At 34.6% G+C, this 288,358-nt stretch overlaps 8 protein-coding genes and 1 long non-coding RNA gene across 15 annotated transcripts; 4 read left to right on the plus strand and 5 right to left on the minus strand.

Moving 5' to 3' along the window:
- Positions 1-42,921: 42,921 nt before the first annotated feature.
- NtR (neuronal acetylcholine receptor subunit NtR) lies at positions 42,922-51,056 on the plus strand. The gene is made up of 12 exons (XM_076129949.1): positions 42,922-43,074; positions 43,487-43,699; positions 44,073-44,204; positions 44,575-44,733; positions 45,088-45,278; positions 45,626-45,732; positions 46,610-46,741; positions 48,168-48,273; positions 49,342-49,537; positions 49,825-49,971; positions 50,274-50,434; positions 50,819-51,056. The coding sequence occupies exons 1-12, from the start codon at positions 42,990-42,992 to the stop codon at positions 51,011-51,013; spliced, it is 1,824 nt and encodes a 607-aa protein (XP_075986064.1). The 5' UTR covers positions 42,922-42,989; the 3' UTR covers positions 51,014-51,056.
- A 4,725-nt stretch (positions 51,057-55,781) lies between these two features.
- LOC142983221 (acidic mammalian chitinase-like) lies at positions 55,782-63,727 on the minus strand. 2 transcript variants are annotated; one of them, XM_076130123.1, is made up of 9 exons: positions 63,598-63,727; positions 62,259-62,441; positions 61,664-61,764; positions 60,868-61,133; positions 60,272-60,429; positions 59,649-59,803; positions 58,079-58,436; positions 56,384-56,465; positions 55,905-56,024 (listed from the first exon to the last, which is right to left on the minus strand). In XM_076130123.1, the coding sequence occupies exons 1-8, from the start codon at positions 63,656-63,658 to the stop codon at positions 56,449-56,451; spliced, it is 1,299 nt and encodes a 432-aa protein (XP_075986238.1). In that variant the 5' UTR covers positions 63,659-63,727; the 3' UTR covers positions 55,905-56,024; positions 56,384-56,448. The 2 variants fall into 2 exon arrangements, with proteins under 2 accessions (XP_075986237.1, XP_075986238.1); XM_076130122.1 differs by lacking the exon at positions 56,384-56,465 and having other exon boundaries at positions 55,782-56,024.
- A 9,544-nt stretch (positions 63,728-73,271) lies between these two features.
- Mon1 (vacuolar fusion protein MON1 homolog) lies at positions 73,272-79,977 on the plus strand. The gene is made up of 7 exons (XM_076129901.1): positions 73,272-73,628; positions 74,181-74,338; positions 74,793-74,993; positions 75,675-75,835; positions 76,267-76,525; positions 76,880-77,354; positions 77,634-79,977. Exons 1-7 carry the CDS (start codon positions 73,350-73,352, stop codon positions 77,772-77,774), a joined length of 1,674 nt encoding a protein of 557 aa, XP_075986016.1. The 5' UTR covers positions 73,272-73,349; the 3' UTR covers positions 77,775-79,977.
- Positions 79,978-80,277: 300 nt separating this feature from the next.
- Prp38 (pre-mRNA processing factor 38) lies at positions 80,278-81,715 on the minus strand. Its single transcript, XM_076129902.1, has 2 exons — positions 81,014-81,715; positions 80,278-80,543 (listed from the first exon to the last, which is right to left on the minus strand). The coding sequence occupies exons 1-2, from the start codon at positions 81,676-81,678 to the stop codon at positions 80,303-80,305; spliced, it is 906 nt and encodes a 301-aa protein (XP_075986017.1). The 5' UTR covers positions 81,679-81,715; the 3' UTR covers positions 80,278-80,302.
- A 405-nt stretch (positions 81,716-82,120) lies between these two features.
- Positions 82,121-95,695, plus strand: glu (structural maintenance of chromosomes 4-like protein gluon). The gene is made up of 24 exons (XM_076130205.1): positions 82,121-82,542; positions 83,257-83,448; positions 83,820-83,996; positions 84,148-84,252; positions 84,548-84,735; positions 85,096-85,236; positions 85,589-85,757; positions 86,134-86,246; positions 86,495-86,707; positions 87,028-87,150; positions 87,458-87,575; positions 87,905-88,107; positions 88,611-88,795; positions 89,317-89,446; positions 90,076-90,217; positions 90,522-90,650; positions 90,968-91,125; positions 91,470-91,608; positions 92,005-92,184; positions 92,614-92,796; positions 93,160-93,289; positions 93,525-93,642; positions 93,849-94,032; positions 94,478-95,695. Exons 1-24 carry the CDS (start codon positions 82,249-82,251, stop codon positions 94,640-94,642), a joined length of 3,879 nt encoding a protein of 1,292 aa, XP_075986320.1. The 5' UTR covers positions 82,121-82,248; the 3' UTR covers positions 94,643-95,695.
- Positions 95,696-95,731: 36 nt separating this feature from the next.
- On the minus strand, positions 95,732-112,642 carry Gint3 (GDI interacting protein 3). Of its 3 annotated transcripts, none has more exons than XM_076130206.1 (10): positions 112,501-112,642; positions 111,673-112,015; positions 110,624-110,760; positions 108,768-108,909; positions 108,395-108,489; positions 101,833-101,986; positions 101,286-101,443; positions 99,791-99,920; positions 99,107-99,373; positions 95,732-96,464 (listed from the first exon to the last, which is right to left on the minus strand). In XM_076130206.1, exons 2-10 carry the CDS (start codon positions 111,919-111,921, stop codon positions 96,402-96,404), a joined length of 1,395 nt encoding a protein of 464 aa, XP_075986321.1. In that variant the 5' UTR covers positions 111,922-112,015; positions 112,501-112,642; the 3' UTR covers positions 95,732-96,401. The 3 variants fall into 3 exon arrangements, with proteins under 3 accessions (XP_075986321.1, XP_075986322.1, XP_075986324.1); XM_076130207.1 differs by lacking the exon at positions 112,501-112,642 and adding an exon at positions 112,275-112,415; XM_076130209.1 differs by lacking the exons at positions 111,673-112,015; positions 112,501-112,642 and adding an exon at positions 111,280-111,384.
- A 2,883-nt stretch (positions 112,643-115,525) lies between these two features.
- On the plus strand, positions 115,526-221,393 carry LOC142983100 (uncharacterized). 4 transcript variants are annotated; one of them, XM_076129935.1, is made up of 11 exons: positions 115,526-115,573; positions 171,406-171,470; positions 187,293-187,909; positions 191,254-191,411; positions 191,889-192,032; positions 193,917-194,109; positions 195,378-195,501; positions 212,529-212,640; positions 212,876-212,978; positions 218,791-218,977; positions 219,736-221,393. In XM_076129935.1, the coding sequence occupies exons 2-11, from the start codon at positions 171,416-171,418 to the stop codon at positions 220,485-220,487; spliced, it is 2,445 nt and encodes an 814-aa protein (XP_075986050.1). In that variant the 5' UTR covers positions 115,526-115,573; positions 171,406-171,415; the 3' UTR covers positions 220,488-221,393. The 4 variants fall into 4 exon arrangements, with proteins under 4 accessions (XP_075986050.1, XP_075986049.1, XP_075986048.1 ...); XM_076129934.1 differs by lacking the exon at positions 115,526-115,573 and adding an exon at positions 122,524-122,996; XM_076129933.1 differs by lacking the exon at positions 115,526-115,573 and adding an exon at positions 137,359-137,478.
- LOC142983101 (uncharacterized) lies at positions 204,871-208,382 on the minus strand. The gene is made up of 3 exons (XR_012960036.1): positions 208,279-208,382; positions 205,960-206,037; positions 204,871-205,796 (listed from the first exon to the last, which is right to left on the minus strand). It is a non-coding gene; the product is annotated as an uncharacterized LOC142983101 (long non-coding RNA).
- A 7,086-nt stretch (positions 221,394-228,479) lies between the features above and the next one.
- Positions 228,480-230,096, minus strand: LOC142983271 (uncharacterized). The gene is made up of 3 exons (XM_076130200.1): positions 229,951-230,096; positions 229,170-229,245; positions 228,480-228,737 (listed from the first exon to the last, which is right to left on the minus strand). The coding sequence occupies exons 1-3, from the start codon at positions 230,009-230,011 to the stop codon at positions 228,500-228,502; spliced, it is 375 nt and encodes a 124-aa protein (XP_075986315.1). The 5' UTR covers positions 230,012-230,096; the 3' UTR covers positions 228,480-228,499.
- Between the last annotated feature and the right edge of the window lie 58,262 nt (positions 230,097-288,358).

Consider the following 288,358-nt stretch of genomic DNA (forward strand, 5'->3'; position numbering starts at 1 on the left):
ATTACTATGCAGATTTCAATTGATTAGTTAACTATCGTTGTCATATCGCATATCATAGTATTAGTAGGTTTTTTGCTTATTTTCAAATACAAATACAATCATTATTTATTACAATCGCCAAAGAGCGACTTTCTACTGCATCATCAACTACCAAGTATCTATCTATATATCTTGACTGCCTCCGTGGCGCTGTGGTTTAGGTCGCCACGCCGATACTACTGCGTCGGGAGGTCGTGGGTTCGATTCCCACACGGTAGAATTATTTGCGCGATTCACAAATATTTGTTTCGGGTTTGGTTGTACTCTGTGTACGTTGTTTGTATGTTTGTAAAAAGCCCCCGCGACACAAGAGCAATTCTTAGTGTATGAGTTGTCTTTTTTAAAAGAAAAAAATAAAGAAAGAATCATTATTGTATTTCACTTTAAACATTTTTTAAGCAATTGTAAATGTTAAACTATAGTAAGAAATCACGCTACTCATATCCATCTCCAAGAAGGTACAATCGACCAGTAAAACTTTGAAAGAAGAAAAGATTTCGAGATCAAAATCTCAAATTGTCAACATAAAAACGCAACCGTGGTCCAAAAAGGCCAGCTCATGAGGAGAATAGCCGGTACCGATCCAAGATGTATGAGTAACCCACTTTAATATTCTATTTCGTACGTTGTTCGCGAGATATGTAGTTCTACTGAATTATTACTGAACGGATTTCTCTTTGTGTGGGGTAATAGTGCTACTTTCTTCACTGAGATGAATGTCGCAGAGCCTTTGGGAGGCGTGATGAATTAACTTATAGATGCAACGTTCGTTTTACATTTTATTCAACTCTTATTGAAAGGTGAAAGGAATTGGATTGTTCGATGCAGTTTTCGTTTGCTTTCGTCGTAACTTTATTTTCTTTTATTTATTTTGTCGTTTGCAGGTTTAATACTCGGTGAAGGCATATCTTAATTAAATAAAAGTAATTATATTTTTCAGTGCATTGTACGTTTTTATGACTTAACACAGCAGTCATTTTGGATTCGTGAAAGTTTTATGCGAGTCACCTTATACTACTACTAACGTTCTGTGAGAAATTTGTTACCAATTACATGGATAGACTTATGGACACAGGACTATACATTTATTGGTAAAAAATAATATATATTTATTTCCCTCTTTATTACTTTTCTGATTCTTTATATTTGCTAATGAACTACTTACAATACACCACAAAAGCGTTTACTTGTTCATAAAATAGACTTGTAGACTGACAACCGCAGCGCATAATGAAACAATAACACGACAGCCGATGACAACCTCCCACATTGCACTCACAGATATTTGATACATTTGACATAATCTGGGGGCACGGCAGTGCCCCCGCAAGTCGAGCAAAAAAAAGCGGCACGGCCGTAGCATCTTTTCTCGAAGCAATTCGGGCTATTTTCGAGCCCCCTATAATTTCGTTGTGGATAAAACAAGAAGCCTGGATTTTCAGCAACCAATAAGTCATTGTATAAACACGGTATATTTAAAATTTCAGTCAATTTGAACCAGTAGTTTAAAAATGACAACTTGTTAAAATTTTGAATTTTGTCACTCACTGATTCACTGACTCACCGATCATCAAAAGTCTAAGGTTCTTCTAGCAGACTTAGAAGCTTAAAATTTAGAATACAAATAGGGTTTAGTCTTAATTATTGGAAAAATTTAATATTTTCTAATTTCGGTCCAGTTTTCTAAATACACCAACTGCAACAATAACTTTGTAATCTCATATAAATGTATAAGATTACAAGGTTACATTTGCAGTTAATGAATTATTGTTACTGTAGAAAATAAAATAAATAGGTGTAAATAGGTACCTACTATATGAGGCATAATGGGAGGGGGTATAGGGTGGGTAAGGGTGTTTAGCCCATGAAACTGAACAACATTCCCATAGGAAAATATGTTGAATTATGAAAAAAAAACGTCTTTCCATACAAATTGGACTTATGTTTGCTTTACAAAAAGAAGTGAGATGCCATCAAAAACATTCTCTTCTCACACATTGTTTTAAAGGTATTTTTTTTTAAATGGGCATAATAAAAACATACGTAATAACTTATGACAGAAGGTCCTTTAAGTAGAGACTAAATAGATTATCGACTTGGTATTATATAGATCTCACAACTTTTTACGGCGAGACTTGAGGTTTTTACAGAATGTTTTTGATGGCATGTTATCTTTCGTAACAACATTATAACGTTTAATGATTGTATAGATTTAAGTGTTAACGACTGTTGATCGTGTCGATTGATGTTTTAAAAACTGTTAGGTCTTTTCTTTTGGGGTATTCTTCATAATAATAAGAAAACGTGGTTCAATAACTCAGCACAATGGTTTACTACCACGTTACGTAGTACACGAATAGACTGACTTCTATAGTTTCTAGACTAATTTAGTTTTCTTAACAGTACCTGTGATGCTACCTTAAAACAGCTTGTAAAATCAATTCGTTCTTTAACTATAGTTTAGATTATTCACAGATAGCCTTAGATTGTTAATTAAATGTGCTAAATATAAACCATAAATGCATATTTTATACGACACCATAACTGCATAGATCAAGTCAGGCTAAAAGCCGTACAGTAGGAGTGAAGTAAATTGCAGCAATCGGCTCGTTCACTTGACTCCTAACTAACCATCACGGTTACACAAAGGCATAACAAACAACTAGCTATGATGGTACTCTACTGTAGACATTCTAATTTATAAGTATGGAGCCATGAGAGGGAAGGTTGAGCGGGTTGAATAGTGGATACACGGAAAGAAAATGTTTAAAGCCACTGATCGACGGACGAGTAAGACCGCGGTTTTAAATACCGACGAACCTGGCTCGCGGCTCGTTGGTGCTGATCGATTAGCAAGCAAAACAGTCGCAAACATGTCTTGTTCCGAGTCTGAAGCCTTGTGTTATCTCGCCATAGGATATTACGCAGTTATGAAAAAAAAAAGAAAACGCCCTAAAGTTTGGGTTAAAAGTTGGATTGAAAAAAGGCAAGCCGAGTAAAAAATATAGCACGACGACGAGCCGCGAGCCAGGCTCGGCGGTATTTAAAACCGTGGTTTTGCAATGATACACCGGCGAGCTTTACCGACGAGCCATAAAACCGCGGTCTTACTCGTCCGTCGATCAGTGGCTTTAAATATGACGTCGTCCTGGCTGATTTCGGCTAATGCTTAAGGACTTTGTTTATAGTGGTCAAGTGTGTGCACAATACACAGGTACACTCTCTGTTCTTTTACTCTCATAGTCTGGTGGGACGGCTAAACCGACACGACCAGAGAGAGGCGCAAGACCGACGGCTTTACGTGCTCTCCGAGGCACGGAAGTCAAAGACATCAACTTCAAAGAAAATCTCAGAAAAGTCTTTTTGGGCCGACCCAGGATTCGAACTTGAGACCTCTTGCGCGGCAGTCGCAAATGATAAATATGATGTATGAAGGGATCAAACACTTTTTCCTAACTATTATTTGCCTTAAGTACCAGTATAGTAATATTGAAACTGCCTTATTTACTCAGCGATAACAGATACACTTACGCCGCTGATGTCTAGGAGTGGAATCTCGGGTAGGCTGGAATTAGAACATGTTGTTTAAACCTCTATGAGCGCTGGCGCGGTAGCGTTAAAGGAAGGATATAATCCGCTGTGAGAAGCATTGTTGAACCATGGAGTCTGCGCCAGTTATTTTGGTTTGCTATTCCATCGAGTTATTACACTAGTAAAATAAACTACGCACTCAATAACTTACTCCCTGCATGCTTATAATATTAGGACGGGGAAAAAGTCTTTTCGCATTATAGTATGTATGAACTTGTAGAACGTACTTAACGTGGCTGACAAACGGTCAGTGAACATCATAACTTTGAAACTCTCGCGTTGCACGTTTAATGTATAATAGAATCCGGGAATTTACGCGAACACGCATTTTACCTTGAAATGTTTCGGCGCAGGTTACACTCGCCGTAGTCGCAGGCTAACTGTTAACGTTGTAAACGTTAGGCATTTTAAGTAAAATGCGTGTTCGCGTTAATTCCCGTATTCTATTATACATGGTCAGTGAACATCTCACCTAGATTATTTCTTGGAACTTTAGTTTAGTACTCCTCGCTTATTTAATAGCCTCAATATAAGTAACATCGAGTGCTAAGCCCGCGGCACTCATAACTTGATACAAGACTTTCGCTTCACGTTGACTAGAGCCGCCAGTAGCGCGCTGTTAATTACATCTCGCGGTTACAAGTAAGGACCATTTTATGACTGCACACCTGCATTTGAATAGTTTAAGGAAAAATACTTATTTTTGTCATTTTTAAAGGAATAAGGCTAACCACTTGATAGATTAACTTATAAATAGTATCGCAATCTTCCTTCTTATTGTTTTTTAATAGACTAAAAGCTCTCTTGGCCATAATCGGCTAGCTCTATTTTATCAATAATTTTGATGTTAAAGGTAAATCAATCACAACCCTCAAAACTATACTTAGCATACAATTACCTGAGTGTGTAAAAATCGTCCCTTACCTACATTAACTTCTAGCATATAATATGTTGTCCTCAGTAGTCAGGACAAACTGAAATAAGTAAATGTCTGCAAATACTGGAACAAAATTATAAAAAAAATATTAAATGTGATTCTTGTAACACAATATTCAATACATTTTTCAGTGAGCAAGATCAACAAAACAAGTATATTTTATACAAAACAGGCAACACATAAACCCCTAACTTTAAACAGCTAAGCCGAGATTTCGCAAACATAATCAGTTCTCAACTGTCTAATAAATAAATTATACAGTAACTCATTTATTTAGTGTCCCTTCCCAAGTTGCTTAAATATTCGATTACGGTACTAATCCCTTGGCGCGTGGGTCAGATTAAACCGCGGTTAGCGTACCTGCGTATTTCACTGTTACAATCTTTAATGATTATTCGGAAGTACTTTGTATCTACACATAGCTTTCTATAGTGCAATCACACCGCAGTCAATTATTTACCCCCGGTTTCTGAGGTACATTTAGCGGTAGTTTATCCATTCAATAGCTTTTAAATCATATAAAAAACGCTATTACGAAACCGGGGGTAAGAGCAACAAAAAAAGAATAATATTAACGCAATATAGGATGTACCAGTGTAGTGTGAATTTACTTAGACACTTTTATATACAAAGTCCCACACCATTGGTTAGTATCAGTGATGCTGGCTGCCGTAGCCGTTTTTCGGCTAGGAGGACATTAATATTGAAGAAAAAACAGTTTATTAAGCATTTAAGTCCCCAACCCACACTTGGCCAGCGTGGTGGACTCAAGGCCTAACCCCTCCCTCATTACAGGAGAAGCCTGGGACCCTTGCCCAGCAGTGGGACATTAATGGGTTAAATTTAATTTTTTAAAGTATCAATTAATTATTGACAATCTTTGCACTATTTTAGTAATTTGCTTAGTTGATAGCAATAAGGCTCGTCCCTTTTATGTGAGAATAACATTGTTAATGGGCAAACCCGAGTGCATTGCGTACACCTGTGCTTTTAAGTATAACAAGCGTGACTGTTTGTACAATTTTAGCACTATTTAAGAAATAGCTGGACAAAATATACATTTCATTAAAGGAAAACGAAAAGGAATATAATAATGAACGCTCGCAGAATCAGATTAGCAAGCGTTGCAATCGGAAAACCTCGACCGAGTATTTATAACGAGTTAATATTTAAATGTAAGGAGCAATTCTCTAGGGAATGTTGGATACTCTTTGCCTACTTGTATGGGAAAAGGCATATTTTTACCTGCGAAGATTTTTAAAGGCTTTTTTATTTACAATGAAAAAATTTTTGTATAAATGATCAACTTTTTCTCATCATAATTACTTACTGTGAAACGTTCATAGCCAGTTTTACTCATCAGTTGGTCTATGATCAATAGGTTAAGTAAACTTTGACCCGGACATAATATTAAAGATGGTTGGCCGGTTAGTAATGATTTAGAATTCGGTTGTTTTAAATTTTACGATTAAGCAGCTGAATTAAATTTGAGAAAAGATTGTGAAATACCCGAGGTCAAACATTGACTATACTAAAATTGGAAACAAAAACGGCATGTGAACCCGCGGGCATCAGCCAGTAAGTAATATAAATATTTCAATATTGCAGCTAAACGACTGTCAATATAACAAAACGGTAAAGTTCTGCAACCACAGTACTTTCTTGAACAACTTCTCGACCCATATCAAAAGAACCAATAAAACTCCAGAGGTGTTTCAAAAACAACAAACTCGATAGAAGCAGGGGTCGCAAACACTCGGCGAGTCGTATTGAAATATTCTCCAGAGGTTTTCACTTGTAACTTTTCAGTTTTGACTTTTGCCACCAAATACGGATGCGCTGTAAGTTTCGAAGCAAAGTTTGAATTACTGGTTGTATGTTGTTCAGGAATAGCGTGTCATTGCCAGAATAAAGCGTATGCTCTGGCGGACATTTGCAAAACAGCTGCGGTAGTTTTTACTACCAGATAGTTGAATGAAGTTGTTCTGCGTGAATGTTATTCGACTTTAATGGGAATTTTTTCATGTCAAATTCGTTTATAGAGTGAGTGGAAAACTTTCTGAATCTATTTATTTGATGATTTTTTGTTTCATCTCCTTACATATCAAAATATTTTTCGAAAACATAAGTATGTGTGATGTAATTTTTTACTCCGGAAAAATTGTCTTGTTTCTTAATAGGAGGTAAAGGAATAAGATACCTCCTACTAACAAACAAGACGTTTTATTTGATAATGTTTGCTGACATACATATTTTGTACATAATTTTTCTTCGATAAGATAAGAATAAATATTTAAAAAACACACCTGCCTAACCTAAACTCACAACAAAAGCATGTTCCGCAACCGTCGCTAATGTATTAAAAAAAACATTTTAATATCGCACAAATATAAGTCCCATGCGATATGACACTAGTTCAGAATACGGGACGTTCCGTCACTTTGCCAATTGGGTCGGCACTAATCGACGAAGAATATGCAGGTCGAGTCTAGTGTGTACCGTACCTGTGTCGCTACGTCATTGTTGTGACAACGTTTACCTTGCTTTGGGACCGAGCTATGTACTGTATGGTGTGATAGTAAGCAGTTACATGTTACACTTTGGAACGGCTGCTCTAAAAGTACTTATATAGATGTATTGTATTTTCAAATTCGCCACGCACCTTTTTTATCACCAAAGAGTCTTTTTCTTTAGACCCATAACTTTCCCACTGCTTTTGTTTTGTCCTCTTATTATTATACAAATGCTTACAAATTTAAAGAAAACATAATTTATGTAAGAATGCCTCCTTTCTAGGTTAATAAAATTAGTAAAAACTAAAGACACTGTAATATTTCATCCAAAAATACTTTTATAAACAACATTTCTACTACACAAAACACTTATAAAGCCGAAAAACTACCTAAACCTCAATATTACACATCACTATCAACCAAAAACTCCATAACTTTATACCAAAATCCGTACACAACAACTCAACAAACTATCAGAGCATCAAAATCATCACCTTTTAATTAATGTTACATCCTCCCCTAAGCTAAATAATGTTGGTGAACACAATATAAATCATTTACGCCCTTGCGTTTCTTCATGCATGCATATTAATGTTCCCGTTATTATTTGAGCACGAAGATAAGGCATTTGGTAGAGTTCCCAACTTTCTTACTCTTGGATGTACGCTTATGATGTATGGTTGGGAAACAATCGGTTGTTGAATGGTTGCTTATTATATTTTGATAGTGATTTAAGAGATTTCTCAATCTATTCATACAATTGGGTCGTTATTTTTAAGAGTTTTAGAATCGGATTGTAAATAACGATCGTTAGAAAAGAAAAATGGCACGTGTTTACTGCAAGTCATGTATTATTCGTTTGAAATTAAAAAAAACAGCAGAACATTTAAGAGGAATCAGAGCATATTTTGCATTAGTATTTTTCTTTTCTTCTACTCAATTATCTCAATCTCAAAACCAGGGGGGCTATCACGTATCTCAGTTGACAGCCATTTGAAAGCCACTATGCTGTCCATTGCTTCCTCCCCTAGATTATAATGATTAGTACGTTACGTCAAAGCAGCAATGTACTGAATAGTGACCATAGATTTGACGTATACTAGCTGTCAACTGAGATACGTGATAAGCCCGCAGATGCTAAATGCTGTTTAAAATTAGCTTCTTCCTGATAAGAGTCAATCATCAGTTATAACTGTACCTTTGTACTGACGAATGATTAGAATTCCTAAAATAGTAGGTATCACTTCAGCCTATCACCTAATTCCCTGTAATCCCCATTTTCTCAGACCGAGATGATAACAAGACCTAAATAGAATCATTCTAACTTGTTCCTCAAATTACGTGTAACAACCACGACGTCAAACTATCGACTAACGCATAGGGATATTCAAATAGTGAAGGATATCGTCTCCCTGTCCGCATTTCAAATAGAATCCGATTATAATATACGATAATCGATTATGCAATCTCGCACCGAACATAACCTAAATGCATTAAGGATGATTCTCATAGTTAGATAGGTCGCTGTACTAAGTCCAAGTTGCACAATAGTTCCGAGTAATATTACATTTTTGATACATGACGTACGAAATTAATTACCAAAATGATGACATAGGAAAACATAGAACTTTGCTTAGTTTATATGAAAGGAAATTTGATTATTTTCGGCACCGGGTAGTTAAAATTATTACTATATTTGGATTCGTTGGATACGTAGATATTAAACTTTAATCAATTTGTTTTGACTCAATTAAGCGAAAGTTCATTTCCACTTTGGCCTATTTCGGCCTTAGCTTATTTCGGCTTTGACTCAGCTCGGCCTCGTCTCAATTACAAATTAAACCCGTTTTCTACTCATTAAGGCTTACAAAAACTGTACTGTTATCTAATATATAAAATTCTCGCGTCACAGTTTTTGTTACCATACTCCTCCGAAACGGCTTGACCGGGTCTGAGAATCGGCCAACATCTATTTTTCATACCCCTAAGTGACACATTTTTTTATATGTCAGAACAACATCTGCCGGGTCAGCTAGTAACTATTTTAAGTTTTTATATTATAAATAGTTCTTTTTTAAATTCTGAACAGAGGAAATGAATCCAATCTGGAATGCAAGCGAACGTTAATCCCTTTGTTAAGCATTGAGATTATCCCGAAGGGTAATTGGAGCTGTCTTTAGGAAATTGGACATTTATAATATCACTTGAAATTATGTCCAACTGTTCTTAAATTATTTGTTTGTTGCCTCTATAGTTTTTAAGGTAGAAAACAATGATAAGCCATGAAAAAATTCGCTAAAAGAAAATGTGTTAATTATATTTAAAAATAAATTAAACTTACGCATGTCATATTATGAAATAATTTTATTGAAATCATATTCTAGGAACGCCTTAATTTTATATATGTATTTCAAGAATGGCTTTAACTCTATTATTGCATGTTTTTCCATCAGTCATTATGAATATTATTTTAATGAAGTACGAAATTTTATTCAGGAATTAAAGCTTTTTGAATTCAATTTAATTTATTTGAAATCAGTTGTTTAAAGATAATAAACGCGAGATATCAATAGGAGTTCTTTATACTCTTAGAATTAAAATTGACATTCACAAAATTCACGTAAGAAAAACTTACACTGTAAATACTAATGTTGGTTTTAGACTTAATCACCAGAAAAAGGCGGTAATTTCATAGCTGTTTCAAAGGGGTGTCCGAACCGCATTTTGAGAATATTAGAATAAGTATTATCTTATCAATCTGTAAAATTATTATTATATATATACTAATTTCCACATAAGGATTCACGAAATTATAAAATCCCAATCAAATCCCAGCAAGATTATTCAGTAGCTCGATTCTCTACCACTATCGACTTTCGACAACCGACTATCGAGCTATCGAGAAATTTTGTAAGAAAATCCGATCAGCGCCTCTAACGGGCGTCGAAGGAACTATTTTGGCATTACATTTTAAATGTCAAACTTCCGATACTCGACAGTACCGACTGTAGAAAAACTAGCTACAGTAAACGGTTATTTTAGATGTCTTCAAATTGGTCACCCTGTAGATAACATAGTATCCCATAAAATAAAGAGTAGCAACACGAATCGCTATCTTACTTTACGTACTCACGCTAGTACAAAGTTTTTATTGAATTCATCAAAAGACTCGAAGACATGAGGTACGGTACTTTCAGACTTTAATTAATTTACCTACCGACACGTGAGCTAAGTTCATTCTCAACTAAAACATTTCCAACAACTTCGCCTTGCGTTACTTCTAATAGTTGATTGAATTTCCAATGAACGTTTCCTTTTTATAATATGCGAAAGTAGGTGTATCAAATACATTCACGATACGGTGTATGTAAAGTCAATATCATGAAATATAAAAATTATTTAAAACAAGGGGTTAACCAAACTTTGTGCTAATAATGACATGCAACTAACCTTGTTAATGCCAAAACGTGAGTGTACTTCATACACCTCCTCTTTGACCATTAAGTGAATCAGGCGTGATATTATGTATTTAAGTTTGTTTATAATAAAACATTAATGAAAACCAAATCGAAAAATGCTTTATTATTTTCTCCAACGCAAGAATAGAGCCCTTGTATTTGTTACAATCCTGCTAAGAGACATGTTTAAAGTAGAATAATAGTATTACATATACATTATTATTACGCCATGGTCTCATTTAGTTTGAGGTGAGCAACTGACAGTTTCCGGGCACACCAATAAATACCGAATCGTAACTGGCAATTTCCAATCTAACTCCATTTGAAGATCGAGTTTGTGGTCTAGTCATCCACTGAAATTATTGCCTGACAAGCTCACAACACGTAGTACGAGTCAACAATAATATGTATGTAAATATGTAGGTATATTTCTTAAAAAATATGACTATAGTTCAGTAGCGCGATTCTGTACAGTCGATACTGTCGAGTATCGAAAGTTTGACAGTAAGAATGTACTGCCAAAATAATTCCTACGACTCCCGGCAGAGGCGCTGATCAGATTTTCATACAAAATTTCTTGATGACAAGTCGATTGTCGATAGTCGATAGCATTAAAAAATCGAGCTACAGTTGTTAAGGTGATAGCTACATTATCAGGACTGTCCGAGGTTTGGTACTCACACAGTACAATTTATATTATTTGTGCAAACGACAGACAATTGTTTGGGATTTGATTATATTATGTAACGCAATACTCTATCACAATCTATAATCGACAACGCCCTCTTACTAACTAAAAGTTTTTATGAAAATGTGATCAGTCACTCTAGCGGTCGCAGCAGGAACTATTTTTACAGTTCTCTTTAAATTTCAAACTACTGATACTAGTCAGAACCGACTGTTGAGAATCGCGCTACTGTTTTCATATCTTTAAAACTCCCTACAAGCTACTTTTTAGTAGGGGAGTTCTTTTATCAAAACTAACAACTTTTTTTGATTTTACAACTGTTACTTCTTCCACTTCATATTCTGTAGACAGGTATATAGTCACATAATCATCACACCAAACAAACAGCACACAGTACATTAACCGCTGATAACCGAGAACCAATATTGATATCACACAGAATATAGGTGAATCAGTAATGAGTGAACTCCAACTGTAATTTAGCAGTCATGTTTGACTTACAAATTGTGTTTGACGAATCATAATTGTGAGGATTCGTAATTACTTAGAGGGGCTTGGGATGTAGTTTTATTGATTACTTTGAAGTTACTGTGAAATGAGAGACAGTAATCGTAAAGCCTTGTATGAAAGGTTCGCGGCTAAAAAATTTTTGCAAAATTCAGAATTTAGAACATAAGTGACTTATGCAGCTGATGCCTAGCCTTTGATAAAACTACTTTATTTTGGAAATACGCTAACAATATCATAATCTAGATAAATTGTCATTGCCAAAGGTCTCTGCAGAGTTGTTGGACTAAAGCATTAGTAATTTTGTCTTTTGCCTTTTACCTTGACAAAAAGTCTCGTGCATGGCGGAAAGTGACAAAACATAAATTAACTGATCCGTTCTCACGATACATTTATTGATGAGTAGGAAGTATTGTAATGAAAACTTTTCCTTAATTTTAGTTTTATAATTGCGTTACTTTAAATTATATAACAGTCGCATATAGTGGGCTCTTCTTTGTCAAACGAATATTTCTAGATTCGAGAAGTCTAGATGTTTCGTCTTAACTTAGTTACAAGTTTTTATTTACCGTAAGACTCAATCTCGATTTGATCTCACTTAAATTGAAAGTAAATAAAAAAGTAGAAATGTAATCGAAATAAGACTAGTCTGAGCCTAAATTGCTGTTGAAATTGAAAAGAAATAATATCAAAATTCGATCGATTTGTTACTCATAGAATAGAAGTATTCGTAAAAATGCTGCTGTAGGTACTTAGTATGTTCATGCTGAAGCTGAACAGTGACTTAAGATTTTCTATCAATTTTCGAGATACAATCGAGGTAAATAACCTTTATAGTTTAACCGATTCATTGCCACCTTCATTTTCGTGAACATTTCAGCCAGGCCCCATTCATTGGTCGGTGGCTCACCATTTGAGCCATCGGCCTCCCTGAAGGATGACTCAACTGATGAGTCATTGGCTCCTTGTAATGATTTAATGCTTTTCGCCATCATTCGAGCCAGTCTGACAACCAGAAACGTGTTACTGTGTTCTCCTATTCGAATTTGTGGATAATAAAAGTTAATATGGCGTTTCAAGGTAGTATTTGTTGGTTTCAATGAAATATTGCAGAGGTAGTAAACATTTTAGTAGTATTCAATCATTATTTATTATTGTAATATTATTTGTAGATAATCAGGACTACGACGATTTTACTGAATGTAGCCAGGCAATGTTTACTGATTTCCATGATCAACAAATTGAAGATAAAGAAAATCAAGGTTTTCCAAGCTGTAGTCAATCGATTTTACAAAAAAGTGTACCAAAGAAGCGTCCATTCACTCAATCTCGTAATAGTTGCAATGTAGTTTCTAACAACAGTTCAGATACTAGCATTGAAGAAATTTTGGATTGAATATATGCAACAAATGCTTGTATAGCGATTTAAAAAATATTCAAGATGTTTTGCGGCAGTTATACAAAAGGTTTATGACACCTGACTAATAAAAATATTCTCTAAATTGAAGGGCCAGGTCTGATATTCACGGAAATGTTTAATGAGATCTGAAAAATGGTAGTTTAAGTGTTTTTTTTTTTTAATATCAGTTTTTATACAATTTTGGTTTGACTCACCAATTGAGCCATCGGCCTTCCTAAAGGTTTTTTAATGACTCAACAGTTGAGTCATTGGCCATGAATCGGTTAAGTTAACTTGGAAACCATCATACTTTACAAAATCCTACGCCAGAGCCTTGGCATGTACGATTCATGTAGATTATAATTTATAGTTTTGTATATTTCTGAAATAAGTATCCGTTTAAAAAAAGTCATCGTCAGCAAGGTCACTGATAATCAAAATTTCCAAGAGCCTTGCATACTAAGGTTTATATTGCGTAAGTAGTTATACTGTATATGTTACTTTACTGAAATGTACTGTAACTGTATATTAATTTGTAACCTCATAAAGATTAATCGATTCCAAAGACAGCGTATCCTTAATACCTTGAAGAAGCACTCAAAACACACAAATATCGCCACATTTTCATCTAAAACGCGAACTTAATGTTTATTTATAGTTCATACAGATTCTTCGAGCGGAAATTGAAATTACAACTCGAAGCCCTGAGGGCAACATGTGCTCTAACGTACCCAGTAGTCTCGTACCCTCGATGCCAAATATAAACTTATAAGTAAATCTTTCGGTACATTATCTTGGTAGTTCTGACAAGGGAAGGGAATTTCATTGCGAGTTCTGCTTTAGTGATTAATTAAGCTTGTGTGTTTGTTTAAGTTGCAATGTTTAGGTTCTAATTGCATATTTATTCTGGGTTTCTTCGTAATGATCATTTTGGAAACATAAAAGTATGACTTTAAGCATTTTAGCGACACAAAAAGAATTAAACAATTAATTTCATATATTAATACGATTAATCGTGATATTTCTTTAAGTCTTTCTTATTTACGAGGCTATTTGTAATCATATTAAGATGGTTCGCCCATTAAGCAACTAATACGTGAATACAACGTCTACGAATAAGCTTATTGGAAATTTGACGATTGATTTGAAATTTATATTTTCATTCTTTATTTTTATACCCACTTCAGGATAGGTATTTTCCCTAGATTTCCAGAACTTTCGGTCATATCCTCGGCTATCCATCTAGGAATACCGACTATCTTATGACACTAGTTCTTATGACAACTTTAAGTCATCTCTCTGGATGAATCGTAGGACGGCAGGAAAACGTATCTTTCTCTGCTCTTAAACAAAATCAAGGCCAAAATACCCTTACAGCCTTTTAAACTTCATATTAACAGAACAACATAGAAAATAAATTTCACTTGTCTCCCCAAAACTATTTTAATTAGACGTATGGCTCCACCCGCATGGCGAAGTCACTTTCTAACTACAAGTATTAATAAGAGATATAACATGACATTAGGATTTTGATTAACCGCATTTCGCCTTGTATTCCACGTACAATACTTATGAATATATTATAAGATTCAATGGAAGGGGTGAGGGCGTACTATTTAGTAGAACGCAAGCGTGGTTGTGCGGACTGAATGTTGACTGTAGGTTAATTCGTCTTTAGCTTAATCCGTTAACATTAATAAATAAATGAAATACACTTACGTTTCGCTGTCAACAATGTTAGTCCCGTTTAGCCTAATGTTATTTACAAATCACCTTACCTTATTACCCGGGCAACTATTGAGAATATCGTCATAGGAATCAGATAGGATCAATAGCGCTTCTGTGACCTGAGAATTGAAACCGAGACCTTTGATCAGCAGCGTTAATCAGTTAATTCAAAATAGGTAATGTGCGTTATCTATTTACGTTTGATGATAAGCTGCTTAAAAGTTTATTTTCTATTTAGTTTAAAACGAGTAGAATAGGTACACTTGACAGTTAGAAACACAACTTGAATACTGTCAAGAAGCAAACGAAATGAAAAAAGCCAATTATACAAGATAACAAAACTATCTTAATTAAATGTAATAATTAGTCATAATATTTTTGGCCCACTAAAAACTAATACGCTTACCTAAAAACCTTTTAGACCGTATTACTCCAGTTGTCTCCATTTCTTACATATTCAAACAACTTTTACTTGATAACTATTCACCGTAAGTTGTGTTATATAAATTCATGTTTTCGCTATACGAAAAAATCTCTAGGCGACAATTTGTTCACGTGCCTACATATTTCACAAGTATGTTTCAGAATTCTGAATGGGACTGCTATATTTTCATGAATTTATGTTATCTATACTATATACTATTATACTATATAATATTATAAAGCTGAAGAGTTTGTTTGTTTGTTTGTTTGTTTGTTTGTTTGTTTGTTTGTTTGTTTGTTTGAACGCGCTAATCTCAGGAACTACCGGTCCGATTTGAAAAATTCTTTCAGTGTTAGATAGCCCATTTATCGAGGAAGGTTATAGGCTATATATCATCACGCTACAACCAATAGGAGCTGAGTACCAGTAAAAAATGTTACGAAAACGGAGAAAATTTTGACCAATTCCCTCTTATGTGACGCAAGCGAAGTTGCGCGGGTCAGCTAGTGTTATATGAAATTGATACAGTGTTTGTCTAGTATTTAAATTTGAAACAATAGGAAAGTATTTACGTATAGTATTTTGCTTCTTTTCAAAAGTTAAGTTCGTAATTAGAGTCGGATTCGCACACGACTTGAACTCAAGCTCTGTACCGTTAAAAACAGCTACAGTCGTATTGATACATGACCCCACTTTAATATTTATTGTATTCTGTTTTTTGTATTTGTCGTTATAGCGGAGACTGACGTACATAATTTCTGATCAACTGACTAGTTACTAGTTATATCGGTTCATTAGCTATAGGCAGGTGATACACGGATAGACAGACAGACAGACAGACGGACAGTAGAGTCTTAGTTACAGTGTAAAAACATAGTTGTTTGACCAGTGCTAGAACACAATAATAAATATTATAAAAAAGTCTAACAAAAGCCGTTCCAAATATATTAACATCAATATAAAATTACGAATTCACAAAGCAATCTTCATCCTTTCAGGCGTTTCCGTTCTCCATACATCAGGGGTCGAGGCATTATACACATACCACGTCGTCTCCTCATGTCTCTTTATGAGATGAATATTAAGCGACAAGGGATATTTACAAGGAAATAAAAACGTAGAGCCGTTATTTTACTTTATTGTGAACATTTGCGGTGTAAAAACTCTAAGTAGCGAGTGTGTTCAAGTGTTGTTTTGCTACTGAATTTTATATGCGAATACTACGAATGCATTTTGTTGATCTGAATATTTTATCGTTGTGGTTTTTTGACCTAGATTTTTTTAAATTGCGAAGACTTTACGGTTATAAATATTGAAGTAATATAGATGGAGACAATTTCAAATATAATGTTATAAGAACTTAAAAATGATATCTATATATGGAACATTTTCTATAGAGAAAGTAGCCGTACCAAAATTGTTTCTTATGTCGCTCAAAAAAATTGTCCGCATTTTAGCAGTGCATGATTGTATTGATTCCTCATCTTTGAATACCCTTTAGTCAGTTCAAATCCTGGTTGAGACAGGACTTGTATTTTCCTAAGATGTGTTTTTTTGTGATTTCTAATTTGTCCTAGTTGTTATTTTCATGCATAAAATTGTTCCGTAGCTTTAAAAGAAACTCGAATAGTTTGCAAACAAATCTCCTATTATTTTTCTCCTGTGCTCTCTAAATCTACGTACGAACGTGTGAACATCACAAATCCTCCGAATGACATATTGAAATGACCTCGGGCAAGCGTCAATTTCAATAATAATAGTTCAGGCTGCCTTGCGTTACAATTTATGATGTACTTATTGCAGTATTCAGTTTGAACTTTAGTGCTGAACTATTGAAAATAGGTGTATAATTTATTGTTCTTTTAAAGTGATAGTCTAGTAGTAAAGTTATAGATGGCTAATTTAAGCTTAGTTTTATTTAAAGAGTGTTGGGCTACTAGACCGTAAGTGGCTGGTAGTATTTACTAATAGATTAAAAAAGTCTTAATAACAGGTTTTTAAACTCACGACAGCTTGTATTTGTACATATTGCATGCGGATAAATTTCATGTCTAATTAAATATCAAATGCTGGCTGTAACATAACATTTGTTTATATCAAAATAATGACCCCTGGTCTTGCTATTGAAGATATTAGTGCTCACTCTTATGGTGTTTATGAAGGGGTACGTACTTTCTAAAAGGGTACATCTTACAATTTAAAGACATAAACATATACCCTTTTAAAATTGCACATTCAATTATACATCTTGTCTATCTCTTCCAGAAACCAAACACGATTTCATAACACATTTTGATGAGAATGTATCGTGAACACACAATTCAAACTTGAACAATTAGACCTCTCGTAACCGCATACAAGGTCTTAAGATTAAAACTAACTCTCCACTGTAAATAGGTAGTTTCGCTTACAAAGGGAACTAACTTATTAGTTTGAACTTGGCATTGAAGTCAAACAAACAAATATGGATCATGTCCCTATAGACTCCTGATAAGATTTATTATTTATCATCATTTTGTTACGTTACTTAGCAATAAAAACCGCTTGACACCAGACGACAAAATGCAATATTTAGCGTTCTATTTTCCCAGCCAAGCATCGAACTGAATCCTTGTTGAAGATAAGTTGGAACAATAAGAGCAGCCTGATCATATGCAACTTTTCAGTAGAACAAGCATTCTACCTTCGAATGCCTTTCGTTTCAACGCAGGATATACTGGCGGTGCCCACAGGCGTGTGTTTTTTGCGTAAATTCCCTGTTGTATATAACAATCAACATAAAATGCGAAGGTTTAAAACAAGGAAGAAGGTTACAACTTTCGTTGTAGGTACTAATTATAAATACTAAGCATTTTGTAAGTGATTGTTTTTTAGTTCTAGCTTGGCCAAAAATAACTACTGATTTGTTACTCACTTCCATGAAACTAAAATATACCAAAAAAATCCTTTACAAACGTATTTTCATCTCATTAATTAACAAAGCTTTTCTTAACAAGTAGCCACAAATTAGAACAAAGCATTACATCAAATTAATCTGCGTTAAGCCTTGTTGGCACTCTCCACAAACTAAAATCTCCTATTTGCATCGCACCGCAGTTAAATCGGTTTATCTTCTGCCCCGTTTAAGACGCAAACGGCGGACTTCTTGAAATGGTATGTTGATAAAATTGAAAATTGTATTACTTTGAAATGAATGAATCTGCTGCGATGTCGAGTCTTGAAGTTGAAACTTGAGTTTCTGTGAACTTTATGAAAATATGTAAGTTTTTAGTTTACCATCCGCAATTATATTTAGTTTTGGTTATTAAAGTGTATTTAACTATGTATTTACCATTGAGTTTTCATAGTATAATCTATGTATGTTATAAAAAGTAAGTACGTGTAATCCAAACTTATGTTGAATGTAAAAGCATTAAAGCGCACATGCTTCGGTTTTGTGAAATAAGATTCTTAATTCGTATTCACCAAATTTAGTGTCGGCGATTCTAAATATGCTTTCTGAAAGTGCCCTTTTTTTAAAAGCCTTGTAAAAATGTATTATTGAACCATTCTCAACTCATATTGTCATTGATAAGTCCAGATGAAAATGTCGAAATAACTTACCTTTGAAAGATGAAGTACTAGAAAATTCGTAAAAAGACAAAGATACACCGCCATCTGGGTAATTATTCATGTAAATGTGAAAACTTTGCGACGAATCTCTAAACGTAGGGGTCATGACCTTGTCAAAACTTTGCACAGATTAAAAAAAACACTTATATGAAAACGTTTTTATTCTATATAAACTGATTAACCCTGCTGTACTTTGCAAGAATCATATGATAAGTTGTGATTATTCTGCTCTTATTAACAGGTCGATAAAAATTTAATGATTACCAATACGATTATAATTTTTATTACACAAATTAAAATGCAATTAATACTCTAATAAATAAACTAGTAACTTTAACTTATCTGAAAAACGGTAAGTAAGTCGTCGGATCTTTAATTGTAATTCAGAATAGTCTCGCATGGATCTTTGTGTACCCAGTATATTAAAAATACATACCTAAGCTTATACACTCTAAAGATACATACCTATACATACAAAGTAATACATTCACAACAACGTTTTGTTTTTTCTCCGAAAACTTGTCAACATAAACTAAAGCACTATTTTTTACACATCCCAAAGGAATACAAATCAGTCACCACTCTGCATACCTATCGCGAAGTTCTCGCTCCTCGGTGACCTCCAAACTTGTAAGATCTAAGGCAATAAATCGCTCAAGACTTTGACAATCGTATTTGACCGCTAACAATTTACGTGAAACCTGCTGACGTTGTTAGTTCACCTTGTTACGTTTTAATTATGATAATGTAGATCAGTCTTGACAAGGAGTGATAGCGTATATGTTTATGTAATAGTATATAAAATCGAGATACAGACGTACATATAAATACTCATATGCCCGTAGGTGTAGGCAGTGGGTGTACGCAATACACTAACGTTTCGCCATTAAAAATGTTAGTTTTATGTATCAGGGGGTCTACATGTTCTCTCTACGCGATGATGCAAAAGCGATAAAAATTTTCATTGCATTTTTTTTTAGTTAACGTTAAAACGTTTAATTTAAAGTCACCTACCGACCTGCGTACGTTACGTTTTCTTTGAACAAAAAGATCCTTATAGATTTCTCCTGATTTATTTATAAAGCTTTACCTTTCTTCAGTCGAAACCCTTTTCGGCGTCCATGATCGTTGGCAGAAGGAACTGGTACAGACAAAAATAACACTAGTATCCAGATTTTTTGCCATAAAAATGCTAATTATCTATCAAACAAAAGTGGAACTAAATTACTTAACAAAGTACAAAGCCTATATTTAAGACATATGTATCTATAGTCTATATAGTCTAGACTCTAGACGGTCTTCGTCCTGACATAGTAAACCTAATAACTAAAACCTGACAGAAACCGCATATTTATGTACATCCCTAACGGGCCGAATTCTCGGTGTTGATTCTGAACAGGAGTTGCCAACCTTTGGCAGGCGGGCGCAAATCAAATCAATAGACACGGCAAGCAAACATTTTTCAATATTTCCCGCGAAAATATTCCACGAGGTGTTCTCGACGGTCTTCCAGATTATAGAATAACAGTTACACGGAGTGGCTTTATAATATTCGATTGCTTTTTTTTTCAGATCTACTTTGTTAATATGTGGCAGTTTGGATGTTAGTATTGATGTTACGCAATCAGGCTAAATCTACTAAATTGATTGTGATCCAATTTTTTTATTAACTGTATCTTTTGAAATCTTGACAATTTTTTTGTCAAATTACCGTACTTTTATCTTTGATCAGAGTAACAAATCAGAGTACAAATCATGCAGTTTTTACTTCTATCCAAGTCACATTAAGTACCTACATTACCTCTAGATTCCAAAAACAAGTAGGTACACATTCTTCTGCACCATGTCACATGCATAACATAAAATGCAACTTCGATAAGGTCACATCTCTTATACCTTTGTAGTATAAGATGCACCCTTGTCAAAATTACATGAACTAACATAAAACTACGAAGTTCATCTCCTTATCTCTCTATGTTCGTAGTGGCAATCATGTATGTGTACTAGTTGACACTCTGGTTATTTTTATTCCGAGTCTCCACTTCTGTTTATTTTGAGGCGAGGATCGTTCCCTTGATTTTGTCTTGTAAATATTATGTTCCAGAATTCGAAGTTTGTAAAGTTTTATGTTAAACAATTTATACCAAGAATATTTATTATACAATGTGGCACAGAAAATTATTTTGATGCTTAACTAAATGTTTTGCAGAAACACTAATACACCTATACAAACACTAAAACTACATAAATGTAATGAAACAATTACGTCTCATGGGGAACTTCGGAATAAACCAAATCAAGACATTAAATCATTGTTATAAACCCGACTGTTACTGGTAAATCATGGATAAAAAACCATAATCAAGCTCCACATTAATACACATGGATCTATTTTTAATCTGTAGGTACGGAAAGAAAATGTGTTACAATTTTTCCATAGGTTGAAACTTTCTGCAAATTTCGTAAGAAAATCTATCAATGATATCGTAAGGTTTCGACCGACCTTATACTGAAATACTATGATAATTAGATTACCTTGTTAATAACTAGCTGACCCGGCAAACGTTGTTGTGCCATATAAATTTTAAAAAAAATTGTGTCACTTAGGGTATGAAAAATGAAAAATAGATGTTGGCCGATTCTCAGACCTACTCAATATGCTCACAAAATTTCATGAGAATCGGTCAAGCCGTTTCGGAGGAGTATGGCAACGAAAACTGTGACGCGAGAATTTTATATATTAGATAGTATAGCACAGCATTAAATATCAAAATAAAATAAGTTATTTCGCGGCTTATTGAACGTTACAATATTTCCATTCAAGTATTCACAAATCATGTGCATTTGATCCATCGGTCATGTCAAATGAAACAAGTAAATTAAATTGTCAGTTCTCATTTCAACTGAAATATATAATATTTTAATAAATAAACAATTCTTTATCGTTTTCGAAGAATTGAATAAAACGTGGTTTAATGATTCTGTTGATTATATTAAATTTGCCTCAGTATTATTTTTAATTAATAAAACTTTATTTATTTATAGTAAAACAAAAAATACAAATGCAATTTTAATTATTAATTAAATGCAAATTAAAATATTTAGTTTTCAATCAACTGACTTTCTGGTATCGATTAACATAATGTATAAAATTGATAGATTTTAAAAAAATAATGAGTATAAAACTGACTCCGATGATGTGTAATTTCGATTATAAGATATAGACAGCGTTTTCCCCTCACCTTTGGAACAAGTGATAAGGATTTCTAATACACAAATAACTTCAAAAAGTCATTGGTGTGTTTGCCTCAAATACGAACCCTAGACCACTTGCATGAGGTGCAACTTAAACCACTCGGCTATCAGTGCTCTTTCGCCTATCACTGCACTACATAAACATACACTGCAAGTTGGATAAAAGCTTTGAAAAGTAAACAAGGCAACTTTTTTTTTAAAGTCATCTCCCGCACTAAGAATTGCTCTTGTGTCGCGGGGACTTTTACAAACATACAAACAACGGACACAAGGCACAACCAGACCCGAAACAATTATTTGTGGATCGCACAAATAATTGTCCCGTGTGGGAATCGAACCCTCGACCTCCCGACACAGAGGGATCGGCGTGGCGCCCTAAACCACTGCGCCACGGAGGCAGTCAAAAGTCTAAACGATGTAAAGATTACGCCATACTACACACAAAATTACATTTAGATTTAAAAATATTGAATTGATATCCTATAAATCAACTTAGTTTTTCAAGTAAATATATCAGTGAAACATAAGTTAGTAGTAAGTCATACAGTCATATATTAGTACAAGTTTTTGAAAGTGAAGTAGAAAAACTTATCAAAGTCAGACATACTTAAAAAACTTGTGCCTAAGTATTTCTTTGATTTATTTCGAATTTCTTTTTTGACTAGGATTCAAAAGTTCTCCAAATACGTCTTATAAATTGACATACATTAACTAAACAAGATTAAGACAAAAATAAAAGATTTAAATTTAATCGCCATCGATTCAATGCGCTGTGAGTAATAATTACTTTACCTTTAACTTTATACTAAAGCTCTTAGTTTATTCTCAAATGGAAAATAATGATTTCTTTTTTTGTTTTTAATTTATATACTTTCCAATATATTAGCAAATGTTATTGTTTTTTAACATGTTGAATGATGTTGCCGTCCAAAAAATGATGCTTATAAATATCGATACCTAACTAACCTTTAACTATTTATTAGTCTTTAAGTTTTCCCAATATCCAAATATTTAAGTATAGAATATAACAGGATAAATTCCTATCACACAGAAAATAGAAGCCTTAACAGATTTTAACCATCACCCATTCGTATTTCTACTACAAAGTAACCCTATTAGTATCCAGTACGCAACCTTTATCGCTGAAAAAGCCTACCGAAGTGAATTTTAGCGCTGGCAACAGTTTTTAGTCACTTGTACAGTCACGCGCAGTACTGCGCACGTCTGAATACATTACCTGTTCTGTTTTACTAACACGATTCGAGGCAATGTGTCGAATAGCTAGGATAAAAGGCGAAACACTTTTGATTGTGACTATACCCTTTTGTTAGGTTTTAAGTTTCTACAATTGTTTTGTTATATGGTAGAATTTTATAAATTCATATATTTTTTTGTCGGCAGTTATCCGTTAGAAGTCCCGAAACGATACTTAGTGGACGTTTGGCATAGTCCGTCCCTCATTCCAGGAGGAAACCTTTACCCAGCAGTAGAGCAGTAATAGGTAAATACATAGTCTACATAATGTATTATTCTATTTGGGCCTATATACATATATTTGGGCCTGGAACCTTAAACACGTGTCAAAATTCGAACTTAAACACACTAATACTTCCGCAACCCAAATGGCTCACCAATATCCTAAATCTATTGGTCAATTCACACTACTTGCTGGTAAAGTATAAAATAATATTCTAAATCATTTCAGTAATATATAAATTTAGTTCAATAATATCAATTTTAGTCACAAACGAATTTTTTACTCACTTTATGGAACTAGTAATGATAAGTATAGATAAAGGAGTTCCTTCAAATCCTTAAAATTAGTAAAACACTGAAAAGAACAAGAAATGTAATCAACAAACAGTCACAACTAATGAAACTAAACAAGTTCATTCAATCAATCACTCACTAATCCTTTTCAATTCATTCGTTCACGGTCAGTATCTCGTTCAAACTTTAAGTGGGCCACTCGTGTTCTAAATTCAAAATTTCGTAGATAAACCCAAAAGCTTATCTTGTTGGATTAGTATTAATCCAGAGTTTGTAGACAGGCTGTTATCGACTTTGCGAGTTTTCAACACTGTTTTCTTTTTAATATCGGACGTGATGTTTTAAAAGTTGCCAACTATTTGTTTAATATCCGTAATACTTTTAACGTGATTTTATCGAGGGATTTTTTGTTCACGTTTTTTTTAGAGTTCCGTACCCAAATGGTAAAACGGGACCCTATTACAAAGCCTCTGCTGTCTGTTTGTCCGTCTGTCTAACTGTCTGTCTGTCTCCAGGCTGTATCTAATAAACCGTCATAGCTAGAAAGCTGAAAATTTCACAAATTATGTATTTCCCTTGCTGCTATACCTACAAATAATAAAATTTAAAAAAACAGGGATCTCCATACAATAAACGTGGTTTTTCGTATTTTTTTCGCTCAATATTAAAAACTGCAACAGATTTTCTATTATAGATGATAATACAGAAACCTTCATGCGCTTGTCCGTCTCGCACTTATCTGGTTTTTTATTTATATTGAAGGTTGTCTTCTGAAGCATGTTATTGCGGAGGACGTTGACTGACTTGAGGTTCGATAATTAAACGGATTCCCTGAAAACGTAGAGCTAAAAGACAAATTATGTTACCTTGAACATTTACATTTTTTTGCTTGTAAATGTCGGTAATAATGTGGGTAAATAAATAAATAATAGGACAGTCTTCAATGTTTGTAGAAGAGTTCGAGTACATTAACTAACGCACACATTTCAACATACATTAGCGGCCGTAAACTAAGAAGCGGGAAACTTAAGAAAAAGGCCTTATTTGGGTTACCCACCTAAGTTCTTTATTTTTCCATGGTAGCCTTTTTGACAATTGATTTTTGTTTTCTATGTTTTCATATCGTACCTTAACCTATTTCTATACCTAACTTCAATACTTTTTTTGGGCTTACAGAACCAAAAAGACACATTCAAGTCATTATTTATGAACAAGACCCCTATCCAATGATTTACATCTGTATACGAAACATCTTTTTTCTATGTTTGTACCCGACAAACATATCCTGTACCTGTAGACCTTTATCAAAAGATCCGTTTCCCTTCTCACAACGGCCGGTTTATTCCAAACTCAATATAAAAAACCTCCTCAATCTTATTGTGAACCAATAAACTATTTATATTGCACTTAACAAATAAAACGTACGTGTCCATTCATGTTTGTGTCTGAATTGCTTAGGGCCTTAAGGGTCGGCTTGCCCTTCAATGGCCACCAAATAATGAGACCCCTGGAAAAAGGAAAATCTTGCTCCGATTCGAACTCCCTGTTAAATCGAAAAAGATATTTTGAAGCTTCAAATACGTTTAGTTACGGTCTGAGGAAATTTAGTTCAGATATCTGGGGGAATTTGACGATGGTTTTTTCTTAGATTTCTGGGAAAATACCTATATGAGAACAGATGCCGAAATATAATATGCCAAGAACAATACAAAGCTGTTTAAAAGTTCACATGCTTATTGAATATATTAGCCAAAAACTGTAATAAAATTTAAAACTTAAAAAGCAAATGTAACAATATAATAGCTCAAATTACTGTAAATATACTCTACAATTTGTCGTAAAAAAACATACAACCACTATTTCATTAGAAATTCTTTATAACATACTGTTTGTCTTTGCAAGAAATCTTCTTTTAGCTGTAGACTTATTTTACAAATCCCATCAATGGGCCACAGTCTAAAACAATATCCAAGTATTAATTCAACAACATGATACACCACTTACAACACATAAAACCACGTCTCATAACGAAATAATTACAAAACTTCCCTTGAAAAGTGAGATCGCTCCCGAAAAATTCATTTCGAACCGTGACTCGGCACTTCCCTTTACATCCAATAACTCTGTCAATATGCCACACAATACACTGTGATATGTTTTTGGGAACATTTTTGTAAATATATATAGTATGCATAATAACATTAAAGTAGCATGTAGTGTAACACTATGTAGATAGATACCAACTACTTTAGTTGGAAGTGCAACGAAAGTTTGCACTTTTTACGATTTTTGTTTTGATAATATTACGGAAATAAAAGCTGTCGGCTAAAAGTGATGTGATTACAAAAGCACTATAGAATATAAAACACTTCGAAAGCTACTCAAGGCGCTATCAAAATAAGGGCTCTTTCAATTTAGACGTTTCGTGTCGTACGGCTGCCGCACGTTAACCGTGCCGCTGGTTATAGCCCGCTGCCGTACCGCTGCGGTACGTTAGCCGTCCGACACCAAACGCCTAAATTGAAAGCGTATCTGACTGCCGTGCGTTTGTATGTTAGTGTTGTTTTAAATTCATGTGACAGCAGTGTAGCCATGGACTCTGACGAAGAAACATTACTGTTAGTGCTCCTGTTAAAAAATATCAAACAGAAACAAAAACGCCGCGCCCGTAAAAGAACAGTACCGATGTTTTCATTAACATGTAATTTTGGTGATTTCCATATTCTTTATCCTAGGTTAAAACAAGACCCAAGCAAATATTTTAATTACTTAAGAATGTCAAGAGAATGTTTCTACGAATTACTCAATAATTCAATTTCATTTATAAATTCTTCCACGTCTATATCATCCATTTTAAGCAAATAATAAACATGAAAATTCAATGAAAGGACTATGCAAAAAATCGTCCCATATCATCAACAGATGCCAAACATATCTCATTAAATACATCTCGACATTATGATTATTTTTTACTATGGCGACATCACTGTAGGATATGGGGTTATCGTGCAATAAAAAAAATATGTTATACTTATACAGTTTTATTAAGTATTAAGAACTGAATTAAAAATGTACTATTTAACTAAAAAAACTCGAGAGAGAACAGCCGTAAGACGTACTTTACCCTCCCTCCTTGCCCCGTAACCCCGACCGCACCCTTTCGACGCCTGCGCCCGCGCACCTCCCTCAGTCGGCATAATATATAACAGGGGCGCGTACGGTTGGAAGTTGTGTCCATATAATATGGTATACTAGCTGTATCAATTATATGGTATACTAGCTGACCCGCGCAACTTCGCTTGCGTCACTTAAGATAATCATAATTTTTCCCGTTTTTGTAACATTTTTCACTGTTACTCTGCTCCTATTGGTCGTAGCGTGATGATATATAGCCTATAGCCTTCCTCGGTATATGGCTATGGAAAGAATTTTTCAAATCGGACCAGTAGTTCCCGAGATTAGCGCGTTCAAACAAACAAACAAACAAACAAACAAACTCTTCAGCTTTATAATATGGTATATGGGCAAATGTCGACATATCGACTTTAATCTACCAGCGGCAATGTTTTCGACTATTATAAAGATGAATAATATAACGTTAATTTTGTCAGGATAATAGTTCTGTAGTTATTAAGTATCTACTTGCACAATTGTTTTTGTGTTATTAATACTTAAAATGTCTAGTTGAACAATTGCTTTTTGTAATTATCGTCTAAAATGTAATTTTTTATTTTAAAATAAAAATACTTTATTTTTGTCAAAAGTCTTTTTAAAAAAAAAACCCCGTCGAATTCCGAACTAAAAATTGGTACTGACTTTTCATGGGACGTAATAATAATATTGAAACTTGTCCCATGTCTGTTGATGGGATGGGACCATGGGACACTACCCATACATTTTTTTGCATGGTCCTTTGCTGTCACGTTTAGTCACCGCACTATTCAACAGCGAAATGAACACGTGGAGCTTGTGACGTTGCCGTCCTGTCGTCGTGCGTTCTCGGTACCGACACCGCACTGTTGCCGCACCGTGCGATTTGTATGAAAACAAATGACCGTCCGTGCACCGTACGACAAACGCACCGTTTCGGCACTGCTGCGGTCCGACACGATACGGCTAAATTGAAAGAGCCCTAATGCTGGCATGAACGATAGCAATTTATTTTCAACTAAATACAAGTCGCATGAGTCTTATGCAGCTCAACAGTATATATCGGTAACTATTCCAATCTTATGTCATTTTTATTGATACGGTAACAGAACGTAATTATGTATCAACGTCCACAAAATTAAAATAACGTTAATGCATATTGCTACCCTCTACACAAACTAATAAAACATCAAAGTATTCGATATTTGTATCGCATCAAAAATTATTCACCGTTTACCATAAAGGTGGTGTAATAAATTTGACTTTTCGCTTCTAAGAAATTGGATGTTGTGTGAGAAATAGCACCTATTCCCAAACGGTACGGAATTGAAATGTCCGGTGAGAAGCAATACTTGATATCGTTAGGTGAAAAGGTAAAACATAAAGAAAAGGCGTGCTTGAATAAATGAATTAATTTGATAATTCTTTATAATTATTGAGGATTGCAAATTGTTATTTATGTGTTTTTTTCGGTCAATTTTAGATGCTTTATTTACCATAATATTTGCCGATTTGTCCAGTCAGATTGTCACGATGAGACACGAGGCCGCAAACGCGATGAAGCCAAAAATCTGGGCCATCCTCTTATACATATTTGCGTTTAAGTATTATTAGTATTTTATATCCCCAATCCACACTTAGCCAGCGTGGTGGACTCTAGACTTAAGCCCTCCCTAGGAGTAATAGGTTAAGAAAAGGTATAAAAAACCACAAGGCACGACGGTATCTATAACACGGCACCGGTACACGTCAAGAAATCTTGAATATTCTCAATAGAATCTCGCTTTTTATGACGTTATGAAAATTTGTTTTTAAACACATTCTAGGTCAGTACTACCAACCAATTAACCCCTTAAAACTGTTAGCCGGTTCCATTTGTCCATCACTCAAAAGGTACTACAGACTCACAGGACAATGTCATTTCGAAATTCACTTGTTTAGACACATCTCTTACTAAGGATTCTCATTCACGAACTCGATAGAATAATAATATAGGTATGGTCACTGAGACTGATGAGTCTACATTTTTTTTATGTTTTTTGAAATATAAAATATAAATATTACAATCAATAAAAAATTTAAGGCAGATTTAAAAAAATATACTTTTTATAATGCTGAATCCAAACACAGTGTTCGGTGTCGCACAGCATTGATTAAATAAAGTCTATGAAACTGCTGATGGTCAGATGAATTCAAGAAATTAACAAACTTGTTTTATTTAATCTGTATTTTTCCATGTTCTGTCCGTAATTATTTCAAAAACTATTGATTCAACTTTGATGAGGTCCTCATTATGGAAAAATATACACAAATATTTTCGGGACATCTTTGCACACTACTTTATAAAAATCAATCTAAAATCACCGTGAAAAATACACAGAAATGGTTGTATTTTCGTTGGAAAGTCGAATAAACGAAAAACCAGTTTGTATGTTTCACTAAGAGCGTAACAACCGGGTTTTGGCTCGTTACGTGTTATGTAGTTTGTGCAAGACGTTATGTACCGGGGAACACACATTTTTGTGTAAGACTTTACAAGTTTTTATTGAACTTGGCATATTGTGCTTAGTGCGCATTTTGCTTGTTTTAGAAGTTAAGATTATTTTTGGTTGTGAAGTGAATTCGAGGGTAAAGATTTCTATTTGTGTTCTTAACAACATTGATAAAATACAACTCTTTGGATATTTTGTCGCTTTTGCAACCTTAAACTGAATTAAAATGAATGATGCGGTAATTTTAGCAATCCTTTATTATATTTTTTTTCGAAACAAGTATTTTTCTATAGCAAATACAATTATAAATTTTGGTTTACCATTGTCTTATTTTATATCGAGACATACTCATATAGAATAAAACATACTGTCACTCCATTTTCGATACGCAAACGTAGCCTACTTTCTTCCCTAAGATACCATTTGACTAGGCGACGCGCGACACGTCAAAATACAGGTCACAAAAGTCACGTCAAAATACAGGTGCTTAAGCTCACAATAATAACAAAAAAACTCTCTCGATTATCACTCACACCATTAGTAGCGCCCAGTACCGCTCAGCTAAAAGACAGCAATACATTAAGTGTTGTGACGTCGAGTCAGCTGCAGTTTCCAAGTGACCTGGTTGTATGCCACCTGCGCTCTGCTCTCTCATATACTGAACAATACCGGACACTAAATAGGCCAAGGGCTAACGTGTTAGTTAGATTTCCTTAATCAATTCACTTGTACTAATTTGTTCACATTCTGCTAGGAAAAATAAAAAATCTACTTTTTTACGTAGTTCCACACCTGTGGAGGTTGTGGGTTTGATAAAATGAAGCGGTTAGTTATTAGTTAGTTGTTAGTTTAATACAAATATTATTAAATCAAAAATATATCTATCTAAATGCTTGATTGTCAGCTTTACTTACTTAATTTCAGAACTTTGATGGGATTTTAAGGTGATAGATTATATTATAGCTTGAATGTGTGGATGATTGCTGCTAGTGTAAGTTGTTATACTATAGCCCTACAACTTAGTAAAGAGCATTGGCATACACGATTTATCTTAATTATAATTATCGCTTTTCAAAATAAAATAGCTGTGTCGAAAACAGCACAGTCAGCTGCATAAGCCTACTAGCCTATGAGTCACTAATGTTCCGAAATTCTGAATTTTGTATACCTACCGACAGTCGCGAAGCTTGAATACAAGGCTTTCTAATAAGTTTAATATGTAATAGGATACGGAAATTAACGCGAACACGCATTTTACATTGCAGTGCACATACCTAACGTTTCGGCGCAGGTTACATTTGCCGTGGTCGCAAGCCGACTCGTCGGTACTAAGTTGTTGGACTATAGTATTAACAAGTATCAACCAAATTAGTTGTCAGGCTATTACTAAAGCGAATTACAGTAATCTGCACGCTCTATTCAACAATTAATCGGATGGTAATCAAACCAATCAAAATCTACTACATACACGTTATCCTGGAGATCAAATTGATTTGATCAATCAAGACTGGCGGGGCACTTAGCGATGCTCCCGTCATAAACACCAATGGCAATCGATTAAAGATGATCCATATACCTATAATAAAGCTTAACTATGGATATACATATAATAACTTCTGAACTTTAATTTATTAAGTATACAATAGGATAGTTGAAGGTCAGAGAATAATAATATCCAATTTGTTGATAAGACCATGCTAATATCAAATACTTACTCACAAACATACATAATTCTAATAGGGTCTTCTATTTCAGTTTGCTCTTAATTTTGTGTTACTATAATGGTAAATAAGTTAGCAACGGTGAAATTACCTAAGTTTTGTAGGGTAACATAAGTTGTGATGTGGTAAGTCTAGTAAACACACGGTCAGCTGGGAGAACCACAGAATAATATTTTACTACCCACTCCCAAAAACTCTTTTATTTTATATTTTCTTTGGTATATGATTAGCTTTTAATTAAAATGACATATTTCCTCAAATCTGACCAAATTTTACCATCAAATACACTAATCACGAAAAAAATATCCTGAATTCAAACAATATCTTTCGCTTGATAGAAAGTGGATAAAAGAACTGTCGATATAGCAATAATTAGAGCCGTCCGTCCGTTACATTGTTAAAGAGAATAATGCCGAATCGCCGACAGTTTCTTAGCCATTTGTCAATCTTACTTCCTCATTGGCGTCGTTAGATTTTTTCGCTACAAGATTGTGGCTGAACGGTTTTCGCATTAAAATATTCGAAGGGTTGAAAACAATGTTCTTTTTCTAATTGGGAGGAAAAATATTTTTTTTAATGAAATGTGATTACTTTTTTAGATGAAACGGAAAGTTGTGTTGTTTTAAGAGGTTAAGGCAATTATAATAGTACTAATATCATAAAAGAATTTAATATTTTTATAACTTCCCGTTGCAATAATAATTAGTCACTTATTTATTACTGTTTAGTGAATTTCAAAACTTCGCGATTACTAACTATGATGTAACGTTACATGGGTATGTTAATACAATATTACCTTCGAATGCTTGAACTTCTAGTCTAGTGGATAAATATACAGATAAGGTTACATCACACTACTAGCGCCATCTATTTTACAAAGTTGACAACTTCGCGCATGATATAATACTGTAGTTGAAAGCTCGGAACAAAGCAGTAATATAATTACTAACTACTATAGCTTGTTTACAGCACTGCAAAATAATCTTTTTATAGAGAAATGAAATTTAAAAAGTGACGATAATCCGTGTTGTTTTTACCCATCTTTTAAGGGGTCAGAGCCTATTCGTCCCCTAAGATTCGCACCCTGTGCCCACTCGTCCCCTGGAACTTTTGAGGGGCCCATTCGTCCCCTGAAGAATATTTATTTTTATTCATTCTTCTAATATAAGTACATGTATATGTGTATACTGCAGCTTGGTAGTCCTGGTACACTCGCGCAGAAAAGGCTATAATAAAAAATATAGTATTTCGGTAGATATCATGTTTATTTCAATAAGATTAACACATACAAAATCACAATGTCCTAAGTAGAAACTAACAAAATACAACTCTTTTACAAAAATCAGTCTTGATTGACCATCATATAAATCAACATTAAATATAAAATATGCAGAAAAAATAGAACACATATCAACAGTAAATAATTACTTCTTATTTTTTTTATATTTACCAACTACATACATACATGCAAAATCATAATAATTTCAATCTAACAAACTATAACTACAATAACAAAAAATGACTAAAATCACATAATTATTGAAGATTAAACAAATCAACATTATTTTAGTACAAAACTAATCTTATATTTGTTTTTTTATTTTAAATTAATAAATATCTATATATATAGCTTTTCCATGCAGTGGCCTAGTGAAATTTGATTTTCAAAAAATTGGCTAATTATGCGATTTATTCTCGCTTCATTTTCAATCGATTCAGGAGTCCGATTATTTGTTTGGACACCCCTTTGCACCTGATCCTTTGATGATTTTTTAACAAGCCATTCGTAGTGAGACAATCTTACATCGTAAGCCTATCGACAGGTTATATTATTATCATGACGGATTATCATTCATCATAGCTCTTTTTTCAATGATCTGTTATGATTTATTAAATTAATTCCGTTAATAAACTGTTCACAAGTGTATTATGTTAACCGTTTCTTATGTAAAATATAGCTAATTTTATCTCAGGGGACCAATAGGCACCTGAATAGGTGCCGAATCTTTAACTTATATTGTATATATATGTATATTAGAGGGGACGAATGGGTACCTTAAAAATAATATTTTTTATTAAAATATTAATTGGTCCCCTACCAGGAGACCAATGGGCACCTATGTAGGGGCCGAATCTACAAATTTTATACTAGGGGACGAATTTTAGGGGACGAATGGGCTCTGACCCCTTTTAAGCATACGTTAAATAACTGTCTTTGACTATCGCTATATACTCGAAAAGAAGGCGTTACAATATCCAAAAGTTCGTAATCTCACTACAGGTTCCGAGCGATACTACAACACGTAATTCCGACAAAGACTTTCAATCCTTTGTACCGTACCTTCAAATCTCAAAACGATATTTTTCCTTGTAAACACGTTTCGGCATTTAGGCCACGGGGACTCCCTAAAGCCTCGTTCACACTGTCCGACCGAGATAAAACTACCGGAGCGAATAATGTCGCATTACAATGCATTGGGTGTCACGTTAGGATTACACGAATGTGTGTAATGGGCCGAAGATGGGGCGAGAATAGTGTGGATGCGACAATGTTGAAGAAATCGCTCCGGTTTGAATAGGGAAATCGGTAGAATTGAGCGGATTGAAGTGTTATCCTTATTTTGTTGTGTATTTCAATTTGTCGTGATATATTTTGTTTGCAGCTTTGTTGTGGATAGTGAAATTGTAGCTCAAATGTATGTTGTGCATCTGTTTTATATATTTTTGTAGAATACTAGTCAATACTTGTAATGTTTTTAGATTCAAAACCTTTCTCTTAGAGGTAGATAAGTATAATTACAATAACTTAACAGTTACTTATTATATTGCTTTTTGTTTTCGGACTGTTACCTTTCCTTCAATAGATATGAAAATTAAAAGCCTTTTTTTTAAATCACAGGATATGTTACTTCGAAACCTTTAACCATAAATTGACTTGTCTAAGCAAAAGTTTGATCAAAGCTGGGTACAGTTTTTGAAATACCGGTAGTAAATAAATTACGTATAAGAAAAGCATACAATTATATCGATGTAACAAAACATCCTTTACATCATACCCTCTCTAATCTATCACCATGATTGGCCTGAGACTGAAATCTCCGTTGACCAATCACAAGGCCCCGTTCTAATTGGACGAATAATATATTCCTTGTTGTTTCTGTGATCAGAATTTATTGCGTGTGTAATGAATATACAGCCTTCACCAACCACCATTTTCAATCGTACTTTTCTGTACGAAAATATAATTTTTAATGGTGCTATTAGTCAACAATACATATAAAATTATTGTTTAATTACCTTAAAGTTAATCATCACTAGTAATTTTTAGTATTTTAATTAATAAAAATGCTGTTGACTGCCTGGTATTCATGCGGTCGGTTGAGTTCTTTCGATCATAGTGACTCAAGTTTGATCCCTGAGTCGCACAAAGTCGTAAGTTTTCCAATTTAAAATAGGCTATTTGTCAATAGTAACTCAGACTTTGGAACATGCCTGGTAAATTGACGGTAAAAAATTGGTGTATTTCTTTCGCCTCCGCCTATACCTTCGTTTCTATTAGGCGTGATGTATATGTGTATGAAAAAAAGGTGTTGAAAATTTGGCTACACATACGCTTTTGACGTCATTGAAAAAGTATCAGGTGAACACGTGAATTTCGAAACTGAATAGTCATTAAAATTGATAGAATATGTGACGAAAATATCGTTCGCATTTGACAATGAAAACCGATACGGGATATCGGGTGCTCTGTATTTTTCACGTTGCAGCGTGAAATTTAATCTGCGATGTATTGAAATTTCTAAATTGGGAGACGCTTTTCAAATATTTATGAAACAGCTGAATTGATGAAAGGAAGCGTTAAACCTATTTATTTGATGTATTGAATTTGATACTTTTTGTATAAAAAAATGGTTTCGTGTTTTTATAGTGTGTCTGTATTGGGTAGAATATGCAGCTAGCATTCTTAGAAGCACCTAGTTATTTGAGTGCCTTCGATGTTTTATCATATATTAACAGAAAAATTATTCAATGGTAAAAAGTCGCCTATTGCGTATCAAGTAATACGCCTAACCTCTCCGTTTAAGAGAAAAAGAAGAATCATAATAAGTAATCAATATAGCCTTTAGATGGCGAAATCAGCACCTCAAAAGACTCAATTTCAGCTATTTATAAGAGAAACAAAGATAAAAGCATTGTAGTTGTGAAAGCGTTTCCATTACCGTATAAAGGTAACATTACGTTAAACTTGATTGAGCCTACCATCTCCGAATACGGAGGAATAACCAAGACTTTGATTGTAATAGGACAAGTCGTATATTGTTCATACTCTTAATATTTTATTTACAACCACTTATAGTTGCATCTACCAGAAAGTGAACACAAGCAACATCTCATGTGATCTGGTTTATAAATACATCACCTCTTAGAAGTCGTTCAAGAGAGACATAACTTAAATACTAGTGGACAACGAATGTTTCAAAGACATTAAAGGCAACAAAAAGCTTATTTATTTGGATTTAAAACTGATTATTCAAGTTGCTTTACTTTCAGATCACCAACGTTTACGGATTCTATAGCACGCAACTTCATAATATAATATATGTGGACTCTCTTATGAACTGACTACGTCAACGCTTGTTCACTAATCGTTTAACTACCCAGCAATGAGTTAGACTACTCATTTACAAGTTACAATTAAGCCGGCTACTTTAAACGGAGTATTTACTGAACTGGTTAACGTTACCATTACATCACTATACTTACAAAGGCCAATAAATCAAGGCACCAAAAACAGAGCAACAAAAACTCCCAACTTGTCTCACAAAGTATTAGCTGAAGGGTCGCCTACAACAAGGCATTGTAGGAATATTGGCAATAACCTCTCGTGGATAATTGAGTGGTGCGCCCTCGGATCCCATTAAGGGATCTGTCAAGATACGTAGTCGATAATCGTCTAGGCGCGTCTCTATTTCTCCATCTTACTTGTGGACATGAAACTAGCGGGTGTGTGACCTTTATTTTTGCTTATTTTGTAACAAAAAAGGGTCACATTATGTATTTTGTAGCGAAACTAACACCTTCTATGCAGAATGGAATCTGACCGCGGAGATAGGCTACAGTGGAAAACTATGGGGGAGGATTGATGGATGGTCTTGTCTGGTGACTGCGTTGATTGGCCGAATGTATTACTGTTACCCAATTGACTCTAGACTGTCACCAATAAACCATTTTGGTGCATGTCATATTCTAACAAGAGCAAGTAGGTAAGCATGGTGAAATGTCTCCCAAAATATTAAAGCAGTCGCATTTACAAAGTAATGTAGGAGTTAGAATTTGAACACGACAATTACGAATCTTCGTTCGATTACACCAACTCGCTTCTAGACCTGCGGGTTCACTTGATATAACTTTGAAAAAATCCTTTGTCTGTAAGAAAAATAACCGCCTCTCTTCAAATGTACAATCGCTTATTCTAAAGCTCGAAGCCCTACAACCTAACACATTGGAATACAAAGGCAATAATATCTAATTACACATTGAATTTAATTACATGAAATAGCAATAACAATGCATTACTTTGTAAGTGTTGTCTCCTACTTTGAACCCCACGTCGTTGAAACAATATTGTATGGGATAATGCCATCAATAGACATTAACAAACCAATATCTCCATGACACAATTACTTTATTTTAGAAATACATAGGAATATTACAAAAATATAGTTAGATCTTGCATTCTAAGGCTCTTTACTTATTGTCAGACTATGATATAATTGCGAAAATATGTGAGGATGTGAAGTGAGAAGGAAGCTATTGAAAAAAACATTTTAAATAATTACAAAAATAAAAAACAACAACCGACTGGTTTATAATAAAGCCATATTTACAGTCTGGCAATACATGATATCGGGCAACACGCAGTCAATTTTAAATCACTATTTATTTTAAAACAGAATCCAATAACACGAACATCATTCTACCTTCCCAAAACAGGCAAGTCACAAGCCGCTTATAACATTTCGATAGCAAAAAACCGCGATAAATCATTTCACAAACCTGGTCTCGCAATAAGCCGTCGATAAATAAAAAAACAGAAAAAAGCTATTTATTGAAACAGGGCAAATAAATTAAAGAACAAAAGCCTAGCAGGTTTTAATTCGTTTGATCCGTTTTCCCGCAGTACAAAGTGAAAAAGCCAAAATTGCTACTAGCAACTGAATGCCGACAGTAACGTTCAATACGTTTTTAATTAAAAACTGTAAGATACACCGTAAACAAGGGAATAATTAGGATATGAATAGAAAGAACGTAATAAAGCTTTGATTTTTAATTACACTTAATTGGTCAAAGGGAGTGTGAGTGTTAATTATAGACTACTATCGGAAAACGTTGCTTTTATGGAAAAAACCTTGAATAGAGGTTTTATTAAAAACTGTTTTATAAAATCATAATAGTAACGAGCTTTTTTAAGTACGATCTCTCTATGATTAGGCAACGGGCCTTCTAATTAATTAATTAAGTTCAAACTTTGAGATGATTGTGGATTTTCCTATTATTTCAACAAGTAGATTTTTTGCTGTTGACATAAAAATTTACAATGTATTTCAAAATTAGCATTAGTTAATTTACGATGGAAAACTTTATTACTAAGAAAATAAGCTAATATTTTTTAAATAAACATAGGTCTATCGCCTATGTTATCTATAAAATACCCATTGTTCAGCAAAATAGGCTATATAAGGTAACGATATCTGTACAAAAAAATTGCGTTTTGTACAAAAATTACAATATACAGAATGTCAAAAAATATTAAGTACAACCGAAAATACCATGCTATATCACCGCCAATGTTTTACCGATCATTTACTGCACCAAGTTTGCTCATCATACAAGACAAGACATGAGTAATTAACATACCATTAGACAAGCACCTTAGATCTTGAAGGAAAACGACTAAGCTTCAGCGTCTTAATACGGTAATTAATTGCAGCAAAATTTGTACGTGGCGTGTGAATTAGTAGTGCCATCAATCAACATTACTAGTTAAAACAAGACCTGATGGATTGGGACATAGTGGTAAGAAGACTGGCCAACAAATTAAGAATCTGTGACAAAACGGTAGAGCCTAAACGCCTCTGTAGCGCGATTCTTTATATTCGGTAGTAATGAGTATCGACAGTTTGACAATTAAAATGTACAGCATAAAAGTTCTTATGGCGCCCGCTAGAGGCACTGATCAGATCTTCACTCCAAAAAATTATCGATAGTTAGACAGTTGTCGATACTAGATAGTATAAGAGAATCGCGTTATACAGGAGCGCGATTCTCGCGCGTAAGTACATGAGATGCGTTAATGCGTTAGCTTTCGTGCATTAGACTCGAAGGCGATCTCGGTTTGTTTTGATGTTTGAATCATATAAAGAGAAATTAGGAAGAACTTGAGAAAGATAGGCCTTTGCTCAAAAGTGAGACACATAAAGGACCATATAAAAAGTATGTATGATTAGTATCATATATCAGGAAAAAATAAACGCGATCGCACACTCGGGTAGGTAGCGCTTTTATCAGTTGACGTAATTCCCATATGATATTAAATTTTATTAATACTAATAACGGATGCAAAAAATCGACTAACTAGTCATGTCACATGTCACACTAATATCAATTACGGAACTAGGAAATTCACAATAAAGAGACTATCATTGTTTATTCTAATAAAACTAAATAATAATTATATCGAGAGCTTGACTCAAATAGTACCAAACAAAAGTTTTGCATGGTCACCATTTGGTCACCCTAAAATTTCCGGTATTTCAAAGAGCATACACACTGGGCGTAGTTTTCTGCAGATATAAATTAGTTTTTGAATCTTGTATGCTAATAGCAATAAACTCTTAAGCCTGTACACCAAGTGCTTTGACTGAAAGAATAGACGAAAATGCTACGCAAGAAATTATAATAATATGCTTTTACTTTTAGTCGAACAAGAAGCAAGGTAGCACTAAACGTGCCACAGGAATATATGTTTTACAACAAGGTCTGAATTAACTATTTATAAGTACAAAATTCATCAATCATGTACTTATGTATGAGTTTCATTCAATCCACATAACAAAGTGAGTGCCAAAATTCGTTCAATGTAAATACCCTCTTAAGGTTGTACATAACTTCAGGCTGTATGTCGCACCAAAGTGTTTACAAAGGCATCGCTTTCCGAACACACATTTATAACAATTCGTGGATGATTAATGTTTACGAAATTGATATTTAATTGCTGGTAAACATCGTGTATCGCGACGGTGGCGCCGCGTTGCGGTGTTTAATGACGTAATTTATGACGACCGACACTCGTATTAATGGAGCCCTTCGATTCAAGCGCTACGAGTCTTGAGAATAAATACCGCATACAATAAGAAACTAACACTTTATAATAGGAATTATTGGCGAATAATTCATGGTGAATTAATCTGTCTAAATCATCTATATAAATTAAAATGAATCACTGAAATGTATGTACGCACGTAACTTTTCAACAACAAAACCGAATTGGAAAATTTCTTGTAACATATTTATAACTGTCGGGACAAGGTTTAGATCAACAACAACAAAGGTGGGATCGATGGGATCAAAATTCCTACGTGAATGGAATCAACGGGATAAAATTGTACTAAGGACGATAGGAATGGCCCTTAACCAAACATCACTAATCATCATTTATCGCTTTTATTCATTCACAGCATTGTATTTATTTCAAAGAATACAATAAAGTTTTGCTTTAACAATACACAATAATATTCACAAAATATATACTAACTCAAAAAGTTTAATAGTATAACAATACTCAATAATTCACAGAACATATTTTGAGTTTAGTAATACACATTTAAAACAATATATTGCAACCACCAATCAAATCAAAACTTCCTAACCTGTTCTTAATTTCTCCCTCGACCTAAAATTCATCCAAGCGTCAGATCTCAAGTGGTCTAGTTATAAATATTTAACGATCGGCTTAGAAGGTGTTTTATGAGTGACGCTAATTGCACCACTCACTTAACACCGGATTTGTTCCGAGTGATGTTTACTAGGAGTATTAATTAGTACTTCAGCAAATTGATGAGGTTTTTTTCTATTGGTGTGTTAGAAGCAGATTTATAGTGTCTTTTAAAGAAGATTGTTAAGACATACTCTTTAATTTTTTAATCCGTATAAATAGAATGGGATGTGACTCTATTTCACTCTATCTTTTACGTTGTTAACCAAAAGTTAAAGTGACCTTTTCGATAATATTTGAGATAGAATAGTTTGTGTAAAAATATAGACATAATGCAGTTTATTGTTATTTTTGTGAAAACCGTTTTCATTGTTCAATAGATATGTACTTATGTGACTACGACTTTTGTTAATTAACGGTCTACAGAAGAATTGTCCAAATTAAATTTGTCATGGACAACTAAAGGAATGTGATAAAGCTTATTTGATTACGTATACTTGTGCGTTTTATCAAAATGCTCCATGGGGAAATAATGAAAACTCATTTTATTAACACTCCAGTTAAAAAAATCTTTATATTCTCTCATAACCCTTTTCAACATTTTGCATGAAATCACATAATAAAGATTGATCAGAAAATCTCACGTGTACTCAAAAGGTCGTATTTATTAATTAAACGATGGAATAATAACAGTAGGAAAAAAGCAATGGCATTAATAAAATGCGGATAAATTTACACAGTTTGCACCGTCGGAGAAGACAGGGAGAAAAAGCTGATTGAATCCCAAATTGCAGTCTACTGTCACCTTTACACTGAACGACTGAACGACCAATGTTTTCAATACTTCTGCTAATGTATTTTTTCTTATCTTTATATAAAGCCCAATTCTAATATAGGCCTCTCCTCTAAAATCCTCTTAGTAAATTGTATGCTAGTTTCATTGAAGACTTACAGCCTTTATAGTGATCTTCGGCCAATCTTTCATCGTTAGTCGGTTATTGCTTTGGTTCAGGTTCAGTCTCCACGTTAAGCTTACATATGAATATGTTGTTGAGCTGTTGAATACAGCTAAGCAATCAATTACATAATTATTTTTATGATAACGAGTTCCAAGGAAACAACTAACTATGTTTTGTCACTTTTGTCAATCCTTTTCAATGACGCAAGATTTATTCATAGTGCAGAAGAAAGAAATATGTTTGGTACGGTTAAGGCAGACTTTAACCATACAGTAAAGTTTTATCACTATTATAACTGAAAAAAAAGGTCTTGACACTGAAAATCGTACAGTATAAAAGGTATTTTGAAGCAAGTAACAAGCCAAGTACGTTAGCACCACACAATTTGCATTTCGCAAAGACTCTCCGAGTCTCGAGTCTCGACGGATCGGAACCTTGGAAACATTCCAGTTCTTGTTATGAACGTTTGATGGTAATTTAGTAATGACTCGTGTCCTCGGGCTTATACACTTGAACAAAACTATACAGAAAATTTAATAGAAACTTGCTGTGAAACTGTGTTACTCACGACCCACTGGACAAATTTGAACACGAGTATAAGTAAAAACGTCTTCTACGATTGGAAAAGTCGCATAACGGACGGTGAATCACAATAATTTTACTTGTTTAGTACAGAATGTAGACGCTACAAAAATAATTTACCTAAATAAGTGTATTTCAAAAAGACGACGAATAAGCAGTGCTAAGTTTAATGTTATAATTTAGAAGCATTTTAAACGAATAATAATTATTTTTACAAATTAATGTGCATAACTATTAATAGGTAAGTAGAGATTTTAATTTGCGTTATTTACAAGACTATTCCGGCAAAAAACATTCAATTCCAAGTTAGTCATTAGAGATCTGAGGTTAAAATCCCCAGGAAAGAGTAAAAAAACACTATATTAAAATGAACAAATCCTTTGCAACACGGAACAACAATGTAACAAAGCTAAACTACAAAGCAAAGGGCAGTAGGATAAGCCAGCTATAAATAATAGTATTTTGTTGTAATATTAGTTACACCGACTTTATCAAGCGTCCGGCTGATAAGAGAAATGTCGCATCCTGTACGTTGATATTCAAACCGGTAGGTTTATTTTTATGCAGATATTCGATCGATTTATTATAAAAGTTGTTGAAATATTTTTTGTTGTATTTTTAACACAATATTGTCTCAGTGTAATAAGCGATATTTTCGCCAAGGAATGCATTCAGGATGAAAACCACACCAATAAATGCAATGAACTATACCAAAGAAACTGACCTCGCTAGAACTGTTTTAAGAAATTCTAAAATTCATTACACTTCGAAAGCGTAGGAATAAAAGGCGATTGGGTAGTAGTAAATTTTAATGATATTTGTGTCCAAGAGAGGAGACACCAAGAGTTGGAAGAAAAAAGGACAACAATCTACAATTGGGAAACATTTTAATTTAAATTTGCTCATGGAAAGCATGCGCCACAGAGGTAGTTAAACATACAATAATGGAATATTTCCACACCATGCGTTACTTTTTAAAGCTTTGTGATCTGTGTTTATCTCAGAGTTTAAACCTATCATTTGTATTCAGGAAACAGTAGATAATGCAACATATTTTAATACAATTGCGCTATCGTTTGTGGCTCATTATCATCGCAGAGTTCTCCCATAAGTCAGTTTAGTTTTGTGTTTGGTGCTAAACGTACGGAATTTGAATAGTTCAAGTGAAAATGTTTAGAACTTTATTTTTTGTTGTGGTTTTCTTGTTCGTGAATTGTGATGCTGGGAATAATAGCTTCGTTTTTACTAATGAAAGTAAGTTTTAAATACAATGCAAATTATTATTACTTTAATAAGTCCTCAAAATAATATTTTGTAGATCAAAAGTTTAACTTTAAGGTCATAGATTTGACTGACCCGTTTTTTTTACTCGTGGCTGTCCCACTGCTGGGTAGGGATCTCCCTCCCGAATTTTGAATTTTTTGACAAAAGGTTTTGAGTTGGCCGCGCTGGCCAAGTCTATGTAGCAGCTTTTTATGCACTTTTAAAAGCAGCTGTCCAAGGTGTAGGTGTCCAAATATATTTCCAAAAAGTACGGGACCGATCATTTGGTTCATCCCAAAAAATTATCAAAAGTAACCAAGTACAACGATGCAATGTTCAACTTTGTTGTATATCAGCCACAAACTCTAGCACAACAATTAGAATTAACACTATTATTTTACAGTGGCTCAATCCTGCAAAGAACACATATGTAGGAACGGCTACCTCTACAACACAATCTACAGTGTGGACAGTGAAGAGTTGACGGAGATCAGAAAAGACTCCGACGGTGATGTAGTCTTCGAAATGCACATAGCTATACAAGCTATGAGTAATGGACATATTTTACTGTCACCGGTTGCGAAACCTGGGTATAGTGATCCTGTGTATGAAATTGGTGAGTTTTTTAAACTAAAAATGGTTCTGTAATTTTGATGTATTTGGTAAACTGTAGCTACGTCAAGTGGTGGCATTGAAACCCCAAATTAATAAAATGATGAATGTTCTCCTCGCCGATATTCATCTGCCAGTTCCATCATTATTGAAAAGTGCCAACTGCTCCAAACTTTGTAGTGTCCGAGTATGTGCACAAAACACAGATGCGCTCTCTATTTCTCACTCTGATAGCCCGGTAGAACGGGTCCGACGTTACAACCAGTGAGATGTCGGTCGCAAAACCGACTGCTTTACGGAGGTCCTGCTTTTGAACTCTAAAACAGTAAAATTATAGAGTATATTTTTGGCCTAAAGCAACAATGACTATTCCACAGTGGTTGGTGGCGGAGGGAACAAATTCACGGAACTAAGACGACACTTGAAGCGAGACGCTAGAACATCCGTTAAAACACCAAACATATTGTCCACATTTGAGCTCAGAGGATTCTACATCAGGATTGTTCAAGGTAAATATAATATCATACAATCAATACGAGATGAACGCAATTATGCACTATTTACTTTCGACATCTATGTTGCGCTTTGGGGCTCTGGCAAATAAAAAAAATAAACCAATCGATGGTGGATCGGAAACTGCAATAGCAAGAGCTCAGATGAAACACCCCACAGGCACCCAAAATGAACCAGAACAAGTAGAGCCCATTCACATTAGCGTTGGTCGATCCTACGGGTTTGACGAAAGCATGCAGAGCGCTTATACTGTGAAAACGCGTCTCAGGTGTGGCGTCGTCGCTGCTGGACGCAACGCTAGAATAGAGGAGCTACTAAAGATTTTCAAGATCTATTTTTGTTGTATTAAAATATATTTTCTTACAGAGCACATAATAGAATTCGGGAGAGAAGGTGATGTACTTCCTCTAATGTCATATATGGACATAGATCCTCTTGATATTAAGTACTTCGGTTTTGCTGCGTGGGCTGGTGTCGAAGCCAAATTCTTATATGACTGTCCTGTGCCGTCCAAAAATGGTAAAAGTAAGTAATCACTTCTAGCAAAAGTAAAAGATCTGAATATGAATGTCTTGGTTTTTTATATAATTTGGGATTTAAGATGGTATTCTTTGGGTTCATCTCGCCATAATAGATTCTTTCATCTGGTTCGATGAGTATTTTATTTTATAGTTAGAGCAAGTGATCATTATTTCTAATACACACATAACTTCGAAAAGTCATTGGTGTGTTGCCTCGGATTCGAACCTGCGACCACTTGCGTGGGAGGTGCCAACTTAAACCACTCGGCTATCACTGCTGATACACCAACCAACATTACATTCTAGTGATTACTGACAAAAACAATTTTCATACCTAAAATTCGCTTCTCATTTGCAGCGACACCTAACTCCAAAGAAATAGAACCGCTACTCTCTCCATCAGAGCAGCTGAAGAAGGAAATGCTGAAACACAGGCTTCCCTGGATCCCTCCGAGGCCTACAGTGGACGTGGAACTGGGGGTAAAGATCACCAGCGTTAAGTACGACGCGTTTCAGTCCAAACTTATTACTGGAATGTCTGTTGTAATTGTAAGTATCTTCTGAGCTATAAAGGTACAGGACCAAACGGCTCAAAATGAATATTGTAATAAAATGATGGCAGCTGCATGTACATATGTCGCAAAAACGCACCATTCCCCGCTTTACTTGATCGTCGTGGTCGCCATCATCGAGTGTCACAGATTCTCACAGTACACATGATAATGTAAGCTCATTGTCGAGTACTGTGTACGGGTCTACGAGTCGTCTTTAAGAAACCTTTTATTCCACTCTGGAGTAAAACCACCGACTAGTTGTTAACAACATTTACACCCTCTTAAAAACTATCTTGAAATGTTAGTATGGAGTAACATGGATATTTTTTGTCTTTGTTTTAGAGTTGGAAAGACGATAACGTAGCGTGGTATCCTCCTAAATACAACGGAACAACAAATATTAAGCTGCGTCAAGGTCAAATATGGAGACCTAAATTCTACGTTTACAAGTAAGTATGACTCTTATGAAAGTTTTTCAGAAATATCATGTGACACAGTTTTTTATAGCTTATTATCGAACGGGAAGTTTTTCGCAATTTAAAAGTTATCCTTGCACTTAATGCAGGTTAGTCGATTTGAGCTGAAGACCTTTTGGCTCTTATTTTGAGCACTTACTTATATCTCCGTTAGCATAAACTTGGACTAAGGCTTTTGTATATAGCCTCAGTATTTTTTTTCTGACACCAAAAACGTTGAACAGGAACTCAGGAATCAATACAAAACAGATTGGTAAATTCTGATTAAAATCTCTCATTTTGAATTACGAAGTGTTGTTGTTTAACGAATCGTTGACGTCCGATATCTTGATTATCTCGCAGTTCGATTTCCCACGACCCAACGATTTCATCGCCTCATGAATAAACCATGAATAAATAATTATTTCATATACCTTTGTGTCGTTCGCATCGGCGATTATTCGCTTTCTTTCTTGCGGTCTTTACTCTGATGTTTGAATTATTCAAACTGCTCGAAATATGATCAGTATATTTTTATCACAGTCTGGGTTGAATAAAGGACTTCGGTTAGTGATTGTTTGATGGTCTAATTATTACAAACAAATTAACAAATACCTTTAAAATGCTTTTGTATTCAGCGCCATTTCAGTGTTTTTAGTGCAGACAGATTTCAAAACTTTCTTCTTCCTCTATGTCTCTCGCTCTATGTATGTCGCTGGCTCGATACTCAACCGCTATTGGCTACCGAAGAAGAGGTATCGAGAAATTTTGTTTGATACATACATACACACTACAGTTCTTTTTCATGTAGTTCGATTATTGACTTTTATTTTGGATTTCCTTAATTCTATGAAAAAGGTTTATGTTTTAGTGCTGATGATCAAACAATGTTCGACGCAAGGAGTTCCGAGCTGATCTCCATGGTACACAGTGGAGAAGCGACGCTACATTTTCAAACTAAAGTCTATACTTGGTGCGTCGATGCTCCACCTGGCTTCAGCGCGTAAGAATAATTTGTTTTTTTTTTTCTCTTCTACGATGACAACAGAAAACATGATGCCATCAAAAACATTCTGTAAAAACCTCAAGTCTCGCCGTAAAAAATTGTGAGATCAATATAATACCAAGTCGATTAATCTATTGAGTCTCTACTTAAAGGACCTTTTGTCTTAAGTTATTACGTATGTTATTATCATGCCAATTAAAAAAAAACACCTTTAAAACAAATAGATCGACCTGGCCATCGCATGATTTGATTAGTTAATGCTCCTGAAATGTTAATGGCGAATTTGTGTTTTCTTGCGATGACCAAGTCGATCTATATGTTTTAAAGGTTTTTTTTTATTGGCATGATAATAACATACGTAATAACTTAAGACAGAAGGGTTTTTTAAGTAGAGACTAAATAGATTATTCGACTTGGTATTATATTGATCTCACAATTTTTTACGGCGAGACTTGAGGTTTTTACAGAATGTTTTTGATGGCATCTCACTTCTTTTTGTAAAGCGAACATAAGTCCAATTTGTATGGAAAGACGTTTTTTTTTCATAATTCAACATATTTTCCTATGGGAACGTAGTTCAGTTTCATGGGCTAAACACCCTTACCCACCCTATACCCCCTCCCGTTATGGCTCATATAGTAGGTACCTATTTACATCTATTTATTTTATTTTCTACAGTAATAATAATTTATTAACTGCAAATGTAACCTTGTAATCTTATACATTTATATGGGATTACAAAGTTATTGTTGCAGTTGGTGTATTTAGAAAACTGGACCGAAATTAGAAAATATTAAATTTTTCCCATGATTAAAACACTAAACCCTATTTGTATTCTAAATTTTAAGCTTCTAAGTCTGCTAGAAGTACCTTAGACTTTTGATGATCGGTGAGTCAGTGAGTCAGTGAGTCAGTGAATCAGTGAGTGACAAAATTCAAAATTTTAACAAGTTGTCATTCTTAAACTACTGGTTCAAATCGACTGAAATTTTAAATATACAGTGTTTATACAATGACTGATTAGTTGCTGAAAATCCAGGCTTCTTGTTTTATCCACAACGAAATTATAGGGGTGTCAAAAATAGCCCGAATTGCTTCGAGAAAAGGATGTTACGGCCGTGCCGCTTTTTTTTTTGCTCGACTTGCGGGGGCACTTCCGTGCCCCCAGATGATCAAATGGAATTCAACAATGATCATTTCGTATTTTCTATGGTTATACAAGCTTTATAGCTTTCAATGCAATTTATGATATTCAAAGTGACTTTTAATAAATGATAAGCTTAGCTTTTTTGTTCCTTCGCTATTCACTAGAAATGCTAATCAGTTTTGAATAAACTAACAGGGAGTTTCGTCGAAATTTTTATCACTCTTTTCGCGAAAATCAACCTTCGATAAGTAAAATTACCATTATTACTTCATACAGATGGCCCCATGACGAGTATCAGTGCACTATAGTCATTCAGCCTTGGGAGGTACATGATAAAATAGCACTCACTATCCTGGACCCAGAAGACAGTAAGATGGCTCTAGTAAGTAAATAGTAAATGTATTAATGTCTTAGGTATATAATACCATCTGGATAACTAAATAGCATGCTTTTTCCTTAAAGAGTAGATATCTAACAATTATTAAAGCTAAGGTTATAAAGTAGTGAAATGCATAGTTGATCAAAATATACGGAAAACGTTTACACGAAATTGTATTAAAAATGAATGTCCCTCGTTCTTCAGAAAAAAAAACAATGTCTTAGATTTTATTACTAAATCTCTGTATTCAACAGAAGATGGCAATAGGCTCGCTCTATAACAGAAAACGAAAAGTATATTTCTGCAAGTGGATGTAATACATCTCTGCCCCACTGTTCAACAAAATACCACTGTTATGTTATGTTCACACAATTTTGCGACAAAGTATTTCCTTATTTTGAATGCGTAAAATTACCTTCACGCTCTAGATGGCATAAAATTCCTCTTCATTCACCAGTAAATTAGGAGCTTATGTATTTTTTTCCTTAGAATTCGGTGAGCTTCTTATTTTGTGGGGTTAGTTTCTTTTTGAATCAACCTTTGCAGAGACAGAGCAAGGTATTTTTGGAAAGATTTTGTTATCCGACTTATGTCTTACTGTCTTTTCTTCTTAATACTTTTCCAAAATAACTGTGAAATTTCTTTTTAAACTAATGCAATGAACCTACAATGTTGTTTTCATAAAAAATCTGGTATTTGAAACAAATTAGACACGTGGCAACGTGCCGAGCCAAGGTTTCTACTTTTATTATACGCGTTTTTAACGGTTTTCAGCGATATAATATACCTGATTTTAAATTATTGAGCTTCTGGCACTATACTAACGAAAATTACAGCATTGCATAAGCGACTGAAAATAAATCCCAACATAATATTACAAAGTAACGGGTCTTAAACGCGATTGAAAATTAAAGGTTGGAGTACCTTATTATTTTGTTCACCCGACGTTTCGATCGAATTACACCGACCATGGTCACGGGCTGTCTGATGTGGCGATCGATGTATGTACGATTATGTGTACAAGTCGCGAGAGTTTAAAATCGTTAAAAACCCAACATATACAATCTTTAGTTCGCAGACATAGACAACGAAGTGAAGAGTGACTGGGAGTCTACGACGAAACAAGTGGTAATAGAACACGAGTTATGGAACCAGGTTTATGGGATCGGTGACAACATGACGCATATGAGTGATAGACTCATTATCAATGTGGAAGTCAGCAGGAAAGCCACGCCGTATAATGTTGTGTTTTATACTCCTTTGTTAGGTAAGAAAGTGACGTTACTGTAGCATTAGTTAGGTATTTTACAATAAAAACGCCTGTTACAAAAAGTTAAGTCCCTTGGAGACAGATTGGGATGCAAAGTCATAGCCAAACAATGACATGAAAATGTTTTCAGCAATCAGTTTATAAGTATTGTCTCAAACAAAACTTCCTAACTTACTTACTTAACGTGATTATTGTCTCCTGTTATTATTTTTGCTAGTTCTAGTTAGGGGCGTCAGCTGATTGACCAGAATTCTATACTTATTCATGATATCCTATTGTTTCAGTTCTAGTAATGTTCGTTCTCCTCTCCTTCTGGAGTGAGCCTCTGAACATCAACAGGGTCTGGTTCTTGAACGGCTGCACCATCGTCATCTGCATGGGACTCTGTTACGTTGACTATCTGATACCTTGTCACACTATGCCTTCTATATGTGAGTACTAATTACCATGTTTCAAATTTCGGAGATACAAAGCACGTTATGGTAAAAACGTACATAAAATTTTTCTTCACAGGGATTTTTTGTAAAAGGACATCTAAGCAACTGTCTACCTATGAAATTACCTTGTTTTACGCATCTTAACTAACCTATGAGTGCACCTTATTGTGAACTCCTCTACTCCTTTTATAATTCATTTTTACATACTCAGGTATTTAAGGAACTATTTGACAATTTCGACAAATAAATGTATGTAAAATCGTGCTTAACCTCAATAATTTTCTTTTTTTTTTCAGTGGTATTATACATAGTCGTATTAGGAGGTGTAGTATTGGCCACGTTCGTCCAACTTCTGCTGATGTCCACACTAATAGAAACGGTTTGTGGTACTAATGGCATGCAGAAGGTATTCACAACACATTTACTGAGATTGGTGTGCTGCTTACCTAGTTTTACGGTAAGTTTTATACCTACTATTTGTTATGCTCTTTCACTTCTGCTATTTCACTATTGAGTCCTTTACCTGTGTCTCTATAAAAAGGCACGACAATCTATTTAAAACTGTTATTGTTTCCGGTTTGACTCAAATCGGTCAAGCGATTTGTCTATTTGATCAATTAATTCTTAGGCGAATATATACTTTGGTCGTAAATGAAATAACTTGGCTTCTCATTTCTACATTACTCTGTGCATGAAAAAGCACTAATCAGTGTGGACAGTGTATTATGTCTGATGTGGCGGCACCCAAAGGGATAAAATTAGCAGTTATTGTTTAAATAAAAAATAAAAAATCTAAGCATATTTTTAAGTCTTATAAAAATGACAAAAGTTGTGTTTCCAGACTGCAATCAACGGTGGCTACACTCTACAAGAAGAAGAAGAACCAGCTACAACGAGAGGAGAAGACGTAGAAGAGATGGAGAGTGAGAAACAAAAAGCGTACGGCGACAAGAGAGAATTAGCAGAAGTTGTCGATAAACTCATGTTTGTGATATACACTGTTACTTTTGTTGCGATGCTGATTGCGCATTTTTAGTATAATTTTACTTTTAATAATAAAGTGATTTTGAGTGTGATTATTTCAAGTGTTTATTTATAAGTTCTGAAGTACTGTATAGTGAAGAATTTTTTATGTCAACAATTTTTTGTTGGTCCAAATGCTTATACCAAGGCCAGGCTATCAGTTAAGTTGTTGAGTGTGGGTGCAGGTCACGGATGCTACTGAGAAAGTTTCGTATCCGCAACTGAAATAAAAACTTAATGACTCCTAAAATAACATAAAAACACGAAATTATACTAAAAAAGACAATCTGATTCCAGTTGAAAAAGCCAATGCCGATAAAAAGAAATGCTTGTTATTTAAAACATTTTTCTTTGAGAAATTGAGACATCCAAGCATTCCAACAGAAATATACGAAAGCTGAACATGAATTAATAAACAAATGACGTCGTAAACGTGTGTAAACCCACCGCACAAGTTTACGAGCCATAAACAGAAATATCAAAGCAGATTTACGACAACTTGTACGTAAATATAATTGTTTGGTGGCAAACAAACAACGGCTTAAACAACGAACTTTCATGTATTGGAATGTATAGAAATAAGTACTTGTTGCGATTAGAAAATGATTTATGGGTTCCGCAAAAGTATTACTAAATCTAAAAATTATATAACCTAAGTGGTAAGGGATTTCGATTACGTAACAAACAAATAATACCCGAATCTTCTTTAATATTGGTAAACCAGTATAATTCAAATAAATTTATAAAGTTAACCCATTTATGTCCCACTGCTGAGCAAGGGTCTCCTCCCGTAACGAGGTAGAGATTTCAACAAGTGCGGGTTGAAGCTTTTCATGCCCTCAAGAACTATTCTAAAGATCTCTCTGGCATGTGAGAATGTATTACGGAGAATTCTTTAATATTTGATTCCTGAATGTAGTAAAGCGTTCATGGGTTTTATTAATTTCTATTTTAAATAAAGTAAAGGTCGTCTATGCGGCCAGTACTTGGTAATAAACTTATCCTTAAAATACAAATTTATCATCCATATAGTTATTTAGTTAATATAAACTACGGAACTCTAATAAATGTGTATAGAATAAGACAGCAATAAATCTTTATGACGAAGCATTTATGTTTAGAAATGTTTCACGTCCTCTGCTAAATATCATTCTTGTTTCGTAAATAAAATAAAGACGACCATAAAAGCTATGTTTTAAACAGAAATAAATACTTGCTGTAAATTTTTATTCACATTACTGTCATTAATGTTATTGGATGGATAATTGCGAAATAATTTTCCACAGGTATGAGGATAAAAAAAAGGAAACTGTTTATAAAGCATTTTTCAATCACCAGGCGTAAAGAGACAAGTTAAGGAAGAAATTATACTAACTACTAGTTTCGGAGTTATGTAACTTTAACTGTACTCATAATTAACTACCAAAAAATCTTGGTTGAAACTATGAGTTCTTGAAGTATGAGTTTTTTTTAAATTATGAGTTCTGGTTATTGCTTACTAATGTCGCTTTTAATGATGAATTTCTAGGAACTAAATAATGAAAGTCTACACTTCGAGATTATTAAGAAAATTAAGGAAAATTGAGTTTAAAACGCACAATCGTAAAGTGACTGTCCCGCTTTTCAAAAGCTCCTTACAATTGTTAAGAAAGACGTCACACGCCTCCAATCTTGAGAGTAATGAATTAATAATTGTTTTCCAACTCGACGAGACGTTAAGTATTTATTTTGATAAGCACCTGTTACTTATTCAAGTTATTCAAAGAAATAAGTTGTAAAGTTATTGCTATGTGAGGGTTTAGCTGTAATATGAAATGAAAGAAACCTGAATGTTGTTTTGTTGTGGTTTATTAACTGCGTGAATACTTTTAAAATTCAATGCTAAAAGTAAAATGCCTCATCATAGAACAGTGTTTAAATCTACAACTAGTTATCAAGAAGTTTTGTGTATAGATCTTATCAGCGCCTCTAGCGGGCCCCGTAGGAACTATTTTTTTGTCACATTACAAATGTCAAACTCTCGATATTGCTTACCAACTGTAGAGAATCGCTACAGTTTCTATACATCTGCAACTCGGCTAAGTTACCTTTGTCCTTCCCCGTAAGAATCTATCGCCTTTTCTAGTTTTTTTAACAGCAACAAGGACTGAACAGGAACATAAATATAATTAAGCAGCAAACTTTACAGAAAAACCCATTTATAGCGCAACTTGCTATTGTTTAGTCTTAATTTATATGTCCAAAACCATAGCTTTTGCAATCAAAATCCAAAAATCCCAAACTACACTTCACAATACGAAACGCCGGAATCTAAATCGCTACAAATTCACAAAGCCAATCCCCAAGCCATACAAAGCAAGGGTCATGGAACAACGAAACAAATATCAAAGTAAAAACATTTGTAACAAAACTTTCCATTCAATCTTCCTACCTGACACGAGGCTTCGTATTGCTCCATCAAAAAAAGGAGCAAATATCAAAAAACCAGAAATAAAAAAAATTACGCGTCAAATAAATTTCAAAACTACTCGTCGACGCCCAAAACAATTTCAATATTCAACGGCAGGAGGGGTACTACGATTTGAATGACGAGTTTAAATCATTCTTTACTATTCCTGTTTGTGGTAAAGATAATATAATATCGTTAAATGGACAGTCCCATCTGCTGCTGGCGGGAAGAAAAAGCTTATCATATTGTTCGAACATAAATAAATTCTTTTAACTAGGCTAGGTGATTGTCCCTGAACGGCTACTACTGCTATCGTCGAGAACTTGCCGAAAAATTTAATTATGAGTAGGTATTATTACGTCCGTTACGTACTCTACAAGTAAAGTTTATCACCGCTCTTTGAACCAGCAACGAAAATGGTGTCTGTGACTCGTGGGTATGTGGGCGAACCAAAAAGTTGCTTTTCCGTCATAGTATCAACTCACGATCACGCAAAAAAAGTGATATAAAATCGAAAACCAATGGTACAAAACGGTTTGTTAGCATCAATTGAGGTGTAGCGAGCATGAAACATCTAACGATTTCGCACAGATCACTGCTGGCACGTGATTACATGCGTTTTAAAATACTGCCTCACAATACTCACCGATTGCAACTTCACTCTACCGTTTAGCTAAATGCAAATTGGTAATTACTGCAATTTCACCGCTTTTCATGACATTTCTGTTTTGATGCTGAACACTTTACGCTGGATAGTTTTTGTTCATAACATTCTGTTTGAAAAAAGGTGTTTTGCAATTTGTATTCTCTACGATATGATTTATGTTTCTCAAGAATCAGGATTATATTTTTGAAGGACTGGCTTCCTACGGTTTTCTTAGCTTGCTTAAGTTGTAACGTTCAACCAGGTATATTTAATTTTGTTGTTTTCGATTATTGTTAACCAATACTATCAAAAAAAATACAAAAAAATTGAGAAACGTCGAAGGACGTAGGCACTCCTGCGAATCAATCAATCACTGGAAATTACTGTAATTAGCATCAAATATATACCTGCACATGTTACTAATAAGTTTTATCAGTCTCATCTTATTTTGTCACCTTGATAACGAATCTTAATCATATCCAATGTGCATATAATTAGATGTTATCATAACAACGCATTGTGATTATTAAATCATTGATCTACGTAACGAACATACGCGAAAATTGTTTTACCAAAATACCTATAACTGATAAATTTACAAACAAACAACAACCGTTTATTAAATACGTTTATTCTATTATTATATTCGTATCTAGTAAAACCAATTACTCCGCTTGGCGATGTCTCATCACTACCGAAAACTTTATATAAAAACTTAATGATTTCCAATAGTAAAAAAATCCGTTACGAATAAGAAAGGTCAAAGAATATGGGAAGACAGGAAACATAGAAGCAAGTTCAGTTATAAAAAGTTTTATTCTTTTGGCACAAGTAAGTTTACATCAATAGGAACAACTGCGCAACAACTTGAAATTGGCAAAGTATTTAAAATTACGACGAGTGCAACGGAATTGCTATAAAAGGAACAGACACACTTCAAAGTCAATATCGGGACAAAGAACTTTGAAATCCACACGAAATCCATTTAGCCGTTACCACAGTGGTCCTAGATAGGAAAAAAATACATGGCCAGCCGTACATAGGCCGAAAAAGCGCACATGTGGTATAGGGACATTTTTTCGACTTTTATTTGAACGGCCGGCCGTCGGCCTCGCTAAATTATTACCGCAATGTTTTTCCAAATAAAACTAGACATACCCTCACATAAAAGCCTTGTATGGCTTTAAAAATTCAATTTTCCCTCGCAATTCGCAAGGATTCGGTCTGTTTGGATTTCAGTAATCAATTTCACGGCTCAAAATGCTTGTAAACAATCAAGTGGTGGATGAAAGTATAATGCGCTTCAACTTATCGAAATAATGAGAATTTAAAAATGTAGTTCTGGCGGGGATTTTTTTTCTTTTCTGCGGAGAAACGAAAATACGAGGCTGGCTTTTTGTTCTTTATTGCACTCTCGCGTCGTGTTTTGTTTCTGTTTTTTTATTAGATTACAAGGACGGCCTTTTTATGCAGCTTTGTATTTTGGTGAGTATCATGGTATACAATTATTTTGGATCCGTGAGGCTTGGTTCGGGAATTTAAGCAATTGATGCAATATGTCATTTAAAATGTAGAATCTGAAATGTTTTCTTTTTTTAAACAGACTAGGTTTACCACCAAAAATAATACTAAAACATATTACAACAGGACTTTCTTACTCACGGTAGAAATAATAAAAACATAGAATAACGTGTTACATCGTTTTTATTAAAATAATCAGACCAGTTTTTTTTTATTAAACCAAATTACATTGTACCAAATATGAGTAGTTACAGATCAAATCGTTTTGACTCCAGTATAAGTTTGCCGGACACTGAAACTTCTTTGGTACTAGAGCTCCTTTACTATCTCTAATACACCGATAGAAAGATGTACAGTCTTGTGGATTATATGCAAAACCTTCCAACTGGCAGACAAACTGTGTTGATGCTGCAAAGAAAACGAATTAGATTTATTATTTTTTAGAATCTTGTTACAATATGTGTTTCCAAATAATTTTATATAAATCCATAGCAAATAAAATGAGACTTAAACATGTGACACCACAAACCTGTAAAAAGTAATGGCACTGTTGATGAATGACTGAAATGAGTGAGTAAAGTAAAAAGTTGTGCCGACAAAGTAAGCATAAAGTAAGCACATGACAATGATAGTGACCGGGAAGACAAACATGAGATAAAGAATGAAAATGAAAAAGGCGTTACTTTCAAATATTAAGCAATGGAACATTGAAATGTGCTACGTATTATAAGCATAAATAAATGAAACTAAAACATTGATGATCTTACCTGTAAAAGAATATGTTAGTAAAAAAAGTGTTAGATTAAAAATCCTTTGTTAATTGTTAGTTAAGCTATTTCTGCAACGTGCCTGCGTGCAAAAGTAACATTTTAGTAGATATTAAAATCAATATATTCCACCACCACTATTATATAAATTCATAGTCAAAAGGCCAGGTCTATACTGGACCACCCACCTACGATACGCGATTCACGCAACCGGAGCTAAGAGCTTGCATTGCAAGCCCATTTATGAGAAGATACGTCAAATCTAGCGCAACTTTGGATAGGATTTCAATCAGAAACGACGATCCGGGCTAAAGCTGAATCATCTAGTGTAGACTAGGCAAATAAACCTTCTCAATCACTACATAGTATAAAATAAAGTCACCCATTTTGTCTGTAGTCCCTTCGTATGCATAAAACTTTAAAACTACGCAACGGATTTTGATGCGGTTTTCACTAATAGAAAGAGTATTTTCTCCGACAGGTTTTTATATATAATTGAAATACATTGAAACTATATTAGCTGAGTTATAGCGATTTATGTCCAAGAAGTCAGAAAAAAAATCTAATTGAAGATTGCATTTGTGCGTGCGCCGCTTATACCGTTGGATACAAGTAAGAACAATGTATAGCAAAAACATTGGTCTTTATTAGTTCTACAAAAAAGTCCGCGATGACATATATCCAGCTTTTTTATTTAAGTCACAAAAACTACTTTTCTGTATTAAAAAAACATTTAATTCGTTGGGTGATGTTTAACTGGTGATATAACCAATAATACATATATCCTTATCAAAATAAGTAAGTTCATCATCACGAGCATTTAATTTAGATTATTTTTGCAGTTTACAGTGTGTTATTTAGACATATAGTTTAGGAGATATCACGATATTAGTATTGCGGCACGGTACGGGCCGGCCGCGGCGGCGGGGGCAGCGTCCCTATATATTATATATATGTTACTGTAAAAGCCCGAACGGTGGTAAATCCTAAGATTTTCCGGTATAACCTAAGATTTACCAACTCGCAATGGTAAAAGTCCGAACAATTCTTTTCTTTCGAACTTTTACCTATATTCACTTGATGATGTCGAGATGTCGCCGGAGCCCCGCTACGCGGGGCTCCTCCTTCTGGGTGGTTAAAAAAAATAACCACGAAGGCTAAGGTGGGAGCTTTGCTTCGCTCGCTCCCACCTTAGCCTTCTAACCTAACCTACCCATGTCGCTTTGCCCAAAACTCCTTCTTTATAAGTATGTCACAGTATATAGTTATACCGTGAAATAGTTATAAACATAGTTATGAAGAAGGATTTTTTTATATATCGTAACATAGTTTTTAAACTCTGGCTTGTTCGGACTTTTACCATTGAGAGTTGGTAAATCTTAGGTTTTACCGGAAAATCTTAGGATTTACCACAGTTCGGGCTTTTACAGTAACATATATATATATTATAAAGCTGAAGAGTTTGTTTGTTTGTTTGTTTGAACGCGCTAATCTCGGGAACTACTGGTCCGATTGGAAAAATTCTTTCAGTGTTAGATAGCCCATTTATCGAGGAAGGCTATAGGCTATACATCATCACGCTACGACATATAGGAGCAGAGTACCAGTAAAAAATGTTACAAAAACGGGGAAAATTATGATTCTCTTATGTGACGCAAGCGAAGTTGCGCGGGTCAGCTAGTAATAATTAATTACCTGTTGGATTAGGAGCTGAAGTACTTGTACTGATAACAGGAGAAGCTGTAGGTTTTGTATTTGCGCCTTCCTCTGTCTCATCAGTTGCATTATTTGGAGTAGCATTACCTTTAAGTGCGTTGTTAATTGCTTTTAGTAAAGGATTTGCTCCTTGACCACAAACACCGTGGAAATCATCAGTCTCTATACTCCAGACCATCATTTTGTTTATTCCTAGTGACTTGGCGTAGTTAATTTTAATGGCAATAGAGTTAGCATCATCGTATGATACCCAATAGTTATCTTTAAAGGCGTAAGGTACTTTGGCTGAGTTGTCAAAGCGTTTGTTCCATGTTTCTGTGGTCATTTTGTAGCAAAACTGAAAAAGATGGATTATTTTTAGCACATTACGTAATAGGTAATTTAACGCAACAATCAAGTACTTAATTATCATCAAGAGATGTGATACTGATTTGCGATAACGAATATATAATTGTTTGTTAACTCATTGTTGATACATTAACTTATCTAAAGGTTTTTATAGTGTCATAACAAATCGTCAATGACACAATAGATGAGTTTTACGGAACTTGCGGCAAGAATCACAACGCTCTCTGTACATAGTTATTGTAATTGTAAACTTTAGGTCACGACAAGATAGCTCATTTTAAGGATATTAAAGTTATCACGATAATATGTATTTTATAAGTAAGTGCAGGGGAAATTATGTTTATTGTGTATTAAAAGCAAATAATCCAAACCAAGGTTTTATAAAATAGAAGGGTGATACCCTTCTATTTTATAACGTGACCCAAGATACAAGATTTTATACTTAATTCAGTCCACTTTGTATTGCATGTTACCTACACAAGAAACAAACTAAATACACGAAACACTCTTGATTACACATCAAAGGTAATATTCCACTCTTGACACGAAATACCAAAATTTAATTTAAAGACATCTGCAGCTTCTCCGACAAAGTTTCTCAAACTCAGTGTCAGTTGTTCTTAAGATAACTTAAATATAACTTGGGTGTGTTGCCTTACAACTTTCGTCTTTGTTCATTAATGGAGGAAGCACATTATAGTATTGTAGTGTGGAGTACAAGTGTTGCTTCGGAGTTTCCAGTTATGGTAATAAAATATACTGAAGACGTGTGCACTGTGCTGTGGCTTTACTTTAGTGTTTGTTATTTTCTCTCTTCCTTCCTTGTTCTTAGACAACGTAATGTCGAAGTAATTTAGAACTTCCAAAACTTCGTTTTAGAACTACGGTTCTGGGGAAAATAGTCTGGTTTGTTTTCGACTTGGTATATTTTCTGATTTTTTTATTTACCTTCAGTATTAACGTACAGTTACTGTTGGTCATCAACTCATGAACGCCTCTAACAGTTTTTGATTTTAAAAAATCCGACTTCAAATAATTGCTACACTCTAGTTTCTGTGTAAACATCATACCCCAAAATGGACACTATAATGTTTCGCTTTTTACAAAGTTAACAAATTTATTTTTTATATATCGTAAGTTTATCTTTCGAGAACAGTCCGTCTCTTTTGGTGTTAGAAGTAAAGGTTGAATGAAAACTTACTTCATTATATCCCATGAACCCAGCTTCATTAGTATAAGGTCCTGCTGGGCCGGCTCCAGTGGAGGGAGCTCTCACACCGTTGTTATTAGGATCAGCCAAAGTAAATGTTCGAGCGTAAAATGGAATGCCTAAGGCTATTTTTTCCGGTGGACAGCCTGAAAATAACGACAGGATTAAAAATCTAAAATAAAAATTCTCGTCTAAATTAATGGTATCTATTTTTAAATAATCCCTTTTATAGCGAGGGTTTGATTGATCCGTTATTTCCTTGTAAATGAAAAGAATTATTTTTTAGAGAGGATAACAAGGAAATATTTCTGTGATAGGGACGACGTACAAAAATAAAAAACCAATTAATAAAACATGCTGTCTGAAAGAAACTGATATTTTATATGAATTATTTCAAAATATCGCTCAGATTTGGGCTAAGTGAGTAAAATTCAGAATATCTTGAATTTCAAAAAATAAGTTGTGATTCAAAAGTAGCTCTACGGATCCATGTTTACATGTGTAATTGCTACATAATAATATCAACAGCACACGGGGAGTACTTGAAAAAACCTCTCCCTTATGCCAAACCATCATTTCCATGTACCATAGTTTCTAACTAATTATATTCTTACCTGCACTTATCCAGTATTGCAAAGCTAATTCAACTGTGTAGTTGTCTTCTTCCCGACCATTGTAACCTTCTCCTTTGTGTAGGGGAGAATTATGACCAGTAAACGAATCCCAGGATCCAGCCATGTCGTACGACATTATGTTTACTATGTCTAAGTACCTAAAATAAACGTCAATCAATCAACACAACATAATTGGAATTAAATTTAACTATTTCAGATAATATGGAGATGTGAGGTGACCTCTATCAACTCTTCGTCTAAAACACAAGTAATTTTTTTTTTCCATTTCTGCAGCTATTACTGCTTTTAATGATAGTCAAAAGTCACATGGAGACCTTCAAAACCTCCAAGTCATTTAGTCATAACAAAGTCTTGATCATAAAAAACCCCTGCTAATATTATAAATGCGTTTGTCTTCTTCATGCTTAAACTAATAGACTAATTTGGATGAAATTAGTAGAAGGAAGGAATTTAAGAAAAGGAAAAGGATTTATGGACCGTTTTTATATGCGGGTACCCATATAACCATAGTCCACATAGACGGATTCGCGGACAAGAAAAAATATTTTAGTACTATTTAGACGCCAACTACTTACCTCGAAATAGCAGGAACATCATAAGACAACACCGCTTTATCCTCAACAGCGGCAACAGCAGCACTTAAAATGAATCTATGTTTGTCAAACGCTTCTCTCAATTCTCTCAACAATTTGGTAAAGTTATCGATGTCTGCCGGGCCGTGGACCGAGTCCCTTCGGTTAGGGTACTCCCAGTCAACGTCGAGGCCGTCGAAACCGTGGGTAGAGAGCATAGTTATAGCACTGTCGATGAAGTTCTTTCTTAGAGAAGCGTCTGCTGCCATCTGAAATTATTGAAGCGGGTTATTAAAATATATTTAAGCTTATGGCCGTTTTCATTAACTAATCTGAATTAGACCCGTTATTTTGTATTTTATTAAAGAAAGATTACAGTGACGGTAACCTCTGCAGCCGGTACTCTCGAGCATCGAGATTTTGACATTTAAAATGACCCGCAAAAATAGTACCTGCGGCGCCCGCTAGAGGCGTTGATTCAGATATTCATACAAAATCTCTCGACAGCTTGCCGTTTGTCGACATTCGATAGTAGAAATCGCGCTACAGAATGCAGCCGAGACAAGGGAAGAAAATATTATTCAACAATCGGAAAACATTTTTTTTATTATGGTACAGTTAATTATATAGTTTTTTTGTGTGTAAATAAATAGCATTATAAAACTCTATTCAACAGTTCAGTTACGATTTAAAACCGTAGAGCAAACCACTAACAGATTGAAATTCCCAGTTCATTCCTTCTGACCGGATAAGAATGTTCATCAAACTTAAATCCATTATCAGTTGAAAGAAAACTTACCTTAGAATACTTGGCGGATCCCTCATTCCAACCACCGACCGCTAGAAGTGTTTTTAAGCTTGGATTTTTCTCTTTCAAAGCATTGAATTTTCCGTAGTTATCTAAAATTGAAATTGTGATTTTAGTCTGATTGTAAGGACTTATTTATTGAGAGTGAGCTCTTGCCTTGACAGAAACACATCGAATCAAAAATAAATAACCGAACTTGTGACCAAAATGGATTTTTTATTAAGAAGTAGTATTGCCTATTTTCTGCTCATACGAAGTAGAGAAATTGGAACTATTGCACGATTTAAAGGTATAAAAATTTCTTAATAAAATCTTTATCATTGCAAAAATCATAATATTCTATATCAACCTCTAATAAGTTGACTTTCACTGTTATTTGTAAGCTCCCGCGCTAAAAATTACTTTTGTATATAATTGTTTCATGGAATCGAACGGCCGGAATCGAACGCACATACTCGCAACGCAATGATAGTGATGCAAATTTAAATATAAATTTTCCCGGCATAAGTCATTGGAAAAAAATGTGGGAGGCCTTTGCCCAGCAGTCGGACAATACAGGTTAATAAAAAAAAGTCATTGGACTTACTTCTTCCCCAATTATCAGGTAAATCCAACCACGGATCTAAAGCAATAACAGTCCCTTGCTCGTTTATTCCGGCGAAGGAGTAAATCAAATGGGTGCACGCGAGAGGATCTATATTTTCCACATCATACTTGCCGTCTCCAGGACGATACGTGGCCCATGACCCGTAGTAACAGATGACTGCATCTAAGAAAAACAAATATTAAGTGTTAAATTCTGCCCGCGACTGTTTGCAGTTTTTACGTAAAAGAGTAACAAACATACATCTATCAATCCTCACAAACTTTGGATTTGTAAAATAACGATTTCTTCGGAGCGAAAGCGTTTCAATTAATTGTATAATTTGTGCTAGGGTGATTAGATAATAAGAGGCAAACGAATGAATGTAAGAGCTAATCTTTAAAACGGCTGCTTAATTTGAACGTTCGATCTTAAATTGTAATAGATATAATAATATCATACTTCTTAAAACGTAAGCAAAACATCTATCAATCCATCATATTTGTAATTAAATACTTATTTAGTCATCTCTTCGAAGACAATCTATTATATAAACTTTATAAACAGTCAATAAAACGCGGGATCACAATAAAATTAGGTTTATACTCGAAATTGAACTGTCCGTTGCAATACAGTTTAGTGATGGATAAATTCTATTAAATATGAGGTCTGAGTTACTACAAAAATATTTTATATATCGATTTCAAATTTAAATTCGTTTTATCAGTTATCATAAACATGACGTGTTTAGAAAGAGAAATATGGGTAATGGATATCTATACTAATAACTTAAAACTTAAGAATTTATGTGTTTGAACACGCTAATGTCAAGAACTACTTGGTCGAAATGCAAAAATATTTTTGAGTTAAATAGTTCATTTATTAAGTGTGGCTACAGATTGTCTTCGAGGCTAATAGAAGTGAATAAGTTAAAAAAAAAGTGTTTACACGGGAAAACTAAAGTCCAAGTGGACGGAGACGTGGCCAGCCGCAATCAAGCTATCGTTCTTACGTTAGAATATTGTTGCAAATATCTTTTTTCTCACTATACAAAATTAATGTTTTATCAAGTGAGACGAAACAGGAATACAAAATAAAACGAGGCGAAACAAGAATTTTATGGAATGCGGGACGAAAATCTGAGACGAAACAGGAACAAATCGGCCTCTATTGACAATTCGTCACAATAGAAAAGTTGTAAACATTTTATTTACGCATATTACTTTATTACACATAGGCAACAAATCCTACGCGTTTTGCTAATCTGTTTAACACAAGATTGGGCCCAAAGATTCACTGTACTAGAGGTACATTCAAACCAAACAAAAATAGTGACACTCACTTTCACCGCACATAGCAAAACCTATTACCAATGTCACAAACACAAAAAGTATAGTCCTCATTTTAATACAATTCCAACAACTTCATAACAACTAATAAACACAATTTTTCTGTTCCATTACTTTATAAAGAGTTCGTTATCTCGAGTATTTAGTATCAGATATGTATTGCTTATCACTGATTGTTATATTGTTATAAAAGTTTGTTAGTCGGTCTTTTACAACTATCTTATTATACATATTACTATATCTCTTGAAGCAATCTCTGCCTGATTTGATTTTTGGATGTATGGATTTTTCTCGATGTTCTTTGCGTGTGGTAGGTGTGGGGTTGATAAAGAAACTATAATTTTACATTCCAGAAATGTAGTAATTAAGGATCTACGGGCTTTTTATGTATTTGATAGCCATTGTGCTATACATTATTTCTTTTTCTTGAAATGATGGTTGTTAAAACGCTACCAGCAAACCTGCATTACGGTTATCAAATAATTTGACGGCCTCCGTAGCGCACTGATAAAGGAAGCCGCCGTGCGACTACCATTGCGTCGGGAGGTCGTGGGTTCAATTCCCACATGGACAATTATTTGTGCGATCTACAAATAGTTGTTTCGGGTCTGGTTATATTTCTTGTCCGCTGTTTGTATGTTTTTGACAATACCCCGTAAAGCATGCTGATTGCTGGTTACCTTCTATACCTCTAACTTGTGATAGTCACTTGCAACTCAAAGTTATTATGCAAGCAAAAATAATAATTAGTACAGCCACAAAGTCTTTAATTACTGTTTGTGTGCTCAACGCTAGACAACAGTGTAAATAATAACATCAATGTTTTTATTAGTTCAGTAGTTTATTTAAAACGGAACAAAGATAACAATAGTTTAAAAGGAAATGTTTTTATCTCAACCAGATTATTTTTTAACCTTATTTTTTATTTGACCAAGTTAAATAAATAAACTCAACAGTGAGAAATATATTACTCCTACCTTAAAGGGGTAGGCAGAGTGTTTTACTATGTCTATTTTTCACTTTTTATGAACCCTTAGACCCCATACGGAAAATATGGACAATATAAGACATCTGCCGGTTATTGAGCACATTTCCCGATTCCGGGTTATTACTGACTACCCTGTCAACTTTTTCAGAGTAAATTACATCTCTTTCACGTCTCTATTCTGTAAACTACCAGATAATATAATAATCGGATATCTACATTTTTATCGACAGACATAGGGGTAGTTATTTAATGTAATGTGAATAATTGTTCGGGACATCTATAGACCGCTGCAGAAACCGATCAAAATACATACGTATTTCCCTTAACTTCCCATAACTTAATAAAAGTTATATTTATTTACACAAAATCTAGCCACTTTTAAAGAAATGTAGAAGTTTTACGATAGTACAAAGTACAAGAAAAATTTGCAGGTAACAAATTTCCTCAAGCTGTGTGAGTACAGAGCTAATTTAGACAGGGGAATCACAATACACTAACGCGTATTCATGAATGACAGCATACTATTCTAATAGAAGATTAATCCATTATGAATGTATAATAGCGTGATTCTAATACAAGAATATCAATCAATCATAATCATTAGAAATCCTTATCAAAATGATTCAAGCTAATTTAAATTTCCTTACCTCAAAGTGGTAAATACTTGACGATCCCAATTGGTTTATTTATTTGAGTCATTTAGTCTTTCCTTTGAAAAGATGATACGTCAAATGGAAATGCACTACGATGGCCTATGAGGATAATTTTTAGCTTATCTATAAAACTCATGTAACAGTTTAAATACACTCATTATAGAACACGTGATGATAATATATAAGCATCTTTCCTTTTCATTAACATATAATGAGCGCATAAAATTGTTGGTGTACGTACGTACGTGAACTATATTACGGAACGTCAGTCCCAACTGTAAAAAAAAGTCACAGCTTGTGTTTTGGCAAGAACTAAATTGAAAATTAAATCTTCTTATGACGTAACTGATTTTACTTAAGGGCAGTAATCAATCCGGAACTAATTATATACCTTCTTAAAATGTCTAAAACATCTAAAATTGCTAATAATTTTTAGATAATTTTAGCTAAAAAGAAGATTCACTCTACGTTTGGGCTTCTAAGCTCTAAACAACAATTATAATTATCCACATAATCCTACAAGAGTAGCCTCAAAACTAACCTCAAAATATCTTAACACCATAGTTTCAGTCCCTTATATTCTCCTGTACGTTCCTCTCCAAACAAATGCCCTTTGTACATACAGCTATATACTTATGTTATGTATGTACTCGTGTCTGTTTCTCGGAAACTTTGAGTGCACGCACTGAGTCAATAACATGGGCCTCTCCATCATTTTCAATTGGAGGGTTGGATTTATGTTTCGGAGATGATATGTGATTTCAAATCTTTATTGTTAAGAAGTTATACTGTGTTTGTTTGAAGACAGTAGTCTCTGGAACGACTTAAATCGGTTTGAAGATATTTTTACAGTTCGAGGACTCAGGTTATCCTAAATTTAGGCACTGGATAGTAAACTGGAGCCAGGGGTTCCCTCATAATTTCTGAAGCCAGAGAAAGACGTCGCTTTTCCACTCTTAGGGCAAATTTAAATTTATATTGGTATTATAAGTGACAGATAACCTATCGGATAGATCGAACTGCATTAAATGTAAATAATTATTATAAAGTGGTGAAAACGGCCATTAGCCTCATTTTCCGTTCCTCCTAAGAGATGACCTCCTAAAAATACCTGCGAGTAGCATTGAAAATATACACTAGTATATGAATAAAGTGTAGTTATAGATGCGAAAGGTAGAGAATGGCTTTTATGGCGTAATATTTTTCAAGCGAATGTCAAAAAGTGCGTGTATATGAGTTCGTTTGTTTTCTGATATTGTCTTCCTTATTTCTTTAAGATTACGTTCGAATGTATTTTTTAAACTAATACAGTGTTTTAGTTTTCAGTTTTCATATTGGGCTTATTTTCTTTAAAAGTCAGCTCAATCTATAGACTACTACGAAATTAGAAGACTGAATTATATTGTCATTTAGAACCCTAGGAAACTTCCGCTCGTACAGCCATAAGATAATTATATTTTTCTTTCATAGAATAAGTATTTACGCTTTTATACATCAAAATAATAAACCTCCTTTGTTCCTAATAAAACAAAAACCAACTCTCCCAACCGATTTCAAACAGTACCTTTTTGATCTAAATAAATATCATAACATCCTCATATGAATCTTATTTAACCAAAATTATAAATGCGTCTTCAAAGGTTTTATACCTTTATTTAACGTACATAACAGATTTGTCGCAAGCGTTGTGTGCCTCCGTTTTTGTACAAATCTGCGTAGGTGGTGACCTCGAATAACCTCAAATACCAACCCCTGTTTGTCGTGTAGAAGTTTTGATATTTTATAAATATTTTTCATAGCATGTGCTTGGTAAATCCTTATGGTAGGCGGTGTATGAAGTTCCATGTGATACTTTATCACACATAAAGAATAGCGGCGAACCATTTACTATACACCGAACATGACATGTAAGTATTAAAACTCAGGATTGCTGTTTTATTATGTTATTGTTCTCTCTCTCTCTCTCTCTCTTCCATGCTATGAATCCTATATGGTAATGGAGTCAGCCTTCCTGGTCTTTCTCCTGGAGGAGAACTTGTCCAAGACACTTCGCTCTGTCTTGGACATCGTCTTCGGAAACCTCACACTCACTCATATCTTTTTACACTTGTTTCCGATCTAGTTTTGGGCCGTCCTCTGGATCTACGAGGGAGGGAAAGTTTCTTTTTGGTCTATCGAAGAATAAAACCTGCAAAGATCTCTAGATCGTGTCACGTACACTAATGCAAATTTGTTTTTATAATGGCTACAGTTACTGTACTTACTCATGTTACCTACTGTGTGTAAAATATAGCTTTAATTAATTATAGTTTTGAAACTATATAACTTTTGTATCATATCCATATAATTTAATATGCTACCAATAATGCCCTTTATTTAAAAGCTTTACATAATTTTATATCTCACATTTCGGTGATCGTTTCATGTCAGCGTAAAATGTAATTAATTGCATCAATGTTCTTTTAAACTAATTATATTAACCGCCTCATTACTTTGTAGGTTATTTGATTACGATCCACTTTTACATGACTGGTCGCGTTGTGGTCACTGAAATATATGTTTTCTCGTTCATTAACGAAATAATTATGAATAACTAGCTAACACACGCGCATTCATTTGCGTACAATTATAATTTTAGCCAATATAATACGATAAAAAAATATGTTATATGTTTGATTCCAGATCTTCGACTATCTCCATGCTAGATTTCATCGTTATTGATCGACTTATCGTCAGTGGCTTAGTCGTAAATGCATAGCAGACATTGTCTTGGATTTGGACGTTGATTAGTGTTGTTTGAACCAAGTAGATGAGGAACCTTCATTCTTTAAAAGATATCAGCTTAAGTCTAAGTGGTCAGCCTCAACGTTATCTCTGGTAGGTACTACTTCTTCATTTGAAATATTTAGATATGAATAAAAAAATATATACATTATTTAGAAAAAAGTGTTTAATTTATTCTTCCCGAACACTTCTAAAGACATCAGAAATTCCCCATCATTAAACCCAAAACAAAGACACCATTATAAATGCCTAACACAGAACACGTTATTACTTATTTGTTTCGCAACTGTATAACGGAAACGCATCACGTAATACAAATTTGTCTCTGGTAAGTTTTAGACGGTGTTGCCAGTAAAAAAACGTTGGCAATAAAACAAGCATTTGTAAGAGTTCGCGACTTGTAAGAGTCAAGTTTGTGAATTCCGTGATCCACGTATAAACGGCCCTACTAAAGGTTTCAAATCATTTTGTGAACTCGATGGAAATGATAACGACGGGGTAGGAATACCAAATTCTTATACGCTTAAAATCATTGCCTTTTATGGTAATCATGAAACTAAATGGAAGTATTTATTCAAGAAACTGATATTAAATAAAGTAAATCTAAAAATGTATTATACAATAATTGAAAACGCTTTCCTTAATTAATCATCATCAGGTCTAACAACTAGTAGCTCATCCCATTCACCAGTTTATTAGCCGTGACTTTCAACCAATAAGCTCTATCGTTCTTCGAAGTTACAAATTACAACGTGAGACTTTAGACATTAGATGGTTGGGATTGATACAGTCGTATATTATTCTTCTTCATATCACTTCTATTACACCGTTCAGCAGGACTTAAACTTCCTTTTGGCTACCGCCATCTTTCACACAAGCTAGTGAGAGAGTAGAGGAGCTCGGGGCTTAGTTAACAACAGCCCCACGGATCGATCTTTGAGGTTAAGCCATGCTTGCCGAGGTTGATTTGTGGATGGGTGACCATCTTATACATATCGAGTTCCTCCGTGTTTCGGAAGGCACGTTAAATTGTGGGTCCCGGCTGTCATTTTCGAAGATCTCTGACAGTCGTTAACAGTTATAGTCAGAAGCTTGAAAGTCTGACAACCAGTCTTACCGAAGGGTATCGTGTTATCCCAGAGAACTGGATTGTTGAGGTCAGATAGGCAGTCGCTCCATGTAAAACACTGGTATTCAGCTGTATACGGTGAGACTGGAAGCCGACTCCAACAAAGCTTGGAAGAAAGGCTAGGCTGATATAATATCTTTCACACAAGCAATTCGTTACTCCTTATTTTTGTTAGTTAATGTAGGCCGCTTTACATCCATAATTTCTAGTGTTTTAAAACTTTTTAATCATTGCATAACAATGGTAACCAAATATTTGTATGTGACGGACAAAACTGCCCATAATACAAGTTAATGCTTACCCTAAAAGGTGTCGCTACAGTCGTTTTCATGTATTACACACATTGAGCTTTATTGCAAGCACGTGGGTTCACTCTCAATGGTGGTCCTTGCCGTTTGATTATGCATTTCTGTTCAAATACAATGTTATTATAGAGGTATCGCTATGGAAAGACAAGTGGATACATAATATATTACGTCAAAACAAGGTTAGGGAAAGTACTTGGTTTGTGCAAGAAAATTAGGAAAAGTAATGTAACTTCCTGTAAGCGGAAAATACATTATCACTTTTCACTAAATAATAGGCAATACAATGTTTAGACTCTGCAATTAAATGGGTTTTTTGATGTCTTGACTCATATTTTCTTCTTGACTCGAAAACAAGTCGTGGTCGAAACAAGGGTCAACAGTCAATTACAATGTCCAGCAATCTTTATATAAGTATAAGAACATAGGTTTGGTTATTTCAACCAGTTCTTTCCCATGTTATCGGTCAAAGATCTAAATCCGCCTCTATAGCCTAAGCTGTATACTTCTCCAGATTGAATCCTAGATTAAATTGGAATCTAACTGAAAAAAAAATACCTATAAAGTATCATTTAAAGATCGTTTGTTACAAAATGAATTCCTCATAAATAAATCCACGTATCCTTGGTAGGGCTCGAGTTTGTGACAACTTATGAGTCAGTGAGTGAGTTTTGAAGTGTTCGGTGACGGAGTTAGAGCCGTTGTCTTGTTGTTCGTGACAGGCCGTGATTAAGTGCCTCTGGACTAATAATTCACGAATAAATGATTGAGAGTACGTTACTTCAGGTTGACTGGTTACAAATTTAATGATTCGTCATTTTGCTTTGGTTTTGTTTTGTTGTTTTCGGTAAATAATGAAGATCAATAATATATAACCTGTATTTTTTTGCTATTCTAGTTGAAACAATTCGGTAAAATCAAATGAGATTAATAAATTCTCGTACATTATAATTTCTGTGCAGTTGTACTTCTTTCGACGTCTTCGACTTATAGTACCTACCTCTGACAATTTATGGCGCTGTGGTTAAGATCGCCACGTCACTACCATTGCGGCGAGAGGTCGTGGGTTCGATTCCCACATTTCGAGTCTGGTCGTACTTTGCGTCCGTTGTTTGTATGTTTATAAAAGTCCCCGCGACACAAGAGCCATTTTTAGTGCGTGAGTGGTCTTTTTAATCAATAACTAAAAAAATCTTTCTATATACTGATGTGTGATGAGCTTATTAATTGACAATGGTGTCCCAAAAGATGCCTGAGTAGTGAATATTATTCTAGTTCGTGATTTTTTTTAATGCGTAAACAACTTTTGTAATTTTGTGTGCTATAAAAAGTAAATTAACAAAACTGCTCTCATCTCTAGAGCACGGTGGTAGTTAAAAGGTATAGTCAAGAGAATAATTTGGAAGGTAAACTATTCGGTGCCCCAGTCGTAATTGCTCACTACTTCAGCATTTCAGTACTCATCTAAAGACTTTTCGAGCAATTGAGTTTGACAGATGACCAGATACGAACATTTAAGATATTCTGCTCTTTAAAACGGCAAATTGCTAAATTATTTAAATTGTACCATTATGTTAAAACATGTATTACTTTAAACTATTTATGCTGTATTCTTTATTATACGAATAATGCGTTTATTTAACAAGAATTGTCTTAACAAAGATAAGACAAAAAACCTAAGTGCCTGCATACTCAACTCGGTAAGAAAACCTAAGCGAAATAGCCTCAATGAGCTTCGATCGCATTTTAAAACGTCAATTGCCTAGAGACTGAAATATATTATCCCTAGCCTAATTCCTTCTATTTATCTAACAATAATAAAATTCTAACAACTTCGTCCATCAAAAATTATACCTTCCTTACCAACGTTCAACGTAATTTTTGAGCTAAATTTACCAACACAACCCCACATTTACCTGTCGTAAAACAGAATAATACCCTCAAATATACCATGGCCCGTCGATAAAAAGACGCAGCTAATAATCCTCCGAGTTTCATAAAATATATTATACGAACTCCTCAAAATGTAGGCTTTATATTTTGATCTTTTTAAACACAGCAATTCATATTCATGAACGACAATAATTCACTGGCAGGTAAAATGAATTACATAGGAAATTTAAGAAAAAGTTTTCCCGGCATTTGCTTGCATCTCACGTTGCTATTAGGGTGGGTTACAAATAAGACGTTTATTAAGACAAGGGTGCAGAAGAATAGGGAGTAAAGTGAAGTTTACTTGAAAAGGCTTTTGTGTTGATTATGGTTACTAAAAGACAGGTAGGTAGTAGGTACTCTAACAATTACAACAAACAGGCTAATGCAGTACCTACACAGTAGGTACAGTGCGTCATGGTGTCTATTATTTAATGAATTATATTTTTAAAAAGTCGTCTCCAGTTTTATGAAGAGACTAGCTGACCCGCGCAACTTCGCTTTCGTCACCTAAGAGAATGGGTCAAAATTTTCCCCGTTTTTGTAACATTTTTCGTTGCTACTCCGCTTCTAATGACCGTAGCGTGATGATATATATATAGCCTATAGCCTTCCTCAATAAATGGGCTATCTAACACTGAAAGAATTTTTCAAATCGGACCAGTAGTTCCTGAGATTAGCGCGTTTAAACAAACAAACAAACAAACTCTTCAGCTTTATTATATTAGTATATTAGTATATAGATTAGAGAAAATTTAGTAGTGATTTTTACAAACATACACACAACAAGCGCAAAGTACATTCATACCATAGCTAAAACGAAGGAATCGAACCCACGACCGCCCCAGAATGTTTTTATAACAAATAATCATCATTTACACTGCATACAATAGAAAACCTTTGTCCAACACAAACCAATAATTCTACTCTCACAGATGAGTGCGATTGTCCGTACGAAAGTTCATCCAATATTTTCTCACAGGACATTACCGAAGGGCCTTTGTGAGTGCACTTGGAGCTATAAGCACCGGTCTATAAGTGTTAGGAGTAAGAAGTTATCAGGCCGTTCCGCTTCGTTGAAGTCAAGACGCATGGCCAACGCGATTCCCTGTCCAATCGCGGCAATTTGTTACGTTATTCTGCATGAATTGTTTTCTACGTTTCCACTTTGCGATACTTAAGTTGATAAGCTAGTGTCCATATTCCTTTATGAGTTTTTAGCTTTTTTTAGACTATTCGTTATACCTACTAGTTGAACAAAATGGCTCCATAGCTACAAATTCAATTTCTATTATATTGTCGGAGTTTTTGCAAGCAACTAATGATTGATACTTATTATATGACTGCTTAAATATTTCGCAATTAGACATGACGTCACCATCGTCATCTCAAGCAAAGATTTAATTTAGACCTTTTAGCTAAATAATTGCTTACAAATTAAATCTATTAAAACAAGCCTTCGCTTCTTAATAAATCATATAGTATCTACTATAAGTCTTGCCTGGATATATTTTTCCTAGATTCTCGAGAATACTTTACCTAGATTCTGTAGATTTTATACAGATAAGTGTTTTAACAGCACTGGCTGATCTTAGGAATCTATACCGGGACATGAATTAAAAAATACATTTATTTTTTTAATGAAATTCAGCGGGTTGGCAACAATAATGATAGTTTTTTCTTTATGGCAACAACACAATGCGTCAGTAACGTCAAAATGACAAACGTGACATTGACAAGACACCCTAAAAATTCGCGTTCCATAACTGCTTACAATTTGCTACTATATTCAGCATTAAAACGAGACAGATTGATAGAATTTCTAAAGTTAAACAGAGATGGATGATCAACTAAATTGTTTCTGGAATGTTGTGTAGCTAACATTATTGATGCTGTTTCGCAGTAGATAATTATATTTTATAATATTCTATTTATTTATTGAAAATTACTCGTAATGGCGTCTACATCTAAAGATAGTGTTCCTGCGACTAGCAGTCAGGAGAACCCTCCAGACGATTTAGAACCGGGGGCATGTTACGACAGCATTTTAAACCCTACGGATTCTTTTGAGGAGTTTGCATCTGAGATGAGTTCAAGTTTACAGGAACGAAATATATCATTAAATGCTAAAGGCAGTACTATTAGTGAGATACAGAGTGAGATCGGCGAGGATTCTAAAGAGAGTGCTCAGATAAAGGGCACGAAGTCTAGTGATGATTTACAGGGAAAAGATGTGAGTAGATCCTCTATTTCTTTGTTTATAAGCACCGTTAGTCATTTAAAAGCTATCTTATCGTATATCGAATCTCTTTGGTTGACATTCTTTTACATATGAATAAAAAAATGTTTCCTGTTTTTAAGTTCATGTGATTGTTTTTATATTAGGTATGTCTCAACTATTTTTTATCTATCATTTTAATATTATCCTTGAATGATATAGAGGGTAAAAAATATGAAAATCCATTTTTTTACACATTACTCATGATGACGATGTACCTATGTCCATGCAACTATTAATAACTTTGATCATTAAAAAGTAATTTATGGGTTTAGATAATGCCATGAGCTACATAACTAAATATATCACCAAAATACATGAAAAAAATAATACAAGAATCATAGGCAATGACTGCATATGATGGAAACATTTCAATGATAGCATGCTTCCCTTCCATCACCAACATACAAAATCATAGTTTAAGATCTTAGAAAAGAATAGACCAGACTATTAGCTTTCCGCAATAATGTTTCATAAATCAATTTATATGCCCTTCTTCTATTCCAGGATTCTATATCAGCATCAACAAGCAACTCGAACTTGATAGAACAAAACGGTGATGACACGGACAATGAAAAAGATGATTATCTACAAACACCGGAGCTAGTTAACAAAGAGAAACATGTATTTATATTGAGTTCTGCTGGTAAACCTATTTATTCTAGGTAAGGAGATTAATGCGAAACCTTATACTGTTCTTACATTGTAATAATACTTTGGTATACAAATCAGAGAAACCAAAGAAGTTAGGTAATACTTCTTACGAAATATTAGGAATAGGTTTCAACACCTTAAAAAGGGGCTCACCTCTATTAACAAATTGGTACTATATGGTGAAATTAAACAGAACTTTTAGCATATTTATAAGTCACTTTGTCTGCCGGATTGATGTCTGTCTCATGCTAGAGAAAGATCTTAAGGCTTTTCTATTGTTCTTAAAATAAATCTACCATATCTCACCAATTTATTCCGTCAAACAAAACTAAAAAGGTGTTTAAAAAGAACATTAACTTAACTTATGAGAAACTTACCTTGTAAGAAAATTAGTTACATAATTTTGGTCATGAGTCTGATAGGACTGTGTTGTTTATACTTCCAATATATTTTTTCTTATTCCAGATATGGCAATGAAGATAAACTAGCAGGTCTCTGTGGAGTAATTCAAGCATTAGTGAGTGTAGTTGAGGAACAGAACCAGGATATCCTGAGATCTATCACCACTAAGGATTGTAAGGCAGTGTTCTTAGTCAAGGGACCACTGATACTGGTTGCCGTTTCCAAGTCAAATGAGAGTGAGACCCAACTGGTTTTACAATTAACGTAAGATTAATCTATTTATTGTTAGTGGTAACATTACAAAACATATGATCCAGTTAATTTTAGTCTTACTTTATGCCAATATATAATATATTTAAGGAATCGAAGACAACTGATTTGGTAGGAATATAGCTTGCTTGTAAAACCAATAGCAATAGGTGCCCTAAGCTTTTCAAGAATTATTAATGACTAGCTGAGCCGCGCAACTTCGCTTGCGTCACTTAAGAGAATAAGTCAAAAATTTTCCCCGTTTTTGTAACATTTTTCGTTGCTACTCCGCTCCTAATGCCTGTAGCGTGATGTTATATAGCCTATAGCCTTCCTCGATAAATGGGCTATCTAACACTGAAAGAATTTTTCAAATCGGACCAGTAGTTCCTGAGATTAGCGCGTTCAAACAAACAAACAAACAAACAAACTCTTCAGCTTTATAATATTAGTATAGATTATGTTAACATATCAAACCTTAAAGATACATTTTCTAACATTAATCTGTTACATTGTTTGCATGAAACCACTAGTCATGATCTACAATTTAAATCATTCCACCAGAAATATGTAGAAAATATATAAAAAATAGAATACAGAACATTAATAATTATCAAAGACAATAAGTAGGTGCAATCTGGGTCAGTTATAACTGTTACATAATGCGTTAATTTATCCCTATTATAAATGTTTCAGGTATGCATTTAATCAAATAGTATCAGTACTTACATTAACGCAACTGAACAGAATATTCGAACAAAGACGGAACTACGACTTGAGGAGGCTGCTGTCTGGTGCCGAGAGACTTATAGACCACTTACTTATATTTATGGAGAAGGATCCTGCGTTTTTGTTAGGTAAGTTACCAGCTTACCTTACAAAAACTAAAACTTAAGTGACCTTAGTTTTTAAGTGTCTTAGTAGCTGATAATCCACTCTAGAGATCAGGTATCATGAAAACTGCTCATAAGTTTATATAAAGTGTTCAAGTGTATGCACAAGAACCAGTCAACTGCTAAGCCATCAAGCTAAAATGTTTACTGCCAGGCTTATTATTGAAAACTGTGCATGCTTGATTTTTTTAAATGACCAAGTGTGTGCACAATACACAAGTAGGACCATAGTTAAGCTTGTTCCATCACTCTCATAGCCCAATCGAAATCTATAATCTCATCAATTAATAATCCATCACTTAATTTGGTTTTCAGTAATAGTAACTGAGGTGTTACTGTCTAACCTACTCTACAAAAGATTTTCATCTAAATAATAAAGATGTTTTGAATTTAAGGTGCGGTCAGATGTCTACCTTTACCAGAGAAAGCTCGTGAGAACATCACAAGTGCGATACAATCGACATGCAACAAGATCAGAGACCTCGTCTTCGCAATAATGCTAGCTGGCAACCAACTGATCACTCTTGTACGAATGAAGAAGTACACTCTACATCCTTCCGATATACATCTGTTGTTTAATCTCGTGAGGAGCTCGGAATCTTTTAAGACGGCTGAGAGTTGGACCCCGATTTGTTTGCCGAAGTTTGATTCTACGTAAGTATTGTCATCATAAGAATAACATCTTCTTTTTTCAGGTTAAGATTGTTACTCTTTGTTAGGAGTTATGAAATCTTTTTGAGACTACATTTGGCCTTTCAATGTTATGTGATAAGTACATAGTGGAATGAGTCATATTGTCTAACATGAGGCATACTATAATCCCTGCGGACATCTTTTGATTGACTCACATGCTTGCAAGTCATGAGCAAGCAAGCTTTTTATAACTGTAAATTACAAGCTGTAATTAGAATTTGCTTAGGATTTATGTTTTTGGCTCCAATAACAGGGGTGCCTGTAACCAATTCCTATTATATAATCTATTTATTTATTTATTTTTTCACTTTTCAGTGGTTTCCTCCACGGCCACGTGTCCTACATCTCAGAAGACTGTCAAGCCTGTCTTCTTCTACTAACAGTACAAAGAGACGCATTCTTTCCTCTCTCTCAAGCAAAGCACACGATCGCAGAAAAACTTCGCCGATCAAACTGTCTAGTTGCAATCAACGATGCACTGAACAGGAACGAAGAACTACCTACTACGAACCCTTTAAAACACATTGGTATTCCAGAAATAAGGCACTTCATGTACAAATGTAAATCTACAGCGCAACTGTTCACTTCAGATCCTATAAGTTTGGATAAACTACAAGATTACAGAATAAGGCATAAGGAAGGAGGCGATATATGTGTAAAGAAGATTGAGAAATTATCCGATATAGATTATGTGAGGAATTATAGACAGTTCTGCAGTCAAATACATTGTACTTCTACGCCGGCTAAGTTGATATTTAGGTCGAATTCTCAAGACACTGTTTTGGCTTGGGTAAGTAGATTAAATATTAGACTTGCTTAATCTTTAGTTTGTAAGGTGTCACTTTCTTATTTTGTTATGTCGGATTATAATGGCAATAGTTATTAATATAATTTATTTTACCTGAGTTGTGAATCGATACCTAAAGAATTAAAATGATGATAAATAAAAAAAATAAAGTTTAGTAAGAAAAATAGTTCAAAGTACCACAAAATAATAATTATGGATAAGTAACAGCAATCTATACATATAATGAAGCAGTAGATCAATAACAAAGCTTTTTTTATTCAGGTAACCCATGGTTTCGAGCTCTACGTTACATTCGACCCACTAATGGAAAAAGACCAAGCAATAAAAGCAGTAGACCGTCTACTGAAATGGATCAAGAAAGAAGAACAAAGGATTTTCATAATGCACGCGCCGACGTTCTAGCCAAAGTTCACAGTGCCTTCACTCAGTGGCATTATAAAGAACTCTATTAACCGCAACTCTAGTGCTGATGAGTAGGACGCTTTGCATGGATGATCGATAGTCAATAACAGATATTTATGTGATAGTCAGATGCTTGGTAGTCAGTATCAGATATTGGAGTATTCATGTATTTACGGGTATGCAATATCTAGTTCTTACTAGATGTTGACTATTCAGATTGGTTTTTAATAGAATCAGATACTGACTACTAACATCTGACATCTTATTTGTTACATTGATTTTAGTGCTGTTAAAGTAAAGCAAGATTACAGTAAAAATATATGCGGAGTGATAAAATTCGTAATAATTTATATTGCTGAATTGTTTATTAAAATTTTTGGTATTAATATCGATCATCCTACCCCACAAGCTTCTCCCAACGTGCCACATAATAGATGTCGTGATTTGGGTACTTATTGGTTCAAAACATTGAGTTGCCAGTTAAAATATTTGTTGATTTTTTTGTAAATAACAGTTAAGTACTTATGAATAATAAGATATTATGAGTCTCATGAGTTTTCTTGTCTTTAAAACATGGCAGACTAAACTTAATAATATTTGATGTAAAGTAGATTTCAGATGTTCTAACGGTGCATTTCTATAAAAGCGTAGCTCGGTACCGTGAATAAAATTGACCAATGTAATGAGTCCATTTACGAAGCGTGGAGATTCTCTCTGCCAGGCTTCCCTTCTAATGAAACGCACCTTGCAGCGTTGACTAGACTAGCGCGATCAAAACGAAGCCATAGTATTGTTCATAACAAAATACAATCTTATAACAAATATAATAAAATTATTTTATTTTGTTTGTTATTGAGAAACAAAGAGTGCGTCGCGGGCTCGCTAGTCTGACCAAAGCTGATAAAAGTTGCACATAACAAATTTTCAGTACGATTGTTCTTAAAACACAATACCGGGTCGACAAATCATTAAAATTTGCTTTAGCAATGTCCATTGAGCTTACTTTTGCCATCTAATGCACTTCACTACTATAGGAAGAGACCACAGCAAAGCTTTCTCACGGTTACAGATGAACAACGGTTCCTTGCTTTTATATTCATTCCAATCATAATAAAGACTAACTATGTAATGAACAAAGTATTGTGCGATGTGAGATATTTACTATAAAATTATGTATACTACATGAAATTAAAATTGGAGCTGTGTGTAGCTTAATAATTGAGATTGTACTTGCAGAAATATCTATGCTAACAAGGAATGCTAACTAAACATATTTGCTTCAAAATTCGGACGCTCTCACTTTACTGTACACTCTATGACACTAATCAGGGATCGATCGATGATTGGCGTTTAATGATCAAGTGATTGGCATATTCAAGGTCGACGTTGTCATATACCTACTTCACTACGGATTCTTACATTCTCTGAACACCTCAAAACTACAATTTCGTATATGTCACTTAGAGAAAAGTAAAACTGCATATGCTGGAAAAGTCTATTACAAAATTCTTAATCACATGCTTCGTTATGTATGGATATTTCTGCAGAAAAAGTTATTTATACCTACTTATATTATGTAGATAATTCTATACGATGCCTAGGGCATTCGCTAAATGTACATAATTATGTAGATAGTCGAAATTACAGATAATTATGCTCATACAAAATTAAATACGTATATTCTTGTTAAATTTCTGTCTATAGTTTTCATTATATCTACATGTAGATAGCATAAAATGTTTAGGTATTATTGTCATCAAATAGAATTCAGTATAAAAAAGAAAGTCCCTGAAAATTGTAAGTATACAAAATTTATTTGTGCTATTATTCTGCAGAGTTCCCTAATAGTTAGTCTTATAGTAAAATTGTGCTATAATAATGCCGACAGATGCTAAATAAATAAGTAGTAAGATATTTAAATAAAGACTCCTCACTCAGTCCCAATAACACATCTTCTGATAGAGATAGATTGGATTATCATCAACTAACAGATAGACTGGTAACTAAACATTACGACATTTCATATGTATAACCTGATCTACCGGCATTTTTATAGACAATTTGCTATGCCCTATTCAATGTACATAAAAACTGCTAAGTAGTTAGTACTTGTAAATGAATTGTTCAGTATAGAGAATTATTTTTATGACCTTGTTATCCATAGCAATACATTTTTTAAATATACATGTCAATTCATGGATAATGTTGTTTTTTATTGTTGAAACACCCTGTAGTTAGAGCTTTTAGAAGCCAAGAATGCAGCACAAAGTTGGTTTGTTCTTGAGACGCATAATCAGTAAGCATTGATTAGCACATTACCATAACCTTTGAATAGGTATAAATGATTTAACTGCAGTGGGCAAGATTATTTTTGCTATATAAAGGACAATTCATGTGGTAGATAAATGTTACATGTTATTGGTTACTTAAGTATTTATAGGTTATAGACCGAATCACATTTAAAAACGAAATGGGCCATAAACTCGTAAAAATTAAACCACCATTAAAACTACACACATTTATTCTTATCAATATCTCCCTCTATCTCTTCTTCTGTCCCCATCATGTCTGTCCCTGTCTCTCCTATCCTTATCTCTATCCCTCTCTCTCTGTTCCCTAGACCTATCCTTGTCTCTGTCCTTTTCACGCTCCTTTTCGCGATCTCTTTCCCTCTCACGTTCTCTGTCGCGGTCTCTCCTACGGTCTCGATCGCGACTGCGAGATCTCTCACGTTTACGTTCTTTATCGCGTCTATCGCGATCCCTGGATCTGAAAAGTGAAAAATATTACAGTACCTTGACAATGAGAAAATGTGACAATTAAAAGAATGCAGGTAACATAAAATTTTCCTAGCAGTCTGTTCTTACTTATTACTGGGTGATCCTTTTTTAAAATCCAAAATTAGATAATAATATGAAAAATAATTATATTAAATTATACATTTGCCTCTGATAGCACTTGATGGTAAGTCTCAATAACAACAAGGATGTTACATGCCCAACTAAGATGCACTGATTTATTCCAGAGCCTGGATTATTGCTAGCATATATCCAGCTAATAGGATTGACCTAAATGTTAAAATCATTCCGTCAACCAAGACCGGAACTGGTACTGTAGGAGTGCCAATAAAGCATTTACTGGCAACTCCAATATTCCCACAATAACCAAAGGCAAACCCACTAGGAGAAAATTATTCCATTAAAATTAGACATAGCCCTAAATACACTACAAAAACTAACCTGTCCCTCCTCCTGTCCCTGTCTCTCCTATCAGGCTTCTCTCGCCTGTTCTCTTTCACTTCAACCTCAGCGTTCTCATCATCAGACGGCATATCTTCGTCCAAATCGTCATCAAGCGCCGAAACTTTTGGTTCCAATTCATTATTCTCTTCTAAAATAGGCCGTTTCTGTATTCGCGGCAAAATTACGTCACATAGACGCTCTTCTCTTAGCAGCTCATCTATAAACTCATCTACATGAACTATTTCGAACTGACCCTCACGATTTTGTCTCCTGAGTTTCCTATTATCATTGTAAAGGGGTTCCAAATACTTGTAACAATCAACCGATGACCCTGTGAGTCTCATGTAAAATGCACCCAAAGCACGTACGTATTTGAACTCCTCATTCTTTATAAATTCAACTACGATGTCCTTTTCAGGCTGGATCTGTAGCATTTTTAAAACTAAACACAAAAACGGCGTTGGATATATGAAGCCCCCGTGCACGCCGCCAATGTATCGTAATTCCATGGCTTTGTCGACCATAAGCTCTGCCGTTAGGGCAAAACATTCTTCCTTCCAATATTTAGAATCGTAAATACGTGACCTGATGATTTTTTCTATCAGATATTGCGGATTTGTACCTCGTATTGACTTCGCGTCTTTAACCGTGCGGTTCGCCATTTTTGTTTTGACTTATCGCCGATTTGACAAGTCCATTAATGACAGATACCATAACGTCGTAGCAGTTGAAGTAAAATATTTTAAAGTTTCTTTATGGTCCAAAGCAATGGGTTTGTACGAAATAATACTTACCTAGCTGACGGATGGATTGTAAGTTTTTAGATCTCATTCTTCCGAATTCCAAACGTGTGGTTTGGATAGATTAGATAGGTACTACCTATATATCTTACCCATAACATATGATCTTTGCATGAGCAGTTTTATGATGTACAATATAGTCCTATACTAAATAACAAGGTACGCAAAAACTACTCCAATCGAATTGAAGATTAATTAATTATTACTTTCTGGTTCTTATTATAATTCATTTCATTTCGGTTAACTAAGTTAACATTTCTGAACTTTCTTATCATTGACAGTACAAAATGTCAAATATTAGTCAAAAACTGTCAAAATAACGCGCTTCGCTTGCAAACGGTCTCTGTTTAAAAATTCTGATTGCACAGGAATAACATTGATAACTGATGACAATAGTGTGTTTGTGTTTTGTTTAAAAAGTGAAGCGTCGCCATGCAGAAAACAAAAAAGCAAAAGGTAGCAGAGGCAGCAGAGCCGATGGAAGTGGACGGTGCTCAGAATGGCGGGCCTTCTAACGCAGATGAAGAACATCTATTGAATGGGGATATAGACCACATAACTGAGGAAGAAGAAGGTGGAATACGCATAGGTGATATTTATATCCCGCCCGCGCCGGCTCCCGCGCTCACATTTGATACTACGGGCCCAAGATTGATCATAAGCCATATCGTCAATGAAAATTTCAAAAGTTACGCCGGCGTTCAAACTTTAGGCCCGTTTCATAAGGTGAGTAATTTTACTGAATGCAAAAAAAATGTTCAAGGTTACAAGACAATAGTGGGATGTATGTGTTCTTATCTTGAAACATAAATTTGAATAATTCAAGATACAGCTTCTTGCGACCTTCAATGTAAACACTTCTTTAATCATTGGGATTCCATAAAATGGTATAAAGTGTGTACCCTGGACTATGTTCCTCTAGCTTTAAAGTGTACAATAGGGAGAAGAATTTATTCAAATTAGAATTTGTACGGAATGCACACTACTCCTTATCTTTTTATCAATTATGTATTTGACCCACATTCTGGAAACTGCAATACTGTCTTGAAGATTAACATCACCTTTGATAATTAACAACTGCCAGTTTGATACTGCTTTTATACTATTTAGATTAATCAATTAATATTCTACATAAAATACTAAATAATAAAAAACACACATATTTCAGACTTCTGGTACAAATTGCAGTAGTTAAACAATTTGTTTAGTAACTCCATATTTTTGTGTTTGCTTACCGAACCAATCGGATCAAATCTAGCTTTACTATTATGGTTACTAATATTAATTGCATCCTGCATCTATCATAGCCTTACTTTATCAATTGTACCCAGTTGTTGGACTAAAACCTCCTCGTAATCCCTTCATGGACCTTACCCCCTAACATACTCCCCTCAGTTGCTAACAATTATCAGTTATTTTACCTAAAATGTTATATTTCAGAGTTTCACAGCCATCATCGGACCGAATGGAAGTGGCAAAAGCAATGTCATTGACTCCATGTTATTTGTATTTGGTTACCGAGCCACTAAGATCAGATCTAAGAAGATATCTGTACTCATACATTCATCTAGCAAGTTTCCACATGTCAACAGTGCAACGGTTGCTGTTCATTTCTGTCAAATTGTTGATGGGGTAAGTCTTTATTTACCACTAGGTAATTTGTGTAAGTTATTACATATGTTGGCTTTCATTATACAAAGACATTCACAAGTTTTGGTCAAGAGTAGTCTTTAAAATAACTTAATCAATTTCAATTAAAATTTCTAAGAGAGTAGAACCTTGAAATCAATGGAGAAGAAGAAGCATCACCAAGAAAAAATATTGCCAGGAATTACTTCATGTTTTCTTGTTTCTAGTTACTTGTAGGCAAATAACACTCTCATAATATACTTACAATACAACATCAATATGATTCTGATTTTTGCAGAAACTTTATAGGACTAAAATTATACTTTTTTAATCAATATGCTTTAACATATATGATTACGTTATGTTTTATACAGGAAGGAGAAGAATTCACAGTAGTGCCAAACAGTGAAATAGTGGTCTCCAGGACAGCTTTCAAAGACAACTCATCTGTTTACTCTCTGAACAACAGGAGAGTGCAGTTTAAAGAAGTGGCCAAGATGCTCCGTTCTCATGGCATTGATCTTGATCATAATCGGTTCCTTATTTTGCAGGTACCTATATATTTTTAATTCAATTAGTTTAGTGTTCTTAATTTCTTGTTACTTAGTAGTCATCCTTATTTTATGTGAAAAATATTCTTACTTTAAAGATTTAAGAGAAAGAAGAATTTAGCTTGTAAAGCTTTGTAATTTTTTGTTTCAGGGTGAAGTAGAACAAATAGCTATGATGAAGCCCAAAGGACAAACAGAACATGAATCAGGAATGTTGGAGTATTTGGAGGATATTATTGGAACATCCAGATATAAGGTAAACTGACAAACTCACCAGAATAGTCCTATTATAATCCATTTAGTTCAGTAAAATATACACTTATATATAGCTATTTTTCTATAACATAACTCCATCTCAATATGTTTTTTTCTAGTTTTGTCAAAACATTCCTGAATTCTAAAATTAATAGATAAACGCTACTTTAAAACTACATGTTTAAAGTAACAGGTATAGTTTTACATGCAATTTAAAGCATGATTATGTCTAATGTCCATGTAAGTTGTGCTCTTTTCATAATTTATCCACCGCATAACCACTTCTTGTATAACAGGTGCCCATAGAAAAACTAGCAGTGAAAGTGGAAGAGTACAGCGAGATGCGCAAAGAGAAGTTGAACCGCGTCCGTCTAGTGGAGCAAGAGAAGCAACGCTTAGAACAGCCCATGAGAGAGGCTGTCGATCTGATGAACTTGACCAACACTGCACTGAGGACTAGAAATATGCTGCTGCAGAAATACATGTAAGTTCATCATTTTTTGTTCAACTAAATAATAAGAAATCAGGTTTAGTTTCAGTTAAAATCTTGAGGATGAATCACAATAACTATCAAGATTTAAACTGAAAACTAATCTGAGTTTGTTTTCAATTTCGAAAAGTCAATTCCTGCACAACAAGTTTTTACATATAAGTTTGTTTGTTTCTACACAAAGTAAAGCAAATACATATTTGTAAATTACAATTTGTACCTTGCGGAAATCATATCCATGACAGTCACGCGCCCTTTTTAACTAAGACGCGATTGGCGTAACCTTATTGTTTTGGTATACCTAAATTACTATCACGTTACTTTTAATATTTAAGTTATACCTTTTCATTTTAGTCACGAAACCAACAAGATAATAGAGGGAAAAGAGCACGAGATGAGAGAACTGAAGGAAAACTTGGCTAAGATTGATGAGAATTTAAACACGATCAAGCAAGAGATGCAAGAAAAAAATAGAGTCCTCAAGGATGGTATGAAGTGAGTATATTTTGCAATTTCCATTTTCTTTCATTGAAATATGTTTTCTGCTTAAAATAGTCGTTTTAGTAGGATAAAGAATTAGGATGTCAGACAGTAATTTGATTCCAAATTAAGCTTGTACTATGGTAATCAAATAACTAACAAAAATTCTTATATACTTTTAAATACAAACACACGCGGCGCTGTGGTTATTGTGGCGAGGTGACCACTTTAACCACTACGCCAAACGTGCATTTTTCTTCTTGAAACCATGCTACAAACGGACACGTGCACGGGCGTAGACGTTATTTATGAATGAGCCAGTTAATACAATTTGATTACAGTATGACTATTTAATGTTTTTTCTTAGAAAATACGATGAAATAAAACAGAAGAAAGAAGATGTGGAAGAAAGGCTGTTGACTTGTAAGCGGAAGACTGTCACGGTGCAGGCAGACGTCACACAGAATACTAAAAAGAAGAAGAATTTAGATCAACTGCTGGAGACGGAAAAGGCCAGACTTATTGATTTGGAACTGGTAAGTACTGGAGCATGTTGTTACTATTGAATTGTAGTATTAATTTCTGCATTATTAATATCTACTACTATAATAATATAGATAGGAACAACTATAGATAATTTGCAAAACTTTAAAATATATTGTATTTTTAAATTAGCCTTGCTACACATATTCGGTTCGGCAATATTTCTCGAACAACAAAATCGACTCACCTGTTCGGCGTGTGCCCATCGGGTTCATCTACATATATTCGGTTTTGCCGCTCGGCTAGGCCGATTAATGCGAAACCGAATATTTTGTAGCAAGCCTAACAATTCAAATGGGGTTTAAATGCTATTATTTAAAGGTATATCTGCATTTTTATTAGATGTTCACAAAGGTATTTTATTTCTAGATCCCAGATAAGAACAGAAGAGAAATTGAAGACTGTGAAGGGCTTCTTAATAGACACAGGGAGAGTAAACGACAGGCTGAAGAAGAATTACAAAGAGTTATGGCCAGTGTCAGGTAATAACTTATTTGAATGTAAATAATAATTAATATAAACATAGTCGACGCCGTTGTATGTTCATGTTTAAGTATGAAATAAGCTCTCAGGTTAGTTTCCCGGGTCGTGGGAAGTGCTAGTTTGGCAAAGCTTTTTGAAAGGTTTCCGATAGTCATTTATGCTAGTAATCTGGAATTAAATTACTAGTCAGAATAAAAGTTAATTTTGGGACGATATTCATACATATTTCTTCCTTATATCACCACAGAACTGAAACCCAAGGTCTTCAAGAACAGAAAGACAGGCTTCAAGGCAAGCTGATGGGTCTCAAGAGGATTGTTGACGAAGCGAACAAGGACTACAAGCTGGCAGAGTCCGAACTCAAAATATACTTGAGCAATGAGAAAAAAGAAACGGAAAAATTGGAGGCCCTGAAGGAAGCTTATGAAAGAGCTGCTGCCAATTTGGAAGAGAAAAGACCGTAAGAAATAGTTTTGTAATATTATTATTATGTATGGGTGAATTTTATGACTGAACATTACTTCATCAAATAATTTGGATGAAATTGGTGGGTGTTGTTTATTAGTTTTAATGGTTGCTTTGCTATATTCAACCATAATGCATAAAGTTCGGTCTCAATTGCAGATTATAAATAGGAAAAGATATTCTTATACTGTCTTTATAAGATGAATGATATCTCTGTGCTCTGGGCAGTAGTGCACACGACTACTGATTACAAAGTCTTGCTTTCGATTCGCGGTTTTAGCAATATTTTCTATAGTGTGTATATTTTTTTTTTAGATTACAAGAAGAACTGGCTGCCTCATTGCCTGGCAACGAGAGGAAATTAGGCACAATACAAACCAAGTTGCAAACTTTGAAACAGGAGGAGAGAACAGTGACCGGTGAAGTTAGAACTTTAAGGTATTTTATATTGACTATAATTTAACTTTATACAAAGAATTACATAGGTGGAGGATATAAAATTTATTGCTACTACTTCTGAGGAAGTGTTGATGGTGTAAACGTTCTAGAAGTACTTATATTTTCCGACGTAATAGTTTGGCTCAGGTTATTTTTCAAAAGTTTATTTTTTCGAAAAGTTTCCGTACCTACCTTAACGACAACTTGTTGAGAGTGCAAAATGCAGTAGATGTCTTTTTTATTTCTTAAAAGGTAATTTTAATCTTCTGACCACTTGTTTGCCCTCTCTAAACATAATTTTTTTTAGGTCGCAACTAGAAGAATCGCGTCAAGCTATGAGCGCCAATCGCTCTCGTGGTCGAGTGTTAGACGCTTTGATGAAGGAGAAGAGAAATGGAGTGTTACCCGGAATATTTGGTAGACTGGTAAGTTGAGAATCTAGTACTTCAATTATAGCTGCCTAGGAAGATAGTGTATCCGCAACTTTTTTAAAATGCCGATGATCTTGGATTTTTTTAAACCATTAATACCAAACCATAATTACTTTACTGTGTTGTGTGTCAAAATCATTAAAATAGGTGTTACAGTTTGGTCACAGGATTTTAAGACATACCCTAACTAAATCCAGGACGACTAAACGCCAAACTTTACAGCTGTTTATGTTTTTATATCAGAGGTAGAACCGAAAGATTTCGGTAGGTACATAATCTATACAACCTTGCCAATTTGAATTTAAATAATATGTTATTTTCAGGGTGACCTCGGTGGAATAGACGCGAAATACGACGTAGCGATCTCTACCTGTTGCGGCGCGCTGGAGAACATCGTGGTGGACACGGTGGAGACAGCGCAGGCGTGCGTGGAACACCTGAAGCGACACGACATCGGACGAGCCACCTTCATCGCGCTCGACAAGCAGCAGCATCTCATGCAGCATATACAACGATCTGCGCACTAGTAAGTTATTTATCACTGAAGCTTCTAGTTGTCGGTCGTTGTTGTCGTTCTTTAGTCATCGGTCATCGGTTAGAAGAAGTAATTTTTTTTATAAAAAAAATATTTTGGCACGAAAAATACTGTTGGAGATTCTAGGGTCATCGATTAATTACCGGTCGTCAGTAGTTGGTCATCGGTCATCGGTCAAAGTAAGTTAAATTGTAATTTTCGACACGTGATGATGAAGATTCTAAGAGCCCTAGATCATCGATCATCAGTCACCTCATATAAGGTATTTGTTAAAATAGCAGTTTCAGCCATAAATATTTGAAATTCCTCGTCGAATGCTGTCAATCTGTTAACCAGACAGTGATGCACGTCGTCGACAATATCACCCAAAACTCAATTTGTAGAATCTTTTTTTTTCATCATATACGCGAACTTGGTTAATAGAACGTTAGGTACCACATCATCGAATTATTTATTCTTTTAAATCATAATTAACCCATATTTTTCTTCCACAGTCCAGAAAACGCGCCGCGTCTTTTCGACCTAGTGAAGGTGAAAGACGATCGTGTTCTCCCCGCGTTCTACTACGCACTGCGCGACACGTTGGTCGCTAAAGACCTGGAGCAAGCCTCGCGTATCGCGTACGGACAGACCAGATACAGGGTGGTCACACTTAAAGGAGATGTTATTGAAATTGCTGGTAAGTGCTTTTATTTACGAACGATATTCTGGAATGCCTTTGTGGCGTAGTTGGTAGTGTATCCAACTGTTGACCACGGTGTCCCCAGTTCGATTTTCGCATCGTTCAAAGAACAGTAAATTGGTGGTCGAATCCGGTAAATGGCAATAGGGTCGCCCCCTATTTAACATTGTTAATCGGGAAACGTGGGAGTATTTTCACCTCTACCTAAATCTTCTGGTATAATGTGCTGTCATGTATACATGTTTGTATGTAAACGTACAGGTCACTGTTGCAATACGTTTGGAAACTAACTTACACTAAACATAGTTGACTGCCTCCGTGGCGCAGGGGTTACCACACCGCTACGGGAGGTCGTGGTTTCGATTCCCACACGGAACAATTATCATTATTTGTGTGATTCACAAATAATTGTTTCGGGTCTGGTTGTCCTTTGTGTCCGTTGTTTGTATGTTTGTAGAAGTCCCCGCAACACACCCCATTTGGTTTGATATACAAACAGCTATATTCTCTTATCCCAGGTACGATGTCCGGCGGTGGTAAAACAACCATGCGTGGCAAGATGTCGAGCTCTGTACAGCAGGACACGAACGAACAGGACCCTCAAATAATGGCGGCCAATGAAGCGAGACTAGAGACTTTAGAACAAAGGTTAAACAACACTTTTCCTCAACTAACTTTAGGATGAGATACTTATTGATATATCTGATTTTTTTATAGAAGAATCTTACGTTAATCGATATAATAATATCAATATATAATTAAGGTCTATAACCTTTGCCGTATTTACTCTATGCGAAGTGAGTGGTGGTGGTGTTGTCACAATTTCAAAATAACAATAAGAAAATGGTTGACACAAACGGATCTAGTCATTGATTTTCCTATTTTATTGATAAAAATATTTTAGGATAAGTAAAGAAATCAGAAGAGCTTTGGGGTCGATCTTTTTAATACGTTTTTTAGACCATAGTGCGTTTAAATATAAAGCCAATGTTCTTTCACTTACTTGTGATTTAGATGTTTAAAATCGTCAAGACAACATCAAATATATTGTTAATTTCGATTAGTGAATTACTTATATTAATCTTTTTTTTTTGCGTAATCACTTTATGCAATAAAGACATTTGAAACTAACCGCTTTTTTAATCCAATTAGAAAATTAGAAATACTAACCCCTTCTTCCTTTCGGGAGTATATTTTTTGCCCTGCAATGGGACATTGTAACTACAAAAAGCTTCTACTTCATTAAATTATTATAATAAAACTATTTGACTCAAAAGGTTATCAGAAATACGCTCAGAGCAGACAGAGTTAGAGGAAACTTTCGCGTCGCTACAACGAAGCACTCGCGAAGGACGCACGACGCTCAACAAACTCAACATTGAAGTGAAGAACTTGGTCGAACAAGTGCCTATTATGCAAGTAAGTTGTTATGCACCGAGCTTTATAATTTAAATTTTTTGCATAAACTTTGAGGGTATCTGAAATAATTGCAAATACAAGATCGTAGATCTTACTCTTACCTACAATAGTGCCATTTAAGTTTTTTTTATATAGTTTGTCCAGAAAATGCGAAAAACCGTTTTTTACCCTTAAAAAGCTCCAAATACCAAATTTCATGCAAATTGGTTCAGTAGCTTAGGCGTGATTGAGTAACAGACAGACAGACAGAGGTACTTTCGCATTTATAGTATTAGTATGGATTTAATATATCAACTTTTTTCAGAATCAAATAAGGCAACAGGAGATCAAAGCAAGTAATTGCCGAGTAGATGAAGAAAGAAAGGCGGAACTTGAGGGAATATTGCAGACTGCCGAAGAAAAACTTAAGAAAGCTAAACATGACGCTGCTGAGGTAAGTTTTTTATAAGTATTACTTAAAAACTAGTGTTATAAAATCACCAATAATGGAGTAAGATTTGTTGTACTTTTTTATGTATAGTGCGTGGTGTTCTAAAGATTGTCTTAAGCATTATTTTATTGAAAACGTGAGTTTGATTCTCAAAGGTGACATAAAATTATGAGATACGTTTGATTTCTTGTTTAAGTATTTTGTATTCTTCGACCCTTTATTCATTAAATGTGATACATACTTATAGTCTTCTTTCCATGGGAGTAGTAGCACTAACTACTAACATTACCAAGTTTTAACATCTTCTTTCATATACTCAGGTCGAGAAAGAAGTACATGGTGTAGACGTTCAAATAACAGCGGTAGCGGGCGGCAAGGTGAGAGACCTGCAGGTAGTCGTCGATGACTTCGCAAAGAAGACAAGCAAAATATCCTCCGAGATCACCAAGCTTAAAGTCGCTATTAATACAAGCATAAGGTTAGTGTTACATTGATGTCATGTGTAATGTATGCAAGCAACTGCAAAGAGAAGATTTGGGGCGCAAATGTCCCGCGTCATTGTGTTGGCGACATGTCAAACAATGCTGGGCGATGTCGCTTAATATAAATATCGACATCGCGCGACTTATAATCTTCAACAACGACAGAAAGGTAGCATGTCCGAAAAAGTCCGACGACGTCGCACTACTTCACCATAGATTGTTAAGGAAACGTAAGATATTTGGGTTCTATACCCCTGGCTAGGGGTATAGGAAGTTTCTGCGTATGTCAAATTTGAGATGCAGTGATTCAAGTTACTAAATATTATAATATTTTTTATAGAAACGCAAGAAAATGCAAAGACAAGATCCATCAAATGGAGACAGATCTGAAACAAACTGAGGAAACGCTAGCAGCGTTGGACAACCAGAAGAAACAACTTCTATTAGAAAGTCAAGCTTTACAGAAGGAAGTTGAAGAGGTAAGAATATAATGAAAATTAAATGAAAATGCAATAGAAAGAGATAGGTCCTTTTTTATTCCGTATTCTATTTTTTTTGACATCAGCAGAATGTGCCCGATTTATAAGAACGGGCCTTATGGATTATTGATTTGCTTATTTGTCATGTTATGTCATTTTGCAATCGAAGCGGTAGTTAGGCTACTTCAAAAATCTTTATATTCTACCTATGGCTGACAACTATCGTTACTACACTTACAATTTGTCAAATTAGTTCAGCGATGTACTCGTAAAAGCGTAACAGATTATACAGTTAACGTACTTTCGAATTTAAAATATAACCATGGATACAAAGAACAAATACGCAAAATCAAATAAAGTACCGTCATTACTAAAAACATTTATTTATTATTTCAGGTAGAAGAACTAATATCGGAAGGTTCAGGCGAGTTCTCGGGGCTCAAACAAGAGATAAATAAACTGCAGACCAAAGAGAACAAGATCAAAAGCGAGCGCCTTGAAGCTAACAACGCGGTTACTAAGATGGAGAAGACGATACAAGACTGTAAGAATAAGACGCCTTTGTGGGAGAGAGAGGTAAGTCGTATAAAAGTTTTACGATTGTTTTCAGGTGATGAAATGTTTGAAATGTCATGACATTACGATACAAACCCGTTATCGTAATGTCATGACATTTCAAACATTTCCACAGTGAACCACAATATAATGATGCATACATATGTACATACAATCACGTCTTTTTGACATATAGATAGACCAGAGAACGAAACTTAGTACCGACCTTAACAACTTGCTCTGCTTCATTCGCACCCATAACGCTTGTCATACAGGAATTATAGAAAGATTTATAATTAAAAAAACCGTAAAATACATCTTATCATACGACATACAGGACCGCCAGACACGAGTACTGCCGAAATAACAAATATACCTTCCATTTAATTAATATACACTTAATTACGAGTAGTTTAGACAATTTTTAATATTTAATTTTGTTTATAACAGCTCAACGGCCTGCGCCTCGAAGACCCAGGGCTCGAAGGTATCCCAGGCATAGAGCCCATCGTCCCACTGGCAAGACATACACCTGAAGAGTTGGACGAAGTCGTAGTAGACGAACTGAGGAACAGACTGTCTGCGCAGAAGACCAGGATCGGAGAGAATAAACCTAATATACAAGCTATATTGGTAAGTACAGTAGTGACTGTTGTACCTTAATTATTATTTAAACTGGTTAAGAAATACATTTTTTTGGGAGTAGATCAAAGAAATTTTGTTAAAGAATGCACAGTGCGCAATACATTTCTTGGGATACCTAAAAACTGTTATTAAAAAACTGTATTCGGCATTTCAGAATAAAATAAATAAATTACTTTATGTTAGACAACGAATGTTGGAATTGGGTATCTACAATCCAGAAGATTATTTAAATGTTTTTATACTGCTGCCTTGCTTTTGCATTCATTTGATTCGAAATGCGGCAGAGTAAAAGTTCTAGATTAAGTAATCACTCTTTTACGGTTCGAAAGTTTATGTTTTATTTGTTTGTAGGATTATAAAGCTAAAGAAGAGTTGTACCTGAGGCGTGCAGCAGAACTAGATGAAATAACGCGACGTAGAAATGAAATGCGAGAAGTATATGACCAACTGAAGAGGAAGAGAAATGATGATTTTATGGCCGGTACGTCTTATATACATTTTTATGACGCAACAACTTCATTTTAAGGGTCTGGTTTATATAAAACCAGTACTCATTATTATTAGTGGCTTGATATAAGTAACAGTGTTTCAGTAAATAAAACCGGCAGTCTCAGATATCTACTGCCAAATTCAATCAGTGGGCCCCCCCAGTTTAGTGCTCCCCCTTTTCTAAATTTATTTATTTTTTCTCATTCTTGTAATGTTCATGTTTTCAGGTTTCAACACAATAACAGATAAGTTAAAGGAAATGTATCAAATGATCACTTTGGGTGGTGATGCTGAATTGGAACTCGTTGATTCAATGGATCCATTCACAGAGGGTATCATATTCAGGTAAACACTTTAAATATTTACTATCTCCACTGCTGGGCAAGGGTCTCCTTCCCAATTTAAGAAAGGTTTAGGCCTTGAGTATATCACGCTGGCCATGTGCGGATCGGGGACTTTGAATGCCCTCAAGAAATGCGTCAAACAATTTCTAGGAATGCCGACAGAGGGTTTCATTTCTTGTCAATATTAACAACTATGTTTTATTGCAGTGTTCGTCCCCCCAACAAATCATGGAAGAACATATCAAATCTGTCTGGCGGTGAGAAGACGCTATCTTCATTAGCGCTAGTATTCGCGTTACATTACTACAAGCCGACCCCGCTGTACGTGATGGATGAGATCGACGCCGCGCTGGACTTCAAGAATGTGTCTATTGTGGCTAATTATATTAAGGTATGTTTGTATTTGTATTGAAAATGATGATTTTGTGCCCAAATCACTTGAAATAATCATTATGTTCTCTATACATTGTCCCACGCTAGGTGGGGTCAAAATAATTTAATTATGAACTAATCCAACAGAATGCTGGTTTCGAATTAATATGCCGTTTTGAAAACAGATATATCTTACATTGCAAGAACAAGGGCCTTTTTCGAAAGAATTTTACTTAAGTTAATATTGCAGCCAAGGCTGGTGATAGTTGGGTGGTCTTAGAGATGACAGTTTGATTTTGCAACTGACTGACGTATTTTTATTGGTCCCATAAAGAAAAAGTTCAAATTTCTAAATAGGCAGATTTTGCTGTACCATTTCCGTCATAATTATTCCTCAGTCTTTATCTAACAACTAAACGGATAATAAGCGTGACTCCAACATTAACAATATGTTTTTTTCACAGGAACGTACAAAGAACGCCCAATTCATCATCATCTCGCTCCGTTACAACATGTTCGAAGTATCTAACCGCCTCGTCGGTATCTACAAGACGGAGGACTGCACTAAATCAGTCACCATCGGGAACAAAGTACCTCCGCGACCTACGACAGACATTCACGTCTCATAATATGTTAATAAGGTTGAATTTACAATGTACAGTAGAATTAAGAACTTTATAGTACAACTACTTAAATAGAACATCAGAACACTTTAACGTTAGGGCGTGTTCCCACTATGTCGTAACAATTAACGTTGGACGACTGTCGTCTCTAGCTGTTCCCATTATAACGATTTTTGTCGTCAAAAAATTGTATCATTTAGTGGCTGTCCTATCTAGCCGTCCCCACTGTCAAGATAATGTGTCGGCACTGCAAAAAATGTCGTAGACGACAGTAAGTCGTGTCGTTCTATATGTGAACACCTCTATTCAAACATATAAGCCACGACACTTAAAACTACACGATTATAAATTATCTGTCGTCACATAGTGGGAACGCGCCCATAGGGGACGTGAATTTTCGTGAAAACTATTCTTAACCTTATTTTATTGTGATAGTTCGAACTTCTAAGGAGTTCAAATGTGTCTTTTTTGTATGTAATGTTGGCTAAGCTAAAAGTTGATCGTCATTTGATGTCACATTTACTCATGATGCAACATCATGAAACATATTATATAATTTAAGAGCTACCATACATAAATCATAAGTAAGAGTAGTATCACTATCAAATAAGTCGGTTCATTTCAAGTAGTCAGCGCCGCTGGGACGGCGATAAAGAATAAGTTGTAGTTTGATTTTAGCTTGTTATTAAATTAATATAATTCTCATTTCACTCAAATCTCTAATGCCTGATTTCACCTATATCTAAGTTAAAAGTCCCCTTTGTCATATTTAGTTGTAAAAAAGGCTCATTAAATAAGCAATTAGCCGTTTCTCTAGTTGATTTTGATGATAAGTTAGGCAGTTTTGGGATTTTTAACTTAAGATTCACAGAACGTGAAAATGGGTATTAGATTCCGTAATACAATAATATAGTTTGCTGTTAAATTGCTTTGCTACTAAAATAATAATGATATGATTCAATTATATATTATTTTCATTAGAATATTTAGTTAGGGCCAGCTTTTAGCTACAAATAAGGCGATGGCCCTAAATGTATTAAGTATAAAAAAATAAAAAATATAAATTAATAAGGTAATAAATAAATACGCAAAATATAACGTTTGTTTAAATTTATTGAGTTCTGAACATCTCAATATACACATAATGTTTAATTACATTAAATAAATTAAACAAATTCTCTTACACAAGCAATAAATAGCTGGAATTAAAAGTATTTAATATTAACAATCCGTGTTTTTAAGTATATAAAATATACAACTTTGTTATAACGGCCGTTGAAAGGGGCACACACAGCCTGATTTCCTTTCATTCAGAGAAAACTGACCGAGTTAGTCATAAGGAATAGAATCATTCTTTTAATATTCCAAACAAAGGCTTGTTCAAAAGCTGTTTTTAAAAGAATCAAATTTATTTTCCTTTAAAATCATTTGACAGTGTGCAGTGTGACAGTTTTTTGAAATTCAAATACAATTTTGTAATTTATTTAAGTCGAACTCGATCGAATTTGAATTCTTGAGAGTTGGCCAGTTCATTGTTCTCCGAGTTTCATTATTGTCAGTTGCCGAGTGTCTGGCAGTTTTTATTTCAAAGATCAATATAGTAAAGACTTGAGACACAAGCTTAAAAGCCTTTGAAGGCCTTTTGAAGGGCGGAAGGAGTTGGTTTTGATTCTTAAGTAAAAAAGATCTTGGAGAATATGTTTGACGGAGTTGGGTCATTTCAACTGTATTCAAATTTAACCTTTTCTTGCTTTTCGCTCACAATTTAGTAATCCGATGAAGAAGCTGATAATGTCAATTTTCTTAACAGTTCTGGTGTCGTGGGTATCTATGGACAAAGATAGTAAAGTAATGTATGTTCATACTGAAAGAATCAATCGAAATGTCAATTGCGTTACATCCTTTGAATATGTCATTAAAATATCAACCCAGTTACAGTAGACTAAATGACATAATTGTTTGTCATCAGGTGCCCCAATGACGAAACCTTTTGTGTCAGATCCATATTTTGCAAATAAAGTAAGTCTTGCAATCATAAAATCGATGTTAATTTTTGCAATAAGATTGTGTTGTTTATAATTTTGTTTGAGCTATCTCTAGCTACCAGATAAATAATACGACTATAACTATAGTAGTTCAATTTTGATTCATGTTTTGACAACCTATCTTGAGTTAATTTATACCTTAATTAGAGCATGATAATGTTCAGATTTTCAACTACTAGGCTTATTTTCATTCTTCATTTACCATACTCGTATATCTTACAATATACTTAATCATTTATTTCCTTACTTCTCATATAATAGAGAGCCGTTTTCAACGCATTTAAACTCTTATATCGTATTTTTTTCTCTTGCTTTTATCCCATTGATTGTCAAAACATAAAATCAATTTGTACTACATTTTAAAGATAGTGAATAAATCGTAATATACAGTGAAAGTGCTTACACAATGGAAGGATTTAACGTTTAACAATTTGTTTTAGCGAGACGATCAGTCCGATTGCCAGTACGGATATTATGATCCATTGATGGTAATGGAACGTTTTCATCGAACGCTACAATCAACCGTCAGTTTAGGGAACGCCTTGTATAGTAAAAATAACGAAGAAATTTCACAAGTGACTGCACTATCGCATATAGAAACGTACGTGCACGTATACGTCAGACGTACCGGTATACGGTGTTTGTATTAGAAATTAACAAACATTAATTTTGTTAATTTTATCAATTGGAAGGAACCGATTTCCTAATCATCGCCTAATAAGCAGCTTAAGAAGTCATTTTTACTATACAGGGCTATACAAAAATAGAATAATAAAATAACATATTCTACATTCGACTCCAAATTACATACAGATGACAATTTAAATACCAATTAAATTCAAACATTTAGTGAAAACTTGACGAAACATTTTGAGAAAGTATATTTTTTTCCATAACACAACAATCCTGGTCCCATTTTGTTTTTGTGTTAGGGCTCACTATACCTTTTTCACTAGCATTTTATTTAAAAAATGGGCATTACGAACAGTTAGTGTTCTTTTCAAAATCTTGCTAAAAAGTCTCGAAATTATTTAGGATTAGGATTACATTTTTTAATGCAATTGCGACATTGCATAAACGAGAGACTTTATTATACATACAGTGATGACGCATTCCTTATACAGAGTCATACTATTCGTCAAATTTTCACCAAATTATTTTCTAATTCATTCTAATCTTAGCGAATGACGGTGTACTGCCTTTACTTCGGATACTACCCTAAAATAAGCTTAATTTACAATATTACAAGTGCTTTTTTTATTATATCACATTTTTTCGAATTTCAGGCTTTTGGCGAGTTAAGGAAGATAGTAAAAATAATATAATTTGAAAGATGAGTTTTAAATCATGTAAGCAGAGTTACTTGTTAAGATTTTATTGTCACGTAATATTCAATTGAAATGTGTGGGTAGTTAAGAAAAACATATCAGTTTTGAGTATCATGTTCAAGGCAAAAAAAATATTTTTTACTGATTATAAAAATAACGAATCCATAAAAGCGTAATAATATTAAACGCCGCATACACTCCGAATAGTGTTTTGTTCTTTTCATTCAGAATACCTTCTCACTTGTACTCCATACTTATGCCTTGATTACACGTACCGAGCAAACGGTCGAGACAGTAAAATGTTTCTCAGCCGAGACAGTTGACAGTTTTGAAATCAGCAAAGTCAGTTCAGTTCTATTTAGACTACACTACTATTCGGACATGACGTACGTGTGATCAAGGCATTAACCCGCGTGGTGTAGGCATAGATTATTAGTAAGACAGATAATGCACTTATATGATATAAAACTCGTCTTTTAAGGGCCTTTATATATTTCAATCGCAAGAATAATACACGTGTTTGTTTAACATATTCCTTTGCAGCATAATGTATGAGTTTATCTACTTATACAATACTGGGTTTTGTTTGTGAGTTGCTCTATTTATTACTGATACCCTACATGGACCGCATACAGTGTGCTTTTTAAATTGGGTAGTATATTTAAATCTGAAATTATAGCAGACACAAAGTTCTATTGTAATAGAAAATTTTTTATATTTTATTATATTTCCCTCATCGAAAATACGTAACTGGGATAGAACCCCAACCTATTACATTCGTAGACCGCCACTGTAACTAAGGCGTTAGCGCTAATTTAAGGACCTTATTAATAGAGTAGATTAGCGTCAAAGCGCGATTTTAAATACATATTTCAGTATGTCACATGGAATCATAAGACCGTTCTTCGCAATTGATACTAGTTTCTAAATAAGTTGTTGACTAATATACTGGATAACTTTTATATCAAAATCAAAATGTTATAACTAGATTTCAGATTTCCACATACAACCCAATTAAAACAGCCACCACACAACCCATTAGCGTTTCTAAACTCACAAACAAAACTCAGCAACCTACAATAACAATGATATTATACCTCTTGAACCAAGACCATGACTTCAGGCTTCAAATAAACGTCTTTGTTCGGACTGTTATGTATTTGTTCAGCGACAGAGGAATGCCAAGCGAAAGTGAGCACTGTTGCCGGTACCAGTCTCAAGTCAATAAGGGTCTTATTTGCGTCTTCTTCTATGATCAACTTGTGACCTGTTGGCGTGTTGAGGACGAATGGAAGGTCGTGTTCTAAGTTCTCTTGAACGAACTCGTGGATTTCGTTGTAGCGTTCGTACACTGAGAATGTACCCTGTGAAATGAAAATATTGTTAAGTTAACAATATTTAGTTAGTGATAACTTAGTTTTTTGTTAGTGTCTCCTAAAAATCTACTGCTACTGCGGCGCATTGGTAGAGTAAGCGAGTGCCACGTCGAGGTTTCGGGTTCGAATCCCTGATCCGGCAAAACATTTTTATATATTTTTTCTGGTGAGATATGCTTTGTGGATTCTTTGGAGTTAGAAAGTTAAGGCTGTAGACCTCCGTGCCTGGGAGAACACGTTAAGGTTAATGTCCTTAGCCTGAGCTATGCTGTGCACACATTTAGCTATTGAAAATAAACTCCTCTAGAAGCGGCTGGTTTCAACTGAAACTGCCCTTTGTAGCCGATATAGAGCTAGGAAGAACTCAAACAAATAGTAAATTAAGAAATCAAGTTAAAATGTTACCTGTAACAAAATGCCATCTGGAAAGCGTACCCTGATGATGGCGAACTTATATTTGCGCATTTCCCTTATTTCGTCTTTTTCTCTCATTGCCTTTGTACGCAGCATTTGACTTCTCTCTATAGCTTCCGCTCTGTAAGGAAATATTATTATATTATATACTACTAGCTGACCCGCGCAACTTCGCTTGCGTCACATAAAAGAGAATGCGACATATTTGTAACATTTCTCGTTGCTACTCCGCTTCTATTGGTCGTAGCGTGATGATATATAGCCTATAGCGTTCCTCAATAAATAGGCTATCCTACACTGAAAGAATTTTTCAAATCGGATCAGTAGTTCCTGAAATTAGCGCGTTCAAACAAACAATCAATCAAACAAACAAACAAACTCTTCAGCTTTATAATATTAGTATAGATTAGGCTAGATTTATCAGTTCGAAATAATTATTGTCAAGAAATTGGAACTATAGTAGGGTCGCTGAATTATTACCGATTTGACACATGACAAATTGACAATACTAGTGAAGTGACTGAACCAGTAACCCTAATATCATTTTGGATCACTTTGTTTTTAAATACTGCCTCCGTGGCGCAGTGGTTTAGGTCACCACGCCGATACCACTGCATCGGGAGGTCGTGGGTTCGATTCCCACACGAAGCAATTATTTGTGCGATCCACAAATAATTGTTTCGGGTCTGGTTGTGCTTTGTGTCCGTAGTTTGTATGTTTGTAAAAGTCCACGCGACACAAGAGCAATTCTTAGTGCGGGAGTTGTCTTTTTTAATCAAAAAAAAAATATATATTCTAGTATAGAGTGTAATTAAATAAAAACAAAACCAATAATAGTTAAAGACACAAGTTCTTCATTAGGTGGAGTATCCTTGATGAAATAAAATAAATATCCATATTCCTTATTCCTATATTCCATCAATATTCCTTGAAATAAAAATCATACCTATTCCAATGAATTCGGACCGAATACTATTAAGCACATCACTATGAAAACAAGACGCACGAATCCGCACCATGTAACTTTATACAAGCGCACCAAAGAACAAAAAATAAATGTTTTCATATTATTTACAAACTATTTTAAGTTTTGAAACAGTGGTCATTGGAAAATTACTTAATTCTGATATTTTGACGTAAAGTTTTATATTAATGAGGTATTCTAAATCATTCCGCAAATGTGACGCTCGTGCAAGGTTATATCGATGAATTACTCAGCGGCCGTACTATAAAGTATCATTATCTGCGGGACTTTGGAGTGTTTATAAATAAGGATTGTACTGTTTGTAAGGCTCGTTCCAAGTGGCGCTTTCTGATCTCTGCCTAACCGCATGGGAAGAAGACGTGATTTTATGTTTGTATGTTTATAAATATAAACATTCAAACTACTTAACCTATAATTTTTCTCAAACATTCGTTCTACAAGATATTCAAACGTACAAAAGCTGTTACTCATTGTATAGTTAATCAGCTTCCTAGCTCTTACCGTAACTGCTGTTCTCTCTTAATTTCCTCAGGCGACAGTGCGTAGAAAGACGGCGGCAGTTGCACTTTGTTAGCGGCTTGCGATGGCAGTAACACTTGCAGGTTTCTATCCAATTCTAACTGTATCGGCTCTGCTGTTCGTAAACCGTCGATTAGGGTCTGTGAAAATGTTATAAATTATAATAAGTTTTTAAAATAACTGTGTTAATAGGGTATAAAATGGAAACGTGTATTGTTCTAAAAGTATTTTTTTTCGTTTTTACATACATTTTAGTATACTAGTCTCTGCTTACTCCCAAGGTAAAGGGGCGTGGTTGTTTGTGTTAATTCACTCATTATAAACCTCTATATTAACAAGTTTCTACAACGGACGTATTCTATATCTATAGGGAGCGTATATTCGTAATAATGCTAATGTATACGTGCGTATACGCACGTGAGCCAGTAAACTAAGTTATACAAGTTAGTACATTAGTTTAAACTGCACAAACTTATAAATACAGAAGAGCTAATTTTTTCCAAAACAAACGCCTTAATACTAAACTCACCGTCAAACTCTCCACAGAAGGCACGTTATCAGCGTGGAACACAAGGAATTCTTCCTCAACTCCCTCCGCGTTGGTTAACTTCTCTTGTACAAAGCCCGCCGCTTGGAGCAACTCCATCGCGCCCTCTAACGGCTGCACACGTTCCCTGAATGCTCTGAAATTATGAAAATAATGTGAATTACTGGTGTTCTCAAAAACATTACCCGCTAGTGTTTGTAACTAGGTATCAACTGCACTTGGTGTTGGGCTCTAGGCCTAGCCCCCCCCTGGCGGATTTTCATGTCCTGCCCGGGGTGGGGGTGTCCGTTGAGTACTGTTCTCGGCGGACCCAAACCGCAAGCCTGGCCCAACTCCTTGGGTCAGGATCGGGGGTCGCTTGTCGGAGGTTGGGGAGACAGCGGTCGCGAGGAAGAAAACCTCTATAAAAAATCACCCTAACCGTAAGGTTGCCCGTGCCGAGACGGTGCGTGGCCGGCAGGTGATTCGGTCGTTAGCGGGTGTTAGGATTAAGTTAGCTTTTAAGGTTTTATAGGGACCAACCCTAATTACAAAAAAGGAATAGTTATGGAGCACGCACTTTGTAATATTGTGGTACCCCAGGTCGGTACCGGCAGCGCCGCTGCCGGAGAATCCGACCCCGCCGTTCCGGCGGGCAGAGCCCCCTCGTACTCTGGGGAGGGGCAACAAATGCGTTCCGACGACCGGCTGAAAAGTGCGGTCGTCGATGGGCCATCCTGCGCCTCGGGAGGTCCTGGGTTGGGAGAGGCAGAAGGAGAGAGGAGAGAGGTCGAGAGTCTAATTTCACCGGGCACTGGAGACGGGGCTACTTTGGAAGCCCCTGATACTCATAACACCAGTAATACAAGAAAGGAAGGCCTTCCCGGCATGGATGGATGTGGGACACTCCTTCCATCAAATAAGAGTGACAAGATCAGGGAGGTAGGAGAGCCAAAGTCGACGAGCAAATACTGGCGCAGTGGGTCGGTGGGGGATCTTAGCCTCGACGGATCATGCTCAGACATCGCTGAGGCTACCTCAGGCCACGTGGATGACAACCGACGGAGATCTCTTAGAAAACGTCCGGTCGTTGTTCTGGACGACTTCGTGGCCCCGATAACAGAATCGAAGGAGCATCCGACTAAGAGTCGCAAAGTGCGGAAGGGTCGCACACCATCAACACGTGTCCCTTCAGCTACGAGAGAAGATCAAAACATGGAGGAAACCTCTATAGTAGAAGTGGAGTCCGTAATGAGCGACTCAGCCAGTTCCACTGTTGGGGACACATCGGCGCCAACAGAGGATTTACCGGCGACTGACTTGGCTCAAAGAATATACGAGAGACTAGATGACGTGACTATTATGGCGGACCAGTCTCTTAGCGTGAAAGGTACTTTTAAAAAACGGTTGAAGGAGGCAGCCAAAGCCATAAAAATTTCTACCTCAGAGCTATCTCGGCGATCCTCTAATCACGAAACAATGAAATTAACTTCCGTGAACCATCGCCTCACTGCAGAGATTACCGTCTTGCGGCAGGAGGTAGCAGCGCTGAGGGAGCTGGTCGAGGCGTTGTCGGAATCACAACGAGTCCAGGGTGTGTCTTCAGAGCGGGCATGTCAACCCTCAACCACCAACTCTGTGATTGACCGCGCCATCAGCGACCTTAGGCTTATGATTGATGCTAGGTTTGGAGCAATAGAGGCCCGGCTTCCTGCGGAACCCCGGATCCGCCCACCCCTAGCTGCAGATAAAAGGACGGATGCGGCGCCAGTATTGGCAACTAAACCAGCGGCCCAACAAGACCCAACGTCGGTGTCCAAGGATAAAGAGGAAGGACAGAAGAAGAAGAAGAAAAAGAAAAAGAAGAATAAGAAAGGAAACATCGCAGGCGCATCTGGAACTGGATCGTCACGCCATCCGGTCACTGCTCCTGCTGTTCCGCCATCGCTACCATCAGTTCCTCCACCCCTCACAGGCGAGTGGAGCACTGTCGCGAGAAAAAAGAAGGAAGTGGGAAAGAAAGGTGCGCCTGCGGCTCATGTCACAAAGCCAACAGCGCCCAAGAAGGCCACACTGCGGCCCCCAAATTCCGCTGTGATCATTTTAACGCTGACTCCGGAGGCCGTGGCTCGGGGGACCACATATGCCTCCATTATTGAAAAGGCAAAACAGAACATCGTGTTAGGCGACCACGGCATCTCCGGAGGGTGCCAAATTCGCGCGGCGGCTACCGGTGCGCGAAAGTTAGAAGTGGCGGGGGAGAACTGCAACGACAAGGCAGACTCCCTCGCTACAAGCCTCAGACAAGTCCTCGCAGGGGACGCTATCGTCTCCAGGCCCTTTAAAACCGCTGAAATGCGTATCTACGGCCTGGACGACTCAACTACGCCTGGGGAAGTCGCGATAGCGGTAGCGCGCGCCGGTGGATGCCTCGCGGAAATCGTGAAAGTCAGCGAGGTCCGTCGCAACCCTTGGGGTCTCGGCTCGACTTGGATTAGGTGCCCGCTGACGGCAGCTAAAAAGATAGCTGAATCCGGCAAGCTTCTTGTCGGCTGGGTCTCGGCACGTGTCACAATTGCTGAGCCCCGCCCTCTTCGTTGTTTCCGCTGCTTTAGCACCGGCCACGCTCAGGCCATGTGTCAGGCCGACAAGGACCGTAGCAACAGCTGCTACCGCTGCGGGCTCACGGGCCACAAGATAGCGGAATGCACAGCCGATCGTCCTCGCTGTCTGCTATGTGCGGAAGCGAAGAAACCAGCAGATCATCGACTTGGGGGTCCCGCTTGTAAGGCCCCGAAATCAAAAGGTGGGAAGGTTCCGAAAGTGACGGCTGGTGTAAGAGCACCCCAATCCAACATCAACCAGAGCGGGATAGCTAACGAGGAAGTAGCAATGTCTATCGACCAACAATAATGGCCACCAAAATCTTGCAGGCGAACATCAACCACTGCGCCGCGGCCCAGGATCTCCTAATACAAACTATGGCACAATGGCTGATAGACATAGCAGTCGTTGCAGAGCCATACAACATCCTACCACGCGACGACTGGGTCGGGGACACTGACAACTTGATGGCCATAGTGAGGCATACAGCATCCAGCTCCCCCCCTTTCACCAGAGTGGCTAAGAGCAAGGGCTGCGTGGCGGCGTTCACGGGAACAATGGTCATTATCGCCTGCTACCACTCACCTAACAGTAATCTAGCCGATTTTCAGGAGTTTCTGGCTGAGGTTGGCAGACTGATTCGTTGGGCTCACCCCGCCGCAGTACTAGTGGCGGGGGACTTTAATGCAAAGTCGGTGATGTGGGGATCTCCGGCTACAAGCTCCCGAGGAAAGGCCTTGGAGGACTGGGCCGTCTCGTCTGGTCTTGTTATTTTAAATAGGGGCACGACCCATACGTGCGTGCGGCACAACGGCGGATCTATTGTTGATATCACCTTGGCCGGTGCCGCTCTTGCGCGCCGTATTCAGGCCTGGGAAGTGCTGGAGAGGGTCGAGACGTTGTCCGACCACCGGTACATCCGCTACGAAATCCTCCCCTCTCCAGTTACCCCGAACAGGCCGGGTCGTGTCCCGCGAGGCGACGGACCAAGATGGGTGTTAGGAAGGCTTGATTGCGACTTATTGGTCGAAGCCGCGTTGGTGGAGTCTTGGTCTCCAGTACCAGAGGGTCAGACGGACGTGGAACTAGAGGCTGAACAGCTTGGTTGCAGCATATCGCGGATCTGCGACGCGGCAATGCCCCGGGCCCAAAACCGCCTCCCCAAACGTCAGGTGTATTGGTGGTCGCCGGAATTAGCCCAACTACGTACTGCTTGCGAGAGGGCGCGCCACCGATACACCAGGAGTCGACGTCGTCGTCCCAACGAGACTCGCGAGGCGGAACTTTATGCCGCATACAAGGCTGCCCGGAAAGCTCTCTCGGTGGCCATCAGAGAGGCCAAGCGTAGAGCATGGAAAGAATTGCTAGAGACCCTAGATCGCGATCCCTGGGGGCGGCCGTATAGGCTGGTGCGGGCGAAACTTCGCCCCTGGGCACCCCCAGTGACACAGAGTATGGATCCGGCGCTCCTGCAGCAGGTGGTTGCAACCCTTTTCCCACACCGAGAGGAGTTCTCTCCACCATCAATGATGACAAGTTCGGAGGGCCAGACTTTTAGCCAGGTCATCGCGGAGATTGAAGAGGTGGTCATTCCCGAAATAACTCCGGCCGAGCTCAACCGGGCGGTTGCTAGGCTCCGTGGCCGTAACACCGCCCCGGGACCCGATGGAGTGCCCGGTCGCGCATGGACACTCGCCATACCTAATGCGCTTGAGCCGAGAGTGATACGGTTGTTTTCGGCATGCCTTTCAAACGGAACTTTCCCCCGGCGATGGAGAACGGGTAAACTTACTCTCATAAAGAAGGAGGGCCGTCTGATTGAGTCTCCGTCGGCGTACCGCCCTATCGTCCTGCTCGACGAGGTGGGCAAACTCTTTGAGCGTCTATTGGCAGCCCGCCTCGTCGAACATATGGAGGAGCACGGCCCGGACCTGAGCCCCAACCAGTTTGGTTTTCGCCGAGGGCGATCTACGATAGACGCAATCACGCGAGTGAGGGCCCTGACGGAGGATGCTGTCGCAGGGCGGGGAGTGGTCGTCGCGGTGTCTCTCGACATCGCCAACGCATTTAACACCCTCCCCTGGAGCTGCATAACAGCTGCGCTCCAGTTCCACCGCGTGCCGCAGTACCTTAGGCGAGTCATTGCATCATATCTGTCAGACAGATCAGTAATCTACCCGGCGAGAGATGAATGGTGCGAAAGGCCAATGTCGTGCGGTGTTCCACAGGGGTCAGTTCTCGGTCCGACCCTGTGGAACATCGGCTACGACTGGGTTTTGAGGGGCTCACTAATACCTGGGGTTGACCTCACGTGTTACGCGGACGACACATTAGTAACCGCCCGCGGCAGTACGTACCGTGAGGCGATACATATCGCGACGGCTGGCGTCGCCGACGTGGTCCACCGCATCCGACGTCTAGGATTGGTTGTGGCTCTCGAGAAATGTGAAGCTCTCTTTTTCCACGGGCCTCGTAATGCACCGCCGGCAGAAGCGCACGAAATCGTCGTAGGCGGGGTGGCGATAGGTATCGGTCGAACGATGAAATACTTAGGAATCGTCCTTGACAGTCGTTGGAGCTTCCGGGAGCACTTCCGTCGCCTCGCGCCCCGTCTTGTAGGGGCCGCTGGGGCTCTGGGTCGCTTGCTCCCGAACCTGGGAGGTCCGTCAGACGTTTGTCGTCACCTTTTCACCGGCGTCGTTCGTTCCATGGCGCTCTATGGCGCCCCGATATGGGTGGATGCCCTCAAGCGCGAAAACACCGCAGTTCTGCGTAGGCCGCAACGCGTTTTAGCCATTAGAGCTATAAGAGGATATTCCACCGTATCCTTCGAGGCGGCGTGTGTGTTGGCAGGGACTCCCCCGTGGGACCTTGAAGCCCGTGTCTTGGCGGATGTATACCGCCAGACTTCAGAGGCTCGGACACGGGGGACCGGTCCGGACCCGGAGGCTGTCGCGCAGTGGAGGCGCGAATCACGCCAAGATATCCTCCGGACTTGGGCCGAGCGGTTGGAGCACCCCAGCGCTAGTGCTCTTCTAATTAGCGCCATCCAACCGGTCCTCGAGGAGTGGTTGCACAGGCGTCATGGAACGGTGACCTACCGACTGACGCAAACTCTGACGGGCCACGGCTGCTTCGGCCGATACCTATTTGTAGTCGCAAGGAGAGAGCCTTCCCCAGCATGCCACCATTGCGGGCATACCGAAGATACGGCCGCCCACACATTGGCTGAGTGCCCGGCTTGGGCGACAGAGCGTGGAGCACTGATCGCCGCGATAGGGCTCGATTTGTCGTTGCCGGCCGTAATTCGTTCTATGCTCGGCAGCGACGAAGCCTGGAGCGCGATGCTCGCCTTCAGCGAAACTGTAATCGCGCAAAAAGAGGATGCGGAGAAAGTCCGGGAGCAAGACCCGAATGCACACCCGATGCGTCAACGCCGCGTCGGACGGAGGAGAGCGGCGCATGACCGCCGCCCACCCTAAATTGGGTCTCTGACAGTGGACTGGGCGTCCGCTGTCAACTTGGGGCGAGACTCCAAGAAAGGTCGATGGCCGTAGTGTCCGGTCTATCGAACCAGCTGGTCTAGAAAGGGCCCCCGTGGAAGGGGCAACCGCGTGGCGTGCGACTTGCGGTTCTAAGCGCAAGCAGTTATCCCGTCGCACGCCACATACGCGGATCAGGCAGGCACTCGTGGGGTTTTAGTGGGTATGACCGCCCTTCTGGCGGGAGAGTCCCACATAACCCTGGGCTCCACCCAGGGACCAGGGTATGCGCAACGCATTTCCCCACGAAAAAAAAAAAAAAAAAAAAAAAAAAAAAAAAAAGGCCTAGCCCCCCCCCCCGCTCATTTCGAAGCAATAAAGTCCCGGAAAAAGTAGTTTATAAAAAAAACAAAAAGTAATCAATGTTATAGAGAGTGTTGTATGTGTGTTTTTGTAAAGAAAATAAACATTGTTCTTACCTATTACTCATTCTAATTTTCTGATATTTTTCCTCTTCAGGATATGTGATTATGTTCTCAAGATACTTGCAGAGCGTCTCCACACAAGTGTCGATCTGAAAAGAAACCAAACTTCAATGTTGTTTACGTATTGTGTAATTTACTACCGGGCACCTTGGGAAAATAAATATTTCACAAAAAAACAATCCTACACGAAAAGACTTCCTCAGGAATAATTCTATCTATTGGTGAAAACCGCATTAAAATCGATTTGGTAAATTTTGAGTTCGTTGCGAGCAGACAAACAGATACGCAAGGGACTGTACTTCTATAATGTGTAGCGAAAATTATGATACTGGGAAGGAAAAAGCTATCTAATTAAAAACTCACATACCTTTTCCCTATTGCTGTTACAAGACTGTATCATGAGACAGGCAGTGAGTCCTCTCTCCTGTTCCAACTGTTCGTACAAGAAAGTCTTGATGTTTCTCTTCCATTCGTCTCGGGGGAGGATGTCGTTGCTGATTAGTGGACATCTGTAAACAAAAACAGTATTTATTTCATAAATATAATAATAATGAGCTTGTTTATTAGTGGTCAGTCAGCTGATAATAGAATATCTGAAGATTTTGAATTTATTGAATATCTCTTAAATTGTATTATAGGGAAATAAATCAAAATAACTAGGAATATAAGAGAGACACAGAACGAGAGAAAACGGGGTAGGACGAGACAGAGAAAGAGAGAGACAGGGAACACAATTGGAGCGAGCAAGGAGACCGAGGGAAAGGGAAAGAGTGGAGTAAAGGGAAAAAGGTTTTTATCCCCACATGCGACAGCAGGGTCGAGGGGACGCTACGTAATGGATAAGATGTTAAAAGCACCTATGTATTTACATTGCCTGAAATATTTTTCAATATCTCGGTACTATTGAATTTAGTTCTTATTTTATTACCCTCTCATAAAACAACAGGAAAATCTGTACTACAATGGTGTTTGTCGGTCTGCCAATAGAAACTTATCCTACTATTGTTGACCAACTGTGATCCCAAGGGATCTAGTACTGTTTTGAACTAACAATGGCTTGTTTATCAAGGTGTATTGAAAATCACACAAAGGATAACGGAGATCAACCTTGTTGTACTATGATTGTGTTTAATCAACAAAATAATACTAGAGAGGATTATGCAGAGGTGTATCAATGTAAATACAAACACATATGAAACAAGCCTTGGATTGTTATAGGGGGAATAGATTTGGCTACAACAAAATATGTGCTTAAATCTTTCCAGGCTGGGTTGCTACTGAATTAAATCAAATCATTATGCTTACATACATGCATAATATAACGCCTTTTTCCTATAGGGGTAGGCAGTGACCACAGAACGCCATTTGGAAATAGCTTTATATTTATTATTGGGGCAAAATATATTCACACTTATGATAGCTATTACAATTACTACATGATACATCTATGAACTATCACTATTTCAAATAGTGGGTTACTCTTTCCAACTAAGATTTGCCACTAGATAAATGCAAGAACTTAGCTATGGAAGGACTACAACTTAAAACAAAGAATAGCATAGGTAATCAATTCCTTAGAAAGTATTTTGAAGTAAAACAATGTTATGTACACTATTTCATCATCATCATCTAAGGTTTTGTAACTTTATTTATTATTCAAAAAGAACACTGTACTATTTAGCAATAAGTAATACGTGGAAACGTTGTGGGTTGTACATTCATTTATATTGTATTTAACTGTGCATACTGTATAACATTTAATGTACAATTGTTTGTTTCCCAAATAAAATAAAATTATATGACTTAGCAAAGCTACTAAAACATGGTACAATTATTTTACAGTAGGCTAACCAATGTAGAGTAGAATAAATTAAAATAAAGTTGCTGAATTGGTATAGTGATGACTCATAGTTCATTTTATAAATTCAATTTTGAAGGTGACCTTGAAACTGTTTTAGTAGAGAAACATATTATTAGGGAACAATAGAAACTTTATAATTTCTACAAGGTCAAAATTGTTGCCGTAGTCAACACCAGGCATTTACTAAAAAAAAATTGTATGTCACAAATTAATAGTGTTCCACACTAAAAATCATACTTTGGATGTGTGTTAGTTATATTCTAATGTACATGAAACCTAAAAAAAGAAATATTTTATATTTTTTATATATGCTAAGACTACATATACTAAATTTTATAGAACTCTAGTCAGGTTTAACTCACTTGAAATAAACCCCAGAAGCAGCAAAATTCTTGGGTAAGTCCATCTCAATCTCCTTTCTTTCTTCAGTTGTTGATGATTTAGAAGCACTTGCAGTTTCATTGGCTTTCTCATTCTCCAACTCTTTTTTTACTTGTGCCTGTAAAAAGATACAGATTAGTAGATATTGTCATCAAAAAGTTATGAGTATACAGAACTTAATTACTCTAAAAATACACAGGGTTAGGACATTGAATACTTTGAGGGTGGATCTAAGGCAAGAGCCTTTTTGCCCAAATAACTTATGAATACCAGACTCACAATATAATATTATAAAAAAATATGATAAGAAGAGGAACGGGTCTTGTTTCACCTGTGTGTCCTAACTTAGTATCAATTCTAGATCTACCCTACTGAATTATTTAACACTGGAAAGCATTGCAAACAGCCTAACCAACACAAAAGTAAGGTATTTTGATTAAGTATCAATAAAAATATGTACTAAAACATAACCTAGTTATTTCCAATACATAAATCTTTATCTTCACAAAACAATGACTTTTTATCAAACATTTTATCATTGTAACTTCGTGTTTGTTATTGTTCTCAAAGTATATAAAATCAATTTCTTGAACCACAAATTTTCTATTAGATTTAAGTGAACAATGTATCAACTAACCATTAAAAGTTGTACTCAATTAAATTACTAATGCATGATAAAAACCACATATCAATTTAATAATTAATTAGTCCTAAACATGTTTGGTTTAATGACAGACTGCATCATAGCCCTATAGATTACATTTCTTTAGACAACTTGTATATCATTTTTATCACTTTGGCAACACAATTTGCAGCAAGACAAAGGGGAAGGCAATTGATTAAATTAAGATTTGAAAAAGCATAAGTCTGTTATGTCTTAATACAATTTCAGAATATTATAATTTAAGTCTTTTCTTCCAATATTGGTGAAATGAATCAAACACCAGCATTATTTGAACACTAATATAAAGCCATTATTGTCCAATGACAAAAGATAACAGCTATACAGAATGAATACATTATTAATTACCTGTATAGCTGCAAGAGATGTATTAAACGCAGGATTCTCTCTTCTCTGCGACAACCTAGAGAGAGCTGCTTCAGCTGCAACCTTACTCTCTTCCGATAACCCCATCCTTTTAATCGGAGCATCTTTCCTTGACTGATTAGAGCTCTGACTACTGAGTGTAGATTCACTCAGTTTATGCCCTGGCCCTGCTAGCTTGAACTTAGCGTCTACTTTCTTCTTTTGAAAGAATTTCTTAATCCGGTCTGTCATCTTGTTTTACAATTTTAAATCCTTGGTGTATGTTCTTTAGGTAGTTTTAGCTTTGACACTGATTCCTTGAGTTGTTCGATTGTAGCCGATGTTGCTGTAAAAGGAAATGTTTTATGTAGGTATACGATTTAATATGAGGATGATGATTAAGGAAATGGTAAAAGTCGATACTCTACAGTGGGTGTTGATGGTTTAGATAATAGATAGAATGATGCAAAAAATATTGCACCATGAATTATTTAGTTGCATACAACTTCAGGCTTCCACTTGATGACAAATGAGGTACTAATGGATTGTTTTGTTATTTTTTTTATGGTAAACAATCAAAATTAATTTAGGTATTTAATACCTACTTATTAATTATAAAGAGGTCAGTGAACTTTACAATTATCGATATCACTATGTGAATATAGAAATATTTTATTCCACTAAGAACCACTGTAGATTCAAATTCTAACAAGCTTGCAATATTGCAATGACAAGTGTCACAACTGCACTAAACTCTTTTGTACCTGTCCACGTTACGTAAACAGTAGAATACACAGCGAATAACATAAACAAGCTAAGTCAATGACTCACCTGGCTTCATAAACCTTTCAGATATGCGTTTACCATACACACGCCACGAAATAAAAATCAATAACAAAGTAAACAACAAAATGAGGCTAAACGTCTTCAGAAGAAGAAATTGAAACTCATTGAAGTACAAAACCTCTGCCAATTCTTCGTAGAACGATAACTCCGAGAAATTAACAATAGATTTCGGGAAATTCTCAATCGGCAGCGATGATACGCACGAATCGAAAAAATCTCTCGCGAAAGACAAAGTATCCCCGATCTGAAGATACAGAGCCTCGTAAAGGGTGGAATTAAAAACAGCGTTGTCAAATAACGACATTACACATAAAATTAGATAATTTAAACCAAAATAATTTGAAAAATCAAATAGATCATACTGAAATCTGTGAACTATACGAACCGCGTGTCACTTTACGTTTTGACATGTAAGCAGTCAGTGTTGCTCACATAAATATTTATAAAAACTGTACAAAAAGTTTTATGTAAATACTTGAATACTGAAATCAGTTAAATTCGCAGTTTAGATCCTATCCTAACGAAAAGTAAACGACTAATCTAATTTTTACTGAAACCATCCAAAGTCATCAACTTGTCAAAACATAGTTTTAAAATGAAATAGCCGACGTCATGAGATAGTTCAAACAAGACAACTCATAAAAAACAATATAGCTACCTATGAGTTATTTATTTAAGAAGCTACATTCTAGTTGGATATATATTACTATAACTAGGATATACTAGTAGCTATGTAAGTTACCTACGTCACATTACGATAGCAACGACGACATGTAGCACTATGATGATTGTTGCGTGTGTAATATGATCTATCAATTAGGTACGATGTTAGAAAATAATATGCATGGCAATTAATTACTCTTACGCAACTTACTTGTTACTAGGTTGATGATATTATCACTAGCTTGCATTCTATATGCGCTAGCTTTCGGGGTTCAAATTCTATTTACTAAACTTCTTACAAGAAGGCGCAGCAGTAAAAATAACTGTTAATGCATTAAACAATAAACGACATTAAGTAATGTCTTTGAGTTAAGTAGTAGAAGACTGGAAGACATACATAATGATGTCACAAGCAGAAAAAAAATGTATCAAAGATTTTCATACAAAATAGAACTTATTTACATCGACGTGCATAATAATATGTGTATTTGAAAATACGGGTGTTCTATGTATCGATAAAAGATGAATGACCTATTGATAAGACAGTGTTGTTGCCAAGGAGATTTGATGTTCGACCTTCGACGCAGTCAAGGGCATACCCTTTAATGATTAAGTGACAATCGAAATGTATTTACTTTAAGCACCTACAGGTAAACAGTTTTTATGATGGGATAACGATGGCCTGTTCATTTTATAGGTACCTACATAAAGACTATGAATAATAATTTTGAGCTGCGTTAAACAGCAACAACTACTTATACCGATAACTTATAAGACATACGGTTCACTCATATTTGAAATTCTGAAAGTATAAATAATGCCAGCCGCGAACCGCGCATATAAGTCTCTAAACTAAGTTGTTGGACTATAGGTAACTAGGAGTTAAAGACATTATTTATCTAATTTAATGTTTTTTTAGGCTCTGGTCGCGGTGCCCTCATTTTTAGGATTCTTAGCATGTGGATGTTAGAAAACGACTTCGGGGCCTCGGTTATTTCTGAATCTTTTAGTGCGATTCTCTACAATTGGAACCATCGAGTATCGAGAGTTTGATATTTAAAATGTACTGCCAAAATAGTTAGCTCGATATCCGCTAGAGGCGCTGATCGCATTTTCATACATTTTTCGAAAGCTAGCCGGTTATGGATACTCGACAGTAGTAGAGAATCGGGCTACTGAACAGTCAAAGTAGTAACAACCATCATGCTACATCCAGAACATAATCATTTGTGTTCTAGAAAAATATTTTCGGAGCTTTATATGACCAGTTGGTCTCTATCTGTCAGCAAGAATTTCCACTTAAAATGAGATAAAAAATAATCTTGGGGTTAGGTTCAAGTACTGTCCTATCAATACGCAATGATGGTGTAAAATATTTTAAGATTAGTGGGAGCCAATGATAGCTATCTTTGAAGCACTTAGATACCAATTTGTTGTGACGTGGAGATGTCATTTGAAATGTTTGTTTTATGTTCCTGATTAAGATATAATCTTATTTGTCCGTTAAAAGATTAGGTATAGGAATAAAATTTTATTTTAGGGGGCCTATGTATTGCCTCTGCAAAACAGCTTATGCTTGTTATGACGATTCAAGTTATGGCTTGTGCTATTCTTCTGTTAAAAATACCTAGCTTCTAGAAGGGTAGTCATAGTATTACTGGAGTTGTGGGACTGTAATAAGAAGACCCCAACTCATAAAATATTTATAATGCCAGTGAAGTAGTTGATCACTCCGAACTCCGAAGTCGCTATTGTCTTGACGTATAGTAACACGAATGATGAAGAAGGGACATGATTAGAATAGTTATAGGTAAATGATCGCTAAGTGACCATCTGTCTTTAGCGCTGGGCACAACTTAGCTTATTTAATCTTATTGATCGCGTATATTATCGCTTTGGTATCTGTACCAGTGAAACAAAGACATCCGTCTGTCTGTAACGTACAATTTTACAGCCCTATGGCAGAATCGATAATGATGAAATTTGGCGTGGATAAAGTTGGAAATCCGAGATCAAAAATACCCTTTATTCAAAAATTAAACCCTTAGCTTAATTAGGGGACTAAAGTTTGTACGCGGGCGGAGCCCTTCATGTCAGGTATGTACATATATGACATGTTTGTAGTGACAAGCAACTTTCGTCGGGGGCATTCTTAATCAGGAAACTAACACAATCTACAGCAATCTACATATATTTCTAAGATTATTTAGATTATTGTTGACACCAGGTAGATGTCATGATCAAGATAAATCGACGAGATGACAAGATTCTCGTTATCTTAACAAATAAACTGCGAATAAACGGAGATACGTTTCAGTTGATTCTCGCGCTAAATATTAATATGTTGTTACTGAATTAAGTTGTGTAGTGTAACAAGTTTTGTAAGGATTTCTAGGTAAGTTTTATCGTTGTATGAATATTTTATGCTAGTTTTGTAGAAGAAAAATTCAATACAGTTTTTAGAAACAGACTAGGATTTGTTGTGTTATTTCTGTGAAAAAAAAACGAATGTTTAAAAAACTGCGGAGTAAGTAGTTCTAATTATTGTTTAATGATGTAAGACAGCATCATTCTATTTGGACCTATATTTTCCTGATATTCCATAACACTGTCGAAATCGCGCAATAGAATTTAAGTACTTTTTCCTGATGTCACAGAAGGCACTTCTGAACTGTGGCTGAATTTAGTGTGACAACCAAATTTTTTCTATCATCTTAACTTCCTAAATACCTACTCTAAATAATGAAGTCTGCACCCTAACCGCTAACGTTACACTTTTCATTCAACAATTTCCCTAAACCATAAACAGCTAAAGCTCCAAGAGAAAGTTAAACAACCCAAACACAATCCAGTAAACAAGTAGTCAATCTAACTAAATATTGATCATCATAAAACGGTCTATTTCCACCAACAACAAACAAACGACCAAAAATAATTCTAATTAAGACAGAGTTTGTCAACTGCAGTTTTATAGTTTCTCTCGAAAGCTGTTAAAGAAATTAAACTGCCGTTGAAATAGCGAGAATGAGAATATCATGGGATAATTTGACGTCATTAATTGCGTCATTAATTAGTTTTTATGGCGTTTCTGATTGTTTACTACAATATAATCCTTATCGTGTTGCTTTAAGGAGTTAATGACTGTTTTGGTTGCTACATTTCCTGTTTTGTCCTTTCTTTATAGTGTCTATTGTTTTTAATATCGTACTAAAGTATAATAATACCGTATCTGGTGTTCTAGCGGTAATGTTGGACTTCTAATCATGACGTCTCGGGTTCATTTCACGGGTTAGCAACTATCTTATTTACTGGAATAATCCTTATACTTTCCATGCATTTAGTGTCTTACTTTAGGCTCGCTCTATTAAGTAAAAGTAGAATTAAATGTAAAATAGCGAAACCTGGGGATAACGCCTCCAGACAAAGAACAGCTTCTCTATATAACACATGAGCAAAAATACAATTAGACAGGTGTAACACATGACTGAGCGACGTCTTTTAGCAAAAAGTAAAATCTTATTCGATAATCCTTTCAACCAAAACGATAATGTCAAATACTACCAAGAATCTTTAAGTCTAGGAATCAAAAGGACAATCCTTTTCCTACGCCCAAATAAACAAGTCTGTTTTCAGGAGCCCTATACAGTTTCCCGGTCAGTTAGACAAATGTCCTTTGACTGAATGCCTAACAGATTGTGAGCGTTTGACCTTTAGGGTTCGAATTAGTGCCCCACGTGTTCACACGCGTGATAAACTACCTCTTATCTGCTCTTTGTCTTCATTTAGTTGTGTATAGGGATGTTACCGAAGTGAATTACACCTTCAGAAAACTCGCATTTCGTTAAAATATCTTATTGAAATGGGACGTGGGAAATTTCATTTAGAAAGGTACCTATAACACGTTAACCCTTGATTCAAGTTGATATGCAACAAATTTGACAACTTGAATAACAATACGTTAAACAATTTCAAAAGCCACCGCCTTGGAAATCATATTATGATTATTACTGTGGCAAATTTCTGCTTTTTAGCCACTAAGCTCATCGTTTTTACAACTGGTTCGAAAATAATCATAATTGAACCCAGATAAGTTTGATGTGCAAAATCAATCGCAATTTCCGAATAGAGGCCACGTCACAACCCTAGTAGTAGATGTACCCATATTTCTCTTTTTCTCGGGAATTTCCCCTCATAATTCGTTTTGGGACTTGCTTTGATGGAAAAATGCGGTTGCGTATTTTGTTTATGGGAGATACAGGAAGGTTGATCTGATTTTTGTTTGTCAATTTGAGGTTCCTGGTATTGGTTTGTTTGTTTTATAAATGAACATTTTCAATATACTGTCAATAAAGTGTATGAGGAACTTGATGAAAGTTTGAGCAGTAATTCTTGGTTTATAAGAAAATAAGTGTATTATAGACTCACAAGTACAAGACGTATTCTTTTTCTAATCCGAACCATCTTATCCACTGTCAAATCTGGTTGAAAAATACAACATCTGTACCTATATGAGATCTCCTAAGCCTTCATTGTTAAATCTTTTTACCGATTGCAGTTTCGCTGGCAGTCACAATTTCTAGAATAAACTTTTCGCTGTTATATCGTGACGAGAAATCTTAAAGTTAATCCACATAAAAATAATACTAAACACGTCTGAACGTCACATTTTAAGGTGTGTTCATCCATTTATCGAATGTTATCGTAGCCATAAACGGTTTGCATATTATGGCACTGTAAAAAGCTAGGGTTGATCGCGATAACCTACGTTGTAGGTGAACATTATATGCGTTGAACTAGGGGTAGGCAGTAGGCAGGGTAGGTAGGTATCGTAGATAGTAGTTTAATGTGCGAAGATATGGTCGACGGTAATGTGGTGTTAGTTTACGACTTGTGGGAGGATTTTGGGGGTTTAAAAGAGAATATGAGGTGTAAAGTAAGTTGGTTATGTGACTACAAAATGTTTGATGAGAGTTAAATAGTTGTCATAATAAATGAGATTGAGCTTCTGGGAAAAGACTGTTTTTTTTGTTGTTGTTGGGTTTGATTAGTGGAAATGATGGATTGGGTTGAAAAATGTAGCTTTCAAGTTAGAATTACAAATTAGGTATGTCGACAATTTAAAACACAAAACCTTTGTAGCTTTTATGTCATAATATCTTAAAATGTACTTTATAAAGTTTAATGTATTTTTAAATACATAAATTGGTTACTTAAAGGTAGAGAATTCATAATAACTCTCGAAAAATAAAGTCCAAAGCATAAACCTAATTCCATTCCAAACACGTTGGGAACTCAATAATATACAGGCTTAGTAGAGTTGAGGAGAGAATGCAATGATTGCGTAATCTAACTTAAACTAACTTGCAAGCCTTAATGTGAGTCCACGCTAAAGGAGGCGAGCACGAACGGAGCTTGGGCCAAGCACACATTTCTTTTAGAAGCGTGCTGGTTTGTAACTCAGGCCTAAGTCAGGCCACCCTATACGAATTTGTGCTTGGCTTGTGTTCCTCTTGAGCGTGGAGCCACCTTATAAGTTCTTCGAATAGAGTCCAGTCTTTTTTGTTTATGGCACTTTTTTATTAATCTAGCGGCCCGCGGTGACTTCGCCTTAATTAAAAAGGTATTTTACAGTACCATTTCACATTATTTCCGCATAAATCCTCTTGAATAACTCTATTCACAAACCGCATCAAAATCCGTTGCGTTGTTTTAAAGATCTAAGCATACATAAGGACAGACAGCGCAAAGCGCCTTTTTATACACTTGGTGGTTCTGTGTATGAGTGACCATCATACTATGCATTGATACATTCCGAATTTCTTCGTGTTTCGGAAGTCACGTTAATTTGTGGGTACCGACTGTCTCTTCCAAAGATCTCTGACAGTCTTTACCAGTAGTCAGAAGCTTGAAAGTCTGACAACTTATTTCTTATAACTTAATTCAGGTAACTGAGTTGTAAAGTACAGGCTTATGAGGAGAAAATCTGTTCTTGTTGTCACTTTTATAAACTACTCTTGAATAGAGTACTCCACGTGGTAAAAGGCCACGTGAAGGAAGTGTTAGCCTGTTGAAACCGATTCACACGGTAATTGTGACCGGTGCATGTCTATCATAGTGTTTCTACATACTCGTAGCAATAACAATTGACACAGTCATGCGAGGTTTAATCTTCCGCTTATTTTCTTATTATTAAGATTATCATCATTTACTTATGTTTTGATAGTGTATCAAAGAATCTCTGTGGCGCAGTGGTTTAGGTCGCCACGCCGATACTACTGCATCGAGAGGTCGTGGGTTCGATTCCCAGACGGAACAATTATTTGTGGGTTGTGTCAGGTCTGGTTGTACTTTGGGTCCGTTGTTTGTATGTTTGTAAAAGAGCCGCGACACAAGAAAACAAAATCAGATTTTTAATAGTACTTTTGATCAGTTGAAACTTTGAGATATGTTTTTTAGTGGTTGTTTTCGGAAGACATAGAAAGGACTTTATTATTAGTGCAAATTTGGTAGTCGATAATATATAAAAATAAAGAATATAGCATATATAGCGATAGATGTCCCCGTTACAGGCATACGCCTAGACTCTTTTAATGATGTTTTTCTCCAATGAACATTCTAGATTATGCTTTATATAATCCGCAAAGCGGGTTCTCTTTGATCTCAGTAAATTATTATTAGTAGTAACGATAAATTAATAGCAACACGCTATATGGAAAACATTGATCAACTAGTAACCTCTAGATCAAATCTTTTAATTAAAAGCATGTAAATTAAAACAGCATCGTTCTAGTGACATAATCAATATAGTGCCTGCCTAATATTATAGTCGATATGATTATCAAAATCACGAGAGTATTTGTAACATCAGTATGACGTCATATACATACATACTTACTACAGTAGCCCATGCGGTGACTTATTATTATTCATTTCTTTATATCAAATGCTCGGTACTCTATGGCTAATTACGTTTCCATAAAAATAATCTATAGCTTTTCGCATCGTATTAATAGTTTAGGAGATAATAAACTTAAATATCGATGAATCTTGAAACCGACAAGCAGGTACCTGAAATACAGAAACATGTAAACAACTAAATGAAGTATATACTACGTAACGAGAAGCGTGTCCCATTTACATTCCCATACAGGTAAAGACAGAAAATATACATGCAAGCATATGTTTTGTAGCCAGTACATACATCGTGTGTTGCTGACGGTACATTCTCGTTACGCGTACCTCCAACTGATTGAGTAGGCGGCGCACTGTCTAAGTGCACAATAAAATTATTAGCGCGCGTCGCGTAATTGTAACGAGATGTTGTTACCGCATTTATGTTTTATTTATTAAATACGGCATTATTATTCCAGTTTATTATGAACAAACGTAGGCTCAAGGCTGTGTCCTACCAAAACCTTTAGGGCATAGGTTTCCAAACTTATATAGACTACTGCCCCTTTACAAGCACAAAAAAATCTAGCACCCTTCTTAAAATCTTAGTAGCTTTATGTTTTTTTGGCGGTATCCCCCCTTTGGGAATCGATACTTACGGTATAAAAAAGAGTACATATTTCCCTTGGCCGCAATATAACGCATAAAAGACTAGACCGATTTTGGTAACCTAGTTTTTGTTGTATTTGTTAATGTTAAAAGGTTATTCTGATAGAAAAAGATAGGAATACTGAACAGAAAATTTGAAATTTGAAGTAGACAACAACCTTATGTATATAAAATAGTCGTAATTTTGTATGAATGTTTTTTGATTACTCTGTCCTAAAATTATCTTACTCTGTTCACGATGGGAAGAACATCGTTAAGAAGAATCATCATTAAAACCAAAATGTTAATAGAGCTCTTAGAAAACATACTATGAATCACAGATGATAGTCGCTTGTCAATATTAATAAATCGTTCTCAGAGTCGTCGGGTCCAATTGAAACCCTTTGCCTTGAATCTATGAGCTGTCAAGGCAAAACCTAGAGATTAAACATCGACTGTTTGATCCTTCCTTTGATTGGATTAATTCTGCAATTATTTGAGCCTGATCTTTGATAATCTTATCATAAGTTAATACAAAAGTCATTTTATTTGTTTTGTAGAGATAGGTAAATATATGACAATCACGTTTTCTATTAGGCTGCCTTCTTGAATCAAAATTTGTGGTTTTTATTGGCAATTATCAAGTCATACCAATGGTGGCCTATTAAAAAAGCTGAGTACTCAACTCTTTGATCTTTTCGTTTGAACTAGCTGAAGAAGTTGTAGTTAACAAGATTGCGAATTTTAGAAAAGAATAGACTTCTCTCGAGAATTTTAACTTAAGAATAGAGAACATCCTTTTCGCACAATTTGTAGCAATTTGGCACACAAGCAGTTTTTAACTTGGATTACCACATAGGACTCTTATTATCCAATCTTCACATACAGTCGATATCGCGGGCGGCAGTGTAACATAAAATAAACAACTGGTAGACTTGACATGCTTAGAAAGTAAATAACTTAAACCATTTACTCTTGAACCAATCTCTTATCTACTACGTGTACATAACATGAGTACCTAACTACCTATTCGTGATTACTATGTGCAATAGACGAAATACATTTGTTTTCTCAACACATGTCTGATTTGCGGAAAACACGACACTATCTACAAGATAATAGTTATCTGTTAACATTTTTAGTTTGTCTTAAGTTCACTAGTAAATAATGTGATCAATATTGGTTTTGGAAATCTTAAAACTACATTCTGCGCACGACATCAAATGTTGCAGAAATTGCATCACTTTAAGAATTTTTTTTTGACGAAAAATTTTGAGCTGTTTTGTAATATTAAACGGGAATAAACATGATCATGCTTAAAGTCAGGGATTCGCTAGGGAATAAAATGTCCCACGACATGGCGTTTGGGCGAAGTCGGGTGATTTCTCTCGACGTATCTGTATTTTTAAGTGTTTGTTTGACTCCCTTTTAATGGTATTTTTTCCACACTAGCTCCCGTATAAGATGATGACAATTTAATTAAACTTTCTATGTATTTACGTAAAGTCTACTTCCCAATTTATGTTAAAATATGTACGTAGATTGGCTGAGTTCTAATACGAACCTTACAATAACTTAGACTGAAACTGAATTACAAGTAGATTTAATTTGCAATTAGCACTCGAATTTCATAGACGCGTAAATCAGTGTAACATTGTTTCATCCCCTCAATGTCGTTCTCATTGCGTCACACATGTAGACAGTGTCATGCGAGCATACACAATATATTCTATGTACAGTCATCTTAAATTATTAAGATGAATATTTGTCGACTCAAATGTATACGGGCTCAGTCGCGTACGAAGACCGCGTGGGCACAGATGCTCTACGATATGCTACGCACCAATCACACCATTAAGGACTAATTTTCCAATAGAAATAAATAATACACAGTTGAAGAACGGTCAAAATAACTACCACTTAACTGTTTCCGTACGGTAGTAGACGCCATTTTTGTATCTGACGCACATTCGATGGTACTATTTTTGAATTTTAGCGCGAAAACCTAATGGCTTCATCGTTTGGCGCGGGTCGTGGCTCATTCAGCCTGTGACTTTTTCCGGTGGATAGTCGGTTGTTGAAATTATAAAACCGGACACAGTGGATCCTTTCGTGAAAAGAAAAATGAAAGTTTTCAAGAAGAAGCTGCGTTTTTCGATAGCGTCCAGTTATTTGTAGACTATTGTATTGTACTCGAAAGTTTTGTTTTAATTGAATCTCAAAGTTTATCACGTATCATCAGTGACTTGTTTGATATTTGGAGTTTTTCATCATTGAAGGTAATATTTTTTTATTAATCTTATAGATTTTAAGATGTATGCATGACATGATTTGAAAACGTATATTCTTACTAATCTTTATCAAGAAAAAATGTAAACAACTTTAATTGTTATGAAAATTAAAAGTTGATTGTTTCTCGTAATCATTATCAGGATTATAGCAAACTATGGGCAGAACTCAACTTTGTTAGAGTTTTTAGTTTAAAAGCTGATATCAATATTTCTGCGAAAATTATTTTTGAACGGATAAACAAATATTCAAAACGTAAAACAATGTCGGCCGTTTGCAATTTTTATTTTAGTACGAAATAGAAAAAAACTTAATTTGCACTATGTTTCATTATTATTAATTAAACGTAGGCGTTTAGTCGAAACATTCATACAACGTTAATTTACCAAAAAAATTCATCGAACAGAGTTATCTGTACATAAAAAACATACCTTTAATGTCCTTTGAACTACTTTTCCTACTTTTTAGGAGATAATAAGAAAAAAATTACCGTAAGCTTGCGTTTATTACATCAAGTCTGAAAAGGCTAGGATTTTCAAACTATTACGCTAAAGAAGCTTTTAAGATCTTCATAAATATAATCTTTATTTATGTGTCATGTATCGTTTTATAATAATAATGTTATAAAAACAAAGTCACCTGATAGTCCTAACACCAGTTTCTTTACTGAGCTCAAGCGACATCCGCAGGAAGTAATGGGGTGTCTATTCTTGGATCACACGACAACATTAGTTAGGTCCTCGCCCGCATCACGGTAGACTGGTAGCAGACACTAGGACCTTTGATACAAACTTTGCCTTGAAGAAGCTATAGGAAAGAAGTAGTAAAATTGTTATTCAGTACAAAAAATACATATAGTTGCTAGCTTAGTATTTCAGAAAAAGAAAGAATGAGAAGAGAATACGTTAAAATCGGTTTAGCTTTAGTTAATAGATAAGTTATTGCTTTACTCCGTTTAGTATTTTTTTGTTCAGAAGTAAGCTTAACTTGCTTAAAAGATATTATAAGATACAAATGTTTTCCTCTGAAGAGGAACGAACACATAAGCACTTTTTGTGACCGAAAAATAAGTGTTATGGTGCTGTTATAATATACATTTCCAGTAAAACCAACTAAATTGACAATAAACCCATATTACGTTAACCATAGATCTAGGTGATTGTTAATTAACGGTGGGTTAGATTATTGTAAAAAAATCGACATAACTAAAATCAGTCTTTATTCGCTTAATTAATTACTTATTTGTAGCAAACAAAACATGTCGTTGCTAATTAAAAACTCTTTCCCATCGAATTTCCCAAGTTTTATATTCCTTTTTATGGTGATTTTATCAGGATCTTTTATTTAGCCATCAGTCCAGGCTGCGCTTCAAACAAAAAAGCTAATTGGCTTTAGCCGCAGCCTCCGTAGATAAATGACTATCGCTTCTAATTGCTTTGAAAATAGAGCCTTATAAATTGAATACTGCTATTTTGTATAATTAATTAGGTGTTTTGTATCCTGAAATTTAAAGTGATTATATTTTAAAGGAACTGTTTACATTTGAAATTATAAAAATGATTATATTTAGGAAAATATTTAGGAGTGTTCGCTGATTAATTTGGGACTAGAATGTGGTCTAGAATACTTTTTGCTAAACGTTCTTCTCCACTAAGACGCCGCTGTAGTAATAGGTGTAATTATAGGTAGTTATGTCTAGAATAGTCTGGATAAGTACAAATTTATACCAAATCAAGTTATTCTTATGGACCTGGTATTTGTCTTTGTCTACATCGAATAAGGTAATGTTTCTAGGAATTAGAATATGACTGCATTAGGGTTAATTTTGTAACTATCCGAACTGACAATAATGTCATGAGTTGGAAAAAAATATAGAATATTGATTTTTCAGTAATTTCAGTTTTGGTTTTAACTTATTTTTAACCATTTTGAAATTGATGTACTTCGTATAAATATTGAATTTATATGCGATAGAGTTCAGAATGTCGGATTAGATTTACTCACCGCAGAAAAAAAAATTAAAGTCCCGGTAGCAGAGTTGTACCCATACCTTTAGGTATTATAACGTACCTATCTATACCTTTGTAAGTAACTAGATAATGTATTTTAGGATCTTTATACTATCTGCTACTGATAACTGTTTAATGGCATCTGATAAAGGGATCTCGTGTTATCACTGGTTACAAAATACTTTGTAATAGTCAAGATATTCAGTCATGCGGTGCTACGTAAGACTTATGAGTAATATTTATCATATTGTTAAGGTTAATACAAATAGTCTTGTCTAAATTTTCCTTTTGTATCGTAAATTTAATGATTAATAATTGTTTGATAACGTTTGCTGCACGCTTTTTTAACGTGTTTCTTTGGCTGTAATTGAGAAGACATTTAAGTATACTTATAGTTCTAACCAGTGGCCCGGCAAAATATGGTCCGCGAACTATTCAAAAATTTTAAATTTTCAGGATGGTTTTTACACTTTATTTTTAATATACTTACATAGTTGTCCTTGCTAACAAGAATAGTATAAAAGTGGTCCCGGACTAAGAAAAGGTTGGGAACCCCTGTTCTAAGTAAATTATTATACTACTATATTAGGTAGATATTAGAGAGCCTGGGTGTGTACGATTTACAAAGATTATGATTCACTGTGTGTTTCGAAAATATAATTAACAAAAAGGCAACGGCCCGCAGGCTGTTGGCCAATGATGTTCTAAATTCGGATTTTTTTGTACCTCCAGTCTCTACTACAACGTCTATACTAAGTTGTTGGACCATAGCACTCAATGTCTAAAGACATAAGGCTTCAATGATAAAGTCGGAAATTCTAATGTCAACTCTAACCCCCGGTTTCCGAGGTACATTTAACGGCAGTTTAAATAAACTGCCGTTAAATGTACAATAGCGTTAAAACTCATACAAAAAACGCTTATAATAAAATAAAAAAATCTCTTTGGCTTCAAGAATCACAAATGAGTACACGGTTCATTAGGTTTCTTTCAGTGAGCTCGTGAGGTGCCCAAATATCGAGCTTTTTTGTGTAGATAAAAGATTTTATTATAAGTTTATACATACTATAATGCGTAAAGACATTTCCCCGACCTAATATGTAACCCAATCAAAACTGAAGCAATTGTTTGCGATCAAAGTTACACTACTTGACACTTGATTTACATTCGCGTAGCAACATAATAATTGGTGCTTTAAACTGCAGTTGGAAGCCGATGTGCGAATTGAACACGTGTCATCAATGAGCTTGCATTTGCTCTTATTGGAAGCCCATTATTGCACTTGACGGAACTTATTGCCTTTCTTTTTTAACCGACTGCGTGGCGTAAAGGAGGATGTGTTTTTTAAATAGGTTTTTACTACATTTTGTTAACTACTTATAACGGTACTAGTATTTATTCGTGGCTTTGTGTACTACTTATGAAGCACATAGTGTGTATCCGCAATTCGTCCGAGTGGATATTAACGGATTTAGAGTATCCCTTATGTTAACCACGGCATTTAAAATTATCTGTGTGATACTAAAATACTTTTTGTAATTTTTGTTTGAAAGAGTAACAACAGTGATTGGCTATCTAACTCTATGTAATATAGCTGTAAGTCTTTCATATTTTAATAAAAAAAATATACAAATGGCCTAGAACATAGTATCAAATTACAGCTTTAAGTTATCCTAGTAGCGCCTAGAATGTGATATAACTTTTATTTTAAGGTTAAATTCACTTAGAAATATAGACTAGGCGCGTAGATGAAATCTATTTAAGAAATAAGTAACATTGAAATTGATGATGATGGATTTTTACAACAACTTTCAGCATTTCTGAGAAAAAGATAGATACTTATAGATACGACGTCATGACTTAGAATACCTAATTTCGTCAATATTCCTTTAAACCTTATCAATTTTATCACTACTCTCAATACGTAGTCATAATATTCGATAGCATTTCGTTCTATCACATACGTAGTCGTTTCTCTTTGAAACAGTTTACCTTCAACACAAAGAAGACGATTCAAACATAACACTGAAGACGGCCGTTAGATATGTTAGTACATATAACAATACCTATTCCCAGCCTTTATCTGTACCCTCTGTCTATAATAAGGTAACCACATATACCTGTAATCTATAGGACAATATATTAATGGGTTCACGCCAAATTGTGGTTGCGGTTCAGAGGAGAAATATCTACCACTATCTATCCGACTTTCGATAAATAAGTGCTAGTCGGTAAATTAATTTTGTATTAATAACGAGTTTTTGTAAAGTTATTTTTACTACAGATTCGTGTTTTTTTTAGATAAACCTAGCTTAATCGGCTCAGACCAATCTTAGCGCCTTTATGCTAACATCTCTCACGGTGGTAGCACTTTCAATAAAGAAATTACGAACTGCATGTACATAAATATAAATAAATAAATATATTAAATAAATATTATTGGACAACTCACACACGGTCATTACAGGCCTGTCCCAAATTTCCCGGCTATCTGGCTACCCTAGTCAGTACATCGCCTTCGACCCCCCGGGAATATTGTTAATGAACGATACAATTGCTGTCCGACCCCTTATATTCATGTATGTTGACTAAGATTACGTTACAAGTTACATTTTCTTTTATTAGTATACGTGAACGCCTTATCTAATATTATTATTACGATGTTTATTTCTGCAAGATGCTATTAATATTTTGGCAGGCGTTTCGATTTTATTATAAATGCCTTGTTTTTCATTAGATCGTTATCAGTCAATTATCGTGCTACTTTATTATTTTTTGATTAAAATTAATTATGGAAAACAATACTCTTTCCCACGACCGGTTTTACGCGATACAATTAAATTAGCGCGTTATTTTTTAATATTTTATTTACTTTGCGAGTTTTTTACATTCGGTAAAAAATAAATCACATGCAAATCTCGGTCGGTCCATCTGGGAATATGTATTTACATTCAATGATAATTAGACTAGTTATCGGGTTTCGTAACAAGCTAATTATGTTAATTACAATTGTCTCAGATTTTCAGATAATGATCGTTTGGAATTATTCATGTCGTCCGAACATTGAATTAGTTGGCAATTTAGTGTTTCAATCGGTTATTAGTTTTTGGAATTATAGCCCTGGCTATAATTTATATACTTAGTGATTTAGATACATGCACCATTTATTTATAAGAATAGTAGCAGTCTTGGTTGAGGATGAATAATTGGTATCTTCTTAAATCTTTTCGCAGAAATTCTGATTCTTAGACTTATAATTTGCCATAGGTACTTCTATGATATAGTATATTGTCTGCCGAATTATTATATGGATCCGGCAAAACTTATATGGAAATACTGCGTCTACATCTGATCAAAATATCTATACCGTTTTATAGTCATTATTTCCCAAGAAAATATTTTGGGTTCTTCCCAAAGATAGGGAAAATATGGGTATTCATCATACTATAAAACGAATGAATTCTAAAACTTAACTTCTATTATCTTATCCATAAATTATGTTTGAAGTACGTACTTTCTGCATCTGGGAAAAATCCATATTAGTAATCTATAGTGTCATTATTCATAGAAACTAACAATAATAGGTATATTACTTCATAATTATATTACTAAAGCAGTAACTAATCGATAAATCAAAGTGACTTTTTAACTTATTTAAGTGTTCTTATCTCGAAGTGCTTACTTACTATGAATTGGCCTTCCCAATTTACGAATTGGAAATCTACAAAGACAAGCTACTACGGTAGTTTTTTTGAAAATAATTACGAAACAGCAAGTTTTTGTTAAAAACATCCAAATAAATATTGACATACTAGGATTCGGGATTCGAATTTTCGTGATCAGCGTACACATGCACTATACCTATACAATCTTCTAAGCGTCCTTGATTTCTACGTCGCGTAAGTCACTCAATAATATACAAAACTAATAGACCCACGCAACTAAAACCGGTACCCCTTATTGATCAATACCCAGCTTAATCTATCTTCTAACAAAATTTCAAGAAGATCTGCTCCGTGGTTTAGCTGTAAGAGAGTAATCCATTATGGAAGTATTGATTTCAATGTTGTTATTTAAAAAAGAAAGCCTTTTTTTTTTAGTTTAATAGCGATCTTAGCTTTTGTTGTGTCAAGTTTCGCCAACAGCACAATATTCATAAAAAAAACACATGAATTCTTCTCCTAAACAACTATCTTGCCATCAGAAATCAAACATCCCTTTAGACCCCCCTCAATCTGGCTGATAATCTTCGTTCTATATGATTTATCTGTTAACAATCTGAGTCACGTGACGCAGCATCCGTATCAACACGTGAACGTTTTTTCCACGATGGACCGCAACGAATCTCGACTATCTACGCTTGTTTTATATAAAAGATTAAGTAGAGTTGTCTATTTGTTTGTTGATTGTAAAAAGAAGTAGAATGTTCGTGTAATAATGCGGAGAATGGGAGTATGCCTCTTTCAGTGTCTATCGTTTTAGTGTTATAAGCTAAAGGAATTTGTGATGAAAAGAAATACTACTTGGAATAGGTTTAAAAATGACTCCCACAGTAAGTAAGTGATAGTTTTCATAGCTGCTTTAAGAAAAAAATACTCAAAACTAGACCTTTTTACGTTAGGAAAAGATAAGTTAGAAATTGAACCTACTTAAATAAAGCCGTGCTTCGGGTCGATACTAAGGATTTACAGAAAATTTCTATAACATTGTTTAACCTGCATAGTAAGATAATATAAAATAAGCAGGTGCAGGTTACTTAATTACAACCTCACCAAGGCGCTTGAAAAATGCAAGTAAAACCAGAATAAAGTATTAGTTTTTGAATTAATAAAACGCGGTACAATCACTTTTTATATCTACAAGAATCTGTGGTTTTTGTTCGTATTAAACTTGTACAGCTGTTTATCTTAATGCGATGATGCCATCGGTATAACACAGGAATCCCCCAACACACATTTGTTATGTTATGGTGTTATAATAGTAAGTAATTGTTAGGTAACGCTATTTCCTTGTGTTTAGACCGAATTATAAAATGTATGGTTTGATAGTTAAGGAATATTTTTTGAGTTAATTCTGAACTTTTCTTCGGTTTCTTAAGAACAAAAACCAAAATGTATTAGGAGACATGTATTGCCGTACATTTAAAGAGTTTCTAACATTGCGGTGGAATCATAGTTTAGCATAGGTTATGCGTTACCGCGGTGAAAAAGCTTATAAGTACAGATTTCAGTTATCAAGAGTACCTATAAGTTACTTGAATAAACCGAGATAACCAGCTTGTAATCGCCGCCGAGCATCCTGGCACAAATATAAATTGGGGACCTAATTATTTTGTGTTTTAACCGGAAACTAAGGACAATAACTTGTATTAGTCAACTAACCTTACGCCTTGAATACATATAAGCATGTTTAGGTAAATTGCTAATGAATTAAAGTAAATATAAAAAATGTTAACAATCTTTTATGTTATATGGTATGAACGTGTTTACGCGTGTGATTTGCCTGGGGTTACATTCGATGAGACGAATTACTCTTGCATTAATCACACAATAATTACCAATTTATGCTTGGTGTTCTTTGATTCAAATAATGACTAAAATTATCTTTGTAATAAGGCTGTAATAATTTAATGAGATGGTTTAGATAAGCAAAAGAATTGAGATGACTTTATCGAATGACTCTCACGTGTAAAGCTAAGCTTGTTTCACTTTTTGCAACTAGTAAAATATTGGCATAGGACCACATCACCCTAAGTCACCTATGGGGCATTAAAATAGCCCATGACTCATTATTAGACCTATGTCAAAAAAAATATTCAGTCGTTTCAGAGGTACTCAACCAGATTCAGATATAGATTTTTATGCAATTGATTAAGTTTATGATTATGCCAGAAATCAAACTTAGAAACTGCATCCCTGTTCGCTTTACTCGATACAGCTGAGCAGTTTGACTTTTTCACAGCCGACTAAAGTACATAAAGTTAACCCTAGTCATGTCATATTTCACAAATACCAAGAATCAAACAAGATATCAATACAAAAATAGCTTTGTTTTGATCTAAAACCGTTTAAATGAGCCACAAAGAATAAAACAAGCGCGAACATCCGCCGCGCCACCCACACAAGTGTCTAAGCTCTGAGCTTTACGTTCAGAAAACAAGTTAATGAGTCTTTTATTTGTACTTTTACTTAAAGAATAGCAATGTGGGTTGCACGTTCCTTTTTAATTGCAATTTCTGTTTAATGTTTATCGCTATCTGTGCAATGGATTAAGCAGAAATATATTTTTACTAGACCGCGTGAACGGTCTGTGGGTTAAGCAACCGTTGACGCGGTCATTCTATAGGTAGGTGATCGCATAATGGTATTAAACTGGGCGTCACTGTGCTTCGGTTCGGTTCGGTTTTTTTAAGGTGCCCACCTTAAAAGTCACCCCAATTGTTGTCTACTAAGATAGTCGTTAAGGCATGTCAAAGGCCTCCCGGGCGGCTTGAATCACTTTGACACTAGGTTGACCACTAACCATGCGGTAGGAAGAAGAAGAATTGCGAACGATAGAATCCACTTCTGTACTCCGAAATATGCTTATAGCTAAACTCTCTGATTGTTTTGTAAGTGGCTACGAGTGCCTCAATAATTCCCGAAATTATGGCAGTAGTTCACAGTATCTTACCCTAATCTCAGTACATTGCACTCGAAATACATTGAAAAGAATTCTGAGCCGTCTAGATGAATGATTTCCTCTAGTGGTAACTCGAAATGACTCACAATATTTGGAGCATACCATACAATCATTTATCTTCATACATCAACTCCCTTGGTACCATGATGATGCCTTTGTAGTTCTTTTTATTATTTACGAGAGCGTAGAAGTATATAATAAAGTGCCTCACAGTTTAAATAATACGAGTTGATATATTCAGTCCGTGCCAGAGCGTGTTATAGAAGGGTGACTAAACAACTATTTGTTTCAAAATGACTACGGTATTATGTTCTAGAACTAAATAAACAGGGTCTTCTCATAATAGCTAGTAACGTTTTGGGAGGCGACTGTCCATGCAACACTACTGAGCTTTTAGGGTGTTATTAAGGTGATATTATTATGGTAGCCAAATCGAAAATGAGCTCTAACATAGTTTTTTATATTGTTCAGAATATACTCCCGGTCAGATGCAAGGATTTGTTGTTATAGATAAGATCAAATGTAACACATTTTTTTACCATTCAATGCTATTCATGTACTGTAGCTCAAGTCTCTTTTACTATCGACTACCGACAACCGACTTGTCATCGAGAAATTATGTATGAAAATCTGATCAGCACCTCTGACGGGCGTCATAGTAAACTTTTTCGGCAGAACATCCCAAATGTCAAAATTTCGATAGCTAGCCGGTTGTCGGTAGTCGATAGTTGTAGAGAATCGAGGTACAGTTCGAGTTACAAATTCAGGATTCTCTCAAAAACTCTTGTATCTCATATTTCGTGATTTGCTAGGTACCCTGACCCTAGGTCACAGAGGTCAAACACCACTTAGTCTAGTCTGTCTAAGAACTTAATCATAGTATCAGTTTACATAGCTGCTGGCTATGTTAAGTAAATTGGCTTCACTCGGCTTGCATTGTACACTGTTGACGGAACATTTCGGTAAATTAACCCTTTGTTACAGACCATCTTTGTTTCAGTTTCAACTTGATTTTGAGCTTCTAATGACCAATTTTGCACTGCGTCTCGTGAAGGTTTTTACTGTGAAATGATTGCACCTACGGTGATTTGACCAGAAAAGCTAATTTGTTTTTGGGAATGTAATGAACCTTTTATATTGGATTCAGAATTTTCGAGAAGATTCGAACGAATTATAAGTCTTCTCCTCCAGCAAAAACTGACCTTTCTAGAGATAAAAGTACTTCTCTACCACAGAATTCTCTACGTAACTTCTTTTACGTAAGAAGAAAACAAAAAATAAATGTTGCGAAATACGCCAAGGGTGTTGATTAGTTTTTCATAAAGCATTTCTCGATAACTATTCGGGTACATACGCTATCGACATACCTCTATAGGCCACTATCAACATAGTGCTTGTTCACGTTGGAACTCGCGGGCGCGGTGGCGGTCGCGAGCGCGGGAACGTGGCGATTTGTGTTCACGTTGGCCGCCAGGCGGGCGTTTGGCTCAAACTGGCTCAAACTGGTTGAACTTACTTGACGTCGCGAGTGAATCGCGCCCGCCACCGCTAGTTCGACGTGAACACACACGAACATCTTCACTTGTTTGATATTGGCGCGAGCGCGCCACGCGGGCCGCGCGCGACGCCGCTAGTTCGCCCGCGACTTAGACCGCGCGAACGGTTTGTACGTGAACACTTCGGTACATCGCCATATGTTTGATATTTCGCGACCGCGCCCGCCACCGCGCCCGCGAGTCAACGTGAATGAGCACATAGTAGTAAGAAATCATCCCACGACAGTAAACTAGTTCGACAGTAGACAACCCTAAAATTATTATATCATGCTTAAACTTGACTGTATCCCATACACTACATCCAACCAGCTAAACTTCAATTTACAAAATTACATCTACAGTTCCCAAAATACCTTTGATACTTTTTACTTGTACAAAACAGGAACATATTCCTGTCCCCAACTGTATATTTAAATTTGCACGGATGCGTACGTAGGTGGGCGACAATAGACCAATTGAAAGAAACTTTGATTGGTATACAATGCCGCTGAGGTTTACACCTCAAAGAATTTTAGTATTACGATATACGTTTTAGTGTCATACCTAAGGTAGAGTAACGACGGAATTTTATTTGTTTAATAATATAAACTGGTCATAAGATACTTAAATGAAAAACTATGCAATAGTCGGCAGAAGTCCTTGGAGCAGTGGTAGCGAAACTTTTAAGGAGTCAAAATCCGATTCGATTGAAGATTCGAATCTGATTTTGACTCCTTAAAAGTCGAGCTAGCCGAGCTAGCCGTTTGTCGGTAGTTGATATACGAATAATACAAAATAATACTAATATAATTTCACTTTGAAAATGCTTTCCTAGCTTATAACGTGTCTATTCTTATCATTGTGTTACCGTTTATAAGGAAAACCAAAAATATTTTTAACTAGCTGACCCGCGCAACTTCGCTTGCGTCACATAAGAGAGAATGGGTCAAAATTGTCCCCGTTTTCGTAACATTTTTCACCCGTACTCTGCTCCTATTGGTAGTAGCGTGATGATATATAGCCTATAGCCTTCCTCGATAAATGGACTATCTAACACTGAAAGAATTTTTCAAATCGGACCAGTAGTTCCTGAGATTAGCGCGTTCAAACAAACAAACAAACAAACAAACAAACAAACTCTTCAGCTTTATAATATTAGTATAGATTCATAATGGTAACATAATTATGAGTACGATAGCTCTTTGTAAGGTTAAAAGGCCTTAGTAACGGTTTAACGAATGTCTTTTACTGTTATTTAAATCAAATTTGGATGACAATTGCTCCAGGTACACTGTATATGCCAAATCGATTACCGAGCCTCGTGTAAGACGATTCAACATTTTGTTTAACTATTCACAAAAATAGAATAAAACAAACTCAATATCGTTACTAATTGTTCTGTCAAAATAATAAGCTTTGTTGATCGTGTAAACGTGTACACACACGTGTATTGATGTTTAAAACATGAGGAGTAAAGTAGACACACACATATATTTAACGCACGAAATAGAGCAGAGTTCTTTAGATTTTATCGCGTTATATTTTTGGAAAATTCACGATTTCAATTTTATTATTAAAATTTTAGAAGCTTTAGCTACCAACAACCGGCTGGGTATCGAGATATTTTACACGAAAATTTATTTAGCGCCTCTACCGGGCTCTGTAAGAACTATTTTGGCAGTGCATTTTAAATGTCAAACTCTCGATACTCGATGGTTCCGATTGGAGACAATCGCGCTACTGACTCGGTTACTTAGAAAACGATACGTTCAACTTTGCTGTAACGTCAACCTAACAATGTATAATCTGTATTTAAAACATAATATATGACGTTACTTCAAGTAAAAAAGCGTTCTTTTAATTATAAACCAGACAAAAATATATTCAGCTATTTTGGTCTACTGACTGTACATTTGTATAGGCTGTGTAGAGTTTTGTTGTACAGTAATATATCAAATTAGTTAAAAGAACTAACGAGCTGGCAATGCTAATTAGTGTGGCGGATTTCTGTGTTTTACCCTGTAACGAGTTAAGGGAGAGCCTCGTTATTTTGTTTTCAATAGACACGCTTTTTTTAACGTATGTTTTTTTTTCTCTTTGTGAGAAACACGATGCGAGTTAAGTTTTTGTACTAGTGCTAATAATAAAATACAAATGAAAATGTGTGGTTTTGTTTGTTACTATTTTGGGTGAAAGCTTATGGATGAGTTTGTTGATTTGAAATTTAAATCTAATACATAAAATTCTCGCGTCACAGTTTTCGTTGCCATACTCCTCCGAAACGGCTTGACCGATTCACATGAAATTTTGTGAGCATATTGAGTAGGTCTGAGAATCGGCCAACATCAATTTTTCATACCCGCAGTGACACTTTTTTTTTATATGGGAGAACAACGTCTGCCGGGTCAGCTAGTAGTTTATAATAAATGATAATATTAAATATATTTCTATGCGAATGAAGTCGAGGACAGAAGCGGGTACTAATATATTTTTATTGTAATAAGTTATACGCTGAAAGCGTATAACTTATTACAATAAAAAGGTTACATAAAAAGGTTTACGTGTTATTTTATTTTAAATAGTTGTTTTAGTTTTAATAGATATCTGAATAGAACGCTGTAGCTGGATGTTATTTTGTCAGGTCGTTTAACTTAACAGGAAAATATAGATGTTTTTTGATTATAAGGAAAACCGAATTTCTAAAAAACGGTTTTTACATAAAGGAGTTCATTACGATGTTTTCTATTGAAGTCATTGAATTAATATGGCATTTCCACTAAACTATATTTTTTTAATCACCTGTTATCTGTCGTATGGTGTGCAATATTTTCTAGTATATTTAATTAACCTTTTTTTAAAGGCACGTTACTAAATAAAAAAAAATATAATAACTAACTTAGTAAGTGATCTTTCGCATAACAAGCAACTCATGGCGCGGTCATGCCATAGATGGGTCTTTAATAGTCTCTATAGTGTTATTTGATCTGAGCGTCTCCGTGTGCTGCTTTGCAATTCTTTAGGTATTAGGTAAAGACGGCGCCAAACAACTTGAACATAATTTGCTGTATTAGAAATTAAACACAATGTAGACCCAGTGCAGAGGACACTTGGTTGGCTGTTATACCAGTCGGGTGGTCGAAACTGAAACGCCCTCGCCTTTGCGCAAAACTGTTATTCCTAAACTGACCTAAAAATCGTTCACTAAGATGTAGCGAAATTGTTCAAGTTGTTTGGCGGCACCTATAGCAAATTTAATTCCCAAGTTTCTTTCTTTTATCCATTTTAACAGCATAGTGGTATCTCTATCCTTTTATATTTATCTAGTAATCAATCTGTCATAAAGCTTTATAAAAATATTATTGATTAAAATTAAAATACAAGTATCCTTTCTAATCAAGATTCAATTAAAAATATTAATAATACTAACAGGATACGAAATACATTTTCGAAGCAAAAAGTTAATGAATTTTGTAATACATTTTGAAGTTTTATATGCACAAAAATATTTGGTATTTTCCATATTGCATTGTGTAATGAGTTGTTAAAACTTGTCGAAATCAAGTGGATCGATAAAATTGTTGTTTTGGAATTATTTTTGGGTTTTTCCTGTAGAAAGTTACGTAATATCTTAGAGTTGCGCCATGATTCATAATGCGGCTTGATAGCACTTTTATTAATAAATTAACTTGAGAATTTGCAGGATAATCATCATCATCATCATCATTGGCCTGTGTCCATCTATTCAGGTGGCGTCAGATAGAGGAATATTTGTTATAAAGTAACATCTTCATTCAGGATAATTAATAGAAGCAATTACAAACGTAAGGTAGATTAATAAAATAGTAAGTTGCATTAAAATCAACCAACCATGCCTATGAACGGAAAATGAAAACTTTTGCTGCTTTTAGCTATTAGGTCCATATTATTATTATTATAACAACAATGTAATATGTAATGTTAAATTTTGACTCACACAGACCACACCCGGTGAAGGAAAACCTAATACTACTAATTTCTATCGTCCAAAAAATAAACATATTATTTAGTGATTAGGGAAACCAAAACAATACCTATGCCTTAACATGAACATAAGAGCTTAAAAATATTTAAAAATGATCGCAATGGAACAGCACGTTTAGTTACGCGTGTCCACTCATTAGTGTGTAAAGTCTAAGGCAATTCTCTACTAAGACACTACACGGTATTGTGTCAATACAAGTACTACAATATACTCGTACTACAATTAGGTAAGTCATTGTTTTGTTTAACAAACCGAAAAATAAAGGGCCTCTGAAAATTAGCTAAGGGAGAGACTTCCGCGTTGCGTGGACCTGCGTGGTTATTCAATACTAGCTTTTACCCGCGACTTCGTCCGCCACCTGAATTTTCCCATGGGAATGCGCCATTTTCCTGGGGTAAAATGTAGCCTATGTCCTTTCTCGGGTAGCAAAATATCTCTATACCAAATTTCATGTAAATTAGTTCAGTAGTTTAGGCGCGATTGAGTAGCAGACAGACAGACAGACAGAGTTACTTTCACATTTATAATATTAGTAAAGTATGGATAGTATGGATTATTGTAAGGAATTATATTTATTGTCTGCGTACATCTATGGCCAATATAACCCTGTGCCAAAACGTCAAGTACTCAAGGTAAAAAGTCAAAGTAGCGCATAATAAGCATGATCAATTTAGAGATTATTTCTTAAGATACTCTATTTTGATTCAAATAAATATATTTTTTTAATTAAATCACCTGTCAATAGAAATATCCTCCTAAAGTAAACGTCAAATCAAATCGAGATGAGGAAAAACGTTTCGTTTACATTTTATAGAGATTTTAAATGTTAGAATATGACATTCAAAGATTTGCATTGTCCTATTATTTTTTATATATGCCAATAAACGGATTAGCATTTTAATAAATCGTGTAAATATTAGGGACTTTTTTAATATTTGCATTTTAGAATAAATTACTTATTATAATATTATGTATCATTCATTCTGCTTTACAATCACGTTTGAGTTAGAATGACAACACGGAAAAGAGTTTTAAAAAAACTGCCCATATCTTAAAAATAATTTTACAATATTTTTTTATTATTAACACCAGAATATTTAAAATTGATAAAATAAGCTATAACTTAAACTATTAAAAAATATAAACAAAAAATAAATTAAAATAGATAAGTGCATTATTACAAATTGTACTGGGGTTCTGTTCTTTTATATTTGGTGATACTTTTGATGACGTATGAAAAATAATTTACATATAAGTGTTACATATAAATTCACATTTTAATTTAAACAAAGTAGACAAGACCACTCACTCGTAGTACATTTTCCTTAAAGATTCTTCAACAAGCATCATCCACACATACGTGCAACATCGTAAATGGAAAAACTACTCAACTAGTTTTTTTCATTAGTTGTTCATCAATATCACTGCTTACTCATGATAAATGCTAGGGAAAATATTTATGACGCGAACTCATTTGTTTTCATACAACTTATAACAAACCTTTGTTCATTAATGTATGCATCGTGCATATTGTATTTGGTTTTATAATTTTATAAGTATTTAATTAAATGCGGTTTCGTATCTTCAAATTGACATTTCTTTTGATTTTTCTACAATTTGGTAGCGGTCGACTTTAGAATATATTTTAGTAATTTAAGATAATAGTTAAATAATTTCACTGTAAGCTATTTTTCTCTAAAATTGAAGATTTACAAACACTTGAAGCTAAAAATTCAAAATGTTTTGTGATCCTCGAACTTAAACTTTACAATAACAAATAAATTTAAAGTAATGTATATCTTTGATTATAAGATTTGATTTCTACCAAGCTTATTATACTTACTTAGCTCTGCAGAAAGTCATTCCATCATTAGATTAATTTAAAAACCTCTGAAGTAACTAAATCCTTTATTTTGAAAAGTACAGTGCTAACATACACGTTGAGCTGTTATTCTGTAGCAAAGTACTGTCTGTATATTCCAAATAAACCCTCGGATACGTCTGTAAACGGCTCTGAAAAGTGACATGACTTGCGAGACTGATGGCGGTCTTTTACCAATAAAACGACTGTCATTTATTTGTCTCTCGTGTTTTGAGCACCATATACTGAACAGGCTGCACGGCTAATATTATTATTAAGGAAAATAGGACCGTCCACCTTTTATGAGATATTGTCACCTTTTGGATAAATAATTTTCTGGCACCTGACTTTAGTGAATTATTAGACATTTAGGTATGTTAGGTTACGTGTTCTTTGCGTAAGAAATGAACTATGATGCCAGATTAAAAGTCTTTCAGTAGTTTTTGTGTGAAAAGTAACGAGCATACATTCAAATTTTCTCTATCTGTATATCGATGGCCAGATCGGTCTATTTGTTTTAAACGTAATTTTTTAAAATATTGGCATGATAATATCTTATGTAATATCTTAAGACTGATTAAGAGAGATGATTCTAAAGAGATTAATCGACTTGGTATTACATAGATCTCACAACTTTTTACGGCAGAGAGACTGAGCTGCGAGACTTGGGGTTTTTTACAGAATGTTTTTGATGGCATATTTACATCAGTATTTTATAAAATTTCGTAGGATACTCATCTCTCTGCGAGTTGATGAATACGATGTTCTATACCAGTAGCATTATCAAGCAACTCCATTTATATACGTAAGTTTATCAATAAACTTAATTTCTTTAATTGCTCCACAGCAAATAATCTTGCATTTAACCTGTTGCTTAAACTCGTAAGTAATGCACTAAAACATGTTCTTAATTAAACAGTGGCGCCAAGATATTGCGGTTTCACAACCTGATTTGGTGATTTGTTGGTTTTACAGTTTGTTTGTTCGTTTGTATTATGAAATTATATCAAGCAGGACATTGTAGAGATCTTTTTTAATTGGCTTGACTACTAGGCAATTCAGCTACTCTGTGAAATGTCAATAACACATTTTAGTATAGAAATACGGTGTAGTGACGTCACAGTTTCGTATTTTTTGTTGGTATCAAATGAATGTCTAATAAAATGTTTCAGTCTGTAATAATTACAATTTCAATATTATTTACCAAAATTACATCAATAAACAGTTACCTACTTGAGATGAAAATTTTACAAATTTTCGAGTACAAATTTAATAACTTTTCGTTCTGGGCCTCCTTCTTGGTCTTCTTAGCTGACTTTGTGACTTGCAATATACGGAAATGTCTAGCTGAAATCTGATGCACTCAACAACCATCTAAAAAGTAAGTGACACGTCCTTGCCGGGTTTAGTTTTACCTACACATTATTATATGTCTATTTCTGAATACGGTGACGGATTTTTTAAAAAACCATTGGAAGAGATGATGTGTTATGAAATAGACCCAAAAATATGTACTAATTTCAACTTTCCTCGCTCTCTCTTTACAACAACAGGACGAGTATAGATTATACATGACTCGTTGCCGCTTTAAACACGCTGGCTAGTTAGTTTGACCTCATCAATGTACCTCAGAGGGAACCCGAAACGCCTTGTTTGGTCCACAACTCACCTAGTTCAACTAACAAGTTTAGCACTTGACTTCCAAAGGCTTTGCTTACCAAGCCTCTCTGAAATCAAAGTGGATCTAATTTGAAGTACAATTCACTTAAGTGCTTCGATTCTACGAAATCCTTAAAATATACCTTTGATTATTGAAATTGATAAACCATTTGATTTAAAATTTAAATACCGATTCTAAAATTGGCCTTTTTGGACCTGTTTAAAACTTCATTTTGTATTTTTAGATTAAAATAATTTCAGTCAATTCAGGCAAAAGTAAATAAATTATTGAATAGGCGACTAAAGTTAAAAACATTTTAAATTCTCTCAAAGGCCGGAGAATATTACTTGGGAACATTTTTTCTGTCATTGCAAACTGGTCGATACTAGTCATTTCTGCATCTGTAGTTGATATGTATCATACATAGTCGTAATAGAGGATTTGTACTACCGCGTGTTAGAATGCAAATGTAGGCTTACAAACAATTTTCAACGGATATTCCAATAGAAAATAAAATTTACTTATGCGAGATATTTATACAAAGATTTACTGAATTGAGCTGGGAATTTTACGAAGTGATAGCTTAATCTAGACAAATATTTAATTAATAAAGACTGCACGTTTGGCGCAGTGGTTAAAGTGGACGCCTTGCCGCAACAACCAATGTGTCGCGTGTGGTGGGTTCGAATCCCACCCGGGACAAATCTTTGTATGATGAGCAATATGAAAGTACTCGTTCTGAGCCTAGTTGTCAATTTATATATGAATATGAGCAAATATGTATTTATAAGTACATAAGATGTTTATAAGTTATTTGGTCACCATAGTGCAAGCTCTGCTTAGTTTGGAATCAAATGACCGTGTGTGAGTTTCATTTACGGTGTAGGTAAGTATTTAAGTTCAAATTCAATATGAAGATCGTGGATTCTGTGTTAGAGTAAAAAAATCGCGTTATACCGTAGGTATAATTATATAATAATATGTTCAGATAAAAGGTACATAAAAAGTGACAATGCGGGAAATGGGCAGTTAATAGAGAAAATGTTTTTGCGCTATCTTTTCTAAATATAGTAGTGACGTGTTTGTTTACGTTTTGCAGGATTAAGTGATAATAAATACGATGTAGACAACATATTAGCTCGTTAATACTCTACAATGAGTTACAGAGACAATTGACGCGAGTGCTCTATGTATAATGAACGTCAATAGAGATAACAATTGAAATAAAAAATTTAATATATTCTTGTAAATTACTGTAGCTATTTTTTATGGTATTTAGAACGAGTGCAGAAAATATTGTAAAATTGAAGAGATTTTTTTGTACGAGGTATTTCTAGGAATTTTAAGAATTATTGTTCCGATTTGATTTATTCTTTTATTGACAGGAGGTTCTTACTAAATGTGGTTTAGAAAATTCTTTTATTAGGTGTATTCTAAATTAACCCTGATAGACTACGTTTTATACTGATAAAATTGCGAGAGTGAATATTTCTTATAGAGTTGTCTCCGAGATCATTAATGGTACTGCAGATTACAAAATACAAAATTAAACAAAAAAATATGACAAAGTAAATTCAAAAAGCTATGTAACTTCAAATGTGACATTACTGATTATTCAAACACAGCCTGAATGCACGTCAAAAGCTAAAATAAACGAGACAAAATTTTAAAATAAATAATGAGCCTAATTTGAATATCGATAAGGCTGGCTAATACAGTTAAAACGCGTAAATTCGCGCACGTGTTTCCCAAGCAGTTGGCGCCAAAAATGTCGCCTCTCACGCCGCAAGGTCGTGTGCGCACAGCTTAAGATGCACTCCATAGGGCTATCACACCATAGAAAGCAAGACTGTGTCTAATGCTAAGAATTGTATACATTATTTGTTGATTATTTTGTATGTAGTTTCCACAAACGTGACCCTAAATGTGACGGGGCGGATCGATGTTTGTTTCTTGTCGGATATAAGTAGGTGAAAATAATATAATACCCTGAAAAGCTTAAGATTGACCGGTAGAATATGCTTTTGGTATTTAGTCCATAAATCGTGTGAGTCGTTGATATGGAGTTTTAAATGAAATAAAAAAGGTTTTTGTTAAATATACTAAGTAATGTTCCCTCGGGGACTTAATGGCGGTTTGAGAATTTGTGTTGCATCAATGACCGAACGATGAACAAATTAAATTGAATAATATATTATTGAATCCATCTGCGTATTAAATATTAGTGGTTTTAATAGTAATAATCCAATAGCAAGGTAAACTATGACGTTTCAAAACTGTATTATTAGGAAATACCAAATTTTAATTTTATTAATTGACGTCAAAACATGGAAATTACCGCTAATTTGGATAAGCTGCTGATTTCCAAAATGAGAGAAACTGGTCCTAAGATTGCGGATATCATTTTAATTGACATATTGTAACAAAGAATACCTTCATAGTGCCAAAAGAGTAATAGAATTAATTATTATTTCGAAAGATCAAGTTGATTCAAAAATGTGGACGAAAAGAAATAAATATTTAACAGATCTCATCTGTTTTAATTTCTTTTTTTTTCTCCGTAAGAGTAACTACTGCCCATACCTAATTTATCAAAGCATAGTACTATGTAGCATTAATTGTTTTACAAAAAATGTTTATTTGTATGGAAGCAAAGAAAGCTTGTAAGGATAGGACAAGGAAGTGACGTTCTCTAGTCTCAAACTACCCATATGGGAAGAAGACGTATTAATGTATGCATATAATATGTCATCGCACAAATATAAATATAATTGCTCCGCGTGGGAATCGAACCTAAAGCCTCCCGACGCAATGGTACGGGCGTGGCGACTTAACCACTGCGTCACGGAGGCAGTCAAACGTCATTCAGTCAACGTATGCGTGTATATATATTTAGAAGACTTAACTATTTCTTTAAAATTCTGGCCATCATTAAGTGCTTAAGCAATAACGAGAGCACATTCTTTCATAAGTATTTTGCAGGAGTTTCGACCTTGAGTGCCAAAGTTCGCTACTATTTGACAGTCAGGCCGGTCAGACGCAGATACGTGACGTACTGTGTAGTGTACAATAGACAAATCTCCTTCTACTCTTTATGGTCCGTAGGGATGTGATGATAGATTTTTTAAGAAGTTAATTTTCATGATTTATGTAGTTGAGTGATTCTGTTATTAAAATATTGATGTTTGTGTAATAAATGTATTTTCGTAAATTCATAAAATTACGTTGATTCCCTGGGAATAGGTAGAGCACAAAGATTTAAAATAAAATAAATTAAAAAGTGTAAGTAAATATCGATGCTCTTAAAAAGGTGCTTGGTTAAATTGAGGGTCAATAAAATGTTACAAAATATCATGTTATAAGTAAATATTTATTTATGTTTTAGTATAGTAGAGATATATTATCGTATAAAATACTTTTGTCGCAAAAACCGACAACGGATAATCAATTCTATAGTCAATAGGTATTGCTATAATTTAATTTACGTTCTAAAGACCATAATAAAATTATAATCTCAGACAATTAAATAAAAAATGCTTCACTATGAAGTAATAAAACTCTACCAGTTTTAATAACTTAATTACAAGACGGCCGCTGCAATTTTAAAATTATGAATGCACTATATCATAGCCTTTTTTATTTATTAATTCATATGATAGGAAATAAAAAATATGCATGCGAGTTATAACAGGCTGGTCTCCTATACATAAAACGCAAAAAAATTACAAAATTTTGGCGTAAACTAAAATTTATATACTTAAAAAAAGGATTCAACGACCCTTTTCGTTGCACTAATAACGAATGCGTCACCAAATTGCCCGAATATTTTGATACAAAAACCTGCATTTTAGCTCACACCATAAAAGCAAAAAGGAAACCGCAAAATATCGGTTCTCGTGTAAACCCGTTTAGCGAGTCGGGGATCCCACCATAATAATGTTACGCATACTTTTGACAACCCTAGTATCAACAGGTGATGTAGACCGACTCAATGGTCATTTACCGTCTACCAACCACATGTAGCGTTCGCGGGCGCACGGTTTGAATTTCGAAGTGTTCCGAGTGACGGTTTAAATAAATAAAAAAAAATATTGATTTGTTTTTTTTTGTAATTGATGAATTAAAGTGACAATTGTTTTGAGTTTGGAACATGTTTGTGTGAGTGTTTTGTTTTTGGACTTCTGTTTTTTTTGTTTGAAATGTAAGTTTTTTTTATTTTGTTATTTATTCCATTTTTTGCTGTTGATAATGCTATTATTTATTACGTGAAAATGGTGAATAATTAATTTAGTAATCTTAAACACTGAGTGCTCATCTTTTAATATAAATAATAATATAGTAAAAACGTAAATGGATATAATGGAAATACGAGTGATATAAAATATTCTTGCAATAAGCAAAAAACATAATATTAAATAAAAAAAAATCTGTTCAGAATAATTCATAAGCACAAATCAAATAAATTAAGGCCAAGACAGAAATACGATAAACATAAATATTTTTTGATTAAACAGGGAAATTTAAATTTTATAAAGCAATTCCAATTAAACATAAACTACAAAAAATAATTCTCGTAAAAATTATAAAACAAAAAATAATCAAAATAAAAACAAATAAACCAAAACAACATAAAAAAAAAACAAAACAAATTAAAAATAAAACGAATTCAAAATCCACTTCGACTCTCACTTTCAACGTAATCTAATCACAGCATCTGATATTCAAAGCAGGTCTTATACGGTTGCTCAATATTAATCTCCTTGACCATACATATATTAGTTGAACCAGGTTAAAGTGAGTTGCAACGAAATTGTAACCAGTCCCGCGTGTTTAGAGTACCGCTGACCTAGCATAAGATTATACGACATATGTCACATATTTTGTCGATTTTTTAAGTAGAGTTAGTGCGTTTACTACCAAGTTTAATGATGACACTTATTTAATGTGCGATTGTTCTTATACAATTATTTTTACTTTTAATTTTTTCCTCGCTTCCCAGTACCTGTGTATGAGATTGACTCGAAATGTATGTAATGTACTAGCATACGCATACGCATTAAATAACAAGACAAAAATTAATAAAAATTAAACATAATGGTCAACTGTGTTGAACTACATCACAGTTAACGAAAGTCACATATTATGTCGTTGTAGTAAACTTCTTCGAAAATGTTCATTAAATCCAAGTCTTTACCTTTATTCGCTCAAACTCTTGAAATAAGTAATTAAGAACAAATCAATGCTTATTAATAAATACTTTTTGTTACAAAAAGTGACAAAATGACGGAAACAAAAATACTAGAACTGAAACAACTATCTCATATTGATGTTCACTCACGCCGTGTTATTAATTGGTGACCACTTTTCGTTAACGACCTGACAATCCATCCGAGGCGAGGCGTCGACACGTCTAATCGAAGGACAAAAAGTTAACAGGGCAGAAATAAACACGATGTTTTTTGTCCTTTGTAATGATTTTACATGAAAACAATTTAAAATTAAGTATACATACATACACGTAAAGTCCCCAACCTGCACTTGGCCAGCGTGGTGGACTCAAGGTCTAACTACCTCATTCCGGGAGGAGACCCTTGCCCAGCAGTGGGATATTAGTGGGTTAAATTTATTTAAACGTACAAACATAAAATCACGCCTTATTTCCATAGCGGTAGGCAGAGACCAGAGAATGCCACTTGGTACGCTCCTAACAAACTTCTCTTGCTTCATTCACCTGATGTATGGCATCTTACATCATACAGAAAAATAAAAGCAATATGATAAAAAAATAGTCATATAAAAAAAAGGTTAATTTTATTTTTCTTTTAATAAATGAAGTAAAAAACAAAAACATTTTTATGAAAATAAATTATGTTTTGTTTATGTTTTTTATAACCTTCATATTATTAGATACTTATATTATGTTCATCTTCTGGGTAAAAACTTCTTTATTTTACCAGTATTATATTTTCCTTATACTAAATCCTCAGTTCCTGTTATAGTATGTCCAGTCGTGTCACAAATCCCGTGCTAACCCCGTGGACAGTGAGACAGATAAATAGGTGATTATTGAACCTACGCAAAGCGGTCACATCCTTTTGATTCATCGCTCTTTATACTCTGTCTGGTTTGTTTATTAACTGCGATTCAGATTCGCAAAATTTTTGCGCGTGTTAATATAACGTGTTTATGACAGAAGTAAACGTACAAAAATATACAGCCATTTATAAACGAAATATTTTTTTTTTCGTCATAACTTACTTAACTAAAACATTTTACTACGCGGATATATTACAAAAGTTAAAAGAAAAATACAATTACTTATAATTTAGCCGGATAATTAAGTTTGTTTGTCCAAAGTACGGAAGTAACAATCAATCTCCGTGCCTCTAAAAGCACTTAAAGTCATAGGTCGCATTGCTCTATTTTCCTACTGTAGTAACAAAGATTTAAAAAAATCAACACCCGCCCTAAGAATTGCCCTTGGGAATCGAACCCACGACCTCCCGACGCAATGGTAATGGCGGCATGGCGACCGTAACCACTGTGCTACGGAGGCAGTCAAACCCCTTAGTTTACTTCTGTTTAAGTGAACGTTAATTTTCTGCATAAAACGGAACCACTTCGATGATGTAAATGGATACTAATATTATGCGTATACGGTTCTCGCTTTGGGAAACAGGATTTGTATCGGATTGCTGGCTTTGGACGGCAATTCACTGCATATTTTATTATCTATATGTCAATCATAGCATAATAATTTGTAGTGAATTGCAGAATATAGAAACTATTTAACTGAGAATTAGACATTTACCTGTACCTAAATTAATCGTAAAGACTCAATTCATTTTCGTATCTTTTAGTTGTTGCTAAATAAAATATTTTAGTCATACTTAGATTTTTCTTTTGATGTAAACTTATAAAATAAGTTTGTGTTAAAATTCGCTAACATTAAGTTTTACTTGTAAGTCATTAGAAAACGTGTACTATCTACTTCAATTAAAATATTGGTTAAAAATAAAGCATAAAATTATAAGAAAAATTGTTAAACAATCTACATTTTTAATTTATTCATAATAAACACTCAACGAAATATAATATAAAATTAAAACAATTTAAAACTTGCACAAATCAATTTCAAATTCAAACATTTATTTTAAATTCAATCAAAACTTATTTTAAAATAGAGAGAAATTTTACTTTACACAACAATTTAGTTAAAATTAAGTTTTGTTTTATCCAAAAATAGAATGTTGTAAAAACTATTTTTAAATTGAACTGAAAATGTCTTCGATAATAACCTTGCACTTATTGTTTTCAGTAAAAAACAAGTTTATATAAGAATTCAGATTATAACAATACGCGAATAAATATTTCAATAAAAATAATTGGCTTACAGTACTTTGGGTGGAACCTTATTGTTTAACCAGAAACGATTTTTATTTTCATACGATTTGTGTAAAGTTAAAACTGTAATTAACATATCTTTGTGTGGAACTATCGTGAAATATGGTATTTCATGTAGCGCTGTTATATGTACATATTTCCGTGCCTGTTAGTCTGTAAAATAACATCTAGGAATGAATCCATTGTAATAAATAAAGGTCATCAATGTATCGTTACAATACTGATGCCTCTCAAAAACATCGTTTAGAAAACAACAACACACATTTGTATCCCTAATTCTAACCCGGAAATAAAACAATATCAATTCATAATCATTTCGTAAATTTTCCACGACACAAGAAAACATAATATTTTTTAATATAATAATGTTCTTCATAAAAAAAACATCACGACAATCTATTTAACACAGATCCGCATGGAAATAATAAAATTGGAATGTCAATGCCGACCCATATGCATGCGGCATGACATCAATGAACGCAAGATCCTGGTCACGGTGTGTTTCCCCACAGGTCCGCCATTAGTATTCCGTATGATTGATATATACGTGAGAATTTTATAGCTATGGATGCTGAGATGATTGATGCACGTTGTTAATATGATGTGTAGTGGGATTGTTTTGTTGTTGCCATGACAACGGTTTTGCATTGCCGAAGAATGTCAAGGCAGTTTGATCATAAACTTTGTATTCTTTTACTGTAACCAAACCCATTTTTTTTAATGAAAATACTGCTTCCGTATTGAAAACTATAATTGATACATGACCTACGACCTACTTTTTTCTAAACCTATTGATAGTGACAGTCTAAATGTTCCTAATAGCTCTTTGATCATAATCATGATTTAATTATAACAAAAAACTGTAACTACTGCGTTGCTATGACAACAAGGAAAAACTTCTCAACAATAATCCAAGCATCATTGACTCAGTTTTAGTATATTGCACTTACTTCTTGCATTTAGAGCTTGTCATTTTCTTTTAGCTAAGTTCATTTACCTAGTAACTGTTTTATGAAAATTTTCCTCTAATGAGCATGAACTAGTGACGTCATAGCTAGCGTGTATCGGTTTCTTATTACGATCGATTACTTTTAAATGCCTGTGAAACCATTAACTGTTTTTCTCGCTAAATGGCGATTATTCTTTTTGTGATGAGAAAAAAAACTACAGGCTTAGTAAAAGGAATCATCACGTTTCTACATTGTAAAAGTATACTAATACAATACTTAGAGCTGGAGAGATTGTCTGTCTGATCGCGCTAATCTCAGGAACTACAGGTCCAATTTAGATATTTTTTTGCTCGAATAGCAATTTACCAGTAAGGCGGAATATCCTGGATACATAGGCGTTTATAGAAAAAGACATGTCTCACCCCTGTTTCTGAGGTACATTTAGCGGCAGTTTATCTATTCAATAGCGTTAAAGCTCATACAAAAAAAAGCTATTGAATAGATAAACTACCTCTAAATGTACTCAGAAACCGGGGATTTGTGCCGTTTTAGATTGGAGAGACTAACAGTTTAGTATTGCTCAGAATAATCATCATGTAATTTTGTAATTACTTTGAGCTAAATCAAAACCAAATATTTGAGAATTGTAACTTCATTTTCACTTTAACATATTTCTCTCGTAATTCATTATTTAGGAAAGTTTTAAAGGTTAAAAATAACCGGATTGGATATTGAAATGGTAGCTTTTTCAAACTTGTTTCACTCCGAACAATGCTTTATGTTAATTAACTAGTTTTTACACGCGGAAGTCAAGCTTCAGCGATTCTACAAATGAATAAAGATCGCATTTTTGCTCACTTTTTCCAGTTTAATTTGACCTTGCATTGTTATGAGTGATTAGCATTATTATATAAGATAAATTATATGATAAATATATTAAAATAATGGTTTATTTTGGGAATAAATTATGATTTGCTACTGAGTTTGATCTTTTTGAAAACGACTAGAACAGCGTCCGATAAAATTGATTTTTCCTTTTATCATGAAAACATTGAGTATCTCAGTCATGAATGCGAATGCTGTGATTAGGTCATGTTAATAGTACTAAAAGATCAATCGTCATTTTGTTATCTTAATCATAATTTTATTATTAACCCGATTGCAGCAACGTAAATAAAATAAATTAAGAAGTTCTTCTTAATTTATTTAACTTGTGAACTTCAAATACATACCTATATAAACATATAGGTACGCATTTGGATAATGAAAATAGCCAGTTATAAAGTAGCACTGAAATATTCTGTAAAAAGTAGTAAAAAGTGAAAAAGTGAGTGGTGAAAAGGTAGAAAATTATAACTAAACAGAAAACCGCTAATTTTGTACTAACCACTTAAACGGACTAATGAATTTTCATATAAAAATCATAAGTAAAAACAACATGAGCTTTATTATCTAAAATTACGTAGTTAACAAGCTTTATTACGGGTTGCCATTATTTTCTTAATCCAATAAAGATTGTTTCTGCTTGCTTTTGAATATGACTTTGCTTATTGCATTCCTGAATTTGATACTGTTATCTTCTGACATTAAAGGCTGTTGAGAGTAAAATTTCAGCATCGTATAGATTACAAAAATTGTTTTGTTGCCTCGTTCAAATTTTGGACCGGTAGTCAATCTTGAAGCCTCCATCGAAACTCAGAAAAAAATGCATTACGAAATAAATAATAAAATCAGTAATTTATTCTTGTAGTACAGTCCTGATAATAGAGAGCATTTGAAATACTTTATACCTATAATAACTTAAAATCACGCTCATAAGTGTAGGCAGAGTAAGTTAAATGCAATAGTATTACAAAAATAAAAATAAATGAATTTTACGAACAAACACACACGTTTTGTTTTCATATTATTTAATATTTTTGGAACATTTTGTTAGAAACAAGGGACAGATGGATTTAAAGGGTTATTGTGTGGTTGTCATATTAATGTTTCGTAGATTAGTATAACGTTATTTTTGCCTTATTTATGTAAATTTCATAAAAAATATTAGAGAGTATTCACAATTTTCTCGGTATTAGTAAAGCCACTACTGTTTCAGGATAAAAACACGTGTATAAATAGATGAGAAAATCAAAACAAATCATTTAATTTGGGTCAAAATTAAATGAAGACACCTATAATAGGAAAAAGGCAGAGTCTTGTGAGAAAAGCTATGAAGAAACTGACAGACAATCCTTTTAATCGATGATTTATTATGTGATTGATACAATAATTGAATGAAAAACATTGCGCTAATCTAGAGCTTGTTCTTTTCAATTCGTTCGTATTATTGTTAAATCGTATTTTAAATATATTGAGTTTCTTTATGGTTTTTTTGTATGCAACTTTAATCAAAGTAAAAATCGAGATTTTGACTCTGCGAGCTTGACTTGAAGCAACAGCAAAACTTATAAATTAAACAATGCTGGTTGCAGCAGCAATAATTAACCATCAAATTTGATTATAGTACACTGAATAGATAGTTTATCCTGAACTGTCCGTTTGTCCATGGACTTTGTTCTAAGTCTAATGATAATGATGACTAAAGCTTTATTGAATTATTTCCGTCTCGATCAATTCACTCCTTTTTTATTTCATTAGCAGTACTATGAAAATCTTCGGTTTTGTCCCCAGACCGCAGATTTTTTTCTCGAATCGTCTAATGAATTGAAAAACTGAAGGTTATCGTGTCATTGTGGTTCACTTTGACCACTTAATAATAATATGATAGTTTTTATAGTTTTTGATTTATGTCTTTAATTTAGTGTTTAATTATTGCTGCTGTGGGTTTAATTGTTTAATTTGTTAACCTCTATCTGCTATTGCATCAAGTAGCACTTAGAACCATTTGGTTTTAAGTATTACTTGATGAATTGATGATTGAATAAGTGTAGCACTTAAAAGAATAGACTCAGAATTGAGTTACATTTTGAATGTGATAGAAATCTACGCGCTCATAATATTTTTTACTAAAATATCAATTTTCAACAAAAAATGAGGTCTTACATATTAATAAAAAATATCCGAGAACTACACCTATTACTTAATACTTTTGATACTCATTAACATTTTCAATGTTTGCTAAAGATTTCAAATCGATTTTCATCTTAGATGATCAAAACTCAAAATAATCTATCTTAAATTGATATCGGTAGGAACTGCTATCCATGAATGAGTTAAAGAAAGCGAGGTAACGATAAAACGATGGATAGGCCTTGTCTTTAGTAACTACACAGTGGATAGATAGGGTTTTGAAAACGGGCGTAAGTCAAGACGTCATTTGAATAGTGCGACTAGTCGTAAGTAATTGCGACTAGTCGTTTAGAGCTCGTGTACGAAGCGCCGTTGATCTATGTATTGTGAGTTGATATAGGCATTAGGCATCTATTCTGTCATCCATTCTGTAACAGTTACATAAGGAAAGATATTCGGACGATACAATCATGACGAAATGATACCTTGCGTGGAAGTTTTGCGTAGAGATGTTGTTGATGATTCAGTCGACTCATCTATACTTATATTATAAAACTGAAGAGTTTGTTTGTTTGTTTGAATGAGCTAATCTCAGGAACTACTAGTCCAATTTGAAAAAAATCAGTGTTTGAAAGCCCATTTATCGAGGAAGGTTATAGGCTATATATCATCACGCTACGACCAATAAGAGCAGAGTACCAGTAAAAAATGTTACAAAATCGGGGAAAATTTTGACCCATTCTCTCTAATGTGACGCAAGCAAAGTTGCGCGGGTCAGCTAGTATTTAATATCTTTACTAATATTATAAAGCTAAAAATATTGTTTTAAACCGCTTATCTTAGCAATACCTGGGGGTTATCACGTATCTCAGTCAACTATTTGAAAGCTATACTATCATATGTATCATAGTATTATGGACATTGTTTTCTTCAGATTATAGTGATTATAATGTTACGACAAAGCAGCAGTGTACTGAATAGTGGCCATCGATTTGACGTACACTAGCTGCCAGTGATATACGTGATACGCATTCTGGCCTAGTTTAGGAATATTCTAGGAGTAAGTCATGTAGGTATTTGGCCATATTTTTATGCAAACAAATTCGCAGGACGTAAAAAGTTATATATTAATCAGTGTTTTCATAGAAATTTCCTCACTGTAGGTTTCATTTCTTCGAAGCGAATAATCTTCCCGACACGTGCCTGGTATAAGTCATACTGTACCACTATAATTTAAACCTAGATTTACAGTACAGATACCAGAAGTAATTCTAGAATTAGAGTATTTGTTCCAATCCAGTCTGTAAAGGATTTAGTTTGATTATTTATAAAAATCCATTAGGTATTGCACAAAAATTACATTATACAAGATGGACAGTGGTCACTACAGGAAAATCAAAGGACCAAATCTAAGGACAAGGAAAAGTGGATCTTGTTACAATGTACACGGAATGTTAATTGGTATATCGCATTGTTATCTTTTAAGGGAAATGAAAGGAAAGGTTGTAAAAGGGAAAATAGAGTAAATGTACAGGTATAAGTTTGTGCTTGCATTTACAAAAAGTTTCCATATAGCTGTAATTTGTACTAGTGACTTTAGACAAGGTGCGATTTTTATGATTAAATTGTAAAAAGAAACTGACGAAATGTTCATTTTATAGTTTAGAATATAATCTTTATTGTCACGTAGAAAATATTTAAACAAGTTGAATATTATTAAGATGTTTAAGTAGTAAATCCTTTATCTTATCTTATCAAAATTTAGCACATCATGTGATTATTGACAATTGACATGTTTACATTAAACCGCGAGGAGAGGTAGGTCGCACTATTTTGTTAGATATTTTGTTTTAGTTTGTATAAATACAAGGCTGAATAGAAACCACTTTTGAGCTAACTATTGGCAATTTTTTATATAGAAGCTCTTGCCAGCACTTTTGCATTTGCTCTAGCTCTTGTTTGCGGCTTCATCTACTTGCGTTAAAATAAAATGAACTAGGTATTAATATTTGCGTTTCAATATTACAACCAGGGAATATAAACAAAAACCAAATTACAAAAAACGAAGCTTCAATAAAAATTCTGTTGAAACTTATGCAGACCGATTGATGTCACAAATAAGTCTATTATTATTTATGGCATTATTACCTGCATAAATTTCGTTCTCGTGGGATTCCTGAAATAAAAGCTATCACAAAGTTAGTATTAATCTTATAAAATATTTGCTCTTTAATTCCTTGCCAATATCTGGTAATAAACTTGTTCAATTCTCTTCTACTATACATCTATATAAATATAAAAACTCCTCAAGCACATCAAAATTGTGAGCAACGTAACAAAGTCATAGAAAAACTCATTGATCGTCCGTTAGGCGTCAGCAGACTGTGCAAGTTTTTTTCCAAGATGCATGCCATTCGGCCCACTGGGCACGTGTGCAGTTAAGTTCGAAGATCCCCTGCAATGATAGACGCACGGTTCTTATGTAGTTTTCACGCTATGTTTTTGTTGTAATAGGGAAATATTTACTGTTAATAACGGAAGAATTGTGATGTAGTAACCTAGTAATTCCTTCGGGGCTTATTGAAATTATTAGCTCTTTCATTAATTATATTATTATGTATTCTTCTAATAATCTACGGGCAGTAAAACAAAATTGCTAAATGCGGTGAGAATTTTGAGTTACTATTCGTTATTTGTTTCCCGTACATTCTTCTTTTATGAACTTTTCTCATTCCCATTTTCACCGTAGATCAGAAAGTAGAGTTGTAGTTGAGTCTATGAGTAGTTATATAGTAACTAAGTTATATGCGTTCTTGAGCGTTGTTCTTTATAAAATAATGAATAAATTAAACAGTCTGCTTTCGTAACTGAAAGTTCACTAATATTCACACAAACGGTATTTTTTTCCAATACAATTGTTTTTTTTTTATTAGTGTCAGTTTCCCCGTATTCCCCGTTCATAATATTAAAACGCAAATATTTATCATTCGTTTATATCAACGCAAATATTTTTCTTCATTTCAACCGATTACACAATACTATAAATTCATTACTAAAGGTAACTAGCACTCATTGGTTATAAGTGAGAGTTTTATCAAACACTTAACATAATACAAACATTTGGGAGTCAAATTAATGCCCTTTTAAATGACGTCACGACTTACGTCACACACGGAAAGTCATCGCTTAACTTAATGGGGAAGGTCGTCTAGCCATCAATTACTACGGCGGGTTACGTTCCTAAATAAATAACTGTTTCGAAAACAGGTACTTTATTTTTGTATTTATTTGTATTTGGAGCAAAAACACGTGATTTATGGTAAATTTGATACTGATAACCTTTAAGCTACCTAATGCTTTAAGGTCAAAAAGATGATCACGCATTCAATAAAATATCTTAACTAAATATTTAATTTTAAATGAATTCACATTAGCACTTATTTAAACAGTTGTAAAATCAGATTCAGACTGAATTTAACTCTTGCAATAGTCAAAGAGTTACACTTAATCAAGTGTTAGTTCAAAACGTAGAGTCATTCAGAACAACTGCCAAGAAACTAATTCACTTAAGTTAAATACTTATCGTTTAAAATAATACACGAACATTCTACGTTTAATACACGAACAATCTCAATAATACACGAACAAACAGCCGTTTGAAACTGCGAGTATGTCAACGCATCTTCGCCTTGACCTCTCCGAATAAGTTGTATTGACGGCTTGTTGCGCTAGGAAGTGTTAACAACTATGTCCATCATTTTGTACTGAGGTGAATAGTTTGTGTCCTTGCGTTTGAGCGTTTCGACATTTTGCTTCGTATTCAAATGACCAAGCATGTCTTAGCTGGACTATTCAAATTGGTTTTGTTGCTATCAATGCGTATCGCGGGTTCGAATCATAGCCAGGGGGTGTTTGTGTGCATCATTTTTATTTATTTATTTAAGTATGGCACTTCTACAAAGAATACACATTACATGCTATACTATCATAAGAAACAATATGTCTGGATGTGTAGCAAAACCTGTGGTTTTAATAAAGAAGCACTGGTGTTATCAGTTATCTGGTTATTATAGTAAAAGTTCACTACAAATGTCTAATTTTGCTATTCTTGCGGAAATCGAACTAGCGACTGAAGCGAAGTATTGGTAATCACGTGGCGATCATCCTAACTACTGCAGTACAAAATTAAATCACAAGTTCACAAATAATTACTTTCTCAATATAACAGTAGGAAGAAAATAAATAGTAAATTCTGTTTATAAAGATCACAAGCTTTGTAGATTGTATTTTATTAGCGCTGTTAAACGTTCTAACAAAGCTAAGTGCTTGTGCAAACTATGAGTTCAAATCAATAGTGCAATAGGAGGAATTCTAACCTGCAACCTTTTGATATTATTTGTGTGTGGTAGTATGGAAGCCGTTTATGTCTAGTGAGTTTATCTATACTAATATTATAAAGCTGAAGAGTTTGTTCGTTTGTTTGTTTGTTTGTTAGTTTGAACGCGCTAATCTCAGGAACTACTGGCCTGATTTGAACCTTTCAGTGTTAGATAGCCCATTTATCGAGGAGGGCTTTAGGCTATATATCACCACGCTACGACCCATAGGAGCAGAGTACCAGTGGAAAATGTTACAAAAATTTCGCCCATTCTCTAATGTGACGCAAGCGAAGTTGCGCGGGTCAGCTAGTTAACAGATAAAATATGAATTAATCATGGGAATATTTCTGATTAAAATCTAAGTGCCCATTTTCGGTCTATACTTCTAATATTATATAATAGTATGAGAGGTAAATCTGATTTTACTGTTATTTGTTCGATGTAAAGACTGTTGGGAATTGACTTTTAAAATTCTACGAAACAAAATAAAAGATGCTTTGCAGTAAATCATTGCAGGGCAACTAATAATAGAAATTTCTTAATAAAATGCTTTTGTAAGATCGAACTAAAGGTAGAACTTTATTCGATGTTTTTAATTTTCAACCTTATAAATCTTGCTTAAGCAGGATAAGCATTTCTACACTTCTTATAAACCAAGATCCGCAATCGCTTCTAAAAATAACTGTCCAAAACTTAAACGTTACCTTGACATTGAACGCAATAATTTCGGTCCATCAATACATTGAACAATGATCACAATGGCCCATAGAACCGACTTGTACCTTTTACCAATGTCTCGTACAAGGTGGAGACCTTGAACGGCTCATTTCGTTTTTCCTCAACAATTACTTATACAAAGTGTTGTGGGAAAGGGCTGGAAATGGTATCTTTAAAGTTTAGTACTATATTCGGTGAAGGAAAACATCGTAATGAAATTTTACATGCTTTAAATTTGTTCAACATCTTTCTTAAGGCAGCAAATATTAGCCGCACTTAGCTAGCGTGGTGGACTCCTAATCCCTTCCTCGTTAAAGACCTGATACTGGGCCCCTTGCCCAGCCGTTTTTTTTAAACATTATTCTATATTAAAGCGATAGTCTAGCATTATCATACTGCTAGATACTTCATTCTTCCAACACCGTCATTTGTTTCGGGTAAATTTTACTCAAGAACCTTAATTAGGTCATAGGATTGCATAATTATGAATACTTATTCTTAAAACTTCTTCCTCTATTCAAATAATTTGTTATTTGAATCTATTTCAAATCATTGCAAGTAATTACAAGCTGTAATTTTCCTTGACATTAACCTTAACTAATATCACCGGTTCAATATTCAAGTGTTTCTGAACAAGTCAAGTCTTGAAGGATTGTTCTAGTGTTTATTTACAATAAGTTTTGTAAGCATACTTGAAGAATCACTTGAGTAGTTTACATTTTAGGATTGGAATTAGGAATCGTAGTGATATTATTAACTTAAAGTTGGTACGAATGTATTGTTGTTTGTTACTATTTCAGGCAAGAATTAATTAACGGATTTAAATAGAATTTGCTACTTATCTTATCTTAGGGGTGGGGGTGCCAGTTAATGCCTGACTGACACTTTGACCATTCCTGATCCTTTGTGTTAAAAAAAAAATCGTGTATAATCTGGCTTAATAACTACAGCCGCACGGATCGATCTGAGGTTAAGCTATGCTTGCTGGGGTAGTTTCTAACCCCTCCTTTGTTTGAGGAGAAGACCCTTGCCCAGTAGTGGGACACTAATGGTTTAAATTTATTTATCTCATCTCATTTCACTAATAAGAGTTGTAATTTATTTATCTCGTTTAAATGATTATAATGGCTATTAAATGCTAGTGAGATTGCTTAATCAGCCTTGTAGTGTCGGGTGAAGAATAAACTACTATAGATATTATCAGTTAGAAGCAATTAGCATCCAAAATTAATGTTCGCGTAGATACTAGTTTAATTGCTTGTGAAACATCGAAAATAGTTGAAGAATTCTACTTTTTCGAAGACGAAAATTTACTTAAATTCTCGAGCAGAATTAAGATTTTAAATAAATAAAATTTCCCGAAAACCATAGAGTCAAAAAAAAATTGGCATTGACCACAAGGAAAAACCGTGTCTTTTAGATTTGAAATCATAAATATCACAAGATACATAACTGATACTTAATACTGACGAAAGAAATCTGAAAATGCCTTATTTCTATCAATTTTGACTCAACGCACTCCATGTTTTTTGTTATTTTATCCGAGTATTCACGAATTAAAGCATTTTGGATGTTGTTATTTCAATCATTATTAGTATAATGTTTGACTGAATATCGTCTCAAAATATATTACCCGTGACTGCATATCAATACTTAAAAATAAAATCCACAATTTTAAAGTTCAAAAAACTGCATAAAACAAATATACCGTAAACACAAACATGTTGAACATAAACAAAAGCTAATAGATCGTGAAACGTGGCTAATTTAAGTATTTCAGATAATGAGTACTCATACACACGGAACTAATGTTGTTATACTGATTGCCGTGGCCGGCTGTAATGGAGATATTGCTTATTTTTTGCTGAACATTCAACATTAGGATCATCATTTTTATGTGTTTATTATGGTTTTTGATTTAACTTCGCGTTTATGTCAACTCTGAACAAACGCGTTTGTCTCAACGTTGAACTTTTACAAACCTACAAACAACGGACACAAAGCACAACTAGACCCGACAAAAATATTTGTCGATCGCGCAAATAATTGTTCCGTGTGGGAGTCGAACCCACAACCTCCCGACGCAGTGGTAGAAGCTGAGGCAGTCTAACTAACTATTCATTATTTTATTTAAAACGGACTGTTATAATTCATACGTAAGCAAGTACAGATTCCCTCCAGCTTTTTCATTACTGTTACAAGTATATTTATCCAGCACGCGATTGATTGCAGAATACTAATTAATTAGTCATTATTGAGTGTCGATTAATCACATAAAAACTTGATATATTATTATGTGCGTGTAAAACTGTATCTCGCTATAACTCACATACTGTTGTTCATTGATATTCGAGCTGCACTTATTTTTTTTTTATTATATCACGCCTGTAATACTCAAAGATGTAGGTAAAGTAGTTATAAATACCCATAAACTCGCGTTTTATTATTTGCAATGTCAGTCCTACAAAGCTTTTTGCCATGAACAAGGCACGTTACCAAACTTCGGGTTGCTATTGAGAATAATGTTATGTAAAAAAGGTCAGTAGTATATTATGTACACCATTGCCACTACAGAGGCAGCCTTATCTTAGTATATCTGAATTTTCTGAAATGTGACCACAAGTGGCTTCTTGCCATAATTCGGGAACAATACCAAACTCCGGGTTATTATACAGGACGGTGTAATGTAAATAACTATAAATTAAAAATATAAGAAACTCCGGATTTTATACAATTTCTGTTTTTCATACTTTTTATAGATTGGCTAGTTAGGTTAAGCCGTTCTAATATTCCCACTACCAACTTTCTCATCATACGAAGCTATTTGAGACCCCATCCGAGTAAAATATAAATTGAAATCACTGCATCCGTTCGGGAGTTAAGATGCTACAGAGGAACGGACACACACAGACTCGTGAAACTTATAACACCACACTTTTTCTGTCAGGGGTTAAAAAAAGATGAGTAGCATTGTGCCGGAACTGGTACTTGAACCTGAGACCTCGTGATCCTCTGCTATCTTATCTTTATCTGACTTATTTTAAATGTGACCACAAGTGGTGTTGATAGGGAACACGTGGTGACGACTCAGATTGTATCATTGATGTGATAATTCTGAAATAGTACGAAAATAGTTGAATGACGATGCGACGGAGGTATTGGGTTTCAAATTTAGGATTTTTGGAGATGCTTTCTTTTTAATTTTCATATCCAATCATCCCAATTCTTTTAAACATTCTATACACTGATATTTATTGATACGTTTATACTTTTTCACGCTTTTTTTAAGGAAGGCATAGACCATAGAACGCTATTTGCGATCCCTACAAACTTCTTTTGTTTCTTTTGCATCTATAAATTTTGTTATACAGAATTGTCATTCTGGCTAATTTCTTAAAAATATCGCTTAAATTAAAAGTATTTTATTTTGAAACTTTTAACATCGTATCAGCAGAGCACGTTTGCAAAAGCCCAGATTAGTATATCATTGTTTAAAGAACATAGTTAAGTGTTATTCAATTAATATACTTTCACATCCTTTGAAGTAAGCATACTAGAGAATTATCATGTATTATCAAATAAGTCCATAATACCTTTAAGAACTTAGACTAGGTGATATCTTTTATCAGAATACTATTTCTAATATTGTTTGCGATCACGGGTTGATAAACGGTCACATGAGTTAAACAACCTTAGCGCGGTGATCCCATAGATTGGGTAGTAGTAGAGCTCAGCATCTTTGTGCTTCGGAGCGTACGTAAAAAGTGGATACCGGTCGTTGACAGTTAAGATAATAGATTTTAAACCATGTCAAAGATCTTCGGGCGGCTTGAACGAATTGAACCCGTGGTTGATCATCAACCAAACGATGTACGAATTTTTTGTAAATTTAGTAAATTCTCTCTCAATTCTCTCTTATACAGTTACTTCAAGTTATCCCTGCATTGCAGTGTTTTCCTTCGTCCCTAGAGCAAGTGATAGTTATTTCTAATACAGACATAACTTATAAAAGTATGTTGCTTCGGATTCGAATCGTTGACCACTTGGGCGGGAGTTGTCAACTTATACCACTATGTTATCACTGCTTACATCTCTATTTAAGAAGTATAAAAAAATGAATGAATTTTATTTCTGTGTTGACTTTCCATCAAGAAATATCAAACTCATTAAACATGTCGAAGGCACAAAGTAGGTAAATAATCGGGTTAGCGTAATGACAGTATACGATGGACGTTATTACTATGCAATGGTGCCAACGCAATTAGTGCGCCGCTTACTGTTTGCTACTCTCAAATAAATGCACATAATATACATGATATTATGTTTGAAGTCCCTGAGGCTTCACTTGCTTTTATTTATCGTTTACCTAATATTCATTATGTGTACGGTTTCGTAACTATTTCTGTAATTGTTGGTTCAGTAGGGTACCGTATTTTCGTTTCTATTTTCTTGTCGTCTTCATATTATTATCGAGTATTGTCATTTAAAATGACTTAACAAACAATGTTGCTAAATAAGAAAGCTATAAGCGCTATAAATTTTCTTAATAATATAACATTTCTCCATAGTTAGCTCAGTAATGGTAGGAAATCGCTTGGTTGGAGGTTGAGACTGCATTCCTTTTGCTTTGCATAGTTTGAGGAACTGACTTAAGGAACTTTCCGATGTGAAAGGTTTACTCACAATGTTCTCTTTTACCTTTATAATCTCATTCTTCTTAGTGGAATTCTCAAAAAATCCTCTTTTAGTGCTTCTCTACGCTTCCTAAGGAATCTTCATACCAAGTTTCAACTTTCTACGATCAGTAGTTCTGGCTGTGCGTTGTCCTTCAGTTATCCCCGGTTTCTGAGTACATTAAGCGGTAGTTTATCTATTCAATAGCGTTTTTTTATATGAGTATTGACACTATTGAATAGATAAGCTACCGTTAAATGTACCTCAGAAACCGGGGGTTAGTCAGTCACTCAGTAACGGAAGAGTTTCAAATATTTAGATTGATTGTTTTGATTCTTATTTCACTAAAGTTGTCTGAGCCTACTTCGTACTACTATCACGACGTGTTAACGAGTGATAAGTTTTGCTTCACATTGCCGGTCTGTTGCCTACCACTACACATCTTAATTAAAACGACAAGAAAGACACTGTAAATCATCCAAATGAGTCACTTCTCGTTCTCGTTAACCAGGAGATGTATCAACTAATTATAGTAATAAATCCGACATTATGATAGTAATTATATGTTAGTTGCAGATAATAACTAGTTTGTACTGTTCTCATAATCTCTTTTACTTGTCGTATTAAGATCAAAGTAATTTAGTGATTTCTAACAATTATCAGTGTTATTTAGTTTAACTATTAGGGCGCGGTTTTAGCACTGCTGTTAAAGTTGCCACTTTGTAATCATAGCTGATAATATATATGGGTTCAAGTTCCTAGTAAAGGAAATTAAATTTAATTTTGTAAGAATATAGATAGACACTTACCTATAGATTTAATACTACACAGTGTTTAGACTGTACCTGATTGCAGTTCACAATATTTTACCTAAACAAATGATTAAACTTTACGAATCATATCAACATTTAAAATGAGGATTGGAAATCCTTACGAAGAAGCAGAAACATCATTCAATTTAAAGTAATTCTCATAAACATTTCTGTATGTTACTACGATACACGTCGAAGCAGCAAAGTCAGCGCTTTAAGTTGAGGGCCGTTTAGGCAATTCGTCCGTCAGTACCTATATTGAAACATACTAAAATAATACAGGCATATAGTTTTCTCATACAGCATTATGAAAACGACAAAACAAACCTTCCAAAAACTCCACAAATGCTCAAAAATTACGCTTCCAATGTCAAAATGTGAGGTAGTAAATCACTTTCTATTGTTCGCTCGTCAATGGCGGGCGTATACTCAAAACAGTAATCGCTGGTAACGTCATTGACACACATTGTGATTGACGTAACACCGATGACGCCTGATTCTGATGTTAGAACGCTTAGTTGAAGCGATCTAGTTTCTGTACTATTCCACTTTGACTTTGCTTTTTGAAAATTCACGCCATTTTCTATATGCTATCGCTGGCTATCGTCTAAATATCGATTCAAATTGAATAGCCCTTTTTAGAGTTGTTTACTACAAGAAATATTAAATGACAATCTGGTGCCAGATACAGGACATCGCGCTACAGTTTGTCAAATTGAATCTTCCTCATAATGTAGCGCCGATTTGAATGAGTCAATCGATGTTGTCGAATTTTTGAGTTGATTTGGTAATGTGCCCAAATAAAGGCTCCTAAATCATTATGTTTAAAGGATTATCGGTTTGACTGTCACTTCATAGATGACTTGGTTTTTGTATTACATAAAAAGCATACTAGCTTTATTTATTTCTTCGTCCATGTGATTAAATTCTAGATTGATATAATTGATAACTTTCACTTCTCACAGTTTAGTTCCTTTAAGACTTGTCCTGGCTTATTAAATTTACTCTCTCTTACAACGATTAATCAATATCTAGATATTTTTATTAGCGACTGACAAATCATATTAAGACACTAAAAGTTTCGGTGAGTAACATATGTATATGCAAACCTATTTAAACTATAATATATCTCTAGTAGCGTATAGTAACTGACGTTGGATTTCTGTCAATTTGTCAAAAGTGCGTAAAAAATCGAATAGTATAGTTAACTTATTAACAAAATTACATAAGAATGTGATTGAAAGATCTTTTGTATTTTTTTCCATTTTTGTTATTTTAATTTGTTTACAATTATGCTCGATGATATAATTTAAAATTGATGTGTCCTAGAAAAATCGTGCAAATAATTCAGATTACGAATGTTAATTGTATTTAATGTATTAATTTGTATAAATTATTTATTTATCGATCACGACTCAATTTATTTAAAATTAAAATTTATTGAAGTGCATTAAGAATTCATTCATTCTTTTGTGTGTGGATGAAATAATCATGTGATTTTGACTAGAGGTCAGATGATTTCAAATTAAGTGTTAAAATCATAAATCTATATTTATTGGAAGTTAATCATTAGATGTCCTTGAATATAACAATATTTGAAGGGTTTCTATAGATTTATTGACCGTAATTATTATAATTAAAACCAGTCCAACAAAATATACTGACATAGGTACTATTAAAGTTTAATGGTCATTAGTTTTGTAGAGACTCAGTGATTATTGGAATTTCTTTTATTTGTAAAAATAACACAAAAACATTATTATCATAATTTATTTAGCACTTAATTTGCATCAATTATAGAAGTCAATCAGAAGCATAAATTTTATGAATTATTGCTATTTTTTGCACAAATGTTTGAAATTGAAATTGCGGTGACATTCAGAATACGCGCGCAAAGGTCGTTCAACGTTACGGAACGCGAAATAACATGTCACGATGCATCTGGCTGGTTTGTTTTCTTTTTTGTGCATCAGCTGGTGTTAGTTAGTTTGAGTTTAGAATTGTCTACTGATAGTTGAAAACTTTTTGTTTTTATCGGTCGATAGCGTAAAAGAAAAAGGAATAATATAATTTTTTTACTTCAAATTTCAAAACATGGATACATACATAAAAACACGCCTTGTTGCCATGAGGGCAGGCAAAGACCAGACATTGCACTTGGTACGATCCTCACATACTTCCATTGCTTCATCCATACACCTTGTCATACAGGATCGCCGGTTACGAATACTACGCACCTGACCTTTTTACAAGACATCACCGATATGAAAATTTATTTTTTTAAATTAGGACCAGTTTTACCCCTGCTCGATAAGTGTTAGATAGGTTATCACGTGGAATTATGACGGTTTTTTTAATACATTAGCTGTCAATTTATCTGGCAGACATGTTATTCACAGGTGTGACAGATAGCAACAGTTTATGTGCAGAAGTACTTCGTATATTTTACGCAACATTCATATAAAGCTAAAATCAGTACCGTCGATAATTTAAGTGTCTCCCAACGTTAGCATGAAAACTGTTCATTGTCTATTCATTGGCCTCGTAAGAGATGATAAAGGCCTACCATCGAATGCAAGGCCTTTGTACCGCGCAATGGATGCTAAAGGACTGTCATTAGCAGCTCACTTTGACCCGAGGTTCCTATTTGACTTTACTACTCTATCGTAGTCTGTTGTCGATGACCGTTATGTTTATTTGAGAGACGAATGTTCGTATTTTAATTGAATTTGAGTTAAGTACATGTTTTTTTGAGAAAAACATAACATAACAAGAGATTAAAAAATGTTGTAAAGTAATAATGCCTTTATTTTTTTAAAAGACTAACCAATTTCTAAATTAATATTTTTTGTTTATTTTTTTTTGGTTTCTGTCTATCCCCTATAGAAAAAGACGTGATTTTACGTATGTATGTTTGTAATATTTCTTGACAAGAGTCGTGTAATATCTTGTAATATAAAGGAATTATTTAGGTTATCAAAAATAAACACAATTACATTAAAAGAAACTAATTTAAAGTAGATAAGAAATATGTTTCACGTAAAAAATAGGTTTTGTTGTAAATATGGAACAATGATAAAACTATTATTGGTTAATAGTCTTTTTTATTTGCATATCCACAAGGCTCAAGTATATTTAATAGGTAATGTTTGTAACAAATATGCAATTCTACATTTTATCTTCGAAGGTTACAAGAATATCTTAGAAATAACCTACATACTCTTAAAAAGAATTATAATACTGACACACTAATCTTATTAGTTTTAATGAAGGTTAAAGAAAAGTTTCATCACTGCTATTTGAAGAAAAATTATCTACCACTATCGACTACCGACAACCGGCTAGCTATCGAGTAATTTTGTATCACCAAATCAGCGCCTCTAGTGAATGGCTTAGGAACTATTACTTGCAGTACATTTAAAATGTCAATTACTCGTCAACGTTAAAACAGACTGCTTGAAACGTTAGTATATAGAGCTAGTCGCGTTCACCGTTCGGTAAACGATATATGGGTTAAGGTACCCGTGGCGCGGTCGTAACAAAGATGGGTGACCGTTAAGTGGTAGTTCTTCTGGGCCTTTCCGTGTTCCGGAAGGCACGAAATAGTCGGCCCGGTTGTTGTCTGTTAAGATAACAGTCGTTAAGCCACGTCAAAGGCCTTTCAACGGCTTGAACAACTTTGACAATATGTTGACCACTAACTATATTATAAGATATAAAACTGATTTCATGGTCCAAGGTATTTTCATTTTAAATTAATTTAAAACAACAGATCGTTTAATTATTTAAGTTTATTTATAAATTAAAATATTTTCCTACAAACAAAGGAAACAGGCGATTTAATCTTATGAAAACAATATTTGCGAAAATGCAAAATTATTTTACTGTACATTAAAAAATTACTATCTGTGCATATAATAATTTTGTGGTAAAATGAAATGGAATAAATTTTCGACAAATTTCAAAAAGGGTATAATTGGCTTTTTTAGAATTTGCTCTTAAACGGATGAACTGAATTAGTAGGGATATAAATACGAGAAGTCTTAAAATCTGACCACATGGAACCACATAAAACGCAACAATTTATAAAAAAAAGTAACCATTAACGCTAGCTTACCCAATAAAAGATTAAACGGTACCCAACATATAAAATATAGACAAATTGATAACTCGCTCTTTTTTAAAGACGATTAAACACTAGGATTATTTCTAAAAGTATATAGTAGTTTATTATTCTCGAAACAAATGCTATAGACGTTAATTGCTTGAAATATTGGCACACAGAGATAAATGGAGGCATATCTAATTTATTGACTTTGAAAAAGAGTCAAGTATAAATTGATACAACATTTGCTTCTTTATGTAGTAGAGCATCTTTCTAATCGTTTCAGTCAGTGTTAGTGGCAGTGTCTGAGTAAACGTTAGTAATTATAAAAAAAATAATTACTTAGTTTTGCGTGAAAAAAGTCGGAACTAAAAAGTTTATAAGTAGTGCAAAGGAACGCGTAATTCTTAAAAGGTAGAGTTTGTTTTGTTTCTACCGGTCGATGTAGTATACACTGATAGGTACAGGTATATTTTGCGGATTACTGAAACCTTTCCAATGGAATTTGTTGGAAAGGGTTGATTTAATTGTTGTGGTTATTTAAATAAATGACTAAACATTTATGGATTTTGTTCGTTTAGTTAATTGTTGAGTGGAAAAACATCGTTAATGGTGTAGGTGGCAGCTTGCAGATTTTTTCATAATATATAGACCAAATAGTGATTAGAAATTTAAAAATATTATCCTAACCTTAATCAAAATCTTAAAACATGTATTTCTGACGTTTGTTAATTGATCAGTCATGCTATAACTTCTTTAATAAAATTGGTGTTTGGTACACAGATCGATTAGATAGACTGACATTTAAGGTAGTTTATAAGTTTATACCCGGGATGTTTTTTTCATTAAGTCTAGCCTCGTCATAAATAAGCATACAAAAGCTTGCACTAAAAGCAATAGACAAATAACAAATGTACTTAGTAAACGTTAAGTAATTATAACACCGCACTGATGTTCGCACTTTATTTGGCAACGAGTTTATGACGGGTTATGTAGAGTATTTCTGTATAGTCCAAGTTGTGAAATATGGCGAGAATTGCGTTTTATTTTGATGGTTTTATGACTTATTTTTGAGGTCGGGTCATCTTCATTGCGTATGCATTGTTTAAAATGTAGCTAGGTTTATTTCTTAATATGGTTATTATTGTAAGTTAGACGCGAATACTAAAAATGTACGTTGGTACATAAAAAAACTAAATACTATTTTATTAGCCGTACGGCTTACCCAGTCGTGCTTGTCAGAATTTAAACAAAAGTTGCCAGCCGCACAATTATAAGGTGTAAGTGTAGCTATAAAGCACCATAACCCTAATATTTTCTTATCGTAAAACTTTGAAATAGAAACCTAACAGATATAATGTTGATATCAGCTATTATATTCATTTTTTATTAAACGCTTAAGATTACTAACATAGAGTACATAATTGTCATATTCGGTTTACACATTCTTAATACGGGACGAGTTAAAAGGTCGAAACATAATAATGAAGTCATCGCTCATGGCTTGTACCAAACAAGTTCGTGATGATAATGACACGGTGAATCGTGAATGTGTTACCTAATTGATGTTATGTTCTATTTGATGTACGACTCTTCCTAAAATGATTTAGCTCAGTGTTTCAAAATGTATCGACTGCATTTAGTTAGGAAGAGATGTGTAGGTACTAGAGTTCTACTAAACATTGATATTTAGCTGCCTAAAATGCTTAGTGGCAAACGCAAAGTTGGTATTGTAAAGATACTGATACAGTAAACAATTTGTTATCTTATACGGTTTTAAAGAAAATCAAATGATGAAGTTCTTTTTATTTCCCACCATTCATCAAACCCAACTCCTTTTGAGAGGCAGACAGGGGTGGTTGCACTGGTGCGTTTGTAAATCCGGATTCAACTCTAAGGCTGTTGAAATATAAATATCAGTGAAACCAAATATACTTAAGTTAAATTAAATACTTGTTTGTACAGTAGGTAACTTATAAAATGATTAATTAAATATTGATTTCCAACATAAGCTCATTTAAAAAAAATATAATCAACTGTGACAGTTACTAAGTAAATAGCATTTTCATACAAAATCAAGAGACCTTATGTCATATTTTGTTGTGATGTAACAAAAACCGTTAAATACTATAATTTATGACAAAAATATTTATTATCCTAAGTTATGAGCTTTAAGGGGGTCAATGAAATAATGCTAATGTCCCGTCATTAATTTTGTTATAACCTAGCATTGTACAAACAAAACATAATTTGAAATACGATTAGTAGTTTTAAATGATTTTCTATTAGTGGTTTCAAAATGAAAATTGGCTCCTTTTTCCTCTAAAATAAGTATGCTTAAAAAGTTTTTAATAATGTGGTGCCTACTTAATCAAAGATACTTGTTTCCTACTGTAAAATAAGCCATTCGACGTGGCAATGCTGCCAGTCTTCTGGGCACGTTACCATAGGACGGCGATGCAGAGACACTTTATAATGCCTTATTTTAATTGTATTCATATTTTACCTTTGTGTACAGTTGATTGAAAATGTAATTTTTAAATTTTTTTATAAGTAAGTACTTATAAAAATATATTGTAAGCGCACAATACAATTTTTCGTCGAACCAGCCGTTTTCTCAAAATATCGTATGTTTTTATGAAATAATAAGATTATTTTTCTCCAAGACTAATAATTCAAATAAATTGCAATCAATTATTGTCACTTATTCAATGCGTTCGAAGTCAAAGTCCCTTTAAAACACAAAGTGCAGTTAATCCGTCAAAAATGTCAACGGCTTTACGCATTTCACACGCCGACTTTTAAATGGCGAGCGAACAGCTTTTCATTTAGTTTCGCTTTAAACGTTTCAGTTTTTGAACGAAAAATCAAAGTAATTTTTTTACAATGTGTCAATTTTAGAGTAAAAATAGATTATGTATTTTTTAATAATAGGCTATTGACACTAGACGATAGCGTATTTTTTGATTAAGTAGGTATAAAAAAAATGTAATTTGTAAATATCGAAAACAACTTGCATATAATATAATCATCACGAAATATTTACTCTACTGGCAGCTTAAATAACATCATATATCATTTGGCTGAAATAAATAAAATAAGCAAAACAAATCGAACCATTAATTTAAGATTCCATTTCTGGTTGTAAAGAGGGCAAGCCATTTTGACCACCTTGCGATGCACGTTACCAAAAATACTTGGATAACTGTAAAAACATGTATGGAAGGAACCTTTTAAGCGGCTTACGGGAAAAGTAGCATCAATTGCCATTAAATCGAACAAGTAAACTCATTACTTTACTCCAATTCCCGTAACCAAGTAAATGACAATTCTCCAAATCGACTCCCGTAATTGCCAAAGGATTCTTCCTTCTTGTTATTTCCTTTTTGTGTATCTTATAGCTCGCACTCTTGTATTGGTTAACGATCAGTGAAGTGAGAATACTGTGGCAAACCAGTTCATAGGACAAACTTGCATGGCCTTATTTGCTTTAAATTTTAGTTGGTTTGTCGATGGAGATGACCGGCTTACTCAAACCACTTTAAATAAAGGCAATATAGGAGTAATCAAATATATTAAAACTCGTAGTTGGTATTAATCGTTTTACTAATAGGCTAATCAATATTTAAATTAAAAAACATAACACGACTTCACTGATATCCAAAACTGCAAGTAAAACTGCATAGCAACCATATTAATGGGGTTTTTGAACTGGACACAAAGATGCCTTTGCCAAATAAAAAAAAGAACTTTTTCCTGTAGTATCTCTTCGAACAGCTATCTCATTTAAAAATCACGCGCATTCATTTTATTATGGTCAATATTGTTGCATAATATTTTATTATGTGCGTCGGGAATTCACCGTGTTTATAAGGCTGTTAGCGATACATTGTTGTTTGGTTACACAAAATATCTGTAAATCTTATATGTCGCAAGCCGTGGGTATGGTATTTGGTATTTAACTCGACAGGAAAGGAATATGGGAAGAACCGAGATGTAGCTTAGTTTCAAAAGGTAGTAAGTTAAAGTTGGTAGTTGGCTTGCTTTACTGGACTAACCCTCAGTTTTTGAGGTACATTTAGCGGTACTTTATCTTTTTTTCAATAGCTTTTAAACTCATATAAAAAAACGCAATTGAATAGATACACTACCGCTAAATGTGCTCAAAAACCGGTAACCATAAGCTGTTGCGATTCTCATTTAAAGCAAATTGATGAAAACTAAGAAGGAAAAGAATGACCCAGGCAAGAATAATGTACTTATAAAATTGCTTGGATTATTGATATTAAATTTCAGTTGGTTGGACTATTGATATGATTTTTTATGCCGAGGTTAACAAGGAAACCAAAAAATGTTTTTTGGATATTTGCATGCATGACTAGAAGTGGCCGATTATCATTACTATTGGATGGATCTTAGCATTTGGCCTTATTGTGGGCCAGGCCCTATATCGAAGGAAACTTAAGTACATCATGATATATGCCAATTGATTCATGTAGACCTAAAACTTTTACTCGTGTTTACACCTAATATTGTTACTATGAAGGACTAACTTTAATGTGTGTTTTATTTGTTCCAGATCTACCACGATGAATCGAATAAGTTATAAGTTCGTCTCGACGATAGTCTTCATTGTATTATTAAGTGAGTAAATCATTTTTATTTTTCTTTGCTTTGTACAATTAATAATAGTTATAAGGAGACATAAATCTGACACAGTCTGAAAAATCCTAGCTTATAAGACGCTGATTGCAGAGTCGACAATCTATCTAGCCTAAATATTTATTGCATTATAAAAAACTGTATAATCCTTGCTAAACAAAAGTACTTTGATTTTCTATGAATCAATATAAAAATCAAAATCAAATCGTTTATTAATTGAGGTCAAATGTTGACACTTATGATAGTCGTAATAATATGAATAAGTATGTTCTTCCTTGGTTGGAAAATGCACAGACTATTCTTTCGTCTTGCATTTACATAAGGATTTGTTTACACAGTTGTAAAATTAGAATTGAATTGTTGTAATTTAAAGTATGCATAACAGTATTAGCATATGCTGTTTAATGACGTAGGGAGCTTTGTCGTAGTATTTTAAATTTAAATAATTTGTACACCTGACAATTGCATAAACTATTTGCGTAGTTGTTTTATTCGTACAACATTATTTTGATTAAAATTTACTATTTGATTAAGAATGTATTTATTGCCTTATAGTCACAATCTTTGAGATCTTTGTCAGTCGTTACCAGTGTTACAAGTTCGACAGTCAGACAACCAATCTTACCAAGGCAGTCGCTCTCTGTAAAATACTGGTATACATGTCACATTCAGTGAGACTGGAAGCCGAATATAGTTGGAAGAAAGGCTAGCCTGACGATGGGTTAAAATATTTCTCTTAGCATGATTATTATTCTAATACTTCACAGGATCATATTTTACATTCCTTTGTTTTCTTGACGTATCGGTAATAACACTGGCTGTAGTCGCAAGCTTAGATTTTTTTAAAGACCGATGTGTTAACTACCAGGTCGTTATCTACAACGGCGCTAATCCTACGTTACTGTAAAAACAACTCTATAAATTCAGTCCACTACAATTTATATACAAAATTCACATGTCAAGTTAATCCGTACCAATCCGCGAACAGTCAACCCGCGAACAAACATTTTTTCACTCCATATTTCATCGAAATACAAATTTATTGCATTCATGGATTAATGTAGTTAGTACTCAAAACATTTTTAAAGAAATTTTGAACTGATAGTTAAAATGAAGCATCAAGATTATGATAATGTTTGGCGTTAATATCTTCGAATATTTGGACATGGCCTAACTTGTTAGTTGGCAAAGTTTTTAAAATGTTTTGAATGTTGCACTGCTTAAAACTTTTCAGTGTGTGTTTTTTATGCTTATTAAGATAAGTAACTATAAAGTGCTTTATTTGATACTTAATATATGTATAATTAGAAACTGCAATAAAATAAAACAGTGCAATAGTACTTTAAGGGTCGGCACAAGGGCCATCAGCTACAAACATAAAATGCCGCTACAGACATATTTTTTTTGTGACGATGTGTAGTTTGTTGTCCACTGGCGTCAACCATGTACGGCGAGTCCATATAAAATGTATGAAAACTACAGTAGCACGATTCTCTACAGTCGGTACTATCGAGTATCGAGACTTTAACGTTTAAAATGTACTGTAAAAAGGTTTCTACGACGCTCACTAGAGGCGCTAATTAGATTTTCATACAAAATTTATCGACAGCCGGTTGTCGAATCGATAGTGGTAGAGAATCGGGGTACTGAAACATGCTAAACTATATTTGCTTCTTAAGAGTCAATCAGACCCGTGACACCTTGTGCAAGTACGAGGGGGCTAGCGGACTGTCTTAATTAAATCAATAACGGCTATAGTCAAAGGATACGATGATTTGTCTTCCGTACAGATGGTATCAGGGCCTAACCTATGTCACTCTAGCCGCAATGGTCGCGATCTTAGCTTGGTAGTGGAGCATTAATGGGTTAAATAAAAATAATAAAACACAACTTAGGACATTACATATGCATATTATCAATATTAAAATATGAAAAGGATAAAATTAATGCAAACAAACATAAATTAAGTAACAAATAAATAACTTTAAATTATAAGATCACGTTGGATTCACTACATCAGGTTATTCACTTTAAAACGAGTTGCAGAATCAAGTATGGCGGGAATTTCCCTCTTGCACGTTTGTTAGTTTGTTAAAACCTCGATAAACAATGACCTTTTAAGGATTAACGTGCTCGTTAAGATCCCATGATTGTCGAATAATTTTTCGAAATAACAATATTAGTATTACGAGTGATATTGAAAAAGAATACCTTGGGCCTACGAAAGAAAAGAATTTGTACCTGATGGATCTAAGTAACTTGGGCTTATTTTTTGAAAATGCATACCGGTGAAGCAAATATCTCAAAGCGGGTGTGCTGTAAGATATGCAATACTTAATTTTCGTACTTGACAAACATTTTTTACACACACAATTTTGTACTATAAGTAAGGATTGGAATATTCGATAAGCGTGCCATGCACTTAACGGGCGAAATAAAGCGCATACTGTTTACAATAGTCAAATCGACAAGACTATCAAAAACAGTCGCCGTAACCCAAAAACACGGAAACCATATTCTCACTTCACTATTTTCCTTAACAAAAAACAATAAACGAGTCCTTTTCGAGAAACTTTCGTAAATAGAAAGGAAAAAATCAAATGTATCGAGTATCGGGCCTCTCAAATTATTATGGAAATCCACTCGATGTGGGGTTAAGCATCGACCCCTCTTGTATCGACGATTTCCTATTGAAACGCTTTCGATAAGGCTCAGCGAAAAAATTAGCTTAAAACGAACTTGAAAATACGGATGGCGCTTAAGATTTTTGATTACATTTTAACAAAAGTGATATTTGAACTGAGTTCTTTCTTGTTTTGGTACGAAATACGTTGTAGCTTCTATGCCTGTAGTTAGTGAATGAAAAACAGCTAAATCCCACTAAGGTTTAAGTGATATGTTTGTAATGGTGACGTTGTAATCGTGCTTTAAAGCACGTTGACCTGGTTTGTTTCGGCGACCTTTAGTTTACTACAAAATTATATTTTTGATATTCTCTTGTAAGTGACTTTATTGTCTTAATGAGAATAAATGATTTAAACCTATGGTAGAAAAACTTCCCCAGTAACTTTTAAAAATAATTCTTATTTTTCAATGTATCAAAATAGTAAACCTTATTACTATTATTAGCATACATACAGCAGTTTAAAATCTATACTAATATTATAAAGCTGAAGAGTTTGTTTGTTTGTTTGTTTGAACGCGCTAATCTCAGGAACTACTGGTCCGATTTGAAAAATCTTTCAATGTTAGATAGTCCATTTATCGAGGAAGGCTATAGGCTATATATCATTACGCTACAACTAATAGGAGCAGAGTAGCAATAAAACATGATACAAAAACGGGGAAAATTTTGACTTATTCTCTCTTATGGGACGCAAGCGAAGTTGCGCGGGTCAGCTAGTTACGTATAAAATGGATAAAGAAAATATTAATTTTACTCTTTTAACACAATAATAATGTATCTTTCTCAATTGACACACCATTCGTTCCTTTTTCTTATTCCCGAAAGATTTCTCTAGAAAATACGAGTACACTCATAAGTTAAAAAGATTAAGAGGGTACAACGTCTGGTACCAAATTCAATGCATAGAAATTCAGTGAAACTAGTACTACTTTAATTTCGATGGTTACGATAGTTCTCGTTTGAGCACTTTTAAATTTTAATGCGAAATTATATTTATGTTTCTAACAAGCAGCGTACCTATATAACGAACCACTATTTATGAATAAAGTAATAGTAGAACACATCCCATTTAAATCTTAAATTGGTTTTTCCTCCGGCTTAATATATTTGATAGCTATTTGAAACTATACCTTAACCTTTGTCACCAATAATCTCAATATCTTAAAGACATCTATAAAATGCCCAAGTCTCTTCTTAAATTGTCTTTATAATGAGTATCCTTCCTTTATTTCCATATTGAGCGTTACCCAGAGCGTTACCGAGGATCGGGGGTTCGATTCCTACACGGAACAATTATTTCTGCGATACACAAATAATTGTTTTTTTATTTGTGCGAAACACAAACAATTGTTTCGGGTCTGGTTCTATTTTAGGTCCGTAATTTGTAAAAGCCCCCGCGACTCAAGAGCAATTCTTAAAACGGGAGTTGTCTTTTTAAAAAACAAATAAACAAAACAAAACAACTTGCAGAAAACAATGCATTTCAAACTCTACAGTCGCTATAATAAACTACAGTAGACTCGTAGTACCACGCACGTGGTGTAGATTGCACTCAACGTTTTCTCACCGATTGATTCGTGTACCGACTGCAGTAGACTGTAGCTAGATTCACGTGCACCCACTCTTTATTTATCAAGGATGTCGTTGGTTAGAAGAATATGTGGGAACGTACCTGTAGATTTCTACGTATCAAATAAATTATTTTTCTTATTATTGAGATATAAAAGATAAAGGTCGTAGAATTAACATTGTGGAAAAGTTGGTTTTTTAATATATTATTATCTATTAAGTTTGTCAATCGTCAGTATATTGTTTTGTAGAGTAAAGATTGGTTAGTCATAGTCATAAGACCAATAAAAATTACTTCAATTCAGGTCCAATTACATTAAATAGTAAAGTGTCACTTTTATAAACAAAAAAAAACAAAAACACATTTCACATCAAAAACATGTACAGTCACGTAATTTTCTTGATCTTTTATTTATAAACCTTTAATATCTATCAAGGCAAGGTATTGGTGAAACCGTCACTTAATTTCATAATGAAAAAGTACATATATAGAATAAACGTACCTACTTTTATATTGTATGCTACAACACAGACTAACACCAATTTTGTACCTATTTCATAATCCCACAGTAATATACAAGAGCAAAGGAAATGCCAGTCTCATCTTGAGCCGGCCACTTCAAAACAATTGGCCTTCACCTCTCCACTCTAACTACGGTCATGCGGTCACCAAATGGCCTAGTCAATATTGTTATGTTATATTTGACATGTTAGTAAAGAATGAAAGAGAATTTTGTCTTTTTTGTCTTTGAATAATAGTCATATGCTTACGATACATTTTATATAATACTAGCCCGTCCCGGCTTCATCCGGTTTGAACAGTTATTTTACAAAAAAACCTTATCAACTTTTACACCAAAACCTTCCTCAAGAATCACCCTAAAAATCCATACATACAGACATAGGGACAGATGCGGGAAGCGACTTTGCTTTATACTATGTAGTGATAGTGAAGCAAATAGTATAGCTAGACTAAGATCAGGTATTTCTAGGTAAACAGTTTTCTCGTGTAGGAATCGAACTCATGACACGCGCTTGATACGCGTACGTCATAGCTACTGCGCCACATATATAAACGCAAACGTACTTCTTACTTTAAAATTTAAATACAAAGTAGAAATTAAACGTCACATTTTCATTCCAACTAAAGCAACTTGTTAGTAGACATACATAATATCATGCCTGTTATACCCGAAGGTATAGGCAGAGGTGTGGAAAACACACTTGCGTTTCGCCATTGACAATGTAAGTCTCATGTAGGTAATAGAACGCGAGTCAATTGCTTGAGTCAAACTCTGGACTACTAATGAACTTTGACTTATAAAAGAAATATCTTTGGATTACAGTTGCAAAGTTCATAATGTTCCTATGTATCTTTAGCAAAGTCCCCAGTAATTCCTAGTCGAGGGACTTAAAACAAAATGGCTGTGTGAGTACGTTTGTTAAATAGACAATGACAATAAGTCTGTATCGTGAGCTATACGGTGTAGCTGCCGTTTGGGACGCCGCGGGTGTCTCACCGCTCATTGAATGGATTGCGAAATCTATATTAACTAGGATCTAGTTCGTTTGATACTTTATTGGTTACAAGATTTTTTTGTTGGCGAAAATATTTAGCGGATATTCTTACATCAAATTATTATAGTTCATAATAATGTGTCAAAATTCATACGTATGGAGGTAAATCAAACTATCAAATAGTGCGAATCTATTAAATATTTGTAATATCAAATATTTAGAGGTTGAAATTTATGTTAAAACTAGCTGACCCGCGCAACTTCGCTTGCGGACATAAGAGAGAATGAGTCATAATTTTCCCCGTTTTTGTAACATTTTTTACTGGTACTCTGCTCCTCTTGGTCGTAGCGTGATGATATATAGCCTATAGCCTTCCTCGATAAATGAGCTATCTAACACTGAAATATTTTTTCAAATCGGACGTGTAGTTCCTGAGATTAGCGCGTTCAAACAAACAAACAAACTCTTCAGCTTTATAATATTAGTATAGACTAGCTGACCCGCGCAACTTCGCTTGCGTCACAAAAAATAGAATGGGTCAAAATTTTCCCCGTATTTGTAACATTTTTTATTGCTACTCTGCTCCTATTGGTCGCAGCGTGATGATATATAGCCTATAACCTTCCTCGATAAATGGACTATCTAACACTGAAAGAATTTTTCAAATCGGACCAGTAGTTCCTGAGATTAGTGCGTTCAAACAAACCATCAAACAAACTCTTCAGCTTTATAATATTAGAATAGATATACTGCCCCGTAACGACGCTGATCTGATTTTCATACAACATTTCTCGATAGCTAGCCGGTTGTCTGTAGTCGATAGTTGTAGAGAATCGAGCTACAGTAACGTGTTGATTAACTTGATAAACATAAGAAAAGAAGTACTCATTAAGGAAAGAATGACTGTTCAGTCACATTCAAAAACGTTTTTATACAGTTATTATCAGGTAAATTCAGCAATTACCCACATCTGCTTAGTCGTAAACTCATAAAAATATTAAAAGATAAAGGTTTACGACTACTTACAATGTGATAATTACTCACTCAAGACGTTTTAAACATAAAAAATAATAAGATACAACTTAGTAGATTTATGAGGTATTGTTTTGTATTTAGAAGTAATAATAAACAAGTTTATGGGACAAAGAATGGCTGGTCACATTCCAGGACAATGTGAACGAAATGTCACGTAGATATGTCGTGGGAATGCATTAAGATTGTTTTAATAAGCCCATTAATAATGTATCGCTTTTTAACGATTTCTCGGACTTAGAAAACTACATCAGACTTAATAAATTACTGCTCTTTACATACCCTATACTATATAGTGGTCTACTTAGTATCAAAGTTGTTTAAATATTTTAAGAGTTGAATTGTTATTTTCTGTTGTTTATTTTTTGAATAGAAATTGATAGTCTGCCTTCTGAATTAAGGAAATATTCAGCAAGCATATCACTCAATGGTCACTATGTACGATTAAATCGCATCAAAAAATACCTTCTAATTTAATAAAACCAAAAGTTGTACCCATTATTAGTTATTTAAAATAAATTATGGTGTAGACCACGTTGTGTTAGTTAATTAATAATCTAAACTCGTGTTTCGTAAACACGTGTTATGTGGACACGAGACCTTTGAATGTTTTAACCTTTGATGCCGTTAGTGGTCATACTACCTGAAATGAGTCAAGAATCTCGAATCTTGGGTTTAACGTTTTCTTAGTTTTAATTTTTATTGAAGGGTCCGTACCTGATTTCGGGAGAAGACCCTTGCCCAGCAGTGAGACAGTCATGGGTCGAAATAAAACAGCTTTAACTAAATATCAACAATGAGAGTTACCTGTAGCGCGATTCTCTACAATCAGTGGCATCGAGTATCGAGAGTTTGACATTAAAAACGTACTGCTACAATAGTTCCAACGGCGCTCGCTAGCGGCGATCAGATTTTCATACAATATTGATCGATAGTTAGTCGATTGTCTGTAGTAGATAGTTGTAGAGAATCGGACTATTCAGTTCCTTTTGCAACGCGATTGGCAACTTATTTCAAATATCAATGACTATAAAATCGAGTGATTACTGCAGATTGTAATTATAACTCCTTTGATACAATGTCTTATATTACTTATAATACTACTGGTCTTTAATAACTATTAAATGCTTAAAACACATAAAAGTTTATTGCTAATCATTTATTAATTCCTTCTAACAGATGATATTTTTTTAGCGTTAATTTGTGAAGTAGTTAATAGTTTTTTTATAATGACGAAGCAAAAACATTTAACAACAATATAACTTCTGTTTTTTACGAAGTTTGCTCATCACATTAGAATTTGTTAATTGACCGTAAAATGTAACAATAAATGTTTGTAGTGACGTACTGTATCGAAGTTAAAAACAATTAAACAAGCAAGTAGGCGTTTCTAAGCATTAACTGAAAACATATGTTTCAATATTATGTCTTTTAACAAATTACAAAAAACAAAGCAACAGATAATGTATTGTTTTTTTCCTTATACGATTAAAATAATGAAAATTGTGAGTTCTGTAAAAATTTGTTTGTTTAGTTTTTTTTTCCAACATTAAACAATCATTTGATAAGTGTTTCTTCAATAATTTGTAGGTAATAATTTACTCTATTTAAATACATAATAGTAAGTTGCAGAAATATAACTTAATTACGTTACCCATCTGCCATCTATGGATTTAAATGATCTCTATATGAAAGTTTTATAAGACCATACGTAAAACACGCTACTAATTTAATCTGTTTTCTTGAATCTTCTCATAGTTAGGTAAGAAGACTCCGTAAAACAAATGACGAAATGCAGCAAAACAAAACATTACCGTAATTTGGTTAATACACGAACGGACTCACCTAACCTTCCACATTAAACATAATTAACTATTTCGAAATAATGTTAGTCCTTCACATTTATCCGAGTATCAAAACTCATAGTGCGTAGTACACAGATGAATGGAGCGATTAACTTCGGTACAACCTTGATTGGTGGTGCGACGACTGTCGGCCGACAATCGCACGATTGAATTGCGACAAAACGCAAATGGACATTGGCTATTTTATGTACTGTTTGTTTTTAGATGTAGCTTTGGTTTATGTGTTTTTATTAAATAGACTCCAGATTTCTGAAATATTTTTGAAATGAAATATTTTAAAATTAATCCATTTTTGTGAATGAATTCAACAGAGGATTTTTATCAGTTGCGCTTTTCACCTGAATTTTTGTCGGGAAACAATGTATTGCTTTTAGTTCAAGTTCTATTTTCCTATCGCATACATATCAATTAAAAAAAAACATCCTTGTGTAACGGTGGGGGCAATGCAACCACCATACCCCATATCATGTCAGTCATGTCCGTCAAATGAACCCATGAATAAATGAGAACAAAAAATATAATATTATCTGGAAAATTTTAGTGCGGCCATATCCATTAACTATTTCTTAGAATATAAATCAACTAATTATTTGTTCTTAACTAAAACCACATTTGCTTAGATAAGTCATAACAAATAACCCACCAGTCATCTTAAACAGGGGAACTTTTTGTTCCGAAACTTTTTATTAGCAAAGGATTCTAATAAGTACTTGCCGATCGTAAAACAATATGATGATGTATTGTGGGGATTCCTAAACAACTGTTTTAGTTCCGTGTAAATTACACGCTTTATCCATTAAGAATTACCTAAGTAAACCATTAGACAAACTATTGGTTTGTTTAGTGTATTCTTTGAAACTGGAGATCCTATCTTATTCACGGTTTCTGAGCCAGTCAGTACCTTTAGCAGTAGTTTATCTATTCAAATTGTCAAGTTATGTAATGATAAATATAAATGTAATGAGCTTAAACGCTATTGAATAGATAAACTATGGCTAAATGTACCTCAGAAACCGGGGGTTAGTGATTCTAGAAGGGTCCAGTAGCACGATTTTCTACAGCCAGTACTGTCGAGTATCGAATGTTTAACATTTAAAATGTACTGCCAAACTAGATCCAGTGATGCCCGCTAGAGGCACTCATCAGATTTTTACACTGAATTCTTGAGAGCCAGCCAGTTGTCACTGGTCGATAGTGGTAGAGAATCGAGCTACTGGATAGCTTGCTTTCGGTAAAAAAAAACCTGTCCTACCAGGGCATGTATGAGGGGAAATTAAAAAAAGGTCTGCAGCAGCAGCCGACACTGCAGTTTCAAAGTCTCATATCCTTTGCGCTCCAATTAGTTAAGCTTAAAAAAAACAAAAGTTTAAAAGTATTTATTTCAGGGTATCCATCAATCTCTATGCTAAATTTAATCCTAAACAGATCTAGACAAACAACAGATACACTTAGCAAACACACAGAATTTTAACAATAAAATATTAGAATGGATTTGTTATTTAGTCAAAACGGTATATTTACTGACCAATTATTACATTAGGATTTGCACATTAGCTTAGAGTTTTCCTTATTTAATATAAAATACAGTTCCTTTATTAAGATTTATTATTATGTAGAAACAAAACAGGTAATTGCATAAATTCATTTTACTGAAAAATAATTTACAATAAATATTATTTTTAACGTTTATTACATGAAGGAATTCACAGACAATATTTTTTTATAGCTAAGTTTACACTCGTGACTACGTGAAAAAAAAGTTTCAGGCTTCAATAATTTTTCTTCAAGAATAAAAAAAATATCATTTTTAATTCCTATTTTGGGCTGTCGTCCATAATAATAAGCATCTAAAGATATTTGAAGATGATTATTTTTTATTATTTTATTTAAGTCTTTATTATTCCATATTAACTAAAAGTAACAATCATTTATATTTACATTATTATTCTTTATATATTTCATGCATAATTTAAAATATTTCATATTATACATTGTTCATTTTACATACCTTCTTATAGATAATATTTCATTAATTGTATATTTCATAATATCATGCTGGATAACATTAAGATATAAGTTAAAAAATACATTTCCTATAAGATATTTGATGGTGATTATACATACATATATTGTGAAATAATGATCCAAATCGATGGATTTACCCGAGATCACTACGACCAATTACTTAAACAAAACTTTACACGTGTTCGTGATAACTACATAATATATTTATGTTTTGAATAAATTATATTTATTATAATAATATTGGTATAACATATGTATATATACTAATAATATAAAGCTGTTTGTGTGTCTGAACGCGCCAATCTTAGAAACTACTGGTTGGACTAAAAAAATATTTGTTTGTTGTATAGTGCATTTATTTAGGAAGACTATAGGTATAACATCACTTTATGACTATCAGGAATGGAACAGCAATAAAAAAATGCGTAAAGCTTAAGTTTTCGCGGACAAAGTCGCGGGCAAACGCTAGTATATTACATAAATAATTTAGCAGTTTCTTAAGTACTTTTAAAACGCCTCTTTGTGTTAGTCACGTTGTTTAATTGGACTTTAACTAATCAAAATTTAATTACTATGAGGTTCTTACGTCATTGTTATGTATAAAGCACAAACTTTATTAAATTAATCGTTCTAGTGTTTGGTTAGATGACTTATTGTATTTAAATCATTATTTAAATTTGTATTATTCTAATTAATTGACGTTTTGTGTCATTTATATTAGAGACGAAGATCGATATTGCTTTTATTTGTCTCTTTCTTTATTTCACCACTTAGATAGATGTTACTTTTGTGAAAACATCTAATGTAAGTCTCATAAATTATATCTACTGTAGCGCAATTATTTACACTCAGTACTGTCGAGTATCGAGAGTTTGACGTTTAAAATGTACTGCCAAAATAGTTCTTACGGAACCCGTTAGAGGCGCTAAACAGATTTTCGTGTAAAATTTCACGATAGCTAGCCGGTTGTCGGATGCTATCCGAGCTACTGATTAGCGCAGTGGTCAAAATAGTCGCCACGCAACTACTATCATTAATTTCCACACGGAACATGATGATATATTTGTGCGATTCAAATGTTGTTTCGGGTCTGGCTCTAGTTTCCGTCCATTGTTTGAATGTTTGTAAGTTTCTCAATTCAGAGTACAGGAATTTTAATTTAAAAATGTAACTTTTAACTGGAAAGTAGCAAACGCCTACACAAAATATGATAGCAAGTTTTCCGCGCATGAAAATTACTCCTTCATTGATCACCCCACTCAGTTGAAAATAATTAAGAAAGGTCAGTAGTTTAGTTGTAGTTTCATTCATTCATTGACATTCATCGGCTGATGATAAACGTGACGTCAGGTTGAATTAGTTGCAAAAAGCCTATGCTTAAAGTACTCCCTATACTTAATAGTTTATATCTCGGTAATACAAATGAAAAGGCCAGTCACGAATAATTTGCCCCTTCAGTCAGAACTTGCATCGAGAAATCAAACTTTTACTCACAATTAGGAGTTCGGTTATAGAAACCACCGTCACCAAAAGTTGGAGTTCGAAACCACAATCTTTATTCACCAACGTTCAATTGAAGCAAACTTAGCTAAGATGTTTGGACGACTTTAAAAACTTAATTAGCAGTAAAAAGCGCGATCATTTAATTAAAATATTTCTAAACAAGTTTGCGGTGAAGTTTGCGAGTATTTCGCTTGAAGGCATTTGGAGTTTAGACGACAATAAAAATGGAGTTTATAATTTGACCTATTTCGATTTCAATATTGGCTACCGTTGATAACGTGCATGATATAGAATTATCTAGGTGTTAAACATTTATTCATTTATTGGTAAAGGAAAAAATCTAGCTTTTCAGCAAAAGTATGTAAATAATTCTTAAGCTGTGTTTAGATCTGATTGAATAGGAACATAGGTTGTATTTTTTTTACCCTATGAATGTCCCACTGCTGGGCTGGGGTCTCCTCTCGAAGCAGGGAGGGTTTAGACCTTTATTCACCACGTGGGCCAAGTGCAGGTTGAGGATCTCAAAAAAAATACTTTACAGTGTTAAAAATATTAGATTGGGCTTTATACTGGATCGTTGAATCAGCAATAGCTTTTGGTAAACCACTAAGTTAGTCCCAAAAAGTAAATAGCGAACTAAATAACATCCAGCGTCAAACATTACGATCATGTTCGATTTCCTAAACGTCCGTTCCGTCAATATATGGTTATTTGCTCGCCAAACACATTGCAATGCAATACATTTTAATATAGACGGCTTGCGGAAATGTTGCTAGCAGTAATATTTACTGTCGCTACGAGTTTGGTGCTGCGACTTCGAATCAATTTTAGGAGTAAGCCTGCTGATCTTGACGTTTGGTATTCGACTTATCGTTATTTTGGGAACATATTTTTTGGTAGTAACCCGGAAATTGACTATATTATTATATTCTGCATGACTAGGTTTACTAAAACACTAGAGTCGCCACTACTTACGTCTGAAATCCCGGATACCCAATTTCATGACTACAATTGCAAAATAAGCATTTATCTAGGGGTGGCAAAATGGGCCGTTGCATATTCTTATCCAGTGTCAAAGCTACAAGTTCAATTAAAACAATACCATTTAGTGAGGAATAGGTATTTTAACAATTAATATATTCAAATTTAAACACCTCTAACATCGAAACCAATTGGAGAATCGCCGTTTAAACGATAACGACTATCCACAATCAAATTAACATGATCCCGAACTCTTTCGTCGGGGTTAAAGGAAATCACTCCTACGTACCTCTTAAACGTTTAATGAAATGTGAGGAGACGGGTTAAGTCAACCGCTTGATTTCAGATTTACAATTCAAATGTAACCAAAATGATGGGTTGGAATTTTTCTCTTGTCTACCAAATTGATTTTTAGGGCAATGGGCATGTGTCAAGAGGATTTGAGGGTGTCGAATTAAATTGCTGAAGGGTTCAATTTTCATTATTTATTTTTAGACTTTTTAGCTGATGCTAGAGTGTGATTATATATAGCATTAATATATTCAATCTTATAGCGTGTATAAATAACACTGATTTAGAGTATTTTTATTATTTGTCGGTTGTTAGCATAGCTACTGCTTACCCTTCGAGACTATTAGAAATACACCAAAATGGTAACATTTTGGCACCACGGACAATACAATAAGATTACCAGAATCGCGTAAAAATATTTTTTCTTTTTAAAATCACAGGATCAGGGGACAGAGAGGATTTAAACTAAACCCTGTACTAATATACCATGTTAATACGTATTGTAAAAAAACTTAGGCCCATTAATTAGCTGTTACAACATTCCTCGATTACCTTCATATTAATACACGCAGCCAACATTCTACCCAAAAAAGCCTAGCCACAAAAACACAATATCTCTCAGCAGTAATAGAAGCACAAAGAGATTTACAAATGATTGTACATTAGACGGTTGTAGAGTAAAATTGGAACTCTTTTATATAACGCCCGCCTGACATATATCATCATGTGACCTCTGATATTGTAGTTTGGCAATAAAGTTCACTGACCACATGGTATAAAGTGTTCTATAAATATTCTAAAGAACAAACATTGTTATTGAAGAAATGCTATTTTTTACCTCGCTGTTATTACGTGCTTTTAATAGAGATGTGAAATGCGAGGTTGTACGAATACATTTTATTATTATCTTTAACTAGCTTACCCGCGCAACTTCGCTTGCGTCACATAAGAGGGAATGGGTCATAATTTTCCCCGTTATTGTAACATTTTTTACTTGTACTCTGCTCCTATTGGTCGTAGCGTGGTGATATATCGCCTATAGCCTTTCTCGATAAATGGGCTATCTAATAGTGAAAGAGTTTTTGAAATCGGACAAGTGGTTCCTGAGATTAGCGCGTTCAAACAAACAAACAAACAAACAATCAAACTCTTCAGCTTTATAATATTAGTATAGATTAGCCTGTTTCTATCTCCCATTGCTGCAAAGGCCTAAGAATGCTACGCTCCAGATAACCCTCTGGCAAACCTTCAGTTTGGACTTCTGAAATGAAGTCAGGGTCCATGTTTGGGCACCGTAGGTTAGGATGGGCATACACATGTCGGCAAGGTAGTATAAATAGATTCATGTATACTTTATACATTTGCAACATTTCTAGGACAAAATCTAGCTTAGGTATAGTATTATTTATTGCGCAACTACATTCATATGCATAAATAATGTCATGCCTGTTAAACCCGAGGCTATAGTATAGTATGAAATACACTGGCGTTTTGTCATTAACAATATTAGTTACCTTAATAGGGTCAACTACCTTAATAGCCTATTCCTTATACCGGGCACGTAACCGACTCAAGACTATTATTAAGAATAAAGTAATATAAATTATAAAAAGACTACGCTTTTGCCGACTTGGGAATCGAACCCAGGGCCTCTTGGTCACCAGTGCGATATACCAACCAAAGGGAATTATTGCTCAATCTTTTAATTTAGTTTTAGTATTTTTTTTTAAATAACTGGAAAGAGAAAAACATATGTATTTATATGAGGCAAGAAATCGTTGTTTTACATCACAACCGCATTCAGCACGTGACTTAAGTCTGGTCTTAGTAGTATTAGCTACGTTTGAGTCCGGGTTCACTCGGATATAAACCACGTGCTTTATGCTTAGAGCAAATATAAATATATTATAAATAATAATATTTGTGTGCGCAGTTGTGTTACTCAACTGATCTAATCTTATAGCAGTCACATGTTAAAAGTCTATAATCCGTACTAATATTATAAATGCGAAAGTAACTCTGTCTGTCTGTCTGCCTACTCAATCACGCCTAAACTACTGAACCAATTCGCATGAAATTTGGTATGAAGATATTTTGATGACCGAGAAAGGACATAGGCTATATATTATCACGCTACGACCAAAAGGAGCAGAGTACCAGTAATTAATGTTACAAAAACGGGGGAAAAATTCACCCATTCTCTCTTATTGGACGCAAGCGAAGTTGCGCGGGTCAGCTAGTATAACATAATGCGGACCAATTTTTGGTTACTAAATGTGGAACAGTTTTTAGAATACTAACATAGAAAGCTAAATATTACGTCTTTTGTTTCAGATATAAATGGAATCAACACACAGGCAGAAACATCACAATCGGCGGAATCAACAGTAGTCGACTCAAATTACGCTCGAAGCATAGAATCCACACAAAGTAGAAATCAAAACATTAGTTCAGAATTCGTTGAGTCCACTGACGAATACAATGTTAAAATTTTAAACGAATTGAAACCCCACGAGGCTATTCAAAGCGCTTCTAGAGTTCTCGTTGCTACAAAACCAAATAGTACAGTCAATGGACTGAAATTTGAACCGGTGCAGAAAAACTTTTCTACTCCGATTAGGCATCCAATAAAAGAATTAAAATTGGACGAAGCTAGACGGGCTCTTAGCAGTGCCAATAGCGCTAAAATAAGAGCACATGTAAGGTACGATGAAGTTACGGGAGAATTGATTGATGGAGATCATCCTTGTCTTAGAGAATGCAGGGAAGGAGAAGAACCAATGATATGCTATTATCATTTCGTGCTCGAATGGTATCAAACTATGAGTAAAGCTTGCTACGATTGTCCGTACAATATATCAGATTGTATAAGACCCGATTGTATCCCTGCTGATGGAATAAATCGTGCTTTGAACGTAGTTAATAGAAAAATGCCAGGCCCTGCAGTAGAGGTGAGCTGAATATTTTAAAACTTTTCTCATATAAGTCGAGAAAATATGTTACTGTACCGTTTAGTGTTTGTTTCAAAGCAAAATTCCAAACTAAAGATGTTATTGTCTGTTTTTGTTTAGGTTGCATTTTTAATATTAGTAAAGTATTTAAAAGTTTGTTTGAATGTATTTTCGGTTTACATTGTTTTGAAATTAATTGTTCGCATTCCTAAACATAAAAGCTTTTATTCAGAGCGAATAGCAGTAGAATGGTATTTTTGTATATATTTTATTCGCATTTTGGAATGTGATTTGTTTTACATTTTGATTCCAACTCAAACCAAATTGTAGGCGCATATAAAAGTTATTTTTTATCTCGTAATTGTCCCACTGTTGGGCAAGGGTATCCTCCCGAACGAAGGAGACCCTTGATTCCACCACATTGACCAAGTGCGGGTTGGGGCCTTGCATGCTCTCAAGAAATGTAAAACGAATGCCATCAAAAACATTCTGTAAAAACCTCAAGTCTCGCCGTAAAAAGTGGTGAGATCTATATAATATCAAGTCGATTAATCTATTTGGTCTCTACATAAAGGACCTTCTGTCTTAAGTTATTACGTATGTTATTATCATGCCAATTAAAAAAAATATATACCTTTAAAACAAATAGACCGACCTGGTCATCGCATGATCACACTACACAGTACGACGAGAAGTTAATGCTCCTGAAATGTTAATGGCGAATTTGTGTTTTCTTGCGATGACCAAGTCGATCTATTTGTTTTAAAGGTATATATTTTTTTTAATTGGCATGATAATAACATACGTAATAACTTAAGACAGAAGGTCCTTTATGTAGAGACTAAATAGATTAATCGACTTGATATTATATAGATCTCACCACTTTTTACGGCGAGACTTGAGGTTTTTACAGAATGTTTTTGATGGCATCTCACTTCTTTTTGTAGAGCGAACATAAGTCCAATTTGTATGGAAAGACTTTTTTTTTTCATAATTCAACATATTTTCCTATGGGAATGTTGTTCAGTTTCATGGGCTAAACACCCTTACCCACCCTATACCCCCTCCCGTTATGCCTCATATAGTAGGTACCTAATTACACCTATTTATTTTATTTTCTACAGTAATAATAATTCATTAACTGCAAATGTAACTTTGTAATCTTATACATTTATATTGGATTACAAAGTTATTGTTGCAGTTGGTGTATTTAGAAAACTGGACCAAAATCAGAAAATATTAAAATTTTCCCATGATTAAGACACTAAACCCTATTTGTATTCTAAATTTTAAGCTCCTAAGTCTGCTAGAAGTACCTTAGACTTTTGATGATCGGTGAGTCAGTGAGTCAGTGAGTCAGTGAATCAGTGAGTGACAAAATTCAAAATTTTAACAAGTTGTCATTCTTAAACTACTGGTTCAAATTGACTGAAATTTTTAATATACCGTGTTTATACAATGACTAATTACTTGCTGAAAATCCAGACTTCTTGTTTTATCCACAACGAAATTATAGGGGTGTCAAAAATAGCCCGAATTGCTTCGAGAAAAGGATGTTACGGCCGTGCCGCTTTTTTTTTGCTCGACTTGCGGGGGCACTTCCGTGCCCCCAGATCACAAAGTATAATCATTTTTATCATATAAACGTAGGAAGCATTAATAGATACCCTCTACTTGGCACATACAAAAACCGATAATATTCTCTTTATATTAACGAACCAATCGAGAATCTACAAATTCCTTTGCAATAAACATAGTACAGTTTGATACAAGTCTCTGTGTATTCCACCGTACATTTACGGCGTCGTGAAGGCAATTATAGAATGAATTAGCTTTTGCCGTCACACAAGTTGTAGGAGTCAACTGCGGTAATCTAGTTACACTGGCTTTTACTGCCAACCCGTTGTATTAAGAGTTTGACGTTAATTTTGTACCTGACTCGTTGCCTTATTTTAAATTAGGTATTCATTTGACTGGAGGTCGTTGACCTTAAAGGTGATGCTTTGTTTACTTTAGTTTTTTTTATATTTCACTCAGGTAACTAGTTTGTTTGAAAATGAAACATATGAATGTTTGAATTAAATAATGACAGGTAACTTAAAAAAAAACTTTAGGACCTAATTATTTATTAATGCCTTTATCACGAAGGCCCACATTTTTCATGAATTAGTTACATATTAAAATAACTTTTAAGAAAGACTTTTGGCCAATTATGGTACTGTGCAGGTTAATGAAAAAATATATTACTACTAGCTGACCCGCGCAACTTCGCTTGCGTCACATAAGAGAGAATGGGTCAGAATTTTCTACGTTTTTGTAACACTTTTTACTGTTACTCTGCTCCTATTGGTCGTAGCGTGATGATATAAAATATACTTTTTCACGAAAAATATTCTCAAAATTATTTATATCTCATATAACTAAGTCGCGCTAAGACAATATCCGCCATTAAAACAGTTGCCATGACAACGGAATTTTGTTATTTCAATGTCATTATAATATTGATTATTCGCGACTTCGTTCGCTACTTGAATTTTCCCGGAAAAATGCGTCATTTTCCCGGGATAAAAAGTAGCCTATGTTCTTTCTCGGGTATCAAAATATCTCCATACAAAATTTCATGCAAATTGGTTCAGTAGTTTAGGCGTGATTGAGTAGCAGACAGACAGACAGACAGACAGACAGACAGACAGAGTTACTTTCGCATTTATAATATTAGTATGGATTTCTTCTGATTGTTAGAGAGAATAATAACACTAAAATTTTCTTTATGAAACTGAATAGGGTTATGATCCATACTAATATTATAAATGCGAAAGTAACTCTGTCTGTCTGTCTGTCTGTCTGTCTGTCTGTCTGCTACTCAATCACGTCTAAACTACTGAACCAATTTGCATGAAATTTGGTATGGAGATATTTTGATACCCGAGAAAGGACATAGGCTACTTTTTACCCCGGGAAAATGACGCATTTCCCGGGAAAATTCAGAAAATTCAACGAAGTCGCGAGAAATCAATATTATAATGACATTGAATTAACAAAATTCCGTTGCCATGGCAACTGTTTTAATGGCGGATATGCCTTAGCGCGACTTCGTTATACTAAGAGATATAAATAATTTTGAGAATATTTTTCGTGAAAAAAAAGCATATTTTATATCATCACGCTATGACCAATAGGAGCAGAAGAGGTAACAGTAAAAAGTGTTACAAAAACATGGAACATTCTGACCCATTCTCTCTTATGTGACGCAAGCGAAGTTGCGCGGGTCAGCTAGTTGGTTATATTATACGCATCCAGGCATTAACTTACAGTCTCTAGATACATTTTTTTCTTTATTTCAGGTTTGCCAACACGACCGCATCATAGTCGACTTAGAGAACGATCTAATGACAGAAGGTACTACAGTACATTGGCACGGTCAGCATCAGAAGGGCACGCCGTTCATGGATGGGACGCCTTACGTTACCCAGTGTCCTATCCTACCGCAGACTACCTTCAGGTACACCATGTTTATATATTAATTAGATTTATAAATTCTTTTTCTAATATATAAATTAAGCTGAAAAAAAATAGTTTTACAGCATTTGAATATTGATTGTATAAATAAGTGCATTCTACTTCATCCAATTAGAACTGAACCCTAAAAATCGGATTGTAAAATTGCCAATTGGATCGCTCGGTGTGAAAAGACTTAATTATACAAAGGTTCTATTTAATTTGTCTATAGTGATAGCTGTTTGTATCGAGAGTTAGACATTTAAAATGTACTGCAAAAATAGTTTATACAGCGCCCGCTAGCGGCACTGATCAGATTATCATACAAAATTTCTCTATAGCTAGTCGGTTGTCGATAATACCGGCTGTAGAGAATTAAAGTTACATAATTTTGTGCACTTTGGTCCTTGGCTCAATTACAGATATAATACATACTAACGAAAATATAGTTTTCAAACTAATCTAAAGTATTTTTTCCTAGGTACCAGTTCAACGCGTCACATTCGGGCACACACTTTTGGCACTCTCACTCGGGCATGCAACGCGCTGATGGCGCAGCTGGTGCTTTAATCATAAGAAAGCCAAAGTCCCAAGATCATCATGGCAATATTTATGATTACGACAGGTAAGACATTTATTGGTTCATTCATTAAATATTTATAAAATCAAAATGTATTGTAACGTGCGACGTAGAGTGCTGTAAGTCAGTATGAATGGCGATTAAATTTTATTTAAAATAATATTTATTTTCTGAAAGGGAACTTTACAAGAAATTTATTTGGATTGTAATTAACTAGAGCGATGTTAATACAGGATTGTCTCTGCAAGTCATCACAAAAATGTCGAAAAATCAACTTTATTTTGTAAAACAAATTAGATTAAAATCAAATTCAGAATATCCTTTATTTCATTAACTTTTAAGAAAGTATTTGAAATAGTCAGAATTACCAATATCCATTTAATAAATATAAAAATGATATGTGCGTCTACTTAATGGGCTTTGTGTGTTTATGTTGTCTACTTGTAGCGTGACACGTTCATTCAACCTAATTTAATGACTTAACACTTACTTACTTTTTTAGACTTTACTCTTATAAATGAAGCACAATTTTTAATAAAGACGAGATCTTTCCCAAAAATCTAGCACAAAGCTGCTTTACGTTTTAACAGTAGATAAAGCTAAACCGAAACGTGTATACAAACAGCATCGTCAGCAAATCTTATTACCGGTACCGTAAACCTGCAGTGTCAATATTTATTGTACTACAGACACGATCAAACAAAGTGGTTGAGAAAAATACTAGGTGGTTTCATCCTTTGAGTGTCTGATAAGCTGGTGTTTTCTTTGAATGGTTTGTTTTGTTGCTAATGTTTTATTGTTACTTTTAGAGCAGCCTTTGGTCTAAATATTGGTAGGTTTTTAAACACGTGCTACTAGGTAGCTATTGCTCAAAAGCAGCAAGTTTTCGAGCCAGTATTGAGCACAGTGTTACTGTAGTTTTTGTTTTCATTCGGTTTAGTTTAGTTAACTTGCAGTTTAAGTTGGTTTTTGAAACAATTAATGTCAATTATTGTCAGAAAGTATTAGAAACTTTTGATCTAGGTTTTACTACTTTCGTATCCGTATAGATTAGCTTAAAAAGTGGAATATTATTATAGATTATCTTTAAAGTGGTACATTCTCTGACACTTTTTTTTCGGACTGGTCGTGATACTGGCACTGACGATTATTCAATTGGGTTATTAAATACATAATGCATAGATTTTCATATCACTTTTTAACAAAATTGTTACAAGTTTGATGTCTCTATAATTAGTCACTGTTATAAAGTATGTGGACGGCCATACCTATTTGTTCTGAGTAATAAATTACCTACTATAAATCGAAATATTTCGTGTGGGATGCAGGTCATATTTCCACGTAGGTAGAGGCAATTTTGTTAATGTCGTTCGATGAACCAAAAATAGGATTCAAAATACAATTTGGGTTAGCCATTAGGAATAAGGTCAGGAGTATTTTTGTACTTTGACCGTTTAGCAAACGCTTTTGGTGAATTAGGACAGGCACTTAAATAGAAAGTGGGATGTCAAGAGTGAAAGAAAGTTAAGTCTTTTTATAAAGGTTTATATGTGGGTATTGTAGTGATATTTGAATTTAGATTAAAGATATTATTAAGCTTTGTCTCTAATGGATAATTATTCATCAACCTATTTGTATCGAGGCTTAACAGTCGTAATACGCTAGACGTAAGCAATGAGTACTTTTGACGACAGTAAAATTATGATTGATTTAATCCTTCGTCGTAATAAAGTACTAGAAAGTCATTATTCTTGAATTTCTTTGATGCGAATCACTCTTTGACCAACACTAACTTGAAAAAAGTAAATCGCAGTACTGCGAATCACGATCGTCAACTATCGATGATTCAAGAAATGACATTCTTTAGTCCCAATTTTTTTCCTAATCTGATTTTAAATGTGAAAATCTAACAAAATCCTTCTATTTCAGATCAGAGCACGTTATGATAGTGACAGACTGGATCCACGATCTTGCCATCGGCATGTTCACGGACCACCACCACTCGAAGGGCGACAACAAACCTCCAACGTTACTCATCAATGGTGTAGGACGGTTCAAGGTCTTTAACAATGATACCGAGAAACCTATGTATATGAGGACTGCGAGGTTCAATGTGGAACAGGTAAGGAGTTCAGAAAATAAGTAAATTTTTTATTACCAACTATTACAATAAGACCAATGTTATGCAAGTGCCATCTTCTAAAATCAGAGAGAAAAGGCCATGCAGTCCGTCGCGCTTGTCAAGTGCAAGCAGAATGTTTCGAAAAACTGTGATGTAGAAGTCTCAGGCAAGGTCTTATCACTATGTTTTCCTTCAATGTTAAAATACTACGGAAAATTCAGTCATGTCTTCTTAAGCTTGTAATAAAAACTTACGCTGCTGGAAGCATAAATACATACTACTACGACTTTTCCCAAAGAGGTAGATGTTTTTCTCAAAGAACGCCACTTGGTATGATAATCACAAACTATTTCATGAATTCAATTAATGTATTGCTCCTTTCTTGTATCGTTCTAAATAAGTCAAAGCCAATTATCAGGTTAGCCATTCTAGAATCTACAATAGCATCTCATAGAACATAGCCATTTAACTCAAATCGTATGTCCCTATTCATCAAGATCAATGCAATAATTCTGAGAAATCGTCGCTCCGGTCATCGTTGGCTCAATGGTTCTTGCATTCACTTCCTGTACCACGATCCGGCTATTCAGATATTATGGCCAAGCTTTCAATGATTTAGTGCGAACTTCCTTGTGTTCAGCATTCGATTATTGCGAATATCTGTATTAGATAGATATATGACTGTAGTATACTATTTCTCTTGAATTTCAGTTTCAGTTGAATTCATTTAATTTTCTGAAGCGATTTTCTGCAAGATATTTAACATTTTAAAACGCTTTAAGAAGTTTTAGTTCTTAGAAACTTTTAGTTCTTATGAAATACGCTAGGGGCGCTCGTCAGTTTTTCATACAAAATACTTGATAGTTCACAGTGGTATAACACAGTTGTAGTGTAAATTTGACCATTACCAATTTTGACTAGTTCATTTGTTTGGAAATTCAGTTAAGCTATGTTTGGGTTTCTTAGTACCCAAAAACTTTATCTACGAATGAGACAAGTGCTAATTTCTATTTATCTACCAACTAAGTCTCACGACCTTTAATGACTTCACCAACACCAAGTCTAACCTGGGGCTGTTCAACATATTCCCATCTAGAATACTCAAATTAGTAACCGTACTCCAACAAAACTGTCAAGACCCCACTGATCGTCCCAAATGGCCAGCAACATCGAGACTACAGAAGGCTATAAGTATCATTTACCTTCCCACAAGAAAGCCTAACGACTACGACATGAGACAACCATTAAAATTTTAACCTTATTTCCAGGGCTACAAGTATCGTTTTCGAGTGATCAACGCTGAGTTCCTGAATTGTCCTATTGAGCTTTCAGTGGACGGTCATAACATTACTGTAATTGCTTCGGATGGTTACGACTTGCAGCCTATTACTAGTAAGTGATCATTGTTATACTCTTTACAGTTATAGTAGTTGAAACCCTATTGTAAGGCCTTGTTGAATGCTTTTTTTGTTTTGACAAGATTTGAAGCCCGCTTAGTCTTTTAGCCTGTCAAGTATATAGTAAAAAGAAAGGATCTGAAATACTATTAACTCTATTGAACTTGTTTCATGTGCCTATATAATTCACGATACATGTCCAAATTCTAATGATGTTCCATTTGCTTTGCCTTTGCGCCAAACGCGATTTTACTCAGCCATAATTTTCGTTTATTTCCTATTTAAGAAATTACTTGTATTTATTTGTTTAGTTGACATATAAAATATAAAATACGATTCAGTAAAAAATAATAATATCAATTCACAGTGTAATGAAAACATCATTAAAGTGAGATAACAATAACGCCTACGTCGTAATTATGACAAAATCACACAGCAAATCTTTTGACATTCATTTCATGTTTGCAATATCATAATTTAACATTTCTATAAAAAGACGCGAAAACACCCCTATAACCACGTGGGATGCGACTAACAAGCATTTATTATTTCTTCAAATAAACGAATGTTTAAACGAGTATTATTAGCTCTAGAGGTCACTGGCCGATATGTGGATTAAGCAACCCTTGGTACGGTCATTTCGTAGATGGGTGACGGCATTTCCGTATTTGAACCAAGCGTGAGCTTGCTACGGAAAAACGGGCACGTTAAAAGTCGATATCGGTTGTTGTTAACTAAGATAACAGTCGTTAAATCGAGTCTACCTTTCGGAAGTCTTAAACATTTTTGACATTATTTTGACTATGTAGTAACCGTACAAAAAAATAAATTATTCGTTCTGTAAATAAACAGCTCGAAAAGTTAAACTCAAGTGAAATAAGTTCCACCGTTCAGATTACGAATGTTAATGTTGATACCACAGTGGAAATTGCAGCCAGACGCCAATTAACGTATCAAACTTGTGTTTAAAGTTGTGTAACGTATCGCCAGTTGACTTTAATGTAGTATGTTTATTTGTCCTTTACGGAACGTGTTCAATCTTCATAAGGTATTACAATTTGGATAGCTTTATATTGACTTTACAGTGCTATTTTGCTTTAAAAGTAAATCATGATGATTGTTTAGTAATCTACAGTAATTATATAAATGCGAAAGTTTGGGAGACTTGTATCGATGTTAATTTCTAAATCACACAAAAACTATTGTACAAATTTTGACAAGATTTAGTTAGATAGTTTTTAATCTGGAATAATGCATAGGATACATTTACCCCAGAAAATCTTTTGCGCGGATGAAATTGTTGGTAAAAGCTAGTTGTACAGTAAAAAAAATTTAGAAATATCAATAAACTAGCTGACCCGCGCAACTTCGCTTGCGTCACATAAGAGAGAATGGGTCAAGATTTTCCCCGTTTTTGAAACATTTTATATTGCTACTTTGCTCCTAACAGTCGTAGCGGGATGATATATAGCCTATATATAGCCTTCCTCGATAAATGGACTATCTAACACTGAAAGAATTTTTCAAATCGGACCAGTAGTTCCTGAGATTAGCGCGTTCACACAAACAAACAAACAATCAAACAAACAAACTCTTCAGCTTTATAATATTAGTATAGATAACTTCGTGTTCCAAAACTACGTGTTGTCCAATTAAAATTGATTGCTTTAAGCCAAAACTTGGACTTGGAAGAACAAAAAAAAACAATTTAAATACCCCTAACGGTTACAGCTACACATAAAATAATAATGAATTGAAAAACATAACGGGAGCAAAAAGTTAGAACGAATCACTTTGATATTTTTCATTTTCGTGTTCATTTAAATTCAAATCTCTGGATTCTTTTGTCATTTGGGCTGGGGACAGTATACAGATATATGATGCAGTAGTACAACTACTATAGTTTTTGTTACGTTAACTTCTAATGTAACAATAGTTTGAAGTTATGGAATAAATCGCCCGTGATTTTCTATGTTATCTTCGCGTTAAATTAGTGTAATCGTAGAACATATTATATTACATTATACATAATTGAAATGTGTGTTTGAAATTATCAATAATTTTATTCTATATATGCATAAGTATACAATTTTATTAATCAAGCCTAGGCAAGATTAGGCCTGCATAGAATTTGAACCGAAATTTCACTGAAATTCGCAAACGTACTTTATTAAACATTCCTCTAAATTATTTTATCAAATGAATGTAGAGAATGTGAGTGCTCTGGTGGATTTTTAGCGTTCGTGCGAATAACGTCTGTATGCAGTTGTAGTTTTAATAGGAATGTTATTATTATAATATTAATTGAAATAAAAACATTCTAATTGATTTACTGCAAATATTTCCACAATGGTTAAGGTCATGTTTTTTCGCTCATTACCCACCTACAATCTCGCCATTGCCGATGTTACGTCGTGTAGCCGCTAGAGCCCACGGCTTTGATGCGTTGTCCTTACGGGCTTTTAATCGTTTATGTAGACAGACTTTTTGTTATACGCTTTTTGAATTTCGACGTTTGAAGTCCGTTTGACAATGAGTTTATTGTTGGACCTTTACAATATGGATCTGATAGATGGGTCAAGACTGATTTGATGTTGACCTAAATGTTGAAGTGTGTTAAAGACTTCGCTTTTTGTAAGTGTCTCGTAAGTAAGAAATGATGACTCTTACTGTCTATATACCGCTGAAAACAACTACCAAATGTTTTATGGGTCGTATTAACATTCAACTTAATTAATAAAGCAGTCAGTATCACTGGCTATAAAAGCTCGAAAAACTATTAAAACGAAACACGGATCGAAGAAAAAAAGTATCGAAAACAAATAAATAATTCCCACTCTTTACACCCTCCAATCAACACCTCAAATACATGCAATCAAAATACAACAGTTCAATAGGAAAACGATAAAATTGAAAACTTTAGTATTTCAACTGAAGGGCAGAGATATTTGCATACCGAATTGTTTCGCGGAATGCATACATCTCGTTAACAAAGGGGGGTACGGGAAAAATACGGAATAAAGTTAATTGAAACTCTTGTTCTCTTCTCGTTATAAAATGCAAAATAGAATCATTCGTTGACTTTGCTTCGCCTGGCTTTGTTAGGGCTGTCTGTTTTGGTATAACGTTCTTGGTAATTATCTGACACGAACTTTGGCTTATGATTTCGGGCGCATGAAAAGGTTTATGGAATTGAACGCAAGTAGATAATGCTCTGTTAACTTAAGGTCCATTTTCAAAAGCCGTTAGGTACTGTCGACTAGTGAAAGTTGGATGTTTAAAATGATTGGAAACATTTTTTTTTATAACCCACTACTGTCCCACTGCAGGGCAAGGGTCTCCTCCCAAACGAGGGGGAGGGGTAGGCCTTGAGTCAAATTGTTATTAATAAATATAGGGGATTGCTAGGGGCATTAAGCTTTTCACATGAAATTTACTTCGATATTCCCGGCTGTAGAAATTCACGCTACTCAGCTGATGCTAGCGCGAATTTCTACAGCCGGGAGTATCAAGCCGGATCAAGCCGCAACCTAATTCATTTATTAGTATTTGCGAATCAGATTTGCATACATTTCTCGATAACTACTTTTTTATTACTATATAGTAGTTGAATGTAATTTCTATTCCGAAATCTATATCTCTATTTCGCCGTATATACTGATTAGTTAGTGGAGATGTGCTGGCATTACGAACAATAGGATACGGATTTCGTTGAATTCGGTGGTATTTTGTTCAATGCTGTAGGGTATTGGAATGTTGATGACAACACATATGATATTGCATTGTGAGATAAGCCTCATTTCCCCGAAATACAAATAGCAAACACGATCATTGATTGTTTGATGCTCACTACAATAGATTATACTAAATGCTGCTTTTTAAATGATCTAAAACTTGGAAATGTTGAATTTAGGCATCTATTTCCATCGTTAAATTGTTAATGATCAATATGGTCGATGCATTTATTGCTCGTTAAATTGTTGTTGATTGATACTATAGGTGTATTTAGAGCATAAAATGATATTCACATCAAATTATTACAAATTTGTAACTAACGGTTCAGTTCATTATCGCCTGCGTCCTAATTTAACAAATATGTGCATTTAACTTGGTACGATATAGAATTTAATTCGTGAAGAAATTATTTCAAATACTCTGTACTATAGTTACCACCAATTATCCTGGTGGTTTGGGGGATAGCTCTTTACATACACATGAACGAAATTTCGTTGTATCTATGTAATGGTAGTGTAGATCGTATATAGTACAGATATCATTAATATAACCACGGACTAAACAAGCCGAAATTCCGTGACTACATAACTTATGCAATAACGTGAACATCTAGCAAATTTTCGCTTAACATCAGAACTCGGGCAGTATCCATTACACCGTACATTTGCATTTAGCCAGCACCAACCCTATTTTCATTTAGAAGTCCACTTTTGCTTTATTACGTTATTCTAACACCTAGAGGAGGCTGATCAAACATTCATTGATTATTCACTAGCTTTGCGATGTTTTACATGTACGAGAATATTTTATTTGAACCAGAATTCGTGTGGCATTTTCATCAAAAGATTAATGCGTTGAAATATTAGTTGTAGATATGGCATAGGAATTTTGTTTTATAAAAACAAATAATCGAGTTAGCATTTTGCATTTTTACGTCTAGTTTTAACATTTATTGGTATAAAATGAATTTCAGCGCAAACAAACTTCAATGTATTGGATGCCTTATATAATAACATAAATTTTGATATAAAAATTGCGTACTAAAAACTGTATATGCTACGACACATCGACATGTAAAACATACAACTAACCAATACAGATACTAAACCTGAACAGAATTTTGTACTACACAAAGTATAGGATTAGCCCAAAGTAGATTTTAAGTTACTGCATGCAATAGGTACATACATACAATATAATAATACTAGCTGACCCGCGCAACTTCGCATGCGTCACATAACAGAGAAAGGGTCAAATTTTTCCCCGTTTTTGTAACATTTTTTTGGTACTCTGCTCCTATTGGTCGCAGCGTGATGATATATAGCCTTTAGTTTTCTTCGATAAATGGGCTATCTAACACTGAAAGAATTTTTCTAATCGGACCAGTAGTTCCTGAGATTAACGCGTTCAAACAAACAAACTCTTTATAATATTAGTATAGATAATATTTATGTACGATCGTATACTATTTTATGTACCTTTTTAAACAATGCAACACACTTTGAACATAATTTTGTAATAACATTCGTCCAAAAGAAGTACCAAAGAAAATTCATACGTATTGCACAACGTCAGTATTACAAATTTCATGACGCTTGCTTTTATTTTACTGTTATTGTGCGCGGAAATACGTGGGGCATTCGTTAGAAATAAATTGTTTCTGTATTTGTCGTGTAAGCGTAAAACTCACGTTTTTTTAGCAAATGTAATGGAATTGCTGCCATTGTTTTAAGGATAATTTCGTATTGAACGATGTGGACTTTAGGACTTGTGTGGGAAGTTCCTGAGGGATTCCTACAATGGTGTGGGTACAATGTGTAAAATAATATGAGTTTTGATTGTAAAATCTTATTTCAAGCATTGTTACAATATTTTACGATAGATAAAAAGTTAGGTACGCTATCAAACGTTAAATTTCATTGAAAATTGTCGGAGTATTGCCCTCATCTATTTCCTTAGCTTGACATTTAAGGAAACGTTATAAAATCAAATAAAATCGTGTCTTGAGGATAAGTCAAGATAACTAACGTTATAATCGGATTGCTTGCTCACAAATTCGTTTCCGATTATCTTGGGCTTAATATCATATTTTTTGATTGACTACACAAAAATCGGATTATGAGGAAGACTTATAAAATAACGATACAGGAAAACACTTTACATTAATTTGGATTCCGTGAACGTAATAAAAATTTAATAATATTTAACTTGTTGTGATTAAACATTATGAAGTGTTCGGTAATTTTATCACCTTAGTATATTATATTGAAGCTTTGACAAGAAAACGGTAAAGGTACTTAGCGTTTGTTTTCGGTCCCAAAAACGGACTCATGGCTCTCCAGTTGGAGTAGCAAATATCTCATAACTTAATAGATTTGCTGATGTTTAAATAAATAAAAGCGAAGCGTATCCAAAACAAAAGGGCGTAACCACCAATCTATACAGATTCCATAAAAAGGGGCATTTCAATATCATTAAACCGCTGACAAAAGTAGTTTCAGTTTCAACATCAGCTAGAACTAGGGCGTTCCACCAAAGGTTTGTAACGAAACTTGCCTCTTTGATCTTTCACATTTGAATATGTAAATTATCGAGGGATGGGCTACGGGAAGCTGCCCAACAAACGTTCGCTCCAATTTAATGTTGATTTTAATTCTAGTATTAGTTCAGGATATTCTCTTGCGGTTGAACAAACACACCATTTTAATTTGCCTACCAAATGTTTAAGTTGGTTTTTCTAGTTAAAGGAAGAGTTGTTCGGTGCATAACTATGAAAGTTTTCACGTTTATGTGTGGACCTAGTATTTACTATCTGCTGATTCGATGGAATTCGCAATTTTTTTAAAGGCCAACATAAATACATTTTATTTATTTATTTATTACCACCGGTAGTTACATGTTGATGAACAGGATATACTAACTATAATATATAGATATACTAAATATAAAGCATTTGTATTGTTATGCTCTAGTTAATCCCAATAAAATGATTAGCCTAGCTATTAAGAAATTTTGTATGAAAATTTGATCAGCGCCTTTAGCGGCCGGCGCAAGAACTATTTTTTGCAGTAAGTTACAAAATTCAAACTCTCGACTCTTTATGGTACCATTATTGTAGATAATCGCGCTACAGGATGTTTTATTGGCATAAGTATTCCTTTGTATGTCTCTTACTGAAATTATTGTTTGTTTATATTGTTATTAAAAATAAACAAATAAATCGGTCTTCTGAGAATTGACGGGTTCTCTTTGAAATAATATAAAATATACATTTCAACACGGGAGATATTAATTTATTCGTATGAAGTAGCGGTATAATTTTACAGCAAAATAAATTTAAATAATTGAGATCGGAATTTCGCAATCGGAGCGATAAGCCGCTGGTTGAATTTATATTCCAAAGGGGTCAATTGCTGAGGTCATAGGTGTTAACGCATGTCAGATAAATTACATATAATATTTAATGTCGCTTTATGAAAAATAAAGTTAAAGTAGTCACCTCTTTACTCAGGCTTTTTTCGTAGACTGACTCATGATTGCGGAGGACAGAATTGCTAGATAGACTAATTTCACAGATAGATAGACTAAAACTGTTTTAGGTCTTGTCGTTAGCTTTGTAAAAATCAGAATTTATGTTCTAACGCTAAAGAATAATCGCAACTTACGAAGTAATAATATTATAAATTTCGGGTAGGTAGTTACTTTAAAAGTAACTCGTATAACTGGCATATAACAAAGACAGACTTTGAATTCCACCTACTTGTAAGTAAAATCAAATAAAAATACAATAAACCAATCCATCATCGTATTTACTACAGAAATGCACATTTCTACAAATGTAGAGAATACGTACATAATGCATCGTTAGTCTATCGTTCTGCCCTACTTTCTAAAAGGGCCTTATTATACAAGAGTATTAGCAATTTTCATATATTATGAGGGCACTATTATGAAGTCCCTATTCACAGTTAGGCTTTGCATATTCATGCAATAGAAACACTTGTTTAATGTATAGCAGAGTTTTCATTTGTGACCAACGGACTATAAATATGATAGGAATTCGAATATCGGCTCAATCGGCAATAGCGATGCACTATTAAATGGTTTGGTAAATGTAAGTCACGAACATTAAAGATTTATTTTCTAGTCACACACAACATTTTGGAATATATGTATGTATATATACTGTTTTTTTTTTGTTGTTGTTTACGGTTGTACTGAATGCAACCGTAGACGAAGTTCGGCTACGATTTTTATAAATAAAAACAATTTTAGAAACATGTTTTAAGGTTTAATAAAATTAAGCTTATTAAATGTTAAAAATGCGTACAGACCTATTTTTAAAATTCTGATGCGAAACAAATTTTAGTATCACAACTTATTTATCATACCAATTTTGTACGTAGCTTGCAAATTTATTTTGTGATAAAAATATGTTCATATGTACATGTTCATTTTGTCATAGTTTTAGCAATTATAAAGTATTTTTTATGGGGTAGTAACAAAATGTTTTACTATTAGCGAGTAGCGGCTTTATCGCTATTCAGCTTTAACAAAATATTTGATCCGTCTAACATGTTGCCGCTGCATATTTTATTCGACAAAATATTTTTCCATTCAAGCCGAGTTTGCGCTGGTAAAGCTATTAAATCGTCGTCAAATATATGCGACGTGGTTTGCTTGCAAATTTGTAAATAAAGAGCGGTTTGTTTAGTTTGTGTAGATAGGAAAATAGACTGAGTTAATACTGAAAAATCATATGTTGATTTAGAGTGGATAGATTATAGTGTTTGACAGACTTTTGGTATCGTGAATTTCCTTGAATGCACTAATAAGGCTTGCTGAACAAATCATAGTCTAAACAATACATGAAACTTAAGGAAACTGGATGACTCATGACATTATGACAATAATAGAAACAGTTTCAGTTTTCGACATTTCTGAATTTATAAAAATAATAACAAATGCAAATTAAAGGCTTTACGACAACAGTTCAGTAAAAGTGATGACCAATAGCTACTTGTTTCTAGTCGCGAAGCTTTTACTTAATTTTTTGATAGGTAACGAACACGCTGATAAGTAAAACGTCAAATAGAAATAACTCGTGAATACTTCGATACATTAACCCCTAGTATCATAATCAGAACCCCTATTTACAGATAATCTAGCACCTACAATTCAATATCATATACAAAACTGCCTCAAACTAGTATACAACTAAACACACGGTACACACGTTGTGTATTCCGCCCCCGGCACTGCCGTCCAACTTTTTCCAATCTCCTAGAGATAGGAAATTTTAAAATGCTTATTGGAAAATTCAACTTATCCATACATTAGCGAACGAATAGGGAGCTGTTTTGTTAAGCGAGGTTAAACTTCGCTTTTATTTGGTGCTTTCAAAATTAGGCAGGCAAAAATGAAGGGAAAAAATTGCGAGATACGGAACATTTTGGTTTTACATTTTTTGGTGGATTACTTTAGTACATGTGTATGTGTTTATTAAAGGTTGTTATGTTTTCTTATAAATAATTAGAAGTAAAATTTTACACATGCATTTATGTGAGACAAGATAATGTTTATGCTTGCTACATGCATAGTCTTGAAGATTGAACTAGGCCGTATTTTTCTTGTGTTGTTCAAGATTGAGGACTATAACTTTTATACAAGTATCATGAGGAGAAAAACGTGTAAAATTTGCTATAATTCACCCTTTGTGTCTATGAAGCATAATATTATTATGAAATAGTTTTATTCGAAAACGCACGGAACTTGAAATCGTGGGTATATTTGTCGAAAGTTTTAACCAAACATTTTTACTATTTTGTTTTAAGTACAGACTTAATTAGTGTAATTGTTACTACTGTTGCAGTTTTAATTTGAATTCGTTTTCAACTTATCCGTTAAGTAGTTATTATTCGAGTTCATATTGTTGAAACTTTGTTAGTTCAGGAAATATTTGTTGAGGCGTTTTGTAGCCAGGAAACAAATTAATTGTAAAAGCCTGTATTCCGTTCTTTTAGTGACCTGCTTTATATGTCATATAATTTCTTAAGAAATGGCTTACTGTTAATAAGGAAAGTTGTTGAAAATTCATGGCAAGTAAAAAACTAAAAGTAGTAATAGTTTTCTGTTAAAAATAATACTTTACGCGTGTTGTTATGTGCAAAACTCGAGAACAACATAATCAGTTTGTATTTCAAATACTTATTCGTTGAAGACTCGGAAAGGTTATTCTAGAAATAAAATAATCTCTAAATTAAGATTTTTAAATAGTCAAAGTCATACTCTGAGTATATTAGTAATTTGTGATATAAATAATTTAATTCTTAAAGGAATAAACATTTTTATATTTTTCGAAGTGTGAACCAAAGCCTTTGGAAAAAGCACGTCGAGGTGAACTAAATGAACTTAGCTCGCGATGTTTGTTACGCTTTCAAGCTCACTGTATGTCGAGTTTTCAAGTCGGTAAACGGAGTGTACGTGCTTTGGATTAGTATTGAATTCTTAATAATAGACTAAAAATCTTTACAGGCACTCTTAATCTTAACGAGGCTAGAAAAAGAAACAATTTTTGTAGACAAATCGTAATTTTTCTGATTTACTGCAGTCGGTACTATTGAGCATTGAGAATTTGACATTTAAAAATATATAAAATTAGTTCCTACGGCAACCGCTAGGGGCGCCACTCACGTTTTCATATAAAAATTGGCTGTACCTATTGGCTGTCTGGTTGTCAATAAGACGTAGTGGTAGAGAATCGCGATGCTGCAGGGACGTTTTTTTATTACATCATCTGAAATATAATACTACGTTATCAATGTAAGAAATAGCCTTAAGAACAAAGCCACTACTCAACAGAGACCTTTTCCAAAATATCTCGACATAAAAGCAGTTTTTCATAAACAAACAAATCTAGATACATAAAGAGATACAATTGTTTTTGTATTAGTTCGTGTGCCGTCCAAACTTTATGCTTAGATTATCATCGGCGTGGCCTATCACAAAGAAAACAATCAAATCAGTGGAAAAAGAAAGTCCTGTACAAAGGGGCGTTATCTCAAAAAGATTATCAGGAATAGTGAGGGGAGCTCGTGCTATCGATTTTGGCGAGTTTCTTTGATTCCGATGTCTGGTTGTTTGTTACTTTTTGCTATCCGGACTTATAAGTTGCAGCAACATCACTTACCGTTGATTAATTAGAACACTTTTCACATTGGAAAATGGTCAGAAGAACACCGAAACTTTCGTATATGAGATGAGCTGATGCTAGATTTAATTTTGTAAGAACGACAAATAGCTCAGAAATCTAATAGTTGTTTTACAATTTACTCCTACAATGAGTAGGATTTTATGGTAATCTATATAATTACTATTCCATTCAATCATTTTTAAAACAAACTAGGAGACTACATGTTAAAAAGATTTATCGATACAATTCAATCAACAACAACCCCAGCACTACACCACCAGTGAAGAAGTCTTCGTATAGAATTTATTTTCTTTTCCACAAGCAAGTAGAGTATTAAGAATTAATTAGTTTGTGTGGTTATTTCGTGACAATAAATAGTAGTCGTGTGTTACGTGGTAGTATAGTGGAGTAATTGGGTTCTTACTGAGAAGTTTTAGTGCGGTTGTTCCGTCTATTTATTGAGCAAATGATAGAGTGAAGATTGGAGGAAGACTGCTATTATTTTACTTGATTCGTGTTGGGAATTTATCGATGTTTTATTAGAGAAAAGTCTGAAAGATAATTTACTTTTATATTGTTTTGCAAAAGTAGTAAGTAGTCTTTCAAAACAAAATTATTTTTTGAAGACTAAAACACTTTGGTGGTGGACTCAAGGCCTAACCCCACCCTCATTACGGGATCAGACCCCTGCCTAGCAGTGGGACATTAATGGGTTAAATTTATTTAATATACTTTGAGATTTCTGTATTATGTATTTGATATTTAAGGCTTTGTTATTGAGGAGGCAATTGTTAGAAATAATTATAAATATTTTAACATGTGTATATATAATTATGGTACACCATGTAATTTTAACATTAATATTTTGCTACGATGAACTTCATTCTTCATCAAACCAAAAGAAACGATTTAAAACTTCAAACTCGAAACCTAGTTCTACCCAAGCTTAAGAGGGAGTTAGGGAAAGCAATAAGATAACATCTAGAGGAAATACCATTTAAAATAATAACCTTCCTTGAGGGCTGCCGAGCTCAGAACGCAGTTCAAATACTGCTCAACTCGAACCAACTTTTTCAAAGTTTCGATCGTGTTCAAAGCACCAATGAAGCGTGCTGCGAACTTCATACGAAATTAAACGAAAACCTACGATTGAAAGGACAGCCATCAAAGTTTTTAAGCCTTTAATACGACGCCACAAATTGAGCTTTTGATTAGTTCGAGAATTGATTTGATTAAAAATTTGCTAAATCAATATCCGTTTTGCTTATTTTGATCGGTGTTTTTTTGGGTACTTGTGCGTAGTAGCCCACATTTAACTGTTACTACTCAACAGGCTCATAGACTCTTTCAATTGAATGCCCATAATAATGTTTTCAAGAATTAACACGTAACTCTGTATGTTGGAGCGCCTTTACTTAGATCATTATTATCATCGTCGTACTTAGATCGATCTATCAACGACAAAATAATATAATGTTCTATCTTAGAAGCCTTACAATATCATGTTATTCAAAATAAAACTTCTCACAACGTTGTTTCTATTTATACAAACCTCGAAACCTTCTTTTTTCAATACGAAAAGGAACATAACCAGCTTACGCATACGTTTTCTCAGAAATAATCTCTTACTCCTATTCCGTTCGTTCCCGCAAATAAGATTTGACTACAAGAACACCGAATCCAGTCAAATTTCAACTGAAATACGCAACATTTTGGTGTACAGACCCCGAAGTGAACGGAAAAACTGTTTATTTACTTTGACCTTTTAAAAACGACTTTTTGTTTGCGAAATTGAATGTATGGGAACTGAAAAAGCGGATGAATTATGAGGACGAAAAAGCTTACTAGCGGAACTGTAAACACTTTTGCTTCTTTTCATTTGATAAAGTGACTTGCTAGTATTTTTTGTTGGGTAACCAATTCAGTTCAAACGTTTGTATCAGACCGCCACTGGACGATTAATATTATTGGCAATTTAGGGTTTATATCGTGAAATATTTGAAAAAAGATTTTAAAGTTCCGATACAATATAATGTACTATTTTTCAGTTGCAGCAAAATGATTGAGCAATACTATTGCACGTGTAGGCGCGGCCGTAGCAGTCAAGTCGGTAGTGCAATTGTCGTGAAGTGGACACGTCACGTAAACATAAATCCGATACTACAGTAGATTCTCGTTACTATTCTGTATCGTTACTGTGAGATAACTAACAACTGCAGCGCGACACTACTACAGCCGGTATTTTCGAATATTGATAGTTGGCATATAAAATGTACTGCAAAACAAGTTCTTACGGCGCCCACTAGAGGCACTAATCACATGATCATACAAAATTTTTCGATAGCTGGCTGGTTATCGATAGTCGATAGAATCGCGCTACTTGTATGTGGACGAGATTTCATGCAAATGGTACTATCGAGTGGCGACTTTTGACATTTATAATGACTTCAAAAAAATTGTTCTTCCGAAGTACGTGGAGTCTAAAGAATTCCGGGATAATAAGACAATATAGCCACCTATTAAAAAAATCCAATTAAACTGCAACTTTAGCAATCAGCGCAATAGATGTCCCACTTCTATACCTCTTCAGTCTAAGAGCACAGAACACGAGTAATCCTTAGACGTTCACATAGACCAGGGGTGGCCAACCGGTCGATCGTGACCATTAGTCCAGTCGATCGTGGTAAGGCAAAAAAATATAAATAAATAGATCAGACTGCGCAACGTAATTACCAAATATATTAATCGACTTGGTATTATATAGATCTCACAACTTTTTACGGCGAGACTTGAGGTTTTTACAGAATGTTTTTGATGGCATCTCACTTCTTTTTGTAGAGCGAACATAAGTCCAATTTGTATGGAAAGACGTTTTTTTTTCATAATTCAACATATTTTCTTATGGGAATGTTGTTCAGTTTCATGGGCTAAACACCCTTCCCCACCCTTTACCACCTCCCGTTATGCCTCATATAGTAGGTACCTATTTACACCTATTTATTTTATTTTCTACAGTAATAATAATTCATTAACTGCAAATGTAACCTTGTAATCTTATACATTTATATGAGATTACAAAGTTATTGTTGCAGTTAGTGTATTTGGAAAACTGGACCGAAATTAGAAAATATTAAATTTTTCCCATGATTAAGACACTAAACCCTATTTGTATTCTAAATTTTAAGCTTCAAAGTCTGCTAGAAGTACCTTAGACTTTTGATGATCGGTGAGTCAGTGAGTCAGTGAGTCAGTGAATCAGTGAGTGACAAAATTCAAAATTTTAACAAGTGGTCATTCTTAAACTACTGGTTCAAATTGACTGAAATTTTAAATATACCGTGTTTATACAATGACTGATTAGTTGCTGAAAATCCAGGCTTCTTGTTTTATCCACAACGAAATTATAGGGTTGTCAAAAATAGCCCGAATTGCTTCGAGAAAAGGATGTTACGGCCGTGCCGCTTTTTTTTGCTCGACTTGCGGGGGCACTTCCGTGCCCCCAGATCACTTGTTTCAACGGTGAAGGAAAACCTCGTGATGAAAATTTTCACGCCTGAAAATTGTTTCACGCATTTTTAAAGGGATTCAAAGTCTCCAACCTGAACATGAGCAGCGTGAGGAACTCAAGGTCTAACAATTTCCTCAATTTAGGAGATCCTTGCTCAGAAGTGAGACAGTATTGGAAATTGTAGAATATGATTGCGTAGATTTTTTTGTTAAATGCATGCATTTAAAATATACATGATTTTTTCTATGGATATTAATCAATAATTCGAAATCTAACAATTATAGTACAGCCAGGGGGGTTCCACTCCGCAGAGTAAGTATGATCGGCCGCCGGGCCGCATATGCGGCCTATCTCAGTAGGTTGCCACTCGGCGCGCTCGCTCACCGCGTCGCGCGATTTAGTGCTAGCTACACTTATCTATTTTATTAATCTGTTTTCTGTTTAAATAAAAAAAAATGTCAACTAAACAACAAAAATCCCGTAAAAAAGCTAAAAGATACTGTAGTGTTTATGGGTGCATGAACAAAGACAATACGGAATCGAAAATATCATAATAATATAATAAATAGGTATATAAATATCATTTTTTAATATCGTCGGCGCAATCCACGGAATACCTACCTACCTATATTTATTTAATGGCCAGACAGCAATACAATTATAATTTTATTTTATAATGGTTAATGGGTTTTTCATGTTTTGAAGTATTGTATTTGCATAGGTACACACTGTTCTCTTTATTGATTTATTTTAATATTTATATCGACTAGTGATAACCCTGTGTTCCGGCGGTGAAACCGGAGACGCGCGGCGATACCCAATGGAGTATGAACGCTCGCGCAGCGCGATAAGTTTCAATTTCGTATGGCAGTCGTTAGTGTAGGTAATTTTTTATGCCTAAACTTCACTTTTGTTCAGAAGTGGACCTTCTGTACGGTAGTACTATTACTTATTCTGTGGTACAGCGTCGTAACTCCTACAATCTTAGTTAACAATCAATGCACAAGAACACGGATCTTAAGACAAACTACAGTTGCTCTATTGCTTTGCCTTGATTACTCCAGTTCAATTACTGCACCTGCCGTCCTATATGAAGTCTAGTACTATTAGATTTCAATTCCGATATCAAGTTTCGAAATGGGGAAAACGGGATTATATTTATGTTTGTGTCCATTACGTAAATAATAACAATTATATTTGGCTACACTATATAAGGTCTTGTTTTAACCTGACCTAGTTTAATCTAGTGAATAAGCTTCGGTTAATTTATCTGTGGGAATTTTGATAGTTGCTCTCACACATTTGCTTGTCACTATATTTTTTGGAAAGCTTATTAGATACTTAAATATAAGCTGTCCAAATAACAAGTTTAATATGCTCAATTTCAGAATATTTATTGAAATATTATCATACAGCCGCTAATCACAAACTTTCGGATTTATATTAATAGTTATAAAAGATATTTTTTACTTAACCCTAGAAAGATAACCTACGCCTCAGAGGCGCCCGCGTCCGTTTGAAATTGCTGTCTCTTTCTAATGAGCGCGCGTATCTACCTGTCCTTTTTAGTTAGCTTTTTAGTTAGTTGTAGTTAAGTTAGTTCATTAAAAAAAAAATATTAATATATCGTACGCCTCTAAAGCGCATGGTTATCTTTTGTGGCAGTCAAAATATGGTTATCTTTTTAGGGTTAAAGTAATCTGTATCAGTGTGGGTAGTAGCGTATAGAGTCCGATTCCTGGGTCGCATAATTGTATCCTGGAGTTTAGTAACGTGCCTGATATATAGCAATATTAAATCGTTGGTTTATTACATACACCCCTTTTTCAACTTTTACAACAGGTATGATGTTATTTATGTTGAAAATTAAATTAAATATGAAAAAGACCGTGACACAACAACTTAATTTCCCTTTAAAAAGTAAAAAATAATAAAAGAAACTTAATCTTAAAGTTGCTTGCTTAATTAGTTTAGGATCGGACCCTTCTTTTTGCGTCGGAAGTTAAAAATAACAAAATAATTTCACCTCCAAGATTTTCAATATACTAAACCTCGACTGTAGTTAGGACCATCTAAAATCCGTTAGCGGTACAAGTTCGATAAGTTGCAAGTAAGAGGGTTATGATCCCATACTCGCTCGGAGCGAGGTGTTAAGCTTTGATACTAAAACATTAAAATCACGTTAGAAGGTTCTAGTTTAAACGGTCGCTGCATGTGAAAGATATAATGGTTTAATGAGGTTTTTGAGGATACAAGCTGTGTTTTAATGCTCTTTTATTGTCAGGTATGGAAATAAGCAGCTGAAGGTTACAGCAAACATTATTCTTAATTTATATAAATGAAAAGAAACCGCCAAATGCGTTGCTAAGAGCACAGCTTGAGAGCGACTCAAGCTATTCGGTGGAATTTAAAATACATTTTCAATACAGCGTAAAGAATGTAATGTTGATTGAAATACACCCCAATACCATCGGAATCGGTTTCGCAATTTAGTAATTCATAACGTTACAAATAAGCACACAGCCAATTAAACTTATGTACACAGTTACACATGTACTTTTTTATTTACAAGTGGATTTTGTTGCAGCAACATCATTGGTGACGTATGCTGGAGAGCGGTACGACTTTATACTGGACGCGAACAATGAGATTGACAACTACTGGATCAGGTTCCGTGGCCTCATGGACTGTGATGAAGTGTAAGTTCTTTCAATTTTGTTGCTAATTGGTGGTGCCGATGACAATGAAAGATATATTTCCGACCTTATCCTACGTTAAGTAGTGTCGGTATAATATTTAACTATATCATGCTGCAGTCTGAATGATTCCTGGAGGCACTGTTGCCTCTAGGAATCATTTCATAACGGTTGTGGGAGAAAATCGACCTGATTATTACATAGTAGGTTGACTGAATTTTTGTATTGTTTTTGACAGGTTCACGAAAGCAAAGCAAGTAGCTGTGCTGCATTATGAGGGTGCATTGGACGTGGAACCTGCCGGTGATCCGGATTGGTACGAGGCTCATAATGAGGGATTGGTAAGTACACAGTGCTTTAACCACAAAAACTATGACGTTTCAATAGGTCTGAAGGAGATTGAATTTCAAAGCAACTTCTGTTCTTACTTTTGTTAACCGACTTCAAAAAAGGAGCAGGTTCTAAATTCGACTGTATTTTATTTATTAATCATAGCAATCTTGACGAGGCTTTACGAACATTTTGAATTTCATTTATGTATATATTTCATTCACCAATAACGAAATTTATTTTTTTCTTCTTTACGTGTTTGATGGTACAAAGACATGAATATAATCGTAATGAGGCAGGTTGTCATTGTTGTATTACTGTCTCTTCATCCTAAAGTTTATTTACTCAAATGTAAACAAATCGTAATTAGTTCCACGTGGATATTTATTATTTAATTCCGTCATTTATAATAATTGATGACACGAGGCAGACTCAGGTCGAAAGACCCTACTCTCATACCGCAACTTCTTACCAAAGCTTAAATAAGATATAATCTCCAATCAATATTTCAACTAATAACTGACTAAATCATATAACTTCAACAAAATTATGGCAATTTAAAAACTTTTGTAAAATGGTCAGTTGTTAAAAGTTCTGGCCAAGTTGTGAAAACTAATTTGGAATAGTGAATCGCTCCCGATTCGGTTCGAAGGTTTTTAAAAATACGTGTTAGTTAAACTCAATTGTAATTTTGAAAGAATCAACTAAGTTAGTCGTGAGAGTAAATTGAATTTGGCAATGTTATTAATTACGTTTCGTTGTCCCAAATTCTTAAGAGATCAAAACGTCTTTATAACAAGGTTACAAATTACTAAATATTATTAAAGTGAGCAAGGATTTGCGTTTCCACGAGCTTTATATCACTGCTGGTTACATTAAGACTGAAAAAAATACTCAGAAAAATATATCTCCAATTAAAATTGAAGTAGTTTATCAAAAATATTTGCCGTTGTAACTATAGGCTGCATGTAGTAAATTATTATGAAAATAAACATAAGTATAAAAAGTAAACTTCAATCAAATATTTATTTGCACTTCTATGTGATGTAACGTAACGGCATCAAACACCCGTGAAACCAAGGTCACAACCTTGAAATCCACCGAATCTAAGCATCTAAAAATATTCTTAACAGCAGCCATAAACGTCCCTTTCCTACCAAATGGTCCCTGCATGCAAATATTTAAATAATAAATTCTATACGGTATCATCATTTCATTGTATATTCAGTGAAGGACTTACTGCCGGCGTAGGTGACATTGTAACCCTATAAAAGTGTATTGGTTCTCTTATACGAGGATGTTTTCTATCGTGCCCTTGACGCACATAAAAACACTAAGGGATAGTGGCGTTTTCTTTAGGTTTATCATGATATGACAGTTTCCTAGTGTTATCAAAGATACGTATAAACTTGTATTTATTATGGCGGGTTGGTATATATTATTTAGGAATGTTGAATAATATTATGAGAAGATTTTATTGCTTAAATGTGCGAAAGTTGTTCCGTTGATTGAATGTTTTGACTTTAAGAAATTACTGTTTGCTTACAAAAAAAGAATCAATTCTCGTAAAGAAATTTATTGTTTAAATTAAAGCAATACAATATTTTTTTAATAAACATTTGCTTCAAAGGTGCAATGCATCACAGATTCGCTTTCAAAATAAAGATGGAAATATTATTTTATGGTCGAGAATCGAATCAAAGTCCTCTGCAGCCTGAGGATTCGGCCTCTATAAACAAAAGACAAATGAGACGAACTGAAAGTTCTGAGCGAATATTTGATTTAGCACTTTGCATACTGATTCAGTAATTGTATTTAAAAATTTTAGATGTCAAATCAAATTATAGTGAAGTTAAAGTTAGAATATTATAAAGTTATTAAATTCTGACGTTAAATACAATATAATTTAATATGAACGTTATTATCAAAGTGAGTTCCTGTGTTAATTCTTTGAGTCATCTGATTGTAGATCTAACGTTGAGCTAAAATTTTCAACTTAATCAGCTAGAAATTCCTAAGGCAGAATACCCTAGATTGTCTGATTTTGACCTTTAGTTAAGTAATACTTTACACTGTACAGGTTCAGTATTTTTCTAATATTGAGATCTAAATACATTGTGCATGACAGAAATGTTTCGCGTTACAGTAAAATAAGCTTATATAGTCAACGTATTATTATATTTTTGACACTAAAATAAGCCCTATTTTCCACAATTGGTAGTCCTTATTAACAAATATCGAGAATTTGCCATTTAAATCTACTATAAAAATAGTACCTACAATGCCCGTTAGAGACGTATCTGTCCTGTTAGACTCGCTACCTGTCTATAATATATATTGACGGATCATAATTTGAAATGGAAAAGCCATGCCTACAAAAATAGAAATAGCTATTGTGATACGAATCAAATGGCAGCAGGTAAAACCACCTTTGGCTATCCATATTTTGACCAAATAAATTGATACCAGTGTTTTACATGGAGCGACTGCCTATCTGACCTCCACAACCCAATTACCTGGGATATAACACGATACCCTTCGGTAAGACTGGTTGTCAGACTTTCAAGCTTCTGACCACTATTAACGACTGTCAAAGATCTTCGAAAATGACAGCCGGGACCCACAATTTAAAGTGTCTTCCGAAACACGGAGAAACTCGATATATATGGGATGGTCACCCATCAGCTTAAAGATCGATCCGCACGGCTGTTGCTCACTAAAAACTAAAGAACAAAAAAGCTTAAACAACAGATCTCCCATAATGTAAACACCCTCTAACATTAATTAAGTAAACCCTTTCTAACTTCAAGGGCGACTTTTTTACTCTGTCCCGGAGTTTTCTAAGAAGTAGTGGCAGCTGATTCAGTGGGGAAAGTTCATAATTTAGTGGCCCAACTTGTCGCATTACCCCTTAGTGGACTGGCAGGAATAATGGCAAGAGCCCTGAATATAAGAGTGGGTGATAGATCTTTAGGTCTTAGTTTAAAGTGCAGTGAACGGAATACTAAATTGATTATCTACAAAATTGAACCTCTAAAAAGCTTTTGAAGATTTATTTGTTTTCGCTGAGTTGTATTGATTTTTTAAAGCTGTAGTAAAATTCTATACCGTCTTTGACGCAGTTATCGAAAAATTTGTACGAACATCTTGTCAGCGCCTCTAGCGGCTACCTTAGGAACTATTTTTGCAGTACATATCAATCTTTTGATACTCGTTAGTATGTACCAGCTGTGGAAGATACCGCTACTGGTGTGTATATAAGTTTATATTGAACATTTTATTTGTTTTCTAAAGTTAAGTATGTATGTTTTGGCACATCATTGGCTTCGTCTCGACTTAATTGGCTCAAAAATAAATCTCAGTATTAATTAAAGTACAGCTTATTTTATTGTAACCTTACTACATCATTTTATATTAACGATATATTTTGTAAAACTGTAAAGATCCAAAAAATCTTGTTTCTAACGTATAAATTATGCTTATATAACTTAATTCTTATAAAAAACTATGTGAAAGAAATTGTGAGGTTTCCTTGAGTTTAATAATAATATAATTTAAGACTAATATAAAAAAAGATTATACTATACCGTATACTTACCACCTTATGCTATATACTTATATTCTAGTACTCATAATCCCAGGGCATAAGACCATTACAAAACTCAATTTGCTATGAACAATAACATATACAACAAATATCGTATCCAACAGTATCACTTCTAGCAATTCAGCAGTCAGGCGCAAGTTATTCGCAGGAATTGTGCGGAATAATTCTAGACGTCTCTGCAACCGCACTGAATTGTAACTGACGTCACTATACGGCTTTGTTCAATCGTTAAGTTGTGAATTACACGTTCAAGCTTGATTTTGCATGCTTGATTCTATGTCGCTTTTGTATTAGAGCGTTTTAAGTTTTAATTTGCAATACGTTGAAGACTTAATGCTTAATCCCTCTCATTTAGGGGGAAAGATCTTGGACAGTAGCAGGACATAAATGCAAAGTTTATTTTAGATATATAATTGTTCATAGCTGGGTCTCTGGGTAGCTACTTTGGTTTCCACCTACTTTATATGCAACTCTGATACTTCCTTACATCATAATGTCTTAATATTTATTATTTATGGAGAAGACAAAATCTTGATGAAATTCATTAAGATTTTTTAGACGAGATGATGCATAAAACTTTATCATCTTAAAATAATCAACTATAAAACTATCAACTCAAGTAAATTAGTAAAAGATTGAGAGCAGAAATATACTCATTGTTATCTCATTTCACGTTCCTTAAACCGTTCTTACATTTACATAGTAATATGATCTCTATATAATAATATTATAATAACAGATATTAATATCGAAACTCCAGTATGTTATCAATTCACATCCGGCTCGGTTCACGCTACAGAGTTACGGCAACATCAATCATCAATACTAGAGCACTGAGATAGCAGCCTAAAGCTTTGAACATACACACGCTAAACTATTTACAAGAATTTTACAATAATTCTGGTTAAAATTTATTTTATTTTATAAGTTTTAAATAAGTAAATGCATATTAGAAGTTAGTAGATACAAAATCTAACAATTTCAGATATGATGTTGGAAACATTTTTATTAAAACAAATAAGCAGTACCTCGATTCTGTACCACTATCGACTACCGACAACCGGCTAGCTATCGACATTTTGACATTTAAAATGTACTGCAAAAATATTTCCTACAACACCCGTCAGAGGCGCTGATCAGATTTTCATACAAAATTTCTCGATGACAGATCGGTTGTCGGTAGTCGATAGTAGTAGAGAATTGAGCTACAGGTCTAAAATAAACTTTAGACAGTGCACTTTTGAATATTTTATCCTACTACCTATCTTAGGTATCGTTTCACCATTCATATAATAATATAACCCTTAAAAAACAAAGCTTTAAATATAGATAATGACGTTTGAAATACTTAAAAGAAAAATGCTAACTACCATTACTAAAAGATAGTGAAACCGCTGTTACATTTGAACAAACAGATTGTCTTTAAGTAGGCGACGTCCTTGCTCTTGACACAAAGAAGCCGACAATACGTTCGCCGTCGCCAAGTGGTAGCATCCAAAAAAACTACAAGATAACCCCTTATCGCCATAACGACGATATTAGGCAGGTCGCAAAATCAAATAGCTTGCAGATCCGGTAAAATTATCCCTTCGGTGTAACGACGCCGTAGTGAGCGGCTGGCCGAATGCCAGACACTATCAGGCGCAAAGGCTTTGCATACGAAGATTAGAATAATGTAGTGGTTCTAGTAAAATATTCCCGAGTATCTAAAGATCGAAAGTTACCTAGTGCGGATCTCTGAGGGAAATATATTGGAGAACATTTGCGCTGATATAAATTTTGCTGGCTCGAGATAGCATGATGTAAAATTGTAAATGTTTTTGTATAAAGATGCCTAAAATCTATATTTTATGATTCGTTTTATACCTACATATAATAAAACTCTTCAATAAATCCACCAATCATGCGTTTGATTCGAACTCTCATTAAGTTCATGCAAAAGTTCTATAAAATTGGTTTTAATAGAAAAATCCGTGACATTTAAATGTTTGTAAAGTTCTCGATAGAAATGATTTATACATAATAGCTGACGAAAATTAATCTTAAAAAAACCACGTCACAGTTTCTCGAACACTATTAACTGAAAATTCTTTCGATAATTCAATCTCACTTTACACAAAAAGAAAACTAGAAGTTTCGAAAAATCTCGATTAAAAGCAAAATTTTCTTTCTGATTAATTGAATCAGTCAATCAACTAGTGAACTTTTGTTTACAGCAATTGAACGCGTTGAACAAAGGCGAAGAAGAGAATGAAACTATAAGTGTTGCTGAGATGAGATCTATTGAAGGCTATGACGACAGTTTGAAAGAAGTGGCTGATTACCAGTTCTATGTGGCGTACGATTTCTACGCAAAGAACAACTCCCACTTCCATCGGTCGCCTTATTATGGATATTACCAAGGTGAGTGAAAATTTTAGCATTCCTGAACTGCACTCTAGTGTATTTCTCTAACTCAATCGACTATCGACGAGAAATGTTGTATGAAAAACTGATCAGCGCCTCTACCGGGCGCGGTAGAAACAATTTTTGCAGTAATATTTTATGTGTCAAACTCTCGTTACTCCATAATATTGACTACAGATAATCTCGCAGGGAATCACGCTACGGGGCAGACCATACAGGCTTGAAAAAAAGGAATATTTTTTTAGTTTTACGATGGTTTAAAATTCACGTCAGAATTTCATAAACGTTATTTGAATAAGTAATCATTATGTTAAATATTAAATTGTGTAATATTTTAGTAGTACCAATAAATGTTTAGTTTTAAAGCTAATTTTATTGGGTAATACAAACTTATTGCTGTAATAACTTATCTAAAACAAGATAACTACTTTAAGACTCGAATGACATCAATTAATAAAACCTTGGCTCAATTAAACGAATTATGATGTTCTAACAAATTTTGCGATCAAATAAATAAAGACATTCTTAATTAATGTCATTCATCGGACTCGAAGATTAATGGGAAATTTTCTTTCGAACTTTGAAAGAAATCAAGGAATTAAATTATTAAGTTTGTATTTATTTGTTGTTGATGATGGAAAACAATACCAATGAATTATGATAATTATTTATTTATCGATCAAAACAACAAAAAATTCGAATCAAAATTAATATTTCGACACGCCAATTCAACCACAATTTTATTTTGTTCACAGTTCCACATAAACTAAACCGTCTGTACACACCGCAACTGAACCACATCAGCATGAAGTTGCCTTCAAGTCCTCTCCTCACTGCCCGGCCGTCTCCAGACAACTTCTGTAACGCCTCAAGTATAGACGAATCCTGCCTAGAAAGTTACTGCGAATGTTCCCACGTTCTCTCCGTCAAACTCAACTCAGTCGTTGAAATCATCATTGTTGACGAAGGTGTCACTTTTGACGCTAACCATCCCTTCCATCTACATGGACATAGTTTCAGAGTAGTCGGTCTCAGACGTCTAGCTAAAGAAATCACTATTGATGAAATCAAAGCTTACGACAAAGCCGGTCTTTTGAAAAGGAATCTTAAGAATGCTCCTATTAAAGACACGGTTACTGTACCCGATGGAGGTTACACAGTTATCAGATTCAAAGCAGACAATCCCGGATATTGGTTGTTCCATTGTCATATAGAATTCCATGTAGAAATTGGTATGGCTCTAGTTTTCAAAGTTGGTGAGCATAAAGATATGGCTCCAGTGCCTAGGGATTTCCCTTCATGTGGAAGTTACTTGCCAGATAATATGTTAGAGCATGCTACTACTGAGAAACCAAAGAGTGATAATGATTTTCTTTCTATATCACATTGGTGGCCTGTTGTTGTTATCAACAATAATTCTACATCAGCAAGTACTAAAACCGATGCTTCTAGCGTTGCAGTCTTACTACTAAGTATATCGTTATTAATATTAAATTTCCTATCATAGTATGACGTTTAAATTTTAAGGTTGTTGTTCGTGTTTAGAATTTCTGTATACGAACTCACAATTTGAATATGTACTTACTTGAATTTTATTTATTTCTAAATATTAGTCGTTGTTAGTTTTCTTTTAATGTAAAGAGAACATACAGTAGCTGATACGAATAAAGATAATATTGAAAATATTGTAGAAACTGTAAATGGCTTTAATGATTTTTCGAGCTGTCCACTTTTTAGTGCCTAGTTTGTCGATGACGGTAGTAGTAGTAGTATAATAAGATGCAACTTTATCCAATTCAATTCGTAATTGTCGTGTTTATAAATCATTAGAAATTTAATATTGAGACGTTGGTGCAACGCTTTAGAAATTACTATAAAAGGAAATATTAAAGTGATCTTTTTCAATTAGGAGCGCTGTAAAAACATCATAAACGAGTTTGACTTCATGTGAGGGTATATTATTATTAAATTTACGAGATGCAGTCTCAGAATTTTCAGTTTTATTAAAATTGGGTGTAGTTAAACTACGCCAATCTTCACTGGAGTCAATTTTGGAGTCATCTTGCTTGAAATTACTTGCCATTTATTCAATGTTTATGACATTTTTACGATACTTGCCTTGAGTTACGTCTGTGTTATTCTTTATTGTAAGTTGATTCTGTTTATTGAAACGTACTTACTGATATTCATCATATTGATTGTCTACTTCATTGCAAGTATTATTACTTACAGCAGGAGATTATTATTTAAGTCTGTGATTGGTTTTAAACGAATTGACCAAAAAAGTATTGAACATTTTTAAAATGTTTCTCGTTAGACACGTCGTTGATGATATGTGATATTATTTAGTTTAATTATGTAATTTTATGTTAAGTATTTTGTAATGGCAGAATAAGTACACTTACCAATCGTATATTGTTGTTTTATTTACCCGTGATTTTTTTTTAATCCTCTGCTCTGAAATATACACGCCCACAGATCCATTTTTATGCTGATACAAAGTCAGCTCCACGCAATAGGAGACGAACCCATAGCAATTCATTACAATGGGTACATATTCAATGTCTGTTATTATAATAAACACACGACACTTAAATAATACTAAGCACATAATCATTCTTAAATACCCAAAAAGCTATCGCTATTGCATTGTCAGTGTTACCTTTTAAATAAATAATTTATTATGCTGATGGAAAACCTTAACATTATTCATGTAACAGACAACATTTCTTTACCGTTCTTTACCGTCCCAAAAACCAAATTACTTACCACCACTTCCTGGGATCAAATATAACAGGAAAACGTAGGTGTATTAATAAATTCTTGCCTAATCCCTTGTGCAAACTCTTGATATTAAAATAAACATGTTTGTTTTGTTTTCAAGCGAAAGACGTGAGCGTATATATCAAAAACATTGGCCATCCATTCTCAATCGGCCCTCAAGGGAGGGAGCAACTCGATAACATGACATGTGAAGAATAAATAATGTACGCGGATGAATCAAATTGGAAAACGTCAACAAGTCAACTTTGTACGTATAGGTTCTTATGAATTGATGGGGAGAAAAATAAATGTTACGAAGATACATAAAGCTTTAGTGATAGATAAATAATTCATACGTGTTAGACGTATAGAATGAAGAAACTACATCTGTAATTTAGTTACCCGACTGCGCCTATTATACCTGAAAGTGTAGGTATATGAAATACTGCCAGTCCCATGTAATAAAGGGCGAGCCTATTGTCATATACCGGACATGGTGAAATATTAGTATGATGTATCAAACTACTTACATCTTGTCGTTTAACCTTAGGCAGGTTGCTGGTTTCAGCATAACATTATAAATTTACCGACTATTGGCTAAGTGCCTATAAAACGATACATTTTTAGTTTTTTTTTTTACCTAAGCGGATGATATTTAAATCCAATGAAACGTACAAAACTAATAAAGCTTGCTTTAGTATTAAAATATCTAATTAGTGGGTAACCGCACGATTAACTGCGGATGAATGCGGACTGAGCGATTAGCGGATACACATAAATTATGAATCAGTACAACGAAAGGATTTGTTTTGTGTACGAATTAACTTGTGTTCTCTGAACTGTACGTATTTATTCAGTTTATATTTCTACTGTCTTACAAATATAGCCGTGTAAGTTCCAATGGGTTATACGGTGTTTTGTTACTTTCAATTAATTTTGAAATTGTATTAGTTCATATGATGTTTATTATTATAGTATGTAAAAGCTTTTTTGACATTTTTGATGGCGATCTTTTCTTTAAACCAATGGATAATAACATAGTATTAAATAAAATATCGAATTACTTACTTTGATTTCCTGCCGCCGTAGGAAAAAGGCGTGATTCTATCAACATATGTGTCCTTACTATGTATGTGTGCCTACTGTGCATGGCCCCATAAACCTTTTTTTATCGCCGCTTCATATTTTTTAAGGCCTCAAATGAACAGAGAAATTACTCAGTTTAATACCTAAGTACTCATCAACTGTTATTACCGTCAATATAAAGACGTAACTTTCCATGTCTAGACAGTATTAATAAACCGTAGCTTCTATTCATAGTACGCATAAAATCCTTAGCTTCAAAAGTAAAATTAATATTTCAAGCCCTCATTTTATCTATTTTCTTAACCGTCTAAATAAAAACATGTTCTTCGAATCGCAAGCAATTTGTTATACCAGGAATACATAAAATATCAAGAAGCAAAATAATAAAAGAAACCTAAATTTCATTACTCCTAATGGAACCTATTTACCTTTTCAATTTGCGATAAAATAACTAAAAAAAGTGCGTGAAAACAGATCAGTGAAGAATCAGTGGAGAATCTCAGGGGAACTTAGCCAATTAAGATAACAGGGAAGGGTCTAAATCAAGTCACAAAAAGAAAGGTTGGACTAATAAATATTCTAGAAAGAGTGGTGGCCGCTCCTTTGGGGTGGATGAGAGAAAAATAGGCTATATAGGCTGTTATCTTAGATCTTTGCTTGCGTATATTACGAGTTTGGGTGTGTGTTACACCGATGCGACGATGTGTCGCCTGAGATTCTATACTTAGGTTCTTCAAATTCACTAAACACTGCTACAGCTTATACCCTTTGAAATGGTGTGCAGGAAACATTAAAAAGACTGACTAAATACGTGAAGAACAAAAATTACGTCCAAAATGTCCAAAGAGGGGCTCTTTCTAAAATGTTAAGTATCATATCTCGCAATCTCACTGACTTGATCGACTGAACCGTAGCTGGAGCAGCCTAAATCGGGTGTTTATATTGTTTGTTCAATGTAAACTGTTCTGCTATCGTATTAATAAAATACAGTTCCCAATTTAGGTACATTTTAGTGTGATTGCAGCGTATAAGACTCACGTTTCTTAGGGACGGCCAACCGATATTAGCTTTGATGGAATTGAAAGATATTGATTATGCTAGCTATCATTACACAGTTAAGTATTATAATAATATATATTCATAAACTAACACATACAATTATAAATCACGGCTTATATACGAGGTAAGCAGATGCTAAACTTAGTAATTATTGTAGACTAGAGGCCGCCCGTGACTTCGTCCGCGTGGAATCCCTTCCCGTGTTAATCCTGATTCCTCGGAAACTCCGGGTAGCCTATGCGTCTTCAGCTACCCACATATATAAAAAATTTCATCCTAATCGGTTCAGTAGTATTTGCGTGAAAGAGTAACAAACATACATACATACAATCTCACAAATTTTCACATTTATAATATTATTAGTATAGTTTGGTTCAATCATTTTTTATAGGTTTGATTTTTAGTTACATTTTGCATTGTAGCACCGGTCAGTACCCATCTTGATACATGCCAAGTTTTCTCTCTTACTCAATTAGCCTAACAGCAAAATCTTAGGTATACCAACAATATTACGTAATTTGTAAACATAAATACCATTTGACCTTTACAAGTTGAGAGAGTAAAGTTTCATTAACCAAAATATTTACCTTCGAACAGATTGTTTTACAAGATAATTTTGAGACCATTACGACAGACTTATAAAATCTAGTAATTCTAGAATAGACATCTTTTAGATCTTAGATTTCCGTTTTTAGTTTTGGTTTTTACTAGAAGGTGTAGGCAGAGGTGTATGAATTATACACACGTCTTTACCATGTGAGTCCCATGTAATAGGTGGCGCGGCTATTGCCATGTACTGGATAACTAAGCACAAAGGTATCAATCTACCTCTGTGCTTAGTCGTCCGATAAAAAAAAGCGTAATAATTTTGAGAGTAACTTAATCACAAATATTTTTTTATAGGTCGTTGAATAGACGATAACTCGGTGGTGCAAGTTTTCCGAAAATTATTTTTATACTTATAACAATTTTGTAACCGTCTTTTTCAAGGATCTCAGATCAGTTCTGTTTAAAAAAAAATCATTGAGTTTTCCAAAATATTGGCCATCAAGGTTTAAAATATTTTACGGTATACTAACATCTTCATATTTCTTAACACCAATTTATAAGGAGCGAAGACGGTAAAATAACGCGTTATATATCGCCCGCAGTCACGTCTCAGTTTCCATTAAAAAAACCCTTGTAATAAATTGTTGTCGTAGTCTACTTAATAAATACGATCTTAATTAATTGCTCTCGTTAGATACGGGATATTGAAAGTATAAAGTAAGGAACAGATTTTAAACAAGCGACAAGTTGCTTAGGTTCTTTTTGCTTTTGTGATAAATATGGAAAATATATATATTTATGTAAATTCTTTAACATTATTGTATCAAGAAATTGATTTTAAAGAACCTTAAAAATAATAAAATGAATTAAGCTTAAGTATATTAGTGTGGGAAATGTTGAATGGTTACTACAGTTAAATAGTTGTCAAAGGCAACTTAATACTTATTTGTCTTTTTCGACAAATAATTATGAATAAAATCTTGTAAATCTTAAACGTATATTTATTTGGCTAATATTCGGAAAACTTAGTGCTACAATATGAAAATAAGATGAGCAATTAATATAATGTGTATTGTAAATAAAAAGATAATTATTGAATAGAATAATATTGATCTGAAAGCCTTCTTTTTAAAAAATATTCTTGAAAAATTCATAAAAAATAATTAAGCTAAGTTCAAATTGAACCAAAATAACTTCAAAGAATATTTCTCAAACGCAAACCGTTTAAAAAGCATCTGCCGAACAAAATTTATCCAAACTTCATATCTGCATTTAAAAAAGTTGGTCCGAAATTCTGCAAAAAAAGTTGGTACATTTTTTTCTTGTTCGCAATTACCTACAGTTAGGGGGCTAAGTTCTTTGCTCATAATGTCCTTATAACAAAGAACTGACCTCTATAAGGAAAGGGACCAACAATGGTACAATGGAGTGCAACCCTCTTTTGTGTGCGACTAAATTTGCCGAGGCAATGACGGCAGTCGAGGAATTTTTTCCGACTCGAATGAATTGATTATTTTAGGTTTGGGATGAAAGTACTTTATACATATATTCTATTTATGTCAAAAACATGAAAATCATGTATGTACGCTGAAATGTAATGCTTGTACTACTACTTCTACTTTTGAATGAAAAGCAGAGGGGCTGATTCCTGGAAAAAACCTATAGGCAGGGTAATATATTCCGTCTATAGGGTTTAACCGTCTTTTTGAAATAATACACGCTATAATCTAGTTGCAACACCAATGACGCATTATTAAATATCTCAAAAACTACTTACCTAGATCACAAGAGAATGATTCTCTTCTTGTATGATAAAGAACAAACAGGAAGAGAATCATCGAAATCGGTCTTAAGTCTTATAATAAGCTAAATAAATACATACGCGAATGTTAAGATACTTAAGCCAATGAAATTACAATGGTCTATCTATCACGTCGGACCTTCATAATTGTATTGAGACCCTTCATAATAGCTATAATGACTAATTACTCGAACCAATTTATTCAAATTCAATGAAATACTCATGTCAAATCATTAATTATAAATAAAATATATCGCTTTTAATTATTGTATCGGTCGCAGTTTGATATAGAGCTCGTTTGTATCATAATTTAATTATTCAAACATGCTTTTAATTAAAAGTTGTACGGGAATTGCGGCAAATGTGTATTATTGCTGTTGTGTTTTATCGGGTCAATGGAGATGTGCGAGTGTGTTGGTAAAGGTAGGTATTTTTATATATTCGTTGTTGTAGTTGTTAGACTATAGTTTTTTTTTGAGCCTAGCCTTTCTTCCAAACTACATATGTTGGAGTCGGCTTCCAGTCCCACCGGATGCAGCTAGATACCAGTATTTTACATGGAGCGACAGCTATTCTGACCTCCACAACCTGGTTACCCTGGTTATAACACGATACCCTTCGGTAAGACTGTTTGACAGATTTTCAAGTTTCTGACGATTGTCAAACGACTGTCAAAGATCTTCGAAAATGACAGCCGGGACCCACAATTTAACGTGCTTTCCTAAACACGGAGAATCTTGATATGTATAAGATGGTCACCCGTCTGCAGAATAACCTCGGCAAGCGTAACTTAACCTCAGAGATCGATCCGCGCGGCTGCTGTTAACTTTATATTTCGATCACTCTATTAAAGTAGATTTTTTGTATAAACCGTTACGATTTACACAAAACATGTCCAGTGCAGTTCAGTACAAAATGGGGGTGTCTACATCGGATTATTTTTAAGCACGTGACGTCTTGTCGCAATGCACACCCGCAACCTATGAATATTTGATCTTGACGACCAACAAGCCAACACTAGTTTTAGGGCTTTACTCTACTATTGCTGCTACTAATATCTAAGCTAAGTTTAGACTGATATTTCGATTTCGTTTATTTGTTTTCGTAGTACAAACTAAGCAGTTTGTGATTAAATGACCGTGTGTGAGTTGGCTAGTAATTTATACTCATATTATAAAGCTGAAGAGTTTGTTTGTTTGTTTGTTTGTTTGAACGCGCTAATCTCAGGAACTACTGGTCCGATTTGAAAAATTATTTCAGTGTTAGATAGCGCATTGATCGCGGAAGGCTATAGGCTATATATCATCACGCTAAGACCAATAGGAGCAGAGTACGAGTAAAAAATTTGTTAAAAAAAGGGAAAAATATTAACGCATTCTCTCTTATGTTGCAAGCGAAGTTGCGCGGGTCAGCTAGTATTATATATTTTTTATGTAAAAATGACGACATCGATGAAGAGTTTACCACCAGTTGCACTCAGCGGTCGGTAAACGTTCAGTGGATTAAGCAATGTTTTGTGTGGCTTAGCCATGGATGGGTGGCCGCTCTGTGGTATTAGAACTCCGCGATTTAGTCGTATAAAGAGTCAGTCCTAGTTAAGATATTCCCACTAAGCCATGTCAAGGGCCGCTCGAACAACTTCAACACTAGGTTGACTATAAACCATACGATAAAGTGCGAAATTAATTGTAATAGAGGTATACCTATAAATTATCTGTCGTGTAACAATAAATGTCGCAATTCGAGATATTTGTTGTTTATACTGAGTGTCCCGAGAATCAAACCCGAGACCTCGTGATCAGCAATAGACAGTTCCGCCCAGACACACTGTGACAGAGCAGTCACTAATATTGTTCCTTTTTTATAGTTTCAGCTGATAGTGGACGTTTGGTCTTAGACCAACTTATGTTTTATTTGCAAATGGCTTCCATTCACGTTTCTGTGTGACGTGTACGAAAATGTCTGACTGAGAATTGGCGCGCCTCTCAAGTTTTGACGAAACACAGACCATTAATACTTTGTAGAATGTTGATGTTTGTTTTATAAACTTTAGCTCGGTTCTCTACTACTATCGACTACCGACAACCAGCCAGCTATCGAGAAATTTTACACGAAAATGTGTTAAGCGCCTCTACCGGGCGCCGAAAGAACTATTTTGACAGTACATTTAAAATGTCAAAATCTCGATACAGTACCGACGATTGAGAATACTTTTAAAGGCACAAAAAATAAAACGGCAGCTAACAAAACACATTTAATATCTAATAATGTATACAATTCCCGCGATGTACAACACTAAGTTTCACTCCTCTCGCGTTCTCAGCACACGTCATCTTACATTTATTGAAGTAAGACCTGTTATCTGATGCACAGATAGGGTCGTATATTTTATGACATGTGCAGTTTTCCGGCGTCCCTTGTGATTCCGGCCACGACATCACCGCCGCACTAGGTGTAGTGGTCTCCGTTACAGGTACAGTGTCTGAATCTGTTTCGTTACTGTAAAATTTTCAGATGTAAGAGACAGTTCAATCACATTTTGCCGCTACCACTGCGTCTGGAGACGGGTTCGATTCCCACACGGAACAATTATTTGAGCGATCCATAAATAAAAATGCTAAGACAAGATAGGTTTGAATTTTCAGGTGTCTATCTTAAAATGTTTTCCTTACTCATTCAAGATTGTTTTATTTTAAAAACGTTGATATTGTCCGACAACTTAGTGGAGAGCCTTCGCATCTTGGATTTTTTTAGGTTATAATTAGTCGACAATTTTCAAAATAGAACAATATTCAAAATAAAAGCATTAACCGCTACGACATGGGGCAGTCAGACTGCAGTTTTTAATCCCCACGGTAAGTTTAAATTAATGAGTATGCCTTTTTTAGTTTAAGAAATCGTATAAGTAAATAGAATATTTGATTCACTTACTCTTGTCTCAAAGGTACTTTCGTAGTCTCTAGACTATTAGCACTCTGTGTTTGAACGAACACTAATAAAACTGAATCTGTGGAACAATTGTTACATATTTGTCACATCGTTGTCTTATTGGAAAAAGACCAACCCTCTTATTCATAAAAATATATGACATCATGAAAGGCTTATTAAGTGTTTTGTTTCTTTCACTCCTTAGCGAAATGAAAAAGAGAAAACATATTATAGTAGTATTTTAACTTAAATAGGTTTATAGTGTGTTTATGGATAAGAGGGTGAGTTTCGTATTAATAGATCCTGGCACTTCAAATATCACAATGATTGGATTAAACTAAAAAAAAAAGAAAATAGACGGTTCTACCCCATTAACGAAATATGTCACACTGACTTTAGTAAAAACACATTACTGTACCGTTGCTGGGCAAGGGTCTCCTCCCGTAATGAGGGAGGCGTTAGGCCTTGAGTTCACCACGCATAGTCAGGGTTGGCGACTACATCTTTAAGAACTGTTCTAAAGAACTCTCAGGCGTGGGAGGTATCAACTTACACCACTCAGCTATCACTGTAGCTCGATTCTCTACTTCTATCGACTACCGACAACTGGCCTGTCATTGAGAAATTTTATATGAAAATCTGATCAGCGCCTCTGACGAGCGCCGTAGGAACTATTTTGGCAGTACATTCTAAATGTCAATATTTCGATACTCAACAGTACCGACTGTACAGAATCGCACTACGGCTCTACTGTTACTTACATAATACATAAGTGTTCACTTACATGATATAATTACTGTTATAATTCCTATTTTTCTTTTAACGTCGAGCATAGTAACATACATATCAAATATCTTGAAAAATATAAGAAACCACTGTACCGACTATTGCAAGCTTGTATCAACATAATGTAAATCAAATAAAAATTTACGTTTCTTTGAACGATATGAAATCAACAATAAAATGTATTATCGAATACTTCGATTGGAAGTGTATTTTACTATTTTCAATAGACTTTTTACATAAATAAGTATAGATTGATCTTGTATGACAAGATGTATGTGTACAAAACAAGGAATGGATGTGAACAAAACAAGGGATTTTTTTAATAATCGTACCAAGTGGCGTTTTCTGGCTACACCTATGGAAGAGAGGCGCGATTTTATGTGTGCATAAAAATATAGGCTTTTGACGAAAGTTGTTTAAAATATCGTGAACCTTCACTTAATTAACACAGTGGACTTAAGGCCTTATTACTTCATTTCCTCCCTGGAATAATACCTTGCTCAACATTGTGCATTGCAAAGTGTTACGCAGTCATAGTATCAGAAATGTTATGCAGTTTTCTCACAAACAGCCGTAAAAAAGTATGTGTAAAACTGCTCATCCATTTGGGAAATAGGAACAAGACGTAAGTGTGAAATTTACATAAAATTATTGGTCTCCAGAGTGTGCGTTTGAATTGAACAAAATAGCATTGGACATAATTATAAAGAAAGCAAATAAACTATGTTTTATTCATATACAGTTTTCATAACATTTTCACTGTCATAGTTAATAAAAGTGATAAATGTCTTCGTGTATTCAATTCACAGAGACTTTAAAATGGAAGAGTGTTTTGTTACTTGTTTCATAAATATTCTTTGTATTACAATATCAAGGAAAAATGGCTTTTCGAAAATGTTTAATTTATTTTCGACTCATAATATTATCCTGATAGAAATTGCATACCAATGTTTGTGTATCAGAAAGTGTAACAAGTACAAAAAAAAATTCAAGCATAAGAAAACTGCCAGTATCACCTTTTTGAAAACCATTTCAATTAGTTTTTTCTTTGATTTAAAAGATGCGATTATGTTACAATATTGACTATCGACATCAGCTAGCTTTCGTCTTATGAAAACATGAAATGCGATTTTCTACCAAAAAGACTATGATCAACTGTCTAGCTATCGAGAAATTCTGTATGAAAATCTGATCAGCGCCAAAAACGTCGCGAAAACTATTTTGCAGCACAATTTAAATGTCATAATTGCGAAACTCGATAGTTCCGACTTAAAAAATTGCGTTACCAGGCCTTAAAACATTTTGTGAGTACATTTACATTGTCTAAATCTTGATACTCGATACCGCTATAGATAATGACAAACTATCTAGAATAAAAGGATTTTGAAACAGTTTCAATAAAATATTTGTAGTATACCTAAAATCCATTTCATTTCTCTTAATAATAATACTTGAAACACCATTTATTTTTAATCACCTCTAAGTAAAATATATTTAAAAACTCCCGCAATCCTTTAGATGTTGCTTTTTAAAGCATCCATTGCGCTAGGGATTATCCCAGTACCGTTGGACTTTACTGACACAAAGTACTAGAGGACACTGCATAGTTATTTTATCTATAGATACTTATACGTGAATTAAAAAAATAACTGTGTGTTGATGTTTCATGAGGCTGATGAGATAAGTATTTAGTATGAGTGATATAAGAGTATTTTACGATGTTCTTACCCCAAGCAAAAATAAAATTGATCAAAGTTCTATATGTCCTGTTAGCTAATATAGATAAACTATAGACGTATAATACATATATGTAGGTACCAATATATTTTTGCACAATAGCATTGACTGGATATTGTATAAAATTGCGCCTAAACGAAGTTCTACAAAACTGTAAATATGCAGTTTGCTTAGTGCGAATCACTGGCATTGCAAACTAATGGACAAGTTTTGATGAATGATGTAACCATCTTTGAAAATACGAAGTGACCTGAAAGACTATAAGAAAAATAGTAATCAATTTGCCCGTTAAAATATTAGCTATGGACTCAAGGGCTAACCCCTCACCCGTTTGGGAGGAGACCTTTGCCCGGCAGTGGGGCAGTTATGGTTTAAAATAAACTTTAAGTGATTGCAGCTCAATAACAATATAATTTCATAGAAACCACTATTTTCCGCAAAATAAGTCACAAGCTTTAGTAGTGGAATAAATAAAATATACATCAGCGTCAACAAAGATTAAGATGAAATATATGAAAGAGTATCTGCTCTCTTCAGACATTGTTCACGTTTCCTCGCTATATTTTATAACAGTCAAAATATGAGTGCGGCTATTAGATATACGGCTACAGCATAAGCGGAAAATACAGACGTTTTTAAAGGCGCTGCCCAACGAGTTGCGGTTGTCTTCAATAAGAAATGTACTTAATTTACATATTTGCTAAGTATAAGGTAACCATTTATATTTTACCAAAGTCAGCTAAGCTGATATTACAGAGCTCAAGCCTGGTTTTACCTGCATTTCATTCATTCATCGTATGATGGTTAACCTATTGTCAAAGTTGTTTAAGCCAGCCGAAGGCCTGTAAGCGCAGCTAGCTATAATCGCCTCATAGGCATAGCTAGACGCTCATAGCTAGTCTTCTTCTAATCGTATAGTTAGTGGTCAACCTAGGGTCAAAGTTGTTCAAGCCGCCCGAAAGGCCTTTGATGTGGCTAGCTAGTTGTGCCCTTTTCAGGCGACTCTAAAAACTTTGACACTAGGTGGAGCACAAATAGTTAAGAATAACTACAATTTTTGTGTATGCTTTTTAGTGTTTATGTTATTAATTTTAGTGGAAACAGGCTGAAGTATGTTTTATTGTATCGCTGTTTTCATAGCCCAACGTCCAGAATAAACTAGCGTGCATTTATCTCAATCCATTGAGTTGAGTATCGTGGATCCTGATCGATCGACAACTATGAATGGCCCGATTTATAATAAAAAGGGTTCAGGCATTTCCACGAAGCCTTATCATATTTGAGAACATAAGCCAAGGTTAGTAATGGTGGCTTGTAACGCACAAGCCATTACATATTTATTAATTTTAATAATTGAAAAAATATTAAGACTTTACAATGTTAATAAACTGGTGGCGTGTTATGATAGTGGCTACAATCCCACACCAAAATTATAAATGAGTCCGCATATTTGGTTTTAAATTCTAGTATGACGCCTTTGTGTATGATTTATGTAGATTAGTATCATTTCGATAAATATTTATGTATCAATAAAAGGTTGTTGCTTTCATACTTACTTACTTACTCCGTTGGCTCAACGACCCAAAATAGTAGCTTCTATATATTAATCGAAACATATACATATTTTCCAAGATAATAACTCGTTAAACATATTTATTTTGGCACCAATACTGTGTCGCAGAAAATGCTTAACAAAATTTGTAATAAATAGACAAAAACTATAAGACACGTCGACGCCCCATCTAAATTCAGTTTGAAAACAGTAGGAAGTTTCAATATAAAACAAGGCAGGCGGACGTTCAAGATTCACTGATAACTACTTTAAACATATTCAGGCCTTATTCTGATGTTTATTTATTAAATCTATCTTACTTCTTACTAATTTTATAAATGCGAAAGTCTTATATCAAATTGTATGCAACGCAACTTATTACAGTGACCAATTTTAACGAAAAGCCTGCGTGATCGCTAAAACCTGGCCTCATTCCATTTTTGAAACCCGTATCTGTTCTACTGCTGGGCAAGAGTCTTTTCCCGAAAGAGGAAGGGGAATAGGGGATTGGGCCTTAGGTTCATCACGCTGGGCAAGTGTGGGTTTGCGACTATGCTTGCCCTCAAAAATATATTACACAAATCCTCATCTGCCCATTAGTAGTAGCTCATAATATACCTTTTCTCATTATACCCAACTCCTAAAAATAATACAATAACGTCCAGTATACCGTTAATTTATTACAAAACATTTCTTACCCTCCACGTCAAATCCCCGGGCCACCTTATTATCCCAAAAACTTTTTCGATGACATTTTCTTTGCATTTTCCAACAGATAATTTCCATGGCCGGGGGCGTTTTGTTCCAATATTCCGGGGACCATGCTCTTGAAGGACGTTCAAGGTCAAAAGTTGTGGTTCCATTTCAATCAGGTCGAGTTGTCCATTTGAATAATTTTGCCTCGTATTTGAATAATGGGATGTAATAAGAATTCTTTTATTGAGGAACTGTGACCTTTTTTTGTTATTTGATGGTGTAGTGTATTTATATTTAAGTCACTTTTAATCCAATTACTACAATCCCTGCTGACTTCTTTTGGTGAAGGTCAGTTCGCAAGTACGTGTGCGTGAAAAGATTTTCGAGGAGTAAAAATCATGGTCCATGAATCGAAGCCGAAAATACGTTATATGATCATTCATAGGCCAAGTCATCTTGGCCAGTGTGGTGGACGCCTAAACCCTCCCTCATTCTGGGAGGAGACTCCATCACCAGTGGAACAATAATGGGTGAAAGTTATAATTTATTTATACGATATAACACATATTCCCAAAATGCTGTGATAAAATTGCAGCAAAACTAGAAAGCAATTTAAAAATGATATGATTAACTTGTAGCAAAACTAAACAGCAATTTATATGAAAAATATCTGGAATAAGGCTTTCAAGCTGGCCGAGAAGTTGCCGAAACTGTGTCGGGACAGTTCCGTGATGTTTTTTAGTTAAAAAACAAATTCTGGAAATGCGCCAGGCAGCCAAAAAACTGGTGCTTGGCGGAGGTTCGATCGAACCGAAGATAGTGCTACTCATCACGCCATTTAGTAAAAAAACCTTTACTTAAACTTTTATTTAATAAGTGTATTTTGTTGAGCACAAGTTTTTGGTCTCGATCTTCGCTGCAAGCAGTGATTAGAACTGCTCTTTTTAGCTCTTTTCTTATTTATTATTATTAATAGTAGCCATGTTTGTAATTTTAAACTTGCTCGCTAATACAGGGGACTAGCAATATACGGATTGCATAATAGCAAAATACGGATGTTGCTCATACGTTTCTACCTATGCCTTCGGATATAACAGGTGTCATGTTATGTTTGTACATAATTTATGTTTTGCGACTTCTGAAGTTGATAGATTAGCATCCATTTAAACAAACCTTGGCATTTAGCAATAGTGTAGATAGCTATGCCTAGATTATTTTACAAATTCAGCTATCGATTGTTACCTACCTCAGTTTTATTTCAATCTGCACTCAAAATAAAACGAAGTCTCAGACTAACGTTTATCGTAAGTAAGCTTTACGGGTTTTTACTAAAGCTTTCACGGATATGAAGCGTCGGGGTGCGGCTATTTACGGATATTCGCTTTTGAATTACGGGTTTAATACAAATGAATAATATGAGTTGTACTGAAATTTATTTTTGCTTGTATATTAAAGAGTATTGTAAATATGATAAATGAAAAAGATAAACTCCATTAAAAAAATAGTTAAATCAGTATTATTATACGAAAAGCTAGTAGAGAACCCTGGCATGCAAGATCTATCTAGGTTTTATTTTCAATTCTATGTATTTCCGAAATAAAGACACTGTATCAAACTAGCAACCGTTAGCTGCATAAGCCTGCGGGACACTGAAGTTCGAAATTCTGAATTTTGAAAAGATTTACAAGCAGTGAATGTTTTTGTTTTACTATAAAATCTTAAAATTTTCACGCACTTTTTAGCTCAAAATCGCTCGCTAAAGCTAATATGCAATATCTTTATTATTCGTATAACAATCAAACTGTTTACAATATAACTGGAACATATTCCTTAACTTATTCTTCATTTATAGAACTGGAAGTACCATAAACAAGGTGGATTTTAGGCTTAACACGATTACACAAGGCAACAAGAAACCTTAGAGATAGCAATTCGCTTAAATCGTGTCATAGTTTTTGTTCGAGTGCGCTACAAGCTATTTTAGTTTTTGGTCACAAAATAACATTATATCCTCCTGGTAACGGGAAGTACCTCTATGTTTGTGTATTGTTCAGTTATTATTACATTATGTTGCTGTATATTTTGAAATATTATATTAATGTTAAGACCAAAAACCTGGCTTTTGCATTTTAACTTGATGGAAATGTACCTATACATAACTACGATTCAGGGTGTACTGATTGGGTTATTCATTGCCGAAGCAACTAAATTAATTGGTTTCTTTACTCATTGTAGAAATTGTAATTGTATTTGATTTTATTTTAAATTTTTAGTAAGGCATGTCAACAAATAAAACTTATAGAAGAATTTCTGTAGTTAAAACTTTTTATCAACTTATTATTTTGGATTTGCAATGATGTATCTATGACGTCAAAATCTTAAAGTATCTCAAACAAGTTCCAAACTGGGTGAAATAAACAAAAAGAACTTTCAATATAGATTACTTTCTTAGAAATCGTCTTCATTGTAATTTTCCACCGATTAGAGACGATAGACAAGAATATACACTTTTTTCTCAAGCGTTTAATCAACAAATCGTACAATTAACAACAGCCCAAGTATTATGAAAGCCTTTTAATATAGAAGAGTACCTACTTTGAGACGCTCATTACTGATAATTTCTTACAAAGTCTGTGAAAAATTGAAGCTATTATATTCAAGGGAAAGTCGCTTCTTTTTGTTCAAAACGCTTTGATCTTGGGATAAAATCGCGATGAAACACTTATTTAAAGCGCTACTATTATCATCTTTACTTGAGAATATTTTTAAACTGTTATTTTTAGATTCAATGAGTTTTTTAACATTGTTTGCATGGTGAGATGCGTTTTTAAATCTTTCTTGAAAACGAGCCGTGGTTTTATGTACATTTAAATGCACTTCATATTTCTTTAATTTTGGACTCTTCTTGGCCTCCTTTGTTCTATTTTTCGTTTATTAATGTACTGGTCGGCCCGTGTGATATAATAATTTTATTAATAGAAAAAGAGATTTAGTGGTCTATAAATCTATACTAATATTATAAAGAGGAAATGCTTGATTTTTTGTTTGTTTGTTTGCATTGAATATGCTCCGAAACTACTGGACCGATTTAAAAAATTCTTTCACCGTTGGCAAGCTACACTATTCCCGAGTAACATAGGCTATATTTCATTATCAAAAAAAATTGGGATGCTTATTAAAATTTGAATAATCTAACCCAAGGTGTAAAAAAATTAACAAAAGACTTCCTTCAATCGCGTGCGCTGCGAAATAATCTATAAATAACTAGAAATACCTTGCCGATGTTAAATTTCATATCAATTTGTGTAGTAGCTTAGCGGAAAAACGTAACTTAGATATTATTTATGTCTACAGATGTAAGCGTAAGTAAGCGTACCTATATAATATACGAGTATACATATAGGTACTCTTTTCATTACGAAAAAAATTCAAGCCTGTTCATGTATTTATCTTAAACATTTCATTGTTTCTGTCGATCAAAAATTCTTCGTTAAAAAAAGGCAAACTTGCAAAGCAACAACACAAATATTTTGTACATTTATTTGAAGAAAAAATATAAAATATTTAAAGTTGAAAACTGCAGTAACATCAATTATAAAAGTTTTAACAGAGTTCAACGTTATCGTAGCTCTCAGGACTTAAGCTTTTTGTTTGTTTGGATTACTTATGACGGTATATGCAAAAATATTTACTTTTATTATGATTGAGGCATGCAAAGTCCCCAACCCGCACTTGGCCAGCACGGTGGACTCAAGGCCTAACCCCTCCCTCATTACGGGAGGAGACCCTTGCCCAGCAGTGGGACAGTAATGGGTTAAATTTATTTATTTATGACTGAGAACTGTTAGAAATTTATCATCATCGTTAAATATGTTTTGACAATCTTTGTATTCTGGAGCGTGTTTTTCTACAGTCGATAACATTACATCACATTTAAAAATGAACTGTAAAATTAGTTCATACGGCACTCGCAAGGGGCGCTGATCAGTTATTCATACAAAATTAGTTGATAGTTAGCTGGGTATCGAAGATCGATAGCTGAAGTACATCGCTTGTCAGTTTAATTTACCAAAAATTGTGCTCGAAATTGCATAGTCTTATAAATACTCGTTTTTATATAGTATTTATCATGACAAAAGATAAACTACTACATTAGGGCTTAATCTAAAATAAAAGTTAAGTAATTTGTGGAACTAAGTACATTATGCAAGCACAGTAGAATAACCTGAAACCACTGTACAACGTAAACTTTTAATCCGTACTTCACAAAGCTTTTAATTATATCCCACATTAGAAAATGTAAGAACATTTTTACAATGAAACAAGCTACGCTGTCAACAAAACAAAAAAATACACAGTACATAATTACATACATGAATTAAGTCTCATTCGTATCCCATATGGGATCGGCAGAGACCAGCACTTGCTACGATATTATTATCTTCAAACTTCTTTGCCTTCATTCACGTCCTTATATCTTTTTATACGGTACCGCCGGTTACGAATACTGTAGAGCCACAGTATCTATTAAGTATCGGAAGATTGAAATTTAAAATTTAATACAAAAATAGTTTCAACGCCGCCCGCTAGAGGCGCTGAATAGTTTTTCATACAAAATTACTCGGTAACTAGTCGGTTGTCCATTGTCGATAGTGATAGAGATTCGCAATACTGAACTTTTTAAAGTACATCTTCGATATTATATGTATTTTTTTCTAGGGCTTCCCCTTCCTACGCATAATTACCCCGTTATAAAACCACCCTTGAAATGTCAGCTCAAACAAAAGCTGGGAAATTTTATTAAACCCGCCGTTCTGGGTGAAATTAATTTGGACTGCCTCTGTGGCACGGACGGTAGTGTATCTAGCTGCTGATCATGAAGTCTGGGGTTCCATTCCTTTTGGTCTTTTCTAATTTGTTTTGGAATATTTCTTCATATAATCATAACTTTGTATTGCTTCGATACATCATTGTAATAACAGTACAGGTACTCAAGTCTTTACTTATCCCCAATATTTTTTGTCATAAACTATTGACGGACAGGATTTTTTTGATAATATACCTACTAACTAACAATCTAAAAATAAATGGCAATAGGCTCGCTCCCGATGTACTAACATTGTCAATGGCGAAACGTGGGTGTATAAATACATCTCTGTCTGTACCTTTGGCTATAAAAGACATTATATTATGTATATAAATCAGCTTAGCCTTTCTTCCAAACGATGTTGGAGTCGGCTTTCAGTCTCACTGGATGCAGCTAAATACCAGTGTTTTACATGGAGCGAATGCCTATCGGACCTCCACAACCCAAAGACCTGGGATATAACACGATACACTTCGGTAAGACTGGTTGTCAGACTGTCAAGCTTTTGCCTAATATTAACGACTGTCAAAGATCTTCGAAAATGACAGCCGGGACGCACAATTTAACGTGCCTTCCGAAACACGGAGAAACTCGATATGTGTATAAGGTCAACCTCGACAAGCGTAGCTTTACCTGAGAGATCGATCCGCGCGTATGCATATTATGTTTGTATGTATGTATAAAAATTAATCGGACATCTACAGTACAGGGTTATTTCGTGGTACAAAACAGTCGGGTTTTAACCCATCTGCGGGACACACATCTGTAACGATCGGTGACAGAAAATCAATTAGGTTACGCCCGTCAAAATGAGGTTCGGAGTCCGAGACTTGAATGACGGGTTGAAGAGTGATTTCCTGTTTCAATCGCTGTTTTGAACGTGTCTTTGTATACTATATTTACGCGAATTGATACTGTGTTGTTGCTAATTAAAATTAAGTTGTTATGGACGTGTAAATTGCATTTTATTTTTTTTATTTTTCGATTGTTAGTTACACTATATTATCAAAAAATCCTGTTCGTCAATAGTTTATGACAAAAAATATTGGAAATAAGTGAAGACTTGAGTGCTTGTATCATGATTATAGGCTGTATCGAAGCAATACAAAGTTATGTTTATATTGAGAAATATTCTAATACAAATTCGAATAGACCAAAAGCAATCGCACCCAAGCCCTAATGATCAGCAGTTGGATAAGTTACCACTCCTTAGAGGCAGTAGTCCATTACGTAGCCTTTAAAAACACGAACCATTCGTTTTTTAAACGAGTACACAATCAATAAATTCCAACGGCATACTCCTAAACTTTTACTATGACCTGAGAACCGCCACTTCAAGAGAGTTTTAATTCTTACAAATTGTCGCAAAGACATGGCCTTCTTCCGCACTGCGGCGTCGAAAGACCAATTTATGACGTCATTCCTACTGTTACGGTTAATAAAATGTTCGACGAAATGGCTTTTATTGATCATCATTTCTTTTTATATACGCAGTATCATTATTTCTGATGGAGTGTGGTTGCTTCCGAACTTCGGGATGCGTTAAAGGGATTTTGTTAAAATGCTTACGATTCAATCGAAATTAATGTGAATACACCGATAGATAAGCTCTAAGCTCTTAGTATAGCGACATACTTGTGCAATGTTTGACGTCGAACGTTCGGCTCAACGCGCTTGCTGTCTTTTAAGTCACTTATGACACATGCGTCGAAATTACGTCATACCCTCATTGAAGCACCGAAGCTTCAGTCGTCGAAGGTTTGGCAGGTATGTCTCTAGACTTACTGAAAGGCTTTTTTTAAAGACAACTCCCGCACTTAGAGTTCCTATTGTGTCGCGGGGACTTTTACAAACATACAAACAACGGACACAAAGCTCAACCAGACCCGAAACAATTTTTGTGGATCGCACAAATAATTGCTCCGTGTGGGAATCGAACCCACGACCTCCCGTTGCAGTAGTATCGGCGTGGTGACCTAAACCACTGCGCCACGGAGGCAGTCAGGTAAAAGTTGTAGAATACCAAGACTTATAGCATATTTTGTATACAACACGATTCTATAAAATACACGTAAAAATCTATTCCGAAGTACATTTTTCACTCTGTCGCCAATATTGCTGATAGAAAAAGTGCAAAAACTGTGGATTAAAAAGCAAAACAGATTGGAAAAGGATAGTTAAATGTGTCTTATTGCTGCTAATCCGACGAGAGGGAAGCGTAAAGCGAGATGTAGATGTACAAACCGAATAGCGGCGTGGTACAAATGAATAGATAATTCTATTTGAACACACAAAACAAGACTCAACCAACACTTGAACATAATTTGCTTTGAGGAGTGTACCTGTTACACTGACGAATTTTATGACCGTGCTATGGATGTTTTAGATAGAAAATATAATTTGTGAATTAAAAGCAATGCCTTTCAAAGTCGCTGTAGCTTTCAATATTTCGTTTAATCTGGCTTCACCCAGGTTACACAGGGTTACCTTTAACAAAGTATGTACTAAAACTTTGTGTCTGTCTTGCCGTATGAAATTTAAACCAACAGATTTTGAGTTGATCGCAAACAAACAAATAGACAGACAGACGCGGCCGGTAACTTTGTCTTATAACATGTAGTGACTATTCAGTAATTAATGCGCACATTTACAAGTATTTTGTCTTGGCGTATGCAATGTTTCATTACGACCAATAATGTCATGTATTATGCACGCACTGTCAATATTTTTGCTGAAGAACGCTTATATAATGTAATGTTCTAGTTTAAAGCTTATTACCGTGCCTGACGGTGTAATGCCTCCTTTAAACACTCTATTCATTTTAAACACCTTGTTTCTATCAAATACGTAGGTTTTCTAACGATACAAACAAACGGCCATTGTTTTCTAAATTACTTCCGCGCGAATGTATTGTTTGAACAATCAAATGATTCGTGGAAATTGTTCTATCTATTTGCCTCGTTTCACAATAAGGGAAGGAATTAAAGCACAAACTACTGAAATAGCACTTTTGTTATCATTCGTAGAAATGTACGAGTATATTTAGATATAACTCATTATTGTTGTTGAAATCACAGCTGTAGTTGTCAAAATCACAGTGAAAGGAACTATTTTCGGTAATTATTTGCAAGAGCTTGAATGAATTGATGTAGTTATTTGACAGTAGCGCTAGTTCTTACACTCGGTGCTTTCGAATAGCGAATTCTCTCGATAGTTACTCTACTAACGACGACTGTGTTAGGAAAACGCCAGAATAGTATTAAAGATTTTTAATACATATTATACTATTTCGTCGTTTTTATTTCATGATTTGAATTTGTAATAAAACTATTACATAAGTTTAAAATTTTCATGTGCATTCGTTTCTAAGTCACATCTTTGTTATACATTAGGTACATGTAATTCTAACAGTAAAAATTAATCCAGTAATACATCTAATATTATCGATTCCAAAATCAAAAACAACCTTAGCAAAAGTTATCAAAACCAATTGTAGATGTACAATTAAATTTAAATTATATGTGCAATTTGTAAATATGCAATAATATGCATTATTGTAAATCTCTCTGCAATCACTTTGTTCTTAAATAAACATTTATCTTATCATATCTTTATCTTATCCAAATATACCAATATTTTGTGTAGAAAAATGTGCCAATACACACAACAACGTTTAAAATTACGAGTATTTTGACACGCTTATTTTATTTTTATGACATTTATAACAATACACTTCTATATAGGGCATTTGTCTGTACGTCATTTCTCGAACTAGGCCACTGTTAGATCTCAAATTCAGTCCAAGACGTATGTCAGGCGCATACAATTTCAGTCTGAATGAGAATGACAGGTTGTATTGTGTCCGATGGTCATGGTATTGATCAGTTTCAATATAATCTAACGGCCTATAACTTCAGTAATGGTTGAGAGCCTATATAGGATTGAGAAGCCACCTACAGAGAAATTGATAAATTGATCAAGTAGAAATTTGCTAGCAGTAAAGTCTATTGAGATGTTGGTAGATGAAAATTGAGTAACTATTCGGTGTCTCCATAAAAGTGCAATTTATAACATTTATTGTAATTTTGTTTTTGGTTGAGAAAGACGACGTCAAGGATAGGGCGAAGTGGAGGAAGAGTGTAAGGAATGCTGACCCCACTACCATATGGGACGGTTAGCCAGGAAGAGGGACAGACAGAGAGAGAAAGAGTAAATATGGCTACTTTAAAATTCTCCTGTTGTAACGAGTAAAGAAAAAATATTAAAAATAAAAACCTGCTATAATTAATGGACATTCCATTCTATTAATCCTGACTCTACAAATTTCCTAAACGCATCAATATTATTTGCTTGATATTTCCTGACGGCTGCAGGTGGATTTATACAAAAAATTCATCAATTTATTTTGAGCTTACTATATTTTCATAGGGACAAAAATATTTGATTAGGTGTTGGACAATACAACTTAAGATTACCCCATGCTTCGTTCTTACTCAAAATTGTTTATTTAACCACCATCTGTACTATATTAATACCAAACACTAAACTTCAATACTACGGAAATAGCAAATAACAATTTGTACTAAAGGTTAAAGCGAAATTCGGCAACAATTTTACGAACGACCGTATTATCTATCCACGTCGTAAATTTGTCCAAATTGTACTCTAAACTAGCGACAATCTATTAACGAAAGTCTGTGGGGTTCAAACAAATTGTGGGGCAAGATCGCCCGCATCTAAGTTCTGCTTATGTTGCAGTTTAGGGACGAAAACCGCCGTCTCATCGTATTTCTAGCTTCGGTATTGACGTTATCTGTGTTCTAATGCATTATTATTGTAAAACGTGTGTCGTAGAGGTAACCCTTTATTATTGTTTGTATGTTTAGACTGGAGTTTGTTAACTGGTGATACTGGTAAAACTGATAATTTATGCAACAGGTCTTGCTTCTCTTTATAAATTGTAAATGCGAAAATAAATCACACATTTTAGAAACATCTAAATTAGATAGTATGTGTTGAGTGGATAGTATTCAGTAGGTAGAAATAATATAACTAACCGAATCTTAATACTTGTCTGCAACACGTCCTAATCTTAGTTACTTAACTCACTTCGCCACCAATTTGTAGTTATACCTTATATTGTCCCATGTATTAATTGCTTTCACTGAGCAAAGTGGGGGCGTTTTAGTTGATTTATGTTATAGCCACCTTACTTCAGTAAAAGCTTGTGTTTAAATACTTAATGAACACCTGTAGTACAAAATTACACTAAAATATTAAAATGGAATTGGTGAAAAAAAAAAACGATTTTAATTAGAAACAAATTCACAAGAAAACCTATTAATTAGAAATAAAAAAAAACAATTTCCTTATATCAGGGGGGCGATCGACAACTGGCTAGCTATCGAAAAATGTTGTATGAAAATCTGATCAGCGCCTCTAGCGGGTACCGTAGGAACTACTTTTTCAATATATTATAACATTTTTAGCGGTCAAACTGTCGCGCTACAGGAAAACAACAGAAATAACTAGTTTGGGTCTTCATTATCAGCTTAAAAACGCACAAAGAAAAGAGAACAATAATAATTTATCTTAAATGTCTTGCACTGAATTAGTATTTTGATCAAAACTGATAAGATTACTTTGTGACCCCTAATAAGTGGTTCCAAAAATCTCTTATCAACCGCTAAGTTTTACAAGTCCTTTCAACTTTGCCATTAAATTTGTCTACCCAAGAGCTATATTAAGATTAAAATCTGTTAATCCAGCTCTCTTAAGGAGGATAATGATAAAAACGTTAAAATTGCGGGGCCTTATAATTTTTTTAGAGGAAAAAAATTAAGCTTGGGAAACGCTTGAACTGTTAAAGGAAGATTTTACGGTGATTTGAGATATATAATAAAGGGCGTTTAATCCTCTCAAGGTGGCCCTTAGAGATAATATTGGTGGGAAATCTGTTTTATGAAGCGCTCATAGACAGTTCCGCTTACCGGTCGCTGAACGATCTTCGGGTTCAGCAACCCTTGTTGAGGTCATTCTATAGGTAGATAGCCGTTTGATGATATTTGTACTGACCATCTCTGTGCTTCAAAGAGTAGGTAAAAAGGCGGTCCCGGTTGTTGTCAGTTCAAGTGCCTTTCGTTTGGATTGAATAATTTTGACGCTAGATGGACTACTAACGTACGTTTAATGGATGAGTGGATCGAGAGACTTCATGGAACAAGTTTAGTGTCACTGTAGGAAAGCTACATACATAAATAACATCACACTTATTATATGCGAAGGTGTATACCTCGTCTACAAGTAGCTCGATTCTCTACTACTATCCTCTATCGACAACCGGCTAGCTATCGATAAATTTTACACGAAAATCTGTTAAACGTCTCTACCGGGCTCAGTAAGAACTATTTTTCAATACATTCTAAATGAAAAACTGTCGATACTCGACATTACAGACTATACAGTAGCGCGATTCTCCACAGTCGGTACTGTCGAGTATCGAAATTTTAACATTTAGAATGTACTGCCAAAATATTTCCTACGACACCCGTCAGAGGCGCTGATCAGATTTTCATACAAAATTTCTCGATGACAGGTCGGTTGTCGGTAGTCGATAGTGATAGAGAATTGAGCTACAGAACTGCGCTACAGAGTCTACAGACAAAGTAAGTAAATAATCGATATTTTTCCTTCTTTAACAAATTGCATTAATAAATGCAAAACCATTTTCAGTGAACGTTAATCAAGGTAAAATAATAAAACGAAAACAAAAGTAGTAATAAATAAAATGTCGTGCTTAAACTAAAATAAATCAGCTCTAGTTTTCATTTGAAGAAAGCTTTGTTTAGTTTTATTACGTTCCTACTTTAATTGAAGTTTAGTTCAGTGGTGCAGTAGTATTAAATGTAAAAAAGTTTGTTAACTCCGAAATGAGTTATGAAGATTATTTATGAATGAGCTGAGTTTTATTTAAAACTATGATATCTAGTTTTAATTTTGTAAGTTTTGGGAAAATGTAGCTAAAATTTACACTTTATAAGCTTGCTTAGTGCCCATGTGAAACAACTCTAAATGGATCCTGGTCTTAATAATACATATTTTAATACTTTTTCTGGGGTCGGTGTCAAATTGTACGCACGCTTCCAAAAAAAAAAAATGGTGAATTGATCAAATTCTTTTCAACGTCACGAATAGAAAAAATAATAAAATAACAATAATAGTTTAAGTAAATAGTACTGCGCTCATAATAAGTGGGAATCGATGGCTTAAAGAATAGCTATTTGATTCATCAATTTTCGTTTAAGGAACATATCTTTCGGTCTGGTTTTTATTTAGCATTCTCTTTTATTTTATTATGGAATGATACTATTATTATGCACACAAATTGTAACTTTAGCAATGAAAGTGCAATGTACGATGATGAGTAAAACCTTCCGATTTCGGTCGCATAATAATCGTGGTTTTCGATCCGTAGCTATAGAGTAGAGAGTTTTTCAATTACTTAAGAGTAGCCATGACTGGCTGTATCGAATCGTAAAGGCACTCTCAGATAAACCTTAGAACAGATTATTGTGATAAAATGTGCCGAATAAGGACTGGAAACAAACAAAACCTACAAACCTACTACAATAATATAGAGAAGTTACTTAATTTGTATATCTCTAAAACTACTTGACCATAGTAATATTGTTTTTGTAATCATGTTCATTAATGCTAGGCGTTAATAGAACATTAAAACCTAAGAAATAGATGACTTATGTATAATATTGTGTATGTACTTATATTTTTTAAATTTGTAACCTTTTTTCTTGGAGGGGAAACCACTATGTACGTAATACTACGCTATTACTATTTCATAAATCTATTTATTATGAAACCACAATCATAAAAAATACTTTATATTAAAAATAGTAGAAGTACGTTCAACAAACGACCCTTTTTTTTTTTTTTTTTTTGGTAGATCTAAATTAGCTGTTTCTTTCACATTTGAATTAACTCATGTTTCGTCCTCTTACATAATACATTATAGTCTGAGTTCACCTTAAAAGATCACATCAAGCCTTTGAACCCAGGTCGTTCACTGCACGATGGTTGAAAAATCAAATTTGATTAAATAGCTTTGCCAGTACTTCATTTTACGTCTGCGAGGTAAACACGAATAGAACTTAAAAATTTAGAATCAAATCTGTTTATGTCTTCGAGTTTGTGAGTTCATTGACATTTAGTTCAAAACATGTTGTCGTTTAGTAGAATAGCTTAATTTTATAAAATAGACTTGATACAATGCTGATTCATGTCTGCAAAATGAATTGTGACACGAAGGGAATTAGGGGGTCTGTTATTTTTTATATAAGGCGTAGAATGCTTTAGGATCGTTGTTTAAGGGATCTTATTTATTAACCGGTTTTATGGATAGTCGATAGCGTAAGTGCACAAATGTGCGAATAGAGGTTTCGGAGCTATAGAAAGATGAAATCGTAGACTTTCTTGCAGGAGCACGTGAATCAGCCGCATTACATTACATTGTAAATCGTTTGGGGATTGAAAAGGATTGTCTTGAGTTTTTTGCGTGACCTTCTCATAAAATCCTTCAGGTTTCGAGCGAGAGTGGTAGATTCCGTAATTATAACAACTATTACAGGCGTCAACGTCACGAATAACTAAATATTTTGATTTTCACCTATGTAGTTCTAATTACAAGCGGTGTTCTGTGAAAGTACCTAGCTCATGGAAGCAAAGTTAACGTTAAGTTTCAAAGGTATATAAATTACGATTATATCCACGATAACACTACATCGTTCCTTAAACTATACCAAAACAGCTCAATGCACAAACAGCAGACAAAGCCCTCCAATAAATATGACCTACTTCAAACAAAGAACCGTTTTAAGCTTGCATTCAAAATGAGAGTGTGTCGTCATGAATTGTAAAGCACCCTTTACATCATCATACAGTTACATTAAGGGTTTAGTTTACCGGCACTATCCTATCCCTCTAATGTGTAAAGGTTCTAAGTGAAAGCCGCCACAAGGGTCGCTTGACATGACTTGCTGGACTTTGAGTTATGGTACAAGTTGAAGTCTTTAGAGCATTTTGACACTGAGAATCTGTGGATTATCTAATACAATTTGAGAAGCTTAGTTCCTAATGGCCTGATCTATGAATCAAACGCAAGAACTGGTGTTCAGCAGTCGTACACACTATCGCCTAGACCGCAGAAGCAGTCTAGTCTTCTAAGTCTGGACAACATCTATTTGGTAACTTTTTTCTGTCTGAAACCTTGGTCTACTCGTATACACCTGTGAAACTAAACAGAATACGAGATTGAGGTTTTACCAAACATTGATGCGCTTGACAAGCAATTTCTGCTTATAGATTTCTTTCGTAGATCTATCACATTTTATATGCAATCAACATGCTTTACCTAGACTTCACGCCAATAAGTTAGCGGTTATTTAGTAATGAAGTTATTATATTATATGCTTTTGGATATAACCAAGACAGTTTAATATTCCACTAAGTAAAAACACCTAATATTACTATCGCTTATGACATGAACCGTTTGAGAAAAGGTTGGACATTACAGACACTGCGTCCACTTTCACACCAAGCCGATACTGAAACGGATGTTATTTAGTAATTTATTTGCACAATGATTCTACGTTTCGCTTCTGCTGAGCTATATTCCATAGTTTATATTTCTCATCCATATATGAAAAGTTATGTGAGACATTTTAATTTTAAATGTACTTAACTAAGGCACTGCGGTAGCACGATTCTGTCAATCGGTACTTTGGAGTATCGAGATTTCGACAATTAAAATATACTGTAAAAATAATTTCTAATATAGTTCTTTCAAAGTGCTGTAGAGGCGTTAATCATAACAATCATATATTTTTAGAACAACATTTCTTCCCGCATCTCGAAACTGAATCGTGTGTATATTGTGTTTAATGCACTTGATACTCTCACTTTGTTATACGGATATTAGCCAGTATGGTAGCACTGAAGTGCGTTATCCCACCCGGTCAGGTTAAGCCACCTATTTGAAACTAGAGTATAAGTTCAAATATACTGGTCTAAGCTAATACTGTAGCGTACTCCAAATGTTTAGTGCAAGGACTTTCTAGATTTCCCAAATGTGCTTTAGCACTAGCAGTTCACCCTGGTTTTGCTCGAGTTTTTTTAATCTACATAAGTATATAATTGTTTTGCGTATGTCCATTGTCAATCATTTCATATTAAATTATAGTTACGTGCAAAAATATTATCAGTCATAATTTTATGTAAAAAAATATCTATTTTAGTAATGCAGTCAACAGTAAAATGGGCAATGCTTGCAAAAGTACGATGCACTTAGTAAAAAGTTGTAATTTTGCTTTTTTGATTATTGTTGAAAAAAGTACAGTGCACACGTATTTTTATTTAGACTTTTCGAAAGATGAAGGATTTTTTTAAATACAATGCTTTGATGCTGCTTTGAAATACACCAAACCATTTTACCTAACACAATATCAACTTGAAATACAGCTGAATAATCACAATCAGGAAGCGAAACGTATTAATTTGTTGCGCGTAACATGTTTATCATTATGTTTTATGAGGGGTGAAATTAATTAAATTTGCTCTGTGCCTTTCATAATTGTTGGCCTCCATTTTAGTGGAGTGGGTATAATAGTAGCTGATTGTGGTCCCTACTGAAAATACAGATGAATTTTAGAGGTAGTTCTTCAAGGGAATTATGAATTTAGTTCTTAGTATCGTGGTAAAGTTGTAAATGAAATATAACGTAAATATGAAATAGCAACCGTGTAATGGTAATAGTTCTTACAAAAATATAACTTAAGTAACTTGCTGAATAAACGTGACAATAATTTATGTTTAGAAATTACGCATTTATGGGATCTCTCAAAATCCAATCTCAAAAGCTAGATTTAAAGGCCAAATTTAAATAAGACCAACAGGAATGCACCAATTTTTAAATAAAAACTACCCAAAATTGGTAGACCCAATAAAACTTATGATTATGGTGGCAAACATACAAAAATACGGACGCACTAAAAACCTCCTCCTTTTTATTTAATTATTTTATTTATTTTAAACTTCATATACATGTGTATATAGGCGGACTTAATGCCAAAGGCATTATCTACCAGTCTACCTTAGGGTGATGCAGAGATTGAAAGAAGTAGGTGTTTAAAAAAATAAAAATAAGGGACGTTAAGAACCAGGTTTACCAATAAATAAAAATAAGGTCATGTATGTACGTGTACTTAAATATAGATAGGTTTATACATACATAATGATTAACAAATAAGAAATATTAAATACATATACCCATATACATAAATAAATAATAAAATAAACTATATACTGAATTATACAATATATATATTATGAATAATAAATATACATAAATAAAAACTAAGACGAGTGTGACGATTCTGCTACTTGTTTTAACAAGAGATTCCGCACTTTGCTCTTAAACGTATGACGGTTAGTGGACATCCTGATTTCAAGAGGGAGCGCATTCCATAATAAAACCGATTGGACAGGAAATTTTTTAAAGTCGGTTAAAAAGTACAGCAGTCAGGATTAAGTCAAAAATAATCCTGCAGATTTTTTTTAACTTCGTCGAATTGAATCCGAAGTGGAGTGGGCTTATAGACAGTATCCAACTTTCTGCAAAAAAATTCGTCACAAAAGTTTATGTTGGTCCCTCTGTTAATTCGAGAGAGTCAATCAGGAATTATTGAGTGGGGCAGCTGATTACTAGATTGAGTTTGCAGTGAGTTTCTGTTTGAGGAAGATCTTTTGTTTTGAGTTGCCTTTCTTACTTTGTCGTATGGTCAGTACTTCAACTATGATTTTGCCCCAAAAAAAATAGGAGGAAAACGATTTAAAAATAAATCTGCTAATCCCAAATACTTGTTTCTTAATGTCAAAAGTCTGGATGAACCGACGTAATAAAAAAAAATGCATGGCCTGTAACCGGTGCTCTTCTCCTTTCTCCGCGTGTTCCACGCAAATAATTTTGTGCCGACGATTTTTTTATTTATGATTAAACATATTTTTTCACATTGCAGCAAAAATACATAAACACAAGCATAAAAAAACAATAATTATCATCCGCATGTAATAGATTTTAAAATGAATTTATTTCTAATAAATAACCCTACCAACTAACTTCGTTAAGACGTTTTTTCATTTACACTTTATGTAAAAGGAATCGTATTTATAATATTAGTACCATTACAGCGCACCCATTTAATTAATGCACAACGTACATTTCATTCGCGTTAATATTAAAAATCTGGCGAGTTTTTCATGCAATTAAACTCTGTGGAAGTTGAAAAACGCATTATGCAGCGCGCTAGACGAAAGAATATCTTAATATGATTCGCTTCATAACTTCATTTAGGGCTGGGTTTGCGCTTTAAATGTCTCGTAATTACATTTTTTTGTAGTTCGTTTTTCTACTACTATCGACTAGCGACAACCGACCTGTCATCGAGAAATTTTGTATGAAAATCTGATCAGCGCCTCTGACGGGTGTCGGTCGTAGGAAATATTTTGGCAGTACATTCTAAATGTCAAAATTTCGATACTCGAAAGTACCGATTGTACAGAATCGCGCTATAGCTAGTAGTAGTTAAAGTCATGGTAGATGCTAAGACGTTATCTTATAAGACTTGTAGCGCGATTGTAACACTATCGATTAAGGTGAGCTCTCGATAAATGTATGATAACTTGAATCGGTTGTAAGCCAATCAGCGCCTCTAGTGGGCGCCGTAGGAATTATTTTTTAGGTCTATTCTGAAGTAGACTTTTTATCTCCCCAACTAACTGTATTTAAGGAAATTAAACATTAGTCTGTTGAAAGCTTTAACATAAGAATACGGAAAACTTTTGTGCTCATATAAAATATGTTCTAAAAATATAAATTAATTAAACTTCCCTACCTAATTACTTTGGAATCCCAATGTCGTTTATCCCAAAACCATCGGAGTAATTAAAAATGTTCTCCGTCGTGCGAGAGCCTGTCACTCAGGGAACGCGACGAAACCGCAGCAAACGGCTTACGAACTCAACTGTGCAGTTGTATGTGAAATATTTGTTAGCAAGGATTTCGCAGTGTTGCGGAAAACAGCAGGTAAGGTTTACCTATACTATAATATTAATATTATAAAGCTGAAGAGTTTGTTTGTTTGAACGCGTTTGTTTCTTAGGAACTACTGGTCCGATTTGAAAAATTATTTCATGTTAGATAGCCCATTTATTGAGGAAGGCTATAGGCTATATATCATCATGCTACGTCTCATGCGAACAGAGTACCAGTAAAAAATGTTACAAAAACGGGGAAAATTTTGACTCATTCTCTCTATTGTTGCGCGAAGTTGCGCGGGTCAGCTTGTAAGCTATATAGCGAGATTATTTATTTTAGTACATTATCGAATTGGAGGTTTTAAACTATCTGACTGTCCTTGTTAATTGTCCTGAAATTTTCAATAAACTGTTTACTCAAGCCCTAATACTTGGACTTTACTTTGACTTGATCATAGCTTAACAAAACGTAGGAAATCCTTAAATAGTTATCGTGAACGTTCAAGACATTAAACACGGCGTTCGTTGTTCTAAAACGACAGAGACACCAACTTTATGGCGAGGAATAATCGGTAAAGTTGAACATAAAAATAAGATCATTGTGTACTTAGATTTGTTACAGTTTATTTTTATCTACATATATGTTTAATAACTCGAAATAAACAATTGTATGTCCGCGCATAACTTTTCAACGACTAAAATAAATTGAGTATTTTTTTAAATGTTTATACTGGTGGGACAAGGTTTGTATTATCGATAGGATCAAAATTCCCACGGGAATAAAATCAATAGAATAAAATTTTACCATTCGCGAACGATGTCGTGCCACTCCGCGAGTTTACTATAATTTTGAATCATTCTGTCTCTAAGATGTTTTGCAATAACGATTATTTTCTGAGTGGCCTAAGAATTTGCCTTCCTCGCGAGAGATCTACCGTGCAAACTCGAAGCGAAACACACGAATGACTTATGATAGTAGGGTAACTCCAAGACTTAACCCCTCCCTCATTTCGATAGAGGTCTTATTGTTTTATTTTTATTAATAAGATTCCTGATCATCAAAATATGAATTTAAGTCTTTAAATCCAATTTATTTAAATTAAAATCCTTAACGAAACATCCCGGGAAATCCGTATACAACGTTGAAAATCCTGGAGTGATGCGACCAAAGTTTAAGCATTGAATTTTTCGCAGTCATTTAAAAAGCTTGGCCCAATTAAGGGCAATGGACCGAGTTTCCTGCAGTACAAGTGGCTTACAACTTTACAATAATATTACAACAGTGAATTTTTATTGTGTGGTTACATTTACAGCTTGTAACTTTATATGTGAATTGTGCATGAAAAAGGACTATGGGCGGAATCGTCCCCACCCATCAACAAAAATGAAATGTAGCTCAATTGATATATCTTGGCAAGACGATATTTTTATACTATGGCGACATTGCCCAAATGCATGGGGTTCTCATAGTATCTTACGTTTAAACAAATATCTCGTTAACGTATTATTGACGACTAATTCCAAAATACATGCTCATTTATTTATTAATTAGTGCACAGCGGCGGACGCCGCATGCACATAAAGATAGCTGGGTACAAAATAACCCCCTCCCCCCGCTCTCCAACCCACGATTTTAGATCTGATCAGATTTTAATCTGCCAGCGCATCTGTTAGACAGCATTATAATTGACGAGTAAAAATAATTATTGAAATATGAAATCAATAACATGTATTAACCATATAATGGAAATGATATAAGTATATACATATGAGTGCCTCTGTGGCGCGGTCGGTAGTATATACGACTGCGGTGCGAGAGGTCTCGGGTTCGAATCCTGGGTCGGGCCAAACAGTCTTTTCTGAGATTTTCTGTTAAGAATTTCCTAGAGATTGCCCGGAGTTAGGAAGTTGAGGTCGAATACCTCCGTGTCTCGGAGAGCACGTAAAGCCGTCGGTCCTGCGCCTGACCTCTCACTGGTCGTGTCGGTTATCCGTCCTGCCGGGTTATGAGAGTGAAGGAATAGAGAGTGTACCTGTGTATTGTGTACGCACTTGAACACTATAAACAAAGTCCTGCACAGATGGCCAGTTTCAATGAAACTGACCGCCGTAGCCGTATATCGGCTAGGAGGACATTATTATACATATGAGTTAGTACTGTAATATAACAATAATGTTAAAATAACTTACAAATGTAAAATAAAAATATACGTTAAATAATAATTACAAATTGTTTTTTTTTTTAATATATATTCCCACTGATTTATCAAAAACAAAGGATTTTAATTAAATAGGGGGCACTTTATGAACACGTTGGTATCAGTTCCATGTTTGTTGGTAGGTGGGGACGGAGCCCATACATTTTTGCCCATAGTCCTTTGGTATGCGAATGCTTGAACTTTTCGGCCATCATTGCTCATATTCAAATTTACTAGCTGCTGAAAACATGTTCCGAGGTGAATAGTATTATAAGCGTTAATACAGGAAAGTATCGATGAAACCTGGTGTATATCAATTGTCTCACACTCTATGACATGGGACTAATATTGTCAATAGCGAAACGTGGAGGTATTTCTTACACCTCTGTTTACACCCCTGTATAATAGTCTTAATATTTAGTATGTATGTAAAATATCAATTTACTAAGTTTTATCTAAATACGATCCGAAGTTTTGGTGTGATTGAGTAACAAACATTTATACGAACAATCAAACTTTCACATCTATACTTAATCTATACTAATATTATAAAGCTGAAGAGTTTGTTTGTTTGTTTGTTTGTTTGAACGCGCTAGTCTCAGGAACTACTGGTCCGATTTGAAAAATTCTTTCAGTGTTAGAAAGTCCATTTATCGAGGAAGGCTATAGGCTATATATCATCACGCTATGATCAAAAGGAGCTTAGTAGCAATAAACATGTTACAAAAGCGGGGAAAATTTTGACCCATTCTATTTTATGTGACGCAAGCGAAGTTGCGCGGGTCAGCTAGTTTATAATATCTGACACGTCAATACAGACACGTCTAAATAACTTAATTACTATTGAAACATCAAAGTTAATCAAAGAGTAAATTTCCACAATTAAAACCGCACCACTCATTGCAGCCCATATAAATTAGAGCATTCAATCGATAACCGACAATCGGGACACTGGACTAACCGACGATAAAATAATAGCACTGATTTCAATGACGTCATTACGAAGGTTGTCAGTTAACAGTTAACTTCTTAAGATTAGGTATAGTTAAGTAATACCTTCTAAATGCTCTATGAAAGCTAAGGAAATATCAATGAACAATTTCGGAATGCGCAAATTTTGCGTTACTGTGGTAATACGTCATTCGACAAATAATTTCACCAAATCAGGGTTTATTTTGCAACCCATAGAGGCTGTAGGCTAAATGTGCAAACTACGGCAACATATTCGTCTATGTACTTAATTCGTGGCTAAGATCTAGCTAGCAAATTTGATAAAAAAAACGAAATTTAGCATCGAATGGCAATGGCAAAGCATTCAACATATTCGTACTATTTTTTTACTATAATATTGAAGAAAAGAGCCGTGGTCATGACAGACGGGCAACTAAGCGAATTAAAGTTGTAAATATTTATTAAATCTAATATTTATAATCCGACGTATTTTCTATCAGCACCGATTTTTCCAGCACCTGCTAAAAAAATTCGTGCTGAAAGAGCAATCCTCCTATAATCGTATGCACAATTTCGAAAAGCGCTGACAAACAAGCTAGAGATACTATCATAAAGTCCCTTTAGTTAGGGTGTCAACAAACTTCTAAACGGATTCCACAAAAGGTATGTTTACGTTCACCATGGGAAGGAAACTCAAACAATATCGAACAAAAATCAACAGAAAGTTAAGTAAAGCTGGCGTATGCTCTATGTAATGTGTTGTGCTGTTATAGTATACTAGCTGACCCGCACAACTTCGCTTGCGTCACATAAGAGAGAATGGGTCATAATTTTCCCTGATTTTGTAACATTTTTTACCGGTACTCTGCCCATTGGTTGTAGCGTGATGATTAATAGCCTTTAACCTTTCTCGATAAATGGGCTATCTGACACTGAAATAATTTTTCAAATCGCACCAGTAGTTTCTGAGATAAGCACGTTCAAACCAACAAATTCTTCAGCTTTATAATATTAGTATAGATTGATGCTAATCTATGGTTTTACTAATCACTATTATTAATGTCCTATATTTGCCTACGGTCAGTTTCATAGAAACCAGCTGAAGTACGATTTTCTACAATTGGAACCATCGAGTATCGAGAGTTTGACATTTAAAATGTTTTAGTGACGAGAACGCTAATTAACTATCATTAATTACGTATTAAAGGCAATTCTAGCTAACTACCATATTGAACCATAAAACACCATTAAATTTCAATGTGATATGAGTTTTTTGATGATTTTAGCAAAAGTCGTTAATTTTACAGCTAATTATGCTTCGCCAAGGCAAAATAATGCATTTGATTTTTGATTGAAACTTAATTGATACCGAGGGTTAATGTCAGGTAGTCGATACTGTTAAGTATCGAGGGTTTTGCTTTTAAATGTACTGACGAAAATAATTCCCGCGGCGCCCACTAGAGGCGCTGATTGTCATACAACATTTCTCGATAGCATATTTAGCCGGATGACAGCCGAAATTGTAGAGAATCGCGTTACAGAAGGACGGAGAACATACATTTTGTTTTCATAACTAAAACATAATATCGACAGTGCGTTGAAACGTAGCCAAGAATTAATGAGTGCTCAGAACGAACGGGAATAAAATTCACTTGTTTCATGTTTGCTTTAATTGGATTGCGGTAGTATTAATTGAAGGCACCTCCCCTGATAAGATCGCATACGCAGTGAAAGTTCTATAAAATAATTTCATTAAACCTTTTGTTTTTAATAACAATACCTCCACGCATACTCCTCTCATAAGTTAAAACTTTTTCGCGCGTATATCGTGTTACGTGTTTATTATGATTATCTTTTAAAAAAAAATACCCATTTATGTCCCACTGCTGGGCAAGCTCCTCCCGGAATGAGGGAGAGATCTGGCCTTGTATCAACGACGCTGGGCAATCTTGGGCTGGGTTTTCAAGAAACCAAAAAAAAATATGTCTCCATGTCGCAATTTTTGCTTCAGAATTTATTTGTAGTAAACTGGAACAAAGACAAAAATACTAACAAAAATCCGTTGGCACGTGTACTGTTTCCAAACTCATTTATCGCAACACCTCATGAGAAAACACAATAAAGATTCCACAAATCACATCTTATTTTTACCTTCAATAGTTTGCCAAAACTAAAATTGCCTAGTGGGCTCCGAAGCTTAATCGGATTGATCCAAATAATGACCTTATATCCCAGAGGGAAGGAATCCTTGCCCTGTGTTGTTATAGTGCCCTATTGGTGATTTGAATTATTCAGTTCGAGTGACCTCTACATAATGTTATTTTCAGTAGCGCGAATTTCTGAAGTCGGTACTACGTAAGAGTTTGACTTTTCAAAATTAATTCCTACGGCGCCCCATAGCAGCGCTGTTTGGTTTTCCATACAAACCTTGTCGATAAATAGCCGTTGGTCAGTACCGGCAGTTGAAGAAAATCGGTTTATAAATAATGAAAGAACAACTTTTTACTATGGGTCGACCGCTTAATAGAGACCCTTGGCATGCGCGGTTTATTTTGATGTAAATGTAATGTAACTAATAATAAAGTAGTTGTATCAAATAGACCACTGTCAGTTGCATAAGCCTACGAGTCGCAGATGTTCTAAATTCTGCATTTTGTATACGTTCTACAGCTGGAAATTTTACACTAAAGGGACTTTAAGTGACAGAGTGAGAGACATTAAGTGGTTAGACTATAAAAAGTTTGTTTATTGTTTAATATAATACTAGCTTTTACCCGCGACGTTCGTCCACCACCTGAATTTTCCCATTATGCGTCATTATCCCGGGGTAAAAAGTAGCCTATGTCCTTTCTCGGGTATCGAAATATTTCCATACCAAATTTCATGCAAATTGGTTCAGTAGTTTAGGCGTGATTGAGTAACAGACAGACAGACAGAGTCACTTTCACATTTATAATATTAGTATAGATGTATGTTTATAGTGTTCTACATCGAAGATTCGACATATTGCTTCGCTGCCGGTGGAACACGGAATCATCAGCTGCCTGGAGACAATGATAGAAGTCCTGTTTCTAAAATGAACTGGTCTGATAAACAACATTTTGTGATTATTGAATTTGAATTAAGCCGATGCTAAGCCGTTTGAACTAAGTAGTAATAATGCATTCGTTGTCATGCCCCACGCTTGGTATCTCATTATGTTGCACTTCAGCGCGGCGTGAAGCGCTTAGTTGAAGTTTGTTTTGTTTGCTTATACCGTAAAAACTAAATCGGTAGTGGCTATAAAGGAATTTGCTGTGACATTCTGAGATATAATAATGAAGAATAAATAAAATAATAGGGACAAAGAATAAAGAACAAATTTTGATTTTGTTTTATTTGCTTATAACGTAAAAACTGAATCGGTAGTGGCTGTAAAGGAATTTGCTTATTTATAGTGAAATTTTGAAATATAATAATGAGTAGCGACAAAAAATAAGAAACGAATTTTTAAAATAAAATGGTGTTTATAGGATCCTGTCGACCCACCTTTGTCATTGCTAAATTACTCGTAGTATAACGGTTTAGTAATAATATTGACAAGAGTTTTTCCATGTAGAGGTAATACTTTATGTGGGAGAGTATACTGCCTTTTACCGGGACCGCTACTTAGGTCCGCGATTGAATTAGAAATGTCCAGGCACTTTGACCAACCAGGGTAGCGTTCCAGACACCTCATGATCAGGAGTTAAAATTAAAAAAATCTGGGACATCTAAAGGGGAAATTAAAACATTCCAATCATTAGGTCCTATTAGGTTGGGACACGGAGTATCCAATTGCAGGTACCGCGTCCTGGCCACTTTATGGTGACAGTTGAAGGAACAACGTCGGGTTTTTAGTCGGTATGCCCAAATTTAAAAGCCGGAACGCCTAGCCGGCGGGAGAGCCCGACAGACCCCCGCTACCTCCCTGGAGCGGGACATGCAGTAATGCATTTTCCTAACGAAAAAAAAGGTCCTATTAGGTTCAATGTTTTTTCATGTGAGAATTGACCCCATAGCAACCGTGCCTAAAACGTACATAATAAATAGAGTGGAATCAGTAATAGTCGTTGTCGTTGGCGCGTAAAGGATCGTCCGTCAAATCCTGACGTAGACAAATCGGAGGTTGCTCCTAAATTAATCGGTGAAGACGCACAGTGACGCACTCTAAAGGCGGGTTTTCACTTCACGAGCTGAGTTCGAACCAAAAATACATTTCTTTTAGACGGTCGTTCGAGTTTCTAATTAGACTACACGTTTGGTACAGTACCTCGATTCTCTATTACTATTAATTACGGATAACCGGCTAGCTGTTAAAAAAAAAATTGTATGACATTCGGTTTAGTGCCTCTAGCGGGCGTCGTAGAAACTATTTTGGCAGCACATTTAAAATGTGAAACTCTCGATACTCGATGGTTCCAATTGCAGAGAATCGGGCTACTGTACAGTACGTACTTCTGTGTATCGACTATTAAAATGTGCAGCAAAAAACAGGTTTTACGTCGACCGCTTGAGGCGCAAAATCGATTGTCATACAACATTTTTCGATAGCTAGCCGGTTGTCGGGAATCAAGAGTGGTAGATAATCGAGGAACAGTCGTTAGGGTTCAACTCCCACTCATCAAAATTATTTGAGTGATGAGCACGAGTTCCGTGCCTCGATTCTCTACAACTATCGACTACCGACAACCGAACTGTCATTGAGAAATTTTGTATGAAAATCAGTACCTTGATTCTCTACCACTATCGACTACCGACAACCGGCTAGCGATCGACATTTGACATTTCGAATGTACTGCCAACATGATTCCTACGACACCCGTCAGAGGCGCTGATCAGATTTTTATACAAAATTTCTCGATGACAGTTCGGTTGTCGGGAGTCGATAGTAGTAGAGAATTGAGGTGCTGATCAGTGCCTCTGACGGGTGTCGTAGGAAAAATTTTAGGCAGTACATTCTAAATGTCAAAATTTCCATAGCTAGCCGGTTGTCGGTAGTCGATAGTGGTAGAGAATCGAGGTACTGAGTCTGGTTGTTAGTTCATCTTGTAATGAATACATGATTGTACAAAGCATGTATTAAGTATGATCATCAGTTATTTGATGACAATAGTAAGAGCTTTGACCGTGTGTGAGTTGTCAAAATATGATTATAATTATTTATTTATTTCTACTAGGCGAATTTTTTGCTCAGCGTGTGATCCGCGTGTGCTCGACTCCTAAAGCGTTGACCTACCTAAAAGGTGGGTATGGACTAGTGTCAAAGGCCACCTTTAACTCAGAATGATTCAACTACAGTGAACGTAAAAAGGATTAGAGCCCTGCTCACTAGGACGCCATGATGGCGTCGCTGGCTACGTCTCCAAGCCGTTAGTATTGAAATGTCACGTTTCAACACCGTCGCCACGTGAGGTAGGTGACATACATTCCAATATTAACTGCTTGTAACGCCGCCATGGCGTCTTAATGAGGCAGGGCTCTTAAACTTATTTAATGGTCAGTTAATTAGCTTTTATGTTTCCTGTTCTGATTAGCGTTTAGTTAAGTTGTATTTTCAATTTGTGATATATCAGTGTGGGGCCGTAATAATGAAGTCATTTATTTTTCTATGTTTGTTGTTTAGTTACAAGATAAAAGTAGGTAAGAAGAAAACAATATTGTGAGACTTACGTTGAGATATATTTGTAGTTCATTTCTGGGTTTCACGTTATGCCTTCTTTTGTATATGTTTAGTGTAATAACTTGCACTGTACCGACTTTTTTAAATGTCCAGTTTTAGTTCTAATGAAACAGGCCGTGACATTTTAGCACCAGGAGCATTTATCTTATTTGTCAAATAGCCCCTAAGTTGCTCAGCAATCGCAGCACTAAAAAGGGCAATATCTAGGAGGCAAGTTAGTTATGCGGAAACCGAAAATGTGTCCCTTGAAGTTAGGTTAGGTCAAATATAGTCTGCCGATAAATATGGCCACATACCGTTATTTCAAATACAAAATATTGTAACGCTATCGCAATTTTTCGCTAGTGTCGGATATATCCGAACGGCGTATCTTTCAACCGCCCTACTAGTCGCCTAGTGTCGGTTAAAGTGAAACATGAATGAGGCTAGGAATAATGGTATGTGACCATATTTTTCGGCTGGCCATATTTGACCTGGGTACCTTATTACTTTTAGAGATTCACCCAATAAACTTATGAATACCAAAAAGTAATTTGAAATTCCAACAATGCTTTTTATAAAGGATTTGAAAGTCTCGCGACTTGTACTCTGACTGAATCAGCTCCTGATCACGTTCGATGCAATCCAATCGAAACGTTGGGTAAACAAATAAGTTACCGTAACCTTTCATTCTCAACCGCGTTTCAGATCCGTTGCATTATAATAATAATAATTTTAATATATAAGAGGACACAGGAATTAACGCGAACACGAATTTAAACCTAACCTAACGTTTCGGCGCAGGTGCTAAATTAATCATGCGACGCGAAAATTTTAAGGTTATGTATTTTATTTTGCAGCAACGGCATGGTATGGTTTAATATCAGGGTTTAGCAATTTGATCAGGAAAGGAGTGTTTTGCAGTTTCATGGGCGTAAATTATGCGTGTGATCCACCAACACCTTATCCTTTCACTAACATAGAACCTAAATTTGCACTCCTTCGACCGTTTCCTACAAACAAAATATTTAAAAATACGAATCTCATTGATTTAGAACATATTATGGACACAGTAGCCGTAGAAGATCGATTCGATGCACATCATAACTGCATTTGTCCTCGTGTGTTCCATCCGGTGTGTGGGTACAATAATGTAAGTTACGGAAACGCATGTCTATTATATTGTTGGAATGTTACCCAAATAAGAAGGGAAGGCGTTTGCATCGACTATAGACGTAAAAATACAGATTTAAAAATAAGGTTACCTAGAAAGTGGTGCGACACAACAATCGAATTGTTAAAAGATACGAATACTTTGATAACAGATTTGCTAGAGATAAAAGAATATACTTGTGATGTTCCTTTGATTCTGTTCGGCGATCACATAAACGACAACAACTCTGAAAAACCCACAAAACCTACAATCATATGAATAATTTCGCATCCGCAAATAAATAAAAGTTTTAAGCTGAATCAACGTGGAAGTATAAATAAAAAACACAATTTAAATGCTGTCATTTTTTGTTTAACTCATATTGAATTGTTAAGTACTCATACCTCTTTTTATTTTTTATTTAACTTAATAAATTGTCGTCATCACATATAAATCAGTCCGATCACACTATAGAGATTTTCATGGCATGTAATCCCGACCTACCCTAGCCATGGCAGTCTCTAACAAGTCCTTTCCCACAGCTATAGTGTCCCAAAATCTCCCTCCCCACCTTTATTCCATACTACCTTCTGCCCGCGACTTCGTCCGCGTGAAAAGGTTTCCCGTACTAAAAAATACCGCATGTGTAAATCTATGTTAATTTCAGTTCAATTCACCCCCTATTTTATCCCTTTAAGGATGGAATATATCAAAATTCCTTCTTAGGAAATGCCTATGTCATAGTAGTTTTACGCATGCAAAGTTTCAGCCCGCTCGGTTCAAAATTGACAAAGTTCCATACAAACTTTCACCCCCTGTTTTATCCCTTTAGGGGCAGAATTTATAAAAATCCTTTCTTAGCGGATGCCTACGTCATAACATCTACCTCCATGTCAAATTTCAGCCCGATCCGTCCAGTGGTTTGGGTTGTGCGTTGATAGATCACTATGTAAGTTAATCAGTCACTCAGTCAGTCACCTTTGAGTTTTTTATATATAGATTCCTATCTGTTACATATTTACTTTACTTTATCCTACTAATATAATTACTATTCGACGGCTTCCATGGCGCTATGATTAATTAAGGTGGTAGCCACGCGAAACACGTGCGTCGGCCGGTCGTGGGACAAATATCTGTACGATCCAAAATAGATGTTTCGGGTCTGGTTGTGCTTTGTGCCCATTGTTTGTATGTTTGTAAAAGTCCTCGCGACATAAAGAGATATTCTTTTTATTTACAAAAAAGATTGTGAATGCGAGAATAATGGATGTATGTAAAGATGTATAATGGTTACTCTTTAGCGAAAATACTACTGAATGGATTGTAATGGATACAGAAGTCATTTATAACCTAGATTAACACTTAGGATACTATTTACCACGGGAAATGTTTTCACGCCGTCAAAGTCGCGGGCGGAATCTTTAATTTTTAAATGTTTTAAAGGACAATTGACTGCATACGCACTTCTTTAAACGTGAGTTGTAAATAAACAATATTATTCTGCTTTGTTTTGGTAAAAATGAGTATTTTGAGGTTTTATAACTCATCACTAAGTTAATTAGAAGCTAACATTAATTAAGCAGTTATTCGTCTCATAATAAAGTAATAAAAATTGTTTTAAAATACGTAAGTTTCTAGCTGTTTTTGTTTACTCTGAAATTATAATTAAAATGAGAAGCACTGCTGCATTTATTGCTTTGGGTAAGTTATACACCAATCTCGCTTGGTCAAATTTACCTGCCCTTGAGGTAAATCCAAAGTTTTAATAAGTGAATTGTGGTAGAAGTTCGAAATAAAAGAATTGTTCGGACTTTTACCATTAAGAGTTGGTAAATCTTAGGTTTTACCGGAAAATCTTAGGATTTACCACAGTTCGGGCTTTTACAGTAACATATTTTTGACGCTGTTTTTATTGTACATGCTATCAAATGGTGATATTAATAAAAGACAATATTTTATACACAGGTATAGTATGGGTCACCGTTCTTCGAGTGGACTCCTTCCCTTATGAACAGATGCTTCATTTCTACAATACATTTTCCCGCGATGTCCCAGATTTGGATAAAATTGACGGAGGTAGTCGTTGTGATTTGTGCCCACAGATATACATACCAGTTTGTGGCAGTAATAATAGAACTTACACTAATGAATGTAGGCTGGGCTGTGTGAATAAAAGGATTTATCCACCAATCCGTAAAGTCAGGTTGGGACCATGCAGTATCTTCCCATAGTCTGATTCTTTGGATGAATTAAAAATAACGAAAACGTTTGTTCTCGTATAATAAAAGTGTATCTCATAAACTTTGTTGCTTCGTTATTTTCGAATGAAATAATTATAGTGTACTTTACTCGGTCAACGGTCTGTAATCCGCACTTGGCCAGCGTGGTGGACTCAAGACCAGACACTCTCTCATTAAAGGAGGAGGACCCTCTGTGACATGGTTGGTAGTATACGCGACTGCCGCGTCTCGGGTTCAAATCCCGGGTCGAGCCAAAAAGTCTTTTCTGAGCTTTCTTTAAAAAAATCTCAGAGATTGCCCGAAATTAGGAAGTTGAGGTCGTACACCTCCGTGCCTCGGAGACTCACTGGGTTCTATTATCCCTCCCACCGAGCTAAGAGAGTAAAGGAAGAGATAGTGTACAGATCTGCGTATTGTGCACACATTTGGCCACTATAAACAGTCCTGCATAGTTGGCTGGTTTCAATGAATCTGGCCACCGTAGCCAAATATTGGTGAGGAGGATATTATTACTGTACGTATTAGTAAGGTAGAAAATTATTAAACTGCAGCAAAAGGTAATTTTTCTCCGTTATTATTGTTAAAATTTATAATAGACTGAAATAATAAGTCAGGCAAACGTTTAATGTCAATTTCGCTACGTCATATTTCTATATTTTTAACCCCCGACGCAAAAAGAGGGGTGTTATAAATTTGACGTGTCTGTGTGTGTGTGTGTGTGTGTCTGTGTGTGTGTGTGTGTCTGTGTGTCTGTCTGTCTGTGGCATCATAACTCCCGAACGGATGGAGTGATTTATATTTAGTTTTTGTTTTTGTATTAGAGGTTACATATGTGCGAGTGTTCTTAGACTAGACATGTTTGATGAAAATCGGTTGAGCTGTTAAAAAGTTGTAGGGGGTGAAAGTGAAGGGAGGAGAGGAAATTAACTCGGATGGGGTCTCAAATAGCTTCGTATGATGAGAAATTTGGTGATGGGAATATTGAAACGGCTTAACCTAACTAGCCAATCTACAAAAGGTATGAAAAAATATCGGAGGTTTTTAATTTTTTTTGTAAATATTAATAGTTATCTATACATATACTTTTGACGTTTCATAAAGAGCAGATGAATTAGAAGTAGGACATCTTATAGCTGCTTTACATTGATTAAACTTCACTTATCTAAAATGGTATACAGATTCCAAGTCTAAAGATTGATAGGTTTACATTAGGTCGTTGGCACCTGAAGAAACAATAATTGTAGTAAGTTCTGTTATCCATTCCACATATAGGGCGGTACAAGTCGATAGGACAGGTTTCACAGGGCGGGGTTTCTGGTGGCGGCGTCGGCGGCAAGATGAGAGGCAGAACTAAATTCTCATGAAGCAGAACCAATATACTACCTAAAAACAAAAAAATAATACGTTATTTTTTTCATAACTTTAACTTTCGCGTTGCATGTTTAATATAAGATACTAAATCTTCTTTCTTTCATATCGTATAGTTAGTGGTCAACCTAATATCAAAGTTGTTAAAGCCGCCCGAAGGTCTATGACATGGCTTAACGACTGTTATCGTAGTAGATAACAACCGGGACCGACTTTTAGCGTGATCTCCGAAGTACGGAAACGCCCAGCTCAAATACCACTATGCGGTCACCCATCTATGGAGTGACCGCGCCAAGGGTCGCTTAACCCACAGATCGTTTACTGACCGGTGAGCGCAACGTCCAGTCCAGTCGCCTCCAGTCTTCTGGGCACGATATACTCAAGGACGGCGATGCGAAGGTAGTTTATTTTATTTATTTAGATCCAATCAAAAATCATATTATTACTATTATGTTACAGTGGTACATGAAGTAGTATATTTTATGATGCCTTTCTTTAGTTTTATTTTTTTTATTTGCGTTTGTACATAGGTATATACATGTATTTACAAAATTAGACCCTATAGCATTCGCTGTGGGCGCTGATAACGGTTTTTTTTATAAAATTTTGTCCACAGTGGGAGAGAATCAAACTACTGATGAAACTTTAATTTAAATACTTACAAATCAGAATTAAAATCATTGTATATTGTTTTTAACTGAACAATCAATTTTTTTTTCAAAGTTATTTTTTATTAGAATATGTTGTTTTATGCTAAATTGGGTAATTAAAATTCTTATTAGGTAAATTACAGCAGTGAAATTGTTTATTATCGTTCAGCAATTCAAATTAGTCCTTGAATTAAATTTAGACATTTGGTAGCATGTTGACCCAAAGTTCAGAAAGAACTGGCAAGCAGCACTTTGTGCATACTTAAAGGGTTCCCTTAAAGCCACTTTTGATCGTATTGTAATTTGCAATTGCTGCGTAAGAAGTCTCGCGTACGGATCCCGGCTCAGGTAGAATAGTACTTTCTGAGTTTTATGTTAAAAAAATCCGGAGTAAGGAAGTTGAGATCGTAGCCCTCCATGCCTCGGAGTGCACTCACACCAGCTCTGTCTGGTCGCGTCGGTTTAGCCGTCCCACAGGACTATGAGACTTAAAAGATAGAGAGTGTACCTGTGTATTGTACACACACTTGGCCACTATAAACTTTGTCCTGCACAGTTGGCTGGTTTCAATGAAACTGGTCGCCGTAGCCGAAATCGGTCAGGACGACATTATTATTATTAATTCTAAAACTATTCCAACCTTAGGTTCAGTATATCCTAAGCTATATGAGTAAATATAATCAGGACTGTCTACTCAACTCGGCAACCATTTAGTTGGCATAAAATAAAGCATTCGTGGATAAAAAATATTTTAAAAACAACCTTCGCAACGTTGCATTAATGGTTATCTAAGCTAGACCCTTTATTCAATCGTCTCAAACTATTTAGTATCTATTTAACTAGATTTTAAAGGATATAGTAAACAAGTATCTGTCCACCGCGATATTATTGGCCAAAGAATTTTAATTAATATAACTTCATCACGTCATCTTTTTCATTCATTAGACAATGGGTGCTTCAACCTGACTTACCTATGTCTTTAAAAGACTAAACAAATTTAGCTTAAACGTGTCTAAGAATACAAGCTGGAAAACATACTCCCTAAAGGAAGAAAGCTGATTCAAATCCGTTCACGCGCATAGGTGACACGGTGCCAAAGACTGATACTTGGCGAGCACAATTTTTTTTTTTTTTTTAAGGAATTGAAACTAGTCACTTGCATATTATTTTATTCAGGGTTTAATTCGTTATATTAAAATCTCAAACAAATTCCTCTTCTAACAATACTTTCGTCTTCATGATCCTTGCATAAGAAAAAGCACTTATTCATATACGATATGTTTTTGCTGGTGCATACAGGATAGTAGAAATGGGGACATTTATAACAGGGCATTTTTTTGGATAACGGTGGAAAGAGGCGATCGTACTCTTCCTGTGACATACGCTTCCCCGCTTGAGGTAAACATGTTGAGATTGTCATTAGAATTAAAACTGCACCTGAAACACGGTCTTATTTTTATTTGGATGCCCTAATTATACACGAGAATCCTCCTCGACATTAACTATCTCGGTGACGGATACAATCGGCTAGTTTCGAGACGGGTCGTATGAAAATGCGGATTAGCGCCTCTTGCGGGTTTCGCAGGATCTATTTTTGCAGAACATTTTAAATGTCAAACTCGTGATACTCGAAAGTACCGATAGAACAGAATCGTGCTACTAATCTGCGTACGTTGATATCATTCTGTCATTAAACATTTATTTTTATAACTAATAATATAATTATTAGTTTGGCCAGAGTTAGGGTTTAACTACAATATCACAGAAAAAAGAATGGAAGTTAAAAAATATTTTATTCTCGTAATCTTTCTTGAGAGGTGTCGTTAAAAAAATATACAGATACCCTTTCTATAGTATTGCTCACCTAAACCTTTACAAACCATATAGCACATATTCATATAAGTAATATTCATTAATGAACACACGGGGAAATATACCCTTGGACATTCTCGGCACGGCATATGTACATGCAAGGGTCTTATGAGTCGAGGATAAAAATCATCATCATGTTTTATAATTCTAGCTAACATTTCCTTTCTATCGTTGCGAATCCTATAGTAGGACGTGTTGATTGGCGAAATAATCATGATAAATATCAGTGCATCTGAAAGAAAGAATAAAGTGAGCAGCTGTAGCACAATTCTGCACGGTCGGTAATTTCGAGTATCGAGGATTGGACATTTAAATTGTACTGCTAAAATAGTTCTTACGGCGCCTGCCAGAGGTGCTGTAGCTTGATTCTCTTCTACTATCGACTACCGACAACTGACCTGTCATTGAGCAATTTTGTACGAAAATCTGATCAGCGCCTCTGACGGGCGTCGTTGAAACTTTTTAGGCAGTTTTTTAGTACTTTCTAAATGTCAAAATGTCGACAGCTAGGCGTTTGTTGGTAGTGGACAATGGTAGAGAATCGAGGTACTGTTTAGATTTTTCATACAAACTATCTCGATAGTAACCGGTTTCCATACTCGACAGAAGTAGAAAATAAAGAGACGCTACTGTAGTTTTTGGAATAATATCACTTAAAATACCTAACTATGGGATTATGGTCGTGTGTTTCCGTGGTTCCTTTTGGTTTTTGTGTCCGTTAAATAAAAGTGGATGTATTACTTACAGGGTAAAAACATCGTACTCATAATATTATGTTTTTTTTTTATATTTTTGTGTACTTTCAACTGTTTAAAAGAGAAGCGATTATGAGAAAAAATAACGACTCAATCAATGTCAGGAATTTTTATTTGTAAGTTTTATAATTTTAATTGAAATTTTATTAGCTCATTTAAAGGCGTGCTATGACTTCAAGGTTAATTAAAATGGCATCGGCTGAACCAGGCGCAAAAGACGTGAGTGTAGTGTCACTCTTGCGCAACGTTGGTGTTCGACCCATCGACCACTTGCGTGGGAGGCGTGTGCTTAGACCACTAGCCCATACAAAGTCAAAATCAAACCCTCTTATTCATAAAAATATATGAAGTTATGAAAGGCTTATAAAGTGTTTTGTTTCTTTCGATCCTTAGCGAAATGAAAAATAGAAAACATATTATAGTAGCTTTTTAATTAAAATAGGTTTAAAGTGTGTTTATAAATAAAAGGGAAAGTATTAATTTGTAAACATGGTTGATGTGGCTCTGCTATGTTTCGCTAAAAAGCATACAAATTTATAAATTACATAAAATACAAATAATCAATATAACATCATTAAAATTAAAAAAGAACAGAATCAGTACATTACAGTTACAATTAAATAAATCAGATTACAAATTGTTATTCTTATTAAAAAATTATTATTAATTGAGTAGAATGCTTTTTTAATTAAAATGTCATATTACGCTTTTTACGCTACGTAAAAACCAAGGCATGGTAAGAATCTCCCGAACGAAGAAGGAGTTAGGTCTAGGATCCACCGCGCTGGCCAAATTTGGGATGGGAACTTTGCATGCTCTTATGAAAGATAATAACTACCCGTATAAAACATAAATATTTTTATTGTTTATCGGTTAGAATTAAAAATAAGAATCGAAGCCGAAAGTACGCCAAGCTGTGTATGTCAATGAAAAATACCGTAAATGTGTACATACGTAATATCATTGGTAAAAAATTATAAATTAAAAACCTCAGATTTTATAATGTAATTTTTTATTTCATAATCAAAATCAAAATCAAATCATTTATTCATTTAGGTCAAATATTGACACTTATGATAGTCGTTACAATTACTGAATCTACCACTAGCTCGGAAAGGGGGTGGAGCCTTATGAGAAGAGCTAGCAAGAAACTCACATACTTTTATAGGTTGGTTAGGTTACGTTAAGCTATTCTAATTTTCCCACCACCAACTTTCTCATTATACCTATATGAAGCTATGTAATTTTGTGACCCCATGAAAGTATAAATTTGCAGAAATTCGGTTAAACTCCCCACTTTCACCTCCTGCAATTTTTTTACGGCTCAACCGATATTCATCGAATATGTCTAAAAACACTCGCACATAAGTCACCTTTAATACAAAAAAAAAAAACTAAATTGAAATCACTTTATCCGTTCGGGAGTTATGATGCCACAGACAGACAGATACGTCAAACTTATAACAGCCCTCTTTTTGCGTCGGAAGTTAAAAAACAATACCAGGACAGTTAAAGTTCTGTTCTTAAAAAGAGGTGAATACTAATATTTAAAGTAGTATCTCTTTTTCAGTTTCCAAGCTTTGTTAAAAAGGTTTAGTTACACTTGCCGAGGTTGTTCTATGGATGGGTCCATATTGTATATACCAAGTTCCTCTGTGTTTTGGAATGCAAGTTAAATTGTGGGTCCCGGCTGTCATTTACAAAGATCTTTGACAATTGTTAACCGCGTGGTATCATGTCACCCGGGTAACGGATACTCACTAGTACTTAGCTGCATCTGGTGAGACTGGAAGGCGACTCCAACATAGTTAGAAAAAGGCTAGGCTGTTAGATATTTGAGTCTCATTATTTTATTGCTTTACAAACTGAAAAGACTTGTGTGTCTGTGCGTAGCGCGATTCTCTACAATCGTTACCATTGGGTATCGAGATTTTGACATTTAAAATGTACTGGGAAATTGTTTCTACTATGCCGAGGCGCGGCGGATTTTCATACAAAATTTATCGATTGCTGGCCTATATTGATACCTTATACATAAAATTATAAACACTTTTTGCCACTACTACGTATTTATTTAAAGACCGAACGGATCCATATAGTCTTCACACATTCCAGTATATCTTATTTGCACATTCTTATTCAATCTGTAATTCAAACAGTTCATTTTACAAATACTAGTGTAGCTATGATTATTTGTGCCACATACGGGTATATAGATTCTAGGGCACATACAGCGCTTGAGTTTTTCTAATCCTCGTATATCGATTGCTTTGGCTAAAAAATAATCTTGCCAACTATATGAATCAGAGAAATTATGTAAGATTAGTATCGGTAAGGGAGTGGTTGTGGGCTCAGGACCAAAAAACCACCATCCCGCAAAGGGATTCCAATAATCCCCTCTCCCATATGTAATACATGCTGCAATGAAATGAAAATAATGTTTAGGTTAAGTTTATTATAATGTTTAGGTAGCCACGCCGATACCACTGCGTCGGGAGGTCGTGGGTTCGATTCCCACACGGAACAATTATTTGTGCGATCCACAAATTGTTGTTTCGGGTCTAGTTTTGCTTTGTGTCTGTTGTTTCAATGTTTGTAAAAGTCCCCGCGGCACAAGAGCAATTTTTAGTGCGGGCGTTGTTTTCTTAAAAAAAAAATATTAAAAGAATTGTTTCCCTGCCGACGTGCATTTTGTTTATGGTGACCAAGTGTACGCACAATACAAAGGTTTCTATTCCACCACTCTCATCGCCTAGTAAGGCAGATAGCCGACACGACTGGTGAGAGTTCATGAACAGGACCGACGGTTTTACAAGCCGACATACTGAGGTCTCATGTCGAACTTCAATGTCCGAACTCCGATCAATTCACCTAGCATTTTTTAGCAGAATAACACAGGAAGTTTAAGGCCCGACACGGTATTAGACGTATCAAAAACGGGACGTCTACGCTACGCTTATTCATAATTTCGACATCGGATTGCCTTAATAAGTTGTTGAAAATAAGTCTAGTTATACTAATATTACTCTCCGGGTTAGCCCTGCTTCGGGCTGTACTTTAAAAGTTCGCCTCAAATATCGTGACAAACTGTCACAAATAAACATACTAATTCAAAATGCATTGTATGGTTATTAGTCAGCCTGGTGTCAAAGTTGTTAAGCCGTCAGAAAGGTCGTCGACATGGCTGAACGCCATCATAATTGGAAACAACCGACTTTTTACATTTACGGCGAAGACTCTCGATTGAAATGCCAGCAAACAGTCATCTATGAAATGACTGCGCCCGGGGTTGCTGAACCTACAGATCATTTACTGAATATACTTATTTACTTAATATAAATAGTAAAATAATGAAAATACTTATAAATACTCACTAGTTATAACGAACAATAAGGAGAACACTTCTCCTAAATGCATAGTGTAATTTTAGTGTTACTTGGAGCTGTTTGGAGTAATTATTTCGGCTGCATTATAACCGTCAATACCTTTGGTTATTCAATTACTATTTAAGTTTTACCACTGCAAAGTCAAACATAAAATCGTAAGGTTTAACAGTAATTAGTAATTAGCATCAACAAGATAAGAGTCGTCATATACATTTTTCAAATGTTTATATTTTCTTATTTCTTTTTAATCGACTTCAAAAAAAGGAGGTGGTTCTCAAATAGTCGCGATATAACCAGATGCAAATTAATTAAATAAACACCAACTAAAATTAACAAATACTGCAATCCACCAGGCGAGAACAAGTCTACAAAATCCCGCTTATTTTGCTGACAGTTTGACAAAACGTGCCTTTTCGCCAGCAAAAACTTGTTCAAAATGTTCCCGTATAAATTATTCACGACAAAGTTTGTCCGAGACAGACGAAACCCTTACTTTGCATCATTTTGAAACACTGTTCAATTACAGAGGTGAATGAAGAAGTAGGAACCTAATGTGCGACTGATCATGTTATAATATTGTACATAAGGCCACCATTAAACCAAATGATGTAGGCAGAGGTGTTTGAAATACATACGCATTTCGCCTTTATTAATGTTAGCCAGGAGTTTGGTACCATGTTAGGTAGCAAACTTATGGAAACTATTAAGAATTGGCATGCCTATTCTAATTCAAAATAGAAAATATCAATAGCACTTTGGTCAAACTGGGAAAAGAACCTGGGTCCTCGTGATTTGTAGCTATGCCCTCTACCGACAGAGCCACAGAGGCTATCTATAACATTGTACTGAAGGTGCTCCCACACAACAGTTATATAACGTTAGAAACTGACTTATAACATTTGTTTTTAAACAAATTTATTTTAAAATTGTTTTGTTATCGTGTTACACAATGTTATAATTGTATAACGTTATATAACTGCTGTGTGGGAGCACCTTTTGAGTCTAAGATTGTAATACTTTCGAAATAATAGCGGTAAAAAGAGTTACTGCCTACACCTAAAGACAGTTGAATACGTGCTATGCGAGGCGATAGAAGCAGGCGGAACATAACTAATGACAAAACTAGACAGTATTTATTTATTTGTCGTATGGTTAGTGGTCAACCTAGTGTCAAAGTTGTTCAAGCCGCCCGAGAGGCCTTTGACGTGGCTTAACGACTGTTATCTTAGTAGACAACATCCGGGACCGACTTTTAACGTGCCCTCCGGAGCACGGAGACGCCCAGTTCAAATACCACTATGCGGTCACCCATCTATGGAATGACCGCGCCAATGGTTGCTTCACCCACAGATCGTTTACCGACTGGTGTGCGCAACTGGCTATGAGACAGTCACGGCTGCACAAATTACTCAATCCCTCAAAGTCAAATCCATTCATCTATTTGAACAATGACGTCATTTAGAGCAGCGACGCCATGGTATGAACATAACTCATATAGATGGGATGCCCCAACTACAAAGTCGTAAAGCTAATTTGACAAGTTCCCCTATCTTGTTCGAACTTGTTCTGTGTCCTTGCATGATTGAGGTTCACTGTAAGCTACGCAAAAATATAAACAAATGTTAACCATTGATATGTAGAGAAAAAGAGCGATTAAGGAGTCGGCACTTTACTGAAAAAGGTGAATTAATCGGTTATAAAATATTCTAGCAAGCAATCAATAACAACTATCTAATTTGGGAATTGGATTTAAAAATTTGCAACACCTGCAGCTCGGCGAACTACAGAACTACAGATATACAACTACAGATTTTTTTAATAATTTTAAAGCGAAAAATAACCAAACGAAATCATCGAAGAGGAAATAAATTTACTTCTTCTTCTTGTCGTATGGTTAGTGGTCAACCTAGTGTCAAAGTTGTTTAAGCTGCCCTGGGACCGACTTTTTACGTTACCTTCCGAAGCACGGAGACGCCCAGTTCAAATACCACTATGCGGTCACTCATCTATAGAATGATCATGTCAAGGTCGCGCAACTGGCTACAGGCTAATTTGCTTACAATACAGAATCATGTGTTATGATAGCATAGCTGATAGTGAAACATCGTATTAACCAATGTTTGGTCCGAAGCCACCTGTTGAGAGAATGCACCAATATTTTTTACGAAAATCATATACAGGGTGAAAAAAGGGCTATTGAAGTACTGTAAATATTGAAGATATTATTAACAGCTGAAACATAAACATTTATATGTTCATTTAGGTCATAATCGATCTGTTTGCTCAAATTCAAAATCCATTAAATAGTTTTGCGTAAAAGTAACAAAAAGCAAACTAGGACGTAAAATATTTTATACCCAAATAGTATGAATTGCCAGGATTTGTTATTTAAATACAAACGTAAAATAAGTACTACGGTAGCGCGATTCTGTACAGTCGGTACTGTCGAGTATCGAAAGTTTGACATTTAGAATGTACTGCCAAAATAGTTTCCACGACGCCCGTCAGAGGCACTGATCAGATTTTCATACAAAATTTATTGATGACAGGCCGGTTGTCGGCAGTCGATAGTAGTAGAGAATCGAGCTACGGAATGTTATGCATAATGAACGTGGAATAAAGCCACAGACCGCGGTCAAATGTCACACCTCACTCGCCCATAAGATCTCTCTTTTGAACAGAAACGGAAAGGTAACGTTTTGTGACTCAATGTAGTGTGAATTTAATACGGTTTTAATTCAAATAAATCTGAACATTTCTATGCGCCGTCGCAATTCTTTAAAATAAAAAACAAATCTCTGCTCTTGAAATTTTATAAATGAGGGACAACAAATACACCAAATTATTTGTGTTTTCCATAAAAATTGTTTATCTAGCGCAACTTCCTACAGTCGTTTTTATCGAGTATCGATACTTTGACATTAAAAATGTTCCGCCAAAATAGTTCCCACTGCGACCGTTAGAGGCGCTGATCAGATTTCTGTAGTAGTAGAAAAAGGGCTGTAAAGTCTATTGGTAGATACTACAAAAAAAGTATAGGAAAAACGACATCATTCTTTCCCTTCAAATCAGCAGGGTATAATTTAAGTTGTTTATTACATTACCACAGGCTTGATAACGTCACTTCATTATTAAGTGTTCTCCCTAATAACCGAGTAACGGACTACGCCACTCAAGTCATTTATGCAATAAAGATAACCATCGGTGGTTTTCTCCGTGTTAAAGCAAGTTTGTTGCATGTAGAGGAGGAAATGTAATAAAAATAAATTAGTCTTACCTAGTAATTTTGTGGCGTTTTTATAAATTGGTCAATAGAAAGCGTGTGTTAAAAGTGTTAGCAATATTTTTTGCCATATCACACATATAACAATATAAAGTTGATTGTTTATTAAGGTTGTTTGATTATTAATCTCGCCAAAACTACTAAACGAATATTGGTGAAGTTGGGTACATAGATAATTTAGGACATGTTTAGGATTTTTCTTATCTGGGAAATCCTTTCACGCGGACAAAATCGCGAAGCATAAGGTTAGTTAGTGACAAAAATTGTGATATAAGTATAAAACTCCTGCATTTCGTTTTTTAAATATTAACCTACTCTTCTCTTAAATTTTGGACACGAAAATCAGGTGATAAAGAGGGCTGGAAAAAGTTAGGAGAGGTCTTTGGCCAGCAGTGGGACACTACAGCCTTCTTTTTTAGCGTGGCTAATGCACTAAGCATACACCTGCACCTGCAGCACTGCACTCTGAGTTGAGTGCAGGGTTATGTGGGACTCTCACGCCAGAAGAACGGGCATACAGCACTAAACTGCCACGTGTACAGCCTAACAAACATATAAATTTGTAATATGTATATAATGTGTTTCTGATATTGCTATATATAACAGTTACATACAAATGTGTGACGCCCACACTCTTACACCCACGTATAGCAAGTAGGACAGTTTCCAACTCCGGACTACTGTTAAAGTTTTTTTTTGTAAATTTCTCCCTTTATTTTAACAGTGAAAGCGAAGTTGCAAGCGTTGGCCTCCCACACAAGCAGACGAAGGTTCAGAAAGTTTCAGCAGATTCTCAAATAACTAGTATTACTTTAAATCTATCACTTGTTATTATGGTGCTGAAAGTTATCGATTAAATCTTATTTTGAATAGTTTTTGATGGAATATCCTTTCATCACTTTTAGCAGACTATAAGCAAACTCTTTATTAGAAGAGATTACATTATATCAAATATAATTTTTTAATTTTTAAGTTTAAATTTTGTGGTATAGTTTGCTTCAGTCAATTAGATAGCATATTATTATCATTGTACCAAAACTGAAAAATACATACATAGCATCAAGCCTGTTATATCCGTGTATCGCCTATTGCTATATAGCACACGCCTTACGATATATATGCATTCTAATATAGATTTAAAAGATCACTACACTTTATTTGATCCGGGAATCGAACCGCCAAGACCACAGCTGCAGTTGGTTTTGCTCGTCGTTAATAAAGCAGCAAGTAGAAGCAAGTAAACTTTCATAAATAAATATACATATATAGTCAGACATGAGTTAATATACGCTAAGGTAAAATCCCAAATGTATATGTGGTTGAAAGATACTTAAGGTAAAGCGTAATACACACACAGCGCGGCTGCGATACGGACGCGGATCAGAGCCAAAATACGGGTGTAAAATTTGTTTGGACAACCACACTTACTTAAAAGGCACCAATCAGTAGCTCGATTCTCTACTACTATCGACTACCGACAGCCAACCTGTCATCGAGATATTATGTATGAAAATCTGATCAGCGCCTCTGATGGATATCGTAGCAAACATTTTGGCAGTACATTCTAAATGTCAAAATTTCAATAGCTAGCCGGTTGTCGGTAGTCGATAGTGATAGAGAATCGAGGTACAGGAGGCAACCGAAAGACGTACTGTCTATCATATATATTTATTATGGCTGCTGACTTAGAGCTCATCTAGTGTGATTTTCTTTAATCGATAGCGATTATGTAGCGTTTGACATTTAACATTACCTGTAGAAAATAGTTCTTGCAAAGCCCACTTGGGGCGCTGATCAGATTTTTATACAAAAATCGCTAGTGAACCGTTTGTTGATAGTCGATAGTAGTAGAAAATCACATCTTTGTCCTCAAACCGATAACGCGTTGCGTGTGAGGCTAATGGAAAACGCGACTAACACGTTTAAAACGCTCAGACGCTCCTGCTCATTGTGTTTCACACTTAATACCTCAAACTGAGACACAAGGGATTAATAGAATATATTACATGGTATGTTATGCACAATAGCTTTAATTCATCCTGCTGGTATTGTAACTCGACGCAACAAAACAACCACGTGACGGTCCCACCATCTCTGAGGAGGAATCGTTGTTCATTGAGATTTCACACATTTTTGTTCGCAATTTATATCTCAGGAACTACTGGTTCGATTTGAAAAACTGATTGTTTCAGTGTTTGATAGCCCATTTATCGAGAAAGGCTATGGCTATATATTATCACGCTACGACCAATAGGAGCAGAGTACCAGTAAAATATGTAACAAAAACGGGGAAAATTTTGACCCATTCTTTCTTATGTGACGCAAGCGTGTTGCGCGAGTCAGCTAGTAAGATATAAAATTAGTCCTAAGTAGTATAGATTTCTTAAGCATAACAGGAACATCTAAACAAAGAGACGGTAATTTTCGGATAACAACACACGTATTTTTTCTACGAACAGTAAAAGCCCCTCGTTTTGAATTCCATCCGATTCAAAGATGTAAAATCTTCCACTTCATTTGCCTGACTTTGAATCTTCACCATTAAGACATTCAAGAAACAATTTGGCAGACTCGAGTTCCGTTTCGATTTACCAACTTATATTTACAATCAAAATGTTACTCTAAAATTAAGGTGGTAAAGTTCATTTTTGATAGATGAATGTATAACGGGGCCAATGAGTGTTTGTTCATTGTGATGCGAGGTGTGTGTGTGTGCGTGTGTTACTGACTTGTAAGGCTATTATGTTCTAATTACTGTATCAGACTTGTAAGCTAACTGTTTTATGTAAACTTAATGTTACAGGCGAGAGAGAAGTGTAGGTTGTGAAACATTGATGACGGTAGATGCAAACTCTCTTGTATTTGTTTTGTAAACCAAATATTTTTAAGCACGATTTTCTACTACTATTTACTATGGACCTCCGGCTAGCTATTAACAAACTATTTTTTTAAGAAAACTTAAACAATACCACTACCGGATACCACAAAAATTAATTTTCAAGTGCATTTTACGTGTCAAGCTCTCGATACTCAAAAGTATCGACTGTAGAAAATCACGCTTTTGGTAACTATCCTCATTTTCATGACAGTGACTGGACCACAAAATGTATTTAATTTTTATTTAATTATCGAAATACTTCTTTCACGTATAATGTTACATAAAACGTGTTATTATTAGAAAACCAATTTTCCCACGGTATTATTTTCATCGCGAAATATCAAAATAGCACATTTTGAAGTCAAATTACGAGCATGCTATGCTCGTGTAGCGTTTCACTCTGGACTCACATACAGTCGTTTACTAAAGCGATCTTGTCATCAAGACCCGTAACCCGATTGTTCACAGTCGGTTCTGTCGAGTATCGAGAGTTTGACTTTTAAAATGTGCTGCAAAAATAGTTCCGGTGGCGTCCGCTAGAGGCGCTGATCAAATTTTCGAATAAAATTTCTCGATGGCTAGCCGGTTGTCGATAGTCGATAATGGTAGAGAATCGAACTACCGGGCACTCATATTGGTACGACCATTGCTATATTGTTTGAATACATTTTCCAATGTTGGCCCATAAGTTTGAAAACCTAAATAGATATTTTTCATGTTTTTATATTTATTATTATTATAATAATATGTATATTTCCCAACAAGTTGGCGTTACTTCGTCACAGTGTATCACACAACACAACTGCGGTCGCAACAGCTGTAGATTGCCGTAGATTGCCTCAATGTGTCGTGACCTACACACATAAAACATGGATTCACGGAGAATTTTATAACAAACTAACTCATCCACGCGTCGTCACTCACGTGAAAGGGTTAATTTTCATCAATAAGACAAGCCTATTAACTTGGTCATTTAACTATATTCGTGCAAAATTTTATCAAAATGCGTTCAGCGCTTTAATCTGGTTTTAAATTTGTAGGAAAACTTTTGAACAATAAGTGGCCGAAGATTTTCAGCTTTCTATGTCACAATTTTTATCACAATCGGTTCAGAAGTTTAGGTGTAAAAGCGTAACAAGCATAGAGACAGACAGACATCATGCATATTGTATGTGTTCATGTTGTAGAAGTTTGTAATAACTTTTGAGTTTGTGTTAAAACAGCACCTTTCAAGCAATTGGTTTTGACGGTTTCCGTAGCACCGAGGTAATCTTTCCTTTCTTCTTTCGTACTATTTTTTTCGATATTTTCGGTTTCAGAGTTTTTTGACATGATTTAATTAAAACATCATGCCGGTTTTACTCAAATTTCATCAAAATCAATGCATAGATTTGGATGCAATTTGGTACACAGGTATAACCTGGATTAACACATAGGACTTTTGACTGCCTCTATGGCGCATCGTTGTGTATTCCAATACGTTAAGCAGCAAGTTGGACACAATAAGTTGATATAGTAATATGGGTCTTTTCTAATTTAATTTAGATTTTTTCTTTATAGTAGTAGAGTTTGGTATAATACGAGGTGAAAAACATTGCACTCTTTGCGGGCAGATGCTTGAAAGTTAAAAAACTTAAGTAGTCTTAAAACTGTAATACATCAAGTCAATGTCACCACCTGATTTAAATTCAATGCATTAACTATGGGATAGGTAATTACTGAGGCCATCGCGTTATTAATATGCAGGTGGATGTTTGTAATATAATGCCATTATAACGTAATCCTCAATTAAGGCAATAGTCACATTATTAGGTAGTATTATGTTAACTACTTCAATGTGTCCAAATTGACGACATACGATATTCGTTTACGAGAATTTAAAATATAATACATATTATATTGGAGTTAGATAAAAAAAGGAAGTTAAAAAAATATGTTCCTTTTAAATATCAATACTGCTAACTACAACAATTGATGTTTGAGAACCTGAACAGCCCCTAGCGGGTGTCATAGAAACTAATTTCTCAGAACATTTTACGCGTCAAATTGTCGATATTCGATAATACTGACTGTAGAAAATCGCGTTACAGTAGCATTTTTCTCTATAGTCACTTACGCATCAAGAAATGGGCATTTAAAATGTACTGAACAATTAGTACCTACAACACACACTGCGGGCACTAATCAGGATTTCATGCAGAAATTCTCGACAGCTAGTCGATTGTCGATAGTTGATAGTGGTAAACAAACGCGCCACTGAAAAGAAGTATATATTTTTAAAGAGTCGCGTGTGTTCTTTAAAAATTTATAAGTATACATTTTCAGTACACTGTTATAAAGGCAAACGCAATTTAAACTTGATTGTCAATACGGCGTCAACTTCCTAAAACTTTCACATTATAGATTAGAAGGAAATTGAAAAAGTCAATCAAAGTGAAAATACTGTAATATTTAAACATTTGCGGTACCTAATCACACATTGCCTTACCTTTCCAGTTATTCAATATTTAGTTTCAGTAGAAACCACGAAACGATAACCGGTATGAAATTAGTTTGGAACAGGGCTACCATCCGAGTTTTATTACTTTGTGTGCTCTCGTGTACTGTAGCTTGATTCTCTACCACCATCGAATATCGACAACCTGCTATCGAAAAAAAAAAGAAAATATGATCAGCGCCTCCAACGAGCGTTGTAGGAACTATTTTGGCAGTAGGTGCATTTTAAATTTCAAACTATCGATAAACAGTGGTTCTAATTGTAGGGAATACAACTAGAACTACCGGACTAGCTTTTGGACTTTATGGTTATGAAATTGGTTCACAGTCCCCAATTTGCACTTGCCTACTAGGGCAGAGTTAATATAAGGCCAAAGCAGCCCTTGTCCAACAGTGTGACCGTAATGGGCCTAATTTCTTCACGTGCCATAATAAAACAATATAATATGTATATGAAAATGATTTTGTTCATAAGATATTTGTATGATTTCTAGATATTGCATCGATAATATTTTATTCGGCATTTAGCTCAAAATTAAAAATCCGTTCGTTTTTGCTTTTCAATTATTACATTTAAGAATTATTTCAATAGTAATATTAATGTAACATTATAACATGTGAACCCTAGCCCATAGAATTGTTTCAACATAGAAATGAATTTTCTAGAAATGGATCGTATTTTGTAGATATGTAAACTTGATACGTTATGATGAAATAATTGTTTGATAGTAGAATATTAAATGTTAATGTATTTCAGCGGTATTCCATTGTTATATAAAACTAGGTTATGTGCGCGGATCCGCAAGATAAGACAATATCATATCAATTATTTCATATCATTTAATTAATTATTGATATTACCGATTAAGTAAAAAATGCAAACACGAATTATTTATTGGTCCTTCGCTAGTATGTAAAATGGCAAAAAAATTAACCTTTGACGTTTAATTTTTTTCGCAAAAGTGGTATCGACGCGAATTTTTCACATTTAATTCATAATAGAGTTGCATCAATTGAGTATTTTTTTTATTTATGAATCATATTTGCATTTGATTTGAATTATAGCTATAAAGCTTGGATGTCTATTTTGACCAGGTAATACCAAACTTTTGTTCGCAGTTAATCGCTAAACAGTTATCTTTATAATTATCTTTACTATAATTACTAAACAAAATAAGATCAAAAGAAATTGTCACCAGCATAGCAGCAAAGGAAGAGTATCAGTTCCTCATAACACAGGAAGTCATTCATCCATCAATAATCTCATCATTAATGGGAGCCCTTCGCATTCAGTTTAGCATGAATTTAAATGGCGGCTCAATATCAAAGTGGGATCTGTCTTTCGAATGCACACGCGGTTGGGCTAGTCGAGCGTTAATGCGCCACTGTGAAGAAGGGAGCACTACGCTTCAATAGGCTTCAACATAATACAATGATGCTTATTGAACACAAGTTTCGATACATAATATGTTTATTTTAAATCTATGAAGTTCCAAAGAGTATAATAGACGATCTGATAAGTTAAATTAAGGTTAAATTTATTTACTTAACTGTTACACTTCAAAGTACGGGTCTCATTTTGTACATTTTACATTAAAATACTGCAAATTCCTCCCGTATTTTAATACTAGTTCCTCTTATTTAAGTTTTTTAATGTGCTGTTCTAAGCAAATCTCAGTCAAATTGTTTATTTCAGATTTTTTTAAACATATCACTTCGATTCTTCGGTTTATTATAAAGCAATCTTTGAATCTTTGCCTAAAATGAACTTAAAAAAATTGTAGCCTGCTCTAAATATTTTTAAAATTTTGTACGCCTACTTTAGATATTGTGTAACCATTCTTGCTCTAAAACGATGAACTCATTACGCCCGTACGTAAGCTCAAGCTGTTTTGACGATGCCACAACTAGGTCGGCAGTTTAGAAAATGTACAGCGTGTTTATCTTTTACTAGAGAAGATTGGTGTTCAGTTTCTGTCAAAGCTATGTTAATATTATCGATACCTACTATACTATCATAAAAATATTGGATGGTTATATATTTGTTACTCAACCACACCAGAATAATTAGACGGATTTTGATGAAACTTTGCACTGTTGTAGCTCAGGTAACAAAATAGCACACAGGCTATGAAAATACGAATTTGACGGTGACATCTATACTTATAATAAATCTGTAGAGAGGTCAATTCTGTACATTGAATATATTTAAAAAAAAACCAATGGGGGATGTTTAGTAACGGATACTGATACCGAATCTGCAATTTATAATTTTCTTTTCTGTCTGTCTGTCTGTCTGTCTGTCTGTCCTCCGTCTGTATGTGTCGCTAACACGTAAAAACTACCGGATAGAATGCACTGAAATTTGGTATATGCATAGAATAAGTAGTGGAGCAATTTCTAGGATACTTTTTATAGCATAAAATTTCAAAGATTTTTAGAAAATTGAAAAAAATACGTAGAAATCGTTTGGACCTGCGTTTCCCTATAGAGACCATAGATGGCGTTACAATCCATTTCACAACATTCGCATAGTTAAACGCGACGCCTGCCGTATCGATACCTATTGTTCGCACCAACCAATAGATGGCGTTATAAACCGCAACAAAGCATGTTTTTTCTAATTAATTTATTTTGATGGCTTTATTGTAAAAAAATACCTTTGAAACATGCTATACATTTATAAGATTTTTAAACATAAATGTTGTATGATATATTACACAAAAATGTTGGTTTACGTGGGTCCGGTGCGATCGGGATATCCTAGATGGCAAACCGAGTAATTTCGTTTGTTGTCGTTGTTCGCCGCAACTGACAGATGGCGTTGTTGTTCGAATCACATAATTATTTAATAACCAAATTAATTGGTTGCATTAAGGAAATAAATTGGATAGCTATGAAACAGACTATGTGGTAAGTTCTAAAAAATAAACAACGGATGATATAAGTATAAAAAATAATTACGGGTTACGCGGTTTCGGACGTATCATCGCAAGTATACATTTTTACGCGTCTGAAGAGCTCCGGCGCAGATAGGACCTATAATAATATTCTGAATCCAGACGGGTAAGCAATGGTCAGTCTATTATAAGGTATAATATTTTACACTGTAAACTGCTACGGATACAGACGAGAGCGGAAAAGAAGGTAACCACAGGAAATCAGGCCTGCCTGAGCCTGTGTCACATTGTGTGCCTTTCGGGTCCCTTTCGTAAATAACCATTAGATGACAAAAGAGTTGTTAACATTTTTATGTGTAGGTGTATCGAGTGCTTCGCAATTCGCGTGCTCAAACGAATAAGCAACAGTACGAAATTCACGCGAGCGGAGCCGCACGGGTCAGCTAGTAAAATTATAAATTAATTGCGGACGCGGACGAAGTCGCAGACAAGAAAGAGCTGATAATTATAATTTCCTCGAGTTTTCTGTTATCTATCAAACGAATAAGGCACAAAACTAAAATATATAATTTATATATTAGTTTTTGCCTCAGTCGTTCAACAATCCAAATAAAAGCTTATCCAACTCCGTAACACCTTTACGTAGTTATTTTACTTCGTCACCTTCTTCCTCAGCTCATAAAATATAACGCGTACTCAGTTACCGGATAACGTAGAGACTGAGGAAAGCCGAAATAATTATTAACTTTGACATCGAGTTACGGACGCCATGTTGTTTGAACGTGGGTGTGGTACAAAACAATTTTATTGCGGAAATTAGTTATTGTTTTGCTGATTGCTTATTGTTTTAGGATGTCAGGTAATTTGCAGCGCGATTGTCTAAAGTCGGATCTAACGAGTATCGAGAGTTTGACATTTCAAAATATTACTGCAAAAATAGTTCTTACCGCCCGCCCGCTAGAGGCGCTGATGCGATTTTCATACAACATTTCTTCTTACTGAACATTTTTGATGAGTGTTGGTAGTTTTTTGGTCTATGTTACAGAATATTGCATGAATGCTTGTTTTTTTCTCGTGGCTTTATATACATAAAAAAACGGCATATGGCTATAGTCTACGTAATAAAAATATTATGATCAGCCTGCGACTACGGCTAATGTAACCTGCGCCAAAACGTTAGGCATTCCATTTATTTTAATTCTCATATTCTATTATAGTATATTAAACATGCAAGCGAGAAGTTAAAAGCTAAACTCAGGCCGTTACAAACGTGCGAAGTACGTCATAATCAAAAGAATGTGACAATCTGTAAGTGCGAGCGAGAGCCTCCAGATAAAATGACATGACCGTTTGAAATTGCCCGAGTATAGTGAATTAATGTAGGTATTATATTCACAACTGCTCTGAGAGAATAATTATCTTAAAATTTATTACCTAGGTCTATTATCTCTATTCTAATTTCGATAAAACATAGTCAGAGAAACGATAATAAATCACTCTCGATACCGACCTACGTTCAACCTTTGGCACTGAAGGCATTGCCTCTTGTGCCAAATCATAGTTCGTTACACGTCCATAAATTACAACTATGCACATGAATACACGTGAGAGTTACGGCTTAGAAATTGTATGATTATAAGAATACAATTAGGTAACAATGTATTTTTTTTTAAATTACATAAAAGATAAAATTGACAAATAATAATGGCCTAGTGCTGGGTAAGGTAAGAATGAAGAATAAAATTCTTAGGTCCACCACACTGGCCTAGGTGTAATCAGGGTTCTTTAGATTGGCAGAAAGAAACCAAACATAGAAACCAATAAAAGAGTTTGAGGAAAATCTCACAGAGCCCCATAGTAGTGAACTGAAAAAAATATAAATAAATAAGTCATTTTATACGTCAAATGCTTGATACTTAAACTATATATACTATACTATACTATCAAGAGTTTAACATATTAATATTGATATGATTATGTAGTCTTTTCTTGTTTCAAATAAATAAATAAAAGTCCGAATTTAATACAGAACGTAAATAAAGGAAGTTGAAAATTGCTGAAAGTTAACAAAAACCTATTTACATTAACCCATAACCTTTGCTTAGTAGCACTTGAAAAAAAAACAATAAAAGTAATCCTTTCTCCTCACAATATGATCCCCTTACAAAATGCAAATATACGGTATTGGATTCCACCTGACATTATTACTACGTCTAGACAGATACGTAAAATTAAATGCACATAAATTATATTCTATATTTCAGTCCCGCGGCCATCAGTGGAGCAAATCAAATTTTGTTGCCAATGCCACTACTATTGGTCACTATAGTTTATAAGTAGTGATAAAGTAAGTAAAGCTAACTATTCTGCCACGTTGATGTCTGCTGTGTTCGTCAGTTGAACGCACCCTCAGTCGCATATTGTAAAAAAGCCTGGCATGCGACTATTATGTAAATTAAACAAGACTTCTGACTATATTATTTCACTTTACTTTATCGCACATTAACTGAACTGTTATTAGTATCTATTCAAATCATTTTTTAAACTATGCGAAGCTATTTTGATAAAAATCGAGGAGATTATTAAAAGGAAAATCATTAAAGCGGAGGAGAGCCGCGGGGGTGGTCATTTTACAATAAACATACAAAATCACATTTTGTATTGACGACTTTCGAGTTAAACACACACTATGGCTTTTTGGTTTTACAATAATCTTTAGAAATTTTACTATTCTTATCAAGTAGGTTTACGCTTACACAAGCTTACATAACACTTTATTCTCCACACATACAATCAAAATAACCCTTTGAAGTCATCTTTTACGACAAAACACGTAAAAGGAAGATATTCTTGCTTCGTCTAATATAACTTAAATACTTGGTTAAAACTTTATACTTTGTATCTATATTGCATATACAAACACCAGATAATTCTGGTGTAAAGTATACTATGTAACTCTGACCTTGTTTAGTGTTAAATTTTAAGATTTTACTTTCCTACAGGGTAGGTATTTTCCTAAGATAAGATGATAAGACTTGAGCCCACAACGTTTGATAAGTGTGGGTAGAATGTTGTATTTCTTCAAGAGTCGTCAAGAGGTTTCTTTGCGACGTTTTATTGTTCTAGCGGTAAAAAAAAACTTCGTGATACAATTTTACAGACATGACAGAGAATTCCTTAACACAGTTCTTTATCGTATGCATACCAAAGATCCGATACACATTTTTGGTTAGTATGATAGACTTAAGGCCTTAATCTCTTCCTCGTTCCCGTAAAAGACCCTTGCCCACGAATGAAACAGTTATTGGCTTAAGTAAATTGTAGATGATAGGTTTCAAATTATCAATCACTTGAGTCATATATGGCTCTCAGAAAGTATTATCAGAAGGTACATAATTCCTCACTCACCTAACTGTTCAAATAAAAAATCGCAGGAGCAGCTGGTTTTATAACATTAAAATAGTCGTAGTTTATTCGCTAACTATAATAGTAAACCAATAGTACTGTCAACCAGTGTTCATGGCACTTAGTCCACCAATTAATATTGACTCAAATTCAATTTCAATATATCACTACCCAGCGGCATCAATTTGCAGCAGGTGATGTTTAGTAATGTAGTTAGTAATTCTGTACTAGTCCGGAATCAAATAAATGTTGCACGGACGTTTTATATGAGGTTTAGGTCCTAGGTCATCCGCCCGAGATAATCACTTTTTCTTAAATTGATTCTATCACATAGTACATCCCTAACACCAATTTTTTCATAAAACCCATCATCACGTGCAAAGATTTTTGGTGACAGAATATCAAACATGCATCTATCTTATAAAATTTAGATCACCATGGTGAGCACAACGATTCAAATAAAAAAAAAACATCAAAATTTCAAACTCAAAAGAAATAATTTGAATTTAAAATCTCCTCCTTCTTTTAAACCGGTTAAATAAATAGCTTCATTCCTACGATATTTTAAAGTAATATTTTACGTAATATTAAATCTTTGCACTTTTACCCGATAGGATATTAAATAGACTTATTCATGAAATGGTAGTGCAAATAAAATAATGAGAAACATTTCTTGAAGTAAAATATGAAGAAAACTAAACAACTATTCATTAAGACGATTACGTTTATTAAAGTTCCTCGTTGCACGCTCATTACAGTCTGAAAAGCTTGGAAGTAACTAGAAAACGTCGCTAAATCAGAATCCGGGCTCATAATTACAACGCCAGTAAAATTAATTAGTCGTTCTCAACAACTCTCGAATGCATTGTCAAAGCTTGGAAATTAATACACGAACTGTTCACTGGCGTCATATTCTGCAGAATGATGTGATAATTTATATTATCTCATTTAAAAATGTAGTATCATAGAGTAAATTTATAATATGAACTCTGTAAAAATAATTAGGAAAATAATAATAGGAAGAAAGAGAAAATAGAAAGGGATGAAAAGTTCCCACATAATGACTATTGGATGAAATTCACTGATATTGGCTTTAAAGTTCCTTGAGGTACGCACGAGAGCTATATATACATTTTAGAAAATAAAATCCTCTCGTCGCGTTGGTCTTTGTCTATTTGCGGTAAACTCAAAATACTTAACAGTTTTCATCGATTCTTGTTGAATTTTTTAATGTC

This window comes from Anticarsia gemmatalis, chromosome 23, assembly GCF_050436995.1.
Source record: "Anticarsia gemmatalis isolate Benzon Research Colony breed Stoneville strain chromosome 23, ilAntGemm2 primary, whole genome shotgun sequence".
NCBI lineage: Eukaryota > Metazoa > Arthropoda > Insecta > Lepidoptera > Erebidae > Anticarsia > Anticarsia gemmatalis.

Coding starts and splice junctions, on each gene's coding strand:
- NtR (XM_076129949.1), top strand. CDS start 42,990: ATGTTTAGAACTTTATTTTTTGTTGTGGTTTTCTTGTTCGTGAATTGT. Junction 44,734..45,087: donor GCCGTCCAAAAATGGTAAAA/GTAAGTAATCAC, acceptor TCTCATTTGCAG/CGACACCTAACTCCAAAGAA. Junction 49,538..49,824: donor GTTTTATACTCCTTTGTTAG/GTAAGAAAGTGA, acceptor CTATTGTTTCAG/TTCTAGTAATGTTCGTTCTC.
- LOC142983221 (XM_076130122.1), bottom strand. CDS start 63,658: ATGAGGACTATACTTTTTGTGTTTGTGACATTGGTAATAGGTTTTGCT. Junction 61,134..61,663: donor GATCCGCCAAGTATTCTAAG/GTAAGTTTTCTT, acceptor CAATAATTTCAG/ATGGCAGCAGACGCTTCTCT. Junction 59,804..60,271: donor GCAATACTGGATAAGTGCAG/GTAAGAATATAA, acceptor CGTTATTTTCAG/GCTGTCCACCGGAAAAAATA.
- glu (XM_076130205.1), top strand. CDS start 82,249: ATGCAGAAAACAAAAAAGCAAAAGGTAGCAGAGGCAGCAGAGCCGATG. Junction 86,708..87,027: donor AATTTGGAAGAGAAAAGACC/GTAAGAAATAGT, acceptor TTTTTTTTTTAG/ATTACAAGAAGAACTGGCTG. Junction 88,108..88,610: donor ATACAACGATCTGCGCACTA/GTAAGTTATTTA, acceptor TTTCTTCCACAG/TCCAGAAAACGCGCCGCGTC.
- Prp38 (XM_076129902.1), bottom strand. CDS start 81,678: ATGGCGAACCGCACGGTTAAAGACGCGAAGTCAATACGAGGTACAAAT. Junction 80,544..81,013: donor AGGGACAGGAGGAGGGACAG/GTTAGTTTTTGT, acceptor TTCACTTTTCAG/ATCCAGGGATCGCGATAGAC.
- Gint3 (XM_076130206.1), bottom strand. CDS start 111,921: ATGACAGACCGGATTAAGAAATTCTTTCAAAAGAAGAAAGTAGACGCT. Junction 101,987..108,394: donor AAAATTAGAATGAGTAATAG/GTAAGAACAATG, acceptor TCATAATTTCAG/AGCATTCAGGGAACGTGTGC. Junction 96,465..99,106: donor TCATGGTCTTGGTTCAAGAG/GTATAATATCAT, acceptor CTTTGTCCATAG/ATACCCACGACACCAGAACT.
- LOC142983271 (XM_076130200.1), bottom strand. CDS start 230,011: ATGTATGTTACTATGCTCGACGTTAAAAGAAAAATAGGAATTATAACA. Junction 229,246..229,950: donor TATAACAGTAATTATATCAT/GTAAGTGAACAC, acceptor ATTGTTCCACAG/ATTCAGTTTTATTAGTGTTC. Junction 228,738..229,169: donor AAAGTACCTTTGAGACAAGA/GTAAGTGAATCA, acceptor AAAATTTTACAG/TAACGAAACAGATTCAGACA.
- Mon1 (XM_076129901.1), top strand. CDS start 73,350: ATGGCGTCTACATCTAAAGATAGTGTTCCTGCGACTAGCAGTCAGGAG. Junction 73,629..74,180: donor ATGATTTACAGGGAAAAGAT/GTGAGTAGATCC, acceptor CTTCTATTCCAG/GATTCTATATCAGCATCAAC. Junction 76,526..76,879: donor TTGCCGAAGTTTGATTCTAC/GTAAGTATTGTC, acceptor TTCACTTTTCAG/TGGTTTCCTCCACGGCCACG.
- LOC142983100 (XM_076129935.1), top strand. CDS start 171,416: ATGAATCGAATAAGTTATAAGTTCGTCTCGACGATAGTCTTCATTGTA. Junction 171,471..187,292: donor AGTCTTCATTGTATTATTAA/GTGAGTAAATCA, acceptor CTTTTGTTTCAG/ATATAAATGGAATCAACACA. Junction 195,502..212,528: donor CGACTTGCAGCCTATTACTA/GTAAGTGATCAT, acceptor ATTTTGTTGCAG/CAACATCATTGGTGACGTAT.